Below are 262,062 nucleotides of genomic sequence, written 5' to 3'. Positions count from 1 at the left end.
GTTTTAGAACTTCGATTTGAATGATCTTTATATGGTTGTAAAGAGAAGACGCATAGCTTTAAAACAAGTATATGTTTGTTGAATTTGACTGAGATTTAATAGGGTAAAAGATGAGACAAATATGAGATAACAAATCTGAATCTTTATTGAACAAGTGGAACAATTAGTGGACTAAAACTGAACTTGAAAAAGATCATGGACCAAAATTGAACTGGTTATAAAATAAGTGGACCAAATCTATAATTATCTTTAAGAATATATTAAAAATATAAACATATTAAATATAGCTATAGCTTTTGTGCCATTGGAGCAAAAAGTACAAAAGCTATTACTAAATACTAGAAGTCATACTAAATATAGCATATAGTATAGCATATAGCATATAGTATAGCATATAGCAAAAAGCCATTGTACATGCTCTTATGAGTTATGACATATATCGTAACCATACGTTTAGAAGGGAATTGAAAAATTGGGTTATAATTGGATGGTGGTCCTATAATTAGGGACCAATATTAAAATATGAGTAAGAAGGCTATGTGTGTGAGAGAGAGAGAGAGAGTCATTAATTAGTCATACCCACAAAAGGAGTAAAGGAGTGTGAAAATCACATAGTGACCCACTCCACTCCAAGTGATGCCCTTTTTTTATGTAAACTCCGCGTCCCTCCCTCTTGAAGACGTGGCCGTTTTCTTTTCTCATTCCACCAATAAATCTTGGGGCTCATTTGGCACTGCTTTTAAAATTGTCAAAAGCGCTTTCAAATTAGTAAAAGCACTTTTGATAGCGTTTGGCAAAAATAATTAGAAGTGCTTTTGAGTTATAAAAGCACTTCTAAGGGGTTTTTTGAGAAGCACCTGACAGGTGCTTTCTCAAGAAGCACTTTCAAGTGCTTTTGCATAAATAATTTATAAGTTTTATAAAAATTTATATGTGCTTCTTAACATAAGCGCTTCTGATAAAAGCGCTACTAAATAAAAATGCTTCTAAGAAGCAGTGCCAAACGGGCCCTTGGTCAAATCACTTACCTCACACACTCACGCCACAAAATATGTCGGTGTAACTATTTTGTTACTGTCATAATGTTGAATGACATAACAGACCAGTTAAAATATAACATACACCTAATAAAAAAAATTAGTATTTATTTTAGATTTGTATCATCTTTTAGCTTGATCGTCCTATCACTCAACATTGTTATATGACATAAATAACCCCACAAGTGTTGCAGATCTCTTGCACAATCTCACGCTACATAACACACATTTGAGCCTGAGCCCTCAGACCAAAACAAAAAAACAAAAAAACAAAAAAAGAGCCTGAGCCTCTGTTTTTTCTTTTTCGCTGTACAGATTATATGAGCCCTGTCATGGTCCATGATATGCTCTCTATCAACATCCATGGTCCCCCCTATGTGACAAGCACGTTCCCAATCCATTTCTTATGATGTATTTTGTGCCCATTACTTAATTGATTTCAATTAATTATCAACTTTTTTTTTCTTGATATAGTAATTGTTAAGATCATATCATATTATTGTCTATATTGTTGTCACATCATTTATTTTGTATTTCTTTACATTTAAGAGCGTGCATTTTACCAATATAGCAAAAATCTCAACCGAATTTGTCCATTATATCTCAACCGCTTTCACTGAAGAAAGACTTTCATAATTAAGTTATTAGGGTCAAATTAAATTTCCCACTTGATTAAATATGTTGAGTTAGAGGGTAGCAACAAAATATGTTGAGTTGGAGATGAAATTAGAATGAAGACAATGGCTTGAATGACCCCTGGTGTGTGATTCTGTATTTCAATAATGTTAGGGAGATAAAATTGTGTGTAATAGAGGAAAAACTTAATTGTATTGATGAGTATTGAGTAAACACCTCTATTAAAGAAATAATACACATATGTTACCCAAAATGTGGTTTCACTAATATATCTTATTATTTGTATTTAATAATTAGCGATGGGATATACATGGACTATATATGTTATCCAAGAGGACCAAGACCAAGTAATATCCAGGTCCATCAGGTTTTGGCTGCTGTCCAAAATCAAGGCCACTGGAGGCGCTGTCGAGGGCCACCGGACAAAGAAGGATGATAATGATACATGATGGATGATAATATCTATCTCGATCGAGCGGATATATGTATCTCTTGGATCACCGATCACCTTCACTTCTCCATTAGAATGTAATTAAGCAACTGTTGCTAGCTGTTGGTGATCGATGTATTATATATATATATATATCAAATTAATATTAGGTATAATGGTATTTAATAGACCATTTTTCCTAATTTGGCTTTATTATCTACTTATTTGTGTTTCTTAATTTTTCATGGTTTCTTTAATTGTCTATCTATTTCGTGACAAGATGCATGGTGAGCTAAATACGTGAGAATTCTCTTCCTCATTAGTCATATAGCAAAGGTCAGTTATAGTATTATTATTTCAAACAATTAATAAGTTTCTTTATTAATTTATTCTCTGTACAGTTTAATTGGTAGGAAATAAATATGCACAAAATATTCAGCACGTACAGCTTAATTGGTAGCTCAGATGTAGGACAAATGGACAATAACTATATATATATATATATATCACTTTTACCACCTAGCTGAAGCATTATTTGAATGTTATTTTCTACCAATTAAGCTGTGCTGAATTCTTCGTGCATATTTATATGATCCATTGAAGCACGATCGGTAATTCCAAGACAAAATACATCATATTAAAGACTTGGACAAATCAAAAGGACAAGAGTACTATGTATATATGAATCCGTCGTCACACCATGATGATCGAGTAGGACTTGGTGAAATGAAAATGGTTTAATCCTAGCTTGCAGCCAACATACAACTTGCAAACTTTCAAGTACATTTATGAAAGATCCATATATCATTATAATGACATATCATGAAGCATTCTTAATTCAGTTTAGCCTATACTTTTGCTATATATGTACTGGTTTTTACTCGTTAAAACAACAAATCGAAGCTAATTAATTAGGAAACGTACTTATGTTGCAGCCTACTTGTAGAAAAGCTATGACAAGTTTCTTTATATTGGCCATATATTTTGAGGCTCCACAGCTCATCGATCTGATTGGCATGGCTTGACAACGACAAACCACCCAATTTCTTGCTTCACAATTTGGGGACAAATGTACTACAACACAGTGACCCAACTTATGGGAGGCAATAATTCGTTTGTGACTTAGAACTAGTGGCTTGTATACATATATTGTTGTTGAGAGTATAGAGTTTCACATTAAGAATTTTAAGTATTATACAATAATATAAAATTTTGGTTCACCTATTATTAATTGATTGTAGTTAGATGATCTAATTTTAATTAAAATTGTATCAGAGCATGCAATATATTCAAGTGTGAAATTCAATTGACTCCGCGTTACTTAATATGATTATAAAATAATTAGATATTTTCAAAGAGCTAGCGTAATGACACTTAATTATGAGTACTTTTGCTCAAGCATTGTTACTTTCAGTTAATGTTCAAGCATACATGCATATGTTGTCTCGACTTTTTCATGCATTATGGCCAACTTAGTGTAGATCGATCCTTCCAAAACAAAATACATCAAAATGATGACTTTGAAAAGAAATTAATCTCCCCACAACATGAGTTAGGTAATTAGGTAAATGAAAACGGAACGGTGTTTCATGGCAATTTCCTGGCTACCCAACCAAGATACAACTTGCAAAATTAATTTATAGTACTTACAAAGATCACTACAGCATTCTATTAGGTTGTTTGTTTTGGCTATATTTCTGGGTTATGTACCATGTAGGTAGGCCTTGTCATGCATCACAGCTCATCTGATTGGTTTTGACAATGACAAACCACCCGATTAAGTCGCTTCACAATATGGAGACACAGGTACTACTACTACACCACATATACAGTGATCGACACAGCTAGCTAGCTTAGGCGTAATAAATGGTTAATTTATTTGTGATTTGGACTTATAAAATTTAAGTTATGGTTATGGTTTCTCTTTTTTATCATTCAGAAAAAGATTAGAGGAAAATGAGAATTAAATCTGACTAGATATATACATAGGTACGAAAATATCGGTTTTAGTTGTCCCATATAATTATCTTTATATATTCTCTTTTTGTATATATATACTAGCTAGCTATAGTATTATGGAAGAAATTATTTTTTAGTGATTAATTGATTTGAAAAGGCACCACATTGGATAAGTACGTAAAGCATATGTTTAAAATTTAAAATTTAATTAGTTGCTAGTGGGATTACCCATAATCATAAAAAGCTTAGGATAACTAATTAGTTTGTGATCCACGAGGCCGGACAAATCACATGTTAGCACTCAAAAGTTTAATTAATTAAACCCCATGCACTTTATAATTAACATGGACCAATAATAAGTTAATGGACGGGCTAAAGCTTAGAAAACTTGATATATAATTTGAAATTGATCGAGAAGTTGGTTATTGCGTGTGGTAGTTAGCAGTTGGCACATGGAATGCACAATGATCAAGTGATCAACAACAAAAATATCTTGCAGAGAACTCATTTATAATAAAAATAGTTTAATTAGTGCAGTCATTAATTGAGATTTAAGAGAGTGAGAGCAGTTTTGCTTGATCACCTCCTTTAACTCAGGTGTATGCTCACCTCCTAACTAAAATACTGTCACGTGTTTGAAAAACTAACCATGAGTTAACTATTGTATTTAATTATTTATGATGTTATAATGATGAGAGAGAAAAATAATTTGACAACTCCTTTCTTATTTTATCATTATCTTTTATTACTCAACTTTTTTTTATCACCCGTTAATTTCTCTTTTCTCTTTTATTTAATTATTTCTAATAAATTTTACTTCTTTTGTTTTTTTGCTCTTCTCCAGTACGTCTCTAGTATTCAAAAAATCACATCCATTTTTTTGGGTCTTCTCATGTATACACATTTATCTATTTTTTTAATTAATTAAAAAATAAAAATATTTTAACAACACATTTGCAATTCGAACAAAAAACTCATTTGCAAAGTTTTATCTAAAATGTTGGCCAAACAAAAATCTAAAACAACTCATTTACATATATAGAAAATCCAATAAAAAAGTTACATGAGTTAAAAAAAAAAAAATTTATGTCATTGCAACTATTCTTCTCTCTTCAAATGCTGCAACACCTTAGATTGACCTAAGAATTTGTTTGATCTGAAAAGGTCATGTATGAGACAAGAAAGAAGAATTCTTAGGCAAAAAAAAAAGTGTTTTTGGAATATTTTTTTTAATTAATTAAAAAAGTAGATAAAAGGTGTATAAATGAGAAGACCCAAAAAAATTGGATGTGGTTTTTTGGGTACTGGAGGCATACTAGAAAAGAGCAAATAAAAAAAAAGTAAAAATTATTAAATGCATGTGGTTTTTTAGATACTAGAGGCGTACTGGAGAAGAGCAAAAAAACAAAAGAAGCAAAAATTATTAGAAATAATTAAATAAAAGAGAAAATAAAAATTAATAGGTAATAAAAAAGTGGAAAAAAGTTGAGTAATAAAAGATAAGGATAAAAGTAAAAAAGAGTTGTCAAATTATTTTTCTCTCTCATCATTATAATATCATAAATAATTAAATACAATAGATTAACTCATGGTTAATTTTTTAAATACATGGCAGCATTTTAGATGGGAGGTGAGCATACACCTGAGTTAAAGGAGGTGAGCAAAACTGCTCTCTAAGAGAGTCGTTTCAAAGTTCCGTTTCTTCTCAAAAAAAAAAAAAAGTGTGGTTTCCAATGATGACATTAATTTTAATTCTCATATTTTAGGTGGCTCACCATCTTTAGAAAGCATTATTAATTATTGAATTAAGATCAGTGCAATCAAATTGGATTGATATAGGCAAACCTCTGCAATTGACGTTATGCGATAGAGTATATGACTTCAAATGAGAATTAAAAAGAAACAAGTATTTAAAACAAAAATGAACCATAATTAGCTAGTTAATATAAAGTTAATCACTTTTTGGGGCCCACTACATACTAATTTTATAATTTAAACCATCAATTTTTTAGGCTACATTTAAAAAATTATCATTGCAAAAAATCAACCAAATCGAAAATCATTTAGTCATGAAACTGTAATCAAATAAATAGACGAACCTGTTTTCAATAAAAGCATATAAATAGTTGTTATTATAATCAAATTGCTAAATGACTTCCGATTTTAAAATTTTTTTATAAAAATGATCTTTGAAGTGGGGCCTAAAAAATGAACGGTTTAGATTATTGAATTATATCGTGTGGTGGGTCCAAAATAGTAGTTAGTTTCGTATTAATTTACTAACCGATTATCTTTAGAGCATTTTTTTGGTTAGCTTCGTGTGTATATATATATTTAGTAATGTTCTTTAATTTGCTAAATTGTGAATTTGAATTACACGTGTAATTAAAAGTGCTTAAGTTAATTAATGATCAAAATTCACACAGGACATAATATATTGTCAAATTATCTAATAAGAATATATTTTCAAGTTTTAAATCTCTGATCAATGTGATTAATTTGGACTCTTGCATAAGATATATGTGGATGCTGGTCTTCCTGAACCAAAGAATTAGTGGTTAAGATTTTCAATGATCATGTAGGATCAAGAATTTTGTGGTTGCCGATGTTAGATATTTGCATACAGATCGATCGAAGAGAAAATAATTGAGACCATCTTTTATAAATAAATATGGCATTCAATTATATGATGAGCAGTCCTAATGTGCAGTTAGTGACTGAGACAAAATATGAAATATGTTGTAGTATATATATACATTTAGTTGAGGTATACTTTATTTTAAACATGATGAAATATGACTTATAAGATCCACTCTACATTCAAGAATACTCAACTCAAATAATGTTGGGTTCCATACTCCCACGTGCACACATGGTTGCACATGTGTACACCCACATTAGAATTAATTAAGATAACCTCTAGCCTCCATCAAAAACATTTTTGGACATAAGCACAACATTAACACCAAAAAGATTGAGGATCCAATTTCTATTCTTCGCACCATTTGGGATGAATTTTTATTTTTGCTGAATGTACCTGTTAACCTTTTGTTAATTTTAATCTTTTTCTACTTTAACAAACAAGCTAGATTAAGGAAGACTTAATTCTTCCCTTAGCTGTAGTGCTGAACGAAATGTCAAATTAAGATTGTATATATATAGTGGAATATTACTGAACATTAATTGACTACTCAAAACTCAAAAGAGTTTTAAGTAATAGTGTAATACAGTACCTAACTACTATTTTTGTTTGTTTGAAGAAATGTAGTACCTAACTACAGGTTAATATATATTAATTAGTAAGTTTTGATTGCACCTAAGAGGCTAGGGCCCTAGCTTTCAATTCACACGTACAAGACAACCCCTTCAATTATTTTAATTTCCTTTTTCAAAATAGTTTGGCAGGTAAAGATTATGCAAATCAAAGAGAATACTATTATACGTACCCTAGCTTAATTGCTTGCCCAACCTTCTCTTTCAGACACAGTACCAAAGAAACACACAAACATGCAGTCACTGGATGAGCACAGTGTATGCATATTGGGATGCAAATCATGTGGACCTCTATATCTTTCTCCTACTTTTATTGATAAAATAATTGGTGATTGCAAATGAGATGGATAAAATAATTGCAAAGATTCCTCCAACTGATCTGACTGACCCGAATAAACTACCAACTGCCAAGGCTTACCTACCTTTACCACTCCTTCCGCTTCTATTAATTAATTAAGTAGCTAATTATCTACTTTAATTAACTAATTAATTAAGTAATGCCATAGATCAAGCTAGTAATCTACTTTAACTTTTCTATGTTGGAAAACTTTATGATGCTTTCTTAAAAAATTATATTGGGCCGGTCTCCCTAGCTTAAATATTTTTGTTCTTCGTGCTCTCTCTCTCTCTCTCTTGTATTTGTGCATGTTCTCTACCAGAAAAGAAGGTCACTCTCTCTCTCTCTCTCTCTTAGATTTGTGCATGTTCTCTACCAGAAAAGGAGGTCAAATTCTTCTAGAGAGAAAAGAAAATCCCAATAATTAGGTATATAAAGCGTGCTGATTTTTTTAGAGAGGAAATTAATTAAAATGTTGGACCTTGGTCAAAAGGTGCAAGACAGGCCGGGAAGGGCAGCATTCTATGAATGTGTGCATGTGTGTGTGTGTGACAGAGAAAGAGAGAGGGAATTGAGAGATCATGGGATTGAATATGGTGGCACATGGGATGTACAATATATGCATGGAATATGAGGTAAAGTGGTTGGATATTTGATCTCAAAAGAAAAGAATCTTTGGGCAAATTAAGATAGCCGGCCAGATTGTGGAAATTGATGTGTCCTTAATTAATCAGCAATTAACTAGAAAAGTAGTCGCTCATGGGTTTTGGAAAGGGTCACATTAATTAATCTTTCTACTTAATTAGGAGGAATGATTGCAACACAAGATAACAAGATATTCGGAATGATACACATGGTGGATTCTTTGTCTGTAGGTGTGTTTGGGCAAATCACGTAATTCTAATTTCTATTCAAGCTAGCTAGCTAGATCGAGTTTCATACGTTATCATGTGTTACTACTTTTCCACTACCTCCTCTCTTTCTACCTCTCACATAAATTCATAATGTAGTGTCTTCTCCATTGATCAATCAGTTGGCTAAATTTCCACTTGAACGCTTCGATCTTTTGCTAGCTAGCTTTCTTGGTTGTGTACTGGTCCTGGTGCATGATCGAACCAGACCAATGGTATCTGGGAAACGGGGAAAATCTTAGACCAACATGCAATTTCTAATGTAGGCCCTACTGTCTATTCTTCCTTTAATCTCTCCAACCATGTCTAAATGTTAATTGCTTTCTCTTTGACTAGCTCTTTAATTAATTTAATTTGGACAGTACTAATTATGCATATCCCTTGATCGAATCGTAATAGATCCCATCTTTCCAAGACATAATAATCGGATTGTCGTGCATATAGTATATATGTACTCGATCGGAGTGTGATTAATATTAATGGTTCGACGTATGTCATTATTATCCTGCATGGGGTTTATCAAAATTTTCAAGAGAAAAGTTTGACTAAAAATTATTGCCAATCAAGCTGACTAATGGACAAAGTGTTTGATATATATGGTCTGTATATTCCAAATGGGCCAGAGCGTTGTGGAGCAATTAACCAAGTTGCGCATACGTCAAACAAATTAATCCCACAACAATTAACATCTTATATATATGTGGCACAGCAATTGCAAACATCATATATTATAACTGGCAAAACAGTGACAAACTCACCAAGCTACAGCACTTATTAATCCTAGCTAATAATACGAAACCATAGCATGTCAGTTGTCAGATGTCACTAGCCAGAATGAGTTTAATCCTCTCCACTTGTAGAGCTAGAAGACTTGTTCAATATTAGTCCATGTCATATTTCCATTTATATACACTATAACTCATCGACGAGTCCATGTCAATTTTCCATTTTCCACAACTAATAGCTAGTTTTGGCAATTCGACAAAATTAAATTCATTATCCTTACTCGATCAATTACAGTGATGGAACTTTTACGTGTCTTTCTAGCATCTTACAATTACTTTGCCAAATGATCAAATGATGGTATAGCTATATACATTCCGAAGAAGATTTGATGTGTGCAATATATGGATCATGGAATATTACATTATATATCAAATTGATTCAATGGAATGAGTAGTGGGACAAATTGTGCATGTGCGTGCAATGACTTCCGATACATACTGCATACTGCATACTGCATACTGCATACTGCATACTGCATACTGCATACTGCATACTGCATACTGCATACTGCATACTGCATACTGCATACTGCATACTGCATACTGCATACTGCATACTGCATTGTCTTTTCCATCTTTTTAATTGAGTGTGTATTTTGGAAACGTTGATATTTTAATTTGTGGGTTTAATTTGGTCATATTCAAGAGAATATATATTTTTGGTGTGGACACTGCATATATATCATACATCCACTATTTAATAGTGAAAATTATACCTTACTCCCTAGCACAATTTTATGTTAAAATTCCATTCCACAAGGGCCTGTTTTGCTTCTTTCTAATACATTATATTTTGGAGATCTTAATCATCATTCTAGATTAATTGATCAAGAGGACGAGGAACAGGGCTTGATTAGTGCCTTGGTCTAGCTAGCTAGCTAGCTAGCTAGTAATAGCAAGCAAAGGACACATCATATAGAATGTGAAATTGACAACTCGTACGTGACCAACTGACCAACTGTACTAGACACTCGTACGTGTCCCTCTGATAGCTAGTTTATGCTTTTGTTCTGTAAAGTTTCATGGTTATGTGATTTACTCAGTCTATGAACCAAAAAGTTGAAAATCCAAATTAGGTACTAACAGAGTAGTTGACAAAATACATATGTCCTTTGTCATAAAAATATTTATATTGCGCGTACGCAACATTGTTTATGAATTTTAGGGTCTTTTAATTTGCGTGAAGAAAAGAAGAACAAAGCATTATATGGGGGTTGTCAGGGTTGACAAAGTCTCATGCTCAAATTGATGCATCAATAAAGTTGAAAAGGGCTTTCAATAAATTGTAAATGTCGGTTGAATGCAAAATAAATATCCAGCTAGTGTTGTCAGAACTCACAAATCACTTCAATTCCAAAGTTAATTTCAACCACACTTTCGATGCCTAGCAAACCAAAAATGGTTAAATGATTGCCATAATCCAAATCAGGCAGTGTGAAGTGTGAAGACCAAGCTTAGCTTAGACATGTATCACATTAATCACCAGCTTATGATCTTAAAGCACTTGGCAGCTTTGATGGGCTGGCGATGAGAGCGAGCTTAATTAAGTACAATGGGCCTAATCTGGGCCCTAGTGTAGTTTTGGTTCTCTTGGATTAATTGAAGCAAACAATTGCAAGGAAGACATGAAGCACAAACCACCAAGAAGCAACTTGTGTCCATGGGCCTACCACATTTTGGACCAACACTGATTAAGCCTGGGTACTAGGCTACCTCTCTCTACCACTAAAAGACCCACAGGTATACACCAAAACCCTTGTCCTTGAGGTATTGCCAGGACAGTCCAAATCATATATATTAGTTGGGCATTCAAATCATCTTGGATTCTATGCATGTTACCTGAGGATGAGGTTTGTGGAAAAGCCCAAGGAGCCCTTAATTACTCTACATTTTGTTATAAAAAAAAATGCTTGGGAAATTCTATTAAACTCTTATATCTAATCAACGCATTAACAAAATGACAATGATACCGACTAAATGGAAGCCTTAAAACAATAAAACATTTAAAGAATAAAAAATAGAAGCATGGAGGAGCCGATCACCTCTCTCTCTCTCTCTTTCTCGTAATGCCTACAAGAGGAGGCTAGTGATCTCGCCGATACTAAATCAAATATATGATGTTTTTATATTATGATATTATTGGAGCTTGATTAACTTTTAGACATTCTCATTTTTTTGTATTGCAATAAATTACACTCCTCATCTAATTTAATCTAACTTATGAATTCACCTATACTCCCCAAAGACTTAAACCCTCACATTTGATTTTAATTTATTTTTATTCAAAAAATATTGGAGGGCTCTTTTGGGCTCGCTTGGGAAAATCCTTTCTTGGGGCACCCATAGGCCCATAACCCGAGACTTGAAGGCACAACATCAGCCACACCCAAACCCAATAACCCAAGACCCGCCAAGCCTTGGCGCCTATTCAACACTCGTACAACCGCTTCTGCATTCCGAACGACGCCGTCTGTGGCTCTACCGCGGTTATCGTCGGCATCATCGTGCTGCTTTCGCCATCCGTAAGAGTCTTAATTTTTTATTTTAACCTTTAATATTGTTGGATTAAATTATGCCGTTGATTTGCTTTAGGGTTTCTTCCCCCCTCTGCACCAAAATAGATAAAAATTATGTTGTGGATTAGGGCATGTAAATTAGGATCACTTATGCTAGGGCTTAGAATTAGGTACTTGTTAGAAAGCACAAAGAAGAAGAAGGACAAGGGATCGATTAGGGGTTATGGTTTGGTTGCTTAGAAGCTTGAAAGATCGAATGAGTTTGAACATGCTAAGTTAGAACATGGGGCCTAAAGCACTGTCAAAGTGGACGCATGTTTCCTCTTGATAAGAGAAAATGGGCCCAAAATCATCTAAGTTAGAACATGCTACATTCTTTTGTAACATCAACTTGCTTATCCCAGTTATAGCTAATGTGAGTTCCCTCCTATCCAAAAGTTGGAGACTTTTGTGCATAGACCAATGATCATAGGTTCCCTAATCAGTTCTAATTTTCTGTACCTTGTTGCATTAGTGTTGTACATTTATGTATGTGCAGCAGTCTTATCCCAGTTATCATTAGGCTCTATAAGAATATGTTTTTTGGTTGTACATGCAGACTCTACATGTTCTGTAGTTGTGTTTTAAACCCGCAGTGGACTGGCTTGATTGGGCCATTGACCTGTCTGCATTATGGTCCAGATTGGTTCATGGAACCTTCTATTTGCAGTAAAACTGTCTTTAACTATCTTAGTTGCCAGTTCAACCATAGTATTGTTGAACTGGTTGTGGAGTGCTATTAGATGCCATTGAGACAACCTTACTTGAATAGGATCTGTTCTATAGGATCACACCCCTTTTCAGTACTACTAGAAACATTTGAGTAGTGCTCAAAAATGTGTTTCACAAATATTTTGTTAATTAATTTTTTATCTAATTGCTTTCATTGCTAATTGTTAAAGATAGTTTATTTTCAGGAAAATGTCTAAGTTGACAATTTTGATTAATTATGGTGGGAAGTGGGTTAATTCTTTATATAAGGGTGGTAAGGCGAAGGCATTAGTTGTTTCTGACAATGTTACTTATGAGGAAATTCGGGATAGACTATATGGTCTTATTGGGGTAGACCCAAATGAATTTGGAATTACAATAAAGGCTGTATATTGTGGAAAGTCTCTTACCTATCCCGTGGAGATAGTAGATAATGATGATGTGACTGCTTTTATTTGTGAAAGTCTTGCCCGAGACTGGAAAATTCCATTGTGCATTACTCTTGAGCATAGGGTATTTGCTTGCGAAAGTGGAAGTAATCACTGTACTCAACTTGGCCTGGCAACTCAAGCTACCAAATTTCATTCATTAGATCCCCACACCGAACTTGAAGAACAAAATTCAATTGCATCCAATTCAGGTCCAGTGGAAATGGACTTCAACTCAGGGACTCAAGAAAATTTGGATTGTGGTGTTGGATTGTTCCCTGATGTTCTAGAAAATGATAAGCAGCACAGTAATTTAGAAGTTGATGTGGAACATAACAACTGCGATGTGATGATGTGCCTCAGGAAAACCTGCAATTTGATGATGTGCCTGATGTCAACTTGCAATTTGATAGTGTGCCCCATGACAACTTGCAGTTTGATAATGTGCCTCATGAAAATATGCAATTTGATGATGTTTCTCTTAATCCTTCTAATTCTGATCCACAGAATACTCAATATTCACGTAAACTCACAGAAAAAATGGTTAATACAATATTGAATGTGGATGGAGATATAGCACTAGGTTCATTGTATGAGAGCAAGAAGGATTTACAGAAGAAGTTAGGCCTTACAGCAATGAAAAACAATTTTGAGTTCAGAGTGAAGAAGTCCACGAAAGATCGATTTGAAGTTGGTTGTGTGAATGATAACTGCACGTGGCGACTCCGTGCAACCAAGTCGCAAGACTTCAAGTATTTTAGGATAAGGATATATAATAGTTGCCACTCTTGTTCATTAGATGCTATTCATCATGATCATCGACAAGCAAGCAGCTCCCTTATTGGTCAGTATATAAAATCTAAGTACAAGGGTGTTTCATGCCAATATAAACCAAAAGATATCATTGAGGATATGCGAAAAGATCTTGGGGTGAATATGAGTTATGGAAAAGCTTGGAGGGCTAGGGAATGTGCATTAGAAGATGTTGGGGGATCACCAAAGGAATCTTCCACTACACGTCAGTCATATGGAAGACGCAAGAAGGAAAGAATACAATCTCATGGAGAAGAGCAGTCTACAAGGAAGTGTGGGAGATGTGGTGCAACTGGTCATAACCGTCAAACCTGCAAGAACCGTATTACTCTTCATCTCAATTCCGAAAGTGAGTGTGCTACTAGAACTGAAACATGAAGTTGCCTAGTTACTGTAATAATTTATTATCTTAGAGACAAAGTGTTGTAATCTTTTTCTAATGCTGTACTCATCTTATGCTTTCATTAAATTTATTTTCGAGACACTTTTTATATTAATCTTGGAAACATTTTCGAACTAGCTCGAAATGGCTTTGAGTAATGTACCTGAAACCAATATAGAATGCAAACATGATTTCAAATACTTTACTCAAAACCCTTTTGAGCCAGCTTGAAAAGGTTTCTAGTACCTGAAACCATTCAATATTTTGAAATGGTTTCGAGAAAGACTACTCGAAACAATTTCATCCAAACCAAAATGGTTTCAATCTCATATGTTTCTTCTTTTCTCTGTTCGATACCATAAATGATATTGAATAGAACTCTCAAAACCCAATCAGTCGGGCATGTTACAATTTTGAGTAGTCTTTTGACATCCTAAAAACGTTATTTCAGCTGTATAAACGCCATTTTTTCTGGAAACAACAAAGTGGGCGTATGCTTACCCACAAAAGAAACAGTACACAGATGGTTATGATGCTTACCATGTACCGTGTGAAAAAGATGTTATTTTGGCGTCATGCTCCAGCAGTGGAAGAAGGTTTTGTGGAACGAGGTTCGCTCTATGGCTTTTCTGGCACTGGTGAAACAAAGGTAAGGTAGTCTTTTTGTTTTTTTTTTTTTGTCTCAATAGTATTTTAGTCACTTTAAGTCAACCTGTTAGAAATGAATAAAAATGACAACAAAGAAAGAAATTGTAGGTAGATATAATTAGACAGCCTAATATCTAAATCTCCTTAAATTAGGGGAAAATTTAATATTCCATATTTAAGGAATTTTGTAATTTTTAGACTTAGGATGTTATTATGAGCTTTGTCAATTTCATTCTTATATGGTTTAACTTGAGTGTTTAGCTATTATAAGGCCATTTCCATATTGGTAAGTTTTGAAACAGAAAGTTTTTATCTTCTGCTGCTTTTGTTAACAATTAGAAGGATTAGTGAATGGGAGTTCTCTGAAATATTTGAACTTTTCTTAAATTATCCTTCTTTAAGATCATGATCTTCAAATGTATTTATATGTTTACAAAACCTGCATGCATATGTATATGCAGACAAGCATAAAAAGACACGTGCATGAATGCATGCACAGACTTCCTGACAAGTGACAAGGTGACCCAAATGAGAGTTTTCAGTGTGAACCACACACCGAAATAGCAAACCAAGTAAGGCCACGTTGTACTTGTATTTATATGGTTATACCGTTAATCCCTTACCGTAAATGCAACCTGATTTAGATAACATTGGTCTAATTACATAAACTATTGTAATCTAACACCATTTTGAGAAATTATAATAAATTTATGAGGAAAGGAGATTTAATCAAAAGAAGAAATAAGCCAAGACTCAATTGCTCTCTTGATGATGTTGATGCCAACTCAGCTCTTATGCTGCTGGTATGCCCCGCTGCATCCTCCTGCTTGGTGGAGCAGCTGAACCAAAGTGGGCCTGATCAGTCGGCCAATGTTTGCAGGTCTATTGTTAAACCTGGTCCAATTATGGTGACTGTAGAACCAAGCTTTTTCTTACTAATTGATACACGTGGGTCGGTGTTTGGTTGTTTTAGTACCTTTATGTGATTTATTTGAATCCCTCTTTTGATGTGTTTTACTGTGTAAGCTTCTGAATGACAAAGATATATATGCATGCTTAGTACATATGTATATATCTACTTATACTGAAATAGGCCATTCCTGGTGTTTTTTCTGGCAAAGCAAGGTCATAGGAGAGAGATCTCGATATAGCTCTAATCTTATTATGTGTGCATAATGTTTTTTCTCATACATCGAACCAAGGTACACATATGAAACAGCTCAAGTTTACATTCCTTAATAAAATGTTATATTAATGGAAATTCACTAAAACACACTAAGGGTGATAATGAGCTGTTGTCAGATATAGCATGCAAATGCTTGCGAAATTGATTTCTTAATCAACTTCTGCTCATAAAGGACACTTGACTGTTGTTGATCCTTGCATTGCTGGCGTCACATTATTAAACCTTGTCAGAGGCATATGAATGAGTAACCAATGTGCTCGTGCGTTTCTATTCACTATGCATCCACATTTAAGACTTATGAGTTACCATCTTAAAGCCATAGGGATTGCTGACTATTAAAAAAAGAACCATACCTACATTATACAAGTAAGATTATGATATTGAGTGCATGCTTTCATCTATGTTTTCTTGCTGACTTGCAACTTCCCAAATTACCCTTAACCGATTCAAATGTGTTAGTGACACGTTGTTTCATAACCCTGTAATAGTAGGTGTACTATTTTGTCGTTCTATGACATTTGTTTTGCATGGTGTTGATTTATTTCCTTAGCATTTATGACTATCCTTGATGCAGATTATTTCCGATAGGATTGCTTTAAAGTTCCTACTGCATGCAGCTGTTCTAGCAACTTTTTTCCATTTGTGCTTTCTGTGTGCTAATTTCTTAAATGAGTTTTATTAGAAATTGTCGTTTGTATTAATTACTCTTAACCGCTATGACCTGTAGCTTCCCCTGCAAATGGATATAAATAGGAGTAAGAAGCAAGACACTCTTCCTCATCGCTTATTATTCTTGCTCCTTCTAGTTTTTTCTCTTCTTGCAAAAAGCCCCATTAAGGGTCTCCTTCTTCACTTCAACAATGAATTTCCTTTTAACCCCTAACAAAGAAAAGGTAGAGAAGAATGCGGGTGTCCCGTGCTCCTATTGCAACAAAGTGTTCAGCAATCCCCAGGCTCTAGGGGGCCATCTTAGGGCTCATCAAGATGAGATCAGACTGAGGAGGGGCTCAAATTATCCTCGCCGTTTTCGTAACTCAGTAAGCATTACCAACAATACTCCTCAACCTCTCATTATGTCCCATCCTAGACATTTTTCTGGAGCTTCTGGGAGCAACCCAAGTACTCTCTTCAGTCAGGTAACCTCTCCGTTTAGGTTTTACTCAAATGAAAATAGATGGGCTAATGTAAGCAATTTCTCTGCGAACTGTATGAGGAATGCTACAACTCAGGTTTCATCTGGCAGTGATCATGCTGAAGTCCAAAATTCTGAACCTTTATCCTCTCCAGCATCTGCTCCATCTAGTAGCATAGTACCCACTAGTGCCCCTTTGGATCCTTCACTCTGTTTGGTCTCAAATGGAGTTTGTCAGTTTAATACTGATCAATTTCGATTTTTTAGGGATGGTGTGCCATCCTTTTCTGGAAATGCCTTGTCAAACTTTCAGGAGCACAACTGTGGCAAGTTTCCATACCTTGTGAATACTGTAACTGATCTTGATCCAGGTCTCAGCTCAAATCAGTCACCTAGCCTCAAGGAACCTAATAAACATCCCAGTCGATCTCCTGACCAAGGTGAAGGAGGTAAGAAGCGTTGCTTAGGTGAAGCCAGAGGAAGTGCTGAATTGAAAAGGCCTAAGGTCAACTCTAAGTATACAATGGAAACAGATGAGCCTTCGAAGAAAGAGCTTCTTCTTTTTAAAGATGTGGAGAACTCCTCTGGGTCAGGATTATCTTCTAATGCGGAAGAGGAAGAACAAACAGATCTAGATCTATCTCTACATCTGTAGCTTTTATACAAACTCCAGATCGACAATGGAAACAGATAAGCCTTAGAAGAGAGAGCTTCTTCGGTCTAAAGAACTCCGCACCTTTTTGGATCAGGAATATCTGTTAATGTAAAAGTGGATGGCCAAACAAATCTAGATCTATCTCTAAATTTGTATCTTTGCACCTGCTTCATTTATATAATGTCTTTGCTAGTAGGGAATCTATATCTGCACCTCTAGTTGTGGTCTGTTCTTAAACAATGTTCAATAGTTTATTTCTATGTTCCTTTTTATCCTTGAAGATGCCATTAATTGGTATTAAAATATCAAATAAAGAAAGGAAGCATTACCATTTATTTTTCCTTGCAGATAATTCTCTTGTATTGAAATAAATGTATTGTGTTTTTGCAAGTGGGTGGACATGGTTGTTGTGGCTGTGCCTCTTTGCTTTGTTACTAATTAGTCCAACTTTAGTTTTGGTTTATAAGCTTGGTGATGTTATTGATCCACTTCAAACATGCATGAAGCCTTAAGCATCTTGGGTTATCAGTGTCTAATAAGTATTAGCCTGTCTTGTATGAGGTTTTGGTTCAAATCTTGATGTCCCTCTTTCTGTAATATCTTCTATCCTGCATAGAGTTTGCTGATTTGTCTTACATGAGTAGTAAGCCACAAGGTTATCACAATAAATTGATTTCTGCTATCTTTAATACGGTTAAACAGTGGAGAAAGGTACCATATTGGTAACTTGTATATGGTTTTTTGCTTTCTCAGAAATGCTTGTTATTAATTCTTAACCTTTTGTAGACGCATGTCCGCAGAGAATTTTTTCATATGCCCTTGAATTATTTTACCAAATATGTACTCTTATCTTAATCTCATCATTATTTCTGATAGATACTCTTATTACATCATTTATTTGATTGAGCTAACAATTGAACCTTACTAGTTAACCAGCAGCTTGCCTTAGAGATTCATTTAGCACCCGTAGCATTGGTTTAATTTGTTTTTCTATTTGTGGTGCTTGTATATTTGAAGCCAGTAAAAAGTCCAACAACAGTAGCATTGTTGTGGCTGTATTTTGACCATCAGAATCCTATTTACTTGAGCATTTATTGGTATGTGTAGAGCTGTTTCCCTTTTGAAAGAAAATAATTTTCAAGGAAATATTTTTCTGGATTATGTAAAAATATATGCCACACTGGTTCAGAAATGGTCACTTATTTTTCACTTTGTAAGTTTTTCTTTCTTTTTTTTGCTCCCCACCCCCACTGTGTATGCATCCATGCTAATTAATCAGAGTAAATTTAAGGCAATCTCATTGAAATGATATTGTTGTTCATATGATTTGCCTCTAACCAATATTTACATATCTACTTCAAATTAATTTGTACTTTCGCTTGTATTGATTATGCAATGCATTTTTTTTTGTAAACATCGTGTTATCTGTTAGATGTCTGCCATTAAACCTCTGACACAAATTCCACTATAACAATATCTGGAGATCTTGATTTATTAAATATAAATTTATCCCAAGTTTGAAATTCATTGCAAAGTTAAAAATGTATAAGATCTTTTGATCTATAGAAAGAGCATGATGATGCTAGTAATGTGATGATAAGCACATATGGAGGAGGCTTCATTGCAGATAATACTAATTTGAAATTCATGCAAAAAATCATTCTGTACTTGCTTTTTATTTTTTATTTCTTTGCTGATTGGAAGTTAGTTCTGTATTTTTGCAAGTCATGATCAAGGATATTGATGAGCAGCTGCATTCTTTTGTCATAAGAAACCTCCTGTGGCTTGTCAATGGAAATTTATCCTATGTGGTTCTACATGGCAAGCATTTAATCAAGTTTCTGCTACTGGTTTTATGGAAGTGTTGACGATGATTTTGCAGTTGCTGCTGTCTCTTGTTTAAAGATACATGCCTTTAGAGATGGTAGGAAACAAGATTTAAGAACAACATAAGAAGATTCAGGTAGGAAATTTGCTGGGGTTATTATAGGTTTAATTGTCTAAAACATCTCTTTTATACCAAGGTTTACTCCTCCGAATTCGGTTTACATTTGCTCTCAGCCTTCTGAATGCCTAGTTTAGTACTGCACTGGCAAGTAAAGTGCTCCATGGTTAAGTTGTGCAAAATGGAATGCAAAAGTTAGAACCCTACTCCCCTGAATCTTATTCTAATATTTCTTTCAACTACCAATTTACCATTCCTTAAGTTTCACGGACTTTCACTCCCAACTTGGGAGTGGGGATGGGAGTTGCAGCTTAACCAGTTAAGTACTAACCCTCTGATATTTATTGTGGTACACATTTGTGGCAAGAAAGTTCTCTTAGGTCTGCCACGCATGCAAGGATGTCATCAGCAGGCATTTGCTAACTTGCTAGTCAGAAGCACAGGTTGCTTCAAACTATTGTTCATTCCTGACCAGAACCAGATTATTAACAATGTGAATCCACAGTAACCCATTGGATGGCCCCACTCTAAGATTTTCTTTTGTGGTGTCCAAAAGCCAAATGATATAAAGTATGAATCACAATCCTCATATAAATAATGGTTGTGATTGGTGAACATCAACCAAACCTTTGCATGCAGAATTGTCAAAATTGCCTGTCACCTAACAAAAATAAGCAAACAAACACTAGTTTTATTTTCTTGAAAACGCTTGTAACTCTGTATATTTTGCAAAACAGATATATGTATTGCTCAGAAACAGAAAACGAATATCCAATCCAATAAGTACAAGAAAAGCATTATAGTAGGTTGGAAAATGACACGACTCCAAACCACAAATGCAATGACGTAAATTGGTTGGACTTTATTGGGATTGAGATTGGGAGTCAAAAAGTTCAAAGGCAAAGAGCCATTGCTTGGCGATGAGCCCTCAATCTCATTTTCATTAATTTTTTGATTTAGACCAAACCCAGTAAAATTCATGATATAGCCGATTGGGGAGTACAGTTCTCATGTAGCGGTATATATATTCAGTGGGTGTCTCTTTCATTTCATTATGTTCATTATGTGATTTTGTACGCAATGAGTAAAAATAAATAAATATATAAAATATAATGAATAATCTCTAAAGTCTAATGAATAAATCTCTAAAATATAAAATAGTGACTTTAAAGACGATGATATTCAGTGGGTGTCTCTTTCTTTCGTTATCAATATCATCTCTAAAGTCTAAAGCGTAAAGACCAAACGTATCTCTACATTTATTCCTCATCAACATGTTTCTAACCTTTGTTTATTCCTGAAATGGATGTTACAAAGGGCGACCACCACAATCACCATTCTATATGTTTCTTTCTTAGTTAAAAGAGAATAACCGTATTTTCTCTTTTAGCCAAGTGTTACCTCTGTGTAAACTCAATTTTTTATTTTTTTTATTGGAAAAAAAAATATTTTTAGTCCCCGTCTTTTACTCCAAAAATAGATTTGGTCATTGTGTTTTTAAAACTCCACATTTGATCATTATGTTTTATATTTTTTGCAATATGAAACAATTTTAATAAACTCAAATTTCAATTTTTGTTTAAAAATCAAATTAAAATTACATACACGATTTTTTTGTCATTTTTAGTAAAATTCACGAGTTTATTATTTTTAATTTGAGAAAAAATTTTATTTTGGTTATAAAATGTTCTTAAATTACAAATAATATAAAACACAAAAAACAAATACAGAGTTTTAAAACCAAATAAACCAATTTGTTTTGAGGGTAAAATACTTGGACCAAAATTGTTTTTTCCTTCTTTTTAGAAGAGATCAAGTCATTAACTTATTCTGATCTTATTCTAGTTCTCTATGCAAAAACTCAAATAGCAATAGAAATACTTGAAAAAAAAAGGTGAGGTAATTACAAAAGAAGTAGAATTTAAAGTAAAAAAGACGTGCAAGTGATACCAGGCTACCAGCCATTATGTTGTGGTATGAATGTAAGATTAACCACATCACGTAATGAAATATTTTTAATACTGATTTTTGTTTTGTTTTTATTGAATAATTAAACTCGACACCTCCGGCATTAATATGCGTAATTGGAAGGTTTTGAGTTTTGACTTAGCTTTATCAGAGAGTCAATCTTCCTTTTGAACCTTCGAAGTAACAGTGTACGACCTGCTACAGTTTCATCAAGGCGCGTGAAAACTCACACTCCACCTTCTTGTTTATTGCTGCGCACTCTCCACCTCTGCCGAAGGAGTTCTTCTGTCATTTTCGACACTGTGCTTGACTCGCTCATTTGGCGCGTAGTTTTTCCTTAGTCTAGAATCAAAGAATCGTGTTTGCCACATAATAAAATAATAATGGACATTTTTGGTTTATGAGAAAGAATAGTCTGATGGGTCACCCTCTCCATATGGGATGCAATAACCAGAGCTCTCTAAATCTCATCAAGTCGCCATCTTTGTAGCAATCTTTCAGCCGTTTCTGGTTGTAAGTTGTTTACAAGTTTCATTCTCTCCTTTTTTTTTTTCTTTTTTTTTTTTTCTGTTATGTTGGTTTTGTTTATAACTTGTACAATACAATTTATGTTCTGGGTTTAGTGGTTGATAGACATTGAAGCAGGTAAGGCCACAAAAAGTCCATTTCTATGTGAGTTTTGAACTGGGATTTTGTCGGTGTTTGGTTTTTTGCACGATAAAGACAAAAAGATTAGATTTTGGGCTGCTCCTGAGGTATTGCTTTATGGGATTTTGAATTTTGGGTATTTTCTATTTCTCTCGCCAGTGGGATAAAATTTCATAGCTTTAGCTTCAAAATTTGGTGTCTTGATAGACCACAGTGTTTTTGTTGTACATATAGAGAAAAGTCTTTTTTTTTTTTTTGTGTTCATACGGGAGTTTAAATTTAGATGTTTTAGACGGTGCTTTGTGTGTATTTTGTGATTTGTAATCTTGTAATTATGATGAAGATGTTTTGAAAAGGGAGTTGGTGCTCTACTTTTTGGTAAATTTGGATTTTGGGTTTCCTTTATGAGCACAGAATCTGTGAAAGAATACTTGAGGATTTGGGAGAAATTCGTCTCTCTGGATTGGGATTTGGTTCTGTTAGTTTAGTAAGAGTATTTGGATAGGCAAGAAATTGCATTTCAATAAGGGCCTCCTCAATTTTTTCTGAAGGGCCTTTATATATTTTGCTCAAACGGAGAAAGATGCAACGGGTTCGATTGTCCTCCCAACAGGCACCCGTGCACAAGCTAGGGGATTCTCAAATTACATTATCCCCAAAATTTAGGTTAGCGGTTATCCAATCTTCTTTGTTGAATCCTTCACCAGAATTAGAGTTATCTCTCAGGGGAGAACCCCTCATTCCAGGCCTTCCTGATGACGTTGCACTTAACTGTCTCCTCCGGCTTCCAGTCCAAAGCCACACAGAAAGCAGAGCTGTCTGCAAGCGTTGGCATCTACTGCTTGGTAGTAAAGAGCGGTTTTTCACTCGAAGAAAAGAATTAGGCTTCAAAGACCCTTGGCTTTTTGTCTTTGCCTTCCACAAGTGCACTGGAAAGATTCAGTGGCAGGTTCTTGATCTCACTCATTTCTCTTGGCACACTATCCCTGCCATGCCTTGTAAGGACAAAGTTTGTCCCCATGGGTTCAGATGTGTTTCAATTCCCCATGAGGGCACTCTCTTTGTTTGTGGTGGTATGATCTCTGATGTGGATTGTCCGCTCGACTTGGTCCTGAAATATGAAATGCAGAAGAATCGATGGACTGTGATGAACCAGATGGTAAGTGCTAGGTCTTTTTTTGCAAGTGGAGTGATTGATGGGATGATTTATGTGGCTGGAGGAAACAGCACAGATCTTTTTGAGCTTGACTCGGCTGAGGTTTTGGACCCCATTAAAGGGAGTTGGCGTCCTATTGCAAACATGGGAACAAATATGGCCTCTTATGATTCAGCAGTTCTTAACGGAAAGTTTCTTGTTACAGAAGGCTGGTTGTGGCCTTTCTATTTCTCTCCCCGGGGTCAGGTTTATGACCCAAGAACTGATAATTGGGAGAGTATGGCTGTTGGACTGAGAGAAGGCTGGACAGGTTCTAGTGTGGTGATTTATGGCCATTTGTTTGTGGTCTTAGAGCTTGCAAGGATGAAGCTTAAGGTTTATGATGCAGATACTGATTCCTGGGAAACAATAGAAGGGCCCCCTTTACCAGAGCAGATATGTAAACCCTTTGCTGTGAATGCCTGTGATTCCAAGATATATGTCGTGGGCAGGAACCTCCATGTTGCTGTGGGTCGCATCTCAAGGGTTAGCCTTAAAGGCACTTGTGAGAATAAGTGGCGCTTTGGTGTTCAATGGCATGTGGTTGATGCGCCAGATTGTTTCTCTGACTTGACACCCTCGAGCTCACAGGTTCTGTTTGCTTAGCTTTTCAATCTCTGATATCATGTTTGGTCAGCTTGTATGTCCTTAAATAAGTTGTAGTTATATAAAATACTTAAGCTATAGAGAGCTAATGGCTGTGTGTAAAAGGGTTTTGGTGGTTATTGGAATGTATGTAACTATATGGTTGTTCCCCTTTTGTGTTTATTGTTATACCATTGCTCAAGATACCCCTGATGTTTTCCCTACGTTTCTGGATGAACTTTATCTGTGGCATGATTGTTTCTTTGTTTTCTCTTAAAATCTAGCAATAAGTGGTCTACTATTGAACCACATTTATGAATGATATTGAATAGACTCTGCTGATAAATGCAAAGGGGTGTACCATGCATGATTAACACACATATTATAGGGGTGAAGATTGTTTTTATTTTTATAAATACCATCTGATATATCTCTAGCACAGAGAAACTGGCTATTGAGTACAGAAATGCGTAGTTATCTTTCCTTACTGCATTTGATGTAACAATCCAAATGTCAATCTGCAAGTATTTTCTTACCCTTGTACATATAGTCTTTATTGTTCCTGAATATATAGCTTTAGCCCTGATATTCCCCAATTTCTTATTCCCTGATACAGTAAAAGATTATATGCAAGGGTAAGAAGGCACTTGCAACTTTTTTTTGTGTGGCCACTGAAGGCACATGCAACTTGAAATACACCTGTTGCAGTCTTGCAGATTACTACATAGTCATACTCCACATGCAGTAGATGCTTTTTGGGGAAAAAGAAAAAGGAAAAAGAAAATAATCCAGATGGATTGTTTTGAATGAAGCCGCAGTTGTTTTATTGTTTTGGTAGAAAAGCTTATTTGGATCTCATTCCACTTTTCCTTGGGTTCACACTGTTTTATAGTGGTTATACAATTACATTGGTACAATTATGGGGTCACATGATTTCCTTGAACTAGTCCAAACTAAGCACCAGGTGTACATATATAACTGTACATGGGTGGCTTTCATGCCGGAACATCTGCATCAGACTTTTTTTTAATGCCTAACATTGTGTGGGGACTGGGAATATACCTCGGGATTGATCACAAAGTGGTGGGCTTCATGCAGTTGGGTTTTGATATCAAAGAAAGGGTGAACAAATGAGCTGAAAGGCACAGCTGTCCTGAAACCAAATTTTAAGAGTTCCAGCAGGGATGTTCAAGATGTAATTGAAAAAGTGGCGTACCAAATACCCAAATTTCAAAATATTTGTGATTCAAAACAGTCTAGTTTGGGGGTGAAAATGGCACATAGAGAATGAAGAAACAGCTGCTGCACTGCATAGTCTGCATGTAAAGCAGTTGGCAAACAGTGAGAGATACTGTGACCACTTTCCTTCCATGCAAATAGTCTTAACAGGAAATCAACAACATGTAATTTTATAAGTAATAAATTACTCGGTACCATTTATGCTTTTCCAGGCTTTCACCCTAACTGTTTGATTATTTTGTTGATTTTTCATTTTCCCTTGTTCAGTTGTATCTTATTCTTATTTTTTTTTTTTTGGCAACTGTATCTTATTCTTATTTAAAGTAGAAGAAACTGGATGATATTATGCATTATTATGTGGACTCATTTGAAACAAAGTGTCAAAGTAACAGCCCATTAGTCCTTGCCTATAATTTTTATTTAATCTTTTAATTTCTTTTAATATAATAAATATTAGTCCAGTTTATATAAAAAATTTAAAATTAGAAACAATAAATTTAATGGTTGAATGTAACATGATTATAAGATTAATAATTTATTGAAGTAGATCTAATATTTAAATTAGGCGTCCCTCACTTTTCCCTCATGTAAGCTGGATTGCTCTAAGTATAATATAAAGAGATAATTAGACTTAGGTCTTTTAGAAAAATAGTTTTTAGATGGAAATCGAAAGTGTTTTAAAATTTATAAGAAAATCTTTTTAATTCATAATAATTTATAAAAAAATCATTTTAATTCATAATAAAGTCATTTTCCGATTTGAAGGGTATTTCCCCTCCTAGGGTGTAGAGTGAGCTTTGTAGAGGTTGCATGTTAAGTCCGCTCAAAATCTTAGAGTTAAAACCTAACATAAAGTCGTCAAATAAGAAAAGTAAAATGACTTAATTAAAAACCTTAAATCACTACCAATCTTAGTCTAAGAAAGACTCATAAAATGAATTGGACTTTAAATCTCCTTAATATAAATTAGATGTATCATACATATACACATGGTTATGGAACTTATGGGTTAGGAGTGAGGGAAATGTAAATTATCATAAAATTAAAAACCTTAGTTTTTAAATTACTTATTACATTTTCTAAAAAAACTTATTTAATTTATTTAATGTAATAAATTTCCTAGTGAAGCGGTTGGTTAGTAGTGGTTTGGATTTGATCAGAGGGCCTTAGGAAATGGATACATAGATGGGCTTTGATAAGAGCATTTGGCGGTCCAATGAGGCAGTCCACTTTGCCCTGACCGACGAAATCCGAATGCCCAACTGAACGCGAACCCGAACCCGAACCCGAACCCGAACCCGAACCCGAACCCGTTTTGTTTACAAGGAATTCAATGAGTGATAGCAAAGCAAATAGTGAATAGAATTGAGGAAGCTGTGAAGAGGAAAATGGGAGCAATAACGAGCGCAGTGATAGCAATAGTGGGAGTGGTGGTGGGTTGGATCACCATTGAGATTGCCTGCAAGCCTTGCCTTCAACAAGGCCGAGGAGCCATTGATCGCAATCTTAATCCCGATTACGATCCCGACGACGACGTTTCATCCGATATCCGCGCCCCTCTCAACCCCCCCGGCCCCACCACGCTCCTCCACGACGACGTTTCCGATCCCAAGGCTGCTGTCTCCACCACTACTCCTACCGATGCAACCAAGGCCGTCTGATTATTTTCTTTTTTCTTTCTAGATTCAACTATGGATATTGTATGAGAAATGAAATTGAAATGGAATTGTTGTTTATTGGTGTCGAAATCGGATGAGAATTGTGGTTTTCATTGTAGGCCTACTTCTTCTTTCAATGGAACTTGGATGCGATTTGAAAATTGAAACTCGATTCAATTGTTTTGTTATTACGAATGTTTGTTCAACTGTGCAAGTTGCTAGCATTGCCACAACCCTAAATTTACGCCACAAAATCAAACACTAGACAAAAATGAAAGCATGAACTTCATTCACAGTGTTCATGACATGTTGATGAAGGTTGCAATGTCTGGTTGAATTGAAAGCAAATACGCAATTGGAGACGAAGAGTGAGTGAGGTGTGGAAATTCGATCAATAGTACACGTTCTGTTTTCACATGCAACTTACGTTGTCATGATGGCACCTTCAAATTAGTAAGACAACCCCATAGAATACAGTGAAGAAGCCAAGAGTGAGAGAGATATTTTTTTCTTTTTCTTTGTTTATATATAACCCTATTTCAAAAACAAAACAAAAATATCTGCAATTCATGCATGTGCTCGACTCTTTGGCAGAAATATAAATATGAAAAAGGAAGACTAAATATTCTTTACAATCAGTATTGACTGGAGAGACAAAAATTGAAAAGTACCAAGTCACTGTACATAAATCAGAAGGGACTTGTCTGGACAGGACATCCTGCCTGCCTGCCTGCCTCCTGAGTCCTGCCCTCTTCTCTTCCTCCTCCTGAGCTTCTTCAAGATAGAAGTCTTCCCGTGTCATTTACAAGGAGAAACTTCAATAAGCTGCTGCCTGCTGGGGATCTTATTATGCTAGGTAGTTGTAAATTTGAGGGTTGTTCTTGTCCCGTTCCAAGTACTCCCGGTCAATCAAGCTTTCAATCCTCTTCTTCAAATCAGCCGGCTTTATTGGAAATTTAAGCTGCTCACCATAACAAACACACATGATTCTAACGCAAGATGCCAGCAGCCGCAGCCCCTTAACTGCTCATTTATAAAAGTTGAATAAAAAGAATACGTCTTCTTTACCTGCTGGAACAGTTCCGTTATCAGAAGAGTGTGACTCAGCACCTTCCTAGTTTTCATTATCCGAACAATAGCAGCATCAACCTGCAATACATAACATAATGCAAAATTGTCAATTACAAAGACCACAATCTATTTTGGAATTTGGGATGAGGCTAGCATTTGCATAGCTACAATCTGGGACATAAACAAAGGTTAACCTGATATTGGCGGTCTTGAAATACTCTTTCTGTTGTGCTCGTGTTCTCCTCCACTGTTTCCTTCATCTGGATTGCATTTACCTGCATGCATCAAAATAATTTAAGCTCCATCATGTGAGTGGCAATCTAAAAAAAAGCAACTCCAAGATATGGTCATCCTGTAGGGGACATGAGTGGCTTGTATAAGGTGAGCTGAAGATTGACAGAACAATACTTCGAATGTACAAATTCACTTTTGAAATTTCTCAGGCTTATGTCAAGCTTCAGTGTATGCAAAGCCTGAGGCCTTCTGATAATCACTGTTAATTTGTTACTACTGGACATACAAACCAATGTACCTTTATACGGTAGAGAGGAGCAGCAAATCCATCATTGAACAAAAATGTATCGTCATCCTCCACATCTCTCCCTTTGGGAAACTGTAGCACATATTTAAAAAGGAAAAAAACACAAAAAGTAAGGAGAAGACCCAACATTTCCAATTATGTTACAAATAAAGATTTTACAAACAAATCCAGTAAAAGCATGACCACCCAGGCACCCACCTTTTGCAGGACACGAACTTTTCCACATGCAAGGGACTGGAGAGTTCTTTTCAGTTCCTTCTCCTCAATACCAGTTGAATCCTTAATATCTTGAAAGCTTAGCTTCTCAGCATCATTAAACAGCATCAGAACAACAGTCTGGAAAGACAACCAATTATAATTCATCCACTAGGTAGAATTTAAAGAATACTAGAGAAAAATAAAGAATTAATGCTAGAAAACAGAAGAATAATTGGCCTAGAAGTGACCAACCTGAAACAGAGAAACCGCAAGCTCCTTTTTGCCTTTAGGAAACTCTGCTTTCAATACACAGTGACCTAATGAATTTTGCCACATTAAACGCCTACCACTGTACTTGCTCAAGTAAAACTCCTTGAAAATATCCTATTGCACAAAGAAAAATGATAGAGTCAGACAATTATACAGAGCATATCAATATCAACATCAACAGCAACAAAAGCTCTGTCATGTAGCATGGACTGAACCTGGTATACATTCAACTCATGAGGAAGTCTAACATCCATGGGAGGATATGTTGGCCAGTATCTGTATCAGCCACCAAAACATAAATTAAATTCCTTGGGAACATGGAGTGAATAAATAATGTAAATACAATTGAGGCAAGATTTAGGTAAAGTTCCTAATATAAGGTTCCTTAGATTCTCCCATAATTCCACTAATAAGATATTATGTGCAAAGATCAAAATGCATTTGTAAAAATATATATCTTGTTTAATAGATCTTCTTCAATTGAAAATGACATGTAATTTAACCAAATTCGACCATATGAAGGGTTTCAAAGTAATAGATATATTGTGAGAAAAGTGAGTGTTTAGATTCAATGTCAAAATTATTGAAACACGTTGACTATTTGTAGACTTAACATATTTAGTCAGATCATTAGATTATAGGCTATGATCTTCAATTTTAATGCTTAAAGAGTAATTTTTAAGGGAACTTATTGAAAACATCAGTCACCGAAAAAAAAAATCTCATGCATTTCAAGAAAAAAAATTTAAAATTGTGAAACATACCCCGTCGTAAGGACATGAACACTCATCTCAATCCCTGATGGGAGCTTTGTCCTGGCCTGGGATGATTGTTTGAACGACTCGTTTATCTCTTTTGACAATTCAATATCCTGAAGAAGTGTAGATGAAAAGCATGCAATAGAAATATTATTATTAAATAATTCATACAATAATTGCCACAAAAGCTCATATGGAGAATCACAAATCCATGCTCTGCATAAAGTGATTATGATTACTCCTAACTAACTACAGGAGCTCAAATACAAATGGACTTGTTAATATAGAATATCAGCCTAGTGCTATAATGTCCACTTTTTTTGTTACCCACAAAAAGAGAAGAAAAAGATTACTACTCATAAGGTGAGCAAAGTTGAACCTCATTATATCTGATCTTAGATATACCTCTAGAAGAGGATTGCAGACAACAAAATTTATGAGTGCGCAGTAATAAATGTTTACTGATCTTAGATTCCAAATCTAGCACTACGTTTGGCAGCCACTGATTTCATTTTTACCCCAAAAATTTGCTCTAATAGTCAATCTGATGAATGTCAGTCCAAAGAAAAATAGATCAGAGGCTGGGCAGTTGAACAAGTTCTGCCATCCCCACTTTTTGCATGAAATACTGGGAGGCAATATTAATTAATCACTAATCTTGAACATATATTTCATACAACTTAGCAAAAATGCACACCTTAAACATGCCTTCAAGTTTGTTCGTAAACTGACTGCCACACTCAGTCTTCAGCTGTACAGAGATAAAATTTTGTTACTACAATCAAGCAAGCGAATCCGCCAGGTATATAAGTCATAGGAATGAAGAACTCATCATTAACCTTGGAAATCATGGATTTCTCAGCATCAATAGAAGCACTCTTTCCCAAAAGAAGCCTTTTTGCAAGATCCTTCTTATAAAATGCTTCAAACACATCCTTACCCTGAATTAGCAAGAAAGAATTTTACAGAACAAATAATGAGAAGTTAGGTAAAAAAATTGCAAACACCGGTAACAGAAAACATGTACAAAAGAACTGCTGGTTAATCCAAGAGCCAATTTTTTATTTTAGCCATTAGCACATAACTCTTACCTGTATAAACCTGAATAAAACCAAGACTTTATCGAGTGTGCCCTCCAATTCCTCTTCAGAAGTACCCTTATTCCCAGCACGAAGCTTCTCGTCCAGAAACTTTGCAATCAGCTCAGCAGGTCGGTTCTATCATACGAAGAACACTCTTAGCTCAAATATGCCAGCACAAATTAGCAATGATGAGAAACTGATGAATTCGCTTTATAAAAAAAGGATGAGATACTGATGAAAATTGAAATGCAATATATAGTTAGATTCAACTGATAGATACAAAGATTCTATGCATGGTTATTTATTATGGAAATGTTATAACTTTCAAATTCAACTGATACTTATCCTCACCAACTAATACTTTGCTAACTTGTGCCTTTTTTACCTTGCCACACTTCTAAACCACATCATATATGATGGGTTCATTTCCTCTTTTGATTATTAAAGAAAGAAACATAGAAAACAATGGGGAAACTGAATCAGATGAAATGTTACCTGACGGAGATTGATAAGATGCTCGAATGCATCCTTTATAGTGTTGCAAAATGCTTCATTCTTAAAAAAGCTTTCTTCCCATATAGTGTCAAGAGAAGCCTTAAATTCCAAAAGGGAGGCAACCATTTCTTTATCCTTTTCTTCATCCATGATCATGCCCTGCCCTGTCCTCCGGATGTATGAGCTGAGGGCTTGCCTCAGTGATTCAAGGGCATTGACTCTTGAAAAAAGGGTGTACATCCTTTGAAGGTCCTCAATGCGATTCCCATCCATCAACATTGTGAACCCCTAGAATATATATATAAGAAAAACCATAATTAATTAAATTCAATACATAGTGGGAGAAATACTTAAGGCTAGAATCATAAAATTCGTGAGCAGATAAAAACCTTGTCAAGAATGGCAGATATATGGCGATCTAGAAGCTGCTTTTCTGCAGTTGCAACTAATGGCTTTCTTGTACTTGCATCCAGGTAGAGTAAACATCTTTCATGTTCTTCATGCAACCTTGTCTGCAACATGTTATCCAAAAATCTCCAAAGGTAGGCATAAGTCATCATAGAGTCAAAGAGACAAGCTAGATAGGTGCAAAGTAATTGAAACAAGTCATATTATATTAAAAGAAAAGGAAATATAAATATGAAGAAAAATATTGCATTGAATCAAACAGGCTAGAAAGATTAGAGACACAGAGAGAGAGAGAGAGAGAGTATCAACCTCCACATGCTTCAAGTAATCTGGAACATCTGATTGCTGCATGTATTTCATGCCTTCAGCAGCATAAAATTCGGAAGTACATTCAAGAAATGGCTTCTCAAAGCTTTCTGAGTAGATTCCTAAAGCTGTAAACATCTTCAATAGATGGTTAAGGAGAGTCCTAGCCACTGCTTCACCTAATCTGAAAAACCAAAACCACAACATTGCAGATTACTAGTTGCAAAAGTACACCCAACAATTTAATAAAGAGACTTGTAATATTTTAATAGATCAACATTCAAGTCTCAGATCATGAATCTTGATTAACTGGGTGGAAAATCCTATAGAAGAATATAGTGAGCACATTTTTCACTTGGGTAAGGACGAATGCTTAGAATACTTTTTTAAAAGAGATGAGAGAGAGAAAGAAAGAGAGCAGGGTTATAAGTTACTATTATAAGCACCAGAGATCAGGATGTAGCAAAGCAAGCACTAGTAGGTCTGCAGATATGTCATATGTGACTATTGTTTAGCTTTACCTTTCTTTCTCGATCATTCTTAAAAGGCCAGTGACAGTTTTGTGCTCAACTTCTGGAGACAGTGAAAGATGTTTGCGGAAAAGTTGCAACCCCATGTCCCACAATGAACGCACATTTGGTGTTTGTTTCACATATGTTCTATCAAGATATAAAGCTATACCACGAATCATCAACATCTGGTCACAAAGGTCCTGCCAGCAACTCTCGACAAGTGATAAGAAAACTACTAAATCAGGGCTTTGGCCAACCAAAGATTGCAGTGCTGCAGCTATGTGTCTTTCACACTCCTTTTCAATCCGTTGATAAAGACTTCCTCCCATCTTGTGCAAGCAAAGATCATTAACAGCCTGAGAGAACATAATTTGTTTGCTATGAATTCCTTATGCATTACAAATTTTCAAATTGCAAAAAGCTATTGCAATCCAGAAAGAGAGAAATATGGTTGATTCTACCTGATAAAGTTTCTCCAAGTCACATGAATCTGGTTTCTTTAAGAATATAGCACAAATTGCTGACTTCAGCTTTGCCCATGTTTCCTCCTCAAAATTTGTGGGTATTGTGGGCTTACCTTCACAAAGGCAAAAGAGAAAATGAAGATGAAATATGTCAGTAACCTTTTTCAATATCTACTGTAAGTTATTTCAGATTTCAAACTTTGCCTCTATTAACAGTTTCCCACATCAAAAAAATATTTTGTTGGTTGCCCAAAATTTAATGGGCATATACAACGCAATGAATAAATAACTTATAAGACTTATGGGGTATAATATGAAGTTGTTGCAACTTCATAACCTCTGCAGATAACATGAGAACATGACACGCATTAAGAGCGGATATGTGAACATGAGACAGTATGCATAACTATATTATCACAAATATAACTTCCAATACCAATTAATGCTTAATGATAATAATGCACAAGGATGACAGATATCACAGAACGGACAAACCATAACTTAATAACTTAGTAATTCATATGTTGCCAGACTGTGAATCTGGAACACACAATCTGACATCATGATTCACGGTGTAACAACCTGACAAGACAGACTTTCTGCAAGAGAACTGTTTCATATTGAATATATATATATATATATATTCGTTATGAAACCAGGAAAAGAAGTCATCCTTAATGTAAACACTATAAGTTTTGTCATCCTTATGTCAATAAGTTTCATATTGACATAGCAGTGTTGTGTTGTGCACTGCTATGTCAACTTCTAAATAACACCCAGAAAAAGCATAAAACATTAATTCAAACCTACTAGTGCTACAAAACAGCAGATAATAAGCTCAAGCTACTGTGTCATGTAAAACCCTCATTTTATTCATCTGGCAAATAATTTCTGAGCAGAGAGCACCTGGAAAAGCAATGCTGAAACCTAACTCAGATTACCTTAACCAAAACAGTAACTTTCCCAGTTCAGTCACTGACCAGATTGTGGTCACATAAGCACTTGCCATAAAAATCAGCTACTCAAACACAGTCACCCTAGATGAAGTATTTTTCATCACAAGCATCGATATGCATTCGAGCACCAAACGTTAAAATCATTAGCAGTTAAATTACCTTTTAAAAAGGAAAACTATCTAGATAAAAAAGATAAAAGAAATTTCTTGGTTCCCGCCTTATAAATGAAACAAATTGCAATATTGCATGAAAACCCAAATGAAATTTAGGCATACAAGTTGAAACCAACCTCTCAATTTCACCTAATGGTAGAACCTAACTAAAGAAATCGCCCTAGTCCCCAAAACCCGAAGCAAAATCAAAGATCTTTCCAATCCCACAAAACCTAAAAATAACTATCGAATTACAAAGCAACAAAATTAGGCAAAAAAGGCGAGAGATTTTGGGATCGAGAGAAGCAGTACCTTTAACGAGCTTGATGACGAGCTTCTTGGCGGGCTGAGGGGGCTGGGCCTTTTTGCGGGCCAAATTGGCGGCGACGGCGCGGGAAGAGGGATCATCGGGCTTGAGATCTTCGTCGAGGGCCATGGAAGAGGGGTCGAAAACGACGTCGCTGTTGTTGTCGGAAGAGGGGTTGAAGTCCGGGTGAGTGTGAGGGTGGTGGTGGTGGTGGTGGAGGCCATTTTTGTTGTTGGGATCGAGAGAACAGGCCACGGCCTGAGACTTGGCCTTTTTCATGGGTGGGCCTGCGGAGGCGGTGAAGGAGGAGGAGGAGGTGGTGCTGGTGCTGGTGCTGGTGCTAGTGTTGCTGGCTGAGGAGCGTTTTGTGGGGTGAGACATCAAACTCAACAACAGCGCATTGTAAGTGAAAGAGATAGCAAGCGAGAGAGAGAGACCAAAGCCCAAGGGAAACGAAGATTTGAGAAGAGCCAGCCAGCTGCTGCTGATAGCCTGATATGAGAAATAAAGAGAAAATGAGAAAAAATGGAGAGAGTTATTTATTTATTTTTTGTTTTGGGTGTCCTTCTAAATGACCAAGATTTTGGTGTATGGTTTATATTTTGTCGATGTAATTTTTTGGTTATACACTCATACTTGTGCCTATTCAGTGCCGTTCTTGATTTTTTAGAAGCTCGGGGCGAAAATATGAAATGGGCCTCTTTATACACAATTTTAGTTTTACAAAAAAAATATTATAAATTTTTGTAGAGATGTTTTTCATTTACATATTCTTGAAAAATAATAATTTCATACAAAATAAAATAATATCACAGTTTGTACAAGCTTTAAACAATAAATAGTTAAAGTTGTAAGGCCTTTGATCATACAAGTTTTAAACAAAACTAATTAAAGTTGCAAGGTCCTTGGCCCAAAAAAAAAAAAAAGGTTGCAGGGCCTTTGGAGTCTGGACATACCAGCTTTAAAGAGGGAATGAACACTAAAAAAGAAAAACTCCAAACTAATTAAACTAATTACAGTAAACTCTAATTTTTTTGGAGAGGGAATGAGGACTAAAGAAGAGAAACCCCAAATTGAAATAGAATCAAAGAAGAGCTCTCGGGCTGAAGCTTATAGAATTTAAGATCCGATCCGTTGCAAGGAATAGAGAAAGAGAAAGTGAGAGGAGAGAGAGAGAGAGAGAGAGAGAAAGAGAGAGAGAGAGAGAGAAATCTCGTTCTTTTAACAAAAAGAAACTTTAATGTTTAAATTTTCTAATAAAGAATTGAAAGTTTAAAACATAAATTGATTTACTAGTTAGTTATAAAAAAAATCAGTTTGAGCTTTTTACAAATTTGGGCCTTTTAGAAATAAAGTATTATACACTTTTATAGGAATTGTACAAATCACATATTTTTAATTATAGTTTATATTTTTATTGTATAGTGTATATATATATATAAATTTGCGGCCCCCCTTGAAGATGGACCTTGGGCGGTCGCCCCTCCAGCCAATGCTCAGGGACGGCTCTGTGCCTATTGATATGGTATTATTATTCAATTTATTGTGCAAAATTGTATTTGGAAATAATCCTTTTATACTATGCTGATAAAGTGGTTACAATTACTGAAATGGTTTGAGATTAAATATACATAATGACAATGAATAACTATTGAACCCAACGGTTGGATTTCCTAAAAAATGGTCATGTTTCTAAATAAAACAACACGTTGCCCATCCATTTCCAAACTACAAATAACCCAAAATTCTTTTGGGCGATTCTATGAACACTTGAAAATGGTCTCTAGACCACCACCCTTTTAAATTTTGTTAGGGCATGTTTGACATCTTTAAATGTGAACATTAGTACTCTATAATAAAGATATTTCTTTTAAAACTGTCAAAAGTGTTTTCATATTAGTAAAAATATTTTAATAATATTTGATATAAATAAATAAAAGTGTTTTAGAATTATAAAAATATTTTTAAGTGATTTTTTTAGAAGTGCCTATTAGACCTTTAAGTATTTGTATATAAAACACTTATAATTTTTATAAAAATTTATATGTGCTTTTACTCTATGTGTTTTTGAACAAAAGCATTTATAAAAAAAAAAAACGCTATTAGTATAAGCACTTTATAATAAACAGTGTCAAACAGCATATAAGCCTCACATCTGTTAAAAGGGGGGGCTATTCAGACCACCCAAAAATACTGAGTTGATCACCCCCTTAAATTTTTACCCCATTTTGCCCCTGCATTAAAAAAAAAAACCATTTCTACAATTTTGGCCTGCCACCCCTCCCCGCCGCCGCCGCCGGCGCAACCCCACCCCCTCCCCACCGCCGGCGCGACGCGACCCCACCCCTCCCCTTCTCCGGTCGACCCACTCCTCCCCTTCTACGGCGCGACCCACCCACCCAGGCGAAAACCCGATCTTCCTTTTCCGACAGAGTTGAGACGCCGGACCACTTAGGTTTTGTTCCCCAAGCCACGGCGAGTCCAACCCTGGTTTTCCCTTGTTCATCTGACCACCGTGCGCGGCTAATCGACGTCGTAAAGCTCCACGGCTTTCGTCGCCAATTCCGGCAAGGCAGAGAGAGGGGAGATCGGGGTGGGTGGGTCGACCGGAGAAGGGGTGGGGTGGGGTCGCGTCGCTCCGGCGGTGGGGAGGGGGTGGGGTTGCACCGGCGGCGGGGAGGGGTGGCCGGCCAAAATTGGAGAAATGGTTTTTTTTTTTTTAATGCAGGGGCAAAATGGGTAAAAATTTAAGGAGGTAGTCAACTCAATATTTTTGGGTGGTCTGAATAGCCCTTGTTAAAATTAAGAGGTATTAGTGATTAGTATCCGGTTGTGCACAGGCCTCAAAACAGATGAAGTCCATTGTCCGAAACAACTTAAGGGAGAGTGTGGTCCAGTTTAGTATATACCCTTCTTCAAACAAAAGTAAGCGGCCCAGATACAATGAGCACGAATGACAAAGTACTTGAAAACCAAATCCAGATCAATTGGGTCTTATCTACTCCCATGGGCCCTACCCGATTAAGTTTTCAAAGGACCACTTGTTCCAACTTCCAAGCTTTAAACATGTGATATTTTCTTGTATTTATTAATTGATTATATTCGAAGGCTATAATATGATTTATTAGAAATTAGAGGTATGAAATGCCGTTTAAGTTGAGCTTATTTATGTTTCATACGCGGTATTTGTGTTGATCTATTATATAATTATGTTATATTTGTGCCAATCTAAATAGTTAAAATTTAAGTTAGACCCAATCAACAACTCATTTGTATTTGTGTCGTGCCTTAAACATGTCAATTCATGTGTTTTTCTGTTTTGTTTTGTAAAACTAGAAAAATTATCTAATGTTATCTTTGTCCTTATGTAATTAAATATTAGTATCTTGTTGCTTAAAATTAAATTTTCTTGTTGAAAAGTTATTTAAAAGGAAAAAAAATGTTATACTAGTCGTGCCTATTCAGGTATATTTTGTGCTCATTATCGTGTCATATTTAACTCGTGTAGTTCTTGATAGGACAAAAATTTCGGCTCAACCCGGCCTATTTAGTTGTGTCGTGCTCATGTTGGTCATGCTCGTGCCAACACGACCTATTTGACGCCTCTATTAGAAATTCGAACAAACAACTTATCTTTATTCAAGAAATGGAATGATTAAAACCAAATACTTATCGTGCGTGAGATTTCCGTTAAACATAAGCTAAAAAATTCTCATTAAACAAAGAGTTAATTGTTAATGACCATTTAGTTTATTGAATAATATACAGCCTTCCTTTATCGAAATAAGTCATGAATATAACTTAGTAATAAATAAAACCCACATGATAAGGTATTTTGTTCAATCTTCAGCGCCGACATGATGACCAAAATATGCGACCATGGTAGATGGGTACCAGCCGCCCAAGCTAAAAAGCAAAAGGCAAAAGGTAATAGGCTTGAGAGCCTGTGTTACCTACTTACCTCTTATCAAGGGATCACAATTCTATAAGACGACTATACCCAATAACCATTCCTGCTTTTCCATCTTTTGCTCAATTGGCTTATCTTATCATGATAACGTGCTTTGTTGCAAAAAATTACTGTTCCTAACATGCATGGCTCTCAGGCTACCGCTAGATGACCCTTGCCTGATTCAAAGTCTGTGACTCAACAGAATAAATTCAATTACAACGGAGGAGTACCATCCTAACTCATATTTGGTACGTTTAATAAGATTTTGGATGGTGTTAGAATTTTAAACAAGAGTTCAAAAGATTTCAATTCGATTAACCTGAATTGAGACATGGGTCATGACCAGAACATGACTAGCTCACACAGTTCAGTCTAGTCTTAACCTATTATGTCCGAAATATTAAATAGTTAGTCAATTATCATGTCCCATCCTAGCTGTCCATTATTCCCAACAAACCAAACGAGATTTTAAAATGCATGGTTCATGGGTGACCCTTAAAAATAAGAATGCATGCATGGGTCATGTATAGTTAATTGAACACTATTTTCCAACCTCCCCGCACCCAAGTGTAGAATGATAGGATCATTGAAAAGAAGCATGTCTTTGAGCAAACATAGGCATGTGCAGTTGCGTGTGTTCATATATGTATTGCATTTACACCTCACTAGCTAGCTCCATCGACCTCACTAGCTAGCTCCATCGATCACTTTTCAGCAGAGCAGTACGTACGCCCTCTTTTCTTTCTTCTTCCATGATGCTTCCTCTTTAACAAAAGCTAGCATGCATGTTCTTTATAACAAAAACTTTTTTTTTGGATTGGATTTCGATCCCCTCCCTTACGCATACAAATCCTTTTGGATCCATAAAAATAAATTAAAGGGAACAAGATAGCATTGACATTTGACTGACCACCTAATTAATTAACTAAGGACATGAATATATATGGTGGGTCTAGCTTCCTCGATCTGATCCCATATATGCATTTTTTTCTGGGAATAAGAAAGGGAAAAAGATGTTTTCAATTTATTTTTTGGTTTTTTTTGGGGTACGATCTGCCATATCATATCAACAAATATTGATAAGAATCCAAAATCATATTAACGAGAATTAATTAAATTAATTTCAAATTTTGGAATCGATTTTAGAAAGCTCGATCGTTGGATCATATAGAAGGTAATTAAGAGAGAAAATGATGTATATATGCATGCTTTAAAGTGCTCATGAGTCATGACTAGCTAATTCCAAAAGGTTTGATGACGAAGAGAATTAAAGTGGTAGCTTTTAATGAAAATAAAGGGCCTAGCTTTCACCTTTGAAATGTTGGGCTTTCAATTAATATTTCTTTTTATCTCTTTTAGCAGTACTGAGATCAGATCACATGCTTGGCTGAATGGCTGGGGATTGTCACTAGCTTGACTCAGTACGTACTTTGTCTACAAAATATGCTAAAAGCTAGAAACTTCAGCTAGCGGAACTTGACTTGTCTCTAGTTGCAGATCAGTTATTACACAAAGTAATTCATCAAGTACTACTAGCTACACACTTCACTTATCCATCGCTACCTGCTAACCACACCAACCAAGTCCCACATGGTAATCGTTATATCATATCTCTAGGACAAAAATTTACTAGCTAGCTTCCATGTTATAGGCATAACTGATGCAGTCGACATCGATCACTAACAAAGAGGAGGATTAGTCCCAAACCTTCATTGCTCTTCTTTGTGAATTGATGATGTCACATCAGCTATCTCTATTACATTAAAGTTTTTCTCCTAACTATAGTGACATATATATATATATATGAGCTAGATTGTTATGGTACACAAATTGATTATTGTATGTGATCATATAATTTAATTTAATTGATAATATCATGTCAGCACATCATATTACGATCGTCCATAATAATTTCTCGTTACAGTGGTGATGCATGTCAAACTAGTTATTTATAATAATCAACGCACCAAAATATTAGTCTTGGGTTTAATTAATCTAGCTATATAACCTATTCAATCATACTCCCTTTTTGTTAATTTTGTTCACGATCGAAAACATGCAATTAATTGGAATCAACGAAATTTACCCTAAAATTCACCAAGCTTCCTGCAAATAATGGATAAAAGTTTCAGAAGCACAATAATTAATAAAATAAAAATATTATATATTTTTGTCAAATATTATTATATGGATAAGGCAGATTTTGTTTGATATCTCATGCAATATACCTTACCAACCCAAACAATCACTGCCGACAGCAAGGCTCTGATTCTTTCCAAACAATTTCGTGATTTGATCAAATTAAGCTTTACGATCGAATATTACTTTCCTAACAAGCCCCATAATTAGATTTTAATCACTAATTCTTCAAAAAAGGATCAACGTACTGCATGCATATGAAGTTGCTTTTTGTTTTCTTAGCTAGCTAGCTTTCCATGGCCAAACTTAGTCCATATCTTTTTCTGCACGTTTTGCAATATATAGGAAGCTAAATTTGACGATATATGTAAAGGGTTAGGGTAGTGTATTTGGAGTGGGTCCTCAAAATGACAAGTTTACCTGTTGAATTTTGCAAGGCCACCTGTGAAAGCGAAGCAAAAGAAACATAAGTACGTAGGATATACACTCATTCATTAATTGGTCTTTACTCTTTATCATTCCCACGTATTAGAGTCATTGAGAGTCAAATCGTCAATCGATCCCTTATCCACATAACAAATACGGCTGCCCAACTTTTTTCAAGATTTATAGGCTAGGGGAAGGAGTCTCTTAAATTGGCCTAATAACCCTAGTACGTTTACATTGAATTTTCTCACTAAATATAGACCCACCCAATATTAATGACATGTAAATGCACTTGTTTGTCGCCTTCTCTAAAGTATTCTTATCACCTTTATTCTACTACTTGACCAAATATTATTAATTCCACCATGCATATGTTTTAATTAGGATCAGATTTTGTTTCATTTTCATTACAGTGACTCATATATTTTGAACATTAACTTTGTTTTAAGTTAACTATTTCAGTGCTAACAATAATCATTTAAGGTAGAGTCGTTATATATTGATCTTGAAATGATGTCTTACAAAATACCAAAGGAAACACATTCAAAATAAAATAAAATTTGGCCAATTAAGAAATTTTTTTTTCAGGGTTTTCTATGCAGCTCTCAAATAATTAAAAAGAGGGGAAAGAAGAATATTTCTCTTGCTTTTTTGTGTCCTCCTATATATATGTGCTTAATAATTTGTCTGCAAAGAATTAGACGAAGTGAAAAAAAAAAAGTTAATTATGATTCACGAGGCAATATTATCTAGTGTTTTACAAAGTGTAAAAGCTGAACTTACTAGCTTGGGGTTGTTTTGGTTTAACTAACTTTAACCATGCGCCAATATGCTTTAACTTTTAACTAGTGTAAGTTTGCCAAAGTGTAGTTAAAAAAAGATAATTGTGATTCATGATTCCATAGCTAGTTTTAACCAACTTGGGTTGTTTTGATTCATTTCATAAATGATTTGGTCTTATATGCAATTGTAAAGCTAGTTCATCAAACAATTTGTTTTGTTTAGTAATTTGTTTTTATCTTTTTACATGCACTTGTGAAAAATTGGACCTCGAACTTACTTTTCATTAGTCTTTTTTTCTTTTAGATAAAAATTTTATTTTTCATCTTGATTTTTAAGATAAAAAAAATTATACTATCTAAAAATAACGTACGCTATTTATGACAATCAAATAATTTACATGCAACTTAATGCATATAATGAAGATAAGATTGCAATTCGGGCTTGATGATGGGTTGAATAGCCAACCCATATTCAACCTGAAATACTTGATTTGAGTCTTGAATTTGAACTCAACTTGGTTGGATTAGACTGAGCTTATCCTACAATCTCAAATTATGAGAAATTCCATGAGATTGGTTGAATTCGGGTTACTAACCCAAATAATAACATGTTAAAATAATCAAGATTAAAAATAGGGATTTGTGTGAAAATATAATAATGTTTTTCACCAGCGCCCTAAGTTTTTGGACCCCCAAGTTGGTCTCCCCCATATTTAAATTTAATCTTAACCAAGTTAGTGGGACTTTCCCTTTGCCTTTATTGGAAGAAAGTGGCTGTGTCTGGGGGCATTTTGGTCCATATGAAGTTGGCGAGTTGCGTGGGTTGGAAAGAGACAAGCCGGCCAGTCCAAAAGAAACCATCGAGTCGAAGAAATTAAAATGGGATCACCAACCACAAGTCATTTAAAAACCAGTTAAGAGGTAAGAGCCAAAGACAACATTGCCAAGGCAAGCCAACGCTAAAACCCCTCCAACCCCCAAAAATTTCAACCAAGAAAAGAAAGGAATTCTCAGCTTCTCCCTCTCCTCTACACAACTCTATATCCCTCCTCTCTTTCTCTCACTTTCTTCCCAGTTCTTCAAACTACTCTCTCTCTCTCTCTCTCTCTCTTTATGGCAACATTTTTTAGCAGAGTTGCCATGATCAATGTTTTTCTTCTACTTTCACTATGTTTCCCAGGTACCCTTTTCGTTTTCCCTTCTTATTTGTTTTGTTTTGTTCATTTGTTCATGTTTGGTCACCATGATTTTATTAATGTACTTTCTGCTTAATTTGGTTTTTGTGTGTTTAACTTTTACAGAATTTGGTTCCCTACAAGGAGTTGCATCACTTGGCATCAACTATGGTCAAGTTGCCAACAATTTGCCACCACCCGAGAAAGTCCTCGACCTCTTGAGCTCCCTCAAGGTCACCAAAGCAAGAATTTACGACACCAATCCTCAAGTACTCACAGCATTCGCCAATTCCGGCGTTGAGCTAATGGTGACAATCGAAAACGCAATGCTGGGCCAATTGATGAACCCCCAACAAGCCCTTCAATGGGTTAGCACCCACATCAAGCCTTATGTTCCTGCCACAAGGATCACAAGCATTGCAGTAGGGAATGAGGTCTTCACAGACGATGACACAACGGTACTACTGGAAAATCTTGTCCCAGCCATGGTGAGCATTCAAAGGGCACTAGCTCAGCTAGGCCTTGATGCATACATTAAAGTTTCAACACCTTGTTCTTTAGCAGTGCTTCAAGAATCTTACCCACCTTCTGCTGGTAGCTTCAAAAGTGAGGTATCTGGGGTCATGTCACAATTGTTACAGTTCTTGTCAACCACAAAGGCTCCTTTTTGGATCAATGCCTATCCATACTTTGCATACAAAGGTGACCCAAATAAGGTCTCTTTGGACTATGTGCTTTTCAATCAAAACCCAGGAATGATTGACCCTTATACCAAACTACACTATGACAACATGCTCTATGCTCAAGTAGATGCAGCCATTTTTGCTATGGCTAGGCTGGGATTCAATGGAATAGAAGTGAAGGTCTCTGAGACTGGCTGGCCATCCCAAGGGGACGCCAATGAAATTGGTGCAACTTTACAGAATGCTGCTATTTACAATAGGAATTTGCTGAGAAGACAGCTGGAAAATGAAGGGACACCTTTGAGGCCTAAGATGAGGCTGGAAGTCTATGTGTTTGCTCTGTTTAATGAGGATATGAAGCCTGGACCAACTTCGGAAAGGAACTATGGTCTCTTTCAACCTGATGGGACTATGGCTTACAATGTGGGGTTGTCTGCCTTGTCAACTACTTCATCAACATCAACAACAACCTCAACCTCATCAGCTTCCATTTCTGATCTTACTTCCTCTGCCACCAAGGTAAAGTCATAGGTTCTTTTTCACTTCCTCACAAAATTCTTTTTTCCTTGATCAGGATTCATAAACACAGAAATATGTGTAAAGGGGCCAAAAAGGCAAAAGTGTAAAAGAAATGTGTATATACATATATATTTGTATATATCAATGAAATGAGAGCAATTAATTTCTATATTTGGATGAATATAGTAATAGAACTGATGTGTTTGTTTTCTTTTATTCCTTTTCTGTCTTCCTATTTAAATGGAATTCACTGTGAACAGGCTGCAACTGTGGAATGTCATCAAAGCTTGGTGTTCTGGATGTTTGTTTGTATGCTGACCTTCCAAGGTTATATGAGAAGACCATTTTAAGCAAATGGGAGTTGATGTAAATATTACTTTTTGGTGAGAAAAAACTGGGGTTTTAGTCTAATTGGGTCTTTTCATGTTTCAAGCCACATAAAACAGATACCCTAAAAAAAGGGTACCCCATTATGCACAATGGGTTTGGGAATGGGATAATGAGCTTCTATTTCTCAAAAACAAAAGGACTTCAGTGGGCCATGAACTTCATCAGATGGGTATCATATATGCATCACATCCTCAACATGTCCCACACTGAATTACACCTCAATTTCCACTAGAAATTGATCGTCATGCAGCAGCTTAATTAGTATTTTTATTTAGTTAATTAGAGAATACAAAGCCATTGTTTGACTTTAGTAACTGTGACAAGTCAGTCGTCTTAAGATCATGTTGTAAAAATAATTATTCTTCAATTTACTTTCTTTGTCATGCATGTAAAGATGTTGTTTCAAGAGAAAAACTAGAATATATAGTGAGAATACAAATGGCTCTTTTCATTGGTTGCAAGGGAAAGCTCTTTCCTTTTGAACGTGGAATCCATAACTGTTCCTGCATATATCTAATAATATTTCTCAAATTTGCTTTCTCTCTATGACTCTCTTTCTCCCTCTCTCTCTCTCTCTCTCTCTCTCTCTCTCTCTCTCTCTCTCTCTCTCTCTCTCTCTCTCTCTCTCTCTCTCTACTATCTCAGATCAAATATGACACATAAAGTTCAAGTATAAAAATGAGATAATGAGAGCCTAAAGTGTAAAAAGGGAAAGGCCTGGTTTGGTTCTTTTTATTATCCTGATGAAGCTAGCAGACAATGGGCGGCAAAGCTTTATTCCCTCCCTGGCCAAATAACCGTCAGCATTGGTCATTGCCTTGCCAATGGCCAATCCTTTATGCAAAGGAAGCTCTTTTTTTTTTTCAGCTTTTCCTTGTCTGTATTATAAGAGCTGGGGGCAGACAATGTATGCTCAGCCTTACTTCAACCTGATGAGGATGGTCTACCCATTGACATGTGCTGCACATGCACTCCAACAAATTTTCTCACCCCCACTAAGAAATTAAATTTTCAATTCATGTTCTTATTTCAAAAAAAAAGGGAAAGCAATTTTACCACACTCCATCAAGAAAAATGAGATCTTTGTGTGAAAAAAATTGCTTTCTTTGAACCTTTAACAGGAATTAACAAATGCTCTAATTCTGCATAGAACTGTTGTAGCTCGGCGTTTAGTTGGCTTTTTTTGCTAAGGCATGTTCTAGTGGCATACATCATATTGGGGTTGTTATATATTAAACATTGGCCGGCCAGCTTTGTTCTTGCTGAAACATTAAAACAAATTAGCCATATTTTTGTGACTAGACAAAAGCATATGCAAGTGTCATTCCATATTCCATAGCTAGCTAGTCAGCCATGCATGCCTTGTTTAATTTGGATTCTTCTTGAGGCTTTCATATATATATGTCATATTTGTTTTGTCCATTTTCTTTGACAATATGCTTACTATTTTTGATGTACCATACATATGTTTCTGTCCAATGTCTCAGACATGCTTATCTGTCAACATTTTGGGTCATTTCATGTTATATCTTGTTAATTGTCTTCTTCTTCTTAATACCCTTAACCTTTTAGCTTTGGGAAGGCATATAAATCCAATCACCAGAGTATATAGGGGAGGTTGAAGCTTAATTCTGATTGAATGTAGGGCCAATATTCTCCCACTCACTCCAAATATATTATATATTATAGGCATAATTATATAGGGTAAAATCACAAAGCTCAAGGCTCTTTCCATGCTTCACCATATTTCATGGTCTGGACTTTGGAAAGGGCACATTTTTGGTGTCTTTTTAACCCAACTTTTGGTTTTGAACGTTGAAATGATGAGATTTGCTATCTGCAGAGATTACCAAGCTAAAAGAGCAGGACGCTGCTATGGTCCTATGGACCACCATAATTCCTAAAACTGATTCTGTCGGCACAATGATCTGATCTGACACAGAATATATGGTACTCCTTTTCTATGTTATGCTCCTTGGACAAACATTAGTTTAAACATAAAATGGTTGCCACATTAACATGTTGAATTATTCATCATTGTATTCCAAAATGATTGAAGTATTCAGATATTTGAAATTGAATATTTACTGTACATGTATTTCCCACAAACCTATTCTGTGTAATTACTCAAAGGATAATAAAAAGGGTCTTATATATTCAAGTGATATAATATATAATTATATATTTATGTATTATGTGAAGCTGCCTTTTACCCGTTATGAAATGATAGTGGAGATTAAAAGGGTTTTATAAATGTAACATAGTGCCATAACCCCCCTGCTTTTGTTTCCAAAGGTCAAAAGGCAATTGTCTGATGGTGGTAGTTAAGTTCTTGAGAATTGTGATTTCAATAGGGGCACAATGATAGGTTGATTAACTTCATATACCATGTTTAGGGATCATGATCCATTATTAGGCTTTAATTACTTCTTTAATGGTGCCTTTAAATTTATATGTATAATGATTATAATCTGTGGAAGATGCTTTTGTAAAGTGGCATCACCCTCTTTTTTTCGAGGCCATCAAAGGCACCATCATTCACATGGAAGTTTTCAGCAGTTGCTTAGTCAGAAGGAAATCAACAGTAAAACAATAATATGAAAACAGAATACAAAAACTTATTCAGATGTTTGTTATATATGGCTAGTGATGTGTATATGTTATTGCAGTTTGAGTGGCTCATTTTGCAGTGTGCACATGAAAGTGTTCTGTAGGATGATTAGAGCTATACAAATACTGCTCAAAAGTCACAATTTTGACTCTTTACAGCCTTACAGGGTATATATTACTAATTAGTTGGTTTGTTATAGTACTATTTTGGTTCACTGTGTCATTGTGGAAGAAAAAGCACATAAAGATCAAAGATTGATATTAACACACATCTGAGAGATACATTTCTCAAAATGGTAATGAACATATATATCTAGCAATATAAGTCAATACATATTCTTTAATAATTCCCAAATCCTTTCTCACTAACCTCACAGGATCTGCAATGTATGCCTGCATGTGCAATAGGCTCTTCTGTGTTTATTGATGAATTGTTCATATTTAAGATGATAAATATGTCAGCAATTGAGTAAGTGAGGAGAGCCTTAAAGGGATGAGAGTTTCTTTCTTTGTTAACTGTATGAGTATTTATATTTAAGATGATGACATTGTCAGCAGTTGGAGAAAGTGAGCAGAGAGATTTAAGGGATGATAGCTTTTAATTAAAAAGTCCTATTTGTCATCATTTTTACCTCATTATTTAATATATTGATTAAGGTTGATTAGTAATTTAGTACTTAGCAAGTTGGACACCTTATTGAGGGGAACACACTAACTATAATAATAATACTGTAGAAACTAGTTAGCTAGCTTCCAACCTTGCACCATGTACTAATACTGTTTAGGCCTCCTAGGATCAGTTTGGATAAAATGATCTAAAATAATGGATTTGAATTTCTTTTTGGTAAGAGAAGAATGGACATGAATTCCAACAATAAAGATTAGAATATTTATAAATTTTGGAAAGAGAAATACTAATAGACTAATAGTTAGTTAGTAAATACACATATGACTTGGAAAATGAAAAAACAATTTAATAGTAAACATTTACAAAAATCCTTAAATTTGAGTCTATTTAAGTGAAATAAAAATATTTTATTGTTAGACAATTTGGTGACCAAAAATACTTGTAGTATTATCAGACTGTATATATGAATCAAGGAAAAACTTACCTATAATAGGGATAAGAGCTGACTTGACATCTTATGAGATAAATTTTATCTTGAAATTGGAGAAAGTTTTATGTGATGAAGTATAAGAGTATATGTGTCATCATGTTATTGGGTTGAAAAAATTATTGTACATAACCGTAACACCACGTTGCATAATGACGTGGTTTACCAATCCAGTAAAATTATAACACATGGATGATTTTAAGGATTTTTTCTTAAATTTTAAGGTTTTTCATAGATTTTAGGGTTTTATAAATTAATTATAATACACGTGTTATAATTTTAGTAGATTGGTAATACTATATCATCATGGCACGTAGTGTTACGGTCACACACAATAATTTTTCATTGGGTTAGAATACCAAATCAGTCATATTCGTATTATTTTTCTCATAAATCATTAATTAGATTAGTTAAATATGTGGTCAAATTTAAGAGTCTAATTATTTTTGCCGGAAGCACAAATTTGGAATAAAGATCAAAAAGGAGATATTGGATGTGTACTCTACGCAGGCAATCGCATAAGAACACGTGTCCAAGCTCCCACTTAATCCTCAGCTCTGCCTCCTAACCTATATATACTCCAAAATTCGAAATATCCAGAGTAATTTCAGAGCTCTCACCCTCCGCAATGGCGCTCTCCGCTGCGTTTCGAGATCGACTTGAACACATGGAGCAAACTCGTAACCAACGCCTCTCTCTCCTCCAGGTCCCAAAACAAACCCTAGTCCGTCCGTCTGTTTTGTTGCAGAGACAAAGGGGGAGAGCGAAAGAAAATTGAATTTTCCTACGCTTTCTCAGCGGCCAAACGGAGCGAAATCTCATTAATTCTGGTTTCGTTTGCAGGCGGAGAAAGAAGTGCAAGCGGTCAAGTCTCAGGTATTGGCGTCGAAGCTCGCAAATATGAGGGCCATGGAGCAAAGGTGCTTGGCGCTGGACCAACAGATCGCATCGCAAAGGTTCAAGATCTGGGCTCTCAGGTCCGAGATCGAGAGCCTCGACGCCAAATATCAAAGCGATTCACAGCAATTGAGGTATTAAATTACCTTAATTGATTACGTTTTTGGTTGAATTAGAGTGTAATGTTTAGATTGGAATTGGGATGAAATTTTAGGGATTTGAAGAGTGAGGTGGAGGAGCTTGAGGAGTTGGAGAAGGAGAAGAACAGTGTCTATGAGTTGAAGGACTTTGAAATGAAGGGGTTTAAGCAAAATGTGGAGAGGTTTGTTTTGGAATGTCAAATGCAAGTTGAAAATTTGAAGAATGGCATCAACCAGGTAAAAGGAACCTAACTCATATTTGTTTTTTCTTTTAATCATAACTATAAAATGAGATTTAGTGTTTTTTTTGGTAACATAAAGATCCGAAAAATTGTCTCTCATTGTAAACCGTGTGCAAACCTCACTTATTAAATATACAATCCGGTGAAAATCATGCATATCAGATAAATATGAATGATATTATGTTGGAATACGAATTTAAGAGTTCTGAATTTACATCTCACTTAAGATTTTATTTGAAGTCCAAAAGGAACAATGATATGCAAATACTACAACTATGGTGATCAATGCACTGGTAATGAGAGTTTTTGATTGATGAAGATTTTTACAACTTTCACATGAATTGTTGGATCTCTCTATTTCAGGTTCAGTCGAGCTTTATCAAATTCCAAGGCAGTAGCAAATGCACAAGTAATTCTGAGATAGATGAAGCTGAGATGAGAAAGTCTGAGCTTTTAGCTATGAAAGAGGAGCTGGACACAAAATTGGCTTCCAATTACCAAACAAGAGCCCACTTGCAAAAGCAGCTTCAGAATATTCTAATCACACACAAACAAGAGAGAACTTACCAATCCTGATCAGCATAGAGTGCTTAGAATAAAATATCTAATTCTCATAAAATGTTACCAGACAAGTGTAGTTTTGTGAGTACATGATGTACATCCTACAGAGAAGTTCTGTTAATTTGATAAATGTTCTCAACGGGCTTTTCAAATGGGCTTAGAAAAAACGAACTCATTAAGTGGTACAAACTCCTGGGTCGAGTCAATCTTGTCTTGAAGTAGCCCATTGTGCAGCCCAAATAATAAGCCCTCACAATTTTCCATGTGTAATGTGTATCTTGTCCCATTGGACTCTAGAACCTTCTAATAATACAACGAATTGCCATTTCTGCCCCTCCCAATTCTCTCGTTAAGCTTCTAGCATTCTCTCTGCGCAGACGGACAGTCTCTCTCTCTCTCTCTCTCTCTCTACCCAAATATAAAAACGTATCAAAACGCCAAGAGGTTCTCTGTTTCTTCTTCATCTCTTTAGGATACGCAGACTCAGTCACCAATTAGAGTGCACTCACTCAGAAACCATCAAAACAAGTAGTATAGCAGAAGGAGAAATGGCAGAGGAAGTGGCCCTAGATTTGGAAGAGCTCCGCCACCTCCAGAGCATGGCCAAACGCCCCCGTATCCTCAACCTTATTTCCTCTGAAATTCGCAGCTTGGAAAAGGTATCCTCATAAATTTCTGTTATTTTATTTGTAGTTAGTTTTTGGTTTTCTTTACATGTCTTTAACACAGGTAAAATGGTTATTTTCTCAGTTTATTTGTACCCAATTAATGATATTAAATTGGGTTTGTAACTATGGAAGAAAAATGTTTTTTTTTTTTTTTTTTTTTTTTCTGTCTGATGTGAAGTGGGTTGTGAAAAATACACTGCTTCTGCAATTGTTGTGTGCTTTTTTATTTTTAACTTTTTGTTAGCTGGAGAGTACAAAACTTTTAACTGTTGATCATACTTATCAGGGTTGCATTCAATTATGAAGAACATGATTTTGGGTTCTTTGGCTGTTTGTGTGTATGTTTGTATTTTGTCTGTGAAAGATAAAAGGTTCTTCCTTGAGATTGTTGTCATTTGTTACTTGTATAAACTACGTTTCCCTAGCGAGCCTGTTTGGAACCTCTGCACTAGAAATTTTCCAAATCGAGTTTCAACCCACATGGTGTATTAAGATTTTAAGATTATAATGTCCCATGTGACGGACGAGCCCTTCTCAAATTCAGTTTTAACCCACCATGACAAGCCCGGATATGAACTTTGCTATGTTTTCTTATAGCTGCTAATGTGGTTTGATCAATGTACAGTTGTCAAAAGAGGCTGTTCCTTTACCATCCTTGCAAACTCCAATTTCAACTTCAGTTAAGGTGCCTTCCACCCCAGCTCTGAATTATGTTACGCTTGGATCATTCAGCTGGGACCAAGATAATGAAAAAGTGAAGGTGAGAATGTTTGTACCCTGAAAGTGTTTTTGAGTTGGGCACATTTGTCCATTGACATGTTCTGCGGCAAGGTAACATCAGGGAAAATGAAATTATAATTTTACTTCAGCATCAAACTTTGCTAGTTTGATCGTCTTTCTTTCCTATTTCAGATATATATATTTCTGGAGGGAGTTGATCAGGAGAAAGTGGAGACTGATATCAAGCCTAAGTCATTTGATATCAAATTTCATGATGTCCAAGGAAAGAACTACAGATGTGCTATACCTAAACTGCACAAGGAGATTGTTCCAGAAAAGTGCAAGGTGCTAGTTAAGCCTAAAAGGGTCGTAATCACTTTGATTAAAGCTTCAAAGGAAAACTGGTTGGACCTGTATTATAAGGAGGACAAGGTAAGTTCATACCTTTGGGCTGCCCCACTTCATGTTTAGCCAAAGACAGAAATGGAACTAATTGTTTTATCATTTTGATTCTTGCAGCTGAAGCCGAATCTGGATAAAGAGAAAGACCCAATGGCAGGAATCATGGACTTGATGAAGGTGAGATTCTCAAGCCTGCACGACATAATGCATTCGATACATTTGAATACAAACCTTTACATTGTCATATATGAAAATATGCATGCACTTGTATTGAGTGAACACACACATTTACATATCTTTGGTGGGTTATTTATTGTATGCAACGCAACTTGCAGAACATGTACGATGAAGGGGATGAAGAAATGAAGCGAACAATTGCCAAAGCATGGACTGATGCAAGATCTGGGAAAGCAGCTGATCCATTGAAGGGATTCAACTAATATGGGGAAAATGAATTCTCTAGCTCTGAAAGTCTTCAGTAGATATTTTGTTCCGTCGGCTTAATACTTGTGGCTTACTTCTGTACGAATGAGTCCTGGGAAACTCGTTGGAATCTTTTGTTTAGATGGTCTTTGGGTATTGTTATGAAATTCTATCGCACACAGTTTTTTTAAATTTTCAAATGATAAGTCATTATCTGTCTCCCTGTTTACTCTTTAGTTGGATTTAAATGCTAAGTGCTACACTCATGGTAGAACCTTTTTTTTTTCTTATATGTTTTTGTGTTTTTCTTTCTTATTAATCCAAAATCCTTACGGACCTTACCTTATTGAAAAAGAAAACAAATCCAAAATCCTTCATGTTAAAGCCACACTCTCTTACCAAATTATAATGAGAAGTAGAACCACACTTTCTAGAATCCGTACCAAATAAGATCACCTATCCTCTCTACCATTCAAAGTGTAACTGCGTAAGAGGCAGAACTGTCCTACAGATAAATTTGTTTGCTGCAATGATGCTCATATTATACCATGGCAGGAAACAGGGACTATTTGAAATGTTCGAAATCATAAACTCATTTCACCAGCAGAAGCATTAAACTTTGCTGCATTGAAGTAAGAAAATAAAAAATAAGGTCAATCCTGGGTAACCTGTTCATACGTTAAATCTGAATGTCATATAAATACAAAATAATTGACCTATATTTCCATCTGAAAACAGCCAACCTTTTATTGGGTTTCAAGTGAATCACACTTCAAAAACCCTTAATGTCCAAAAGGCAATGATAACCTAATGACCACAACACTAGAAAATAAATCTAACAAGACAAGTCAGGCTATCTGCCGTCATTGGAGTATTTGACTACCATAATCAGCATTGAACTTCTCATAACGAAGAGCCTGGAGATGTGCAGATGGCCTTGTGTTCTTCAAAGCTATCTCAATATCTTCATGTTTGATTGGTCCAACCTTGGGCAATTCTGCAACCAAAATCACTCTAGAATAAGCTTACCAACAACAAATATGTCCTCTTGTTTTAAACATGATGACAAGTTTTATTAATTTTTATATTTTTGTATTATCAAAGTTAATGATGCGGGCCATATGTATTCTGGAAGTGGAATCCTTAAATGCAGACTGTCCTCAGAGCCCTAGATCTACCTATATGTTTCTCACCTTGTGACAATTTCCCTTTTGTGCGATGTAAAATAAATAGTAGAAATATTATAAAAGTCTTCTTCCATCTTATATTATAAGAGGCATTTAATCTTTTGGAGTCACATACCATCCTCAGGCACTACTTCCTCTTTGTCTTCAAGGAATGACATTATGCGTCTCAAGGGCTGCATGGCAGCCTCCTTGCACACCAACCGAATATCTGAACCTGAGTATCCATCTGTCCTTTCCACCAACAAATCATAAGGAAGCTTCTCCTCACCAGGCTCTAGTGGCAGGAGCTCCTCAAACATGGCTCTTCTTGCTTCTGGTTCAGGCAGAGGCACAAGAATCTAATTTTTCATGGTCAATGGATAACTTGGTTAAAATAATAACTGGAATTCAAAATATACTTGATCATGTGAGAAACTGCCATCATATTGTGATGCCTAGCTAGAAGAGAATGCAAACAAGGGCCAGAGGATGAGATACTGTAATCAAACCTTTCCATGTTCTATACCATTATCAACTTCAATTAATTACAACTAACCCCAAAATGATCCGACATCTAGCATATCCTGGTTTGCAACACAAATCCATTAACACCTAATAATAATTACCAGCACTCAACTAACTCATGCTCTGATAACGATTGCACAACTATGTTTTTATTCAAGCAACAGCTCAGATTGTCATATCAATCCAACGCAAGCACAAATATGTAGCTACGAGGGGTTTTATATAATATGGCAGCAATTATAATTTCCATGGCTTCCATATAGTTGACTAAGAATCCATGCCAAAAAGCATTCGAATAGAATGAACTATAATATATAGATGTAATTCTTTTATTAGAACATATCACTGAGCATCATTTAACATATCAAGAGGATACTCGCTTCTCAAGACGCCGGAGCATGGCTGCATCCAGTTCCCAGGGAAGATTTGTTGCGGCCAAAACAAAAACAAGCTCATTTGTCCTTGTCAAACCATCCATCTGCAATCTAATACAAGCAATCAATTTTTGAAAAAGAACGGTTGACATGGACAAAATTGGAACTCAAAATATGCATGAAATATAGAACACTGCAAAAATTTAATATATTTTACAACAGGGTTGGCTGAAGCATTTTAGAAAGCAGCTGTTGAGAAATACAAAAAAGTGAAAAACTATACACTTTTTACTTATGACACTAGTGATGCTGCAGGACACAACCTGAGAACAAATTATTATGCAACAGGGGTTCAGATGCTCAGAACATGGACACCTAGAGGGCTTGGCAGTGTTAACGTAGCTTTGAAATGTTATAATTTATATAACTCAATATTGAATAATTAATAGTGGTTCTGATGGAAAAGGACCATCCAGATACCTGATATGACATAGTAACAAGATTTAGTGATCAACACTTGTAACAACTGATGACAGTGAAAATACAGAAAGCAATGCACTCATAAAAAAACAAACATCACCTGTACAAGTAGCTCCGTCTTCAAACGCCTACTTGCTTCATGCTCACTTCGTCCTTCACCACGTTGACTAATAATTGCATCAATTTCGTCAATGAATATAGTTGATGGTGCATGGTGCCTAGCAAGCTCGAATAACACTTTCACTAACTTCTCCGAGTCACCTGAAAAGTAATACAAACTTTAAATTTGAAACAGCTAACATAAATATATAAAAATAAGAGAAGAAAAAAAATAAAAATAAAAAGTTTTTCCTCCTAAAAGAACTCAGTTATCCTGGGTTGCTATTATTAAAAAGGAAATAGTACAGTTACATGATTCATCTGAATTTTCAACAAGGTGGAAAATTTGGACCCTACTCAAATTTTCCTCCATTGAGTACCCTTTTTATGACAAACAAACATGACCTTCAGGCTTCAGAAAATTGCTCAACTCTGACTTACCACGCCATTTACTGACAACAGACGATGCTGAAATGTTGAAAAATGTGGTGTTGCACTCTGTTGCAACGGCCTTTGCAAGCATTGTCTGCAAGGTCATATTTCAATTTATTTAGTGTCCAAAATATCACTGTAAAAGATAAGTGAGATTGTGCATTAACAGGATTCTGGGAAATCATCTTCCTTTCTAAACAAATTTGTCACAAGGACCTCATTGCATGGAAGAGCAATTTAGAATGTAATTTTTCTCATAATATAGGGCAAACACAATATGAATAAAGACTTTGTCTGGGGTAAGGAAATTAAAAAACAAATATAACCAAAGCATGGAAATTCGGAAAAGAAAACATAAACCATCAGCAGGAGGGGAAAAAAATTACAAACCTTTCCTGTCCCCGGAGGGCCAAAAAGGAGAATACCTTTCCACGGTGATAAAATACCAGTAAAGTACCTAGGAAAAGAGGAAAAATCAGGTTGACTATGTAATTGAATTATAACATATACCATTAGCAAATCAATGTGCTTATAATAAAATTTTATCACAAATTGCCAGATAAGTAGCTGCAAGAAACAATATCAAAATATGCTTGCCTACAAATCTACAAAAGATCAACAAGAAGAAATGCTTTTGGTGCGCCATGAAATTATTTCCAAAGATCTCAATAGCTGGAATAGAGAAACCAACACTGTCTTGATTATAATTCCACAAGTTGCTTGTACATGCAAAATATGATGCAGCAGAGGTGGCTAGCCTAAATGAATATATAGATGTACAAGGCATTGATGTAGAATTTTAACCTAGTCACATCTCCAACTTTTAATCCATTAGTTAAAAAGAGTCTAATTCATGATCCATTAGTTTTAATTCATGAGGTGCTCATTAACGGGACGTACTTGGGATATTTAATTGGCATGACCACTGCTTCTTTAAGTAAACGTTTGGCATTCTCTAAGCCCTTGATGCTTTCCCACTTAACATCTGGACTACCACGAACTATATCCCTGCATAGAACGTGATGCATGATATTAAAAAATGACAGTTGCAGGGTACAACAGAAATCATAAAACCCTTGGCCATCTAGAAAAATGTATGCAATAACGGTAACATGTATTCCATCATGTGCAGTCACTCATGTTCAATTACCTGCTTAAACTCTCTGCTAAAGAACGCATTTCCGCAGATTCAAAAGCAGGAAGCAGAGACTTCTGCCTGTGAAGGGGAATATAACATGTTAATAAGTTCTTAAAGAAATAGGCATCCGAAAGCATTAAGTATTCTTCAGTTTAGAGGAAAATAAGATAGAACATATCATAAGTTCTTAGTAATCAGTTTAGTGTACAGGTCTCGAAAGAATTTGTCCAATAGTCTCAATTCAATTGTTATCATCGGAAACTTCTCCAGTCCAACATTTGAATTATAGTTCCGCATATATTGGAAAGCCTTTTTAGCTATCAATGCTAAAATCAGATTTCTTACTTTGTCAGACCATGAATATGCATTTTAGTATTTTTACTATGTGCATCTTCCCTCCCTGAATATCTTAAAGGAAAAGATAGATAGTGAAATGAAGAAATTTGTGTTTAAGACAAGAAGTTGAACAATTTCAGCACCAACAACCCATTTTGATCAATATTTAAGTGTGCCAACAATTTCAAGCTTAGGCATCCTTAGCATAAACCCTATAATAGAATATGGGGGGCTCAGCTACATAAGGCTGACCATACCTTTTGTAGTAATGCTTTCACTTACTTCTTTGAGCCAAACCATACATATTAAATAAGAGATGCATTAAGGACGCGGTTAGGCGCCGAGTAATTTCTTCTTTCACTCATGCAAAAACACATATTCTAGTTCACAGAAACTGACAAACTAATAACCCAACCAACTTTTTAGCTTCTCAGTACCATAGTAGAAGTTCACTAGTTCACTACATATTTTCAAACCAACTTGCAAACTCAAGTAGATAGACCACGTCTTAGTTACCCAGTTTTCACATTTCTTAACTAAAATTCATACAACCAAAAGTAATCAAAACTAATATAAAAAAATTAATATGACAAATTGTGAAGTCATACGGTTTCCCATCATGGCGATCGGATAAAACTCCATTTGAATGTGTCGCCGAGCCCCTATCCTAAAAAACAAACAAGAACAAATTACAAATCAATCTGACCCTGCAAAATCCATATCATGATGTCAACACCAACTCACCGAATGACAAGATCAAATGCACTACCTGGCTTTGAAATTGCTCGTAGATGGCCAATTCAGGTGCCTTTTTCACATGAGCATTCCCATTCGCTGTTGCGCCCGAACCACTCCCATTGCTCACAGCTCTATCAGTGGACTGCCCGTTCTGCGACTCCTCCGGCACTTTCTTTCTACCAAACTTGGCATCATAAAACAATTTAAAATCCTAGAAATACACATAGTTTTAGCTGAGATAAATCGACGAATTCTTGATTCAATCCTAGCCGTCAGATCAAGATTCGCAATTACATAATCTCAATAAGCAAAATATTTCGTCGAATCTACATGTACTCTAGCATATAGGTAATTGTAAAAGAACAAAGGATATTGAATAACTCGATATCAGTGAGCTTGAGATTGTGTTTGGTGGCGGAGAAAATAGAAAAAAGCGAAAAAAAACAAAAAATAGAGATTCGACTGTTTCAGTTCAAGTTCAAACTCAGCTAAAGCTCAGAGATGCTCATAGTTTCCGTGAACAATTTTTGGGCATGCAAAGAGAAAATGAGGGAGAATTTGATGAGTACCTGAAAGGCCCAGCGAGTAATGAGTGAAGGTTCGTCCGCCATTGCTGGGACAAATCTGAAGCAGAGGGAAAAGGAAAGAAAGGAGAAGAAAAAGAGAGATTGGTGATTTTCTCTCTCTTTCACTCTCTTCGAGCGCTCTTGTCAGTATTGTCAGTTGTCAATGAGTATACAGGAGAGACTCTTCGATGGGGCATGTCCAATGGGCATCTCTCACATGAGGTGCTCATGTGAGACCCACATAAGCATACAGCGAAGAGTTAGAAGAGGAGCATGGGTCGACTAAATTTTGTATCGGGCATGCCCCAGCCCTCCGATGGGGCATCTCTCACATAAATAAGACCCACATGATAAAATCTTATATGGGTGCGGCATGCCCATTAAGAGTCTCTCGCATGTGTCTGATTACAAAATCCAAAAAAAATCACCATGTGATTCAATATTTTATTTTTAAAATGAAAAAGGCTTTTTTTTTTTTTTTTCTAGTTGATAAAAAGTAAATGATTTTTAATTAAAAAAACGAAAACATGTGCCGCTACTCGCTAGTAACCAAATGCTGCCTTAAAAAAAATAAAAATAAAATGCTGACACTTTACACGCTATACACCAATCACCATGAATGTAAGGAAATAATAAAAGGCTAAATTTCATTTTTAGTCTCTTAAATTTGGATTAAATTTTATTTTGGTTCATAAAGTTTTAATTTGATCTTTAGTATGATTGTCCATTAATTTCTTATATCAATTATTAAATTGCTAACGGTATTTTAAAGTGCATGACCAATATCGCAAAACAATTTGTACTTCAAATCAGAACAATTAAAACTAAAGCTATTTATAAAAAAGTCAATAAAACATTTCAAAATTATAAATCGGTCAATAAACATTTCTTAAATCCCAAAATAATTACTATTGACTAAAATGAATTAAATAAAATTATGCATTATACAAAAGAGGACATAATAAATACTAAAAATTACAGCCACTGCCATTATCATGGAAATTCCAAAAAATTATAAAAAGGTCAAAACTAATCAGATGTTGACACGTGTCCAAATCAAAGGTAACAAACTAACTAAATTATTAAAATAAAAATAATGGGCTGGGCAAAAGGGTAAAACGAACTCAAAGAAAAACTAATAATGGGCAGGAGCCCGCAAAACTATTGATCAAAACGTAATTTATGAAATGATCTGATTGACTAAAATAAGATAAAAAATTTAATATTAACCTTTTTGTAATTTTGAAAATATTTTATTGACTTATTTATAATTATTTATTCAAACTATAAATATTAAAGTAAAAAACTTACCTCAACCAGAGGTCCAGAGGTGACAATAACAAAATTAACAGAAACTCTTTCCAGTGCGGAGATACAATGGGCTCTAACTAAACAAATGGGCTCTAGAGTATGGAGACCATGATGGGCTTGGGCGGAGTAGATGAGTATTCGGTACAATAGGCCCAAAGCTAATAGGTTGTTGCTCCAAATGGGCTTCGTTTTCTCCCATCTATTTGAATCCGATTAATACTAGCGAAGTTTGTGTTTATTTTTTTGGCCCAAATGCTTCCCCAACTTGTTTTTGTCTCTGATCTCAGTGGTGGGTTTTGGAAGATTACTGATTCAGACTGTTGTAATGGAATAATATTGTTATGATTAGATGCCACAAACTCCTTTATTATATCAATTTAGAAAAATTTGTACTAGAAATTTGTATGTCATACAAATAAATTTAACCAAAATCTATGTTAATTACCATTCCACCTCAATCGCCTCCACCAGCCTCATGAGCATCCCTCATGCCTTGATCACTTCCGTTAAGAATTTAATTTACTCTTTAATTATTATTATGTTCTCTCCTTAATTTCTTAATGACATGTATTTATATAAATTCAATGCTTCACGCTGTACGAAATACAATCATAATTAATTTTTCATAAATTTTTTTGCTAATTTACAAATTTGAATCATAGTATTAAAAAGTGAACTTATCCATCCAATAATTAAAATGATGCATTGCCAGTGGGCAGTGGGCGCTAGGTGCTAGTGCTGATGAGGCCAACAGGTTGAGCTTTGGGCTAGCTGGGTAGATAGTATTCCTTTCGTTTACCAAATCTGGCCCAATAACACTTTCTATATATTCTTGATAAATGTCTGGGTCCTCATGTTTGAGGATCAATCTTGTCCTCATGACCAATCAAATAAGTTCATAATGGAGTCTATCATCTCAACTCTATCTTCTCTCATGGTGGAGCTCATGATTATAGATAATTGGATTTGTCAATAAAACCCTAATTAGAGATTCACATAGATTGTAATGGCCGGGTTCATTATACAATTTGATAATGAAACATGAATTTGTGTGTTTATCTCACATATCACTAATGGGTCATTTCAATGAAACATGATATCAATTTATGTGTGATTACTGTACGTAGAAAAATTTAAACTAGCTAGTGTGAAAGTTGATTATTTTCATAAAGACATTAGAGAGAATGTTTGCGTGCGAGTTAGGTTCAATGAACTTGGGGACCAAACCAATAATTAAAGGAAGCAGCAGCCAATTTAAATTCAAAACCGAGTGACACCCAATAACACGTTCAGACAGGTCAGTCTACTTCTCATTTTCACGACTGAATATAACTTCATCAAAGAGATCAAAAGATGGAAGAATCCCAAGTAACCTACTCGAAAAAGAAAAAAAATGTCAAAAAGTAATCAAAGTCTTTGACTTTCAAAAGCATGCAATTGAGCAATTCCACAAAAAGGTGATTTTCTAGAAACAACTTGATGCTTGCATGCTTTTGAAAATTAACACGGTCCAAATAGTTGAAGTTGAACCCCTAAAGCTGCGTAAGCAGTAAGCACCAACTAAATGGCTTAAAGCTAGCTTTTTACACAAGTTGTTGGCAGTTGCTTTCGACCAAATTAATGACAAACAGCCGAAGCCAATACGATGTATCTTTCTTTTGGAAGCTCCTATGCCTAGCTATCTATGTTCATGAGATGGGATAGGTATTCTATTCTCTATCAAATAATTGTGGTCACTGCAGATGTTGGTCACATGAAAATGACCTTTCAATATGAGCCATGCATTGTTGTCTAACATATGTAAACTCTTGTGTGTGAACCCGCTCTCTTGGACAATAATTTTCTAAAGGGGTATTTTTTACCATACACATGGAGCACCTCAAAGTATTCTTCTGTATGGATGGTTCGGATCATTTCATTACATTGTAGGCAACCTCAATACTAATGATATATGTATGTAAATTAATAAACTAGTAAACTTTAAGGTTTGTCAGATTGTGATTGTGGCCTTGTGGGTGTTGACTCTAAATAATTGTTGTATACATATAATATTCCATTAGCCCTCAAATTTTGGCATAGTTTCATACCCAATAATGATGATTTCAAGCTTGGGGGAATTACTTGGTCCTGAGGTTTGAGGACCCGACATCTTATCCTGAGTATTGATGTTCCCCAATAAAATTAAGCCATGCATTGCTCTTAAATTTATAACCAAATGTGCTTTTATTTTTTTAAAACATACAACCAAACACCCTAGCAAGTAGTAGCAACCCCCCACCCAGCCAACCCAGCAGTCTCACCACCACCCATCCTCACCGTGGAGGCTCCAACACCGGCGACCTCCACCCTCGGCCAAACTGCCTAAGACCTTCCCCAATCTTTTCCTCTTCTCTCCCTCTTGCTGGGTTTGGGTGGGGGTGGGGGTGGGGTTTCTGGGTTGGTTACTTGGTTAGGTGGGTGTGGATGGGGATGGAGTTTCTGGGTGTTTAGTTGTATGTTTTAAAAAATTAAAGCACGTTTGGTTATATGTTAAAAGCAATACATACATGACTCTATTTTATTGGTCACATCAATACTCAGAACAAAAACGTCCTCAATCCTCATGACCCAAATAATTTCCTAAAGCTTATAACTAGGCTGGTGTTGGTCTATTAATTGTTGGGAGAATCATAAAAAGTATGACCTTTTGACTTTGTTGGAATCCATAACTCTTTAATTATATGAGAGTAGTTGAAATATATCCCACATGGGGAATGTGCTCTAACTAGCTAGCTTCCACAAGAGTAATTAATGAGTGTTTAATTATGATAGGCATCAGCTAGAACCTATAAATAGCCTTACTATGCCATATTGTGAAAATACCAAAAACAAATTTGAGAGAATTAATCAGAGAGCAAAATTGGTCTAAGTAATCAGTCTCTCTATGTTGAGAGTACTTTAAAAATAGCTCTGTATGATCACTATGATCATTCATCTCCAAACTCCACACAAGTCCCAATGTTATTTAGCTTGAAGTTGCTGGTGAAGGGATTGACTTTTTTTCAATCCTAATTGTGCTTTTTCTCATCAAAAGTTGCCAGTCTATTGTGGCTCATTAATCTTGACTTGTATGCAGGGCTATTTGTATATATATTATTTTCCATATAAAGTTCATTTGTCTACAAACTGCTTTTCCCCTGCATCAATGGGGATCTAAATTGAGGTTTAATTTTCTCAAGCAAAAGTAGGCCTCTAAAGTATCAATAAAACAAATTAATTAGAGACAGAGCTAGAGACAGAGAACTGCAGGTTACACTGAAAAAGTTCATACCTTAATTTGTTGTACCAGTATTACTGTATTACATTATATACCTACTTTTCCAATATATGTGGTTTTTCTTTCTCCTATTAAGGTAAAATTCCTCTACACTCCTAGTCTCCTACATTTATTGTACAAGAAATATTCTTCAATATGTTCTTTCACAATATTAGTTTATAAATAGCATAGATTGTTTGTATGCAAACAGATATATATGTACATCATGTAGATATTGTTCATATTGTTCATCATTGTGAAGCATATCGGACTTAGATCACGAGTCTCTCTTTCTGTTGCAATATTACGAGTAATACTAGATGTATCATATTTGTAGATCACAATATAAAGTGTAAACCATATAGTACATAAATAATTTAACTCAAATATTATTGATGTACTTATAAGGATTTATACTTACCTACTTACGAGCAATCGTTTTTGTTCAAATATATATATGTTGAATGAACAATAAAATAATTTTTGGTTCGTACATTCTAATAACTTAAACTTTTTTAGGACATTGGTAAACCAATAAAGTTTATTTATTATGGAATCAATGCAACAGATCGCAAGTTCTTGCAATTATAGTTACAACATTCAATCTCAAAAGTTAAAATATCCTAGTAACTTAAAACTATGAATAGTAGCAAACTAACAAATGGATTTGAGGATTATGTGTGGGGTTGTCAATAATTCTCCTTTTAGAATAGAACACATATCACAGTAATCAATGCTTCCTTTGGACTATACAGTCTATACATATTACATGCCATCACTATATACATACAAGGCCTATATGACCTGTATGGCTGTATGTAAGTCATGCGCGCCCACATGCATATTAAATTTTTCAAAACTTCCAAGGGGTATATGACCTTAAAGTTCCTCAGAGAGTCAGAGGTTCATAGCCAAATTTTTTTTGTCTTTTTGTGGTTTAATTTTCATCGCATCAGTGGATTATGACTGCATCTCAGGCCACTCCAAATTTGTGTGTATTTAGGCTAGAGATTTGAGTGTACAAAAAATTTATATGTCAAATAGTTGGCCTACATAACATATATATGTATATATATATATATTGGTTTTGGCCAAAAGGAAAATAGTAGGTCAATGGATAAAATTACAATGACTACAGTGTGATACGATTGAAGTCTATAGTCTATAACTCTATACCAAATAAATTAAAGTTTTATCCCTCAGTCAATTGTAAGGGTTGTGATCAGTGGTCAATAGTCACAACCATGGCTAAGATGCCATCATTTCTTAATTTTTTTAAGAAACAAGAGCATTACCCCGGCCATTTGCTAATCACTAATTAATAACACATTGTAGACCTAGTTATAATTAGGACATGTCCAGCAAACAAGTTGTAAGGCCATTGCAATGCAATGCAATGCCTTAAACTAATGAATAAGGTCATTTCAAGCTTTTCTTCAACAAATTTTTTTCTTTTTTGTTGTTGTCAATAAGTAGGCAATGCTGCATATAGTCAGTACTGATAAGACACTATATTATAAATTATAATCGTTGGTCTTTTTCTATGTGACAGAGATTGAATTTCTGAAGAGCAAAGATTCTGAGAGAACACCCCATTCAAATCCTATTATCATTTCTTGAATCTTGAATTTTGTGTAATTCTTTTATAGGCCAACCTTGTGTGTGTGAGAGACACAGAGAGGAGGGGGGGGGGGGGGGACACATGATCAATTATTGATGAAAAGAACAGCAAGGACTAATAATAAGTGATGGAATAAATGGGTTGGAAATTTGGAATGATAGTGTTTTTTTGGTCTGATGGGTAGGAATAATAGAGAGAAAAGGAATTAAATGGGTTTTGGGTGAAAATGAAATGATGATGATGGTGATGATGAAATGTATTTGTCAGAGAGAAAAGGGTGGGATGGTGATAGACTGATAGGGAGATGCCAAGGGTTTGGACTTTGGAGTGGGAATTGGATGGTCAAATGAAAACTCTTTGGCCTTGGGAAGCCTGATGAGAGTGAGACTGAGAGTGACTGGGTGTTTGCTCTGTCTACTGTGTACACCACTTCCAGCCTTGGACTTGGAGAATCTTCTTATTTGTGTGGGGAAGTGGGGACTCCAAAACCTATGAGTATTCAGAGTCTCAGACTACTGAGTTCATGTTGAAAATCATTGGTTTCCTTTTCTGGGCCCCCCTCTTTTGCCTCTAAATAGAACAAAAACAGCACCAGTCCTTTTCACCTTTTTATGTTAGAGAAAAAGTTACTGTGACAGCCCTCTGTTAAACTAAAGCATGACCAACGAATCTCTATTAAGCTCTTAATAGTATATGTCTGCGTGACTGTATTGCAAATAGTGACAGCATGATATTGAAAACGGTCTATTTCAAATCTTCACCACCAAAAAATTATTGAAATTTGCTTGGTATGTTTAGTTTGTTGATAATTGCACGTATTTATAATTTATTTTAAGATTTTGTATCCAGAAAATGAGTGGTTCATGAACTCAAACTGTGGCCATGGCCTCCTCTCTAGTCCTCTTCTTCCATTGCTAGTGGGTACGTAGAGACATAGCCGGCTTTCAAATTCTATTATGGGTAATGCTAAGTGTATCATGTATGGGTATCATTTAATGTACAATCTCTCTAATAGAGGTGTGATTCACCAACACAAGTGAGATCCACCTCTATTAGAGAAATAATATAATAAATGATACCAAGACATTGTACTCTTAGCATTTTATTTCTATTATTATATGGTTTTTTGCACACTAAACCTGAAAGTCATTGGTTTCGGTATTAAAATAGCGCACACACATTGGTTCTCCATTGATATGTACGTTTTAATGAAATACCACGTGAGGTCATATAAGAAAATTGACTACAAGAAATAATGTGGTGACCTCTCAACCACAAGAAGGAACAGAGTTGTGAGTATTTATATACCATAGACAAATGACAAAATCCAACTTACAAACAGGAAAGCGTTACTATTGTGGCCAACATATATGACTCGATCTGCCACTTGCATATATATTTGTAATGTGTGAATAGGTCTTGAAATAAAATATTGCTTATTGCATACATTATTATGTACAAATTAATAAGATGTCTGTAAATGGCAAAAATTAGTTTTCCTTTCTATTCAATAGACTGAGTCAGGTCAATTCTCTTAAATATCTAAGAAAATTGAATAAGTCGGTATTAGAGTTGAAAAGATCAATATTAAAGTTAGAAAGTTAATTTAGATTAGTCAAATAAGTCGATATATTTGAAGAATGTTGAAGTCGAATATATTGAGAATAGAATCGATCTCGTCGATCATATATATTTATACAAGAAGTATTTTGGTATAAATTAAAAAACATCCAAAAAATAATAAAAGTAATAATTTATTGTTAAAAGTTAAAATATTTTAGCCTTCACTAAAAAGAGTAATATTTTGATGAAGATTCCCCTTTATTATATATGAATCTTTGACAGTCCATTGTACCTAGAGTTGGGTTTTTTTACCACTCAACCGAAAAAAACTGTATTCCAAACCAATCAGTTCGATTGTGTTTTTTAAAATTTTGGTTTCGACATTGAAACCGTACCAATCCGACCATATATGGTATTGAAACGGTTGTAGAAACCCCACACCGTCGGTATACCGATCCTTATCGCATCACCATTCGATAAAACCGTTTAGATAAAAACTAATAAGATAAATTTAAGAAAGGTTATGTCATAAACTATCTATTAGTTTAATGATTTCTTTTTTGTTACATTTGAAGGAATCAAATCTTGAATCTATCATAATTCTAATTCACAACCCCAATCAACTTTATCTCTTAGACTAATCCCAAGGGATTATAGAGATTTTTTTTTTGGAGGTTTAGAATGCAGTTCATTTTATAAGTCTTTCTTAGACTAAGACCGGTAGTGATTTAAGATTTTTAATTAAGTCATTTTATTTTTATTCTTGACGGCTTTATGTTAGGTTTAACTCCAGAATTTTAAGCTCGGCCCAAAATCTCGGAGTTTAAACCTAATATGCAGTCTCTACAAAGCCCACTCTACACCCTAGAAGGAGAAATATTCTTCAAATCGGGAAAAAACTTTATTATGAATTAAAAGAATTTTCTTATAAATTAAAAAAACTTTATTATGAATTTAAAAAAATTCTTATAAATTAAAAGATTTTATTATGAATTAAAGAGATTTATTTATAAATTTCAAAACACTTCGATCTGTATCTAAAAATTGTATTTTTAAAAGACATAAAGCCCAATTATCTTTTTTTTAGGTGATATTTTCTTTGTAGTATTAAAAGAAAATCAAGTTGGAATCCCCCACTATTAGATAAGGAAAACAAAAAAAAGGTTTACATGTGATAATGCTATTTTAGGGAAAACTTTAAATCACATCTCACACAATTAAAAGTGTAACAGTGAATTTCACTTTTCTTGAAGATATAGTCTACAATGTGATCATTAAATATTATAGGCTTTTTCAGACAAAAAAAAAAAAACAGAAATATTATAGCCTTAGATATTACTCCTTTTGGTTTATTTAAGGAAACTTGACACAACCTGGTAAAAAAAAAAAAGAAGGAAACTTGACACGATGACAAAGTACTGTTTTCAACATGAAGACGTGAGTCATGTGATGATGAACAAACTTACATTAATGCTGGAAGGTAGTTGTGGTTACATTTAAACTAGAACCCAAAAAAAAAGAAAAAAAAAAAAAAAAAAAAAAGAAGATAAATAACAACCTATTTGCTTGCCATGTATGGGCAACCTGAGAGGCTGGGGTCAACTTTTGTGAAGCCTCTTGAGCTTTTGACAAAACCCTAAAATTTTCTAAAATTGGGCAGCCGCAGGCGCAGATTTCTCAAAGAGACCTAGCCTATAATCAGCAAGCCTTGATTTGTACGCAGACTTTTTGTAATCACACCACGTGAACTCCTTGTACAAGCTTTCTTCTTCTCCTTGTGTGATAAGCGATGGTAGAGGTGCTATCTTTTCACTCAAAGGTGGCCCTCCGAAGTAAATCATGGAGATTCTTGAACTTACAGTATCAGCCAAAACCCTGTGCTTCACACTCTTGAACCTCCTATTTGTCATTACCTGCATTAATTCCACTTCCAAATTAGTAAAGTTGCTTTAACTAAAAATAGTAAACTAGTTTTGTTCTCACAGTCACAGCAAAGCCATAATGTTTTAGATAGCAAATCTATTACCCAAAAAGATATATTATGTTAGACAACTACTAGACTTCAACAACTTAAATTTTAAAATTGAGTTAATAATGTGTAAAGATTAGAGGTTTTGAATCTTGGACTTTTTAAAACTACAGTTCTAGTATTATGTTAGACAACTACTTAGATCATAAAAAATAAAGTTGTCAAAAGATTGGCTAAAAATGTATATCCAGTTAATTAATAAATTTTTTTTTTTAAGGACTTCTTTTTAGAAGGATAAAGTGATTTTTTATTGGGTAAAAGAGGAAAACTTCACAACTCACTTTAAGGTAAATCTCACACACGTACAAGTACCTTATTGGTTATGACGGGAAGAAAGAGAGTGTTTTGAAAGAAAATAAGAGGCAATGCCTAGTTGCCCACTAGAATTTACGATTGGACATTTGGACCTTCATTACCAAAGCAAGTAACTAATAAATAAATGACAAAGTGAATTAACCAAATTTATTTTCTAATTAGAAAAATCTTTTGAATGATAAAATTTCATATATATATATATATATATACAGGCTCCTTCTAATGATATATATCTCAACTTATTTATATTGAGGTGTACCTTATTGGGGCCCACACAAATTGTTTTGTGTCGATCCGAACCGTTCAATTTTTACATCTCCATTGATAGATCATCCATGCAAAAAATTAGCCAAATCGAAAATCATTTGACTATCTAACTTTGATAAAATAAATGGACGAACCAAATATTTTCGATGAAACCGTTCATTTGTTTGATCAAAGTTAGATAGGCAAATGATTTTTGATTTGGCTAATTTTTTGCTAGGAGGATCTATCAATGAACATGATCCTTGCGAACGGTTCGGATCGACACAAAACAATTTGTGTGGGCCCAATAAGGTCATACCTCAACATAAATAAATTGATATATACCTCTCAATAGAAGGATCATGTATATATATATATATATTATATGTATGGATATTCTTGGTGAAGAATAAATATTGGTACCTGTAAGCAATCACCAACAAAGATGAAAAAGGAGTTGTGATCAGGTGGGACTGAAACCCAGGTCCCATCTTTGAGACTGATTTGAAGGCCAGATGTGTTGTTCGATCTCAGGACAGATATGATCTGTGGGTCGGTGTGCTCCCCAAAGCCAACCAAGTTTCGTCCACTCAATGCCTGAAGCTCTGGGCATGGAGGATAGTAGTTGAGCCTGAAACAGGAGTCACTCTTCTCATCTCTCAAAGCCCTGCTCATCACATTCCTTGGCTCAATCCCCAACCCATCAGCCATCAATTCCATTAATTCAAAAGCCATCTTCTTCACTGTTGAAACATAATCTTCCACAGCACCACTGTAAAACATGAAAGTTTATCAGAAAACAGAGTCAACTTTTTTCCTTTTATGTTTCATTGTAAAACAGAGGAAAACAGAGTGCTCTGTTTTTTAAAGCATTGAATTTACCGGAAAATTTCTGGGTTTTCTTTGAAAATGGAGAGGGACTTGTGGGACATGATGTCAGGATTGGTGTTGAGGAGGATGTATTCAATCCAGCCTACGTCGCCGTTTGGACCGATTCGCTTGCTTCCATAGCCAAATGGGTCAGCAGGGCCTGCCTTGTCTTTCTCTGACTGGGGCAGGTTGAAGAACTTGAGAGCTTGAGCTTCAAGTTTGGTCATGAACTCTATTGGGACTCCATGGTTGACCACCTTGAACAGCCCGTACTCTTCGCAGGCCTTGACTATGTGGTTCTTGGCCTCAGGGTCTGAGAGGTCCACCTTTGGAATCCCAGAGAACAAGCTTGTGGCCTTGCATGTTTTGATTAGATCAGAGAAATGGTCTAATGCAGCTGGTTGAGACAGCACCACCATAGCTAGCTCTTAATTGGCTGTTGCTGCACGCAGAGAGATATATGTGTATGTCTAGAGAGACAGAGAGACAGAGAGAGAGAGAGCTGGGAAGAATAAGATTAAGGAGGAGAAGGAGAAGGAGAAGAAGATCGAGTTTTGGTTTGGTGAGAATGTAGAGAGGTGGGAAGATGGGTTTTAAATGAGGCAAAGGGTGAGGCTTTGCTTATGCATGAGTGAGGTACAGAGGCGTTACTAACTATATAGAGGAGCTATCTGGCTTTGTGTGACTTCTTGGTGTTTATGCTATCGAGGGAGAGAAATTGCCTTGCTTTTTCCCTATTTCTGATTTTTACAAAAACAGAATTCAACACACACACTTCTCTGAAATATATAATATGTACTATATAGTTTTTATAATAATAATATTATAATATGTTTACTTGCATGAATCATGAATGTGGTTCCTACACGGAGTATTTCAATTTTTTAATCAAGAATGAAGATGAACATATAATATCATTATTTGCATAATATCTTTTAGGAGAAACTGTAACATGGTGAATATAAGTCGACCTGCCGTTACAAGACCTTTATTTACTCCCTTACCATAAAAAGAAAGAAAAAACCTTTACTTATTACACTATTGAGGATAAGAATATAAGATAAGGTAAAAACTAGGAGTTGTCACATAAAGGAAGGTGATTTGGGACAGCAACATGGTGAATTCTGATTTATTTCATTTTGGGGAGCAATAAAATTGGTCAATTCAAGAAGATTCTAATGAAACTTAATTGATTTTCCTATTTTGGTTATAAAAAATGAAAGCTCTATTCATGTATGCCATTAGAGCCTTAAATTAAGGAAGATGATTTGGAGCCAAGTCATACTGGGTTTTGGGCTGGTGACACCTCCTCCCTTGGAATCAATTAAACTTAAGAATCAAAGTAGAGGATGACATCATTTCCAATAGATGTGTATGTTGTATATATTGTTAAATAAGGTTAAAAAAGGGAGACCATGATTCCATTTAAATGGAATTACATTTTATGCCATACCAATGTGTGTGTTCCAAAAGAAAAAACACAATGTACGTGTATTTTTTCTCTTTTTCCAATTTAAGGAAGGAATATGGTAAGAACTGAACTCTTGATATGAGCTTTGTAGAGATAAGTGCTCTACTTCTAAATTATAAAATTTAAATACAAGGAATATTTACCAATTATTTATTGATTTAGTGAAATTTTTTTATACTTTATGGGATGATGTTCTAAATTTGAATTCTCAAATTAATAAAAAAACACCTATAGCTACGGGTAAAGAGAACCTTAACTAAGATTTTTGTTGCATTGCAGCTAATGGTGATGTGTACTTCCATATGTAAAAGTGCATTACAATTATTTAGTATTTTGGATGGGGAAGGCCAAGAGATAAAAAGAAATTTACTTGAATATGATTGCTTATATGTGACATCTTAAAGCGCAAAGGAGAGCCCAAAATCCGTGCCTCCAACAAAGATTTCCAATAGTATTACAACTAATCAAATATTGATTAACAATATATAAGTTAATATTTAACAGCCTACCTAGCTCTCTCTTTCTTATTATTTTTTACCAATATTGTAGTATGGTGGGGATATGGTTTTTTTTTTTTTTTTTTTTTTTTTTCCGCGAGGAACTCATTATTATTGAAGGATGTTTGTTTTTTTTTGAGAGATTAAAGGATGTTGACTAGTACCCTAATTAAGCTATGTCTGTGACACACATAATAGAAAGTTTAACCTATAAAATTAAGAATAAAGTTGACTTTAACAGATTGTTCTTAGGAAATGATAATGGTATTATAAGTTGGTTTAAAAATGCATAATGAGATTGGGAGGGAAAGAATGAATAATTGAAAATTCATTAGCTGTTTCAATTTCCATTTTTTGCCCCATTTTAAAGAATATGCATGCATTATGCCATGACAAGGTCTCAAACACGTACTGGGCATGAAAATGGGTCCGGTTTAGATTTGAGATGTTTCATCAAGATTTTGCCAGATTTTATAAGGTCAAATCAGAAATTATTTTTCTTGTATTTTAAAGGCTAATTGAACTGATAAATAATTGTGTTTATTTATTTATTTTATTAAGAGAACGAGGAGAGTAAGGAAGTGAGGCTAAGTGATATTTTTAATTATCCTCACAAATAATACTTTTTTTATAGGTGTCTGAGAAAATTAGTGGGCTATTCTTATAATTAATTTTTTAATCTGAAAAAGGAGGATTCGAATAAAGAAAATACCGCCATATTGATAATTAGTTGGTTAATACTTAATACAATATTCTGTTTGGGAACAAGTTAAACATAGACTGATCATAGACATGAGTGATGAGTCAGATGAATGAGTTAAATAAGAATGACAAATCACACAGGTAAAGACAGTTTTCTTGGATTCGTGAGTTACAGCATATAGCTAGAGAGAGACTGACGTTTCTAAGAAATAAACTTGGAAGAAATGGTCGAAAAAGTGTCACGTAGTTAGTATCATCAGCAAAAACAAGGAGTGGTCAAAATGATTGCTACATTCCGATGAAATTCTCAAGACAAAGATTTTCACTTATCCACTGATCCACTCGCGCATGCATACATTACATAGTTGAACAAGAAAATAAATCTTATTAATTAGCTGGCTACCTCCAATAATTAGCTAAGCTAGCTGTCGACTTCAACATCAAAAATTTATAATTGAGAAAAGTAAGAGCACTATATTTTGCACTGCTTAAAGAAGACCAAATCTTATAATAATTTGTAAATTTGAGTCTTTTTACCATTTCTGTGGGAAAAATCCCAAATGATCACTATTTTGTTTGGTTAATTGGGGACAGTCTAGCTAGCTCAGCCATTAATTTGGGATCGAGCTACATGAAAAATGAAAATTGAAAAATATTGCTAGAGGTATTGCTAACTATGGTCAAAATACATACTGCCAAAGAAATGCTCTGGTCAAAGATCGAATTAACAAGAGACCGCTTTGAATGGAACATGATTTAGTGCTGTGTATAAATCATGCATATTGAAGACAATGAATTAACTACATATGTTTGGCCATTTGGGTCAGTTTATTTTGTTTTGTAACCGTAAAGTGCTGATTAGAGCATTACTTCTTAATACTTGCTTGTCTAGGAAAAGGATTATAGCGTGTGGAACAACACCTTTTAACAAGTCATAGACGTCAAATTCAAAGTAAATCATATCATATATGATTACTTGAAGCCAAAGCTCAAAAGCCTAATGTTATTGGGAGAATGCATATTTAAATTTCAAGGACGGCTTTATAAATAACGAAATGTATACATTTAATTAAAGTGATAAATTCATTTGGCCAAAAAAATAAAATTAAAGTGATAAATTCTTAAATGTAACAAAGGTATACATCGTTATTTTACCTTAAATAAGGATATATAACTGAACATTACTATATAATCAATATTATACGAGAGAAGCCTTATATACACCTATTATAATACTTAAGAATTTTTCTTCAGTAGGTTAAGATATTAGATTCAAGTTTTTGTAGTTGCAATTTGTGAGGCTTTTCACTTGGTACTTCCGAAATTAGGCATTGGGATTGTGATAGGTGCTAGATTTGTCATTTGTGATGTTAGGACCATGCGACCCCTTAGTTTTGCCAAAGGAAATGTGAAAATCAAAGATTGAATTTGAACATAAATTTGACAGTCTTGTCCAGTACTTGTCCTTGTGTTGTGCTATCACACGTAATTATTCTTCAACGGATTAGAATCCTTTACACATTTACCTACCCATTTTTCTACAATGTTTTTAATTTTGGCCATCAACCCTCTCATCTCTTCCCCTTTCTTTCTCTCTCTACTCTCTCTTTGATGGCCAAGATTAAAGCATGGTAAGAAAATGAGTAGACAAATAAGTAGGGGATTCTATTCCTTCTTCAACAAGATGTTTAGCAAGTTACGAAGCTAATTAATTTGCTTCTTTTTTGCACCAAGAGTTTTTTGGGCTATTTACAAAAAAATCAATAAAATATTTCAAAATTACAAATAGGCTAATGAACATTTCTTAAATTCCAAAAAAAGTCACCAGTGACTAAAATGAATTAAATAAAATTATGCATTATACAAAAGATGACATAATAAATATTAAAAATTACAGCTATTACCATTAAAATAAAAACAATGGACTGGAGCAAAAGAGTAAAACGGACTCAAAGAAAAACTAGTAATGGGCTGAGACCCGTAGAACTATTGGGTAAAATGTAATTTATGAAATTATATGATTGACTAAAATAAGATAGGAAACTTGGTATTGACCTTTTTGTAATTTTAAAATATTTTATTAACTTATTTGTAATTATCTAGAGTTTTAACGGTATGTGTACATATATAAAGGTAGCTAGGGATACAAGTTTTATCTTTTTAATCTAGAAGACTAGAAAGGGGGTGCAAATATATATCCGATCGAACTCTGCTTTTAACTGGTGTGTATATAATATAGATATGGTGCTCGATCATATATGTTGACTGTAGATGGATCGAGTAGTAGCTAGCTAGCTGTACAGTATACACTATCCCATCACTCTGTAATATTCTCTTCTATCTGTAACAATAATGCATGCCATATATATGTGCAAGAAATGATGTGTCATGAAGAAGGTGGAGACACAGAGATAGAGATTTAAGCTATAGCTGCCTGCATTATATGCGTGGTTTATACAGAGACTTTTTGAAAGACGTACTGCTCTGTAGTCTGTACTACTGACTCTGAAATAGACCTCTCTCGCTCTCGCTCTCACTCTCTGTGGTCACAAGAGACTTTTTATCTCTGCATGAATATGAGAGTGGGTAGTAGTGGAACTGTCAAGGACCCTCATTGACTCATCGGGGCTTAGACGTTAACTCTATGGAGAATATACACAAAAAATAATGCAGATGCAGTTATCCTGATCAATAACTGTACCACTCTACAGCCAGCTAGGAGAGGAAAAGTAGTACTACTTGGACTAATCATGTATTGCTATTTAGCTAGTGCGTTTAAAGCTTCGCGTCGTCGGTCGATGCTGTTTTTTTTTTTTTTTTCAAATTATTGATCACTTAGTTCTTTGATTGACATTGATTTTTCTTCAATTTCAAATTTTCAAAGTTAAAATCTAATATATAAGTCGACAAATTAATTAAGTATTGAACACTCGACATCTCTTTCTGATCGAGCTGTATTCGATCAGTAATAGATACACTATTCGAACGTGTGCCTGAAGCCGTGTATATATAAGACATACCATCAGGAATTGTATATATGGTACGAATATGATGAGTATGACAAATTGACAATTAATTGACATTGATCATGACAATTGCCAATATATTAATATATTTTAATATGGTACGAATATGAGCTGCTTAATTTGTCTCTTGCTTTCAGTTGAATAAAATGTGATTCTTCCTCTTTTTATTTCTTTTAGACATGCAACTATGCAAGTGAATTGATCATATATTAATGTGCATGATATGTATGACATTGACAATTGCCGCTCTTGGGCTGTTGTTGCAGCTGCACGAACGGCCCCTACTATAGATTCCCATATTCCCTCTTGTATTGGAAAAACCCATATATATGATGATCATCGTCTCCCTTTTTTCTGATCGAGTCCCTTTCCTTAGTCCTCTACCTAGCTGGCTAGGACATATCATCAGTACACGTGCCGTAATGTCAAACGCCGAATGATGAAAATCGTTCCGGGGCTGCTGACACGTGCAGGACCAAGGGGACGACATTATTGTAAGGTCCTTTTTCTGTACTATCACTTTCAGTGGTCTCCACTCTCCATGCCCCGGTTGGTCATCACTCAAAATCAAAATCATCCCCAATCGTGTTGATTAACCACGTACATACACTCACCATGCCATTCCTAATCCCATCGATCTCTCTTTACACAAAATTATTGTACTGTCTGTTTGAGCTTTAAATTGACCATGAATGGCAGAATGGGATGAGAATATTAATTAATTAGCTATATATGTATACATTCCTGTGGTGGCTATCTTTGTCTTTGCTAGGTCCCATTTAGAACTCAACCACTAAGATGATATGACAGTTCGACAGGTATAAAATGGGCTTAGTTATTTGAATTTGGATCTTTTACGAATCACTTGTCTATTGATTCTATACTAATCACATTAACTTTTAACAACAATGTTTGGTAAAGGCCAATTTCTCCTTATTAATCAATTGCAAGTTTGCAACTCGACACTCGACAGTATGAAAAAAAAAAAAAAAAAGATATGTATATGGTTCTGATTCTGTTTGTATAAAATTGAAATCCTTCAGCTGTCATATATAGTATATACTCTCCATTTATTCCGACTACTAGCTGCATGTGGTGTATTGTGCAGGGGAGTAAATTGATAAAATAAAATAAAAAAATATATATACATAACTTTGTGCCACTGCCAGTACTGCAGCACCAGTGCAGGTTTCTTTGGTGATTTGGATAACATGGTATGTAGACGGAAATGGAGATTTTGGCAAAGGGAATCTTAAATGAGCCATTTATGGGTTTATCCGGGCCAGAAAAAAAAAAAAAAAAACCATTTTTGGGTTTATGAGATATGTGTAATACAAGATGTGGGATAATATTTCTTTTTTGTTCATACAAAATATCTTTTGGGATGGACAGCATGTAGCATTCTTGGATTTTACATGGGATTTTTTATAATATTAATGGTTGTTGAAATATACAACACAAATTTTCTTCTCTGTTTTGGTTTTCCACGTAAGCTTGGATGGTGACTCAGCTGAATCTGGGCGTGCCAAGTGTAAAGAAAAGCAGTGGCAGTTGGTGGAGTCAGGTACAGGTGGGCTGGAGTTGGACACGTAGCCCCCACAAAAAAATCTCCAATTTTTGTACACAAATTAGGGCTTATATATGGCCTCAGACTTTGGTGGGAACGGTCTCAGCACTTTGGTTTGGTTTGGTTATATATGAATTATCGCGCTGACATTTAGGAAGAGCGGTTGGACAGAAAGGGCTAAGCCCATCACGTGGTATTGGGCCAGGTGGTGGGCTTGTATTGGGGAGTTGATCAATGCACCTCATGGCCACTGAGGCTCAACCTCATGCACTGAATTAATCTTGACATCTTGTTTGTTCAAACTCAGAGTGACCTGCAGTACGTGCAGGGCCTGATCGATCAGCTCCATCCATCAACACTTAATTGAGCGGTACCAACGCACTTCAAACTTGTCCTCTATCAAAGTAGCAACATGCTTGATTTCTGACACTGGTTCGTGGTTACTACTTGCTAGCCTTATTGCCCCATCATCGATCTTCTGCTCTTTGTCTTCGAATCTCTTACACATGCATGAGATATATGATCCACATAAGTAATTAATTGTCATATAAATCTAGGGCCGGCTGGGACGTATCAGTAAAAAATTATTCTATGTTACCAATACACAGCCGAGTGGTGTAATTAATTAAACGTGTCATAATATGCGAGAATATTATTAATATTATACCCTACTAATATAAATATATCATCAAATAATACCTTTACACATTGAATTGATTCTCAGACAAAGAATCCAGATTCTTGATTTGTTTATACAACATTTATTTTTATTTGAGTCTCATTCGCTCTTTCAGTTTATTGGTTTAACTAAACTTTCCGATATATGGGATATTATTTGTTACTTCTTGAACATCATGTTATAGTTGTCAACTAATATGTGGTCTAGCAATATATATATATATATATATATATACAAGAATGCTCTAAAACTAACTAATTAGTAAGTTAATATAAAACTAATCACCATGTTGGGCTCACTGCACAATGTAATCTCAAAATTCGAACCGTTTATTTTTTAGGCCCTACTTCAAAGATCATTTATGTAAAAAATCTCTAAAATCGGAAGCCATTTAGCCATTTGATTATAATAACAACTATTTCTATGCTTTTATTGAAAATACTGATCGTCTATTTATTTGATCTTAATTAGATGACTACATGATTTTCGATTTATTTAATTTTTTGCAATGATGATCTTTGAAATATGACCTAAATAATTGATGGTTCGGATTATGAGATTAGTGATGTGCTGAGCCTAAAAACATGATTAGATTCGTATTAACTTGTTAACTGGTTAGCTTTAGAGCACTCATATATATATATATATATATATATCTTTTTTTACGATGTTTAAAGAGGTCTCACCTCCCTCGAATAATAAAAACACGATATCAAAGTCAGTTTTAATAAGTCTTTTTACCTCGTAATTAGTCTCTTACATCTCACCCTAAACTCAACTTCAATGGGTTATTCAAGCATTTGAGACCCGCTAATCATTCCAGTACATTCATCAATTTTCAATCCTGTATTAACACTAGAAGGATGTACTGCAATGAAACCAAAAATTTATTCTTGAGAGGCAATTTCTAATAACAATAATATTAGCTTAAACATAACTAAGGTTTATATGTATACATAAACAAGTAAATTTAAGAATACTTTGATTAAAGGGCAAACAACTATTTTGGTCTCTGTAATTTGGTAGTTGTTTCATTTTCGTTTTGTTGTTTCAATTTTTTCAATTAAATCCTCGTAATTTTAAAATTGTTTCAATTAAGTTCAAAATTAGATTTTCATCATGTTTTTTTTTTTTTTTTTTTTTGGCCAAGAAGATTTTCATCATGTTTAAAGATGATAGAACCGTTAAAGCTGGAGTATAATGGTCAAAAAACAAAAAGATTATTACCGGCTTTTGATTGAAATAATTATACATCTGCCTTAATGGTTCTACCTTCTAAAAATTTAACAAAAATCTAATTTTAGATTTAATTAAAATAATTTTGAAACTACAAAGATTTGAATGAAAAAATTGAAACAACAGGAATGAAATCGAAACAACCACCAAATTACATGGACGAAAATAGTCATTTACTCTTGATTAAAGTCCGCTACAATATCACACAATACAATAGTCTAGTCCACCGCGGCACCATTTGCATATCGTGATTGTCAACGGTATCGGTGATGAACGTGCTTAGACTTGGAGGAAGAAGACGTAACATCAGAGTATGAAGGAAACGACCCTGGCAGATCATTGTCAAGACAGCCGAGGAATTTTCCCCAGCAATCCTTAGCTTCTTTATTTTCATCCAACATAGTGTGTATAATAGCCTGCAAATTAGAATGTAAAAACCAATGAGAATATTCTTTCCTTCTTTACTTGTTTTCCTTTTACGAGTATAGTGGGTATAATATCTTGCAAAACCCCCCTTTTCTTTGTTAATTAATTCCAAGTTGATTTAATTATTTAGTAATCTAGCTATTATGATAGACCAAAAATGCAAGCCTCACATGACCAGAAATTTGAAGGGTAATATAGGACTTAAACGTGCATTTTAGACAGAAAGTAACATTTATTTTTCTCTTCCCTCTCACTCTTCTCTATTGTTATATTCTTTTGTTATTCGAAAAATACTTATTAACGCCCAAAATAATAATAAATGCAAAAGGACAAAAATGAGATCACACATGACTCATAGTGCTTTTTTCACGACCAAACCGACACATTTGTCAATTTGGTTAGATAAGCTCAAAACCGCTAACAAAATAATACTTGTACAATTTTGAGAATATTGTTTAGGGTTTAAGATTTTGAGAATATTCTTTTATTCCTACCCTTTTTTTACATGAGATACTTTTGAAAGATTTGAGTATTGAGAGTAATGTGGTCTTTTTTGAAAACAGAATGGAATCACGAATTACCTTGTAAAGATGAACCCGATCATCTGATGGGATAGCGAACTGCGGTGTGAGACATTCACATTTTGAAGCTTCTATGTATTTTCCCTGTATAACTAGACTATTATATTAGCTCATATTATAACATGAAGAGTCAATATTGTGGAAGAAACATGAATGCTTGGTGCAGCCAATTCGTCCTAATAATCTTCTTGTAAAGAGTCTGACATGTTTTGTTATTAGATTATCAATTTGAAACACACGTTCAAATAATAATTCATCCGATGAATGATTCATATTTAGCTAATTCACGCTGACTTGGGATAGTCAGTATTTCGTCTTTTGTGATTGAAAAACTATAACAAGTGAAGCATCAAATTTCCATGAGTTAGCTAGGGAAGTTGTAGAACAAACCTGGAAAATGAGAATGGCTACCAAAACCATCTGCACATTGTATGCAGACTCCCCTTTTTTTCCCTTCATCGTATTGTATATATCTCGCAGTTGTTCCACTGCTTTATCACCCTTTCCAGATTTGATTAGCACTGCTGCATCAGTCTGCAACCATAATAGTACTAAAATTAGTGGAGTAGGTACACACTCTGCCACAAAATTACAAAGCACATCATGACTACATATCAAGAATTAAAGATTTATTGGTGAAAAGACATCTTAACTTGGAATGAGGGCAAAAAACTTGTTTGGTCAACTGAATTAGTTGTCTCTCTTAGAACTGTATTGGTTTTCCCAGCCAAGAAAAAAAACTGCAGTTTGAGCTATCTAAGATGGTTTTTCTTACTGCAATTATAAGAATCTAAGATCAAAAGTTGAAGTACCTTTGAGTGATCCTAATCAAGTGCATGTGGGTTGTGCATACTTCACTGTCTCTATTTAAATCAATGTACGTTACCAGTGTTTTGTTGGTGACCAAGTTTTAAATTTAGCACCTCCACATAGATTTCTAATGATTTAAAAAATTTAAGGGCCTTAAAGCTTCAATGTATGTTTAACCACCCATTGTACTATTCTTTCTTGCAGACTAATTAAAATGAAGATTAATTATGTTGTGACATGACACTAAATTAGTACAAACCTTTAGTTCTGTCGTTGTAGTTACATTTGTATATAAGCTAATAGCAGAGAGTAAGTTTAGTTACTGTGTGTAGAGGTCAAAGACTAGAACCTTAAGCTTTTCACATTCCTCCATGGAAGGGTCCGGGGAGCACTTGAGGTCCGGTGTGAAATACTTTCGTTCAGCTGATGCCACATGCTCATTCACCATCAACAGTGAATGTAGTACATCCTTCGCGCTCTTCGGGTGCAAACTGCCAGAAATTTGATCCTGTTCAGTCTCTGTGGACAAAATTGCAATGGCTCTGGGGCAGAACTTATAGCTGCAATTGATGATTCCAAGCACACAGGACAAAACCACAGATGCACCCCCCATGCCTCTCACAATTTTGTTACCATCTTTGTTACTTGTTGAAGTTGTAGACCACCTGTTAAGATCACAAATCACAGGACTGAAGGCATGCCCTGGAGGGGCGCGGCGTGTTGAAACATTAGAAGAAAGTGAAAAAGAAGAAGGGTTGAAACTGGAATGAGGCCTAATTGGTACCCTGGCCCTGACACTCAGGGTGGAAGGGATGCATAGAGTTGTAGTGGGGAGAGCACCATACTGGAGTAAAAGTGTAGAATCCATGAAGCAGATTTGTGCTTTTGAGGATTAACAATTAATAATTGATAGACGAGTAAAGTATAGTACTAGTATTTATTGGTCATAATCTGAACTGTGGCAAGGACTGAAAATGAGGAGCATTTCAGGAGTAGTACTGAAGTAAGGTATCAGTTTGGTCATTATGGCAAGGCATCAGTACTTTCATGTCTTTTGTAATACAGAACTTTCATTTCTGGCAAAATTTGACCAATTGTACTTCATACACATACAGAAAAGTAAAATGTGTAACACATGCCTGAGGTGTAAGGAAGAATTTTCTAGAAAGAAACAGCAGTGCTTACCGTAATCTAGAAGCTGCAATACATAGTCTCTCTAATCTTTTCGATACGTAGGCCAGGCCCGAGAAAATTATACAGCCGTTGTATACAACACCTCACATGCTAGTCATCTGATCACTGTTGTGAGACGAAGCTTGTTGTAGTATACAACAGTTGTATGCAAGAAGCTTGCATCCTTTTTTTTTTCTTTTTCTTTTTTAAATGAATAACTAGTAATTGGAAAAATGCTTTGCTTAGAACATAGGAAGTCCCAAGAAAACATTGGAAGAAGTTCTTGCTTCATATCTAGGAGAAGAATGAACCCCTCTGACAGCTTGAAAAACCCCCTGAAAACGCATCAGTTTCTTTGCCCTCCGTGCAAGACTGAAATCAGAATCATTTGATATCTTTTCACAAGTATCAATCGCAGCCTAGCTTCCATGTTCACCTTTTTCTAAATAACTTGCCATCACATGGTACCAATATCGTTTCTTCTCCTACAGTTCATAAGTTTTAATCCTTGACATAAACATAAAGTCATAAACCAATAAAATCTTCAGCAGAACAACCAATGGCGAACTTGTTTAGAAATTTCAGTGTGAGAACTAAATATGGAGCAATGGGAGCAGTGGCGACAGCGGTCTTTGCCAGCATTTATGTTGCAGGGGTTTACATATATCGCGAGGTTTTGAGAAAGGAGGAGCGTCAGGGCCCTCACCTTACCAGGTCCATGTCCATTGCAGTTCTCCATGGAGGGCAGCTGGCCTTGCAGAGATTGCTCGAGTGTCACGAAGCTCGAGCAGACAAATCATCAGTGGAAGTAGCAGAATGTGAGTTGAAGACTCACCTTCTAGATAAACACCCTGATTACAAGAAACTACAGGTTAGGCACCTTAATACATTCCAGGCATGGTTAATGTTCTATTGCCAAATAGTCTGACATATTACGTTCTCAGATTGTAAATCAAGACTGTTAATTGACTGAAATCAAATCTGAATTTGTGACCCTGTTTTACAATCTGACAACATGTATAACATGATATATATCCGCCATTTATAAGATGTTTGAGATTACTTTCCATTTTTCTGTTTTTTGTGTGAAAGTCGGATATTGCAAAGCTTGAAATGAGTGGACAAGAAGCCAAGGCAGTGGAAATATTAGAGAAAGCAATAGCAAAGGCGCACAAAGATGGCAAAAGCCATGAAGCATATGAAACTGACATGTTACTAGTGGAAATGCTTATATACAAGGTACTTACAATTTACTTCCAACATTCCAATCGGGAAAATGTACTGTTCTTCTTATCAAATTTTTAAGGCAGTCATTTTTTATAGAATTAGAGCATCTAACCCAAAATTAATTGGCAATGGGTGAAGAGATTCAAGACTTATAAACACATATGCTAAGCCTTAGTTTTTCGATGTGGGACATTGCTCCACATTACTCTCAACACGCCCCCGCATGTGTGGCGGGATTTTGAGACTTACACGTGAACAAATTGTATTGGGTGATGTGGGAGCACATGTGGCCGTTGGGCCTTACACGCAAATAACCAAGTTCTGATACCATAATAGAATGATGTGATGCCCTGCAGGGTGATTTTGAGGAGGCGCTCCGCCGCGAATGCTTGAGACATGTAGAGATTTCAGATGCAAGGCGTCCGCTCTACAAGGTATGAAAAAGTACTTTTTCCTTGTACTTTTCTTGGCAGCCAATCAACCCTATATGGAATAACATTGTGAGACCAAAATTAAACATGGAACCAGAAACCAATAATTAGAATTGGTACAGAATTAAACATGAACCACTATCTACATACATATATGTATATGTATATATATCTAATGTCGCTGAAACTATTGGCAGGCTATCATTCACATAATGTTAGAGGACTCCAGTAAAGATATTATGGAATGTTGGAATGAATATAATGTCTTAAAAGAAGAATTCCACTCTGCACCTTGTTCAAAGGAAATCGTTGAAAATTGCCAATTCCATAAGCTCCGTACAGATTTCAAGGAGTTTGAGAACGTCGTCAAGATACTCAGAAAAGATATAGAGGCACAAGTAAAGAAGATCACCAAGAAATAAGAGATGGGATCATGAGAGTTAGAATGAGATGGGGTCGAAATTGAAATTGAATGAAATCAAAATAAGAATACAACGTGGATTGAGAGAGATGGATAAATGTGAAGAACTGGAAATTGATAAGTAAATAGTAATGTAATTAGTATTATTCATCATTTTTTTGGTCAACCCTTCTTGTTGCGTTTGACTTCAAATTTGTGTAACCAATACCACCACTTGTTGTGCAGTGTATAAAGTATAAACCAAATCAAAATTAGTGCCCAAATCACACCAGCCATGTCATATAATTGATAATTTGATATGGATGAAGGATGAAGTCAAATCAAGCCTACCTTGCTGATTATGAAAGAAACTCGATTCGTATTATTCTTAAAGCATAGGGCACTTTATGTATCTTTCGTGATATGATGGTTATTCTTCATCATGGCCCTCCAAGTCCCAAGGCTCAAAAGTCCAAATGGCGAATTATGGAACATCATTAAAAATGTTGTAAACTAAATTGCGATTTGGGAATGCATTTTTCGAAGTTAAGTCACTTAATTTATTAATTTCCCTCTGAGCTAGCAAAATAGCCTTTTGAAGTTAGGCCGCTTTTTTGCAAGTAGCCTAGTATGTCTGTATGAGCAATATTTGAAGATGTGAATGAAGATGCGACAAGTATGTGTATGTGTACTTGATTGTTAGACCTAGGTATCCTAACTTAGTTATGTCCCATCTGTATGTAGCTATGTTATTAAGAGGGAAAAAGATTTTACTCAACACACATATCACGTCATTATACTAATATAGTAAGTTTAATCACTCAACAACACAAAAACAGTGTAGAAATACAATTTTTTTTTTCCCTAGTTCTTATATATATATATATATTCTTTTTACATTGAAAGAAACTGAATCCTAAACTTATCCTAATTATAACCTACTACTCCAATCTTTTTCCTCACGTTTGATATGTCGCGGGAAAGGGGCTTCTTATAGTATTGGTGACGCATAATCTCCTCAACTAACGAACGAAGTGTTAAACCCAATCCAGGGGCAATTTGGGCAAACTAAATACAAAGGCACAAAGCAGTTAAAATGTGGGGGGTTCTTCCTATGTTTTTTATTGAATAGAATAAAGAAAAGAGGAATGTAAATCAAGGGAAAGCAAACTGATTGAAATATTATGGGGAAAGCAACGTCCACTCCTCTGCTCTTTCAATCAAAGTTGCTCTGTTTCTCTCTGCTCTACCTCTTCACCTCTCTGTTTCTAGCTCTCTACACCTCTCTCTCCCAAACCAAATGCCTCTTCAGATCCTCTCCTTTCGACCCAATTCAGACCCCTCTCTTCTCCTACCCTCGCTCCTATGGAGAGCACAAGTACGCAATCCCAACCCACCGCACCACTTGCTCTTCCCCTGTCTATTTCTCAGGTACCCTTCATTTTTTCAAGTTCAATCTTCTTCAATTTTTGAATTTGGTAATTCTTTTTTGTGGTTTTTGGTAAATGGGTTTTGGTTTTTGGTTTTTGTGCTCAGATTACTGGATGGTCTTGAAGGAGATCCAAAACTTGTGTAAGAGTTCTTCGTGGTCCTCACCCGTTTTGAGGTATATGCAGGGCAAAGCTGAGAGTTTTGGAGGGAATTTCAGTACCCAGAATAGGATTTCGTATTTTGTTTACAATGAAAGCATTGAAGTCCCTTGTGGATTCTTGAAGAATTTTCCAATTAGTGATTCTGGTTAGTTTGGTACCCAAGCAAGTTTCTATGAAAGTCTTAATTTTTATTTTCCTTCCTTGTAAATTTAGCTCCATTTATGACTAAGCATGTTATTTGTGTGTAATTCAGATCGAGCAGCCATGGAAAACTGTAATGGAGTTGTAGTTGTCTCAGCAATCTTCAATGACCATGATAAAGTTCGACAACCTAGAGGCCTCGGATCGAAAACCCTAGACGATGTATGTTTCTTTATGTTTATAGATGGTGCAACCCACAATGGATTTGACCACCATAATTTAATTTCAAGGGAATCCCAAAACTATAAGATAGGTGCATGGAGGATTGTCAAGGTTTCGAGCAATGGGTTGTACGACAATCCAGCAATGAATGGTGTGATACCAAAATATTTAGTCCATAGACTTTTTCCAAACGCAAAATTCAGCATTTGGATAGACGCAAAATTGCAGCTAATGGTTGATCCATTGCTGTTGATTCATTCATTTGTTGTGTCTGAGAACGCAGACATGGCAATATCAAAGCATCCATACTACATTCATACTATGGAAGAAGCAATGGCAACTGCGAGGTGGAAGAAATGGTGGGATGTTGATGGCTTGAAGAGGCAAATGGAGACTTACTGTGAGAATGGGTTGCTTCCTTGGACTCCCAACAAACTCCCTTATCCCTCAGGTACTTACTTACACATAATTGTTTTCTTTCAATGTTTTTGGGGTTGTGTTAGCTTAAAGGCTTGCAGAGGTGATCATTTAATGATGCAACTTTATTTCAACTGTAGAACTACTTTAGGAACTACAACCTGTGATATCTGTACTGAACAAGCTGGTAGGTGCCAACCCCATTGGTGCTCTCTTTAGGAGCCAACTTAGGTTGTATGTGTTGGGAGATTAGTCTTTGAAATACATTTAACTATCAAGGGTACTGGTTTTGATGTTTGAGAGTAATCTCTTATCTGAGGAAGGTGAGAGGTTCAAGGTTAGAAAATTGACCGGTGTCTAGCTACTTGTGCCAGGGTTTTATGATTAGAAAATTGGACTACTTGGTCCCCAAAAACAAAAAATAATAATAAAATTGGTGCGCTTGGGTTATGCATTTTATTAGTTACACTTGCAACTTTCTCAATTATAGATTACGATTTGGGGTTTTCTAGAAAAGATGCGATGCTAACTGCTAGGATGTTCTTATGCCAAATAGCCAAATTTTTATATTTCTTATGATAAAAAACTACTATTGAAATTGTCTTCTCGTTTACTCCTTGTTAAATCCATTTCATCTTGTAAATTGTCTTCCAAATAGCCATATGTTCCACTGTTCCAGGAGGTAGATGCATTTAGACTTGGTGAAAGCTAATGCGGTCCAGAAATAGAGAAAACGTGTGATCCAATGTGGTCCAAGCATTAAATTACTGTACGTGGTCCTATTAAGCAACTTGAAGTTCATGGCATGGTGTCACAGTTTATAAGACATTGAAATGAGTGCGACAAGTGCAGATGTATATTACATGACATGAATCCTTTGCCTACCCCATATTTAGTTTTTAAATATTGCTTAATAATTTAATTTATTGGGGGTGTGAGTCTTACTCTTACATACAGAAGATGAAGACCTCATAAATTTTTGCTTATTTTTCTTCCCTACTTAAATTTTGCATGCTCTGCATGCAATTTGAACTAATGAGTCTGTCTTGGTATTTGGCAGATGTACCAGACAGTGCTTTAATTCTGAGGAAACATGGATTGAGGAGCAATCTGTTCTCCTGCCTTTTGTTTAATGAGTTGGAGGCATTTAACCCAAGAGACCAATTGGCTTTTGCATATGTGAGAGACCTCATGATCCCAAGGCTGAAGCTGAACATGTTTGAGGTGGAAGTGTTTGAGCAAATTGTTGTGGAATACAGGCACAACCTTAAGCCTATAGTTGGGACCAGTGGGAGTGGAGGAGAGGGGTCCAAAAGACCCAAAACAAAACAGACCAAAAGGGCAGGCTCTGATTTGTTGTATGTGAATGGCAGCTGTTGCAGCAAGTGTCAGAAGTATCTTCTGGAAATGTGGGGTGAATCTTCACAGGTTGATTAAATTTGTCTCTAGCTATAGGCTATGTGAATAATGTGATGCTCCACATAGAGAAACAAGGAAGAGAATAGAAAATAAAACAAAAGCTAATGAAACTGCTTTGGAGGTTTTAACAGATAAAAGCCGACAAACAATCAAACAATAACACAGGTTGGCAGGGCCTTTTCTTTTTGAGAAAGCAAGGGGACCCCTTAAGAAAAAACAGTGGGGCTGATCAGCTGCGGTTCGTTTTCTGCTACATGTCCATGGATAATGGATTGGACCTAATTACAGGCACCAGCGGCCAGCCAACAAGGATGTGAAAATGATGTTACTGTGCATATCAACACCTGCTTCCATGTTGACAATTATACTCTTAAGTCTGGTATTAGATTGGAGATAAAGGAAGTTAGTATTTTGCAACATTAATTTTAGTCGATCACTTCTTCCACTTCATTATGTAATTGCAGAAAATTATAATTTAATGATCACATTTTGTACAAAGATGATGTTAACAAGCCTTATTTTATATAAGTGGATTCATTTATGTGGTGAGAGATGTAATCAACAATATGAACCACCATTTCAGTAGTTATGCCCAAATACCACAAATTTAATAGCCTATTAGAACATGATTATAAAGGAAAATGCTTTATAACTTTATTTTCCCAAAACTCCTTCACAAGGTGATATTCCACTATTATGAAAGAAAAAATATAATTATCATTAAAGAATTAAGAGGCTTTTAATAAGCTTTTGGGCGTTGGCCAAGACATGGGGTATGCCCAAGCCTTCGAGTGGCTTTCTCAATACATCTAGACTAGCTAGGCAGACTACTAATAAATATTAATTTATTATTTACACTCTTTGTATTGCTTTCTTTTTTTCCTAGCTGGAATTGGGATAACATTTATGTTACTTTACATTATTTTGAAGATGAAATTGGAATTTTTTGAACAACAAGGTGCAATGCGAAAAACACCCTATACTTTAGTCACACCAACCTGAAATTCTTTGTGCACTTGCTGCATGAGCAAGCATCATTGATCTTGCTGTTAGCATCACCAATGCAAATGTTCACGCTACGATTTGTGATCATAAGGAAATTAATTCGCAACATAGCAATAACCAGAAACGTTTATGAATCGATCTCATCCCCATTTCATTTGGATCCTAACTTTTCCAACAGAAACCATTCTCTCTTTGATCTCACCAAACAAACACGCCAAATGGAAGCCCAGCAAATCATCCTGAACCACAGACTTAGGAGCACCAGATGAGAAGGCTCAATGGGGTCAAGAGCAAGAAGCTTTTGATTCCGGTGCCATTTCGGACATCTCTCGGTGGTTACCGGCCTCAGCGTTCGAGCTTGATGATGGCAAAAAACGAAAGCTACTTTTCTTTATTGGTTTCATACATGTACAAGAACAGCGTTCCAACTATGTAAACGTTGAGCTTTCAATAGAGGGCTCTAGACGTCTAGAGCAGCCCTACTAAATTAAATACTTATGGGTCACAAAACATGCATGTAGCCTTCCCATAGCCCCCTATAGGCTTCAAAATTGAACAAGAACAATAAGCTTCTCATTGATTTCACCCTCCTAGTTCATGCTACATGACAACATTAATCAAAGTGTTACATACAAGTAAGGAGCTAGTTTTGGTTTCCCAACCAGAAAATCTAGCTACAATATTATGCATATATATATATATGCATTTTTTCTATTGAGGTATACTTCAACTTATTTATATTGAGGTATGATCTTGTTAGGGCCCACACGAGTCGTTTTGTATCGTTCATTTTTTACATCTTTATTGATAGATCATCCTTGCAAAAAATTAGCCAAATCAAAAATCATTTGCTTATTTAACTTTGATAAAACAAATGGACGGTTTCATCAAAAATATTTAATTCGTCCATTTATTTGATCAAAGTTAAATAGGTAAATTATTTCTGATTTGGCTAATTTTTTGCAGGGATGATCTATCAATGGAGATGTAAAAAATGAACGATTCGGATCGACACAAAACGACTCATGTGGGCCCCAATAGAGTATACCTTAACATAAATAAGTTGAGATATTCCTCAATAGAAAGAACCTCTATATATATATATGTATGAAGTCCACACCCATTCAATTTCCTCTAATCAGCTCTTGCTTTTTGCCAACACCTCCATTCTCCAAGATGGCTTCCAAATTGACCGAGAGCCATAGAAATAACGCAGAGATTTACAATTGTGAAGCTCTGTGCAAGCACAAGTTCCGTGAACTACTGAATTGTCGGAGGACCTGTGTCTTCCCAAAGGCATCCTACGACCAGACATTGAGGGGATGGAGCACCGCAGACCCTCTGGCTTTGTGTGGCTGAAGCAGAAGGAGCAAAAATTTAAGAGCATCGACAAGACCGTCGTTTGCAATGCTAAGCTAAAAATGCTGGTGGAGAAAGGTAGGATTAGGAAGCTCACTGGTTGTGCTAGCAAGGTAATGATCTTCCGATCTCTGTTTCTGAAATCTACTTCAAAGATCTCTCTTCAGACAAGCTTTTCTTTAAAACTCCCACTAGCCTGACTGGAACATTCCCAGCTTCAGCATTTGAGGACCAAGATGATAAGGATGATGGTGATTGGAAAAACAAGCACTGAAGTCTTTTTACTATTCAGAGCTTCGGAAAACAGGTCTAAGCATTTAGCATACTTATCATAAGGCTCGGTGTACGTGATGTATGAGTTACTGATGGAGAACCTCTATAATATTAAGATCGTTCTCCATTAAGGTTATCTTAGATAAACCAATTCTCTATAGTTTGTGAAGCATGAACGAATAGAACCCTAGTTGTACAGAAAAACAGCACCAGTTTACCAAGCATGTTAGATCTAAAGTAGACTTCAAACCTCAGGTGTTCATTGAGCAATGCTCCACAAAACCATTTGTGTTCCATATTTTGACCATTCTTCTTCCTTAAGAACACCGAAATCACAACACCAGCAACAGCAGATATTCAGAAGCTTACTCTGACTATCTTAGTTTTTCTGGTGATGACAACAGTTCATAAATACTCCTTTCTTGATGCATTTGATTATATTATAAATACTCCAATAATGAGTCCATAGAGTAGTCTGAAGAAACTTTACTTGTGTCCTCTACCAGTGCCACTTCATACCGAATAAACGGATTTAATTAATGAAATGATTTCTTGCTAACCAAACCACTTAAATGGCAGACCATTTGAGGAAACTTTTATGATTTTATCACATCCAGTCCCAAATCAAAGTCACTTCTGACTTCTCATTTATGCTCAAATTTAGTCATTTCTGTCTTGCTATTCTCTCTGTTACACACCAAAATTCAATCACACTAATCATATGAGCCTGAATATTCCTTCTTGATAACACAGTCCAGAGATAACTAAACCAACTGGACTCAAAAAAAGTATGATAATGGTTAGTTGACAAGCCTTTCATGAAAGTGGCAATGGCCACTAGCATCCCAAGCAGGAGTCCTACCCTGACAACTACCAGTGAAGTATCATTTTCTATTCCGTGACAGAATTCATCACGTACCAGGCACTTCCAGGCAATCACTTTTTGTGTACTTTTTCACCCTTATGCTGATCGTTTCGAACCCCGAGGGTTTTAAAATCCCACAGAATTTCAGATATCTCATCTTGAGGCAAACTTAAACCATCTCGTTTAATTGATCTATGAATGTCACAGAATAATTTTGGATCTTCAAGTTTGATATAGTCACGTAAGAGCCGCTCATGATCTGGGATCCAATTTCTAGGAAATGGAGTGTAATCACAAGATGGAATCGAGGACATGTGTGAGAACCGGACACCTTCGATTGCATCAACAAGTCCCATCCTCAATAGATCAGAATACTCAGGTGCAGAGTTCTTACTGCTCTCCGTAAGTGGACGACTGAGATTGCGGGAAGCTATTCTATACACCTTGGCTCGTGATTTTAGTCTATACCTTGCAGCATACAGTTTAGCCAAAGAGCTACGAATCACATAAGCACAAAAACCAACAACTTTCTTGCGATTATCAGCATATCTGTACCAATCAGCCATGGTCTCCAACAACTTATTCATCTGGGAGTTGGTATGAGCTTGACTGGAGTAAAGCATCGGATTGCAAGGCAGTGGCTCCGGATCTTTATCACCCTTAACAAATTCAAGCCGCCTAAACTGGCGAATACATTGCTGTAAGCTAGCAGTAACCGAAAGCAGAGTCCCTACACCTTTTTCACTCACAATATTACCTCCAGTGGCTGTGTACCGCAGCGTGGGGTGTATAACCCTGCGGCAAATTATATGGTCCAAGAACTGAATTCCCCTAGTTATGTGTTCAATCTCCACCTTGGAGTTATCCAACCTTAACCCGAATCTTCTCTCACAAAACTCTATTATCTGCTTACGAATATCCACTGCATCCTCTCTAGGCCCTCGAATACCAATCAAGAAATGACCCCCATATCGAATATAATCCATTTTTCGTGTCTTCTCGTTCCCACTAGAAGGAACAAACTCCGGCCAAGCTGGGTTATGACAACCATCGTTTATCGAATCTTTCCAAATAGAATCAAGCTTGGATGGCCTAAAAAACTCAACTATCTTATCCTCCATAATTTTATCCAATTCATTAAGACACACATTAGCAAGTAAAGGACTCAAAATTCCACAGTTCCCATAAGAAGGTACCTTAGCAGCCTCTTCAGGTGCAAAATTGAAGAACGTTCTCAACCAATACGGGTCGGGTTTCGGCTCCTTATCGTTCAAAATCTTCTTCTTCTTAGACGCCTTCTTTTTCTTCCTCTTCTTTGCCCAATCTTCATCACCATTGCTCCGTTTTCGATTAGGAGCTCTGACTGCTGATTTGACCAAACCCAAGATCTTCTTGTCCCTCACGGCCTGCTCTAAGCAACCCATTACCACATCCCTATCCACATTGTCGAAAATTTCACTGACATCGCCTTTCAGGAACCACAAGTACCCGGCGAAGTTGCTCCGGATAGTCCGAATGACCGTGTGGGCATTCCGGCCGGGTCGAAAAGCGTGGGACTTGGGCGAGAACCGGGCCTCGAAAACAGGCTCCAATATCAGCAACAAGACCTCCTGAACGACCCGGTCCTGAAAGCAGGGCTCGTCGGATTCGAGCATAGCCTGGAGCTTACGCTTGGAGACGAGCTCGGTACTGGGTTTGTCGTTGGGGCTCCGAATGAGCTGCTGGGTATTCTTGTTCCAAGCAAATTGGCCGCGAACGACGGCGTTTCGGAGGGAGAGGAGGTCGTGGAGGACGTGGGAGTGGATGGCGTTGCGGGGAGGGAACGTGCCGGTCACGTGAGCGCAGGAGCGCTGGTAGGCCAAGACCCAGAGGTCGAATTTGGAGAGGAAGCCTGTGAGGTGTGGGAAGGTGATGGTGGGTGGGGAAGAGAAGGTCTTGACCCACAGAGAGGTGCAGATTTGAATTGGGTCTTCTTTGAAGAGCGAGTATGGGTCTTGATGGTCTTGCTTTAATGGAGGTGACTTTGGTGAAGGTGGTGTGTAGAGGGAGCAGGAGAGAGTACGAGTGAGAGTTTTGAGGAAGGGGGAGTGGTGGTGGCATTGGAGGTGTTTGATGGTTCTTCTCACTGACATTTTTGTTGGGTTGACGATGAATTCAGGGACAGAGAGTCTCAGAGTCAGACCCTCACCCGTCTCTGGTTTTATTGGAGAAGGCTTTCAGTTCCACTATTTGATTTTAGCTTGGCCTTGAGCTCAAATTATTGGGCTAGGTCATGTGAGCCTTTCAAACTCTTCTAAGGGCCCAAATGCTCTGAAGTTTGGGCCTGACGGGATGCAGAGTATGTTTTGCTGGGTAACAAGTAAGAGTCCATGATCCACTTCCTCTTCGATTACGAGATCTTAAGGTAGAATCTAGAAACGTCCAATCACTTACAATTCACAAGTTATATATATATATATATATATATATATCATATAAACATCGAGGCTTTTGCACTCAAGAAAAATCCAACCGAAGATACAGAGTATGTTGGTGGGAAATTTTCCTTACATTTTTCCAAATCTTTTAGACTTTAGTCTTACCACATAATTAAATTACTACTTTCAAATCAAGCACAAAAAAGTAGAGGGAGACAAGGCCAATACTGAATGGTTCACCCAAAATATATTGACCACAATGAGAGGGAAAAATAGAATATACAACTGGTGTTGTACTGGAAGTCTGGAATACAGAAATATATGGTATAAAGTAATAAACCATAGTAATAGATTAGGGTACATGCATGGAATTGAAGTGAATAATATTAGAATATAAAGGGTAGTATACCTATAAAAGGGAATGGGAATATGGATTCTATGTATAGATTTGCACGCACATCGCAAAAAGAGCTGTACCATTCCATGCATGGAGTGCACGCTACGAAAACTTGAGCAACCCGTGAAATAAATAGTGCCCCTCTCCCCCCTCATACGATCGATGCAAATTCACATGCCCTCTTCCCATTTTTCGGATTGACTTTTCTTTATAAGGAGCTAAAAATCAAACATACCCAAATCGATCTGTACATATATGTCCTAGGAACAAACATCTGATTCTCATCACCTGTATCATATATGTCTCGATCAACATGCACAACATCATATTAATGCATTTTCAACTACAATCTATATTTCTTAATTAAGCTTTATATATCAAGAAACTAAAGAGGGCAAAACAGAAAAGTTAAAGAAAATTTTAATCGAGGTAATATGCATTGAAGCAACATAACGTAGAGAGAAAAGATTTATATGCGGAAATTATCAAAGTTGGATTGATGTTTCGATCTGATGATTTCACTATACTGTACTATATCTATCACGTGTCACTTGTCATTACATGGCTAACAAATAGAGTTTACAATTATTATGGCACCTTAATTTTGAATACGATTTACCACAAGGAGGGACGAATTGAAAGATCTGAAACAAAATTGACCAAGAAAGTCATAAAGAAAGTAGAAACTAATATTACAGCTGGTGATCCATCGAGAACAAAACTGAAAAGCCACATGTTGCATGTATCGTGATCGAAGATCATGACTAGCATTGAAGATCGAAGTAGTAGTCTGGCTTTAGGGTTTTGCAAGGTCGCAGAAGAAGACAACAGAGTTGGGGTTTTCATTGTGGCAAGGCGACGAACCAGAAGGAGGGACGAAACCCTTGGGCAGCATGACGGAGAAAGGCCTGCTTTTGAAGTAGTTGTTGTTGGCCTGCTTTCTCTTCACCATTCTCCTCCTCTTCAGCTTCTTGTTCGCTTCTTGTTTCTCCAAGAAGAAGGGGTTGGTGTTCTTGATGTACAACACTTGGTATTGGGGTTGGATTTCATGGGATGGTGATGGTGATGGTGATGATGGTGATGATGATGAGATGAGGGCAGAAGAAGAGGGGGTGTGGAGGAGGAAGAGGAAGGTGCAAATGATGTACTTGAAGGTTTGAGTAGTACCCATGAGAGAAATTAAGTTTTGAGAAGATGGGTTGTGGTTGTTTTGTATTTTGATGAGAAAAGAAATCAAATTGGAATTGAAGCTAGCTGAGAGAGAGGGATCGATTGAGAGCTGTAGTATATATGTGTTAATATATCCCAAGAAAGACAAGACTAGCAGTATAACACCTGTGTTTTGAGGCAAACCATCATCAAAAAAATTAAAGGTGATCGATCGATGCATTGCGCGCTCTATATAGTATATACTGCTCTAGGCCCTAAAATCTGGATTCCGTACCTTTTTATTAAGGACTGTCATGGACCTCAACCTTTTATTTAGGGTTATATTTTTATTTATTTTTTTCTGACAAGGTGAGTGGGAGGACATTTTCAATTCCCTCCCTAACTTTGAGATATGAATATATGATTAAATTACCATAAACCCAATTAATTACTTTTTTGGCTGAAAAAAAAAATCCATAATGCACTAGAAAAATTCATCTCTCATTCTCCCGTTCCTTCCTTGAATTCAAAAGAAAAATGATTAATAACTGATCCTAAAGCTCTTGTACAACCTAGACTCCTAGCTATCAATGTCATATGATGTAATTAAAGAGGATGATAAAGTAAATTCACGGTTACTTCTTTCTTTCCACTTGAGGGGCGGGTTGGTTCTTGAAAGGTAGGAAGGTCTTTTTATCCATTACATAATTATATATTTTTTGGGTTAATAATAGATAAGTTTTTATTGTTTAAAAACAATGATAGATAAGTTTGAATGAGAGAACTCATGTGCCAAAACGAAATCCAATTAATTGAAGTGTATGTCCATCTGTTTACTTCTAAAGAGGGTTCGAATGCTCTATATAAGTGTTCCTATGCAATAATAAAGTATGGTTGATCAATAATCAACATATTGACCAAAAAAAATTATAATAATCGACACAATAATTAGATTAGAATTAGAATAAATCAAAATTTTAAGGATAAGCTAAGGTTTCGTCATTTTCTAATATAATAAAATTAAGTTGTATAACTAATTAGCTAATATTAAATATGAAACGTGCTTGTATTAACAAGTCTCATTTTATTTAGAGAGGCATTACTCACTAAATAATTTTTTTTTAGGAAATAATTGGATAGTGTTTCTAAGAATTTAATTATATTTGGTTTTTTGTTGAATCAAATTGTCAAATAGGTGGTGGTGGACTAGCTCCGACCCAACTACTCTTACAAGCGTGAAGCGTCTGCAACGTGTTCCCATCGCGACGTGTTTTAAGTAGAATCGTCAAAGTCTCTCTCCTCTTGTGTCTCTCTCAAAAAACACATAACAACGAAAAGGAGCCAAGGAAGGTCCTCAAGGAATGAACAAGACGGCGGTCATTCCACGTCCATGTCCATTGCTTAAAAATCAAGCCACAACTATTTAACACACATAGCGACCACCGCTCGCACATCCTCGCGTGCGTGCTTGCTGCTCTTCACCATTCCCGCGATTCCAATTCCGCTCTCTCCGATTCCGATTCCGATTCCGATCCAATTCGGAAACTCTACAAGTAGAGGCGGCGGAGCTGAGCTGAGCTGCGACGATTGGATTGGATTGGATTGGATCGAATCGAGCATGTCGTCCAAGTCTCTACCCTACTCCAACAAGGACCTCCACTACGACAACGCCAAGTTCCGCCCCCGCTCCTTCTTCAAGGTCTTCTTCCATTACTTAGATCTCTGCCATTTCCGCGCTTTTAGCTCCACTCAGTTCGATTCATTATTCATATTGCGCTTAATTCTGCTAAATTTGATTCACTTTCTTGTTTGCTCATATACCTGAATTTCAATTTTCTCGCATTTTGGAATCATTCTCATATAAATACATGGATTTGAGAGTCCGTTTTTAATTAGATCATTAGGGATGTTGATGCACTTATGGTGGTATTGATTGCACATGGATATAGCTTTCTCTAGTATTTTGAGTAGGCACCTTATCTTATTTAAAAGACTTGAGTTTTTATATCTTGTTTCCCAGGTGATAACTCGGACCTTACTCACTAGTAACATAAAGCATCAGTGTATGAGTTGTAGTACAGGAAAGTTTCTACTGTTACTAATGATATTCGGTGTAGCATATCTTATGCTGACACATGCAAGTCCCACCAATTCGGTTTCTGATGGACTAGTGAGAGGTAGTAAGAATGGCACATATGAGCGCATTGTGACTGGTGGTGGCATTAGATTTGGAAACATTTTCAGACGAGCACCAAGGCTTCCTCCTCGATTACCGCCCAATGAAAATGTTAGTACTGGTAATCTTGGTGGTGATCCAAAATGGATAGCTAGGCAACAAGATGTCAAGAAGGCTTTTATTCATGCATGGTCTGGATATAAAAAGTACGCAATGGGTTATGATGAGCTGCTGCCCGTGAGCAGGCAGGGAGTTGATGGGTTAGGTGGTCTGGGTGCAACTGTTGTGGATGCCCTTGACACTGCCATGATAATGGGTGTTGAAGAAGTTGTTTCTGAAGCAGGCTTATGGATCGAAACACACCTTTCAGATAGGATTAGTAAGAAAGGCCAAGTTAATTTATTTGAAACCACAATACGGGTTGTGGGTGGTCTTTTAAGTGCATATCATCTGAGTTCTGTGAAAGAAGGGACAAACTCTCCATATAAAGGGCCTAAACCAGTTGTTTATCTGGAAACTGCTAGGAACTTGACCGATCGTCTGCTATCTGGTTTCACTTCCAGTCCAACTGCTATTCCCTTTGGTGATGTTGTTCTTCGTGATCCTTCAGCGCATCCAGCTCCTGACGGTCTTAGTAGTACTTCAGAAGTTTCCACTTTACAGCTTGAGTTCAATTATCTCAGTTCAGTTTCTGGTGATCCAAAGTACAGTCTGGCAGCTATGAAGGTCTTGGAACACATGAGGACTCTGCCAAAAGTGGAAGGACTGGTTCCTATCTTTATAAGGTATGCGCCTTACCTCTAATAGTTTATATTAATACTCACACCATTGTTCTTTTGAACTTCTTAATTCTTGCTTACAAATCTAGTGTCATGTTGACATTTTTCTTGTAGTGAGGAATGTCGTTATCTGTCATAAAGGCTACAGAAAATAATTCATATTTTACTTGGAATGATGATTATTTGATTATACATTATTTGCCAGTATCATATGTGGGTTGGAAGAAACAAAAATGCAGTTGGATCTTATAAAAATAAAAAAAACGCATTGTCGGGAATATGAAAAGGACCCCTGTGGCACATGTATCCTCTCAATTTTTTTCTGGATTTATTATTTATTTATTTGTTGATGTTGTCTGTATACTGTATGCAGCCCTACCACTGGTGAATTTGTTGGAGAAAATATAAGACTGGGATCACGTGGTGATAGCTACTATGAGTACCTACTCAAAGTTTGGCTTCAGCAAGGAACAAATCGGGAAAGTAATTTGACATATCTCCATGATATGTATGAGGAAGCAATGAAGGGTGTTAGGCACCTTCTTGTTCGGAAAACAATCCCAAATGGATTGGTTTTTGTAGGGGAATTGCCTTATGGATCTGAGGGTTCTTTTAGTCCAAAAATGGATCACCTGGTATGTGATACTCTTCCAACTCTTTGGCATTTAGATAACTTATAAGTTACTAATCTACACTATGGCTTCCTATAAGTTTCTTAAAGTTGGAGAAGGAAAGGTTGACTAGTTGGACATCATGTTGCTCCATATAGGTTGGTGTAGTGGAAGTGGCATCAAATATGCTTAATCAGAGTTTTGAAGTCTAGCTTTATGAACTGGCTTGTATTTTGTGTTTAAGGATTCATGTTGGGACATTAGGAAGAAGAAGCGATGAGTGGATTTATTACCCATTATTGTCAGGAAACATTCCGCTAATAAAAATGTTATTTATACATATCCAAGGATGCATCTTTTTAAATTATTTTTTAACACATTCTCATAAAAAAAGAATAATCTTTTTCAACACATTGTTGTGGTTTTGTCTCGTCGGAAATTTCTGGAGGAAGCTACAGTTCTGGCCAAGAGCAGTAGGGAGACTGGGCAGTGGGGTAGTTTGTTGTTTTCCTAGTGGGGTACGATTTTGGAAGACAAATAGGACTTGCACAAGACTTTCCTAGTGTGGGAAGGAGTTCTAAAGGGTTTTCCTTGTGTACAAGGGAATAGAATTTGCTAATAGGTAGATTACCTAATTCTATTAGGATTAGGAATCCATATTGTAAGTGGTAAGTCTATGCTCTATAAATAGGCTGCTGCAAGTCTCATAAAAAAAAAAATATAGCTAGAGACTTCTAGGGAAGAAACTCAAAGGGAGACTCGGGTTAGAGACTCAAGGGTGAGTGACTTCAAGGGAAGGGTTTTTCAAGAGGGAAAAACACAAGAGAGCTATTTGTGCAAGAGAGAAGAGAGCGGCTGCGAGTTGGGTAGTCTAGGGTTTCAATAAGTTCTTGTACTCTTATTCTATACATAGTGCAGCTGTGATTCTCTAAGGATCACACGGGGACGTAGGCAAAGTTAGCTGAACCTCGATAACAAATCTTGGTGTTCTTTGTGTTTACTTTTGCTGCCATATTGTGTGTTGTTTGCTATATCTGTTTTAACTCTAGAATACATCAAGGACAAGATCACAGGGGTGTTAATTCACTACACACATGTCAAGGTTTCCTTCATGGTGAATTCTGTCCTCATCATGCTTAATGAAATTTCAAACTAATTTAATTTAAACATCCAAGAATCCTCTTTGTATCATATGATAACAAGTTCCACAAACACAATTTCTGCCATTGGTGGAATTGCAGACATTTTGTAAATGGTTCATAATTTGACATTTTGTACTCCCTTCTGCAGGTATGTTTCTTGCCTGGTACTCTTGCACTTGGTGCCACAAAAGGCCTTACCAAGGAAAAAGCAATGAGAAATAATTTGCTTAAATTTGAAGACCTGGAGAATTTGCAACTTGCAGAAGATCTGGCTAAAACATGCTTTGAGATGTATTCAGTGACCTCTACTGGTCTTGCTCCAGAAATTGCTTACTTTCATACAGAGGTTAGTTTTGGATTTGTGTGAGCTATTGTTTGGAAAAAGATCCAGCAAATATGTATGTGCACCAAAAGTAGATTATTAGTTTTTATTTTCAGCTTTTTGAATTTTCAATTCTCAATGTTTAAGGGGACTTGACAACATCCCTCACTGAAGCAGGAATTTTCTGAAGGAGGTCTTGATGGTGGTAACAAGAGTTCAAAATATGTTAATGACATAATCATCAAACGTGCTGATCGTCATAATCTCTTGCGTCCCGAAACTGTTGAATCATTGTTTGTCTTGTACCGTATCACAGAAGATCTGAAGTATGCTTTTGCTTTCTTTCTTATGTGCCCATCAATGTATTCCCCGTACATTACACACTGAGGATAATTTATATCCTCTCTTGAAGCTCTTTCACTTATATACTTGCACATTGCAGATACCGTGAATGGGGTTGGCAAATTTTTGAAGCATTCGAGAAATACACAAGGATTGATACTGGTGGATACAGTTCTTTGGATGATGTAACTTCAGTTCCTCCTCACAAAAGAGACAAGATGGAGACATTCTTTTTGGGCGAGACACTGAAATATTTGTACTTGCTGTTTGGAGATAGTTCTGTTATTCCATTGGATAAATTTGTTTTTAACACAGAAGCTCATCCTATTCCAATTGAAGGCACTGCCAAGATGGTATAACACTTTGTTGCATCCAAAGCTTCTATTCAAAGGATGGAATGCATGTATGGACAAACTATATGGTGCCAGGCGTAAACCTGAATGCTCTTTTTTTGGACTTGCTGGTGTTTCATACACAGTATAGAGTATATCTGATTCCAGAAAACAGTAAATACCCTGGTTGGAGTTTTAGAGGTGGATCAATTTGTTTCTTTTCTTGTGCAATTCAGCGGTGATTTAATATGCTTTCTTCTACATCACTATCAAAAGCCTAGAGGAAGGGGAATTTTCCTAGACGTCCATATACTTGTGGTGCACCAGATAATGACAAGATTATAATATGTATTCTTGCTGATATACAATTTTGATAAATTACCTGATGGGGTTTTACCCACCAAAAGAATTAAGTGCTACATTTTGTAATTTACTTTTTCACTTTTCCTGTAGTAACTGGCTCTGGAGGACAAATGTTCAACTGGTGTAGTCACACCAAAATTTCTGTTAAAATCTTATTATTCATTGCCTAAGAGTTACAAGCTATCTTAACATCTACATAGTTGTATTTTAACATTAAGTAACATCAGAATTGACATTGTCACTGTCATTATTATGAAGAAACAGATGATCACCATCTCGAACAACGCTTATGTCATCTATTTCTGCATTCTCTGCATTAATGACTTTTGTAGGTTTGCAGCCTCTGAACTTCTCACCTGCAATGTCACAAAGGGTGAGGACAAAATTAAACTTTATAGAACTGTATGCTGATCCTATTCAAGGTTTTCTTTTTCCATTCAATTTTGGCTTTTCTTTGTTGAATCTCTTCCAATTTGTAGTAAGCTTCTAATTCATAATTGCAATTCTCAGGTTTATCTGAAAGGGATTTTTTGTTTTTTTTTTGTTTTTAAAGGTGAAAAAGAAAGCTTACTGGCAACTCTGAGCAGCTCTTCTATGGAATCAGGTAGAATTATTAACTTTGCAAGCTGCTTCTCTAAAACATTTCCAGTTTGAAAATGCATGTGGATAGTTACTCTCTTGTGGATTGATCTCATCCCTTCTCTATCACTTGGAGGGCTTGAAGTGCTCAAGTAGGACTTCATGGGTACCTTTCTCGAGTGGTACTGTAAAGGTTGGGAGCCCTTCTGTCTTTTGCAATTTCCTTTACAATTCCTGGTGCTTTCAGATGTTTCTGGCTCAATAAACTCTATTCTATGTTCACCTAGTTTCCTTCTATTTTCATAACTTAGTAAGAGGTCATATATGCTCTTGTTTCCTTGCTGTTGTGCCAGAGCCTTTGGTGTCCATCCTCTAGCGTCCGGTTTGTTTACATTTGCTCCTCCTTCAAGCAAAATTTTGACCATTTCCAGATGGCCCTGGCGAACAGCAGCATGAAGAGCCATTTGGCCATCGTCAGCCATCACGCCAGCATCCATTGCACATGCGGTTGAAATATCAGCTCTGCCTATTTCGCCCTTCTGTATAGCCTCTAAACCTGTACAGAAATTGTTCCTTGCGTCCTGCATTGATGGATCTTCATGTGAACTATCTTTGCATCCTGCTTGAGAACAACGTCCTCCTATTGGTCCTGACCCTGGATCTGTATGTGGACACTCAAAGCCTAAGCCTTCTTCCCCTTTCAGTTTCTGTAAAGTGCGGTACAGATTATCAGTCTTTGAAAGAGAAGGGTGATGTGCATGATTGCATGTAGATTTTGAATAGTTTCAGTACCAGAAAAATGTTGTTCATGATAATTTGCTCATCTTCCTTATTTGCTTGTAAAGTGGTCATCAGTGAATTTCTACGGAGTTGTAAGATTTGACAAAGTTCAGTGGTTCGAACTGTGAAAGGCTGTGGCCTGTAACATAACACTCCAATTTCACCCAAAGTGTCTCCTGAAATTGCCTTTCCTATAACCTGTTTGGAGCATATGAAGTCAGATATAATATTTTTTCGTATCTATACTTCAATCTAACAAACTATTGAAATGTTAATAATATATGACTTACTTGTTCATGCCCATCAATATTGGATATCAAATCCTGCAACCATAAATTCTTCCGATATAAGTTTATGGCAGAATGTATTTTTTTTTATGTTTTATTTTTGGAATATTAATGTAAGAGATGAGAATTAAGCTGGCTCACCGCTGCTCCAGAGACCAGTATATAAAGATCCGTTGGAGCCTCATTTTGCAGAATTACATATTCCTTGGGTGGAAAATACTCAGCATCAATTTCTGACACCTTAAATAAGAGAACAGATGGTTTTGGCATCTTGTGAGAAATTTAAGTGATAATGTATACATGCAATAATATGTAGAGAAGTCTGACAATAAGCCATGATGAAGGTGCTTGTACCAATTGAAAAAGGAAGTCATGAGAAACTCCTTGGAAGAGATAGACGTTTTGAACAATGGGGAAGAAGAGATGTTGTGCAATGCTTGAACGAATGGCTTTTGGAAGACCATTCAAGGTCTCTTGCTGCTTCAGTCCTTCTGTCTTGAACTTGAGGCAGATATGTGACAGCATTTGATCCTGTATCTTTGGGGGCAAGTCATTTCTTGCTGCAAATTCTGAAGCAGCTCTCACTGTGTCCCTCTATCAACACCAAAAGCAAGCTTCTATGTATTAGAACTATTGGGGGGGAAAGAAAGAATTAAATGTAAGGTATCTGTATTCTGGATTGGTTGTGGTATGTCCCATGGGTGTTGGGGATCATATAACACTGTCAAAATGTGGGGTAGACCAGAGAGAAACATACAAAGGAAACTTTCCCAAGTCTTTTGCTGCAGGTAATATATATTGATGGCCTTGACCAAAAAACAGAAAATAGATATTGATGGCGACTGGGGTTTTATTTTGGTCCATTTAGAAACTCTCTTTAGCTGGTTCATTGGTTTGAGCAGTACTAAAAGAGCTGTAGGAGTAGGAGTAGGAGGGATTAGTACTTACAAAATTTCTCGTTCGGCTGGTCCAATGAACCACAAGGTTTGTCATGTTTCCAATGAGGTAAGATGTCAATCCCAAGTTGAAGAGCATGTAAAAAATATCAAACAGCATCTCCCTAGTATTCTCAGCATGCAAGTCCCCATAGCCAGTGGTTGTTAGTGTTGTGATGGACCAGTATATTGCAGTCACATATCTGTTCCAAAGACTGTCGTCTTTGAAATTTGGGTTCACTGCACCAATCCAGGTTTGTTTTGGATCAGGATATCTGTCTGCAATCAGATAGTTAAAGCATCCAGCACAGTGTACTGCAAAAAGGGTTACCTGAAATCCACAGGCCACAAAATGGTGAACAGAGAAAATTACAAGGTATATGATAATATGTCTGAAAGGAAGAAGATACGGGTAATGGGGTTTTAGGGGCTTACAGAAATGAGCTTTGTGCACCGAGTCCAGAAGTAATTGAATCGAATGTCCTTCTCAAGCCTGAAGAAAAGCAAACTGGGTAAGCACCATAACAATTGGAAAAGTTGAAGAAAACCAAAGACATAGGATGAGGATTGAATATGAATATGGTGATTATATATGGACCTTGCAAACAGGGAACTGACTCGTCTGAGGCGCCAGAGCCTGAGCATGTTGAGTAGTTTAAACCCGAGTTCGCTGCCATGGTTTGAGAAAAGGAGGCTGATTGGCTGAAATGGTGCAGTGGAACACACATCCAATATAAACCAGGTTGATATGTACCTGTACATGTTGCAATTTTTGTATGAAAGAAAAATGGGGTATTAATTTCTTCTAAGAAAATTAAAATATATCTGTTGGCTGTTGTTGTTGTCGATCAGGGTGCAAGGCTTACGTACCTCACTGCAATTTTCTTTGGATTGTCAACAAGAAGGTAAGACTTGCTGTCGAGGTATGCAACAAAGAAAGTGAGGAAGATGTCGATGGCAAAGAATCCATTGACAATGTTGTCGATGATGAAAAGGGCGTCTTGCTTGTAAGGCAGGAATGCAAACTCGAAGGGGCAAATCCAGGCAGAGTAAATGACTAGAAGAATGAGTAACATCTCCCAAGCCCTGAAAATGAGTATTCATAGGGCATGAGAAGCAGCTACTACTATATAGTCATTTTATGAACAAATAACATTGGAGCTTATTATAGCTAGTAGTGAAGTAGTACTATGGCAATGATATATCATCACCTATAGCGAGGATTGTATGGGGATATAATGTATTTCCGGAGCTTAGTTGACTGGTTGATTCTTGCTCCAAGAGATGGCAGGAGATCACTAGAGAAGAAGCTGCTTTGTGCAACACTATCTATTTGGTATTCATCAATACAGAACCTCCTGAAGAAGTTTTTTGTGCCAGAAAGTGACATCTTCTTCTTCTGTGTTTGATGAATTGAATTCTTCAAGACTATTACTACAGTAAATGGTTGTTAGTCTTCTAAGAAGGGGGTATTAATGGTAAGGCCACTATGGCTTTGGTGAAATGGTTTTGTGACATGTATTTATATATATGTGTGTGTGTGTGTGTGTTCAAAGGAATATGCTTTGTGAAGGCTTGATTATGCAGGTGGTGAGTGAGTGGTTACGGATGGGAAAGGAAGTAGTAAAAAGGGGAAAGGAGACTTTCCATCCTGCTTGAGCAAGAAAGGCAAGAGAGGAAGAAAGTAAAATGGGCACGAAAAGAACAAGATGAGAGATGAGAGATAGCAACAGGGGAAGTGGCAGACATGCAGCTTAATTTCTGTAATGCAGAAACTGCAGATAAGTTGTTGAGTACTGAGAGAACAAAGATGGTAATGGTGGTGGTGGTGGTGGTACTTGTTGAGAAAAGTTGGGGGTGATGGGAGCTCCATCATTGATATTATACATGTGGAGTTGTACTTGTGCATCATATCATATATAGCCAACAGGGTTTGCTCATCAGCAGGGAGTCAAGGACAGGCTCATATTTCATTTCATTTGGGTTTTTAAGCATATTGGTGTGTTTTCATTTCCAAATGTGAGAAAAAGGGACCAGAGTCTGGATGATCCGGGACAGAATTAAGTTCAATTCATGGATTGCCACGTGGACCAATAGGAGCTTGTTTAAGAGGTGGTGACACTTTGGCAAAACCCCTCAACAAATCTAATTCATTATTATTTTTTGAGTTCAATTCATGAATTAAGCCGACTTGATGCTGAGGTTGTTTGTATGTGGAACTCAATCAGAGCCATAAAAGTGTGAAATGGATTGGCGCCATATATCCAATTCTATCTCTCTTTTCCAATTTGTTTTTGACCCGTTTGTAGTTGTTGGCCCAACGTTTAGCTAGCAAGCACTACAGGGTTTTCACCGACTACTACTCTGTTTGTGGCCTGCATATATGCTGCTGATTATACATTGAAAAGTGTCTTATTGGATGGTCAGGATCAAATTCAATTTATAACATGTTTTGAGTTAGAATATGATGATTTTAATTATTTCCCATCTGTAAATTAATGAACCTACTACAATCATAATCATATATATGATGCAGAGATCTGCTGGCTCCATGAAATCCTATAGTGCAGAAAATTGGAGCCCCAGATGTCCAATGTCGCATATGGGATGTTGGTTTTGTCTTTATTCAAATGGTTGTCAACAACAAGTTGAAGAATGAAGCGACATCATATTATGCCATGTCTTCAAACCATAATTATTATCCCCCCTGTAATTTAATTAGCTCCAAAATATATAAGTGGTGTACTGGTCTGGTACCACTACTTATCATCGAATTAATTAATTAACGAGTAATCCTTATCATCAAATTAATGATGGTTTGATTAATGACATTTTAATAAAATTGATTATTAATCAAATATCATGAGATGCAATCAACAACGTCAGAAGCCAACCGGCCTCGTGTGAAAACCAACCTTGCAGAAGGTGAAAGGACAATATATGCCTGTCTGCGTAGTCTAATGGCTGGCACGTGACCCACGTGCGTGTTTGGGTTTGATTTAGGCAGAAACCCCACCACTCATTCATTGTTAGCGACTGTAATATGTTTAGCAATGTACATACATATAATTGAATATAAAGACTCTCTCTCTCTCTCTCTCTCTCTCTCTCTCTCTCTCCCTCCCTCCATTGGACCTCCTTGCTTCTTGGGAGCCTGAATGACAAGGACTTGCAGCTAGACCTAGCTTTGTATCTTACTTTCCCTCTCTCTCCTCATTCCTCATACAAAGTGGCAGCCCACACACATGCAAAAAGTAATTTGGGTCATGAATATTGTGAAGAAGAAAATAAAAGCACTTATTAAAGTGAGGCAGATTTTTGCTTGCCCCTACACTGCTAATCTGAATTATTAATTACGTCAAACTTTTATATAAATATGTTATTTTAAATTGACAGTCTAATAACATAATATAACAACATAATATGCTAAATATTTAAAAAAAAAAAAATTCTAATTTGGAAGAGGGAAGGTTTACATATATGGGGTCTTCATGAACATGCATGTATCTGAACCTGCAGGCAAATGATGTTGGTGGTAATGCATGTGAAATTAAGAGGGAAATTATTGAACGGCCAACAAAAGCATACCATATTCAAACTTAATTGCTAGAAATTTCTAACTTCATACATGTGAGCATATCACATAACAAATCTGAACTTTTTGCTGCCACACATGGTTCATGGACCATATATGGTGCATGTATATATATATATACATCATATCTTAGCGCTGAAATATGGAAGAAAGAAATTAATAATTAGATAGAAAGCTAAAGGAGATGTAGAAAGAAGGTGGGGGAAGTTCTCGTGATGGTTGGGAGGCCACGGGCAATCTAGCCAATTTTGTGGGCAATTTAATTAAGGTGGTCCTCAATACATGATATATACTATATATATATATATTAAATATATCATGTAAAATGATAATGATAGCTCTTCATAAGATTGCTATATTGATCATGATCAATACTTCTCCATCATGTGGTCCTAATTAACTCGGTATTTAAACCTCCTTTGGAAATTAGTGTTCTTGAACTTATTTCCAGCATTATACCCGATTTAGCAGGTGCCTAATATCCTAATTATGACACACATATATATATATAGCAGTTAATTTCAAAACATAGGCACACAAATTTTGTTTGCAAAACGTCCGTTCTTTAATCTTTTATGATTTTTTATTTTATTTATTCAATTTTTTTACAAAGCTCACCATTTAAGGGTATAAGGTTATATTTTAAGTTTGAACTTTCGAACTTTTGTTAGATTTGAATCCTCTACTAATTTCTTTTTGGTGTTATTATTGCATGTGTTTATATTTAAAATTACATCATTTAAAATTTGCTATATATAATTATCTATCTAATATAAATTTTAAAGTGAAAATGTTTAATCCTTAAACTCAATTTTGTACATAAGTACAAAATCAACACCAAGTGGCTGGCTGTGTTTCTTGGGTGTTTGAAGTGGTTGTATTTAGATCATACATAAATTTTATATCTAGCAGTAGCCATATCATCATCTGCATTAAAAGAGAATCCAAGTCTTTAATTTTTGAAATCATCGCCGGGTATGATTGTCTCTTGAAAATGGTCCATGTTGACTAGAATACCGCGATACCTATACGTGTTCGGAACATATGAAACAAACCTTTGAAAACTAGATATAATTAATTTCTGGTCTGGTTTGCATATATTAATTGCATGGATCTCATCATTCTGTGTGCGTGATACACAAAAGGAAATTAAGTGGTAGGTTTTGCTTCACATAACAAATCGAAGAGGGTCGTCCTTCATATGATATGGTCATATTATATATTGCCAAATGCCAAGGTCACTCACATAGCTGATCGACCACATACCTGTCCAAATTAATTAATGTGGTTAGATATCACTCCCTATCCAAATATCAAAGGCTCAGGATGCATCCTAACTTTTGTTACCTACTGCTATACCAACCAACTAATACCATCCACAAAGAAGTTGAAGAAATAAAGTTAATTGCAATATTTAATATCCTAACTGAATCTTATAAATATATAAAATCACGTACAGGTCAAACCATTGTTGCCCCTCCTTTTGATGGACCTAAACTTAAGATGGTCTTTCAACCTTATAATTATATCCTGAATATATTATATAATTTACCCATATCTTAAACTATGACTAGCTTCCTTTCTTAATTTTCAAACACATGTTTCCTTACACGGTAAAAAGCGTTGTTGATCACGTTGACTATATTAAGTTGACCGCACCCTTAATGGGTTTGATCATATATATTAACTTTATCACGTAGTCAACTCAAAAATCTATAGAGATAGGGAGTCCAGATTCTCTATTGGGGGTTTCTTTATTTGATGTCATGATATATCCAAAACTATCCAAAACTAGGTGGTTTTCATTTTCATGTATACCCTAAGAGGGATGAGATGAAAAAATGAGGGTTTATCCTCAAAACTCGGCAGAGGAAGTAGCGTCGAGCACTGCTTGCATGCAGCACTCGCTTATGTTAAAAAAATATTGTCAAGTGCTAGAGGTGTGCATGTTCACTGGTGCGCATCTGATCGAATTTACATACATATATATATACATACTGTTTACTCCCAAATTTGACACCTTTCATTAAATGGAATTAATTGTGGAAAATAGTAGGAAATTATAATAATTATCATTAATTATTCTAAGAATTTTTTAGGGTAACACATACATATAAGAAAAGTAAGAACATCTTCTTTGATCCTAACCGTCTTAATTTTAGAACATTATTCAAAGATCGCCTTTATAAAAAATCAGCCAAATCAAAGACTGTTTAGCCAATTTATTATAACCAACATTATTTCAATTATTTCTGATGAATTATATTTGTTTGCACAGTTTAGATGATTAAACAATTGCTAATTTGACTTATTTTTTTATAGGAATAACTCTTAAAGAGCTTGAATAGAGACCTAAAAATGAACAATTTTAATCATCGTAGAGAGAGAGAGAGAGAGAGAGAGAGAGAGAGAGAGAGAGAGAGAGAGAGAGAGAGCTCTTACTTTTCTTAAAGTAAGCACATTCTTACGTACTTAAAGGTTCCTCTACATATACATAAACATATCTATTTTTATGTAAATAGATTTGTGCATTTAGAGGTATGTATGGAAGAGTTGAGAGTTAATTTCTAACTACTCGCATCTTGCAGTGAAAATGAAATGCCGAATATGTTCCCCACCACAAAGTGATAGGGCAGGCCAGGCCAGCGCGACCCATCAAGGCATCATGGCAATAGAGGACACCGGGGACCATAGAAAGCTCAGCTCGATCAGTTCACATACATTAATTAATTAATTAATTGCCGTGATCGAGAGGCAGGGGATGGATGATGCTCATGCTTAATTTGATTCTAGCTTGCTCTCACTTCTTCTAAAAATTTGGTGCAAGTAAATGAGTAATCATCATCATCGATCAAGGGCCTCAAGGTAGCTAGCCATGTTGCATATATGTATCTACCTTTTATTAATAACCGTGGCTTCTTGTCAGTCATCACATGTGAGGACTGAACCAGGAAGCATATTTCATGGTCCACCCTTTGTTATTGGTTGGGAGTTTGTACTTATCTACTTATCCCTTTACTAGGAGTAGGAGATCATCAATTCAAATATATGCACTAATTGTAGTGTTGAGCATTACTCTCACGTCATAAATACATACTCATCCAATTTCTCTACTTAATAACTTAATCTTTTAAGATGAATATTCAATGTAGATCCATATATAAATTAGCGAAATATATATATAATAAGTTTCATGTGAGAATGTCCTTATTTTTATTTTGAAGAAAAAAAATATCATTTCTCGGATCATCCAACAATGCAGTTAAATAGTCGAACTTGTTCGTTTTTAGGTCCCTAAATTTCTTTTCACATCCCTCATCAAGATATATCAATATTTTTGCAAGAATAAGTCAGGTCCGATAATGCCAAATGTGCATGATTAGGAAACTCATTAGATACTTTAATAGGAGAAAATGGCGTGTTCGAGGTTGATATATGTACAAAAAGGAATTAAAGGGGGGAATGTTTTTGGCAGCTTGATGAGTTCGAATTGATGAAAAGGAAAGTTTTTTTTTGACTTTGAAACCATATGCATGCTTTTGCTAGCTAATGAATTGAATTTGACATATTATGTTGAAGATGCGCGAGCAGTTGTTTTGTGGTTGAGTAAACTATATAGCTAGTTTAGTTTGCCAACATGTACCCACAAGACAAAACAATCAATTAACTATTGGTATATGATGGTATCTTATGATATTTTCACCTAATCGATCATTTGGGTAAGGATCACTCGGGAAAAGTTGAGTGGTCTCTTTCAGTACTACTGCAGCAAAAGCCAGATTTAGCATTGCATGTGGTCCATTTAACTCAATTAATATTCTCTTTGAAGATTAGCATTAAGCAATATGCATGCATGGGACCATATTCATGACAGATAATCATATATTCTTTCCTAAAATCATTGTCAATAGAGCTTAACAACATGATATTCTGGTGCATGCAGTAAATCATTGTCAAATGTGCTTTCTTATTATGAATTGATTTTGAATTGAATATTTTAATGTTTAGCACATGTTGTCAGGCTGTCTAGCAAAAGATTTCTTCTGCGGGATCCCCATTGCAGGACATTTAATAGCATTTAAATGCTCGAGCATAAGCGTTGGAATGTTGTGACATATCCATATGCACAATGCATGATATAGCAGAAGAAATCGACTCGACGAAGAAACTATTACTAATTTTGTATTAAAAGCTAGCAGATTGACTTAAAACTGTTTTCCGTACGTTGACATGATATTCTAATCTTCATAATTAAAGGGTAGCTTAATGATGCTAATTATAAATGTGGTTAATTTGGCTTGCGTGCGTGCGTGCGTGTGCATGTGTCTGCTGAGGGCTGATAGATGAGACTAAGTGAGAGAGAGCACGTACTAATTGCATGTGTAATCCTATCAAAGATGATCGAAAGCAGAGGCTAATCAACTTTACCAGCTTCTAATTGCTGAGGGTATGAATTTATTCAGAGGATAAATAATATTATTATTGCTGCATATATGTTTCCACAACGAGTTACTAGCTAACAATTAGTACTATGCCTCTCCCTCCACTCTCCACATAGAAGAACTGACGAATTGTGATTGCACACGTGTGTGCATTATGTATCGATCGTATTAACAGAACAAAAAGTCATGATGTTTGGTAATTATAAACTTCTCTTATAATTAAATATATACTATATCACTACTAGGAAATACCCCATTAGAGATCAGTGGAACACTGATGTCTATTAGGTTTGCGACCGATAAGGGCAGACGTGATATCTAATGTACCCTATTTTCAATATCGGTTTTTACCCGATGTTTATAAAAACTTAGACATCCTATTTGTTGAATTTCCGATATTGTTAATAATTAATATATATCGAATTTTCAAGTTTCCGCTATCTACATGAATGGATTCCGATATGTAATGTACTTTCAATATCATTAGTTTTTTAATAACTGACATTAAAGTGTATATTACATATCGGTTTGGTTATATTTTTCGATATTGTAAACTCAGCAAAAGCTATGTTTGGTAAGTTGTTACATCACTTTTTTTATTAAAGCGATATTTAATATTGTTAACACATCAGAGTTTTAAATAAAACCGATATATCTGTATAGATTAGATATCTGTTTGTCCGTTGTTTCAGATATTATAAGTCTTTTAAACATCATGTTTGAGCTACCATGTGATATAAAAATTATATTAGATATCGCTATTATTTTTTTTTTCGATGTATATGCCTGTATAAATATCAGATTTAAGACATTAGATATCAGTGTTGAACGGATATTGTAAATGTTTTTTAATTAAAAAAAACAAAATTAAAATGGATTGTTAGATATCAGTTTTTCCTGTCAAATATTTGATATAAAAATTCGAACATGCACCATCCAATTTGTGCAATTTAAATGCTTCAATCAATTTCATCCAACATTCTCATACAATATTTCCAACATCCAATTTCAACCATATTCAAGTTAACAAAAATAAATTACAAATCCCTCAACAAGTAGGGATAACCCTAGCTAGCTAATCCATTTTTAACCCCCCTAAGAAACTTCAAAAATCTGCACAAAATATAAGGCATGGCTAGTTCTAAATGATGCACACTAGGTACTTTGATCTATTCTCTGAATTTCCAATTCCCACAGAGACACGTGCTGGGTCCACAAGACCAACCATTTCAGCCATGTTGGATTCGATAAGCCTATCGTACAGGTACCTAACAATTTTCAAGCATCCATTTGTATCACAACAGTTTATGAGGAAAAAAAACAATGTAGATGAATCAAAGAGTACACTGACCTCATGTACACAACTATGCAGGTTGCTGAAAGTTCCTCCATCCTCAATACTGCAGCTATATCCTCGTACAAGATATAAAGTTTTCGAACAGCTCGATCATATCCACAAAATGCTCAAAACATGTACCAGATTTATACCAACATGCATGTCAGTCTAAATATTATTGAGGGTAACAAACTCTACCCATTCAACTCGAATTTCATCAAATTTTTCTTATGTGTAACCGCTCCGCTTGTACTTCGAGTTACTCCACTGAAAACATTATAAAAAAGTGCATTAATATTTACATATTGGCAGCCAACACATGCAAAAGCTCAAACCAATACTCAAATCAGATTTGTTACCCAAATTATCACTCATGCATGTAAATTTCACCAAATCAAAACCAACAAAACCTGTCGAATGCTACAAACTAGACCCAAAGTACCAAATCATTCAAACATAGCTTCAATTCATAAGATTTTTATTTAAAACACTCTTGAACATGTCTAGTACTTGTTCCATAAGTATCAGGTCAAAAGCACTACTCAAAATCACAATGGTGCAACCAAACTCGTAATAATGCACTGCGTAGTAAAACTGTCATTTTCTAGCAAAACAGAATCAATTTTAGAAAATCATAGAAAATACATCTCAAATCGGATTTCAGTGATTCAAAGCTTGAAATTATTGTTGAGATGTCTAGTTTAAATGGTCCAAAAACCAAATTCAAAAGCCTTGTCAAACACTTCAGAATTTCAGAAATATGACACAAGGTCAAAACTGTGCAATGTAGGCAGATTGTGTAGTTTCCATGAAAATCAAAGCCTTTCTGTCAAAAAGCTTGGCCTTTTCACACAACAACACACAATTACAACCAACTAAGAGCATAATACAAGCTAGGGTTAGGGCCTTACCTCCAAGCTCTCGGTTTACAAATATTGAAATGGCAGCAACACTTGGTCTAAATATAATCATATGCTACTACGTACAACATTAGGATGCAAAAATCTTTTTGCATACCACTTGCATTAGAAAAAATGGAGCATGAGCCAAGGATTATCTACCTAAACCTGCAAAAAATAATACCAACATATTAACAAATTAGACTCTGGAGTATTATTCCATCTTAACAAGAAAACTAGAAAGATTAATGATTAAAAAGACATAACAAAAACTAGATCCTAGATAATACCATGTTTAACATAGAGTAACCTTCACATTGAGAATATAGGACTCAAAAGGCTGAGAGATGAAAGATGAGAGAGAGAGATAGACCATGTGCTTTGCAACCTACATATATTGATAGAAACAAACAGATTTGTAAGAAATTATCCACATAATGATGGTTGGATGAACCTCTTTCCCACAAATTGATAGAAACAAACAGATTTGTAAGAACGCCCATAATGATGCCCAAAACCAGACTCTTTCCCACAAATTAGCACATAAGCAAGCAATAAATAAAAAAGCTTTTCGAAGGAGTAAAGTTCAAATTAGCACATTGACTTGGCTTACATCATTTTCTTTGAATTAAAAAAAAAAAAAAAACAGAACTAAAATTAGAAGTTAAAAACATTTTAATATTAAATTAGATATAAATGAAAACAATATATACAAACATATATATTATACAAATGACACCATTATGTACAAACAATATAAATTGGACATGCCACTCTTGCACTTCCATATCCAACACCTCTTTGGACAGTAAACAAAAGCTCACCTTCATTTATATAAATGCCATGAAAGTTCAAGTGTCTTACTTAGTTACAATTTTATCACTGCTTTACTTTCTAAGGAAGTCATATATTTACAAACTTATTTTTCAATTCCAGTCATGCAGGGTAATCTTCCTATCATGTGTTAGTGACAAGATTACTAGCACAATCTACTAAATCTGCTGCTAATTGAGAGCACTGGAAATCAAACAGACTAGAAAGATGCAAGACATAGAGGGATAGAGAGAGAGAGAGAGAGAGAGAGAGAGAGAGAGAGAGAGAGAGAGAGAGAGCATGCACCTCCACATGTTTCAAGTAATCTGGAACATATGATTGCTGCAATCTACATATTTTAGAATAACCACTCCTAATTAAGCTGCATCTTGTGGAAATAACATGAACTCTTCCATCTTTGTCTCTGCTAAGCCATCCACAAATGAATATCATATATAAGGTGGTTTATATTCATTGTATTATATACAAATATATCCCTACAAACTAATGTTAAGATAAGAAACTTTAATAGTACACCCATATATATTCTAAGTCTTGCTGCAATGAGTTTCTTACTTTCTTGTATATAGGACAAATTAGGTGGAAACTGCAGCAAAGTCTATATTGAAACCTTAATCCAATTACTGTTTGAGAAATGCTAGCTTTTAAAAAAAAAAAAAAAAAACATTTTATGTAGGAAATCTCATTTGTCCTAGCTTCAACTTCTAACTCACTAGCTTCTCTCCTTCTAGCAAACTCTGCTTCAGTTGCTTTTATTTCAATTATGTGTTTCTCAACCTTGAAGCCTTAAAACAAGGAAATTAATTAACAAGTCAGTAAGAGGATGAGGAAGCTTCAAGAAAATTAGAGCAACATCAAAGAGGTGCCAAAATAATTAACATAAACAGATCTAGTTGGTAATTTACAAGAACTAAACAGGGAACACTATTAACAGTATAAAATAATATCAACAATGAATGGTAGGAAAGCTCTTGGAAACTGTAGGCAAGTATTATCTATGTATATATATTTATTATATATACATATCAATAATTAATCAATATATATTAATATCAATAATTAATCAATTGACAAGACTCATGTGAATTGGATAGTTTAGGCAAACAAAAACTTCAAAATTCCAAGTAGGACTTCAAGAGTAGGTAAGGAGTTTTGAGAGAGCAGAGTTCTGTTTGTTGGATCCATGTGCAAGTGCAAGATAGATAGATAAATAGATAGATATAGATAGAGAGAGAGAGACAGAGACAGAGACCACCGGGTTAACTTATGGATGGTCAGCCAAATATGAATCAATTTCACATGAACTCCACCTGCTGATGAATGATTAATCTCCAAACTGCCTTCCAGAGTGCCAAAGATTATGACCAACCAAATGCTATGCTCACCGCGGAGGTGGGGGAGGCACATGGGATTTTGCAAATCCTACCCAAGCGACAATTCCAACAGCAAGGATTATCCAACCAAATATGTCATACTTGAGATCACTGCTCTTCTTTTTCTTTGTAGCCTGTAGAGAATGGGAAACAGTAATAATTCATCAACAGATGAAGAAACTAACCATAATATAAGAACACAGAGACAGACTGCTGTACATAATTAAACTTCAAGCATGTTACATGTAAAAAATCAGAAATTCTACAAGCACTAAAATAAATCCCAAATTTGGATACCAAGTGGTGTTTCATATTTGGTACCACTCATGTGAACTCTTTTTTTTTTTTTTTTGGCCACAAGAACTCATTTATCTTTAAAAAATAAGATATTGGCATGCTATCTGTCACATTGCTTGGTATTCAAAAAGCATTTGAGTTGAACCATATGTAACTGCAAATGCAATGCACTAAAGTTAATCTTTCATCAACTACATATCAGCCACACAGCCTACATCCATGATTCCATGAATTCATAAACACACAAAATAAAAATAATTAAATTGGCAAAGACTAATATCATTTAGAAAAGAAAACCAGAAACAAAAAGAACAAAATGTCAAGAAAAAGAGAACCATGAGATTTCCAATTCACCTTTGCACCTGATGAAGTGGAAGGTCCAGCAGCAGCTCCCATCGCCTGTTGACCAAAACCATGCTTATGGATTTCCATGTGCAATTCAGGGGCCTAGAAACACAGTATTAATAACTTCAATAATGTATATTAGCTTATCAAACTCACAAAACTATAGCCAGAACACAGTTTACAGAAACACTCAACCAAGTATAACCGAATTCTCATGAAAACTAGAGTCAGTTGAAAAGTCTATAAGTATGGTGCTACTTGTACTCCATAGTTTCAAGCCTGCCATCTCTCAAGAATGCATCCTGTAAACTAGCAGAATGGTAGATATCATGGCAGACTAATATTTGTATTGAACAAGTTAAAATCAATATCCAACAGCTTGTAACCTTCTCTCTGACTCTCTCTCTTCTAGCTAGGTACTATATAGGTTCTATTGCTTGCAGATTAAAATCACTCAAAGTTGTAATTGTCAGCCCCAACGCTACCACAATTAAAGATGCCAACACCCAATCTCTCTTCTTACCTCCGACCAGTTGCTTTCTGTTAAAAATCCCAAAACAAGATCTTCAACCTCCTCAAATACCACAGGGAAAAACCCTAATTTTAAGAAAAACCTAAACAAGCAGAAAACCCCAATTTGGAAACCCTAATTTCAGTAAAGAGAGAAGAGGACAGAGAGAAAGAAAGAACCCAGCATGAGATAGAGAGAAGATCGAGGACAGAGAGAAAGAGAGAACCCAGGGGATCGAGATGACTAATCTTACCTTTTGACTGCAACCCAAGACGATGAGCGAGGCAGAGAAAGCTCTTGAGGGCCGACGTCATCGCCAAGGTCAACGACGCGACGATGACAAGGACTGTGAGAACGGCGACGCAACGGCTCTCTTTCTCTTTCGCTGGCTCGGACTTGAAGATGAAGCATCGGCGGTCTTGGCAGATGAAGCGAAGGCGAGCGACGCAGGGGGAGCAGACCGCACACCGCACAGCTATCGTCCATGGCTATTCTTCTCTCTCTCCATCTGTCTATGTCGATCTCTGTCTCTGGGATTGGATTCGGAGGTTGAAGAGAACGAGGGTGGTGAGTGTGGTCTCGATCAGTGAGGGTGTGAGAGAGAGAGAGAGCTTGGGGTGAGTAAAGTTTGAGAGTGTTTGTGTTTGAGAGAGGAGGGTATCGGGTTCAAGTATTGGGAAATTAGTCCAAAAATTTAAGTAATAGTCTTCAAATTTTTATTTTATTTTTTTTAGCTGAAATAAAGATATCAGTAAGGATTTAGATATCGGTTTTTACAAAATAATAACTTATACCGAAAAATTAGATATCAGATTTAAAAATGTGGCGATATATAAATGTATTTAGAAATCAGTTTTAAAAAACTAAAAATCTAACTGATATAAAAAACTTCTACTATATCAATTTTGTTAAAACTGATATCTATGTAGTGATATCTAATGGGGTATTTCCTAGTAGTGTATATTTTAACAAGAGTTTATATATAGTCTGAAAACATAACATATCAGACTGTTTGAAAAAAGAAAAGAAAAAAATGTGAAATTAATTATATTATACGTCTAATTAATGTCTATATATCCTAGTATATAAATGTTCATGATGAGCAACCTCTAGCTGAGACAAGAGACAGGTGACTTGCATAGATATCCGATAAGCAAAATTCCAGAGGTACGCAGCTGCACCATATATATACTAAATTATATGCATCTAGCTAGCACCTTTGTTAGTGCCCCATGCACATATATATATGCATCTACCACTCTGTCATATCATGCATCACTCTACCTATTTTCAATTTCACCATCAGTCATGCATTTTGATGTATGAAAATTACAGCCTATTCCTTTCGAAGGACTATATATATATGTACGGTCGAAGCATATATATATATATGTTATTTATATATATATATTATATACCAATATTAATTAATTTGATTACTGGAAGGTGGCTTATGCCTATATATGATGCTAGGTAGTGTAGTGACTAGTGGGTTCCATCGTGTTTTACAATATGCGTACGTGAAGAAACGCAGTCTTGTCAAGTTGCGCGCCAAGCAATAAGCATGCGTTCATCCGTACGTGATGGTGATCGAGCTTGCAGTTTGCAATTCAATGGTGGAAGAGGCACATATATCCCATCTCCATCTTCACGCTGATTTTTATGTCAGAAACTTTGCTAAAGTTTCCAAAACACTGCAAGATCACAATGATGATCAGCATGTCATGAAAATAGTATTATTCACGTGAAAATTGTACGTTGTCAAATATTTCATTTATTTCTTCTCGATCTCTGCATATATATTCTTCCACACAAGCCTCAAGCACTTCACCTTTTGTTGCTAATTAATTGAAAAATGAAGTGTTTGCATGTGTATAGGCTTCATCAAGAATTAAGTTCCCAGTTAACATAAAGCATCACTGACATACATATATGATATATGCCTCCCAACAAAAGCCATATTGTGCTGTCATTACCCCATTAATCGAAGCACAGAGAGAATATAAAAAATCTCAATCGAAATCATGTGCTGTTTGCTTAGTTAAAACGAGTAACATACACAACCAGTTTATGAGAGCCTCCTTTATTGGCTTTTTTCGTTGAGAAGGGACCTACCAGGCTACCAAGAATTGCAAATCCAACTGTTTACATTCACACACTCAATAGTGTTTTGAATTTACTCATACACCTTTAGATTTATAATACACAACTCATATTAAAATGTTACATTCTATAACAAAACAACTTATTCCATAAAAACAATGAATGCACTCCCTCTCAGCCTATCTTGTATGACAAGACTCCAATCGTAGAAAGAATATTTAGAAGCCTATAACTCCAGGATGAGACAATTAATACATTAATTTGAGTACTATTTATAGTTTTTGTCCTCTTCAATCACACACGAATTTATATATATATATATATATATGGGGACAGAAATGACTGGCCCTGATATTTCATTTGTGAAAAGTTTTTTTTTTGGGGGGGTGAAATCCATCAGATGCTCTGCTAGTGCTGAAAGAGTAATGCTTGACATATACATCTTCTCGACATTGCGTTAATTAGCAACACATCAAAAAACAGAATAATGCTTTACACATACCACATTTCTGACCAAGTTGAGTAATGCTGTTTGTATTGCAAATTGAGTAATCAATGGCCTGTGGAACAGAGCAAAAATCAATCTGCTCAAATTTCTGTTTTTATATATTGATAAGACCTCCCTTTTATAAGGTTACAATCAATGTTGAGGGAAAAGCTAAAACCCTACTGCAACTAGAATGACAAGCAGCATTTCCAATGGCCACTGTAACTTCAAACTAGAACAAAAAAGAAAAGACATCCAAACATAGAAAACATTACTGCTGACAAGTGAACACAACTACAAAAACAAATTATGCCTTTGCTTTTCCAGCCTGGAGAGATTGTATCCTCTGTTGTACTTTTAAAATCTGCAAAACAACATATCCAATAGAAGCAATTAATATTGAATGTCTGCATCGGTTATGAATGGTATAATCTTCTAGTTATATAACCCTTTGCAGTGTACACCCAAATTTAGGAGCATGAGTAAAGTATTCATGCAGCTCCTACAAATTTAGGATCAGGCTATTATAATTTCTTCAAATACCACAGATATATTACCATAATTTAATCAAAGTTAGAGACCATATGAACAACTCTGGTGTTATAAGAGAGTATTTACGATGAACACAAAAAGGAAGTATACAAACCGTGTCTTTCTTGCTATTTTGCTTCTCTTCCATATCTTGAAGAGTAGAATCAAGCCGCTTCCTGTTGTGCAAAATAAATATACAGTTTCGGCGCCAAGCATATGCATCAAAGATAAAATAGGATTATGATGACAAAGACAATGATAAAAAGAGTAAAGAAGAGAAGCTTTATGGTCTACAAATAGAATGAAACCATGCAATGTGTTTCATATAAGCGCCCAAAAGTATAGGTAAAAGCTGTGAAAACATCTACGAAACCTATGTTAATATCCTAGCAAGTTTTTCTAAAAGCACGCATCTATTATTACATAGTCAATCCAAAACCAGGAAATGTAGTCGATAACTGGTATAAGATCCATCTAATAACTTCCCCATTAAAAGGTTTCTCATGATAACCCTACGAACAGAATAAATTTTTTTTACATGAACCATAATCATGAATACTGAACACAGAATGCATAGCTTCAGAGAAAGACACTCCAAACCCTGTTTTAACTTTCGAAAAAGAAAAAACTTAGGCTAGGTTAATTAGGTTCCATTTAAAATTTAACTTTTCAGCATTAACATCAATTATCAAGACCTATCATCTAATGTGTATCAGTTAGAATTCAAAATACACAAAAAAAAATTCATTTGGTTTGACCAATAAACATTTGACCTCAACTCTCACTTTCCTCATAACATTCTGAAACTGTTCACAAAATCTAGGTTAAATCACTTTTTGTGCATTTGATCTACAGTACAAGTTTTATTGCCAAGTAAATTCCAATATTGAATCTCATTATTGAAATTATTATGCTTTTAAGAAAATCTAAGAAATTAACATAAGAAATTGTACCTAAGTCTTGCCCCTTTCAAAAATACTATCAAAAGACCATAAATTAAATTTGCAGTACCATGGAATTTGGATGATGGGAAAATATGTAGCATATGCACTTTCTAAATACTTCCAGTAGTCCATAACTTTAAAATTCGAAATGATTTGTTCAAGATTGCAATAATAGATTACAAACCATAACATAAAAATAAACGAAAGAGAAACATACAGTTCAGCAGAGATGTATTCGATTCTCTTGCGCACATTCGCCCTTGCCTCTGCCAAATCCTGCTTCACAAGAACCGGACCGATCAATTTGAAAACATTGGCGTCTTCACTGAGCAGATCCAATTCCTACAAACATAAACATAACCACAATCACATTACTAATTTATCTAAAAGTAAATCACTAACCAATCACCATGAGATTATGAAGACTAGAATAAGCTCATTTGCCTGCAATTAAATAAAAGTTTATATAGTTATATACATATCAGATTTAGGGTCATCGATATTTTGTAAGGAGAAGCAAGAAAAGCAGTTCAATCATTCTGAAAACACTCTTTTAATGCAATTTAACGTTTTGGCTTATTTAACAATCATAATAAGAGCTAACTTCGTTTTCCCAGTAACCAAACAGGAAATAGAGAAAACACAGTAAGGAGAGGAAGACCTTGAGGACGAGCTCGTTCTCGCCGAGCTGAATGGTGTACTTCTTTCTCACCTGATGATTCTTTGAAATATCTGAAAGAGCAATTACCATGTTAGGGTTTTTCACGTTCAAGTATAGATTTATACATATATTTCAAATCTATAGCTTGCCTTTTTGGATTTTGCTGAGATCGTTAGCTTTGGTCTCCAATTCGCGCTGAAGCTCTCGAAGAGCTGACGACGACGCCATTGCTTTTGCTGCTATAGTGCTATTGCTTCTACTTCTTCTGCTTATAGGTCTCCAATTCAGTTCATGTCTTTGCAGTATGCTTTTGATCTGCAATCTGTTGGGCCTTAATTCAATCTTTTGGGTCCAGAGCTTGGGCATGTCTCATTTGAAATTGCTGAGTTCATATGAGGCCCACTTAAGCTTTTATTAGAGCCCAATCATGTAAAACTTTGAGGGATTTTCTATGTGCACCCATCACTTGTCTCTTAACACCCCCAATATTTTATTTTTAATGACAATTTTTATTATGAAATGACTAAAATGTCCTAACTATTTTATAAAATGACTAACACCCCCTAACAAAATAATTAAAACACAAAATAAACTAATAAATTAGTAAAAAAGATGTTGCATACCCTAACTCCCCATCGCTAAGTGGTCGTCGCAGAACTCCCCCCTCCCGGCCATGGTTGTTCCTATTATGCCAATCCCTCTCTTTTTCTCTGTATCTCACTCTAACCTTCCTTACCGATCACAATTGAGGTTAGCGAGGTCATCAACCTCCAGAGTGAAGGTCGCTAATTTTCTAAGATTATGAACATACATGTGTCACGTTATGAACATGAAATTTATATAAATAACAAATGATGTTTAAATTTGTCTTTCATCTTAAATTTATATTAAAAAAATAAAATTTAACAACATATTACAACATGAACCATGCAAATATAAAGCCCTATTGGCATCGTTCCTCAACTTGCACCATATGATCAGTGGCATTGTAATATGATTTCTTGCAAAAAAAAAAAAAAAGGGAAGTATTGTAAAATGCATTTTATGTAAGAATCCAAAAATAGTGTTTGCAAGAGTGAAAATAGTGTTACCATAAAATCACTGTTGATTTCACTTGAAAATAAGAAAATGAAAATGAGAATGAGAATGAAAATGAGAAGTGGGGATGCTACATTTCCCTCTTGATTTGAGAAGTTTCCCTCTTTTCATTTTATTGTTTTTTCCTCGGCGCAAAGCAAAGAAATAAGAAATAAATAAACTCACGAAGTCACGAGTGCTTTGAATCCTGTCAAAAAGTACCATGAAACGGCGGTAGGTCGGGCCCGCCGCGAGACCACGATTCCGAAAACACGGCATCCGAATAAATAAAAACTTAATTAAAATATTTAGGTGGGAACAGCACGACGACTTTTCTTTGTTCTTTCACTGTAATTCGAGAAAAATTAAAGAAGCCTTGCCAGCCCTTTTTGTCAAATTAATCATATTAAAGTAAAAACACTTTGATTAAATAAAGTAAATCCTACGAGCTAAAGAATAAAGACGACTGAACTCGAATCTTTTATATAAAACCACACTCTCAGTCTCACTCTCCCACACTCACTCCCCCTTCCTCTTTTCCTCTGTCGCTACAAACCCAGTACAAAAGAGACCGACTGTGTGAGAGAGAGAGCGTATTTGACTATGAAGATGGGTCGGAGCTCCACACCAGCCAAATGGGTCTTACCGTTTCTGCTTCTTCTTGGTCGTTTGGCTACTACAATCCTAGCAGAAGATGGTACGTCTTCTGGGTTCTCTGTTTGTTTCTCAGTTTTCTATCTCAATGCTTGAAAACATTCACGGCTCTCTTTCAGCTTTCATTTCAAAATTACTTCTTTTTTGTTGGTTCTGGCTTGTTTTCTTTTCTTTCCAACTCCTGAGATCTGGTAAACACTGTAGTCCCAAGTTGGCCTGAAAGATTAGTACTAAGCTTGGATTTTATTTGCAATTTTGTGTTTATTTTCTTCCAAGTACTACAGTACTACTTATCTGAACACGGAATCTTTGTGTTGCATTTGGTTTATGTAGTGATTGTTTATACTCTGAAAAACAGTGTTGGTTATGGTCATTTAGCTCCACCGCCATTGATAGGTTCTTTGAGACCCTGTTTCACTTTGGTCACCAACACATCTACTAAAATAATCACTTTGATTTTCACAAACAAAAACCCAATAATCAATCATCATTCATCAATGTAATTCCCCCCCATTTTCTCAAGCTCAAGTTTCTTGGAGCTTTGTTCTGTCATTCAAACCCCTATTCAAATGGAGGTGACTGGTGAGGGATTACCGTATTAGTGTTTTGCTAATTCTGAGCATCACAAGAACATTAGTTTATTTGCAAGGCTTTCCCAAATTTTAGGCTTTATTCTTCGGTCTTTTAAATTTTTTGGGCATACCCCCCAACTTCAGGCCTAAACATTATGGGTGCGTAAAAAGTGAGCTTGGGCATAAACCCATACGCAATAATGGCCCTGTAGCTAGTTACCCTTTGGTCAATGCTATAGTGAGGTAAAATGACAAAAGTGGACAGAGTTGGCGCTAAATTTCTGGACTTTTTTCCCCTAATTATACAAAAGGACAATGTCCTTTCCGTAAAGGAAACTGCCCCTAAATAATTTTATAGTTGTCCTTTAGATTACTTACCCGGATCGCCACCCACATGGTGTTTGGTGTCCGTAAATCAGTGACCGTAGAACTGCTTTTTTAGACTTAACGTGGGTCCACGCGTTTATCATATCAGTGTTTATTTTTAAAATTTTTGATAGTTATCTTATATATTTTCTGATTGTTTTCTTAAAAAAGAATTATATGATTTTGGGCTTCCTGACATTTGAGGGACATGGATGGATAAGGTTATCCAGAGGTAAATGTTCTTCTGAAATCTGCTGAGTGGTGAAGTGGGAAACTGAAGCACCACAAAATTGAAGGCAAAGAGCAAATGACCAAAGAAAGAAAATATAATATGCTGATAAAGATATTTCCAAAACATTTTTTATATTTTTGGAATTGAAAACAGCACCTTGAGAATGACAATTTTTCTCTACTTGTAATATTATTGAATTTCTGAGGTGGAAAAATAACACGGCCGACAGAGCTTTGTCCTGAGGTGGGCAGGTTGTCCTACTGTCATGTCATGCCAGAAGAAATATGTCTGTGTTTTTGTTGTGTTTGTTTCACATTTCTTGACCATTGGGCTGTATGTAGTTATGTACACCATTGGGGAGGAAGAGCCAAGGCAAAAGAATTTTTAGCCTTTGTTGTTTTTGGTATGCATACATTTGTATATAGTCTTTAGAACAAAATTGCTTTTACTATCTTAACTATGTTTTGGAGTAATTTAGTGAGACTGTCACATTATCACGTGCGTCCGATCATGTTATAATACTTAGAATCAATAATAACACTATTTAACGGTGTGACAATCACCCTAAAATAATTGACAATCCTTCATTGATTTGATTTTTGTAGTGAAAGATTGATTCGTTTTCTCATACTGGTTTGTATTTTCCATACAAAAAATTTATAACTTTTGTTAAATTCGTTCTATTTTATTTTATATTTTTACCCTTTGATTTGCATCAGGACCACTGCCGAACGGTAATTTTGAAGCAACCCCATCAGGTGGATTTTCTGACGAGGCCATAGTAGATGGGCCTACTGGGATCCCGAGCTGGAAATCAAAGGGCACCGTAGAGCTGGTGGAGTCCGGGCAAAAACAGGGTGGGATGATCCTCATCGTACCCGAAGGTAGACACGCGGTGAGGCTCGGAAACGACGCCGAAATAAGCCAGGACGTGAAGGTGGAGAAGGGCTCCATCTACTCCGTCACTTTCAGCGCGGCTCGCACGTGCGCGCAGCTGGAGTCGTTGAACGTGTCAGTGCCACCTGCATCGCAGACGATAGACCTACAGACACTGTATAACGTGCAGGGGTGGGACCCTTACGCGTGGGCTTTCGAGGCCGAAGAGGATGATGCGAGGTTGGTTTTTGCGAATCCCGGAATGGAGGATGACCCCACTTGTGGGCCCATCATTGATGATATTGCCATCAAGAAGCTCTTTACGCCTGATAGGCCCAAAGGTAAACAAATCTCTCTTCCTTTCGTTTTCCTATGCTTCCTAGACGCCTAGTATTAGGAGTGAGGTGGGTAAAATGTTTAAAAAAAGCTATTAAAAACAGCCTGTTTGCTAAGGGTAAAGTTGTAATTTTTTAGGAGTGGGTAAAATGATCTCATGCTTTTTTGACCTTTTGATCCCTTGGTCTCATTACATTCAAAGTTCGTCATCCGAAAGTCTAAAGCTAGAGAAAAATATATAGTCATAGACTCAGAGTAGGGTGTGAATCATTGAAGGGCATTTTTCGTTTAAACGTGTGGTTCAGATTGAAGATATTTCTGTTATTTTCGGATTGAAAGTTCTAGCAAACCTAAAGTACGTACAAATGTACTATGTGATTGTACGTTACTAAATGGTTACTATTTACTATTTAAATTTGTGCAGACAATGCGGTGGTTAATGGTGATTTTGAGGAAGGTCCATGGATGTTTGCAAACATCTCACTAGGAGTGCTGCTTCCCACCAACCTGGACGAAGAGACGTCCTCCTTACCCGGTTGGATTGTCGAGTCGAACCGGGCGGTTAGGTACATTGACTCCTACCATTTCAGTGTGCCACAGGGCAAACGAGCTATTGAATTGCTTTCTGGGAAGGAAGGGATCATTTCCCAAATGGTTGAAACTGCCCCAAACAAGCCATATATCCTGAGCTTTTCTTTGGGACATGCCAATGACAAATGCAAGCAACCTCTTGGTATTATGGCCTTTGCAGGTGACCAAGCCCAAAATGTCCATTACACCCCTAATTCTAACACCACATTCCAAAGTGCCAGTGTGAATTTCACGGCCAAGGCTGAGAGGACAAGGATTGCATTCTATAGTGTGTATTACAATACAAGGACTGATGACATGAGCTCACTGTGTGGGCCTGTGGTAGATGATGTGAGGGTTTGGTTTTCTGGGTCCAGGAGAAATGGGCTTGGAGGGTTGGCCCTAAGACTTGGGCTTGCTTTCTGGGCGTTTGTTTGGGTTTTGGTTTAGCTATAGGGTGGGTTTGGTTAGAGAGTATGTTATATGTAACGTATGGTTTGGTTGGTCTGACATGGGAGTGTTGGCAAATGATAGTCCCAAGTCCGACGTTGTATGTGGTCTTTGCTTTATAATTTTGCTATGATAATGAGAATCAATGTCTTTTTCTTTATTGAATATTCTTAATGGCAAAGACACGGGCCTTTCAAGTAAGAGATTCAAAATCCAATTCAATTCAACCAAACCTGACCTATCTAATTTGATTGGAGTTGTCGGATTTCTTCGTGAAAAATCCAATCAAACTACAATTGATTGGTAGAGTGATTATGCTCACATCCCATAATAAGAGTATCATTTTTATCGTATCCATCGTAAATAAAGCACAATCCAAGTTGAAGATCAGTATGATGCTTTGCTAATGGCCATTTTCTTACCCACAAAGTTTATGAACCTTTACTTTACCACTTTTCATAATCGCACTTCACGGGGATTCATTTCAATATGAGGGGTGATAACGTGATTAGGCATCTAAAATTAACCTTCATTCTTTAAAATGAGGTTCACCCTCTAAATAATGTGAAATACAAGTTTTCATATTCCTTAAAAAGCTTATAAGTTGGGTTTCGTAGTACATGCGTCAAATTCAATTTTTATTTAATCATTACGTAGCTTTTATAGTAAAATTGGATTACCACAAAAAAATTGAAATCTTATCTATTTCTATACTAATAATTAGGAAAAGATAATAAGCTTTGATCTTTATGATATAAATTTGTTCATGTTTTGATGTGTTTCACTGTCTAGTAAAGGAAAATTTTGTGAAATTGCCGATTTCAATGAGACAGTTATCATTTTAACTCATATTCTCAAAAGTTAACAATTGAATTTTGGTAAATTTTGAACTACTTCTCATAAAAAAAATATACTCAACCAACTCAATTCTAATTTCAACATATTCTCTACTCTAAGTTTTCATATATACTGAAGGAGCTCGACCATTTGTTAAATCAACTTTGACTAACTCAATTCTATATTGATATTTGGATTAAATACAAAAATGGTTCACGATGTTTACACTGATTCTTAATTTGGTTCACTAACTATAAAAAGTATCAATTTGGTCTACAAATTTTTTAAATTATACCAAATCAGTACAAACGTTAATTTCCATCAAAAAATTAACGAAATTAGTTATATGAAAATGTGATAAATAGATTGAAATATACCTGAAAATGTAATCACTTGTTGTACATATGACTAGTTTTCGTTAAATTTTTCTATAAAAGTTAACGTTTGTATTAATTTGGTACAACTTGAAAAGTTCATGGATCAAATTAATACTTTTTATAGTTAATAGAATAAATTAAGATTCACTAAAAAATTCATAAACTATGTACCCTAAATTTAACATTGCCGACTTTTTAAATAATTCAGCCATTTCCAAAAAAGTAACTAAGTAGGAGGACCATCAGATTTATAGGGTTTCAATACGAATTGTTTAACTCAGTCCCTAGCCATGAGGTGAAATGACGAAAATATCATCGGCAGACGTCAATGTATAGCACACCTCCAATTCTATAAAAGGGTCGAAGGGAGAAGCAACCAGAAATTAGGAGAAGAAAGAGCGGGGGTCTTCTTTCGCATTTTCAAACCTCTGGAAGGTCTCGCCCTCCTCTCTCCTCTCCCCTCCTCTTTGTTCTTTCCCAAAATGGAAGGCGAAGAGGGGCCCGCCGCCGCCGCCGCCGCCACCACCACCACCACCACCACCGACAGCACCGACGTCACCGCCATCACCACCGACTCCCCCCCACCGTCTCCGCCGCACGACCATGAAATCTCACCTGTCGGATCGCCCGATCACAACTCGTCCTCCGAGATTCAACCACTGCCGTCCGATGATGAACCCGATCAATCATCTTCTGTGACAGGCGGTCTCTCCGAGGATCTCAAACAAAAAATTATTAAGCAGGCAATATCTCTCCCTCTGAGCATGCGGTTCTTGAATCTTGATAATGAACACCTTGATTTTTGTGTCTGTTTGTTTTTGGATTAATAAAGGAATATGAATTGGAAATGATGTTTGGATCTTTGAATAATCTTGTCATATTCGTTTTATTCATTATGAACCCTAGAATCGCATTCTCTCTCCCCGAATGTTTGAGTCGCTTTAGCATTTTTGAAAATAATGCGCAGAATTCGTGCTTGTTTGGTCTAAATAATGTAAAAAGTTTTGGTTGATTTCATGTGTGCATATGCATGGAATAAGTGAATTGAGAGCTTATTTGAAATCACTGTTCGAAGCCATATTATAAAGAAACGTAATGTACTATTTTTCTGTGCTCACATTGCTAACCATTAACTTGCACTTCAGAAAAACTAAGAAGAGAGGTTAGAGATTCGGTAGGGGAGAGAAAACTAGGAGTAGTTTCAGTTTCTTTGCTTTTAAATTAAGTCTGAAGTTTGACTCTTGCTGCACTTTTAATCAAATAGAAAGTAAAGCTATAAGGTTTGCAATATTTTTTTCCTCACATTGTACGTCAGGCTATATTAATTTTAAGATCACATGTAAGAACACTTTTTTCTTTTTCTTTTTTGTGGTTTTGCAGGTAGAATATTACTTCAGTGATGAAAATTTGCCCTCTGACAAATATATGTTGAGTTTGATTAAGAAGAACAAAGAAGGTTTTGGTGAGTAGTTATGGTTTTTGTTCGATTCAATTTAGTTTTAGTGGTATGATCTTATTGTACAAAACTAAAACTTGCATATCTTTTTTATTCAATTTACTTTTTTTTATACGAATATCTTACCAATGTTGTCCTCCAAATGGCCCCGTACTTATTTTGCTGTGATTGACCAGGGAACATCCTTTGCTTGAGGGTGATTCAGTGGATGCTGGAAAACTTTTAAACGAAATCTAAATTATACTATAGCTGCCCATGAACTTGGTCCACTTGTAGGTTTAAAATTGTTTCTCCAGGTGATACAAATAGGACTTGTGATGGAAAGTTGTTACTCTTTGTCGTTGAAGTGGTTTTTAGAAGCTGCCCTGTCTCTTCCTTTCTAATGTTTATATCTTGCCTGCTTCACATCTTAAGAAGCAGACCGAAATGGCTTTTGAGCTGATCATTGATCCCTTATAGTGTTATGGGAAGTATTTTATAAATTTATTTCAGTGGAGCAAGATTTTTGATAGAACTGAGTTCTAGGGGCCTTTTAGAATAAATTAGACTATTGTGTGGATGAATGGGGGTGAGACCTACCTAGTCATGAATGCCTAGGACCGAATAAGAGATAATTTGCCTAGAGTTGTCTACCCTAGGTCCCTAACAACTATAGTCCCTAAATGCTTCTAACTTCAGACGAATAGATGTACTCTGTAATAGTAATTTCTTACCAGTTTGTATGGCGTAAATTATACCTGACTAATAAAATCAAGAATACAAGCTGAATTTAATTACCAAAAAGGTTGTATGGATTAATCCAGTGGGATGCTTTCCATATATAGTCTATCTGCACACTTTTAACTTAACAAGTTACAAATTGACTTGCAACTTTTCTTTTTGGCTTACCTCCATGTCTTGTTCATGTATCTGGATGTGGATTTTACCTAATATTATCTGCAGTTGTTTTGTTTTGTTTGATGTTTACAATGTCAAGCATATTGATAATATCCAGCAATAGTAGAGTAGAGAAGAAGAAGGTGATGAGTAAAGCAGGTACTTCTGACAGGTTGCCTTGCCTGGATGTTTTCCTGGTGCAGCTAGATTTAGCTGTGCCGAGCATCTGGGATTGGTTTGAATGACTATGCAATTGACTGCTGACTGATTCCTTCTCTACTCATCTGGAAGATTTTAGATCCTTTTTTTAGGCCTTGTTTCCAATTCATTGTAATCTTGATAATTTATCACTTCTGAGATGGGGAATCATTGCTTCTCTAGGGGCAGGAATTAGAGAACTGTCCCATCCTCTTTTAGAATTCTCTTCTCTTTCTCCCACCATGTTCGTGTGTGACATCTCTTGATTACCACTATCTGCAAACCCATGTGTTGCACGGGTATTTTTTATAAAATAATTATTAAAGTTAAATTAATAATTTTTAGATGATATTCTTGATATACTTATAGCAAATACTTATAAAATTACAAAATAATATAAAGTAGTAACTATGCTTTTATAAAAGAGAGAATTTTCAGGGAAATTGTCTACTTAGAACTGGTGATAACCAAATTTGTATGTTTGTACTTTGTATTTGAATGTGTTTAAGATTCAAATACTGTTGAATCTGACTCAATTAAGACTCAATTCGCATGCCAATTTCATTTGATAGTTCATACTTAAAATTAATTTTTAGCTCCAATTGCAATTAAATTTATTTTGGAATTAAGTAGAACTGATCTGGTTAGATTCTTAATTCTGTTGCAATATAGATCTTGGAATGGGGGTTCGGATTTGGATTTTACAGTTTATAATTAGATTCATATTTGGATTCTACCTGAAGCACATTGAATCCAACCAGTTAGCAGAGCTTTGTGTTTTCTTATGGGATGCATACCTATTCAAGATTATTTTCTATTGCTTAATAGCAATTTAGTATCAAATTTAGTGTTTTTCTCAACTCATAATGCCTGTTTATGTGGTGGTCGAAATCTTAATTTTCTCCTTTTCTTTTATCTAGTAATATTTGCGTTGTTATCTAACAGTTTGCACTAATTTTTGGCATATCTTCTTGCAGTTCCCATTTCAGTTATTGGTTCTTTTAGAAAAATGAAAAAGCTCATGCGAAACTATTCGTTAATAGCGACTGCATTGAGGGAGTCTTCCCTCCTTGTAATATTCTTCTTTTGTTCTTTTGTTCTTTTGTAGAAATGTATGTTCCAGTGAATCCTGAACATGCTAAAAGATGAGCGTAATTTTCCTTCTTGTAGGTTGTGAGTAAAAGTGGGAAGAAGGTGAAACGACTTCATCCTCTTCCATTAACTGAAACCAGGGATCCAAAGGTATTATTTGGAACTTGATTTTATTTTATTTTGGTATATTGTTTTTAGAAAACTTTGGCACCTAATTTGTACATTATAGTGCACTGTTTTGGTAGAGAATCTACCCGAGGATCATTCAGTGGAGAACCTTCGGAGAATATTTGGTGAAGCTGGAAAGTATGGTTTTTTTTTTTACCACCTTTTTTCCCATTGCTGCCACATTACTTTTCTCTCCAATTTATGATTGTAGCATACTTTTGAAATTTCCAGTATAAAGGATATATGCATGGTTGATCCACATGCCATAGAAGCGTCAACAAAAGGCGGAAAGGCTGAGAAGCCGATCAGTAATAAGGTATGGAAAATATAGGGGGCTTGGACCATGTTTGTATATGTTTCTTATTGCTGAAAATTAAACATGGTTTCTAATTTTATGTGCACTTTGGACCATGAAGTTTATCGTGAATAAAGGTTTCTTGAGCATGTGATAAGGTTGTTTTATGATGTGCTTAGGCACCTTAGGTTCATTGCTATTCAAATCTTAAGTCTAGACTTGATTGCTATGGAGAAGTATAAAAAAGAAGGCCTATTTTATTGTGCTTCTCCTCCAGGCAGCTACTGCCATGACTCTCTCCAACAGTTATAACTTCTGTAAAAAGATTCTATCCCTGTGCTCTCTTGGAGATTAAAGGAAGAAATGGAGTTGCATAAATCAAGTTTAAAGGGAATCAAAATGATTCATGCACTATAAATCCCTTCTTATCTTTTGGTATTATGTTGTGGTCTTTCGATTTTGAGTGATTTTTACATACAGGTGTTAGGTATGCAATCTGTTTTAATTGTTTAGTATACTTAGGATATGATAAAGATGATTGCACGTGAACACTGTCTTTATATGATGATTGAGATCTACTTTCTGAAGACAATTTTAAGATTTTTTGGAAGCCTCATGTGAAAATGTGTCTGGTTCTTTGCTGCAGTTGCATGCACTTGTGGAGTATGATACTGTGGAGGCTACTGAGAAAGCTGTGAGTGTCTTGTTCTTTCTGTCTTTGCTGTCATTATCATCATCATTTTGCATTTGGCTCCATAGCTTTGATAGTCAATCCTTAGGTTACTGTTATTTCCTGATAATTTGGTTTAGGTTGCTACTTTAAATAATGAGGAGGACTGGAGAAATGGCATGCGAGTGAAGCTTCTTAAGCAAATGGTAATTGGTCCTCACTGTTTTTCTCCATTCTTGGCAATAGGAGTAATTAATGTTGGTTTTATTTACTTTAGGGAAAGTATGGGCAGAGAAAACAAGCCTGGAGGGGTTTTGATTCTGAGAAAAGTAATAATAACCGAATATCTGATGGAGATGAGGAGAATCATAATGTAACTGAGCATCATAATGGTACTCGGACAACTGATGAAGAGGTAAGTGGCATTGGTTTCTCTCATGATTGGAGTTTATTTATTTATTTATTTTTTACCGGAGTCCTGATTGATCCAAGTTCCATGCAAATCTGTCTTTAACACTTCCCTGTTGATTGAATTATACCGAACTAAGATATTTAACACTTCTAATTAGATTTTAAATTGCGATATAAATTTTTTGATGGGTTCACTTAACCCAACTCTCCAATTGAAGCCTCGATAAGAAAATGAAAATTCTTACTGTATTAAAGTATTTGAGTGTATCGCGAGTTTAATTCTACTGAGGCTATTCTATATGCTTTTGGGTAAATCATCTGTAAAAAAAACTAAACCTACCACAAAGAATTTGAAGAAAAAATGGAAAATTGGATGGTTGATACTTTCTGTTTGCGTCTGTTATTCTAGGATGGAGAACATGTGCCCAAGGAGAAAACTGGGCAGAGAGGTCGAAATCGGGGGCAATCGGGAAGGCAGAAGTACCGAGTCACCAATGGGTTTGGTATGTTGATGAACTACTTTTTGAATTGATTTCTTCCCTATTTAAACTATTTTTCCCTATTCTAACTTAAATCTCTGATATTATTCCCCCCAGGCCATGGAACTACTTCATCTAGTCATGCCATTGAACCTTCAAAGCCACCTCCTGGCCCAAGGATGCCTGATGGAACCAGGGGTTTCACAATGGGGCGAGGTCGGACTCCGTTCTCCAATCAGAGTTAGCAAGTGATCTGATTTCTCCAGATCTGGAGGGATTTTGTGGTTCATGCAGTTTTCCATGTATTGCACTGAGATCTGGTAATCCGGAGTTTTTGTATATTCATGCTGGTGGAATATGTGAATGAATGAATGCAGTGTTGAGGGTGGGCAATGCAGATGCATGTAGAATTTCCTGTTACTTGTCAGATCAAGATGCAAGGTCTGGGATTGTTCTACAATACATTCTTTGTATTGATGCAGGGCCTTTATTTCCACTCATATTCCACATACATAGAAAGAAGTTATGGATTTACCCCCTTTTTTTTGTTGTCAATTTACTGCTTTTTTGCGGTTTCCCGCACAAATCTTTTGTATGACAGACCATGTTCGTTGAACTTGCATCAACTTGGGCCATTCCAACATTTTTGTTGGTCAGTATGCTGTCTGATTATGAATTTAGATTATGTATTTAAACATTCATCAAATTAATAGTTCAAAAACATTAATGGAATTAAGTTCATATGATAATGTGAAAACATAATATGCAAAGCAGTTTACAGTTAGAATGTTTGGGATGGACAATTGACAAGTGCCAAACAATTAGTCGTAAGTTTCAGATCGAAAAAGAAAGTAGTTGTAAGTTGCAACTTGCAAGCAGTGGAAAGGAACATATACCAAGTCAAGAATTTTCTTCCCAGTCCTCTGAGGTGCCACGTGTGACCCTGACCCAAAGCAAAGCGCCAAAGCCCGCGTATCTGGTATGCCTACCCACAGTCCCCACGCGCCAGTCGGCGCGTCAGAAAAAAACAGAAAAACGTTGCGAGAATTTCAAAGCTTGTATTTTGCTTTCCCTCCGGCCTGAGCTGTAGTTTTGGTATAAAATGCCTCATGAGTTAACTCGAATATCCCCTTCTTCCTCTCCAGTTTTTAATGGGCTCACCAAACTCTTTGAGATCTGACAATACCTCTCTCTTCATTCTCTCTTCTTCTTCTTCACCATGACATCGTATTCTCTGAATCTCCGCCATTTCTCTCTTCTCCAACCCCCTCGCTCGCGCAACCGCTCCTCATTCTGTACGGTCTCTCGCCGCCGATCCGCTTCCGCCTTATCGCTGCAAAGTTCCGAAGTCCGCCTCGATCGTAAGGTTTGTTTTGTTTTGTTTTTGGACTGAATCACCGATTCCTTTCTTCCTTCTTTGCTTTGCTTAAATTCTTAATTTCCGTTTGGTTGCTGAGAAAGTCAACTATATATGAAATTTTTATGCACTGCTGCTCATGGTCTTATCGTGCGCCTTTATTGAACTTGTTATTGTAGTTGATTGGACAAATTGTTGGAAGACGTGGGTGCCACTTTCGTTGTAGTTATGTTGATATCGGGGACTTCGGTGAGGTAAAGCTTTTAATTTATAGATTATACTGAGGACTGACAACGATGCCTTTGTATTTTTGCTTCTTCTTTTTTTCTTTCCAATTGGCGTTAGTATTTTTCCAGATTTTGGTTGTGCTTTGATAACATATATATAAGATTCAGTTTGATTGTAATCAAGTTTCTTAATTCCGGAAGCTTATTGACTGAATTCAGCTTCAGACTACTGTCACGAGATATTTTTCATTTTAGGAATCACGCCATTATAATTAAAAGATTTATATTGATCTATAGGATTCAGTTGATGTGTCGCCATTTGATGATCGGGGCAACCATGAAGAGAGTACAGGGCTGATGATTTATTCCAGCGATGGTGAAGATAGTGATGCAGAGTTTGTAGTAACTCCTGTGACTGATGTTGACTTGCCTGCCATCACTGTATCGACTGATGACACTCTAACTGTGACTGCTCATCGGCTTGCAATGCTTGGGAAACAGCGTAAGAAACACAGGCAAGTATACCAACCTTAGAAACTGCCCATTTTTTAATATGACTTGATAATTATTCATTGTCTCCAGCTTCAAAAATTACGAAATTATGAAAAAATAAATAAATAAACATATAGAACAATATGGTATTTCAAAGTTTAGGTGTCTGCGAATTTAAAAGTTTCATTGGACCTTAGCTAATAAAATTTGAATCCTAGTAGACTGAGATGCAAAATTTCCTTTCTTTTTTGGTACAATGAGAAGTCGTCAATCTTTTAGTGAATGGGAATCCACTTCAGGTGGTTAAGGTGTCTGCAGGTTCCTTAGTTTGATGATCTTTTGTACTCTACATTTGCAGGATCAGACATGGAGTAATACTCAACATAGGACTGATAATGTTCTTAGTGGTAGTACTTCTATATGTGGATTGGTGTGCATGGCGGATTGTTAGACTACCCTTGGCAGCATTTCACTTGACCTGCCCCTTTGTCATATCAGCCATTTTAGCCTCCTGTGCGGGATATGTTTGTGTTCCATTACTCTATAGCTTGAAGATTCATCAAATTATTCGGAAAGAAGGGCCTGTGAGGCACTCCTTAAAAAAAAGAACTCCCACAATGGGTGGACTGTTTTTTGTACCAATTGGTGTAATTGTTGCAAAATTCATTGCTGGTTTTTCTTCTGTTGAAGTTTCTGGAGCAGCTACAGCAACTCTTGCATTTGCTGCTATTGGGTTACTTGATGATATCTTAAGCCTCATCAAGAATCATAATACTGGTCTATCTGCATGGACAAAAATTATTTTGGAGGTGAATTTTTCACTGAGCTTTTCTATCTCAAATTTAATGGTCTGATTGCTATATTATCTAAGAGTTGATTCTGACAACCTTGTGAGTAAAATTTAAGTTTTGCTATTTTACAGGTAGCTGTTGGGATCTGGTTTTCATATTGGTTGCATACAACAAATATATCATCCCCCTACGGCATGTATATCTTCTTGTAACTATTTTTCTGATGGTAACTCACATTTCTATTCTTATGATGGCGCGTTTTCAAGAAAAAAATAACTTGTGTTTAATGCTAAATATCAGTCTGAAAAAACATGGCGTAGTTTGTCATTTATAATTGTTCTTATGCTAAATTTAACACATGGATTAGCCTAAAAATCTCACCTAGAGTTCTATTAAATATGTAGTACATATGTGGTAAGCTATGGTGAGTTTTGAACATATATTAAATTAACTAGAGTGGGAACAATCTGCAAGAGGCTGTGCAAAACAGAATTTTCTGCCAAATTTGAGATTATATTGTTTATAAATGTATGAAATCTAATGTTTACAGATTAAGCAAACATGTTTAGGTATAATATGCAGATACTGAACTACCAGCAAGATTCAATAACTTTTATGTTAACCTAAAGTCTGTGTGGTATCTTAAAATACTTATTACTAGAAAATTTAAGAGATGCAAAACAAATTCACATGGTTTGAAAATTAAAAGCTTAAGGGAAAAAGTGCAATGAATTTTGGGAATCTCATACTACTGGGAATATTTGTAATAATTCATATTTGTTTTTATGGCACATGATAGCTGGTAATTTCCTATGATCGATCATACATGCCACTGAATGAGAAAGGACTAAACATTTTAAAAACGGGGCTCATGGTCAAGTTTTTGTTTGTTGTTTTTCTTGTACTGTTAAATCTACCTGTTTTCCATTGTCCAAATGCTTTTAACTTCTTGTCCTGAATAAAGTTTTTCCAGAACATTTCGGAGTACATAATCATTTTCAGATTGCTGGAATACGTTTGAAATCTAATGTCTGATGTTCTTAACTATGACAACTACGAGTGAGATTGATGTCATACACAATCTTATTTTAACTAGTTGAGAGTATGATCTTCATTTTTTGGACGATCAGTGTCAACACTGCTGTATTTATGTAATAAATGTTTTACACATGGTACTTTTATTCAAGTTGATGTTCGGTTTCTCAATGCAGGAAAATGTTGGTTCCTCTACCTGCTCCACTGGGCATTGTGTGCCTGGGAAATTGTTATCTAATGTTGGCCTCATTCAGTTTTGTTTCTATGGGGAATGGAGTTAACTTGACAGATGGTCTTGATGGGCTGGCTGGAGGGTCTGCTGCAGTGGCTTTTATAGGAATGTCAATTGCGGTGCTTCCAATATGTTCTGGTCAGTGTAGTTGTCATCATGATACGATTTAAAGGGGGTGATTTGCTTTGAGATCAACATTTGACAAAATTTCAATTTTGTTTGTGATGTCAGTTCATATGTTGCATGTGATAGAATAATGGTGTTTTATCAATTGTCAGAGATGAATCATAAGGCATGCAGAACAGGATTAGAATGTGGCCAACTTTGATATAAATCTCTTATTGATTCTTGTTTTCTAGACAGGGTATCTAAGTCCGCATGCAAAGTTGCCAATGTGTTGTATAGTTTGGCTGAAGTTTTTTACTTATAAATTTGCCATTGTTTAGTGAAGCTGATTCCTGAATCACTCATAAACTACTACCATGAGTGAGAACACTAAGGCTTGCATTATCAACCATGCTACCCTAATAAGTGTAGAATAGAAAATTAGCTTTCGCAATTTGGTTGGTTTGATTGTTAACTCAGGGTTGTTGAAATGATTAAGAAACAACCTTTCTTTTCTTGATAATTCTTGAGTTCTAAATATTGTATGATATATGAACAGACCTTGCTATATTTGGAGCATCAATGGCAGGAGCCTGTGTTGGTTTTCTTTTGCACAACCGATTCAAGGCATCTATATTCATGGGTGATACTGGATCCTTGGCACTAGGTGGAGGGTTGGCTGCAATGGCTTGTTGCACAGGAATGTTCCTTCCATTATTTATTTCATCCGGCATCTTTGTCATTGAAGCGTCAACAGTTATTATGCAGGTTTGTTATGCATAGAATCCATAACATTCAACTTTAACATATAATGTGCTCCTCAGTGTGCGCGGGGGTTTGGTTGTGATTTATGATGTTTTGGTGAATTCATGGGTTCCACTTTGGTATTTGGTTTAAAGAGTTTGGGTTTCTCTGGACTGATATATCCTAGTGTACTTTTAGGTATTGTACTTCAAGACAACCAAGCGTTTGCAAGGAGCTGGCCGCCGTCTCTTCCGAATGGCCCCCTTTCATCATCACCTTGAACTGTGTGGACTGAAAGAACCAGTCATTGTTGCTGGTGCATATGTTATATCCTCCATATTGGCGTTATTTGCTGCCTATCTGGGTCTGATATCTGCATAGCATTTTTGGAAGACTCTTCGTTATTACCATTCTTTGTAGTTAGGCTCACCTAAGTTGTCTTATATATTTTCACTAAAAAGAATTATTTTTGTTATATTCTTTTTTTGTAGGGTTGTTATTATAATATCGGAAAAATAGAATATATGTACACGTCAAACCCTGTACGTCGATTTTGCTTAGCTAACTACCGGTTGTAATACGATATGTTAGCCCAAGGCGGCAGTTATACCTGTAGAGTACAATTTCATTTGATATTTTAGAAAATAAATTTTTTTTTATAAGTACTTGGAACTTGAAAGATGATAAGTACAATTTCAAGTGAAAGATGATTGTAATGATTCTCATTTCTCACAAAGTCACAAGTAAAAATATATAATTAACCAAGTTGGAGAGACACAATACAACCCATCTATAATGCAAAAAAATATATAAATAACCCATTTAATTTATGGCCTTATAGGTGCATTGGACTTTCTATTTATATTAGGCTCTTCTAGAGGAGTGCAAGAGCTTTCCTTAATATGTCACACGACTTGACCTGACACTTAGCTTGTGCTTGGCATGGCTGATTTGATGAATAACTAACAGGACTTATTTTTTTAAATATTGGGAGGAGGTTGATTTAAACTTGAAGCCTCTCCAACCTTTCTAGAAAGAAATACTATTAGACCACATATTAATACCTAACACGAATAGTAATATAGTATAGGTTACATCATATAATGTCATGCTTGTCAAGTTATTATATTTTGAGTTAGTTTTCACTACATTTATATGTAAAAAAAAAAAAAAAAAAGTAAAAATTACTATGCAACTTTTCTCTACAAACATGAATTACTAAAGTAGATTAAGATATAGTGGCCAAAAAAAGTAGATTAAGGTATGTGTTAATAAGATATTGACATATTGTATATCTTTTTTGTGTGTTAATTTTGAAAGTCAATCCTGCCCAAAAACAGCACTCTTATCATTATGAAGATGGTTTCTGCAACAGTAATGCTGCACTTACCATATTTTTATACCACAATTTTATATCATCTTACATGGCATTCATACATTGAACACTAAAAATTAAAAATTAAAAAATAAAACCTAAAAATGAAAAATGAAATACCCTTCCAGTAAAATAATGACACATCAGGTGAGATACAAATGTGGAAAAAAAAAATGTGGGACAACTAGCATTATTATTTCTGTAAATATCATTTAAGATTCATGCCAACGACAAAAACAATATCATTAGCGAAAAGTAAAATAAATTATGGGGGGAAAAAGTAGAAATTCCAAAACTACAGGTAGATTATTACAATATAGTATAAATCAAAGGCCATTTGTGTAAAATCCAAGTCTTTACTTCATCACACAAAACCCTAATTTTTTCGCTGATATAAAATCAAGCAGACACGCACGCATCATTCTTCTCCGTAGGGTTTTTACAACAAAAGCGCGAAGTGCCTCCTCGAAATCCTAGACCCCAATCCACCCGTTTCGCAATCATGGTAAGCAAATCTTGAATCCAATCTGTGTTCTTTCAAGTAGTTTGTCTTAGATTGATCGGTCTCTGTGTACCCAATTCAGTTTGCGAGCTTTAATGGTGTTTATAGATCCCCAGTGTTTCAGCTTATTGTTGCTTGGTTTCGGATTCTTAAATTTTTTGTTCCTTGTGCGCATGTTTTGATTTTGACTTGTCTTTCAAATGTACTGTCACTGTGTGCAATTTCTTAAGGTTGAAAATTGTTTTCTTTTTTAATTAAAATTTGATTAATGGGTTCTAAATTCAGTAAATCGCAGTCTAAGGGCAATGTAACCAAGTATCGGATTAATACAGAGCTGTGTTACAGATACTGTGTTTTTCTATCATTTGTATATCTTAGAATGTGATATCTGTTAATTTTATGGTTTTGGAGTTGAGAAATATTGTTAAAGGCAGTGGAGTGGTTTAATTTTTTGTTTTCGAATCCTGTATAGGCCCAGAAAGCAAATCCATTGAGTGGAATTGTTTTGTCTTTGTATAAGATTTGTTTATTGACCTAATGAGTGTGCACTGTGTTGTATATGCTCAATTATTTTTGTTTGTAGTTTATGTCTATTGTAATCATCTTTGGATTGTCAGAGCTAGTTCTTGATTTTGATATGTATTTATATTATTGAGTGTTACAGTCAAGGAGGAAGACTAGGGAGCCAAAAGAAGAAAATGTTACCCTTGGTCCTGCTGTTAGAGAGGGAGAACATGTCTTTGGAGTAGCCCATATTTATGCTTCGTTTAATGACACATTCATCGTAAGTAAATTTGTCTTTTGTTAGGAACAGTATGTATAATTTAGTTGGTCTTTCTGTCTGTTAGAATGTATGAATTTTCATTTTAATATTTCTTTCTTGTTTGAGTTTCAGCATGTGACAGATCTGTCAGGAAGAGAAACCTTAGTCCGCATCACCGGTAAGTAATTTTGGTCTTCTGTTAATGATATCCACTAATACCAACTTTTCTTTCTTAAACACCATGAGCTCATGTTGTTTGGGAGCATTGTGCATTTTATTGGTATTTATATTAGTTTTATTGCAAAGAATGTGTAATACACATAAGTTAGCAGTATACTTGTAGTAGGACCATGGAAAATTCTGAGCCCATCAGTTCTGGATTCGAACAAAGTAGAGGGCTATTTATCACTCCCTTGGTTTCTGCTTGCAACACCTGTGAACTTGATTACGTAGTGTGTGGGAACATTTGATTTGAGTCATAGCATCCTAGGTTATTGGTTAATTCATTATGTTTAGATGTTTTTGCAAAAGAATAGCTGTTCGTTGCGTTTCATTAAATAAAATCTGCTTTCTTTAAATACAGGTGGAATGAAGGTGAAAGCTGACAGAGATGAGTCTTCCCCATATGCAGCCATGCTTGCAGCCCAGGATGTTTCACAGAGATGCAAGGTCTTCATCCACTTTTAATATATTCTTAAGCCTTTTTTTTTTAAATGTTCAAACATATTGTGTTGAGTTATTCATTTGGTCTATTATCTTGGAACTTGGATGTTGATCTTATCATTACAAGCTCCATGCATTGTTCTTTTTTTGCTTTATACTATTTTTTCATAAGTTTTAATTTTAATGAAGCAGGAATTAGGCATTACTGCTCTTCATATTAAGCTCCGTGCTACTGGTGGTAACAAGACCAAGACACCTGGTCCAGGGGCCCAGTCTGCTCTCCGTGCTCTGGCTCGTTCTGGAATGAGAATTGGTCGTATAGGTAAACCCATATTTTCTTGAAGTAACTTTTCATATTATTAAAATGGGTACCAACTTAAAACCAATTTCAGTGCCTTTACTGTTTACATAATTTTAAGTATGCTCTCTAGAATATGCATATATCGATGAAAATTAATATTATTGATATCTGGTAATTTGTCGTGGGCACGTTCCTGGTCAACTGATCTAGCTTGCTTGAGCTTTGTTTGGTGTATATGTTAAAAACTTACTGAATTTGGCTTTTGAATGTATATTGTTACTTGTAAATTGTGGTAATTTGTGTTGATATTAAGTTTGTAAAATGTCTGCCTGGGCTGAATTTTGACATAGTGGTTTTAAGAGGATTCTATAAAGTTTGGGACATATTATATATGTAAGGCAGGTGATAAATAAGGGGTAATGGAAGAAAAAAAAAACTTGCTGCTTATTCCTAATGAAATTGTTCAAAGTGAAATGGATTGAATAAGTCTTCTAAAATTTAAAAGAAAAATAGGAATTGCATGGAAGTTAATCTTTAGTGTCTTTATCATGCTGCAACCGCTCAACCTCTTCCTCTCTCCCTTTTTTGGTAATTGTATATATTCATTTTTGTAAGCCTTAATTCAAATATTGGTTGGAACCTTTTAAGTGTATTTGTTGATGTTGAGACTGTCCAAATATTTGTTTGAAATATCTTATATGAGAGGTTATGGTGATAATACATCTCCCGATTTCCTCTTTATCTTGAGATCTACTTTGATGTTGCAACTATGTGACTTGACTTTTATTTTATTAATTTTTGTGTTGCAGAGGATGTAACCCCCATTCCTACTGATAGCACCCGTAGAAAGGGTGGTAGAAGAGGAAGAAGGCTGTAAGCTTGCTCTTCTTTTCTGGCCAGAGAAGTTTATGTCATGGTTGTTGCAGTACCTCTGAGTTGGATTATGGGACCCCTTAAACTGGCCCTCTTACTTTCCATTTTTGAAACTGATATGTAGCTTCTATGTTTTTGCAAAAAGATTTATTTCCAATTTATTTAGAAAGAGTTGTTGAACTCTTATTGAAGTTTTGTCCCATTATCCATATGGTTTTAAATTTTTAATGCTATGTGCGTGGGTTATCTTGCACGTTGCATCTCTTTCTAGCCTTGTAGGTCCCTTTTCTGACTTTATGTTGCTGGTTATATCGTTTCATTATTATTGCCCATTGCAACATCTACACATTATGGATTTCGTTCTTTAGTTAATAACCATTTCTTGAATTTGGTCTTTTACGTATAATTTTTAATCGACATTTTTTAATATTTTGGGAAGAAAAAAAGGGGCCGGTATCTTAGAATTGTTTATGCTTCTCACAAACAAAGGCTTACCGCATTGAAAAAGTTTGGGAGAATTGGTTGGTTCTGACCCAACCTTTTAACTACAAAGCCTTTCTTTTGTGATTTTAGTTTAAGATGAAATGAAAATGAGAGGTGAGAAAAATAATTGGCAAATGGTGCCTATTCTTTTTTGTAGGGAAAGGTTTTTTTTTTTTTTTTTCTTTCTTTCTTTCTGCCAAGAATTATTCAATTCCAAACCCACTTGTTGTAGTCATACATTGAGTTGCACCCAAGCATTATATAATGTGCATGATTAATTTTGTAGAAAAAAGAAATTATGATAATTGAATATGACACGGATACACAAACACAGTTTGATGTACGATTTGTAAACCACTTTCTTTCATGGTATAAAATAACGACAACCCCATGCACTGACTGACAGGAGAACAAGACAATGCAAAACTATGGGAAGTTAAAAAGGCAACTATCTTTTTCCATCGTCGATAAAACTGGCTTCTCCAAAGTCCGAAGCATATGAAAACCCATCGATAAAACACCAAAGTGTGCTTTCCCATACAAAGTAGACACAAACAATCCCCGAAACAAAGTTTGGAACGTGCAGGAGCCCCAAAATATATAGAGGTTGTTTTAGGTGAGAATCCTCCAACATTATTGCTTTAGTGTAGAATTTTGTACTACAGATTAGTTACTACTCAATTCATTTTGCGTTTTACATCCTAAAGTAATTAACTCTCTTGCGTTTTAATGCGATAATCGATTTGTCTCCTTTGCCTATTAATCCACACTACATTCTCATGTCAACATGTTGGCACTCAAAACTCTTTGTTTATAATGAGTTTTAATTCATCTTGTTTTCTTTTCGAATCACATTATGTATTTTACTGACTGTGATACTTAATGATATTCAATTTAGTTTTTGTGCAAGATTAATCTTTGAACGAGCATTTAAAATATAAATGATTTGGATCATGTTACGTCCTATTGTTTTACGAACCAGTTAATTTTAGAGTATTTATATAGATATGTGTGTGTGTGTGCATATTTATAAATAAGAATTTAGTGTCGAGTGACCAGTTATTTATACTTACACCTTTTGAAGTATATCATCTTTTCATATATATCCATTGAAGTTTTAAAAATTACACATATACCTCTTGAGGTTTTAAAATTATTGTATATAAATCCCTACAAAAAAAAAAAAAAAAAGCAAAAAAGAAGATATTTGTATTGTTGTTGAACCTTACACCTTGAATAATCTTATTAAACTATTTCACCCCCTTAGTATGTATTTATGCATACCTTCTCATCATTTTTGTTTTACTGTAAAAATTATGTATAACAGTTTTGAAACTTCAAAATGATTTTTGAAACTCCAAAGTGCACGTGAAAAAATGCAAAATCTCAAAGATGCAAGTGTAAATAACTTATCCAGTAAACATAGTTAATCCACCGGCAGTCCAGCGCCAAGTCACCTCCTCAGCTACCCAGCTAGAGTGGATCCATCTCAGCCCATTCCGCCGTCCTATTTATTATCTTCTCTCTCTCTCTCTCTCTCTCTCTCTCTCTCTCTCTCTCTCTCTCTCTCTCTCTCTCTCTCTATATATATATATATATATATATATACACACACACTCACCTTCTTCCATTCCATAAAATCTTTCTATATACACACACATGCATACGAGTGACACAACTCAAAGTCTCTAACAACAACTAACAAAAATGAAGTCCCTCTTCCTCACCTCCCTCCTCCTCCCTCTCACCCCGTACCTCATCTCCTTCCTTATACTCCTCCTACTCTTAGAACAGATCTCTTACCTCAACAAGAAACGCAGCGTTCCGGGCCCACCCCTCGTCCTCCCATTTCTCGGCAACGCAATCTCACTCATCCGCAACCCAACCCACTTTTGGGACCACCAATCCGCTCTCGCCAACTCATCCGCCCTCGGCTTCTCCGCCAACTACCTCATCGGCAACTTCATCCTCTTCCTCCGTGACACCCACCTCTCCCACAAGGTCTTCGCCAATGTCCGCCCCGACGCTTTCACTCTTGTGGGCCACCCCTTCGGCAAAAAGCTCTTTGGCGACCATAACCTCATCTACATGACCGGCCAGCCCCACAAAGATCTCCGCCGTCGGATCGCCCCCAACTTCACCCCTAAGGCCCTCGCCACCTACACCGCCCTCCAGCAGATTATAATCCTCCGTCACCTCCACAACTGGGCCCTTCTCTCGGCCCAGGCCCAACCCAATCCCATCACGCTGCGCTTTTTAGTCCGAGACATGAACCTTGACACTTCTCAGACTGTCTTCGTTGGGCCCTACTTGGGCTCCCAGGCCCGCCAGATATTCAAATTTGATTACAATTTTTTCAATGTCGGACTTCTCAAGCTCCCCATTGACCTCCCCGGGACCGCCTTCCGAAACGCGAGACTCGCCGTGGAGCGACTCGTTCAAACACTCGGCACCTGTGCCAAACAAAGTAAAGCAAAAATGGAGAATGGAGACGAAGAGCCTACGTGTCTCATTGATTTCTGGATGCACCACACGGTTCAAGAGCTCCGAACAGCGGCTCAAGCCGGTTTACCGGAGCCAGCTCACATCAGCGACGTCGAGATCGGTGTACACCTCTTTGACTTCCTCTTCGCGGCTCAGGACGCCTCCACTTCGTCACTGCTATGGGCAGTGACGCTGCTCGACTCACACCCGGAGGTTCTGGCCAAAGTCCGCCACGAGGTCGCCGGGATATGGTCGCCGGATTCGGACTCGCTGATCACGGCGGAGCAGCTGGCGCAAATGAAGTACACGCACGCGGTAGCGCGTGAGGTCGTCAGGTACCGAGCTCCGGCGACGCTGGTCCCTCACATTGCTGCCGTTGACTTCCCTTTGACCGAGACCTACACGATCCCCAAGGGCACGATTGTGTTCCCTTCGGCGTACGAGTCGTGCTTCCAGGGGTTTACCGAGCCGGAGCGGTTCGATCCGGACCGTTTCTCGGAGGAGAGGCAGGAGGACCGGATTTACAAGAAGAATTACCTGGCGTTTGGGGCCGGGGCCCACCAGTGTGTGGGCCAGAGGTACGCTTTGAACCACCTCGTCCTCTTCATCGCCATGTTCTCCACTTTGCTCGAGTTCAAGAGGCACAGAACGGACGGCTGTGATGACATCGCTTTCGTCCCGACCATCTGCCCCAAAGACGATTGCAAGGTTTTTCTATCCCCGCGGTGCACACGATTCCCCGTCCTGTCTTTGCCATGAATGAAATGACAAAAATACCCCTAGCTGTTGCTTTTTCTTTGTTTTGTTTTAAGGTTTACAACCTTTTGGAAGGGTAGAAGTCAAACCACGAGAACGACGTGTTTGTTTTTTCTTTTATCATTTTTAGGTATTGGAAGTGTGTACTGCTGGGTGATTTCGATTTTGGTGGATAATTGGGATGTGAGTCGGACTGCGGAGAATGAAATAAAAAAAGAATATGGGTGTAATTTGTTTAATTATTTATTAAGAAGATAATCGAGTAATGTTATTTTATTGTCTTTGGTCATGAATCGTGAATTGTGATAGGCTGGACCATGCAATGTTATTTTATTGTTACGGCATGATTTATGCTACGGCATGTGAGCCCAACACAAAGAGAAATTTGTAAATATGGTCAATGTGGAATTCATGATATATGCTACGGCATGTGAGCCCAATACATATACGTACATCACGTACACAGTTTCTGCAATTACAAAGAATTAAGATATTTTGCCATTAATTATGTGGGACACATTGAATATGAATGTGATCATGATTTTGACTGCCATATAAATATAAGCTTAAAGTATATATATTATATAGGATGAATGCTGATTGTGACTATCTGTCCATGTCTATTTGTGTATGATTGATCGACCACTTAGAAGAGGAAGATCGAGTTCCCCGTCTAAGTCATTAATTGTTCACTTGCATGCCCAACAATTTGGGCTTCTTGGTCTCTTTCAACCTTGCTTGTAATTCTCTTCCTTATAATGATTTTGATCAATAAACTTGATCTATTCAGTGTCTATCTATGCTAACCTGATTTTAAGGTTGTTATCTACAGCTAGACTATGCTACCTAGCTAATTAAGACATCAATTCATCAACTTAATTCATGCTTGAATTAATAATTAAAAATCTTTGCTTGTGGGTTTGATCGTTGCCTATTTTATTCTTTACTTGCTCAATCGGCATTGTCCGCGTGTTGCATGATCAAACATATATATATATATATATAGTGTAAGAGGCAAAATATATCGTCCTTCTTATACATTTGTTTGCTGAAATAAAACTCATATTATTATATAACATGGCAAGAAACAGGCATTACTACATTGAGGCAACAAGACCATACTTTACTTCAACAGACGAGAAAAGATGATATTTAGTATTTCTCAATAAATAAAGTTGATCCGTGAAGAGTAGGGAATTTCTAGGTACGTTGCTATTAAATGCGAGAGAGAGAGAGAGAGAGAGAGAGAGAGAGAGAGAGAGAGAGAGAGAGAAGACAGTTGTATGTATGTCTATACGTATATACGTACGAGTCAATTAATTAACAATTTTTTTTTGCCTGAATTAATTAACATATTAAAATTCCCCAATCGCGAATGGTATTGGCATCGACAAGTGAGCAATTTTCTGTTTTTCGCACATTCCGCAGTACGTACATAGAGACGTAGAGGGCTGGGCAGTGCATGCATGTGTGCCATGTGTTGTAGATTCGAACACCCTACTCTAGCTCCCAGGTCTGTGCCTTAGACCTGTCACGGTTTCAATGCCAATCAATAAAGAATTTACACAAATCCCAAATTTTATGTCTTAAAGAAATATATTATGTTGGTAAATGCTATTAAAATTTAAATATAAACAAACGAAATTTTAATATATCCAATATTGCTTATTGAGTGCATTAAAGACCATTTTGGACTGACCTAAATCATATTGGCGAGTGCTAGTGGCACGAACACACAACATCCTCTTACAATATATAGCAATTTTTTAAAAATCGTATATTATTCTAATTTAGTGGGAGATGCACTGTTCGCACTTGGCACCAATGAAGTATCTGATTCTGTTGGAGTTGGACAATCAATGTTATATATATATATATATATATATATATATATATCAAATCAGATTGATTACCAGCAAAACGACGAGAATTCATTGGTTAATTGGGATCCAGTCTTTTAGGTGTCCATTGCCCATTAGGTACTAAGAGACTTTGTTTGGACACAGGTCTACACAGCATTAAGTAGTAAAAATATCATAATGAATCACCTATTTCTGGTGAAGGAAGAAGACGTAAAGATGGCCAAATGTTAAAAAAAGTATCCATAAGAGTTCACGACAATTGTCACCTCCAAACACATGGATTATTTCAGGACGGAATTTCTTCACTCATAATTTATTTTGGCCATCTCTACCTTTTTCTTCCTCCACCAGAAAATATGCATTCCAATGAGATTTTTACTCTTTTGTGCTGTCCAGACATATCCTGCCTTCCAAACATAGCCATAAAGTCTTCTCCGGGACTAATTTCAAGGCCCCAATTCAAACACAAATGTAAAGAGTTTATGTATTGATCTATACTCAAATTCTTTTCTTTAATTTTCTACTAGGGCACAAAATTTTTTCTTTAATTATCTGATATACTTTTTTACTTATATCTATGCATTACAAACTCAAATATTATAAATTTATGAACAGAATACTCTATAAAATTTTAAAAGTGATGTAAAATGGTGAAGACAAAAGAAAACGGTGATTGGCCAATTAGGGGAATGATGTTTGAGACTAAAATTCAACAAAGTATTATCACTCACTATGTGACGACTTTCAAAATGAGCTATCCTATAAATATATGAAAATGATATAACATAGAACGTGAAATATATTTGTGTAAGTCCCACATCGATTATTGGATTGCGGATATATCGTATATTTGCATCCACAGTTTTGGCAATAATATTGATTTGATTGACATGACGTTTCATGCTCCTCAAAAATTTCTTCCAATGAGTTAGTCATTTTCCACTTAATGAATTATAACTTAATTAAAACTACTCTACAGCTAACTGACTAACTAATTAGTAGGTTAACATAAATTTAACTACTATTTTGAGCTCAACACATGATATAATTTTATAATTCGGCTTATTATTTATGTTATATTTCAAAGATGATCTTTATAAAAAATCTTCCAAATTGAAAGTTTTTTAGCTATTTGGTTATAATAATAACCATTTACACGCTTTTATTGAAATATAGTATTTATTTGATCGTACTTAAATGACTAAATAGTTTTCGATTTAGTTTATTTTTACAATAATGATATTTGAAGTGAGGCATAAAAAATGAATGATTTGGATTATGAGATTACTCATGTGGTGGATCCAAAAGGGTAATTAGTTTCATATTAAATTGTTAACTAAGTTAAATTTAGAGAGCTTGTCATAACTTATTATATATAATAGTTGGTAATAGAGTTTCCTTAAGGGAAAAATGTTCAAACAGGACACCTAGTTTGGGGTCAATCTTAGTTTAGGATACCAGTTTGGGTTTGTGCTAGTTTAGGACACATATTTAGGATTTGTATTAATGTGGGACAATCCGTCAACTCCGTTAAACTCCGTTAAAATCTCCGTTAAAATGAGGGATAATTTGGACATTTTATATTTTAAAAACAAAAAAAAAACAAAAAGGTTACCACTAAAAAACTAAAACCATTAATACTAAAAATAAATTAAAATATTTAAAACTAATTTTATGATTTGTGAAAATTCTCATCTCTCACCTCTCTCGATCTCTCGATCTCTCAATCTCATCTCCACCCAACCCAGAACTCACCGTCTCTCTCTCGATCTCTCTCCCAGCTCCATCCCCATCCCTGTACACACATCCCCTCCTCTCTTCTTTTTCTTCTGATTCTTCCCTCACCCTCACCTTTTCCCTTCTTTTTCTTCTTCTTCTTCTTCTTCTTCCCCCCACCCCGAGCCCATTTCTCTTTCCTTCTCTTCTCCCTCCCTTTCTCTCCAGCTGGCGCCCCTTTCCTATCTCTTCTCCATCGCCGACCCTCCCCCTGCTTCCCACTGAAACCCACCCCTCACTTTCTTTCTCTGCCTCACTCTCTCTCCCCTCCCCTCTCCATTCAACCTCTGCCACCAGCACCATTGAAACCCATAACCCAAAACCCCTGAAACCCAGAACCCACAAACCCACCCGAAACCCAAAACCCAAAACCCACTCTCCTCTCTTCCCCATTTCCTCCCCACCCCGATCCCCTTTCCACTCACCCTCTGCCACCAGCACCACTGAAACTCATAACCCAAAACCCCCGAAACCCAGAACCAACATACCCACCCGAAACCCATAACCCAAAACTCACTCTCCTCTCTTCCCCCTTCCTCCCCACCCAATCCCCTCCCAGCAACAGGCCCATCCCAGTCCTATGCTCTAGGGACTTCGAGTTGCTTCTTCTTCTTCTGATTTTTTCTGCAAAATTATATATTCATCCTTAATTAAAATGTTAGCTGGGAAAGAAACACAAAAGACACATACAGATCACTAATAAATGTGTATGCATAAATTTTTTGAGTAAAATTATGGAGTTGTTGTGATTATTTCCTTGGCAGTGTCGATAGCTCCAGCCCACCACCTGCTCATGGTTTTGATGTTGGATTTAGCTTCAAATCATCTACGCTCAAACACTCAGAACCCACAAATCCCACCCAAAACCCACTCTCCTCTCTTCCCCCCTTCCTCCCCACCCCGATCCCCTTCCAGCAGCAAGCCCAGCCAGATTTGGCTTTGGGTAATTTTTTTTTTCATTTTCTGTTTTTTTGTTGTTATGTAATTTTATGTTTTTGTGGGTTTTTAGTTTTAATCTTTTTGAAATGTTGACTTTTTTTAGTTTTAAACTTTTTAATGATTTTTTTTCCTAAAAAAAAAAAAAGTCTTGATCTTTTTAGTGGTAAAATTTTTTTTTTATTTATTTTTTTGTTTTAAAATATAAAATTTCCAAATTATCCCTCATTTTAACGGAGTTTAACGGAGTTGACGGATTGTCCCACATTAATACAAATCCTAAATATGTGTCCTAAACTAGCACAAACCCAAACTGGTATCCTAAACTAAGATTGACCCCAAACTAGGTGTCCTGTTTGAAATTTTTTCCCTTTCCTTAACTATAGTTGAGATGAGCTGGCCCGAGGGAAGCAGGCCTAGATAGGATGAGGAGGCCCAAAACAAATAGAGCCCAAATGACAAAGGGAAACGGATCACAGTCCAGCAAAACGATACTAGTAACTGCCACAATGCCAGGTTGGTAGGCTGCCAGCTGAGCTATCCAAGTAACTGAAAGCCACCGCCTATCGAATCGAACCCTCCACCGTCCCCAAACTCAATTCGGATCGAAAAAATGAGCGACGATTCCAAGAGCAGAGAACTCGCCGGCGGCGACCAGCAGAGCCAACAGTACTACGGCACCTTCCAAGGCGTCGCCAACTACTACCCTCCTCCGCCTCCGTCGGCTCCGCAGCAGCCACCGACCGAGCCGGTCGTCGGTTTTCCTCAGCCGGTTCCCCCTGTAGGTTCCACCGGCCGTCCCCCATTGCCTCCACGTCACCAACACCATCACCATCAGCACCATGGATACCAATCCGTAACAGGTACGATTTCGAGGTCTCCATGAACAGTTGCTGATCGATAACGCATTTATTTTTCTTCATTTCTTGCTCATGGTTTTGTTTTTGATGTGGTTCATGTAGTTCAAGGCTATGCTGTTGTGGAGGGGAGACCTGTGAGGGAACCCCGCCTTCCTTGCTGTGGCATTGGCATGGGTTGGTTCTTGTAAGTTGTTAATTCACATTCAATCTTTATCCCATCATTTCTTTTCTTTGTTTGGTTAATTGGTTGTGTGTTTTAGGGAATTAAAGAAAACTCAAGTAACTTTGATCCTGTTGCATATACGCGTGTTGGGTATTAGTTATATTGGTGATGTAGAGAAAATCCCATAGAACATATTAAATATATGCAAGACTTATCAAGAATTGAAATGGAGAGCTATGGGCATCAAAACCAAGCTAAAATAGACTGATCTTCTGGTCTGAACAGTAGTATGTGTGGGGTACAAATTATAGTAACCACCTTATAAACATGACAGAGTCTAAGTATAAGTCAAATACTGTTGTGAAATCAAATCGTAGAATTTTCATTTTGATAAGAGATGATATTCTTTCCCTTCCCAAACAAGTCATGAGATTTTTCGACTAGGTATATTGTCTGTCCATTATATGATTGCATTCTTGCTTTTTTGCTTTTTAGTAGATCTGCTTATGGTTCAGTGGTTCATCAGTAGTAGTCATTTGTGAGTCACCACCAAACTGTGCCGCTCTGGCTAAGGAAATTTGATGCTTGCCATTGGTGCCTAAACAGTTCACATAGTTGGAAACTTGGACACAAGATGTGCTTACAGGAAACATTTCATAGTGGGATGATAATTTCTTGAAACAAGTAATGGATTTCAAAATTTAAGGAGTTTTGCTAGTTTAGAAATTAGATCATAGGATTTTGGCAAGGAAAAACCTTTGAGATGCACAGTTATGTACTTTTATATTTTCAATCTTTGACTTTAAACATAATTTGATGAGCATTCTTCTGGATGGCTGTGACTGACAGATTACACTTTGACTTTCTCTGAAGGTTTTTAGCCGGGTTCTTTATTGGGGGATTCCCATGGTATGTTGGAGCTTTTATTTTACTTTGTGTGCGGGTGGACTACAGAGAAAAACCTGGATATGTAGCATGCACAATAGCTGTAAGTGTTCATTCCATTTCATATGCTAAAGAATGTTTTCTTATAATAATATCTGGTTGTGTAATTAACTGTTGTGGTTATTTTGTAATGATGGATTTCCACAAGTAATTTTGTTGGTTGTTATAATTTTGAAACAAGAACAGTTCTATGTTCACGAAATGGCAATTGCTTCACATTCTTAAATTTGCAACCAATGGTACAGACTGGCAGTATACATATCTAGCCGTGGTTAATATTCTAGTCACATAAATGGAAACTCATCCCATAAGCTTCACGACTTATCTGAATTTAGCATATTATTGGAGAGTTGGAATTTTGGATAAGACCATGGTTTTGATTATGAATTTTATCTGTCGCTAATTTGACTTTATGAGTTTTTATTCCTCAATTAAAGAAGTTTAAAAACATGAAAATCATGAAACACTCTGATTTCTACAGCTTTGGTGATACAAGAGGTTCACCTTTGAATCTGAAAAGGTCCTATCCTTTTTGGATTTCCTCAAAGGATGTAGGTCTTATCATGCTGGTTGTTACTTTCATTGCTTGTTCATTGTTCCCATAGCAAGGCCTGCAATCTTGGCTACCCATGGTGGAAAGTTTTCGTCCCTAGTTAAGTGTGTCTTAGCACACAATTCATCTGAACCCTGATAGTCCTGCTTGATTTGTGTGCTTGCACTCTATTTGCAATCCAGTCTGCCTGTTTTAAGCTCCATACAATTCCAGGGATTTGTTGTTTCTTTCAAGCACCATATTTCAATGATAAGACATGGTCTATTTGTTTTGAACGTGTTTTGCTATGTGCACACCTTGCTAATTTCGAGTGTTATTAGCCATTAGGGTAATGCTGTTTACATGTTTGAGAATACCTGTTATACTTGTGTTTATTTTGAGAATTGTAATTGCGGTTTTTCCCACGTGTTTTAGCACATCTTTTATGCATCCTTATATTGCCTACTTAATAGTTCTCATTCTCTCTTTTTCTTTTGTGGAAATTGTGTATTTCTCTTTCTTGGTTGCTAAGAAGTGAGGTTTTATCTCACATGGAATTCTATGTGTTTGCATTTCAGTCTATACTTGCCCTGATTGCTGTTACGCTTGGTGTAACGAAGGGTACTCACTCCTGGTGACTTCAAACATGATTTTGTGGTTTGTACCCTGCATTCAAAGAAGCAGTTGGATGGCTATGGTCAATTATCCATGTTGGTTTGTCTTGTTTCTACATGTACTTGACAGAGTACTGGTTGTTTGTATCTAGTCATTTGGTTTCTCTGTTTTCTCGAATTTGTAAGCAATGCATTCATAGTATATACAAACTAGGGAAAATATTAATACAAAGGGAGGGAAGCAATGTATAATACGTAATAATCAGCTGTAATCTGATTCATTCAATTATCTTGTGATAAATCCAGATTGCCATGGTCTTTTACTGAAAATAATATTTGGACTTTGGACCGCATCTACAATATGTTGCCATAGTCGGTCCCTGTTAAAACAGGGTGTAGTCTGATCATACACTCTTACATATGAATGGCCTTTGCCTGGCTTTGCTCAAGTTCATTTTTCAAGGACTCCTCATTTTTTGGTGTTTTGATAAGTTGATGGTGTTGCAATTTAAAGAATATTATGTCCAAATAAAATATGAAGTTATTGGTAGAATTTATTCTTGTAAAAGGGTGTTGAAGAGTTTGTATCCACCGTGCTCTGCAACCCCCTGCTCTGGCAGTCCATTCCCGACCCTATCGATGATTTTACCTTGGTCTACAACCACCTACCATGGCAGTCCCTCATTCCCACTTTGATTATTTTACCGTGCTCTGCAACGGTTTGCAAAGAATTCATGGCCGAAGAGTTCATATATCCGCAATTAATCTCATATTTCGGTTTTTATTGAAAAAATAGATATTCGAATTTGAAATCTCTTCCAATAAAATAGATATACATTACAACAAAAACATAGAGTAATTAGTTAGACTTAAGATAAGTCCAATGTTCAATTTCCGTCAATGTAACACACAAAAATGTTAATGATAGAAAAGAAAGTGTTTTTTATTTTACTTTATTTGCTGGAAGAATTTATAAAATTTTTGTGTTGCCAAACGGGCCGTACTTTCTTACAAGCCCAAAATCTAGAGAGCCGAGTGTTAGTGTAAGGGCTGCGGCTCATACCCTTCCAAAAAGCCCAAATCACTTGTTTCATGAACTAGGGTTTCAAATTTTCAATATCATATATAAGCAAACAAAAACCCTAGGCTGCGCTTCAATCAGAGTGTGTGAGAGAGAGACAGAGAGTTTGGGGCGGAGAGAGAGGTCTCAGAGATCCTAGCCGTCTTCTCTAATTCTCAGACATGGGTGTTTTCAGGGTAAGCCTGCATAACTTATTCATTCTCAGATCTCTCTCTTATTTTAACAATGGAGGTTTACGGTTAGGATTAGGGTTTTGAGCTGCAATTAACGGTGTCGTTTTTGTGTTACAGTTCCACCAGTACCAGGTTGTGGGGAGGGGTCTGCCTTCGGAAACAGATGAGCATCCCAAGATTTACCGCATGAAGCTCTGGGCCACCAACGAGGTTCGCGCCAAGTCCAAGTTCTGGTAAAATCCTCAGCCTTAGCTTTAGTGATCCCAAAGTTATAATGGTTGAATTCATGATTGTTCTTAATTTTTGCTGATTTGATTGGGTTAGGTATTTCCTGAGGAAGCTGAAGAAGGTCAAGAAGAGCAATGGCCAAGTGCTTGCCATCAATGAGGTTTTATTCTCATTTCTATTTATTATTTCTTCTTAATTTTTTTTTCTCAGTTGCAATCAGTTAGGCTTTTTATTAGTCTCTTCTCTGGTAAATGCTGTTCTGCTATGCTGGAATGTGGTTTAATTATATATTTTTTTGTTCTTCCACATATTGTTGTAAAAAGAAATTTAAAAGATCTTTGTGTTTTCCCTTTCATTTGTTGGTCGAGGTATCCGGACAGTATTGTTTAAGGAACTTTAGGGGGTTCATTTTGGGTTTTTTTTTTTGTTTTTTCTTATTGCTGTCCACTCATTTTGGGATTTATCCTGAAGTACATACTGTCTCTTGTTATTCCTGTTAGCATGGCTTCCCATTTTTATGCACATTTGTACTTGTGCATGTTTGTATGTATTGTGCATAGGATTACAGAGAAATGTATGCATAGGAATGCATTTGCATTTCGGGAGTATGCATAGGAATTCGGACATGTTGGTGCTTTATCTCTTTAATTAATTTTTCATTTCATTTTCGGTCTTGAATGGTTTAGAACTTTAATGTGATAGGGGCAACCGTTTTTTCTTTGCAGAGCACTTCTATCTGCACATTGCCTTTTTATTCAAGTCTTTTATTATCTATCATCTGTTTTGTGTTCTAATTGTTGACTTGAGAGTTGAGATTTTTTATGCTACAATTTATGTTATGCATTTTTTTGATAATTGGTTTTTTTCTATTTTATTGGAATTGCTTGCAGATTTTTGAAAAGAACCCAACTACCATCAAGAACTATGGTATTTGGTTGCGGTATCAAAGCAGGACAGGTTATCACAACATGTACAAGGAATACCGTGACACCACTCTAAATGGGGCTGTGGAGGCTATGTACACTGAGATGGCTTCACGTCACAGGGTCAGGTTCCCTTGTATTCAAATCATCAAGACTGCCACCATCCCAGCTAAGCTTTGCAAGAGGGAAAGCACCAAGCAATTCCACAATTCCAAGATCAAGTTCCCATTGGTGTTCAGGAAGGTTAGGCCACCTTCTAGGAAGTTGAAGACCACATACAAGGCAACAAGGCCCAACTTGTTTATGTAACTTGGTCATTTGATGAACAAGGTCAAAAGAGGGGTTAAGAATTTGATCTATTTCTGAGTATTTCTGGTAGAAACTGAACCCTCAGTCAATGTTTTTTGGATATTTATTTTATTTTGATCATCGTAGAGCGACAAAAAGTTGGAGTACCTTTGGGGTAATATCCCTTTTTTGTTTTACTATGAAATTTGGTTGCTCTTTTTTCACTCATAATTTTGATTTGTTCTCTCAATTATATGTTTGATTTATTTTTAGTTTATCGCTGATTGTTTGGTGCTGAGGCTTTGTTTCTGATTGTATACCAATGCTGAAGCTAGCTGGCATGTTGTTGACATATTGAAAATTTTTAAAGGTTTGATTTAGGTGTTGTGTTAGATACTGGATGGCTTAATGAAGTTAACTTTTTGCCGTCAAAGGTGAGTAGTCTGCTCTGTGGGTAAGGGAATTAAATAAGGGTTTTGATTTTTATTTAGTTTGATATTGTAGTCATTTCATTTTTTGTTTTTGTTAGCACTTAGCAGAAGGGTTTGGGATAAAGTGTGCAACTCCCTTCTGACTCTAGGAAGAATTTTTGCATGGATTTTGCTGATGTTTGGAACTAGATAATTTGCTATCTATATTAGGTCCTATTTGGGGCTTAAATGGGTGTTAGTCATATACAATGTAGGAATATTCTTTGTTGTTGAAATCGTCCGTCTTTAAACTCTAAAAAGTTGGAAAGGAAGCTCTAGGAAGCATGTTCTTCCAAGTCTAAATTACCTATGAAAATTTCCCTTTGTGTAATTACTTGGTTTGCTTATATATTGGTCTAAATGTTCATTCATCATATCCAACACATACATTTTAACATGACTTAAAATCAAATAAAGAGGATGTCGAATCGAATCAAGAAGATATAGACTGCCTGCCAAACCTTATTTTTTGAGGCCAATGCCTGCCAAACCTTCGATCATCCCCTTTTGTCTCTTTTTAAGGATTAAAAGGGATTAAAAAAAAAAAAAAAAAAGCAATGGTAATAATTATTTAACACTGTGGACCTGTGATGTGATGTTTACCCACTTGATTGTCACTCTCTGTGGACTTATTAACTAAAAGATGCACACTCCTTTACTTTTCGTGGACTTTCTCAAATTCTCAATCAAGGAATCTCATTGTTTCTATCTGTAATTATAGTGTACTGTAACAGTTCCCTTGAAGAATCAGTTCTTTTAAAACCTTGATCCTGGGTCTTATGAGATTTACAGAGAATGTAAGAACATGAGAACAGACAGTATTGCATGGCGAGTGATCTTTGTCATCATCACCTTTTAGTTTGATAGCTTTCATCTAATTTAAGAGGAGACAGTATTGCGTTGGTGGTATTGAGTATGTTGGATTTCACCAGCCCCAAAAGTTGCACTGTGCCTGGCATATATATCCACACACAACCACATGTCAATATACTGCTCATCATATTGGCCTTTACTCATGAAAATCCCGTGACATGTGTTATTGAAAGAATGGTAGCAACAAGTACTACAACACCTAGCTAGCTTAGGAACTGATATAGGCTTTACTGCCCATTGGTCATATATGGTCTTAGCTAGAGGCCTCTCCAGTTAAGCTATTTCTATTTTCAATTTGAAGGAGAATCATGACATGCAACTATGCAAGGTGTCGGTGAGTCTTTTTTCCCCACTATGCAAGCTCTCCACCCATTACAACTTTGGCCCTTTTCTAGTGTTCTGTAATTCGTCTTTGTAACTTTACCCTTTATATATATAAAACCAGAAAGCCTGGAAATTTCAACTGTCAACCTCACTTTCACTTTGATGAATGAGAATAATTTGAAACTAGCTACCTAATATTCATACCCTCCTTGACCACCTTTTTCCTCCCTTTCTTTTATCTCTGTATATCTTCTCTCTCACACCAACTACCATGAATTGAAGTACCCATGCCACATGTCTATTACAGCACATATATGGTAATACGGTATTCTGTTTTGTAATATTCACTAATCATACCACATTCTCGTCTATAAAGCAAATTCAGTCTTGAAAAGTTGATGTACATGTGACTTTTTCTTCTCCAAATCATCTCGAAAACCATCCAAATTACAGCTACATATATATGCTTAAAGTGCCTTCACAAATTAAGATCATGATGAAAAACTGAAAGTGTAGAGATAGAGAGAGTGATCTTTTGGCCTTGTTTCACTCGGATATTGATCAACTAATCAAGAATGCAAACTTATCACAAGCTAGTCTCTTTAGCTATTTCTGCATATTATGTTCTTCTTCTACCATTAGTTTGTTGCTCATCCCAGGAAGAGGCCAACCACCCCAGCAGTCACAAGCGCATCAAAGATAACTTTCACAAGGCATGTTTTTGTTTTGTTTTGTTTTCCTTCAGGCTCTTTTAATCTGATGAATCATTTGTTTTTGTTCTGCTAGTAATTAGCTAGCTAATTCTCCTTCTTGGATTGTTATTTTGCAGTTGAGTCCTCAGATGACATCTAATGTTACAGTTCATGGGATCCTCTCATGGTTGTCAATGGGGTTCTTAATGCCTCTTGGAATACTTACCATCAGAATGTCTGTTAGAGAGGAACGTGGGACAATAAGGGCCAAAGTTCTCTTCTATTTTCATGTTATTCTGCAGGCAAGTTCTTCTTTCCTATTTTTCTCAGTGTTCTGGAAATTATCTAAGAATACTAATGGAAATTATCCATTAATTACCATTTCATTCATGCTAATTCTGAGTGACAAGGTGTGCAATAATCTTTCTAGTTTGATCTTTGTCTTCAATCCTCATCATCATAACACCCACTTTAACTTTAATGATGTTATACACTTGTACACAATTCTTTTCCTTAAAAAATTCTCTGTTCCTCCATTTAATCATTTAAAAATTGAAAAATAATTTAAGTATTTAACCACATTTATCAATAATTATCATGCATGATTACTTGAACATCAAGAGAAGTATGTTTTTTCTTGGTACTTCATCCATGAATTGGTCTCCTATAACTTAGCAAAATCATACACTAATCAATTCTTTACTTACTTCTCTTTGATTAAGTTAGAAAATTAAACCCTCTAATATCATTTCTATTTTATATAGATGTATAGAGCAGATCATCATCACTATGATCTGCTACACCATACACCCGCATAATTTCTGTGCCCTCACAATAATTTAGGCTTGCATGTTAACCCATCATTTATTATATATTATAGCTTCTGAATTTTCATCTATGGCAGGTCATGTCAGTGCTTCTTGCCACAGCTGGAGCAGTCATGTCTGTTAAAAACTTTGAGAACTCATTCAATAACAATCACCAAAGACTAGGTCTAGCACTATATGGTGCTATTTGGGTACAAGCCTTGATAGGAATTTTCAGGCCTCACAGGTAATAATTAATATATAATTCATTTCATGTTAAAGTCACATTTGAGTCAGCTATACATCAGGAGAGTTCAGTAAAAGAGAGGCTTTCTTTGTTTCTTATAGGGGGAAGAAAGAGAGAAGTCTGTGGTACTTGGCACATTGGATGCTTGGGACAGTAATATCATTGGTGGGGATCATCAACATATACACTGGCTTGAATGCCTACCATAAGAGAACACAGAGAAGCTCAGGGCTTTGGACTGTTCTTTTCACAGCAGAGGTGTCTTTCATTGCTGTCTATTATCTATTCCAAGACAAAAGAGAGTATATGCAAAAGCAAGGAGTAATTTTAGGCAATCTTGAACCAACCACCCAAGATGAAGAAGTTACTCAAAGGCACAATCAAAAGGAGTTGTTGCCTCAGCTGCGATGTGGCAAACACAATGCACTCAAGAACTTGTTTGACTAACATGGGATTCTCTTATTTTGTTACCTTTTAGTCTGTTTGTCCATCTCTCTCTTTCCTTTTGTTTGTGAGTGCTCTCATTTGTTTTGTTTTTTTATGCATGCTCCCGTGTAAGTGTGTAACTCTTGGTGAGTTTTACAAAATGTGATGGAGTGCATGCATAAAAAAGTAGAGTATGGACAGGGCACTGTTTAATCTTTATTAATTTCTTCTTTTTCAAGTAGTTTTTGAGTGGACGGTGGACATTTGGAGTTTTAGATTAGATGGGACAATGGGCATTAGGAAATGATGTATATGTGGAAATGGAGAAGATGGGTAATTCTTCAGTGCTTTGTATGATAATATCATATAGTTTGTAAACATATATTTATTTATTTAACACTCATATATATGAAGGTAATTACAGTATGAAGACTATTTCTTTGTTATCTTTGAGAAAAATTATGAAGAATGTTTCACATATCTTACGTCACCAACTCCAAGAATAAAACTCATCTGCTTTATCAAGTGTTTCTCACTGCCCTAATATTAACTAAGGGCGTTTTGGTAAACTAAATTACCAGGGCATCTGATAATGTATCTGCCCAACCAAACCAACCAGTTGCCTCTTTCTTCCTCCTCTCTTGACCCATAACGAGCTTTTGAAGACTGTAGTCAATGGCTGACCACCATCATCACAACCATGATCATCACGACCATGATCATAGCCATGGGAATTCAGAAACAAAGTCATGGACAGGCCCAGATGGGAAGGTGTACCATAGCCATGATGGGCTGGCACCACACTCACACGAACCCATTTACTCCCCTGGCTACTTCAGCAGAAGAGCTCCACCACTACTCTCCAGGAATTTCAGTGAAAGAGCTTTTACTATTGGTATTGGTGGACCAGTTGGTACTGGGTAAGTGGGTATCTCCCATTTTTGCCTTTAATTTATTTACATTTTTTTTAATTATTGAAAATATATTATCACAATCATCAATTGTATTATTAGCTTAAAAAGGCTAAGAAATGAATGATCTTTACACTTCATAATTATTCAGCTTATGGGTCTCTATCTGTTTTGGGTATTTACTATTTCACTCTGTAGAATTTAGTAGGTAGCTCAGGTTTGCGCTTTGTTGATGAGTACTGAGCAGTGAGCAGTGTGTCTGTCTGTCATAATCTCCTCTTTTTGACTCATCTGTTTTCTATATTTAATATCTTTGTTCGAGTCATTTTCAATGACTTCAGATTTTTCCTGGTTCAAAATTCTTGCCTGGGTTACTTTCTCAGTTTTTCTTGATCGTGAAAATCGGATTGCTAGCACAAATTAAACCATTTAGTGAGAGTTGATGAAATGCTGCTTCATGTCATACAGGAAAACTGCTTTGATGTTGGCTCTGTGCAAACTTTTGCGTGATAAGTACAGTCTTGCTGCAGTAAGTAACTTTTCTTTTTTGAAGTATTTCAAAGATTTAATTGTTTATGTCTTTATGATGTTCTAAATACTTGAAATTATTTTGTGAACTTCTACTTTTGGTCTTGGATTTTCTTTATAAAATCATATTAAAATCATGCATAGTATTTGTTAATGTCTGCAAAGACTAAGCCTGCGATTCAAGTTGATTGAGGCAAGGCTACAGATAATCCTATATACCTAAATTTTAGCTTGTGGGATGTAATAACTTGCATAATGAAAGATGGAATAAATGTAATAATTGTAGGTGACAAATGATATATTCACAAAAGAGGATGGTGAGTTCTTGGTGAAGCATGGAGCACTTCCTGAAGAAAGAATACGTGCCGTGGAAACTGGGGGCTGCCCACATGCTGCAATTCGTGAAGACATCAGCATTAATCTAGGCCCTCTTGAGGAGCTTTCTAACTTGTACAAGACAGACATACTGCTTTGTGAATCAGGCGGAGGTATTTTCCAGAAGCAATTATATGAGTGGCCATAGCTTATGTTCAGCTGATCTGGCTTGATCATTTATGGTTGATTATTGCAAATGACTAATGGTGATAATGGTCGTATTGGTACATCACTAATAAACTTGAAATTAAAGGGCTTATAGAGTTATCTGGAATTAGGTATGAAGGAAATTGTAGGTTGTTTAATGGAAAGCTTTCAAAAAATTAAAGTCAGGACAGAAATGGTTATTTTGCATAAATTGGGACATTTTGGATGTGAACGATCAATCAGTGTGGTTGAATCGAGCCTTTTTGTTTAAACACTATCCAATTGAATTTGTGTGGGTGCAGATAATTTAGCTGCGAACTTCAGCAGGGAACTGGCTGACTATATCATTTACATAATAGATGTATCTGGTGGTGATAAAATTCCACGAAAAGGTGGCCCTGGCATCACTCAAGCTGACCTCCTAGTATGTGTTTTCTGATATTCACTGGTGCTGCTGTTTCTGTGAATACCATATCTGTCTATCAGTCATGTTGATCAATTTCAGATATGAAATGATAAGGGATTCATATGTGAATGACTTGATAAAATTTGATTGTAGGTGATTAACAAGACTGACCTTGCAGCAGCAGTTGGAGCTGATCTGGCAGTGATGGAGCGTGATGCACTTCGAATGCGAGATGGAGGGCCGTTTGTCTTTGCTCAGGTTGGTTGATTGCACCACTAAATTGGTTTTTAAATTGTAAACATTATGAGAACTTAAGATTTTTACTTTTGTATTTGGAGTTGCACAATTACCCTAATGTATTTTGTTAAGATGAAATCTGTTCAACATGAAATGTGATACAAGCTGTATTTTCCTATTTTCTGTAGTAATATCATCTGTGATTATACATCCGTGTCACGACCAAGACACTATAACCTTGTCCCCACTCCCCAATCCATCATGTTGGGAATGTTTCTTTTCGAATTGTATCAGGGAGGCAGTTCTTGAATGATTTCTCTTTGTACGTCTGATCTGATGTCTGGCACAATGCAACAAGAATATCATATCATATCACCTCAACCTCATATTTCTTGTTCCTTACTCCAAAATGTTGAATTTTCATGTTCATGATGTGTATGCAGGTGAAGCATGGGCATGGGGTTGAGGAAATTGTGAACTACGTATTACAGGCTTGGGAAGTAGCAACAGGGAAGAAGCGCCACTGACTTTTGTGCTGAATTTGGTTTCAGTATCATTTTCCAATTGTCTCTGTGCCTTTACATCTAAGAATAAATGTGACTTCAATTCCGTTGTTTCTTTACGAATGTTAAATGTTTGACACCACATTCCACTGTTTGGTTTCTGGATGTATGAAACTTAATTAAGAAATGAAAAGATGATGGTTGCACAGAAGATTCGAAAAACATGCAGAAATATGTTTCAGTCCAGTTATAAATGGAACAAGAATGCTCCCTTGCTTACCATGTGATGCCTCAGTAACTCAGTTGTATGTCTTCAACTTCAAGCCTTCACATTTTACCTTTTTAAGATGTTATTGGGCTATGTCTTCATTCTGCAGTGGGATGCCTTAAAGCCCCATTTGGTCTCCATGAAAAAACCACCCACGCAAGATAATTATATAAATTTCTTTTTATATGTATAATTATATAAGAATGGTTCTACACTTCTACTGCCGCTACTAGAACTGTGCTCTTTGGACAGGGGTCACAGGGCTATAAGAGAATATTAGACATGAGTTTTTATTTTCAAAAACAAGAAATCCCAATTTTGTTTTTGGAAAGTTTTCAGTTTCTATGTATCAGAAGTTCAGACTTCAGAACTTAAAAATCCTAAATAAAAATGGACCAAATTTTTTTTTTTTAAAAGGAAGAAAAATGATAACTAATAAATTAATAATAATAATGAGCCCAATCAAAATAATAATAATATTAATAATGAACGTGCATTCCTTTTTTATTTTATTTTTTTGTAATAAAAATAAAAATAAAATAATAATGACGTGAATAGACCGGGCCATTACGTGGCGGTGGAGTCCATTACCAATTTACCACCGTCCGAGCAACCAGAGTGTTAAGAGACTTCGACCAAAAAAAGAGTGTTAAGAGACGAATTCCGAGTTCCCAATCAATCAAAAAGAAACAGAAGAAAACTGAACGAACCCCAAGAATCAATCTCGAAATTTTGGAAATGGGAGAGGAGGAGGAGGAGCCGAAGAAGAAGAGGGTGGTGGTGGAATCGCTGGGATGGCTGACGGAGTCTTCCATCATGCCCAAGAAGCACCGCCCCATCGCCGGCGTCGGAGCCTCCTCGATAATGGAGCTGAAGGCCCAGCTCTATCAGTCCCAGGAAGACTCCAAGAAGTCCAAGGAACTCGACGGCCCTGACGTCGAATTCCATCGCGCCAAGAAGAAGATCACCACCCACGACGCCTTCTCCTCCAAGAACTCCGGCGTCGACGCCCGTGCCCTCAAGTACGTTCTTTTCTTTCTCTTTTCTCGATTTGTTTTCTGGGTTTTCATTTTCATTTCCTTAATTATGCTCGGTTTTCTCTTCTATTGGTATAATTCTAGGTTTAGGGTTTTGGTCAACTTGGGTTCTCATTTTTATCTGATTGTAATGAGTTTTTGGGGTGTTGAGCTTTCTATTTTGGGAACAGTTGCCAGCAGTTTTTGTGCTTGTTAATTTATTTGAAGAAATTGAAGGTTGTATATCACATATTCCATTTTGAGTAATGTCCATCAGTGCGTTCTACTTTGTTTAAACTAAAAACTTTCACTTGCCCATCTCATCATCACTCTAGGAAACAAGATTGACTGCTGTTTAATTATCTATCTCTAGTTGTTAATTTGTCTTCCTGCGAATATCAATTATTGTGTTTTTGGTTAAAATCCAGGGACAAGCTTGAGCTGAAAGCAGTTAATGATGGATCAGCCAGCTATGAGGCATTGGAGAAGAAGGCTGCTTTGTATGAAAAGCTAGCAAGGGGAGAGCTATCTGATGAGGAAGAAAAGGAAAAGTACTGTGTTGATTTTTTTGGCAAGAGACTTGAGCAGGACGAGCCGCAGCAGACTCAGCATCATGATTCGTCTGATGTAGTATCACCACAGAATCAAGATGGTGAGAGTGATGCTTCTATGCTGTTTAACACAAAATCATTTGGTCTCGGGCGGGCAGCTGCAACAATGGACAACGATGAATACAAGCGTTTTGTGAGGTAAGGATTCAAAATTTTAACAGTACTACATTATTTATGCTGTTTGACTATTTAATTAACATAAAATAGTCAAATAATAAAAATATTTCATTTGTTGAATGCATCTGTCTATAATAATCTTGATCTTTAACATTTAGCCATAATTAATATGGTTTTTGCTGCTCTTGTTACTCATCTAAGCCTCTAAGGTGCATTAGTTGAGCTGATACTCATATTTGGACTGGGTTGGGAGTAGAATCTCACTGCTATTGATGAGTTGCTTAAGCTGAATGCTTTGAACCTTTCTTGACTTACGTATCTGTTTTCTAATTGCCATTTCTTAACTGATTTCATAAATCCTGTAGAATTACTTAAGTGCCAATAGATAGAAAGATGCTCTTGCAGCAAATCAGCTGAATAAGTGAATAAACATGGATTTGAGACTTATCCTGCCAAAGATAAAAGAATGTTTTGCAAATGTAGTTTAAGAACTAGAATTTAGAGACAAAAATTATGAATCTATTTCATCAATAATTGAAACTGTGGTTTGGCTTAGGTTCATTTTATGTTGGTTATTTTTTTCTTATCACTATTTTCCTGTTTATAATAGAGTTTCTCCATTTATATACAGTGACTCTTATTTCTCGATTCTAGTCCTTTATACACCTTGGAAAGGTCATCTCACAATTTTTGGTCATTGGTTCCCTTTCTTCAGGGAAGTTCATCAAGACGCAAATCAAGCAAGGGAGAAGGCATCTGAGCTTAAATTGCGCAGGCAAGAGCAAGCAGCTGCTCGTCGTGAGAAATTGAAACAGGCATATATACGGAAACAGCTGGAGAAACTAAAAGCGGCATCAAATAAGGAACAGACATAAGAAGTAGGAGGCGATGATTCCAATGTTCTAGTAGTCATTTTGAGTACACCGGCATAAACCATGTGACAGTTTCCCCATTCTGAGTTCCTGTTGTTCACCTCAGGGTTACGATACAAAAGAAATAAATTCAATCAATTTATTCCATCAGAGAGCTCCCTTTGCAGTTCTTTTTTCTTGTACTTATGTACAGTTATTAATATAAATCATATGATTTGACAATTAGTTGATTATGAGTAAAAGTAACATAATTTTTTGTCTTTAGAATGATCATGTAATTATCACTCTCTGAACTTTGGCGATGAAATTTTTTTTTTGTAAAATGTGAATTGTCATTTCCCAACAAATAATGGAAATGTAGGGAAAGAGAGTAAACTTTCCAAGCCACCTCACATCATCAAGTTTATATCCAGCCTATTCATAGTATAACATATGGATTCATTATACCATATGACTATGTACACGGATGTACACAATAATTTTTCCGTGGTCAAACTTGGATCGTCAATTCCAACCTTCAAGAGGGTGTTCGAGAATGTCTAAATATTCATGAATAATTTCATTGTTTTTTGCAACAGGCTACAACCAACCCAGGCCCACTATGTAGCCACTAAGAAGACAAATTAACAAGGCCCAACCAAATTCAAAAAAAAAAAACTTATTCTTCATCCTCAACAAAAACATGTCAGAAGTGGGATTTGAACCCACGCCCTCTTTCGAAGACCAGAACTTGAGTCTGGCGCCTTAGACCACTCGGCCATCCTGACAGATGGTAAGGAGTGCAAAATTATTTTATTTAACTACTTGTGTATGATGCCATTTTAAAAATAAAAATTTCAGGAAAGATAGTACGACTCCACTGGGGATCGAACCCAGAATCTCTGGTTCCGTAGACCAGCGCCTTATCCATTGGGCCATGGAGTCATTTGTTGATTGCCAAGGCATGTGGCTTCTATAATTCATTCAAGGCACAAGTTGCAAAGAGAGATCAACATGTGCACTTTTCACATGTTTAATGTTTTGACAAAAAAAAAAAAATGTTTTGACAAAAAAAGATGTTCTTCCCAACTCGGGGAAAAAAGACAGGTGATCAAAATTCAGAACTCAGAAGTCTCGGATATATTTGCAAAATTTTACGAAACTAGCAACATGGCATTCCCCACTTTTTTTTTTTTTTTTTTTTTTTTTTTTCTATAATTGCATTACATGCTTATTGTTTTACTTTAATTCTTATTCCAGAAAATTCATAACAATTTTTTATTATGTGTAAAGAAAAGTTTGATCAATTTATAACACTTTCTCTCAATATATGTGGTGTAAAATGTGAATGAGAATGAACCCTTGTATCAATAAAGGTCCTCTATTGTAGATCAAACCATTTTGAATTGTTTAATTTGACAAGCATTTGCTGGTGTATGATCTGCAGATAAATTCACCATTCTCTAACAAGCATATGTCTTAACTCAACCTCATATATGCTTGTGACATGAGAAACGAAGATGTCTGGTTTCATTTCTAAACGTGTACAATTAATGCACCACAAAATACAAATTAAAGCGGCCATATACAAACATGTACACTAAATATTGATATGATATAAATTAAAAATCACCTTATTTTACATATACATTTAATTTATCTTCTTCAAATATTGCTTAATTAGAACCGCCTTAATTCTATCTTTGATTACTAGATGAGGCTGAGAAATAACAAGATTAAGAAAAACAAAACAATAAAGTTCAAAATTAATTCGACTCAAACAAAGAAGCAGTGCATGAAAAAAAAAAGCGCAGTAGAAGTGTTGCTCTAGCCTCTACGTGTCTCTCATGCACTTTCACACAATGACACATCGATCCACATACCACCACCTCAAAACCTATTCCTCCTGACCACCCTTCACTGCCATCTCCTCCTTCTTCTCCTCCTCAGCCTCTCCCACACTAAACGACAAAGAGTCCCTCCTTATCAAGAACCTCCCAGTGGGCGGGACCCACAGGTTCAACAACCCCTGGGGCCTACCGGACTCCCTCCAAACCTGCACCGTCATGCACTGGATCGGATTATCCAACGGCTCACGCGCGTCCCCACCTTTCAGCACGTCCCGCAGCAGCACCCGAGCGCTCCCCACCGGCTTCTCCCTCACGTGCCCGTGCGCGTAGATGTCCACGTTCACTGCCGCCAGCACGTCCCTCTCCGGAAGCTCCTCGCGGAACTTCACCTTCACCACCTCGTTCCACGTGGGGTTCGTCCCCCCCTTCTCGTCCACGCGCGTTCTCGCCGCGTGCAAGTCCTTCTCCACGTACACCACCGCGTACGCCCTCATTTGCGTCACGTGCTTCACGTTCTTCAGGTCCTGCGCTGAGATTATCAGCACTTCTATCTCCCTGAGTTGGGTGGTCGCCGCCGCTTTGGTTCGCCGTAATTTCGGCACTTGGCTCATTTTGAGAGAGAGAGAGAGAGAGAGAGAGCTACAAAGACTACCAGAGTAGAGAGTAGAGAGTTCAGGCAGACTGAAATAGTAGATGGTATATGGGCTTTTGTTTGGAAAGGCCCAATTTGCAATATGTCACAAGAATGTGGGTTTCAGTCCACAAAATAAAGACTGTGGGCTTTTTATTTAAGTGACAAGAAAAGTGGGATTTGTGGCCCAACTCTATAATCACTCTAGACTTTAATTTGAAAGGCCCAAAATAGTGGGCTTTCGGCCCAAAAGACCCCAATAATGTATGTACACCACAAAGCTCAATATAGCACATGCATGCCAAGTAAAAATAATCAAATTAATATTCGAAACTTGTCTGGAAAGAGCTTTCCGCTAATCTTGCATTTTGAAGACAGGCTGGTACAGAGTTTAGTGGAGGGAGGGATAAAATTATGTGAAAGGCCACACTACCCCCAAATGATTTTGTTTGTGGTTAAAGCAACATAATGTAGCAGCTGGCAGATTCTCATTAGCTTAACTCCATAAATGCCACTTTATGCATTCTCATTGTCCTCAAGCAAAACCAAAACCCAGTACTTATAAACTTCTACTTGTTACAGGTCACTAGTATTCTACTTGTATTAATTAAGAACTAGTGATCAGAAATGGAGGGTTGCAGAATGGCCATGGCTTTCACCATCTACATGATGGTTCTTGTGAGTTTTGCTTCTTTCAGTGCCACAGTTGCTGTTGAAGATGTTGGTGGAATTGCACCATCACCTATGGAGAGCACCGGGGCAGCTCTGGGTGTTCCAGCTGCAGTAGGGGCCATGGTTTCATTGCTGGCTTGGTTCTTTTAATAAACTTGTTAATTTGAAGTCATTGTTTGCTTGTTTCTTTTTCTGAAGTGGTGTTGAATTTTATTTTTTTTTGTTATGAACTTATGATTAATTAATGATTTCATTAAAGACGTCTCTATTTCAGTATGTCACTACTTTTGCCAAGTATTTTATGATTCAAGTCAATTCGTTCATTTATGTTAAGATAGAAAAACAATGGAACAAGAATCAGTTTTCCATGTTTAAAATGCATAGAATCCCAAATGAAAGCATCAGAGTCTCAGACCATCATATGTACCAATGTAATGAACAGAAATTATAACGCATGAAAAAGGAATATAGGGAAGCATATATCCGCCATCAGAAGGCTACTAAAAATTGAGATGCTACTCTGCCAACATAAGATTGTGGAATCAAACTCGGAGGTCACCGTTGCTTAATGGAACCAAAAAGATCCTCATATGAACGCTTGGGGGCATCGGCACGTGAAACAATCTCTACAACCTTGTAAGATGCTTCAGGCTGGACTAATGCCTCAATAGCTACATCTGCAACCAGATCTCTGGAGATGGTGCCGTCATAAAGAGTGTCCTACCAAGAGAGTGAGACAGAGAGAAAACTCAGTTTTTAGTACTTAATAAGACTCCAAGAAAATTCAGAAAGTCTGGCAGAAATTGTGTTACCTCTGGCTCCATCACAAGATTTCCTGTTGGAGGCTCATTTCTCAACCCACCAGGCCTTATTATTGTATAGTTTATACCAGACTTCCTGATAAATTTCTCTGCCTGAAGCTTTGCTATTAAGGTGAGTCCAAAAACATTAAGAAAGATGTAAGCTGGATTGAGAATCTGCCCCATTGCTGCTCCATTGACTAAAATGGAACTGACAAGAATAAACCTGTTCACACCAAGTTTACGGCATGCTTCAACAAGGTTGACCGTGCCAAAATTATCAACCTGTAACGAAATAACCTTTTTCAGACAGTGACCACAGTAACCATCAATAGCACCGAGTGCACCAGTCCACCAGAGAAAAAAATGCAGATATGCAATTCTAAGACTACCAGATATCTTAAGTTGTATAGGAGTAGGACCACTAAATTTTAGTGGCATTAGAATTGCATTTTATTTTGAAGCAAACACAAAGAACACATTCATTTCCTTCGTTGTATGAATAATGATAAGTTCTTTTCATTATGATGTAGAACAAATGGCAGAACGGTTCATGCAACAACTCGACTGCCAGAAGGCCAAGAAAAGGAACAAGCTTCAGCCCGGTCTAGTGTTAGAAATGGGCCCGGCCCAGAAGGATCTGTTCGTCACCTCTGTTTGCCAAGGGTCAGTCACAAAACACTAGACTTTATATGCCTTTGCCTGTTCCTAACAATATTTGGCAGGACCTCTCTATGGACTTTGTGCTGGGTCTTCCTCGAACCCAAAGGGGAGTGGATTATGTTTTTGTTGTTGTTGATAGGTTGTCAAAGATGGCACACTTTATTCCATGCCGGAAGACATCTGATGCATCCAACATAGCCAAATTGTTCTTTCGGGAGGTTGTCAGATTGCATGGAGTGCCCTAGTCTATTACCTCTGATCGTGACACCAAGTTCCTCAGCCATTTATGGATCACTTTGTGGAGGATGTTTGGGACAGCCTTGAATCGTAGTAGCACAGCCCATCCCCAAACTGATGGACAAACAGAGGTGACGAACAGATCCTTGGGCAATATGATTCGCAGCATTTGTGGAGACAAACCAAAACAGTGGGACTTCGCTTTGCCCCAGGCAGAATTTGCATACAACAATGCTACCCATAGTGCAACTGGACAGTCGCCGTTCTCTCTGGTTTACATTGCGACTCCTAAGCATGTGGTTGATCTAGTGAAACTTCCCAAGGGACATGGGGTAAGTGTGGCAGCTGAAAATATGGTTGAAGAGGTTCAAACTATGCAGGCTGAGGTCCGAAAAAAGTTAGAGGCCACAAATGCCAAGTACAAGGCTGCTGCAGACAAACATAGGCGAGTGAAGGTGTTCAAAGAAGGTGATTCAGTGATGATTTTCTTGAGGAAAGATAGATTCCCAGTGGGTACCGACAACAAACTGAAATCACGCAAGTATGGTCCTTACAAAATTCTCCATCGGATTAATGACAATGCTTATGTGGTGGACTTACCGGAGTCAATGGGAATTTCTAGCACTTTTAATGTGGCAGACTTGCATGCCTTCCATGCCGATACGGAGCCTTTGTATCTTGAAGATAACTCGGGGTCGAGTTCTTCTGAAGTGGAGGAGACTGATGTAGAACAAATGGCAGAACGGTTCATGCAACAACTCGACCGCCAGAAGGCCAAGAAAAGGAACAAGCTTCAGTCCGACCCAGTGTCAGAAATGGGCCCATGATATACCAATTCGAAGGGAACGACGAGACAAATTCAAATAGGCGATGACCGAGGGCCTATTTTGGCCAAATTCCTTCGTTTAGGGCTTCAAATAAGCAATTTAGTGTTTTTAAATAAGTTTCCTAAATTGCACTTTATTTTCATTTTTGTTTCCATTTTGAATTTCGAACGTCTAGGGTTCTAAACGTATTTAAACAACCTTTTTGGTTGTTTGTAACATTCATTGTTATTATTTTCAATCAGAAAACCTTGAGATTTCTCTCATTTCTCTGGTGGATTCCAGATTCTTTCTTAGGGTTAATGCTGGTTTTCCCTAATCTCTTTTAATTGCGTGTTACGCTGCATCACATTACTAGCCAGAGGCTAAAACTCCAGATTTCACTAACATTAATTTTGAAATTAGTCAAATGCTAGTAAAACCTATGCAAACACATGTATCCTAGAAGGGTCACGAATTGAAAATGGCTATAAGATTGTATACAAAATAATTTACTGCAGTCATCAACTCAGCCTCAAGTAGAAGGTTGTGCAAACATAAGGTGTCCCATTACCGATAAACAATGTAATGCCAACCAACAAATGTTTGAAGTGATAAAAAATGTACTGCAGTTGCTATAATGTTATTGATCTCATTTTAAGTACCCTTCACCATTGTTTTTCTCTCACCTAAGTCAAAAGTTACGTTTATTTCAAAACCCTGAAATTCATGCTGTAACTACATAAATCATATAGACAAAAAGATTGTGGCATCACAAATGATGATACAAATGATGATTCGCGAGAGTTGGTTAAGATTGAACTTTTATCCCTACTGCATAATTATAGATACATTCATACAGCAGTCAAAAATCAATGTTGCACAATATAAAGATAAAATTGGCTCCACAAAGTAAAACGGAAATAGATGTTAATTGCACAGATACAGAATCAAACTGACCTTCCATGGAGCAAACACATCCCATCCATAGCTAAATCCTGTCGCACAAATCACGGCTTCTGAATCATCACTTATTGCTTCTGCTAGCTTGGCAGAACCCTCTGTCACGTCTGCTTTCACCTACAAACAAATACAAGGCATCATGTCATCCAAAACCCAATAAATTAAACATTCCCCAAAACAGCAAAGACCCAATTGAGTTCTCAGCATGAATTAATGGCTGCACTTGAAACTTTGAAGAAACTCACAATTTGAAGAGCTGGGTTCTCGTGGGGAAGGCTAGTTCTGGCTTTTTCTAAGTCTCGAACTCCAGCTTTAACTGCAAAACCCCTAGCCAGTAGCTGTTCAACAATTCTTTTACCAGTACTTCCTGTGGCACCAGCCACAAAAATTTTCTTTTTCCCATTTACATTGGCTTCAATTGTCTCAGTGACTTCCTCTGTAATTTCATTCCCTTCCATCTAAAAACAGAAATGAACATAATAATACTAACATTCATGGCATTCTCCAACTCTCAGTTTTAGTAGAAATGACATGAAACGAAATAGAAACAACACAATACAGTATAGAGAGAGAGAGAGAGAGAGAGAGAGAGAGAGAGAGAGAGAAAGAGAGAGAGATACCTTTGTGGAATTAAGGATAGGAAAGGACCTGGGGTTGGAGGGAGAGTAGGAAATTACAGAGAAGGGTTTGGTTCCGGAGAGAGGAGGATAGTGATGGTGGTGGTGGGTGTAGGAGGAGTGTATGGTGCAGCGACGGAGAGGAGGGTTCCTGAGAATGAGAGGCAGACGAGCTGCCATTTGCTTTAATATCTTTCACTCTCTCTTATTCCATTCCTTCTTATTTCTTTCCCGTCCTCCCAAGTCCAACTAACCAACATCAACTGTCTGCGAGTATGTGACTGCCACGCAGTTGTTTGGGTAATTTTATTCAATAACCTATTTTAATATGCAATAAACTTTTTTGACCCTCATTTTTTAAAACTTACATTTTTTACTTTTTTACATTTTTTCAAACCAAAATATCCCTTTATATATAGTGTGTAGATTGCACATTCCACCAAATAGTCCACAGTTGTTGCACCTTCTTCCTGTAGCAGCCAAACCCTCCTTCACCTTCTTTTTGCAACAGTCATGGAGAGTGAGAACCCAAACCCTCCCCTCCCCACTTGCCGACCCCACCTCCCTCACCGGCCAGCGACAAACCCCCATTTGTGAACCCATACCCAAAAAATTTGAAAACCCCAAAAACCACCAGATCTCTCTCTCTCGTTCAACAAACATCAGGCCATTCGTGGGTGAGCTCTTAAATTGGTGTATGAATCTTCTGCTATTGTCTAAGCTCAACAACTTTCTCTCTCTCAAGCTCAACAAGCAATTCTTTTGCTAGTCCAGTTGTGGAATGTGCGGTAGTCGAAAGAGGTTCAATTGTGGAATGCGTGATCACCAGAAGAGGAGAAGAAGATGGTCGAATGCGCAATCTACATAAGGTTGGGCTTTTTATTGCAAGGGTAAATTTGACATTTCACAAGTAAAAAAATTAGAAAAGTAAGTTTAAAAGAAAATGGTAAAAAAAAAATTATTGTATATTAAAATGAGTTATTTAATAAAATTATCCCGTTATTTTGCTTTATATTAGAAGTACAAAACGACATCGTTACACTGACATTACGCTTTGCTGAATTTAGTACATGAAGTATTTATTGTTCTTTAAAGCCATTGGCGTAGCAATTGAGCATTTTAGGCCTGCCAAATGCACAATGTAGATATGATTGAAAAAACATGCAGAATGTAGATAGAATTAGTTCTTCAAAGTTCAAAGCAGTTGAATTGTAGTGTTTATTTAAAAAAAAAAATAACAGACAGTTGCATTGTAAATTTGGTGGTTATTAAACCATTGAATTTTAGGCACTCAAAGCCACAAGTTCAATCTCTTTCCCTTTTGGCATTCTTTGTATCAAAGAAAATCAACGCATCTAATACGAGCTTAGACTACTTGGTACTTTAAATCCTCAATTCCATTTTAGGTAAACAAAAAAAAAAAGGAAAAAAGAAAGTTGCACTTGCATGATCAACCCATAATTTGGTACTGGTAGTAGCCCAACAGAAAAAGGTTAGAAGTCTTCTAATATATGGATGCAGTCACGCCTACATTGCATAAAACTTGTATGAACCTTACATGGAGATGTTATAACTTCAAAAGCGGAAATAGATGGATATGCAAATATTACAATAATGAAATTCTGCTTCCAATTTCAAGTTTAAGAATCGCGGCCAACACCAAAACTAAATTAGTATTCCCTTCCAAAGGTGTGCCCGCTCTGTTGCCACCAATCTCCCTCAAATTTCTTTAAACTGAATATATAAAAGAGAAAATCAGGCAACTTGGAAATGAAACAGTTTCGTATATAAATCAGAAAGTTATCATAATTACACACATACCTTGCATCACCCATTGCAGATGCTCCTCTAACTACTCATCATACCATATGCACTGTTCCATCGGCAGCTATAAACACTCGGTTATCTTCTTGAAGTTTCTGAATATTATGAAGTTGCTGTTATTATTTTATCCTTCTTATGGTATGCGAGCCAGGATTCACATTAAGAAAACTGGATAAAACTGATAGGCACAGCAGATACTAGCTCAAAAAATTACAAAAATAAAAAATAAAAAGCCAATCATTTTACTAAAAACCTGAGGAATGACTATCTTATATTCAATTTATACTACTTCCAGTGAATACAATGAAAACTTTACCTCTAACAGCAACATTATCTCTGCCCTCGAGTAATGGAAACCTACTCTGGCATTGATTTCCTTCTCTATGTCCTCAATGGATATCATTTGCAAATGGTTATTTCGCATATGTTGATTAAAGGAAGAATTAAATGCTTGTATTCTGCAGGCAGGGAAGGAATAATGGAATTAGAATTGGCATTAGAAACAACTGGTGCGGATATGAAAATAAAAATTTAGAAAACAGAAGAGCAACTTTGCGCTACTAGACAGACCTATCTGAAGAAATATCAGTAGCAGATTGGGCTGGAGGGTCATCTACTTCCATGGCATCAGTTGTTGAACTAACAAGGAAAAACCCAAGAGAAACAAGATCAACTGAATGTTGTGAATTTTACAGCACTACCAATGCTATGAGAAGGGGAAGGTAAAGAAAGGATTTACAGATTTTCTGGTGTCTAGTCATACAACAGAGATTACATCAATTAATATAAATAGGAAATTTCTAAAGTAAACAGTGCTTAAAGCTTACCCTTCTCTATTAGCAGTACCACTGCCAGACCCATCATTTTCACCTACAGGACTGTCAGCTCTGCCGTTCCTCTCTCTCTCTCTTTCTCTTCCTTGTTCCCGCTCTTCCATTTCAGCCAACTCTTGGTGATATATTGCAAAATTTAAAACTTTAAGAGCAGCATCAACATCAGACTTTGAAACCTGTGAAGAAAGATTTACCATTTAACTTGAGTTTGATGAAAATAAGAACTGACAGAATACATAAGCTGATGAAGAAACCATAATCTTGATTTCTGAGATAAATGAAAGTGCATACTAAATACAGTCCCATTTTTCTTATTAAATCATTAAAGTTGACAAGTTACCTTTCTGCTCAACTTCAATTTTGCATGAGCAGTTGAGAGACGAATGATGGTTTCTAAGGTTCTGGCAGTAATTGGAAGTGTTCCTCCAGTCTGGAAAGAAAGCAAACATCATATCAGATGATAACAAGAAACAGCCATTGCATTAATTATGTCCAATATGCACACAAGCAGATGACAGATGTTGACCTTTGCATTTGAACTAGCATTTCTGAGTTCTGCATATGCTGTAGCAATCTGTTCAGATGCCTGTGGACAAAAATTGTTAAGAGCAACTTGTCAGATGGCCTCATAACTCAAAGTTTGGTCAGGAAGAAAAGTTTATATCTAACTGAAAAGGTTCTCCACACAAAGAGGTTATTGGCTATGTCAACTGCAGATATAGGATCTGACAGATAAGCAACCCAAATTATGAGACAGAGAAAGATAGATGTATTATTGAGTAAATAAATGAACAAATAAAGCATCAGGACCTCATCAGTCAGGTCAGGCTGAATCCTATGCTTTGCATAATGAATGTACTTCTTGAGAAACTTGATTGTGAGGGTATCACGCTTCTGACCCCTTTCTGTTTTTTTGCCATGTAGCATTCGGTTATACTTGACAAAGACAGATGAGTCATTATCAGTTTCAACTTCTCCTCCATATCTTGAGCTCCCATCAAGCATTGCCTCACCTACATTTATGGGTTGAATTTACTAAATACTTCTTGAAGATCATAGAACTTAAGCAAGAGATTACTGCTTTCCTACCTCCAGTTGCAGAACGATACCGATGCATACGCAACACATGCTCTGAGACTTTACGGTCAATATCAGGATCCATTTGATCCAATACAATAAACAGTAAATCAAAACGAGAGAGCAAAGAGTCTGGAAGTCCAATATTCTTGGTTGGTGTCAATGAACGATCATACTGTGCATTCATTCAATAACCACCACAAAGAAAAAAACTAAATAAATAAATAAAACTCAACAGTCAGAACATCAAATTGCAAATATGTAACTGATGGTGGTTGATGACCATTAGCTGTGTCACTTACAGAGCCATATATGGGATTTGCAGCAGCCACCACACTGCACCGTGCATTGAGGGATGCATGGATACCAGCTTTGGCAATAGTTACAGTCTGCTGCTCCATAACTTCATGTATGGCAACACGATCTTGATCGTTCATTTTGTCAAATTCATCAATACAGACAACGCCACGATCAGCAAGAACCATTGCACCAGCTTCTAGCCTTCTCTCTCCTGGTAGCAGATAGATTAGTATCTTCCTGATAATATCATCATTTAATGGTCAACTGCAACCGCAAGAGCTCAATACAGTATATTACCTGTTTCTTGATCTGAAGTAACAGCAGCTGTCAAGCCAACACCAGAAGAACCTCGGCCAGTAGTTGATATTGCCAAGGGAGCGATATTCATAATTGCTCTTAAAAGTTGAGACTTGGCAACAGAAGGATCACCAACCATCATCATGTTAATGTCACTAAAAGAAACAAGATATTGCCTTATCAAGATTCAATGTTATGCTAGAAAACTTAGGCATGGCCTTAGAGCAAAAGGCAAAAGAAAAAAGAAGTGATCAGATAGCTAAGCACAATTACGATAATGCTTTTTTGAGTTTAATATAGATCAGAAACATATACATCCAGCACATAAATTTGAAGCATACTTACCCTCGTAAGTGGGTACCATTCTTTAAGTTCTTTTCCACTCCACCAAGCATCAATAATATCACTGCTTTCTTTATCCATGAATGTCCATAAATAGAAGGTGCAAGTGAATTGCCAAGCAGGTCAAACGAATCATCTCTGTCTGCTATCTTTTTTATGTTCTTTAAGTCTTCAGGACTGTAAATCGGTGCATTAGCTTCTTTGTTGAGCAGAGAAACATTGTTTGCTATGAGAATAGTCCTACACAACAGGGCCATTAAGTTAAGCTTTAAAACTAGAAAATATTATTTTATAAGAGAAGCTAGATAATAGTTTAAGCAGTCTACATGGTGGAAGCTACCTGAACACTCCATTCACACTGCCCTTGCTTTTACCAGGAAGAGCTTTGTAAATCCCTACAATAGCCACGCGGTCTCCTGGTTTGCACGAATCAACCAGGTCATCCTCAAGTATGACATCCACTGTTCGTGGAAGCTGACCAGGAGCAGAGTTCTCAGGCACTTCTTGCATTGATATAGTTTGATGATCTTTGTATTTGCACAATCCGTACTCAGTCACCAATAAGTTTCCATTTTCGTCCTGTGGAAAAAGATTGTTTCACAGAAGGCCTCCTCTGATGATAGAATAAGATAATTAAAGCAAAAGATTTGACATTACCCTTGTGGGATAAACTGATCCTGTGGGCAAACCCATATTGGATGTAATGTCTCGATACTCACGAGTGGTAAAGTTTCCAGTTGTAGGGCAGAAGTGAACACTTTTAACAACTTTTGGCCTCACAAGAGAACCTGCAAATGGGTTAGTTACCAGGTTAGAATCACGCATTGCTAAGATTGCCAACAAAAAGTTTCACACATGGCGAATAATGAAAATATAATTTCACTAATAAAAAAATGGAAATGTACATAGCCTTAGTTCATTCAATTTTTCCTATGATAATATATCAAAAAAGCAAGAAATAGCAACAATTTGTTTGGCAGCTGCTATATTGAAAATTATGTAAAGGAAATATCTTGAGGTTCATAAGTTTCTGATCCAACTCAACACCATTTGACCTTGGTTTTACGCTCAATTCAAATTTAAATAAAATAATGGCTCACGTGTGAGACTTGGAAATGAAAGTAAAAGTAGAAGATAGGGAAGAAAATGAGTACATTTCGTGACAATGCCTTGGACGCAAACCATGGATCCAATGTACTCGGAAAGCAGGTCTCTGGGCGTGACCCGCCGTGAGACAAAAGGGCCTTCAAACCCCACAAGAAGTTGCTCTCCTTGCTTCAAGTACTTTGAGTCGACCCTGTTAGCTATTTCAGTGGCCGCATCGTTAAACGATTGCATATAATCACTTGGGTTTCTCAGAATCCTTCAAAAAGGGGAAAAAAAAAAAAAACAAACAAAGAAACAAAGGAAAATAAAATTAGGATTTTTCTGATAACTTTTGGGGCTGTTTGAATTTGAGGAAAGCTAGGGTTAATGCTGTATTTGGATGTTGAGAAAAGCCAAATAACCTGGACCCAATGTCGCCGTGGGAGTGGAGATCGGAGATGTTGACGATGAGGCGGCGCCGCTTGTGGTTGATGATGGCCTTGATTTCGTCCATGTATAACTGCGCATTTTTTACCAAATTAGTCACACACAGAGAGAAAGAGAGAGAGAGAGAGAGTGAAGTACATACGCCATCTTCCAAGAATTCCATGAGCTCTCGCTTGTGAGCAGCCCTAACTTCGTCGCCGATCTCCATTTTCGTAACTCCTGAGTTATGCAGAGAATAGAAGAGCAGAGCAGCGACGAGGGTGACTGAGATTTGAGACTTGAGAGCTACTGCTATCGCATACCCTTTTTCCAGTCTAGGGCATTGATTTTGGCGGGAAATGAGTAAGATTTCCCTTTCGTTTAGCGCCAATTTTAGATGTCGTGCCAATTGCCACGCTGTTACTTAAAACGATCTGTTCTCTTTTTTAAATATTTTTTGGTTTATTCACACCATTGCCCCTGTAAGATACACTTTTTTTCACTTTACCCCCTGAAACTTAAATCTTCTCAGTTTGCCACCTGAACTTTACACAGTTGTTACAAAAGACCTTATGTCGTCAACTCTGTTAATTTTTTCGTTAAAATAGCTGACGTAGCACCTATATGGCATGAGTGAGACCATTTTTTAGTTATGTAAGATCCATGTGAACAAAAAAAAATAAAAAATAATTTTTAAACTAAAAAATAATAAGATCCATGTCAATTTTTTATAATTTTTTTTGTTCACATGGATCTTATATAACTAAAAAAGGGTCTCACTCATGCCATATAGGTGCCACGTCAGCTATTTTAACGGAAAAATTGACAGAGTTGACGGCATAATGTCTTTTGCAACAACTGTGTGAAGTTCATGTGGCAAACTGAGAGGATTTAAGTTTCATGGGGCAAAATAAAAAAAAGTGTATCTCACAAGGGACAATGGTGTAAATAAGCCATATTTTTTTGTGTAGCCTTTCTGTTATTTTTCTTTCAATCGAAGTGGTAGTGTGGAGGACTTTTTAGGTGTAACAAATGTATACCTTTCAATTTTATTTGGAGAATTGGAGTAAAGCCTGTATAGGAATTTGAATTTGTTTTGTAATCCCTCCAACAATGCGAAGAAAAATATTATTAAAGCAATAGCTATTGAGTGTGTAACGAAAAATAAGTGCAACAAATGTATCCGCAAACTTCTTTTAAACAAGGCATTCCTAAGAGAACTGAATTACATGCTCTAAGGATCAATTACCATAGTAATAATAGGGAGTACAGTACCCACTTCATGATTTTGATTTGACTACAATTAGCAGCAAGACATTGTTATTAAAGAAAACTGATTTTAGTGGCTTTGGATTTTTTTATATTATTTTTTTCATTTTTTCAGATGAACGTTCAACAAGATGATGGAATTGGCCTTGAGTAGGTAGCTTCACCACCTAATCCTGAACGCTATATCAGATTATTGGTCTACTGAACTCTCTTGTAGATGAACAAGAAATCTAATTTATTCCATGATTTCCAGTATCATCATGGTTTGGTGACCAAACAATTACATTACCATTCCAGACTCGGTATTCAAAGGCCATTCAATACAATTTTGAAACAAGAGGCCATTCATCACATTAACAACCACATAATTTTATTTTATTTTGCCACGAAACAACCACATAATTTAAAAGTGAAAAAAACATTTACTAAACACAAGTAACACAACCCCACCCCCCCCTCCCTCTCCCTACAGAACCTGCTATCTAAAAATGACTTGCGTCCTTAAAATAGAGTAACTCTGAATTATTACAAAACTACAAATGGCTCTGAAAAGTAAAATATGAAGCAGCCTCACAATCAAATTAAGATCTCCTCTAAGCAAGACTGATGCACTACAAAACTTGAAAACAAGCTGGATGATCAAGGCTTGAATGCAGAAAACACCACAACGGAGTTATGTCCACCAAACCCGAATGAATTTGATATGGCTGAAAAATGTCAAAACTTTAATGAGTACATTTGATTTGAATGATGTTTAGCAAGTGAAAATATAATGCAAAGGGAGTTTGAAGGTTTGGGCTGCATACCAACGTTCACTTCATGCTGCTGCTTTACGTTAGCAACAGTGTCGAACTCAACTGAAGGTTCTGGGTTCTGTATTAAGGAAAGAACATGACACACATCAGAAAGCATTATTATATGGTTATGGAAACTAAAACTAAGTAGCACTATGTTTATGTTGTGGTAATTGTTTCCAAACCCCTAGACCAAAAAAAAAAAAAAAACCATTAAATAGAGAAATTAAAAATATCACATACAAATTGGTTTATGGAAGGATGCAGCCATCCTGTTGATATGGCTTTTACTGTAGCAATAGCTTCCAAGCCCCCAGAAGCACCAAGACAGTGCCCTATCATAGACTGAAACAAAGAAAAGAAATCATCAGGAAAGCCACATAATCTGAATGATAAACATATATGTGAGGTTGTATGTGTGTGAGAGCGTGTGCGGGGAGAGAGAGAGAGAGTGAGATTGCCTTAGTTGCATTGATTTTTATCCCTTCAGTGTTCTTGAACACCTTCTTTATAGCATTTATCTCAGCCAGATCACCAGCAAGAGTGGAAGTTGCATGCGCATTGATGTAGTTAACCTGATACCAGTGATGCAGTAGTTCAATAAATGATGCTGAAAACTAAACACCATAAAAAATAAGATCGGTTCAAGGAAGACAGAGAGCACCTCCTCAGGTGACACACCAGCATCTTCAAGACTTCTCTCTATGCATGTTGATACACCAAGCCCATCAGCTCTTGGATCAGTCATATGATAAGCATCACAGTTAATAGCACCTCCCAAGTACTCAGCAATAATTGGTACACCACGTTTCATTGCATGTTCCAAGCTCTCCATTACCTGCCAACAAAAATCAAACTCTTTACATGTCAAGATTGAAATCATTAAAGGAAATGTTTTCCACTTCAATGTCATCATGATTGTTTGGAGAAACATAATCTATAGGTGACGGTCCAATCTAGACTAAATCCTATGATCAATTTGCTTTAAAGTTAAAACAACCAATGCAGCTTACCAATACTCCAGCGCCTTCACCCATAACAAAGCCATCTCTGTCTTTGTCCCATGGCCTTGAAGCAGTTTTTGGATCATCATTTCTCTGAGATAACGCCCTGCACGCAACAAAACCCCCCAGCCCAATAGGAATCAAGGCAGCTTCAGTTCCGCCAGCAATCATCAAATCAGCCTCACCTCGCTGAATGTGATTCGCAGCAGCATAGAAACAATAGTTCGAAGTAGCACAAGCAGTTGAAATTGAATAATTCGGTCCCATAAAACCCAGATCAATTCCAAGCAACGCAGACCCCATGTTTGTAATAGCATAAGGAATGAAAAATGGGGTGATTTTCCTGTAACCCCTCTCTATCAGTGCATGAACACCATCAGAAAAGACAGTCAGACCACCCATCCCGGATCCAACAAGCACACCAGCCCGTTGTTTATCAAGCTGTAAGTGAAGCAAAATCAACCATTTCAGAGAGTCAAGTACATGATTCAGATTCCAGACAACAATAAAAAAGCAAACAACAGTTTTGCTCTGCATGAAACTTAAAACAACCAATCCAATTGACAAAGTTTGGTACATGTCAACAATTCCTCCATGCATGTCCCACAATTAGCAAAGCACTAACACCCAGATCCAAAATTGAACTCAATCAATCTCAGAAAGAACCAAATCAACGAACTAGCGCATTATACGAAAAACCCATTAAGCTAATCAGCGTACAGAAACAATTACACACATACAGATCAAAGAAAGCACTAACCTTATCACGATTATCGGGGCCAAGACCAGCGTCCTCCAGAGCTTTCTTCCCAGCAACAATGGAGTATCGAAGGCAATCGTCGAGGCGTCGATCGTTCTTGCCGTCAATGTACCCCTCTGAACTGAACCCACGGATCTGTCCCCCGAACCGGGTCGGGAACTTGGACGCATCGAAGCGGTCGATGGGTCCGACGCCACTCTCGCCGGAGAGGAGCTTGTCGTAGTAGGCATTGACATCGTTGCCGAAGACGGAGACGAGGCCCATGCCGGTGATGACTACGCGCTTCTTGGGGTCCTTCTCGCGCTTGGGAGCGGACGCGGCCGGGGCCGCAGAGGAGGCGGAGATGAAGGAGACTCGTTTGGATGTGGGTCTGGGAGTGACATTGGGGAAGTGGGTCCGTTTGCGAATCGGGTCTAGTGGAGCGGGTCGGAGAGTTGAGGATTGAATGGCCTGCATGGTGGTGGTGGTGGTGGATGTGAGTGAGTCGGGGAGTGAGGGAGTGAGTGAGTGAGAGAGAGGTGGCGACGCCAACGATGTGTTAGTGAAGAGCAAGAGTGAGGGAGTTACGGGTGAGTTTTTGGTGTTGAATCGGTTTGGGTTTGGTTTGGTTTGGTTTTTTGTGGGAGAGGAGAATTTATGGAGTTTGGGGGTGAGACCTCGGTGTCTTCAGCTGCTATATCTATGCCACGTCACCCAGCACTCTGAGTGGGAAATGGGGAGCTGCAAGGTCTTGTATCTTGATTCTCTTTCACTCGCAACATTGATTCACCAATCAAAATATAAAATTCAATTTTGTTTTGTCTTTTCCCTTTTAAATAAAAATAGACTTTTATTGAAGAAAAAAAATAAACTAGAGATGTATTCTTTATTCAATCTCGATTTTAAAAAATTTAAAAAAATTTAGGCCGGCAGGCCCCCCTCTTACAAAAAATAAAAAAACTTTTGTGAAATTCAAATGTTAAGGATTATTCAATTAATATTATGAAAATGAAAATAGTATTCAAAATATTAATGACTTTTATAGAATACTCTTCTTTGCATGCTAAACTTTTGTAGACTTTTAAATGTAAGATGTAAATATCAAGCCTCTTTAATTCTCTCCCACTCCCCCAACAAATTTTGTAGACTTTTGTTCTTCCTTTTCTTCCAGGCAGCCTATGCAAAGCCCCTAATATATGTACCTTTGTTGAATCTCATTCTTCATTTTGTTAATGATTGAGCCTATAGTTTGTTCTCTTGTTTGTGATAATAGTAGTGTCCCCTAATATATTATAGGTGCTTGCTTAATTGCAATCGTTTTATTTTTGTTATCTAAATCGAAGAAGTCTGGTTTGACATTGCTAACCATTTTCTTGACTTTGGATTGAACAATTCTCAACTTATGTGATGGAGTTATGTATATTTACACTACTTAAGGTTTATCGTTTATTTAAATACACTATTTAAAATTTTAAAAATTACACATACACTTCTAAGATTTCAAAAGTATTGCATATAATCCCATGAGGTTTATTAGTTTGTGATGTAGTGACTTTACATCAATCCATAGAAAAATTATTGTGTGTAACAAAAATACTACTTGGCATACTAATGTGGTGTTACCAATCCACTTAAATTACGATATCATGACATATGTACAATCATTAATATCTAAAACTCTAAATTCTAAATAATTTTTTTTTTATTTACTGGCAAACTCTAAAAACTGTACACTTATTTAATTTATAGAAAATTAAGATTAAATACCAAATCCTAATAATTTTTTAGTATAGCATGAAAACCATATAATATTTCAATTGAACTACCAAATTTAAATGTAGTTTTTTAGATTATGTCACAAATATGTTGACCCATTTGATTTGAGCCTTTTCCATTTTACATTTTTATCTTTTGGCCCACATATGATGAGTGTTAGTTAAAATTTATAAGCTTTTGACAAACTTGCCCTTGAGACTTTTATATTATCTTGAAAATTTACTAATGTAGTCTCAACTTCACATTTAGTTGTGACTGTACGACACTCATAACTTCAAATTTAATTGTAACTGAACGATAGTCACATCTAAGTTGTGAAACAGTCACAGTTAAGTTGTAACTTAATTGAATTTTGTTTAAAGAAATTATACTACAATATAGTATAAATAGAGGTCAAAACAATATTTTTACTCAAAATAATATATAGTATAGTGGTGTGAATTGTCTCTTTCAATTTACCAAGACAGTCACAATTAATGTAATATTTGTGATGTAATATTTTTTTTATTGTAGTAACATGTGATGTAATATTTGTAAATTCTAATATATTTTAATTTATTAATTTATTTGACTTTTCAACTAATACCTAATCTAAAATGCTATTTAATTTTAGTACCTAAACTAAAGAGTTATTGAAATTTAGTAGTTAGAATCAATAGACCTTTTATTTTCAATAGATTAAGAATATCACATCCGCAAGTCACGTGTGATATTACAGTGGTATACAATAATTTTGACATATTCTTTATTCACTCTCTTTCTTTGGTTAATTAATTTATTATTCATTTACCCAAAATAAATGTCCCGTTAATCAGTAATTTGTTTTGGCCATCCATTAATTAGTAATTTAGTATACAAAAAATGTAAACTTTATGATTCACTTGCCACAACGGCGTCGTATCCGACTGTGGTCCACGGTTTATACTTTAATGAACCTCAAAACGCAGAGACCGTGGCACCTTGGCCACCACTTGCCCAGTTCCAACCCCCTTACCCAGACCCGGTTCACGGTCGACTCCCAAGGTCCGAAGCGAAGAACAGCAGCCCACACAGAAAAACATGGCAAAGAAAACTAAAAAGTCTCAGAAGTCTCGCTCATCTTCCTCCGCCAAGACCCCAGAAAAAGCTTCTACTGGGTAATTTTCTTCCACTCCATCTGTATTTTCTTTTCCTCTATACATGTTCATCACAGTTTTATGCTGTTTGACCCTTGACCCTTTGTTGGTTGTTGAGAAAACTCGGGAAACGAGAAAGGATGGAAGACTAAAGCAACAGATGGAAATTTTTGTTATTTAGTTTAATGGGTTGTGTTGTTTTGCGTTCCATAATGTGGAGAAGTCATTTCTGCTCAGCCAAGTAGTTGTGCGAGGCTCAGTTGGGAGGTTGGGTTTGCTTTGTTAGTTGAAAAATGGGAAACCGGACATGGATAGTCTTATTTCTTGTAGTTTCTTAAGGTTTTTCTATAGTTTTGTACCTTTTTAGACTGCTTTATATGCACTCACACTCTGGCTGGTTGCTGAGAAGTGGGAAATTGGGTGAAAGAAAAGAGAAGAAGAAACAAAGAAGTGACTAGGAGGAAGAAATTTGTTAGATTTATGATTTATGTTGCTCTGGGTTCCTATAGTATGTTTGGTGCTCCTTTGAGGCTCAAGTTCATGGAGGGTTTTTGAGTCTACTGTGCTTTTGACAGTTTGAATTATTGAAGGTTGACTGTTTTGTTTGTTCCTCCCACCCCCCCACTTCTCCTTTGAGATGTTGGCAGTAATTTAAAAGAAATTCTTGAAAATTTTTAGGAAGATGGTGTTGAAGGTAAAACCAAGTGAGGGGACAAAGAGGTCAGCAAGATTAAGCAGACTTGCCGCGGAGGGAAAGAGACCCATTTCAGTAGAAATTTCCAAAACCAAGCCGAAGAAAAAAAGTGCAAAAATTGATCACAAGATGCCCAAGAAACCACCAACTGCTTTCTTCTATTTCTTGTATGTTCCTTCATTTTCTCCCTTCTATATTATCTTCTAGACTTCTATAGTTATTTGACATATTGCACTTTGTATAATGCATTATCCATAGTACTTGATTATATTACCAACATGCTCGATGATGTTTATCGCGAGCTAGTGTCAGTCCTATAAGAACTCATCATGCTTTTAGTTGGGTATATATGAAATTATCAGTGTGACTTTGGTTCTGGTCTTTAGACTTTGGATTAACAGTGCTTCTCAGTTTGGATATTTTCTTAGTAGCTTCTAGCTACTGTTGTTTCATCAGCACAAGGTCAGGTTGGCCAAAGCCAGTTTTTACTTGAATTATTATCGCACTTACTTTTCATAATGTGGACTTTATTTATTAGACTTTGCCTAAGCTCTTTATTGTTCTTTTGTTATATATATTATTCACATTTTTCAGTCATTGATCATAATTTATAATGCCTCAATGAAAGCACTAGTTATCAAGCTCACTCTGAGCAGCTTTCTCATATATGAAGAACCATAAGTATCTGGAGATTTTAGTGTCTTAACTGGATTTTTATTTGATTAAGGGAGGATTTTCGCAAGGAATTTCAAGAGCAGAATCCAGATGTCAAGTCAATGCGTGAGGTAAGTTTACGATGTAGTTCATGCTATAATTCGTTTAATCTTTTTTGCTTGTTTCTCATCTGTTGTTCATTCCATCAGTTCTCTTGTATATGAACTATACACTACTTAATTTTCAGGTTGGAAAGGCGTGTGGAGAAAAGTGGAAAACAATGACATATGAGGTTCGTGATTTGTGTGCTTTTGTTTGACTTCTTTTTTTCCTCTCTCTAAAGTTCTGTAAGACGTGATTTCATTATTGAGCGTGAATCAAGATGAATAATAGGTGGTTTTGTCTTGTTTATTAGCATGGTACAACTTCTTATCGTGCTTGGATGATAAAGGGTATTTTACCAATAACAATTAGTTTATTTATCTGCAAGAAACCCTTGGTGTCATAATGCAAATAGGCAAAAGTTTTGATGATTTATCAAATAATTGTCAATCCACACATTTTGGCATTGCATTTTGAACTTCCTTTGTACTCCTTGGTCGATGAAATATGACTCTCTTGAAAACTTGGGGGTCTATTTAACATAATGTTATGAGCTGTAGTTTGGTTAGTATGACCTGTTGACTAGTGTAGACTTGTTTGATGTATATGTAATTTTCTTTAAAACTTGAGATGTTTATTATAGGGGATCACATATTACTTAAATACTCTTTTTCTTTTTTTGCTTACAATGAGACTTGAACATAGGTTCTATCCCCTCCTCATCCCACCTTAATGCCATTTGTGCGCACAAAATTTGTATGGAACAAACTCAATTCAATGTTTGGTAACTATATATAGTTGTGTATAACTTTTGCCATTTGTAATATCTCAAAAGTATATTAAGAGATGAACCCTGATTAGTTTTATGGATGTAGAGCTTGATTTAGGACTTGATTAAAGTGCTTCTATACTTTAGCTTATACTAAGAAGTTCAACTATAGCTCACACCTATCTACACTGAACTGATCCACCTTAGGTTCATACGATTTTCAGCCAAGTGGTACTGGCTGAAGCGTGTAACTGCTCTTTCCTATCTTGTTTTGGACTATCAATTGTTACTCATTCATCTTGCTGCGTGAAGCATCAAATAACTTTTTGATTATTTGACTGGTTACTAGTTTCCTAATAAATGGTAATGCAGGCCAAAATTAGCTCAGAGCATTGCTTTATTTATTCATTTTTTTCCTTGATATATTAGGAAAAAGTTCAATATTATGATATAGCCACGGAGAAACGAGCTGAGTTTGACAGTGCCATGGCAGAATATATTGAGAGAAAGGTAGACTTACATAATCTTTGTGGTTAATAAGCTGAACCTTATCTTACAAGCAATGCCCATTGGTGGTAAATTTCAATTTACTAAGTAGATTTTAAACATTTGCAGGAGAGTGGTGAGGATGAAGAAACGGAGGAAGACGAAGATTTCTGTATCTAAGTTATCATGTTTCTATAGGGTGGAAGTAAACAAGTAGTATACTAATTTAGGGGTCTGTAGTCGTGTGTCCTATTGAAACTGTCAATGGCTGTATCATTTTGACAGTATCATTTTTGTGTATATCTGTTCACAATTGGATTTTAGTAGTGAAAATGCAGATTTTAACAGTCGGTATGTACTTTATTTAATTGGAAGATGACAAGTCTAATCCTTATGTGGAACTTCCGTTTGAGTTTATACTGACCCCAGGCTTTTGCATTGGATAACACCAGTAACAAATTCTGTTCTTGAATTAGCAACATTATTTGGTCCCCCTCTTCTGCAATGTACTTTGTTTTCTCTTCGGCAACGAGTCTTTGCTTCAGTTGCATTAAAAGATACTTAAATTGTACAGACTTATTGTGGCATTATAGTCTCCTTCAAGATCTTTATTAATTCTTCTAGAAAAAAACACAAAAACAAAATCAAAAACATCCCAGAGAGCCTTTCCTGATACAGTGATGCCTAACAAAAATATTTTGCTGATACAATAAAGGCTTATAACTTTGGCTTGTATAGGAGGCTACGCTCTTAGAGTCCTATACTTGGCATTTTTGCTTGATAGTTATTAGACATAGCGAAAACAGTTGGAAAACACATGTAAGGCTAAGGATATGAGGAAAAAGCAACTGCAGCTCTTTTTTTTTTTTTTTGGCCACAACTGCAACTCTTATTTATGAGGAAATGTTGCCCAACAATGTATGTATGTTACACTAAACACCTCATAATTTTATGTCACCTTAATCCTATAAATATGTTTATGGATTACAGCATCAAAGTTTTTTCTTCAATTGTTGTGCGCATACCAGCTGATGCTCCTAATGAATCGGCTATACTCCTCACTTCTGCAATCATTGCAACCACATTATTAAGCTTGTTAACTGCCGAGCCCACGCCCTGTATTCAAGAGTGATGCAAACATCAGTATGTTAACCACAAAAAATTGCAGAACAATGTGCACCAGCTGCCATTGATGAACTTTGCATAGACATGATGAGCCTCCTTGCAGAAATAGAAACAGGTTTATGGTTTACGTACCACACCCGCAGCTCCTGCTGCTATGGCCATTGGTGCTGTGACTGCACTTAGTCCAGATGAACACATGACAGGAATCTTAACAGCCCGTGAAATCGAATATGCTGCTGCTAATGTTGGTGTTGCCTAAAACACGAAATATAATTGTCAAATTTGTCTGTTGGAATAAAGACTTTATGCAGAATGCAATCCAGGTTGCTATTACTTATGAAGTTATGATCAATTTGAAATTTCCAAATCATTTTGAACATGCTTGGCTGCTTTTGTGGCAAGTACTAGTGAAAGCCTTTTGCATAGATATGTGGTTGTCTGGTTGATGTTGCCAGAATTCAATTGCAGGTTCTCTTGTTTTATTTTGTCTACTTAATGTACAGATTTTTATGGGTTACTCTCATATCACCTTCTCGACCAAACCAAGAACACCTGATTTTGAGGGATTGGAGCATTTTCCTCCTTCAGTTTGAATGATGTCTACACCTTCCTGCTCCAGCATCTCTGCAAGCCTGACCTGTCATTCAACTAGCTTGTTTAAACCAAATAAATGGTGCCAACATGCATGGATATATAAGCTTTTAGCAGTGCTCCTTGTGACCTGATCTGGGAGGCTTAGTGTATGTGGTACAGTGACTGATAAGGTCACAGATGGAAGAGTCCTCTTGGTCTCCTTTGTTAGATTTAATATCTGCAAAACTTAATAGAATGAGAAAAGAGAATTCTTGACAAACTTCTTTAACAGTTACATCAGCTGATAAGTATTCAATTGTCTAACTGTAACTGTACCTGCTCTGGAGTGAAAATCACACCCATCTCATAAAATGAGTCATAATTTCCAATCTCAACCTGCAAGAGCCATCAGCTCTATTAGGACAAACTGAAAAGGCACATTGTGATATTCTTGTCTAATTATGTATCATGCCCTTGAAAAGGAACCAGGTCACACAATCAAATTCTTGGCCTGAAATGCATGGCATGAAAGGAATTAGTATGTGGCCGAACCATCAGTGCTCCGGCTTCAACAGCAGCTGGGAATGCTGCTGGATCTACTGAAGAAACACAAACCTGCAGAATGGAGACATCTAATCAATTAAAAATATGTTCTTAAAAATTAAGGGTACTGAATTTTATGTGGCTGCGGATGAAAGAATTTTATGCAGCAGAGCTACAGTCATCCACCTAATCATTTAAACATCCGATTGATGCATCCAAACATGGGATTTACAGTTGGAAAAATGATGATCATGAGACCCTTATAAAGAGTATGAACATACCGGAAGAGAAGTTAAACTAATAGCAAGCTTCACCAACTCCGGGTCACAAGCTATATCCACATGAGTTGCTCCTCCCTATAGGTGCAATGACACAACATAATGACAAAAAATTGTAACATTAGGTGGGAAATTCAATGAAATTTGACACCAGAAAGCATAAAAAAAGAGACAAATTGTAACATGGAAAGCAATGGGCTAGCAGGCCAAACAAATTTTTATCACTTGGTACATCTATAAACTGAGTATGAAACAAACCTGCTCTGCAGCAGTAATGACTGATGCAACATTTTCCTTGTTAAAATTCTGCAAACCTGAAATAATCTGTAGAACACACAATTACATTAAAATTCTTGAATATCAAGGCAAAGGTATTCAATTTGAAGCCAAAGCAGTAAATCTAATCCTCCGTTTGGTTGAGTAAGGCTTTAGAACAGAGATGGGATATTGAGCAAAAACATTATTCCTTCCCCACATTTTCTCAGCAACCAAACAAAACAAAACATGCTAATTAAGGTTACATAATGGGAAGTGGGATTTGCTTTACCTTGAGTGCTCTACGTTCATGAAAATCCTTCAAGACTGATTCCTTGGTAGTTGATAGAAGTGCTTTAGTGGTTAAAGAGGCTCTTCTTTTCAGAGGCAAGCATGGCCTTGAAGACAGACACTGACCCAGAAGAGGGTTGTGGATAGGTCTCAAAATGGAGTGAGAGGATGGTGAAGTTGGAAGGCAAAGTGAGGCCTGAATCTCCATCTCTCCAGCTGGGGTTTAGAGGTTGCAAGTAATTGGAGGGAAAAGAGATAAGAGAGCCTGGCAGCTATATAGTACTGCATACTGTTTCAGACCAAGATAATTTTTGCTGCCACCTCATCATAACATACTATGATATAATTTGTTTTACAATAATGCTAGTTATCCCACATTTTTTCTTCTACATTTGTATCCTACTTGATGTGTCATTATTTTACTGGAAGAGTATTTTCTTTTTCTTTTTTAGATTTTATTTTTTAATTTTTAGTGTCCAATGTATGAATGTCATGTAAGATGTATGAAATTGTGGTATAAAAATGTGGTAAGTGTTACATTTTATTTTATGACCAAATGTCTATTTAACAATTGAATATAATTAAGTTTTGTTTGAGGAACTACACACTCTTAAAATTATTTGTACACATTTATTAACCACGTCTATAATAGAAAGACACATGTAATTCTAAATGTCATACAAACAAATTATTTTGATAATTAATATAATATGTACATAATGTGATTAACCATGCAATGTAAAAATGTGATTTTTTCTAGCATTATTCTTATTTATTTATTTTGAATCAAGGTCAGAAATTCGAAAAAAATATTTTTGTTAGGTAACAAAAAAAAAAAAAACTTTTTCTCTTGGCCAGAATTTTGAAATGTCAATAAAAGTTGTTAAATTATGTGTATAAGCCCAAGAATTATACTTGTAGAGTTGTAGGTGACTCCTTCAAATAAAAACACATCGCATTCATCTCTCTCTCCCTATATTTTTGTTGTTAGGAGGCCGAAGGGGAGCAAATTAGATCCATGTCTGGTGGGCAAGGTTCACACTACAAAACACTATGACAGGAATGCATTCAAGGCGACGATGGTGATGAATTGGAGGCCTAAAAGGGACATCAAGATTTGGGATATAGATGACAATTTGTTCCTGTTTGTGTTTGGAGACATGGAAGATAAAATGAGAGTGTGGTTGGACGATGGCCCTTGGACTTTTGACCAAGCCTTGGTAGTTTTGGACGAGCCGGATGGGGCTATAAACCCATCTGCCATGAAGCTAGACCTTGTGGCTTTCTGGGTCCAAGTCCATGACTTGCCATTGCTGTGCATGAATGATCGCCAACTGTTTGAGAGAATGCCATGGTGTTGGGAAGTATATGAGACTGAGAGTCATGTTGGATGGGTGAATTTCAAGTATGAAGGGCTTCCAGACTTTTGTTTCAGGTGTGGGATTATAGGGCACATGGAGAATGAGTGTGGGGATCAAGGAGTTGGTGAGGAAAGGGCATACCGCATATGGGTTGTGGTTGAAGGCAGGAGAAACTGAGCCTGGGGCTGCAGAAGAAGCAGATCAACCAAATGGTGGAGACTTTGAGTTTCAATCATAAAGGAAGCTCTGGCTAGCTGGATATTGGAATATGAAGGCCACACACACTTGTTATGGAAGGCCATTAAGGTAGTCCAAAATGACTTGGTTATAACATATAAAGAGACTTGGGGTTGTGACTCTTTAATTTGTTTGTTAATGTTTGGCTCTAGCTTGATCTCTGTCCTCAAATCCCACCTGTTCTAATAGTCCTGTTTAAAGGGCATTGGATCAGCAGAGTCCACTGCTCTTGTTTTGCTTAATTCCAAACTAGCATGGCCGGGAATGCCACACTTGTTGATTGGCCAAAAACAAAAAAGAACATTCAGTTTTCACATAGGGGGATCTTTCTAGGCAGCCATATTTGCAAAATTATACCTTATGAATGGAGGCAAAGCCATTACACAAGAGCCCTCTTTACCTATTTGCACAAATCAAACAGAGCACCCACAGGCAATTTGCAAAATTGAATATTAGCATTAGCTTTGTGCCTTTGTACAGAGAAAGAAGTCACAGAATTTATGAAAAAACAAAGAAGTCAACTAGGCATTAGCTTTGTGCCTTTGTACATAAACATATTAGCAACATGACAGAACCAATGTGCTGAGTTAGCCTAATCTCTCCTACCCAAAACCCAAGATGTTTCTTTCATTCATATATAGGAAGATTCATAGGAAGACTCTTGAAATCCATTCATGTCTGAAGCACCCATAAGCCAACAACTTGCACTGACAATTGTACCCTTGATTCCTTGAAGCAACATCATAAAGAAAACCAAATAAACAGAAAGAGTCAGGGAGAGACACCACAGCCTCAAAGGTTGAAGAGGAAGAAGAAACTCAAAGTTGGCAGCCGCAGAAAAGGTAGAAGAAACCGAGGCTGAGCACCAACACTATAGCCTCAAACACAGACACAATCTTGAAAACGATGTCGTCGTAGAAAGACACCTGCAGATTCAAAGGCCTAAACTTGAATGCAGACCCCAAGAACTTCCACCTCCAACTCCATGACTCTTTCTTCGTCCTCTTAAAGAAAGACCACCTCTTCTTGCCCAACATTTCTATTTCTCAATCCCGCCGGCTAGAGAGCCCTTAATTCCTTCTCTGCCTTCTTCTGCTTTGTGGGTTCGGTTTGGTTTGCGCGGAATGAGATAAGTCTGAAAGAGAAGGTGGTGGTTTTATTGGGGTGGGGAAGATTCGGTTTTCTTAGTAGGCAAGGACTCTAGGATATAAGGGGATTTTGGCGGCGGGGTGAGGGTATTTTGGTAATTTTCCAGAAGAGATGTGGACCTAGTGGGAGACCAACTGCTCCGCGTTTTGATGGAGTCAAGGGTAGTAGAAACGTGGGGGAGTGGGATTATGAGTTGTTTGGGTGTGTCCAGAAGGAAAACAACCTACCTATAGGCTAATTCCAGTCTCCCTCATTCCATCGAATCATGGCATGCCATATGTAAACGCTAGCTGTGTTTTGGCTGTTTTTTTTTTTTTTTTTTTTTTTTTTGTGTTTGGTCTTTGTTCAAATTCCAAAAAGACAACTACGAACGAAAAATCCATACCTGTTTTTGGCCGTCTTAGCCCTTTTTTAGTTAGAGAAAATATTAAGGCATTATATATTACATTACTCTTTTATTGAATGTGATCAGAAAATATGACTCATACATCAAAATAAGATGGCATTTTAAGAAAATAAAGACTTAATTAGACTGAATATTTCGAGAAACCCAAAACCAATCCAGATTCCTTTTTGCTATACGTAGAACCAAAACTTCCAATTAATGGGTACAATATGCCAATATAAAAATCATCATTGAATAACAATCTGTGTGACAGAGAAATTAAAGACAGACAAATTTGGGGACATAAGCTCTGTTAAAAACTTGAGTGATGTGTCATATTAGAGCTGCATGTGAATATTATTAATCTGACTACTACATGCAGTTATGTATAATTGATGACCTATCTCCCGTTCCAAACAAAATTGACCAAAAGGAAAACGACTTTAATATTCATTATCTGTATCATTGGTTATATGTGGCAGTTGGTCTCAGGCCAATTGTATGTCCAAATCCAGTCGAAGAAATTATTCTGTCAATTACTTAATAATTTTAACAAAGCTTTGGTGGACATTAAAAAAAAAAAAAAAAAGCTAGAAAAGAAAAAGCAGATAGAATATGCTACGTACTCAATTGACAATTGCATGCATGGAACTCCATTCAGTTCACGAAACTATGACAAGTGTGATTGGGACGGTGGAGTAGATATATATGTTTTTACCGAAAGTGAAAAAGCAAGGAATTTCACAACCATATATGGTATTTATAATTCCCTTCTTCAATGAGTATTAACTGGATGATGCAAACGTACAGAAAATTATAATGTTATTATTTCCAACATGATATTTTTAATTCTTTAGAGATTTTTACATTGAGGTCGACTGGGAATAATGGTTATGTTCTTGTTGTTTCCTAGCTTTATACTTAACGTACCAATTCTTTTTAGACTCCTTTAGATAGTGTCTGATCAGGAACATCGATCTCTGCTAAGTGCTAGCAGATGGCCAGTGAATCGGTGATGCAAGTTTTTTTTTTTTTTTGAGAAATGATGGTGATACATAATTAATTAAATTTAGGTTTATAAATTAATTGCTGGCTTTCACTGTTTCAACCAGAAAAATAAAAAAAATAACAGAATGAGTATTATAATTGTGGAAATAAAAAATAGCCTGCCTATAATAGTCGAGGACACAACGGTAACTAGCCATTAATTATTTAGTTTATTTAGATGATCTAGAACAAAGGAAGAGTGTGGTCCAATTCTAGGAATGTTATGTTGATGAAGGAAGGAAATAGTGTGTCGATTTATTTCCATATTTGTCCAGGTCGATAATGCATGCATACAACTGTACATACGAGTTGCTCACTCGTTTTGCCAAACGGTATTCGACAGACTGACAGAGGGTGCGATCGAGTAATATTCCATATTGTCGTCCCATGCCTACAAAATTAAGCAAATTCTTTTATACTCAATTCTTTCTAGCTCTTTGACCAAAGAAAAATAATTTTTTTCTAGCTCTACAGATATGCCTTTGGCATGGTCTTCCAATTCCTAGGAGACCATATATAGCATCATATATCATCAAATTTTCCATATAAAATTGTTAATTAAGATTTAATTTATAGAAGGTTTCATTAATATATTAATTTTTTTACGGAATAGTGGACATAATTAGACGTGGACTCTACAAATCAATTCAAGTGGCAATGCATGAGGTTCAATTTTATTTTATTTTGGTAACCAAGAGTGTTCTGGGCCAATTTTCGTGCACCAGACTAATTCCTTGAGCCGGTCAAAAACAGACAATCAACGCTGGCCCTAGGGGATTCACAAGAAATTTTACCTCCCTTACTACCTGGCTCCAAAGGTCGAATTGGAGACCCAAATTCGGGTGCCTAGATTTACAGCTATACATCCGAACCAACTTCTCCAACACCTTGAAGTTGTGATTCAATTTTTTCATTTAGGGGCAATGTGAAATCGACTAGCCCAATTGTTTGAGGGCCTAGATGTACAATTTCCCTAAATAAAATAGATAAGATGAGGCCTTTATGTAAAAGGGCCCAAATTAACGCTTGTTTGTCATGTATTTGGGCTTAGATTTAAGACAAGTCTTTTTTGTGCATATAAAATTTATGGCTAACATTAAGTTATAACTTTTCTTAGAAGTCTCACAAGACATTCTATATTTTACGGGGAAAAAGACATTTGAATGTGAGTTATTGGATCTATTTAACGAGTAACACTAACTTCTATATAAAAAAATGAGAAGAATTAATGTTATGACCTGAATGGCTGAATGCTATACGGGTCAAACGGCTTACCCTTACTTGCAAAAGAGAGCATATGTTAGGTCTAACTCTTTCTCTTTTGGATGAATCATGCTTCTTATATACAAAATTGCACAAAAGAAGCTCATCTAAAGCAAAATCGAAGAATTGTTGAAATACACGTGTTCATACCCTATTTATCAAAATTTCAAATCATTTTGTTTAGGGAATAGCAGGGTTGCCCATATTTGCTCAACTTATGTTTCTAGGTTATTTCAAGTTGTCCAAATTAATTCATGTTAGTGGGTTGTGTTCGTATTAGTAATATTTAACACGACACGAAATGATAAGACACGAACACGAAACGACATGACACGAACACAACCCACTAACATGAATTGCCACCTTTGGTCTTGTATTTGGGCTTAGCTTTGGACTGGCCCTTTCTAAACATATAAAACTTATGGCTATCATTAAATTATAACCTTTCTTAGAACTCTTATACGAGATCTTGCATTTTAAAGGAGAAAAAACATTTGGATGTAAGTCGTTAGATTTATTTAATGAGTAACGCTCACTAGCTTCTATAAAGAAGTAAATGAGAAGAATTAATATTATGACTCAAATGCTATACGGGTCAAACCACCTAACCCTTCGGCCACCTGTCAGGTCTAACAACTCTCTCGCTTTTGAGCAACATAATTTTTGCTCAAGACCTAAAGTTATATGTATGGGTTGTTTGGATTGTCCAAATTATGTTATTTTGAGTAGGTCGGACAACAAAATTGATACTAAAATTCTCAATTTTGAAAGTTCTTCTTTTTAGTTCCTCCCATAGACATAGCTTACATATCAGGCTCAGCATTCTTAGAAAACAATCGAATCGAGGGTCTGGCCGGAGGAGAATCGTGGTCTCGTAGCACCACGACAACACCGATTCTTGTTATTTTTCCGATCCCCCCATGCCGTGACTTAAACAAATCTAAGTGGTTGAGTGATGAATACCCAAAAACGTACATTACTAAAAGAGCTAAATGCGATTAATCACCACATACATCCACATTTGCGCACAAATTAATTTGTGGCTTGTGCGCCCTGCATGTGAAGATGTGATTGTGGAGATAACATTAGAAACATACACAGCATAAATTTCTAGCAAAAGCAAACATGTTTATCTAATTTCAACCCATTACTTATATTAGGAAATTCTATTTCAGAAACTTAACCAAACAAACAAACAGGGAAACATTCATGATACCACTAGAAAATGAATTAAAATTAAGGACTCTCAGCCACTTTTAGCAACAGCCTTAGCCTTTCGCACCGGCTGGTTTGACAGGAGCAGCAAAGAAGACGATGCCTCCATGTCACTGGCTCTCGCCTTGACATTCTCATGCAATTCTTCCAGCGACCCTTTGAGTTTCTGAAGCTCTGGCAGGTTAATCTCACCAATTGCTGCTTTGTTTTTGAGGCCCATAGGCCCCTTACCCCTTTTCAGTGCCCTATCAAGGCTCTCCCCCCTTTTCTTCTCAGCCTCCAACTGCTTGAGCACGTCACCAAGCTCTTGGTTTAGCCTCTCCCCACCTTCATCTTTTGATGAACAAGACCCAACAAAGCAATCACTCGGATTTGGGTCCTCCTCCTCATCCTCCTCATTTAGAAACCTGTCTGCAATGGACTCCACATTTGGTTGTCCAAATGAAAAGGGCTTGCCCCCAGGAGAGAAAACAACAACAGCAACCTCAGCACCACACAGAGTGGCTAGTTCATTTGCCTTCTTGAACAGGCCAGTCCTGCGCTTGGAGAAGGTGACCTGCCTAGAGCTGCTGTCCTGCACCATTTGCATCTCAATTTTTCTCCTTCCCATCTCTATTTTTTGTTTGTAAAATTTATGGGATAGTTGGGAGGAAATGTGAGATTTGTGCACCCATATAAAAGGTTCAGTGTTTCTAATATTGGGTTTTTGCTACCCCTTAATTCTATGTGTAATTTGCTGATAAGGAAAGCAATTAATGATCTTTCCTTCTCTGTTTGAATATATGCTACCAAATAATGAATTCAATTTTCAGACTTTTGGGCTGGCAAGCCTGGCATCATTCAAATCCAATTTAGGATATCAGATTCTGGTTAAAGGATGAATTTAATTTTGTGCAAAAGCCATTTGGATTTGCCTATTGAATGAGAACAAAAAGTTGTGTGGTTGGTCCACAGCAACATTAGGTAATTAAGCTTCTCTTTGTGGTTAGTGCAATTGTTACTTATTGGATTCTAAGGACCTTAATTGTCTGAGAAGGATGGCCGCCTGATTGAAATATTTTGTCGAATGGATGATTGCGTATTAGAGGAATTAAGGGTAGGGATTGATTCTGAGAAAGTAAGTAGTACATGTAACATAATTGGTTTTTTAAAATGATGGTTATAAAGAATAAAAGGGGATGTGATTTGTATCAATTAATGACCAACTAATAAATTTGTGAGGCCACAGATTCTGTGATGATGCATATGGCCCCCCAAATGGCAAGGGATAGGTTGACATCTCTACCAATTAACGAACAATGGTTACCAACTTACCAATTATGTATAAATGACTTACTTTTAATTGCCAAGGAAAGTTTTATCCTTAATGTTATTGCCTTAAAATGTCATATAGTGTTTGTCAAACATTTAAGTTAAGAATTGTGTGGATCTAAGTGCAAGTGTTACACATCCGCCGGATAAGTGATTGTTTAACATTGGATATATTAAGAGGAAAACTTTTGTAAGTCGTACTAAGATTGTTCTTTTTAAAATATTCCAAACTTAGTTAAAGTGGTTAAAATTGTACACAATATCAGTGCAACATGAGAGACTGATGAGCATGGGCCCCAATAAGTGGTGTTTCATTGTTTCATATGAAATGTGATCATCGTTTAGGATGGAATAAACACATTTACTATGAAACAATAAGGCTTTTAGTCATAAGTCGTGAAAAGTGTTGTGATTGTGTAATACCTAAAAATGGCCCGTAACTAAAAACTTGTAGTGACAACTTGTACTAAATGTGTTATACAGAGTACAACAACTTCTGTCACTGAAAGTTTTAGCTACAACCCTTCTAGTAATGAAAATGTAATTGTCACTAGATCTATATATATATTGATTGCAACCAAATATAACATTAGTAACAATTATTCCTATGACTAATTTTTATTTTTATTTTGGAGTGTGGTCAACTATAGGGTTGAATGTATATTTATGATTGACCACTTGAAAATATAACATGTCTTATTTGTGACCCAAGAAGGTTTATTTATATATATATATCACATAATACCTAAACGTACTATTCAATAATCACTAGCTTATACAATACATTTCTATAATTCATGAAAAGGGGCTTCCAGTTGATATGTGAGAAATCATGCAAATTAATGGGATCAAGGTAATGCATCATACAACTTGAATTGATATATATAGTCAAGTAGAAAATAAAATTTTTGTGATTATAATGCCACGGTGTAACTAATTCATTCAAGTTTTAATACGTGCAAAATTTTAAACGTATTTTTTAAGATTTTAGATTTAATAATTGTACACGTGTTGTAATTTGGATAAATTAGTTAAACTATCACGTTACACTTACATTGAAAAGGGAGGTAAAATTTCTTATAAATTCCTTAAGCTCGGCGTGAATTGCCTACATTTGACCGGCCCCAAGAGATTAGTTTGGTGCGAAATATTAAAAAACTAGTCCAAGACACTTTCGGTTATAAATATATATATATATATATATATCTCAAGAAAAAAATATTGAAAAATCTATATTAATGGTGTATAGCAATTAGCAACAATTAAATTATAAAACTAGCCCGCGACATCGATCCATCCTAGAATTGAAAAGCCCTATCTAGCATGAAATTTTGTAAACATGAGTACATGACGACTGCCATAATCATAATAACCAGGAGGGAAAAGAGGGCCAATCGATCACTCGTGGATTATTAGCAGACCCATGAAAGGTTTAAGCTTGAGAAGAAGAAGAGGTGGAGGCCATGGATCCATGCATCTGTCGAAGCTCCTCCACACGAGATTGCATAGTGCATGTGGTCCACGTTGTTGTTTTCGGGTGGGGCCCGGTTCAGAAAACAGTTGACGACATAGGAAAAAGGTTCACCCGAAGGTGAGAAGATCACAACGGCCACCTCGTTAGCTTTCTTGAATATATATACACCGGACCGACGCTTAGAGAAAGTAGCAAGAAGATCGTCTTCGTTTGCAATCTTCTTCATCTCCAGCTTTTCTTGCCCAAGTGTTTTTTCTTTTTCTGTAAAATGAAAAAGGAAATTAATGGGCTTGCTTTGCTTTTCCTCCTAGTTTTGATGGATTTATATATTGGAAGAAAAACATGTAATTAAATAGGTAATTAATTAAATGCATTGACCATATATGTAATTTATTTTTTTAATGGGAAAAAAATTGTGGGACAACTAGCATTATTGTTTGTCCATATGCATGTATTTTCAAACTCTATGATGCAATATGTTGTCATATATAATCATCTTTTCTGTCACATGCATATCTCTTTTGACAATTTATATATTCATTGTGAGGAATATTTAGAAACTGATCGAGTATTCTTTTCTAAAATTAAAATGCTAATTAGTTAATTAAAAAAACTTAATTTGCACATATCAAAATAGGACAAGAAACATCTCAGTAGATATATAATTAATGGTGTCCCAAATTTCTTTACATATAAGGAAGATATATATAATAAAATATATGGCTAATGAAATTAATGTATCCCAACATCCTTAACCATGTTTTGCACCCTAAGTTTTGGGTATCAATTAAAACTATAGGAGAATGCTGCACAGCACTTGCCTTGTGCTGTGTTTGCCACGTAGCATATATGTTCTTGCATATGAGAACAACCGAGGGATATGGCATATAGCCCAAGGCCGGTCATGGACTATATGACTGCTTTAAAGCTTCCATTGTGGCAAAAAAAAAAGACTTCCATTAAAATCTTTAACCAAAAAAAAAAGGCCAAAAATGACTTGCAAGCTAATTTGGGCCTAAGATGATAGAACATTAGGCTCATTAGCAATGAGCATGATCCATTATAGTTAGATGCACCAATTGGGTTAGAATTAAACCCAGTAGATAAATACCTTATGAGTAATTATAAAGGCAAATTATTATCCAAATTTTTTGATATTAGTGAATACGATAAATAATTAAAATTTCTAACTTATCATGAATGAATTTTAAAATAGATCCAAATACAAACAAAATGAATGGGATGCATCTAAGACTTTATTTTTTTATTCGTAAATATGCCTAATATTAAAGGAGACCATGCAAGAGAGTAATACAATTCGATTTATTTATTTAGACACTACCATAAAATGATCATTTTCGTTCACTGACCTTATGAATTGACAATCACCCTTTGCAGGAGGTAATGATCTGGTCAAATTCGTAATCTTTATCTCTCATCTTCATTTCAATCTTTTGGCGGTCCTTCGTTATTTTGACATTCATGGTTTATTTACTCTAAACCCATCAGAGACCATTGCAAATGACACTAAACACAAAGTAGAGAAGTGGGCAATAATTTGATACAAAGGAATTTGAGAAATGGTGTATGGTCCTTGTGTTGGTGAAGCGACCTATAAATATGAGGAAAAAGTTTGGTAATTAAATGCCGTAACATCACTTATATTTTATTTCCAAATTGAGCACCTTAGAAATATTTTTTTTTAATATTAACACCTTAGAAATTACTATGGACAACCAACTTGTGTGAGCAATCTCAACCATACATACATATCAGATTCATTATAGGACCCACATCAATACATGCTTGAAATTGTCCACGTACCATACAGTGCGTGGCCATTACTTGTAGAATTTCTACCAATTAGCTTATAGTCGGTACTTCTCTCTACAATGTTGGAGAATTTCCAATTTCAATGCTTCCATCTTCCAAATAAAAAAAATAATTATATTTTAATTACTCTAATTTTTAACCCTTTACTCCACAGATTCCAATCCTTTTTTTTTTTTTTAATTATCCTATACCTATTAATCTATTATGTTGAATTTCATTTTTGGTCTCTATAGTTTGTGTTAAGCTTTATTTTTATACTAGTAGTTTCAATTATTATGATTTTAGTCATGTAATTTACAAATCGTTGCAATTCAAGAGTATGAAAGCATTTTCATATATTAATTTGTTACATTCATCATTGGATTGCTAACGGTATGTAAAATATATGACTAAAACTACAATGATTTATAATGAATTTGAAGATTTAATAAAGGAAAAATGTTATCAAAAGGACTATAACTATACCCATATTTTCAGTTGAGGATCCCGTTTTCACTTTGCTTCAATTAAAGACTATTATTTTTCAAGTGCTTCAATCAAGGATATTCTGTCAATTATGTCAAAACTTTCATTAAAATTGATCACGTGAGGGTCACGTGACCAATTTATAAGGGCAAAAAAGTCTTTTCTCATTAAAAAAAACTAAATAAATTTAAACAAATTTAAAAACAAAACAAAAAATTCCTTCCATCTCCCACCTTCGCCACCCCCTGCACCATGTCGACCCAACACTCCCAAGCTCCCAACTTTTCCACTTCGCCTCATCCCCTTAACAAAACACAGGTAAGTAAAGTCTCTCCAACTCTCTCTCTCTCTCACACACACATACACATACACACATATATAGACACACTAACTCTCTCTCTCTCTCTCTCTCTCTCTCTGTTTTCATTGCAGGACCTTCAAGATCACCTTCTGTATGTTGCTAAAGCAATCCAATGACCAAACTTTCACACCCCAAAACGCCGTCGTCGACAACCTCCGCGTGGTCTTCGCTGCAGGCGGCACCGGGGGCCACATATACCCAACCGTCGCCATAGTCGATGAGCTCAAAATCACCAACCCCACCACCCAAATCCTCTTTCTAGGCACACCCAATAGTATGGAAAGCACCGCAATCCCCTCTGCCGGCTACGACTTTGACACCGTACCTGCCGCCAAATTACACTGCCCAATCCTCTCCCTAAAAAACCTCCTCATTCTCTACTATTTGATCAGGTCCACCATTCACAGTTACAAAAAATTGCGTGATTTCAACCCCCAATTTGTTTTTCGGTACTAGTGGGTATGTGTTAGTCCTTATATGCTTGGCGGCCAAGGTAAAAGGGGTCAAGCTTGTAATCCAAGAACAGAACGTTGTACCGGGATTAGCCAATTGGGTTCTCTCATTTTTTGCTGATATTGTGTTTGTGGCTTTCAATTCCTCCATTGACTGTTTCCCCTCACATTGTAAGTGTGTGGTTTGTGGGAATCCGGTGAGGTCGTCTCTGAAGAAGCAGGTGTCTAAGGTCGTGGCAAGGGCGCATTTCTTTCTAAATTCTAGCAAGATGAGGGAGTTGAAGAAGGCTCAGGTTCTTTTGGTTCTTGGAGGGTCTTTAGGTGCGAATGCTATTAACATTGCTATGCTGAATTTCTATTATCAGATGCTGTTGGGATAAGGAAAACTTGTTTATTATATGGTTGAGACTGATGTTAAAGGTTGACTGGGTTTTGCGACGGGGCCGGGGCTGGGTTGGGGTAGTGGAGCTGGATGGGGCCATGGCAGGGCTGGGACGAGTGGTGGAGGGGGGGAAGGATGTTGATGGTATATGGGGAGGATGGGGCGAGGATGAGTAACTGTGACGGGGAGGGGGAGCTGGCTAGGGGGCAGAGATAAAGAGAAAGATAAGAGAGGCAGAGATATGAGAGAAAAGAGAGGGGAGAGGGGAGAGGAGGGGAGGGGCGGGGTGGGGCTGGGCTGGGTGGGGGGAATGTTGGGTCGACATGGTGCAGGGGGTGGCGAAGGTGGGAGATGGAGGAAATTTTTTGTTTTGATTTTAAATGTGTTTAAATATATTTAGTTTTTTTTTTGTGAGAAAATATTTTTTTGCCCTTATAAATTGGTCACGTGACCCTCACATGATCAATTTTAACGAAAGTTTTGACAGAATTGACGGAATATCCTTAATTGAAGCACTTGAAAAATAATAGTCCTTGATTGAAGAAAAGTGAAAACGAAATCCTCAATTGAAAATAGAAGTATAGTTATAATCCTGTTGCTAACATTTTCCCTTTAATAAAAGAAAATGCCAACTTTTTCTTAAATTGTAACAATTTATAAACTATATGACCAAAATTAAAACAATTAAAACTATATGATAAAAAATAACTTGATCCAAACTATAAGAACCAAAAGTGAAATTTGGTCTATCTAATACTATTACTTAACCATACAATTTCAAAAATACAAGTCCAAACAATCCCCATTTTACCTCTAACATTTAGGATACAGACTTTATATACTGTCACATCAATATGTAATATAAATTTTATCAAACTTTATAATACCCATATAAAATTATTATAAATAATAAATCAAATAACAGGTAAGTAATAGTCCACGAAATATTACTTAAAAAAAAGAAGGGTAAGGGCTAGAATAATTTTATATTTTTATTGGCTTAGATCTTAAGGGCTGAGAGCTTATTGGCTTAATATACCAAGTCAAACCCGTTGGGTCAAAAAGGGGTGATATTGATATTGATATTCATGGGAGAATCGAAGCCACCCGCGTGCTAGAATCAGACAAAAGACAGTATCTGTCAAAATTATCAATCTACCCTCACGGTTTGGAGGTACTTACCACAAATACCACCATGGTTTTCCTCTGTGAACTCAATTCCAAGATTGTGTTGTTTGTGGGGCAGAACCGCAAAAAATCAGCCCAACACACACAGACACACAGATCCGTCATGAAAGATACCATCAAGGAGAAGGTGTTATTCTGCGTCCGTACGCTTCTTCACAGCTTCAGACCAAATAGCTTTTGCTAACGAACTCTTTGTCTCATTTTTAATTTAGTTTAATTTTTAGAGAGAGAAAGTTAGGGACAGACAGAGAAAAGTGGGTTATCGTAGAGAGAGAGAGAGAGAGAGAGAGAGAGAGAGAGAGAGAGAGAGAGAGAGTTGGAGCCTTCGAGGATGTTTGAATTGAGACAAGGCTCTTGCTTTCCAAGGGTTTTGGTGGGTGTGAATGTGGGTCTTGCTCTTGTTGATGGCATTATAGCTGTTCTTGCATTCTCTCAGGTTTGTTTCTGCTTCTTTGTTATCTGGTTCTTGTGTTCATTGCATTGTCAAATTGGGCTTTGTGGAGACTTTGTTTTTCATTTTGCTTTATTATGGAAAAGATGGTCAATGTAGGTTGGGATTGTGTTTTAGTGTGAAACTTGAGAAATTGGATTGGTTACACTGGGTGGGATTGAATGTTTTGAGAATTTGAAATGGGCATTTTGTATTTATCTGGAATGTTTCCGAGTTTTCGATAACTTTGCTTCTCATTTGATTATCTTGGTGGACTGGTAATTGGGTTCTCTTTTGCTTAGTTAATGCTGAGCTTATGGAAAGGGTACTGTCTTGTGTTAGATAGTTAGTTGAAGTGTCATCTAAAAGTGATGGGATTGATATTGAAGTGAGAAAAATGAAACAAGTGTCAGCCCACAAAAAGAAAAAGAGAAAAAAGAAACAAGTGGGCTATTCCAGTTTAATGAACAGTTGTTTTATGTTGATAGAATTGGAAAACTAAATATTCTTGAGCTGAATGTAATTCAAATTTGTCATATGTTTGTGAATGTCTTGATTTTAGACCAACCAGAAACTATATTGGTTAGGTACTTAAAATGTCTGGTTGAGAGCAGGTGGTGGTCCCATTGGTTGCTTAGGTTCTTGTCCAGGGTCCCAAAGTGCTGTTATGTAACCCTCACAAGACATCTGTCCTGGATTAGAATAGAGGGAATTGGAGGCAAGGAATTATTTTGGAATTCAACAAATAGCTTTTATATTTAACTGATACACAAAGAAAATCTGATCGGATAATTAGATTGTTTGAGATAATAATCTGAATACCTGGAACTTAGTGTAGTGAATACAAATTACACGCAGCTCATTGTTGAGAAAATGCTGTTTGCAGTGGTCAGTAGGCAATTGTAACTGTTTTTAGCTTAAAGGTGTGCCTAGGATGCTTGTTGGAAACATCAAATCACCTAGCCTAATCATCCTCACTTACAAGAATATCTAGGGCATGAGACTTTCAGACGTGACTTTAAGATTACTGCCAAATCCTCTCATTCTCAAAGTCTGCTAATTTTAGTTCCAATTAGGGAAGTAACTTATTATCCTCGAAGATACATTCTTATGTGTATCCACACTTTGATGTGACATCAACCTAGGAAAACTAGGGAAGTCCATGATTGATGTCTATATAGTTAATTTCTTGAAATGACTCTGAGTTCTCTTTATCTACGATTTCAGTTAATTAGGATTCACTCGAGGAATTCACAACTTGGCTGGACTCGCCAAAAAGTAAGTAATAATTATGCTTTGTTATTCCTTATTCAAATTCATTTTACTTTTTCTTGTGTGCGTACGGGCTTGCATGTTTGTGTGCGCTTGTGTGTGTGTGCGCATGATGTAGGTAAATTTTAACATAGATGGCTAGATTAACCTACTCATGCTGGACTGTGTTTACTGGTAACTGATGGACTGGGTGCTCTTGCATAATTGCATTGAGCTGTTCCTGTTAAGTAGCTTGACATTGAGGCTTCCAAGGAATTTGTCCTAATGTGAAGAATGTTGGGTGACTCTGTTATAGAAAACTGGGCTGTACCAGAATATATTACAACCAAAGAATTAGCAATTTCTGAGGTTGGGTCTCATAGAAAAATTGCGTCTATAGCAATTGGCCCTAAGGACTTGGTAAGAAAATTAAATCAGCAACCACAAGAGCAAATAACTTATGCTTAAATATCTTTCATAGAAGATATGGGTGGATGGGGAGGAAAATGAAGAATGGGTACATGTGCATGATGGATGCTAACACACCCTGCTGTACTTTTGGTGAACTCATTCTAATGCTGATGCATTCTTATGATTGTGAATTATCTCTTCTATACAAATAAGCACCCCCACTCCCCCCATGTATGTGTATATATGTAAATATTTGTAATTTAATAATCCATTCTGTATGTATGTATGCACACTTGTACACATGCGATTATGTGACACATATTAATGTCAAACTGCAGGTTTTTCATCTGTTGATTGGCTCTTCTAATATGGGTAAGAATTTATAATTCACAATATACTATTGCCTTCTATTCTTTATATAATAGAACTTCTGATGCGCTCTCTCAATTTCACGAACACTTGCCTTTATTTATGATGCTTAAGAGTTAAGATGAGCTTTGTTATTTTATAATTGGCCCCTTTTTCCTGGCTTTTGAAATCACTTGATATTCTCTCTCTCTCTCTCTCTCTCTCTCTATATATATATATATATATATATATAACTTTTGCATTATTCAAGTAATCAAGATGCATAATTAATCATTCAAACTGAATTATTGTATTTTACCATTGACTTATGATTTTGGCAAGCATATTTGTTTTTTTACATCTTTGATTCAATCTGAATTAATATATTTGATATTGTCCATGACAGGTTGCTTAATTTATTTTGTATTAACTCTTTTTGCTGCTTGCAAGGGGTGGCAATGTTGGTCTAACTCTTGTGGTTTTAGCCTCATGGGTATGCTTCCTGTTTCAAATACAAGCAATATATCTATCTTCTGTTCTTGGTCAAAGTATCTGACGGTAAAAAAATTTTCTTTGCAGCATTACCCAAAATTCTCTTTTTTGCCGCATTTCTTCTACTTTTATCATTCTGGTAAGTTTTCTACTTCTTTTTCTTCTTTGTCAGTTTAAATAATCCAAAACTTATGTCACATGCTTTTATTAAAATATGAGAAAGTATAGTGATCTTAGCTTTTCATTCTTTGAAGTCTTCCTCAATTTTATAATTTTATCAAATAGCACTGTTTCTTCTGAGCTATATTTGAAATTTTTCTTGGGGGCATTTTATTTTATATTTAGGGTTGACCTGTGCCATCAGGCAGATGATGAGGATGAGGAGGATGAAGGCAGGGAAGCTTTGTTGGAAAAGACATTTAGCAAAACAAATTCATTGGACACAAATAGTCATAGAAAGTGTTTTCCTCTGCGATTTGTTCATATTGGAAGTCGCCAGAGAATTGTAATTTTGGTATTGCAACAGTTCAAAGTTTCTTGTTCACTGTCTACTCATATATAATATAATATATCTTATCCATAATTGTCATTTTATTTTCCCCTTGTATACATCCATTGTGCAAATTAATATTAGATTGATTAACTCACTAGTTATCTACCAGGTTACTGTGCTAATTTTTGTTATAATGATGGCCTGTGCTGTGATAATCTGGATTGGGATGGGGAAAAATCTGATTGATTCTGCAGTGGTGGCTCGGGTATGGAAAGCATACTAATTCTTGATTCTTATTTATTTATTTATTTCATTCATGCAGTCACAGAATGCCCTTCTGCCTTTGGTTAACATAAAAGTTTATGTCGACATGGTTTACTGCTATGACATGAGTTGAAGCATCTAAATGCTTGTTAGTTTGAACTGACGATTTTCTTGTCTCCATTATTCAATACTGTTTATGGTCCATACATATGAATGTTGTTTTTTGGGGCCAAGATTTCAAAATGACCTATTTGGGCACGTAGCTGCTGTAAATGTAAATAGCATAATGGTAGTGCCAGTTTTGCTAATTGCTCTATAGGTTGAAAATTGTAAGCAGGAGGCAAAACCTCCCCCCATGTCACCCCTTAGATCTCCTTTTTCCTTAAATGGGACCAAATTCAGTATTGATAATATAATGGAGCATATCTTTGGAGACTAGTTATTAACTTATTAGTATTGGCTTGAGGGAGTAGGTTGCCTGGTGGTTTGACTTTCCTCTACAGTCATTTGTCAACTGGAAATGGATACTTGTTGAGTAAATTGCATGTTTTCAAATTTCAGAAGAGTGAATAGCACCATTCTTTGTTAGTCTACATAAGGGCATCTGTAGGTTAGGGTCAAAACAGAAGATTATATCTTTACTATATTTAGGTGCTAAAAGAAACAAGGTTTTGCTGCCTCAGTTTTGTGTGCAAACCAGCAAATGATGCTTTCGCTTATAACTTGATTGCAAAGTGTTATTAGTGTAGTAAATTAATTTAAGGTGTGTAGATACTTCCTTTTTTGATGGTTTAAAGAAGGTTTTCACTGTTCTAACCAATTATGTAGCTTTCTTCATTCATAGTTCTAATTGACAGGCACTTAAGTCATGGTGCATTGACTTTTATCTTAATGCAGGTTTATGTGGATCTTTTTGCAATAGCAATACTATTATTAGGAGGAGCATTAGCATGTTACGGTGAGTAACTATCATATTAGGTACTTGTATTTTCTTGCAAATTTTCAGTAATTGTGCATATTTTATGCTCCTTTTGTTTGTACTTTTATATACCCTAATCAGGATAAAGTTTTTTTTTTTCTTTTCTCCTTTTAGCAGCCCTTGTAGTGGGGTAGTACTCTTCCCTGTTTAAGGAACACGTCTAGGGTTTGACTCCTAATGGAGTAGGTAGTTGAACTCCAATTTAAGGGTGCTTGTGTGTGATGTTCCTATCATTCGGAATGAATTCTAAAGGGAGGAGGTCACTATTCTTTTGGAAGGAGTTCTGTGGAGGCACCCCCATAAACTGGAATTTTTGGTTGGTCAGCCTCCCAGTGGAATATACTCTTTTTTTCTTAATCTGAGAGTATTGCTATATTTTCAAACAAGATGGGGGATCTGTGAGTCATCTTTTGATTCATTATCTAACTAGCGAGGAACTGTGGGAGCTTAATTTTATGGTTTTGGCTGCACTTGATGATCCCAAGACATGTCCTTGAAGTTATATTTTGCATTCTCTTTGATTTTTAGGACTCCTCTTGTGCTTGAGAATGAGAAAAGTTAGATCTGAGAGAGCTTCTTCTGAGATGTGGAAGGTATTCAATCCATCTTTTTGTTTGTTTTCTTAATTGCCATGTCTGATGTTGTCTATAATTCAACTCATCTATCTATTGAAGTATACGATCGCTCGGAAGTCGTACTGTCTGACAAGCATATATCACTGGTTTTATAATCCATCTTGCATTTAACTTTTTGATAATAATGTATGGAAACATTTTATTGTTGACAGGTTGCAGGTTTAGCTGTTGTTTCCGTTCTATGTTTCGCCTCAAGTGCTTTCGTGGCTCTATTAACTGATATTCCTGTACATATTTTATTTGTTAGCCAAACAATTTTTTCTTTAAATCACATATCCAAGTTTAATGGATCTCTCAAACTTCAAATTTTTATGCAGATGCTATACCATTGGCATCGACAGCGTTTGAATGGTGTTTATACTTCTCTTTTACTGATTTTGTATTATTTTGTAGGTAGGCAATTCTAATTTTCCTTTCCTGTTCTTTTATCTAATGGGGTTCAGAAACATACAGCATTTGTTTTACCCTCCTTTCCAATTGCCACTAAAAAAATTCTTTGAACTTATGAAGTTTATGTTGTTTTGTCAGGTTCATCAATACCTTCAGCTTTTGTATTATGGGTCATGAGGGAATTACCACCCTCAATAACAGCTAACATACTAGAAGAACCAACTACATTAACTTTTGTTAGTGAGAGTTCCACAGTCCCACAACTTCCTCAAAGCTGGACTACTGCAATGAGCTTGCGGAACCAGGTTTCATTTATTATTCATTTATGTATTTTTGAAGAAATAGATGCTTCTCTCTCTCTCTCTCTCTCTCTCTCTCTCTCTCTCTCTTGTGTATGCTCACTGACTTTAGCTTTCAGGTGCAGATATCAAGAGCAAGTCCCATATAACTCTTCTCCTGTATGCATGGTGTGTTATCTTGCTTGTGTTCCTGCATACAAAGCATGTCCTTGCTCTCCCAATTTATGAAGTGAGCTAGAATCAGTGAACAATAAAGTCAGATAACAACTTCTGACAATGAGATGATGAGATCAATAGGGTGTTCAGATTCATCCTTGACAGGCAATGTGTACAGCCATAAGTCGCCATTGCCATGGTTTTGACATTTTAGGGATGTACATAACAATACGCTAAATGAGGGATATTTTTTTTTATGTGCTGCTTTGTTCTGCATTTATGGCATCAGATGATTCCTTTTTCAAGATATTTCATTACAGCCCTCATTATTAAAGCTGAGAAAAGGGTTTCTGCCTTTTGCAATTGTGTTTGTAGAGGGAGTACAATTTGCACCTCCTATAAAGCATCCTGCACTCCTCCAGAGAGGTGTGAATAATACTTATTTGCACTCCTTTGGATTGCAAGAAGCTTTTTGAAAAATGCAAGTACCACTTACCTTAATAAAATCAATCATGCCAAGAAACCATGCGTTATCCCAAATTAACTAATTCTCCCTTGAGGGGGTGAAGTTCCTTTCGAACGTCAATCATTCCAACCATAAATGGAGATTACATGTGGTAGATCACATAAGAAAAGGCTCCTCTGGAGGAGTGCAACAACTTAAAATTCAAATTGATTCAAGACAAGAAATTCAAATTCAACCTATAGGCCATAGTCATGGCGTGATGGAATCTGCATCAAATTTAATCCATAAAGGCGAAAGCCCCCAATTAACCCAAATCCTGAAGATTACAACTCCACCTATAAAAATGCCTTGTTATGCAAGATACTCAGCAAGCTTCTGCGGGAAAGCTAATAGCTTGACTTTGACAGCCACCCAGACTTCTCAGGATTATTTAAAATATCAGGTCTGTTTCTCTGACAAATATGATTCTTTTCCCACAATTCGAAAATGTTGGTTCATTAACCTCAAGGCCACTTCCATGGAATGCCAGTCTTGTAAATAATAAATTAGTTAAACAGTGAGTCAAATTTACCATCCTATATTAACTCTCTCTCTCTCTCTTGCAAAACTTCATATCAACTAATTATGCCATAAGTAATTGACCGCAGATTCAACAGGAAAAGAAGTCTATATGAACACAAAAAATAAAAGTGGTAAGATCTCATGAATATATGGAGAATAATCACTTAATGACTTCAAACATTTTGGGAATACAAATTTCACTAGTCATGCACATGAAAGTGTCACAAAACCACTTTTCTTTAGAACAAAAATCAAGCTAAAATCAAGCTTCTATATTCCCTATGAGCAGAAGCTTCAAAATAAGATTTTCTCATTACTAAAGCATAACATTCCAAAACTAAGAATGCATTCCAAATGGCGCATTAACAGTGCTCATGCTCGATGGTGTACCTCATGAGACAGGATCCTTCCCTTTGCTTTGCATCAATGATCCAAAATCTTTAGGTGGCCATATCTAATGAAAACATGATAAAAATGAGAAATCTTAGGATTAAAGAAATTCCGTTAAAGAAGATAATTATATAGGGCAAAGAAATATGAACTGAAAATCCTGAGTCTCAACTTCATAATGAGACTTGAAGAAAAAAAAAAATATAATACTACGAGTGCAAAAACCCTAAAACAGTAAGAAACTTAATCAAGTTCCACAGATGTGAAAATTAACAACTCTTAGTATAAAATTCGGATTTCAATTTCAGAAAGTTGATCATGATTCTAGGGTTATGTATTTCTTGTCTTGACTTAATTTGAATTTCAAGTTGTTGCTGCAAGTATTTCTTCTGTTTGCATTTTCTTGAATTTCCACTAATGACATAATATAATCTGTTAACTGCTAAGCAATCTCCGTCATATATCATATTTGACCATGATTCTAGGGAAAAAAAGCAAGAAAACAAAGATAATAAAGGACAGTTCTTTGCTCACATCCATCAGACTTTAGTTCTAGTAGTACCACATCTTTTCAACCTTCCCTGTGAAAAACACAACAACAATTGCTTCTATGTATCTTAATGCTTGCTAATTTTCACCACTACTTCATTTCTGTTTGAACTTCTATTGAAGCTACATTTCATACATCATCTCCGAAACTCACTAGTCCTACCACTCATAAAATTCAAAGGCATATCTTCTTCACTTTCCGCTCGAAAACTAACCACCTACTCTAGTTATTTTAACAAGAACTATACCAACATAGATGCATTCCTTTATTCTTAGCAAGTCAATCCAAAACCGATCAAAACAATGTATACATAAATGATTCAAACAGAGGTAAAAGAAGAAAAGAGTCTCACCCTCCAAAAGACTCTGCCTTGAAGAAGACCATAAGGAACAGGCCCAAATTTTCTTGAATCATGTGAGTTATAGATATTGTCTCCCTCTACCCAAACGTGTCCCTTAGGAACCTATTAGCAACAACAACAATATAGTCTCCAAAACCCCAAGAAAAACCAGAAATATTCAAAACCAATTACCCAAAACAAAACCCAAGACTGAAAATTTGAAGTCTCACACTAACATACCACAATAGTCTCACACCTATCACTGTTCTTAGGGTCGACGACGTATGTAACAGACTGACCCTCCATGGCTATCAAGCGCTTGGTCACAATCCTCCGAGGAACCTCAGGGGACCGTACGAGGACAATGTCTCCGACACCCAGTTTGTCGAACCGAGTCGAGATGCATTCAGCCAAGCACAAATTGCCGGCCAGACCGATGGTTGGGAGCATGCTGGGACCGTAGCACTGCACACATGGAATCACAACTCTCATTTCGTCCTTTTTGGTCATTTTGGCCTCAGAGAGAAGAGGAGTGTGTGAGAGTGAGGGAGCAGTTACAGCTTACCAGAGCGACGGTGAAGAGGTGTGCCTTGGCGACTTGGATGCAGCAGACGAACTTTGCCAGTCTCGGAACGACGTCGCGTACTTCTCTCCCTGCGTTTTCAAACGCCTCCGAAGCCAGAAACTGCCTCAGGTATCTCAGCGCCATCTCTCCCGAGAGAGCGAGGGAGACTCTGCCTCGTGTACTCCTATTTCACTGCCTTTACGGGCTTTTCGTTATGGGCTTCAGATTTAACAAAGTCCATATGATATGTTTCCAGCCCATATTTTAATTTATGGTTTTTTTTTTTTTTTTTTATGGTTTTTATGTGAGGATGACTGGTGATTTGGATTTGAAATTTCTTCAACATTATGAAAAGAGAAATAGTACTAACTAATATCTAATCGGTATATTTGAATTTATGTCGAAAGCTATAGTTTTGTTTGGACCAAGGATTTATTTGGGTTTATAGCAAATAAGACTATATGTGCATCATTTCTCTTACATAGTTATCTATCACGTGCATCACTTATACCATGAAATTATTATTATAGCAAGGCATATAAACTCTCACCTTAGCCCTACTAAAGACAAGGGTAATGAGACAATCTCAAAGAATTAATAATATTATTAGTTTCAATATAATGCTATTAAAATAAAGTTAATATGAACAAATAATATCAGTTTGGGGTGATTGGGTTTTTGGTTCTTGTTTGCTTTGATGTACTTAATTCCCTTTGGTTGGTCTAACATGCATTTCCCATGTTTAGTTGATTAGTTCTCTTTAATTAGTTGTAGTTTCTTTTGGTAATTAAGCATTTATTTGGAGCCTTACATAAGGTTGACATGGCAAATGAACAGGGATCTCAAATTTATATTATAAATTTGAATTTCAAATTATGATGTATCAGTATTTTATTGATTTATATATTGTTCACCTTAAAGATTATTTATTTCACAACAAATAAACCACTAACATGTATAATGATACATCATTTGAAATTCAAATTTAGGATATAAATTTGAGATCCTTAGCATTATTGTAATTCTAAAATTGAAATAAATCTATATATACAGGTGAGTTATAAGAAATTCATTTGAGTTGAATTGAATTATTCATTTGGAAGTGAGGTGGTTATTGAGTACTCAAAGCCCCAAAAGGCATTGCAGATACAAATGCCAAACCATTAAGTAATTGGGTTTTAGAGGCTGTTTGTGAAAGCTGGACAAAGCGAGAAGGTTATTTTGTGTTTAGTGCTCCTAAGAGCTTGGGAACTGTTGATTATGCCGGTTCCAAGCTTTTACCATCAGGCATGCTTTTTACCACTAATAATTGGTCATTGTAATAAAATCTTTTAGTGGTAATCGATCAGGTTATTGTGAAAGAATAAAGTCTTCTTTCACCTTCACCTTCAACTTGTATACAATAGGCGAGATTGATTAATAAACTTCTACTTTCTTCTTAAGATCGCATGAAAATTTTGTAGTGTAAGACCAAATTTTTCTTTGGAATTTGTTGGAAGCTTGTGTTCTTGGGTATTGTTCTAATCATGAGTACCTTAATTTTAACAACTACAAACTATTTCAAAATGAAATTAATATTATATATGGGTCGATTACAAAAAAGTCAATAAAAAGTTTCAATATTATAAATAGGTCAATGAAACTTTTCAAAATACTATTATAGTCAACATTGACTAAAATGTTATAAACCAAATTACAAACTGTACAAAAAAGGACATAATTAACATTACAAGAAATTACATGGACTTCCACCGGGTTTCAAGTAAATCAGGTAATGGGCTGGATCATTGACTAAAATGTAATTTTTCAAAATATATTATTGACTAATATGAGATAAGAAATTTTATATAAGGAACTATATATGTTGTCCTTTGTAAAAACTTTTTGGTCATATACATCTATATAAATAGAAATTACTAAAAAATTAAGAGGACTGTTAATTCTACTATCGATACCCTTTAAACATTTTTCACCTTGTGGCCAAAAAAAAAAAAAAACATTTTTCACCTTACACGGGTTTATGTTTTCAATTAATTAGTGCTTTCAATAAATATTTCTAGTTGGAAAAATCTTTGAATCCCAATGGAAAGAGGTAGTTAACTTGAAAAGTGGATTAATATATATATATATATATATATATATTTGACATGCATGTACTTTTATTAGCTGGAAATTTGTTTGGTACGTATACATGTATACATTGCGCGCACATGCGTTTTTCTAACTACATCTGTAAATTCTATGTATTATTTGCATTTCTCATATATAGTAGGTTAAAATGAAGTTGGTATATATCTCCTTTAAACAGTTCCGTAGTGGAAAATAAACGCAGCACTAAATTTTCATGTTTGGAAAATGTTAGGACACAAATTTCATTTCTTTAATTAAGCATGAATTTCATTTTGAAAGCACATACATTTAATTAACATGATAACAAACCATAAATCCACCATAAGAAAGTTTTATTTATGATTTGAAAATATTAATTTTTGGAAATATGTCGCATCAAGTCTAAAATAAGATATTAGAGAAAATAAAAGTTACAACTGTGAGTAATTATTTAAAAAAAAAAAAGTGGATAAATTAATAATTAGCTCTCCCTTTCTTATTCAAAGTTTTGGATGAGAGGTTAATGACTGAAGTTATCCATATCATAGATATCAACATGTCCTGAGCAATTATTAAGTTAAAAAAAATATAAAAATTAAGTATCCATTTGAAATAATCGAATTATCTAAAAGAGTTTTAAGATCCTCCTGAGATCTCTCAAACAGAAACTTTGACCGTATTTAAGATAAGAGATTGATATTATGGTTACAACATATCAGTGAACTGAGGCTCCCTAGTCCCTACTACTATATATACTCGTAGTGTGCTTCCCACAATCTTCACACCTTGAGAGAGTAATTAATCAACCATGTCTAACTTTGCTACTCTTCTCATTCTCTTTTTCGCTATTGCTTCCTTTCTAATCTCTTCTTCCAATGCTAGAAGAGCCCTTCTAGACTCCTCCAATGACATTAATACAAACTTGACCCATGTATGTGATCCTTCAAGGTACTCGGAGCTTGGGTTGGACATGTCGGACTTCGGCTTCTGTAACTCTTTGCTGTCATATGATGTGAGGGCCAAGGACTTGGTGGACAGGATGACACTGGCAGAGAAAGTGGCACAACTCGGAAATAGTGCATCTGGGGTTCCCAGGCTTGGGTTGCCCAAGTACGAGTGGTGGTCTGAGGCACTCCATGGTGTGTCTAATGTCGGTCCCGGCACTTATTTCGACGATCTTATTCCAGGTTCAACAAGTTTTCCCACTGTTATTCTTACCACTGCGGCCTTTAACCAGTCTTTGTGGAAACAGATTGGCCAGGTATACATGCATTCGCCAATATTTTCTTCTATGTTTTTGGTTGGAGAAGATGAATAACATGCATTAATTAAATAATTATCGGCAAGGTTGGCAATTACTTTGTACTAAGACCTGCGCCCAAACAAACAAAATTACACAGCGCACGTACACATCCAATTTCAAAACCATGCAGACCACCAGGGGCCACTTGAATAACCGATAATGCCAATTTGTCAGTCATGCTCCCAATTAGGAGATTCTTTCTTGTCAGGATGATTAGTCCTATTTCTTATATCATAAATGTGATTAATTAATTGTTTTTTCGGTCTGATAATAAATGTGTTTAATTAATTAGAAATGTCAAAACCTTTTTGGTCAATGTCAAGTTATATAAGTGAATCTCATCTTAATTTATGCAAAATGTCAGATGTGATTGTGTGAATACTAATTCGATTATATTAAACTAATGGATTAATTGTTTGCATTTCAGGCTGTGTCAACAGAAGCAAGAGCTATGTACAATTTAGGAAGGGCTGGATTGACATATTGGAGTCCCAACGTTAATGTAGTGAGGGATCCCAGGTGGGGAAGAGCCACAGAGACACCCGGTGAAGACCCTTTTGTTGTTGGCTCTTATGCTGCTAACTACGTGCGAGGCTTGCAGGATGTTGAGGGCACAGAGAATGTCACAGATTTGAACTCTAGGCCTCTCAAAGTTTCCTCATGCTGCAAGCATTATGCCGCCTATGATGTTGACGCCTGGCTTGGCGTTGATCGCTACCATTTTGATGCGAGGGTGAGTTTTTTTTTTTTTTTTCAAATAATGTTAGAAGGACCACATTTAATTTCTAACCACATATTATTTGGTCACAAAATGTGGTGCGGAATATAATGATGATTCTCTAATGTTTCTGATTATGTTAATTATTTGTTTGTTTTTTTTTTTTTTTTTATCAAAAGGTGACAGAGCAAGATATGGCAGAAACGTTCCTTAAACCATTTGAGATGTGTATTAAAGATGGTGATGTTAGCAGTGTAATGTGCTCCTATAACCGTGTTAATGGCATACCCACTTGTGCTGATCCAAAGCTCTTGAAAGATACCATTAGAGGAGATTGGCATCTTAATGGGTATGGAGAACTTAATCAGATATGAACCTAAATTTTCCTAGTCTTAAACCCAAATCAATTTTCTTTGTACTTTTCTATTAAGATACCAATTAATTTGTTTTTTTTTTTTTTTTTTTTTCATTTTGCAGTTATATAGTCTCGGATTGTGACTCTCTTGAAGTTATGGTAAATGGCCACAAATGGCTTGGTGACAGCAAGGAGGATGCTTCAGCACAAGCATTAAAAGCAGGCTAGTACTAGCTCCTTGTCATGAATTATTATATTGAACCCTTTTTGTCCAGCTAGCCAATTCTTTAATTTCCAGATTTTTAATTAATACATATACAATTTCGATTCATTAATTTTCCTATTATTTAATATAGGATTGGATTTGGACTGTGGAATCTACTACCCCAATTACACAGAAAATGCGGTGAAACAAGGAAAGGTGAAGGTGAAAGAAATAGACAGGTCACTCAAGAACCTTTATGTGGTGCTTATGAGGCTAGGTTTCTTTGATGGAAACCCTCTTTACAAATCACTTGGCAAGAAGGATGTCTGCTCCCAACAACATATTGAATTAGCAAGAGAAGCAGCCAGAGAAGGAATTGTCTTATTAAAGAATGTGAATGAAACCTTGCCTTTGAATTCTGATAAGGTGAAAAAACTAGCCGTTGTTGGGCCTCACGCCAATGCTACAACGGTTATGGTTGGAAACTATGCAGGTAAGGAATTATTGGATCACTTGTATGGGCCGTATTGAGTCTCATCTCTATTACATCTCCAAAATAACATATTAATTTTTTTTCAATTTGTGTGTGTAGGTATTCCTTGCCAGTACATCTCACCTCTTGATGCCTTTTCAACATTTGGAAAAGTGAAGTATGAAATGGGATGTGATGGAGTCGCATGTGCAAATGACAGCTTGATATTCCCTGCCATGAAAGCTGCAAAGGAAGCTGATGTAACAATAATTTTGGCTGGACTGGACTTATCGGTTGAGGCAGAGAGCTTGGACAGGGTTGATCTCCTTCTTCCCGGTTACCAAACTCAACTTATCAACCAAGTTGCTCAAGCCTCAAAGGGTCCAGCGATTCTTGTGATCATGTCTGCGGGTGGTATCGATATCAGTTTTGCCAAAGACAATGATAACATCAAAGCCATATTGTGGGCTGGCTACCCTGGTGAAGAAGGTGGTCGTGCCATTTCAGATGTTGTATTCGGGCATTACAATCCTGGTAAGCACCAATCTATGTTATGAAGGATTTTCCAAATTTGCAAGACCAAATTATAATTTCTCTATTTTTCGAAACGTTTCACTATGTTACAGGAGGAAGGCTACCCCTAACATGGCATGAAGCTGGTTATGTGGATATGTTACCCATGATATCCATGCCATTGAGGCCAATTGATAGCCTAGGCTATCCTGGTCGCACATACAAGTTCTACAATGGCTCCACAGTTTACCCATTTGGTTATGGCCTTAGTTACACTCAGTTCAACTACACTCTAACATCTGCACATAAAACATTGGACATTTTGTTGAGCAAGTCTCAGCACTGCCGTGATATAAAGTATAAAGATGAAGCATACAAGCCACACTGCCCTGCAATCCTTGCAGATGACTTAGATTATGAGCATGAATTTGCATTTAAAGTTGAAGTAAAGAATGTGGGCACCAGGGATGGTAGTGAGGTGCTTGTTGTTTACTCAAAGCCTCCAGAAGGCATTGCAGATACACATATCAAACAAGTGATTGGCTTTCAGAGGGTGTTTGTGAAAGCTGGACAGAGTAAGAAGGTTGACTTTGTGTTTAGTGCTCACAAGAGCTTGGGACTTGTTGATTACACTGGTTACAAGCTTTTACCATCAGGCAGGCACACAATTGTGGTTGGAGATAGGCTCTCATTCCCTGTTCAGGTCAACCTTAAGCACTAGTAGTTGCTTATATTAGGCTCTTAATTGTGAATGAATAATTAGTAGGCTAGCTGCATGTTGATGGTACTTCATATTCCTCTTTCATCTTCAACTTGTACACAGTAGGCCCAACTGATTAATAAACTTCTCTTCTCCTTTTTAATTGGTTCATGATGTGTACGTAGTCTTATAAATTTCTAGAAAAATGAAACTATTTAGTCATGATATATCACAAATTAATACGAGTGCCACTAGTATTAATTTGCTTGGGCATACCCCATATTCCTCTGAGGCAGCATCAGGCATGTCAATCTTGTTTCCCAAGATGACAAATGGGACAGTTGCCAGTGACTCATCCGAGAGAAGAGCATCCAGCTCCTTTTTTGTGTCTTGAAATCTCTCCTTGTCATTAGCATCAATCATGTACACTATAGCATCCACCTACACGTACACGTCGGACAACCAAAGAAGGATGTAACATCAATATCGATCTATATATATAAATGAAGTAATGTAGCTATGCTCAATTGCTCTTCAATTTACATATGACAAATAAAATATCTGGCCGGGTTAGGTGCAAAGTGTATGTAATAATAATTAGCCCTATAAAAATTGGCCTAAATTAAGTGAGTCACGTACCCTTTAGATCCATAATCAATTTGGGAGTAGCATGCATATGCATATGCTAAACAAAGGTTATATTCTGAATAGTTTTTCATTATAAATCGAATATATCTATAGTGAATTTATAAATATGCAACCAAACTACTATTTTAAAGATTGAATTAATCAAATTAATATAGCAAGCAAAGCAAACACGCACGTACTAAACTAGCATATAAAGTTTAGCATATGGGGAAGGCCGGTGTGGGTGAGTTTGACATGCTGGTGAGGCACTTGTGGGAAACTATGGGGCTTTGTGGGTGTGATATGAGCAGAGGATATTTTAAATTGAACCTGTAGTTCACTTGTAATTGGGAGTTTGACTGATGCTATAGTGTAATTTTGGGCCCCCAGCACTCAGGCCCAGTTATTCATGACTACCTTTGGTCCATAAGCCCACAGCTAGTTGTATTCCTTTAGCCATGACTTCACTCCCCTCCGGCTCAGTGACGGATCTGCCCTTACATTCACATTTTATATTCTTTATTCCAGACTTCCAGTAACCATTGTATTACTCTTGTTCATGTTTACGGAATTTAATTACTCTTATTTTTGGGTGGGTTGTCTTGGAAATTAGCAGAGAACATGAATTATTTAGCCATTCCCTTAACTTTTTGTTCTTTACTTTTCACCCGAAATTCATAAAGAACTATTTTTAATAATAATAATAATATGAACTCCCTTTGTAACACCGAAAAATAAAAAAGAACTCCTTTTACTCCAATACTGAAAAGTAAAAACCCAATTTTCTCAAACAAAAAAAAAATGCCAAAAAGGTAGGCTACTAAAAACCAACAAATTAATAAACAGACAAATGTGGAGTGTGGTGAAAGATCAATTGAGTTTTAAGACAAATGTGGTGGATTGGGTAAGCAAAAATGTGAATGGGCAAGGACAGATCCGTCCTTAGCTAGAAAGAAGGTTTTCTTCCAGCAAAAAAAAAAAAAAAAAGTGTTGCTATTTGCATACTTTTTTTTTTTTACTCACAATTTTTTCTATTTTTCTGCCAACACACCCTCTATCCTTTATAAACTTTAAAATTTCCTTTTGCACACCTCTTTTATTACCAAAATATTCATCTTCTCAAACACAAGTTACACACCCACCCCACCTCTCTCTCTTTCCTTCTCTCTCCTCCCTCTCCTTCTCTGGCTTTTCAACCTAGCAGCCATACCCTTGGTTGTAATCTTGAGAATTATGCATATATGAAATTAAGTTCTCTCTCACTCACCCAACCCTTGGCCGGACGGAAAAGGAGGCCGTCGATGTCGACATAAGCTTCTGATCTGGAGACCGGTGGTGGGTCGGGTTTGGCAGGGGCCGTGGGTCGTCGGGGGAGGGGGAAGGGGAAGAAGGAAGGGGTGGCTGGGGGAGGAAGGAGGAGCAGTGGGTGGCTGGATTGGTGGGTCTAGGATGGCGCATGGGAAGGGGAAGGGGAAGGGGAAGGAGGAGGGGTGGGTCCAGGATTGTTCTACTAAAATGGACTTCCATCGGGTTTCAAGTAAATCCAGTAGTGGGCTGAATCATTGACTAAAATGTAATTTTTAAAATATATTATTGACTAATATAAGATAAGAAATTTTATATAAGTAACTATATATGTTGTCCTTTGTAAAAACTTTTTGGTCATATACAACTATATAAATAGAAATTACTAAAAAATTAAGAGGATTGTTCTACTATTGATACCCTTTAAACATTTTTCACCTTACACGGGTTTATGTTTTCAATTAATTAGTGCTTTCAATAAATATTTCTAGTTGGAAAAATCTTTGAATCTCAATGGAAAGAGGTAGTTAACTTGAAAAGTGGATTAATATATATTTGACATGCATGTACTTTTATTAGCTGGAAATTTGTTTGGTATACATGTATACATTGCACATGCGTTTTTCTAACTATATCTCTAAATTGTATGTATTATTTGCATTTCTCATATATAGTAGGTTAAAATGAAGTTGGTATATATCTCCTTTAAACAGTTCCGCAGTGGAAAATAAACGCAGCACTAAATTTTCATGTTTGGAAAATGTTAGGACACAAATTTCATTTCTTTAATTAAGCATGAATTTCATTTTGAAAGCACATACATTTAATTAACATGATAACAAACCATAAATCCACCATAAGAAAGTTTTATTTATGATTTGAAAATATTAATTTTTGGAATATGTCGCATCAAATCTAAAATAAGATATTAGAGGAAATTAAAGTTATAACTGTACGTGAGTAATTATTCAAAAAAAAAAAAGTGGATAAATTAATAATTAGCTCTCCATTTCTCACTCTCTCCTCTGTGGTTGGCTGGGGGAGGAAGGAGAAGCAGTGGGTGGCTGGGTTGGTGGGTCCAAGATGGCGCATGGGAAAGGGAAGGGGAAGGAGAAGGGGTGGGTCGAGCTTGCTGGGTTGGTGGGTCTAGGAGGGCGCATGGAAAGGGGAAGGAGGAAGGGTGGGTCGGGTTGGGGGTATTTGCAGAGAAAGGCAAAAAGAGAGAGAGGAGAGAGGGAAGGGTGTGTGTATCTTTTTTATTTTGGTTTTTTTTAAGAAGAGGTGTGTAAAAAAAAGAAAAATGGTGTGTAAATAACAACTCAAAAGAAATAATGCAGAAATTCATACAGTCCAATCAAACAGAAACACGTGTCATATTCTTAATGGATAATATACACCGCCGTAGTACGACTCCAAGGTAAAACCCTTTTCTCATACTCACCACCTTCTTCACTCCCCATTTCACCAAGCTTGCTCGTCACGCTCTTCACACACACAAAAGGCGCCCAACATTGCTACCCTTGCAAAGGGCACTACTCACTAGGGCCCTGAAGAAGCCCCTTTCCGACGGTGGTGGTGGCAAGTTCAAAGCTACCGAGTCACAAGTGGTACTATATATTTCTATACTCTAAATTGTTCTTTAATATATGTTTGGTAGCTAAGAAAATACAATAGCAACACTTTCCTCTACTCTCTCTTAATTAAATCTTGGTTTTATTTCTTTGTTCATAATATGAAGACTGATGGTGCTTTATGTATTCATATAATAGGGAACATTTATTGGCCAAAAAACAAAATATAATAGGGAAGATTTATATGCCTTTTAAAAAAAATGATATTAATTATGCATTTATGGTCAGGCTGTACGTATAAAGGAAAAAAAATTAAAGAAAGCCCTAAAATGGAAAAAAGCCCCAATATGTAAACTGAACTCAAAAAGGAAAAAAATGCAAGAAATCCCTAAAATGCTACCAAAGCAAGAAAATTTTTTGGAAAAGTACTCAATCAAATGCTTTGATCATTGACAAACAAGTGATGGTGAACACTTACCCTCGCACACCTAAATTTAATCTAAGTATTAATATTGGGAAATTGCAAAACAAGTACATTGAATTTTTCCATTATTAATTTTCACGAGACTAGCTGCTAACTTCACAGCAATCTTTAATTTGTCTTGGGTTTCACATGTTTTAGATCGAGGCTGTGGCATGTAGTACTAGCTGTTAGTACTGCAATGAAAGTTGCAAGATGGTGAAAATATGTATGGGCTCATCTTCATATATCATGAACAATGCATGTTGAGTGCATGTGCTTGCAATATTAATACTTGGAAATTAGTGTAGTATCATGCATGAGCATGATCCATATACACACTACTAGCTTTTTTCTGTCCTGGTTTTGTGAGGGATAACTTCTCCAAATAACTCATTTTAATGTTTTGCCCACTTTTCTTACTTCTCCATATATACATTTTTGACTCTTAATTTGGGAGTTTTTAAAGCCAAGTTACCGTTCCTCAATTGTAGTCGGCTATTCATGGTAGTTGAGTATTAATCGAGATGATCTTCATCATATCTTGACTGCCCGGCCCCGGCTCATCCACATGTGAAACTTGATTTAAATAAATTATATTTCAGTTATTGTAAAATTTTTAGCAAACAGGTAAAAAAGAAGTAGGGAAAAGCATGAAAATGTGTCATTTGATGGCAGGATAGCTAGCTAACTGGTTTGGCCCTTTTGGGCTTAAGAACTAAGAAGGGTTGCTAGCTGCAAGTAAGCTAGGTTGGTGGCTCTGTTTTAATGAATTTACTCCTCAAATAGGCAATGATGAGCTAGCTACCTTACCTAGCTACCAACTGATGGTGATGGATTGGCTTAAGTGCATGGTCATGGATCCGATAGCAAACAAAGGTCTTACATATGCAACATGTTCAATTAATGATGGGACTTCATTGTTTTACATCAGTGGTATTTGATAAATCTGCTTAGTAACTTCATTATAATAAATCAGTTTATGTGCATTTTGAATTGATATATGATATAACAGAAACTGACATGTTCATTCTTGGTATGTATGCCGCCATCTACTCACAGGTCAAGCCCAAAGCAAACTCTCAAAAGGTATGCAGATTTGTATTCCCTAAACTCTTCTTTAATGTTTGGTAGTTCATGAAATGAAAGTAATGATACTGTCTTATTTCAATCATTATTGATGATGCTTATTATAGTCATTATTATTGATGCTAGCTTATGTGATGCTTATTACAATCATTATTTATGATGTTTATGTGATTCTTACCGATGTTGATTTTTCTTCTTATTGCCTTTTATCTTATCGCCATTTTCTTGATGATGCTTATTTGATGTGAATATATGATGCTAGAAGCTGGTTTTTGTATTGTTTTTCATAAATTTTCTTAGTAACTTGATTATAATAGTGTCAGTTTATGTGCATTTTGAATTGCTCTGTGCATCCATATATAATTGACTGTATACTATCTACTGAGTACTGTCACAGGTGACGATTCTTGCTTCTTTTGCAACTGTAGCTACCCTGGTGGCCTTTTGCCTTGGTTTGGGAGGAGGTTCTTGGCAAATTTATAGGAGTAGAGAAGAGAATGTTTGGCCCATTTTTGATGAGGGACAGTATTCTGGCGTTCAAGATTTTTTTTGAGGAAATTGACACCATAGAACATTGCAGCTCATTATATTGGAGCAGCTTACATCATTACACCACGCCTGCAGTTCCGTTTTGAACTCGGGAAGAGAGGGTATGAATTGGGTCTTCCAAGTCTTTACATGAAGGACTTCAAAGGTTTGTGGCACTACATTGGCCCCCTATCCAAGAACACCCTTAACTTGTTCATCCAAAGACTGCAGGTGTTTGTATTTAGACAACATAATGGACAATTTGAGATTTGGCTGTATATATAAGATCGATGAGTAAGTGCAGGGTGTTCTTGGATAGGGAGCCAATGTAGTGCCACAGGCCTTTGAAGTACTTTATGTAAACACTTGGAAGACCCAATTCATACCCTCTCTTCCCGAGTTCAAAACGGAACCGTAGGCGTGGAGTAGTGATGTAGGCTGCTCTAATATAATGAGCTGCAATGTACTGTGGTGCCAATTTCCTCAAAAAAAATCTTGGACACCAGAATACTGTCCTTCATAAAAAATGGGCCGAACATTCTCTTCTCCCATAAATTTGCGAAGACCCTCCCCCCTAAACCAAGGTGAAAAGCCACCAGGGTATGCAAGATATTCGGTTGGTGTGCAAGGAGGCTGTCATGCAGCCCTTGATGTTAAGATATGAAATCATGGTAAATATTTCTTTCCTAGTTTGTGTATTTGTTAGCTACAAGTCAGGGCTCTAGTTTTGGTTAATTACTAAATCGATCGTTGTGTTTCCCAATATAAGAAATGGGACGGTTGCCAGTGCCTCATCCTTCTGAAGAGGATCCAGCTCCTTTTTTGTCTCCGGAAATCTCTCTTTGTCATGAGCATCATCCATGTAGGAGAGACACTTTTTCGTAATTTATTTTGAAATCCCTAAAATAATCAAAGTATATTGTCTCCTATTATTATTATTTCTAGAATAGTGCTTCTAGAGTTGGCTGCTTTTCCCAGAAAGGGTAATTCCCTGAAGTGTAATTAATCTCCTATTCTCTTAGACTAGATGCTTCTCATCTCTTCTCCAAGTTACGCACCATTTGCTCCTCTTGGATCCAAGACCACCTAACAGAGGAAAATTCAGCTTTCAAGTCATCCCAAATGTCATGAATGATTAGAGAAATTGGCCAACGAATATAACTGGAAGATTTGTTAAGAGCATCAATCACTGTCTTAGAGTCAGATTCCACCTCCACATCCAATATATATTTCAAGTTTCATAGCACATAACAAGCCTTCTTCACTGCCAAGGCCTCAACAACATCAATTGAATCAGCCAAGCAACTAACAGCAAACATTACCACCAATCACCCTGCAATTACGATCCCTTACAACTACTCCAATCCCAGCCTCACCAGAATTTGACGTTTCCTTAACTTCCCAGCTGAAAACCTACATCAAGTAGAGTACGTATTAGTATTACATCCATCAACACTGTTAGTTTCACCCACCTGTCACATTGGGGACACAAAATTATTACAACTCAAGAAAGCCTAAAACATATATAACATCAGTGGTAAAACATATATAACAAACTGCTTTTCCTTTGTCCAATGTAACCAAAAACAAAAATCACAACCAGTCTTGAAAAACCAAACTGGCTAAATACTTGCAGTACTTTTATTGTGTAAGCTAGACAAGTTGTACTTTTACAATATTTGCGGTACCATTTCACAATTACGAGTGCCACTGGTATAAGTGGTTCTGCATAAATTCCACCTCATGAAAGTTCTATAGTGCTTATACTCTAAAGTTAAAACCACTATACATTTTGTAATTTATGCCTCCATCAAATTTTCAGTGCACCACCAGCATCTTGTACAACTTGGGGTAACTTTTCAAATAGGCAAGTTACGCAAATGAAAGTTTTCATTCTTTTTCCGATTTACTCTGACAGTTATCTTACTGCTATAATTTTGTCATGGCTAACAAACTTTTGAATTCAAACTATGAATTCATTTGTTTAAATATGATGCTCCTTTTGTTTTCAATTTTTTTTCAGATAAATTAATTCTTTCAAATTTTCGAAAGGAAATAAAGTGAATAGATGGATGGGCAAAAGTCATCAGGAAATGACTAGAGAACCCATAGGGGGAGTATAGACACTCATCCAACTTGACCAAATTGATTTCAGAGTGGGGCCTAAAGGCAGAGAACATTAGCAGGAAATGGGTAGTGGAAAAAAGTCTTCAGTGGTGCGCCACTAACACCACTGCCTATTGGGGCTTCAGTACAGGGATGGGACTTGGGAGGACGCAAAAGCCCCATCCATCCATGTCCCTACAATTCCAGCACCTTAAAAGATAATGAAAAGCATACATAAAAACACCAAGATAGTGACACAGATTTCAGCCAGACATGGTCACATAAAGAAAGAAGCACCCATATGAGCCTAAAAGAGAAAGGGGCAAACTGAATCAAGCACCAAATACAAATAAATGATATTACACAAGGTTGCCACAAACATAGCTGCTTATTGGTTAAGGCAGTGAGAAAAAAAATATACACCATGCATGTTGACAATGATGTTCATGTCTCGGAATTCGAACAGATGAATGAGGTACATATTAGAGAAATAAAACAGTAACAGAACTTGGTGACTCCCGCCACAGGATATTCCAGAGCAGTATAAGCAAATTAAGATGGAACATCAAATATAACTTAAATGAAATTTGAGCAAACCAAGGCTAGAGAAAGGGTGCATAATTATATAGCAGTCGATAGAGGCAACTTGACATACAGAATTAAAAGAAAAACAAGGAAATGAGTAAGCATAATACAAATCAACCCTAACACCCCTACTCATCACTTCCGAAGAAGAGGACATTAGAAGACAATTTCAGGATCCCAACCGGAAGCTCCAGAATCAGAATCAGAGCATAACCCACTGCCATTAGGACTAATGGCCCAATATGAGTACTAATATCAGGGATCATCATCTTCATTAAGAAGAGGGGGAGGATAGAAAACAGAGTTCCATTATTATCACCATAGCTTAAGTTCAAGCTTAGTCATTCAAATCCCCAACTCCAAGCTTCTGCAGCTCAACCTTGAGAGACTTCAAGTACTGAACAGCTTCATCTAGAACACCGACAGTGTTCATTTGATTCCCACCAGGTACAATCCCTCTCAGCACCCTCACCATCTTCTTCATATTCTGCCGTTTCCTTTCACTTTCGCAGCTGCTGCTGCTACCAATGTCGGACGATTTTTCAAGTGAAGAACATAACTTATCCTTCCTGGATTTCAAACCATAATTGGAGCAAGAATCAGATGAGCTCCCATAATTTCCATGAGTTCGTGCTGTACTGATCTCTTCCTCATCATATTCTTCTTCATCTTCCTCTTCCAAGCTTAGCAATGCATCAATATCATCTGAATCCTCCTTCATTGAGGATGATGATTCTCTATCATCATTATTTCCCTCATTCAATCTCAAATTGTCTTGGATGTAAGCTGCACAGATGTTAAAGGCAGGACCAGTAATTTTGTGGGCAATTGCAGGATTGAACATAATCTGACTTCGGTGATCAGTCTGGTCGAAGATGATGAAATTCTTCGGGCAAATGTCAGAGGTTTGAAATTCAACACCATGGAAAGGTTTAAAGTGCCTTGCATCATGAGGTAAACCTGCACCACATGCAGATGCAACTGGAATATGCATGTAATTATCACCCACTTGATTTGCAAAGGCGGGTGCTGCCTTGTTGGGGTCAAATTGTTGGTCACTCTGCATCAGAAATCCTAAGCACTTAAAGCTAAATAGATGGATGGAGTTTCTAGAGTGTAAGTTCTTTGCCTTTTGACTGGATGAAGGTTCCTAAAGTAGTATCAGGGCTACTTTGCAAATCAAGTTATTGCCATTCTACTACAGGAAAGCCACCTATTCCCTAACAACCAGCAACCAAAATCAATACAACTGCCTTCTTTCTTATGTATGAATACAGCCAGAGGACAGTCTATCCCAAATCCCAGAGTCCAGACGGTTTGTGATATTAGACTACGTAACAGGTTTAAGCAACTGACGGAAATATTCAGCCTGAAATAGAAAAATAGAAGGACATCAATGAGAAAAAGTGGTACATGCTAAAGCACGTTGTCAACAAAATGCAATAAGATAAGCATAAAAGAGAATTAAATAATAAATAAAAAAACATACACACTTTGCAATTAAATTAAAGAAACAAAAAAGCATAATTTCATAGTTTTCAAAGTAACTTGTCCCCAAATCATAAGAATCTGATCACTGTTGGAAAGAATAAAAGTTCAACAAACTAGCATCATGCCGACCATACATGCTAATAACTATGGCTTCTATATGAAATAGTTCTCTCACAATCCTCAATGACAATCATCTTTCCTTCTTACTCAACAAGTGAAGTTAACTGAGCATGTAATGGAATTCAATCGAAGCTAAAAGAATATGAGCATTAGCACAGCAGAACGGAGACATGAATATTAGTTGTACCTGACAAACTTGCATCAGTTGGTAGTAGGCAATGATCCTGACACTCATTATAATCTTCCCAACTTCTTTAATAGCTCGGTATCTCTTTATGGTTAGCCCAATGTACATTCTCACTTCTCCAGCCACCCTTAAAAATCACCAAATAAAAGGATTTCTACAAACACCAAAGAGTTTCACCTGCAGCAGTAAACCGTCAAAACGGCATTGTTAGAATTGAGGTTGACAGAACAACAACTAACACAACCATTCATTAATGCTCCATTTGATATGTATATAGACAAAAATTGAAAGATTACTTATACAAAAGGAACATTTCAGTTCATCTGAGTTCCTGTTTTGTTTCTATGCATAACCAAACAATGTTTCCTTTATCTTTTGAAAAATTTGGCAACGAGCACATAAAAGAAGCAGAGATAACTTGAATAAAGCAAATGAAGTACAATAAACTGCAATTCGGAGAGTATAGTCTCACCAAATTGAATCAAATTACAGTATGACGCGAAAGAACACCACCAAGCCAACACATTTCCTGTTGTAATTCACAAAAGAAGACGTCCACGGCATCTTGATTTACTTCTTCAATTCCAAATTAATAGGGCATGAACTCCAACTTTCACTGGAAAAGAAAAACGGGAAAAAATTTCCAAGGTTAATCTAACATTAAATAACATTTATGTCTTTGAAATAAGTCAGTTAACAGAATAGCACACACAAAGAAACCCAATTTGGCTAATGATAAAAAGTGTGAAGAAAATAGATAAAATTTCATTATGTGAGTCTAGCAAAGCAAAGTCCATTTACTTAACTGATCCTAATGATCCTAATCCAATCACAACACAAATATCAAGTTAAAATCATCACTTAATTTCCGCAGTTTTCTCAGCAACCAAACAGAAACTAGTCCAGAAGAAAAAAACTCAGAAAACAGTTAATGAACAAAATTAATAATAATTAAGAACAAAAATTCCTATTCAAAACCCTAGTTCATGAGATCAAACCAAGCTGGAAAATTTTAAAAAGAAATGACATGAACGGAATCAACCTCAAAAAACAAACAAATCTAACCTCAAATCCCTCCAAAATAAACCCACAAAAAATTACAGAAGAAAAGATAACAAATTTGTGGAGCAAAACCTAGGTTTTCTGAGAAGGTTGCAGAACAAAACCAGGTTAACGATTATGGAGGATCAGACTTCAGATTTCGGATTTCAGTGGGTTTCTCTAAGAAAAAAAAAATTCCCTAGATTTGCGCTGCTGAACAAGATCTACTACTAGTAGTGGAAGAGAGAGAGAGAGAGAGAGAGATGGAAGGGCGTGTTTGGGTGGTGGTGGGTATTTAATTTAATTTGGGGTTTTATTGGGATGTGTGCTGGGACTGAGACAGAGAGGAGTCAAACACGGAGAGTGGGAGCCGTCGGATTGGGGGCCTTGGAAATGCTTTCCGTGTATTGCGGGTGCAATGATGACCGTCGGATGAAGCACGCGTGCAGGGGAATGTGGGCCTTCACGAGGTTTGACGAATGCGTATCGTGGAAATGACTCCTCTCCTCTTCTCCTCGCTTTTCCTCTCCTCGTGTGAAAGCCCCTTGCCTTTATTTATTACTCTAATAATCTCTTCAATTATGCTTCCTAATTATTTGCTTTTAGTGAGCTCTTTTATTCTGATGCCGCACCCATCCATATTACCATGGACTCCTTTTTTTTCTTTGGGATTTTTCACCAAATGAGTCATTTTTCACGTTTTGTCTACTTTGTTGATCTCTCCGTCCAAAACTTTATAATCTTGATTCTTTTGAGCTACCAAGAGACTGAATTACACCTCGTTTATGGTTTAAGTTAAAGTCAAGATGTATGGTTTATTTGACAGTGATTTTAGAAGATTTAAAAGCACTTTTAAATAGTTAAAAATACTTTTATTTATATTTGATAAAAAAAATTAAGAAATACTTTTGGGTTCTAACAAGTATTTGGAAATACTTCCGAGTAAAGCACTTGGTGGGTGCTTCTAAGGGTTGGCAATGGGCCAGACTAGGCCAATCCGGTCCAAATTTTTTGGGTTTAGGCTGGGCTCTGGCTTTAATTATAGGAGTTCAATAGGACTTTTGGGCTGGGCCGGGCTAGGCTTGGGCTTTAATACACAAGCCCAAGGCTCGCCCATTCGGCTTTGGCTTGTGGGCTTGGAGAGCCAGGCCGGGTTAGGCCTGAACGGGTGGCTCAGAATGAGTCCAAAGCCTGTTTAGACACATATATATATCTTCAAAAAAAAATATATGGGATTTTGGCATGTTATGATTTGAACATGAGTACTTATGTAACAAGCTTCAACTCTCAACCAATTGAGCTGACTAGTTTATTTGTTAAGTTTGTGAATCATAACATATTTAATAGATCTTTCGTTTGTTTACTTCAATAAATTATTAATATGTTTATTAAGTTATTATATAATACTATTATGTTAGTAATAGTGTAATACCATAAATAATAAACTTTTAAAATTATATACACCATTACAACTATAATAAAATATAAATGTACATATGTTTTATTATATATTTTATTACATATTTTTATAAACAAACGATGCAATTATGTTTTCAATGATCCGAACCATTCAAATTTTAGTTCCTCACTCAAAGATAATTCGTGCAAAAAATGAGCTCAATCGGAGATATAAAAGTGACATAATGGTGGTCGAATTAATGAGCAATCGTGGTTTTTCTAATGATAATTAATCGAATGGGAGATGAATTTCAATTTGGCCGATTTTTTGTAAGGATGATCTTTGACTATGAACATAAAAAATGAACGGGTCAGATTGTTGAAATCACGTTGTGGTCTTCATAATTATGGAAACAATAAGGTTTCAACGAGAAAGTTATTAGAATTATACTCTTCAAGTGTATTTATATGTAGAAGCTCACATATCGATCGTGTTTTCAACGATCCGAACTATTCAAACTTTAGTTCCCCACTCAAAGAGAATCTTTGCAAAAAATTAGCTCAATCGAAGATGTAAGAATGACGTAATAGTGGTCGAATTAATGAATGATCGTGGTTTTTTTAATGATAATCGAACATTCGAATGGGTATATGAATTTCTATTTGGCCGATTTTTTGTAAGGATGATTTTTGACTATCAATATAAAAAATGAACGGTTCATATCGTTGAATTAATAAACAATCGTGGTTTAATAACTTTAATTATAGTTATATTATAAAAGTTTATTATAATAACTTTAATAACTATAGTTGTAAATTTGTAATGCTGTATATAAGTTTAAAAATTTATTATTTATGGTATTACACAGTTTACACTATTACTATTTACTAACATTCTATGATTATAGTATTATATAATAACTTAATAAGTATATTAATAATTTATTAGAGTATATAAATGAAAAATCTATTAAATATGTTCTGATTCACCAATTAGACAAATAAACTAGTCAGTTCAGTTGGTTAAAAGTTGAAGTTTGTTTCATGAGGTTTCATGTTTGATTCACAACATAATCAAAATCCTATATTTTTTTTATTGAAGATATATTGTGTGTTAATGGGCTTTGGGCCGGGCCTAAGCGAGCCGGACTTCGGGCGATCCGTGGGCTTCAAGGGGATGACCTAAGCCCAGTCCAATGACTATTCGGGCTGGGCCGGCCCAAATTTTGGGTCAGATTGAACTTCGGGCCCAATGGGCCAGTCGAGCTTCGGGTCTTAGGCTTTTTGGTGACCCCTAGGTGCTTCCAAGTATATTAACAATAATCACTTGAATTTGTTTTTAAAAAAATTTATGAATTTTTAAGAAAAGCACTTCTAGTGAAAGTTTTACTGAATAAAAGTGTTTTCTACATAATCACTCCCAAATAAGCCTGTAGTCGAATTGGTGGTCCAAATGTGATGGTCAATAAGTGATTAAGACCATCTTGACCATCATGATCAGTCGATTATTATTTTAAACACTAACAAATAATAATAATTTGTTCTATAATAGTTCAAAAAGTTATTGTATTCTTACTAAATGTGTTATTAAATTAGATCATTTGAGGATGAATCGAACTTGAGTGACTTTCAACTGGATTACCTCAATAACTATTTATTTACTTTTCTTACAATCACAACTTGCACGAATCTAATACATAAAAATGACCCCGGGCGAAAATAGTGCATGAAGGACGAGTAGATGGTGATGGATGTGTCAATTGAAGATTATTGGTTGCCAAGTGCCAACAAATTCTAGAGAAATTATTCTGTATAACCGTTATATTGACATGTGGTATAACCAGTCTATTTATTATAATATGAGTGGATGTTATTAATATTATACTCTACTAATATAAACACATCGTCCAGTAATACCTTACACGTTGAATTTATTATACCACGTAGTGTTATATTGGTTATACCCTATAATTTTTTCAAATTCTAACCACATATTCACTTCATGAATTGACAAAAATGGCAAGCTTACTCTGTATCACAGTATCACCACTATGCCTTTGCAATATCCGTAACGACAACGTCCGCACGATATGTAATTGTACGCAAAGGACAAACTGCAAATGGGGGTATACAACTCAAATTTGTACTGTGTTTTTGTTCGATTTTGGTTTGTTCCAATTAAGTTAAAGCTCAAATACAGAAAAACAATATTAAATTCATGAAAATACAAATGAAAATTGAATTTATGCTGATTTGTAAAACTTGTGACCATCTTTAGTTTACATTATTATCCTATTTGCTCGAGCTTGACTCGTAAAACTTGAGTTTTAACTTCTCAATTATTTATTTATGCATTTAGATTCTCTACTACTTGGCCATCAAAAGAAAAATACTCTAATGTCTTTGTTGATTGGATCTATAACCTCTCATTGTTTTGGTTATCCTTGGTTTATTATGGCCCTATCTGAATTGAAAAAGGAGAACATGCCCCAAGAGCTACTGATCAGTAACAATGAGATAGAGCAGTGCTCACCAGCGAAAAGGAGTTACTCCTTGGAGATGGAGCAGCTGATTTATTTTTGTAAATAAATAGTTAGCTTTTTTCTTGGAAACTTTTTTCGGTCTTTGATTGGAGCCACCAATGAAAAACAGAATTTTGTTTGCAACCTCGATCTGTTGGAGGTGCTCTAAGTAATTAATTTGATTCATTAACTTACTGATGTTTTCTTAATTGTAGGGGGAGTCACAAAGGTTTCAACATCTTCGGCAGTTAAATATTTAAATTTTAGAACAATATATATCTTTTAATCGCAATTACATTCAAGTTAACGTTGTACGTGCATGATGATTACACTGACTGAGTAGAATGTGGCACCAAGTTATGTGTGAGGACAGATGTCATAATATAAAGCAGGGGATAGGGAGGGGACACACAATTTGGGAACAGAGGATCCGGACTCTCTACAGACAACATGCTACAACATAACATTGATTACACGTGTAGTTATGTGGATTGTAACATCATTGCAGGTCTGGATGATTGTATTTGTGTATGAGATCGAGTCTGATGAGCAAAAGGAAAATGGAAATTGTATTTGAAGAAGTGATCTATTTTCTTTTGCAATCTAAATAAAGTTTGGGACCAATTAATTTAAAAACAAATATCTACCTTCTTTCCAACAAGTTCATTATTATTATACAAAGTTAATTACACTTTACACCCTCATATTATAGATGAGCTTAATTCTACTTCCCTGTAAACAGTATTATAAAGTCTTGGACAGCTTCAGCTTTCTGCCTTGAAAATTTATTCTCACTACTTGAGAACTCTTGGAGAAACTAACATACCATTAAAAATGGAAAACGAAAAAACAGATTAATTATTTACTTACAAAATTTTAACCTTTAATTTTTAAGCAGTCTCCCTACATGTATATTAACCACATCTCTCACATGGTCTCACCTAATTAATGGATCACATCTTTACAAGAAATAAAGTCAGTAAATCTAGAACAGTGACACAAAATATTAATTAGATTACAAGAGAGGAAAACTTATCAAAAACCAAAATGAAAAGTAGGAGTTTATTGATCATTTGGGCCTACACTATACAACCTGAAGGTGAAAGAGGAAGATGAGCTACCACCAACAAACAGCTAGCCTACTAATTATTCATTCACAATCACCTAATTGCCACTAAAAAGCTTGATTACAATAACCAATTACTTGTGCTTGAGGTTGACTTGAACGGGGAATGAGAGCCCATGATCTCCAACCACAATCGTGTGTATGCCTGATGGTAAAAGCTTGGAGCCAGCGTAATCAACAATTCCCAAGCTCTTGGGAGCACTAAACAGAAAAGAAACATACTCGCTCTGTCCGGCTTTCATAAACACCTTCTGAAAACCGATCACTTGTTTGGCATGTGTATCTTCAATGCCCTCTGGTACAGAAAGATAACACAAATGTAGAGGAGCTGGTGCTAGACTCTTCTGATTCTGAAAGTATCGAAGGTTGAACAATGACAACTTGCTATTCAAACTTAGGTTTCTCTTATTCCCATTATTAATTATCTATGATTCTATTTGTGCCACATGAGGATTCACGAGGAGAACTACATGAGATGCTGGTTCCTGCTGCACTAAAAGGGCCATGGACTAACTTGGAGGATCTTGTTTCCCTCAGCTCTTACTATATAAAATTTATTCCTGATCCTGACGACAGGACCTATAGAAGCTTTGGTCTATTTGTCAAGGCACCTCTCCCAGTAGAGGCTGAAACAATGGAACTTGATCTTCATCTCGCTCATGGTAGATCTGTGATGACAAAGTTGGTCCCATCAGGATTTGCAGAGTTTGGCAAAGATGAAGTAGATAGTTGCTTTCAAAATAATATTAATTTTTCTTTCGTCTATCTCAAATTCTCAATGTTCACCATTTCTGTTTGCAGATCATGCTGGCACAAAAATTTCAAGAAATGTTCCTCAACCGAACAGAATTTGTTTCTGAATTTGTTCCATTGGGAAGGATTGACTCTAGCAGATCGAGCTCATCAACTTTCTACCGTTTGCTTCCAGTAACTTTGGGTGAATATGATAAGCTCCAGGAGATGCAATTGACGGGACATTTCTTTCTTCGGATATTCAACTTGCATCAGGTTGCAGAAGCATAAGTGATGTTGAGAATGGTTTAGTTTATGGCCCATATAAGAATACATTTTACTTCATCACCAATGTTGTTCGTGGAAGAAATGCCTACAGCCCACATAAAGGCACTTTAAGCTATGTGGATCATTTAATTAAAAAGTAGGTAACTGACTTCCTGTCTCCTTAATAACTTTTAGTCATTAATATCATTATATCTTCCTTCTGAGCACATGTTATATTATATTACATTGTTCTAAATTTTTCTGCTTACTGGCAATAATTTTTTATATGTGAAAGGATTTTACACATATAGGTGGATATAGACGTTTGGCATCTGTCTTAATGCACTTTATTTTCATAGATTTTACTTATAATTTATTTATTATGGGGCTTTTGCTTAAATTTTGGGAGCAGGTTTGGCATTCATCTTAAATACCCTGAGCAACAGCTTCTCTGGGGAAAACCACTTTTCTCTTTGCACAACTTGCTACACAACCAAAGGCCAGAAGATTTGGGTAACTTCTTTCTGTTGGATTTTGTTTTCCTGTCACAGTTCTCTTTTTTTGTTTGGGGGGGGGGGGGGGGGGGGTTATTCTGTACTTTGGTTCCTGACATATGTATTTTGGACCGGATTAAAATTTCATATTGTACATTGATTCAGTTTGTCAGACTACACATACATACTTACATCAGGACATGCATGCATATTATCATGCTTACAAATGCTATGATTAATGATTCAGTAAAGTTGTTTTTGGTAATCTTTTTTCCCCTGTTCTCTGCTTTTGTTTTCCAACAAAATAAGCAAGAAACAGTAACAAAATTTTCAAAAATAAATCATAATAATGGAAACAAGATATTTAAGGAAGTATGTTACTTAGGTTTCTTGTGAAGAAATATGCTCTTTGTGTGAACTGGATACATTCTTATGTGCATCATAGAATGAAAAAACTGAAGTGCTAACAAGAAATCTGTGCATGATGCATAATCTTCAACAGGCTGAAGTACGTTCATTCCTGCTTAGATTGCTACTTTTATTACTTTTCTTTTCCTTGTTAATGAGAATATCAATTATAAAGAAGAGCTTTTTGTTTGACTTTGGACTCTTCTGAATGTTTCTTGCATCTGTGTGTGTGTGTGTGCATGCGTGTGCGTGCACTTGCCACTTAAGTCATTAATATATGAGCTTTTTATGCTATCACAACAGGACCACATCAACTAGATGAGTATTTTACTGACTTGCCTCCTGAGCTTTGCGAGTTGAAGGTAATAGGCTTTTCAAAAGATATTGGGAGTTCAATATCTCTGTTACCATCAATCATGCACCGTCTGGAAAACTTGCTTGTCGCCATCGAACTGAAGCGTGTATTATCTGGTTCATTTCCAGAGGGAGCTGAGGTTACTGCCCAGAGAGTATGACCTTTCTCCATGATATTGTTTTGAGTATTGGCTTTGATAAAAAAGTTATTAATCTAAATTGGTCATTACACCTACCCAAATCTTCAAATGACTTGGTCTATACATGAATCTAAATCCTGTGGCTTTGAATGTTCATGCAAGGTTTTAGAAGCACTCACAACCGAGAAGTGCCAGGAACGGTTTTCCCTTGAAAGGCTTGAAATACTTGGTGATGCTTTCCTCAAATTTGCAGTTGGACGACACTTTTCCTTTTGCAGGATTCCCTTCATGAAGGTGAACTAACAAGGAAACGTTCTAATGTGGTAAACAATTCCAATTTATACAAGCTAGCGACTAGAAGCAACTTACAGGTATGATTTTATTTCATTTTATTCGTTTTGGAAATGATTCTTATTTTATAAATTTTCATTTATCTATCATTGTTTTAGTATGTTAGTTTTGGTTTTTTGGGTTGTTTTACTTCAACCTATACTTGATATAGTGTATTTACTTTGGATTTTCTTAATTATCTATTAGCTTAATCAATTCTAGTGTGGCCAACAAAAAAAAAAAATCAATTCTAGATCTTTGAATGTTTCTCGATTGGGGTCTGAAACTAATTACTACAAATAAAATCTATCTAGTGATGCTAATTCTCATGTCTTATCAAGGGCCTCTTTCCCACATGGATAATAGGTGACAAACATGCTACCTCCAAAAAACTGAAAAAACAAACATGTGATTCATTTTTAGGACTCTTCTACGTAACAGTCATGTACACAAATAAGGGGGTTTGACATGGAAGTGTTTCATTACTGCATAAATGTTGTCTTCTCTATCTTGTCCAGGCACCTCCCATATGTTCTACACTGTCACATAAAGAAGTATTCAGTATAATAAACACCTTTTTTCATTTACTGATTTTTAATTTTTTATAAAACAAATAAATTTCAAGAATTATGTATTTTTTAAATATTGAAGTGTATAATTTGGCTCTCTTTTTTCAGGTATACATACGGGACCAGTCATGTGAACCCTCTCAGTTCTTTGCTTTAGGCCGTCCTTGCTCAAATATTTGTGACCATGAGACAAAAGGAGCTATTCGCTCTCAAGATTTATGCAGTGTAGTAAATCATGCAAATTCTAGTGAAGTCAGATGTAGTAATATAAGGGTCACCATTGGTTATATAAGAAAACAATTTCTGATGTTGTTGAAGCCCTTGTTGGAGCATTCATAGTTGACAGTGGCTTTAAAGCTGCAACTGCATTCCTTAGATGGATTGGCATACAAGTGGACATTGAACCATCACAAGTTTCTAGAGTATGCTTAGAAAGCACTAGATACTTCCCACTTGCTGCTCACATAGACATTGCTGCCCTTGAAAGTTCTGTAGGGCATTCGTTTCTCCACAGAGGTCTGCTGTTACAGGCATTTGTACATCCGTCTTACAACAAGCATGGAGGAGGCTGCTATCAGGTATGCCCTCTATATTCATTTTTTACTTCCAAGTGTTGAACAAAAATCTTTTCTTTTCTGCTTAATAACCTTGGCATACTAGCCTGCCCTTGGTACATTTTGTATTATGCTGCTTCAATTTGCTTTGCCTTGATGGTTTTGATCAGAGATTGGAGTTTCTTGGAGATGCTGTCTTGGACTACCTGATTACCTCATACCTGTATTCTGTATATCCAAAGTTAAAGCCGGGCCAATTGACAGATTTAAGATCAGCGTCTGTGAATAATAAAGCCTTTGCTTATGTTGCAGTAGATCGAGGCTTCCACAAATTTCTACTCAGTGATTCTGATAGCCTTGAAGAGGCTATAAAAATTTATGTGGACTTCATTGAAACACCTGCATCAGAAAGGGGTCTGCTTGATGGGCCCAAATGTCCAAAGGTGTGCATTTAGACTTCTGTGTTACTTTTTCTTTGTTCGCTTACTGATAAGACCTGGTTAGTAAATCTTTTTTTCTTTATCACGTAGGCAACTTCATCTGCTCTTGGAAAAGTTTTAGTTGTCATTGGTTAAATAATATGGTCGATCCCTAATATATTAATCTTTCTGCTGTGGTCAGTTTAAAAGAAAATACAAGTTTTATTGCCTGAGATGCTTAGGATTACATATTTACACAAACAGAAACTTAGCAAATAAGGTGTTTAAATTTTGGTCATAGGTTAAAAATACTAAGTTTTTTGTTGCAATGTTATCCTCTTTTATATGGTATGGTTAACAGAAAGGAAACTTTGCAAATAAAGGTGTTTAAATTCTTTTGTTCTGAGTGGTGGGAAGAAGCAAACCTCTGGGTTTTTTGGAGCATGCCTTTGTGTAGAAGTATAAATTAGTGATTTTTTGTTTTTTTAGGAAACAGAATAGGTATATAAATTTGTTATTATGAATTAGTAATGCTTCTTCATCTGAGTCTTATATGATTATAATTATTGCTTCAGGCTCTGGGTGACGTCGTAGAGTCCTGTCTGGGTTCAATTCTTCTTGATACAGGGTTCAATTTGAACCGTGTTTGGAAGATCATGCTATCCTTTCTGAAACCATTCATGAGCTTTTCCAGCTTGCAGCTTAGTCCTATTAGGGAACTACGAGAACTTTGCCAAGCTCATACATGGGATCTTAATTTTTTACCATCAAAGAAGGGTAGAGCATATTCTATTGAGGCAACAGTAAATGGGAATAATGTTTTTGCAACTGCTTCCTTGACCAGCCTGAACAAAAGGGATGCTATTAGAGCTTCTGCACAACTAGGTTTCGCAAAGTTGAAGGTAAAATTACATGCTTTATGTTCTATATGCAACCGTTCAACCTCTTTGAAACTAGCTCCTACAAGTGTTTACTTTGGTTCTAGTAGGTCTAACCATGTTGGGCCAAAAGTTGATGTCTAGTGTCAATGAAAGTTGAATCTATTGATTTCAAAGTAGGAGAAATTGTGTTCATGCCTAAAGGCCTACATGAATACTTCTAACGTTTCCATGTGGTGATAAGGGTGTTGAATTGGTATTCAGTAACAGTATTCTCTAACAATTTTGAATCTTAGAATAAAAATGATGTAATAGAGATGAGTTGGAATTTTTTTTTAAGAAAAACATTATTTACATGATATTATGAATCAATTTGATTTTAGGGCCTTGATGCTGACCTTTGTAGTTGTTATATCAAGTTATCAACTAAACTTTAGCTGTAATCTGCGCATATCCAATGTGCCCATTCTCCGATTTCTAATTCTCTCTCTAATAATGGTAGGAAGGGGGGGTGGGGGGTGGGTATTTATTTCACTTTCAGTCTTTGTAATTAATTAACTTCTGTTTTTGGGGATCATTTATTGGAATTGCAGGCTCAAGGCAATATACCCAAGTCCAAATCTTTGGAGGAAGTCTTAAAATCAAGCAGCAAAATGGAAGCCAAACTTATTGGATATGATGAAACACCAATAGATGTTGTACCTCCTGATGTTACTGGATTTGATAAATTAAGCGTACAAGAACCTTCTGGCAGCAATTTTAACTCCAAATTGCATTCTATGAATGAACTGAGCAATGGTCACTTCTTCTGCATAAAATCTGTACGAAAGCCCTCATCTCCATTTCGAGCAGTCAAAAAATCATAGCTGTGATGCTACCTCACAAACCGGAGGTACTGTTAACGTTTCTTGTACTTGCAAGGAATGAAGTATGGACATTTTTTCACATTTGCTTACTCTCCGAAAATCTGCCAGGTGAGTCACGCAAAGAAACAGCAAGATCTCGTTTGTATGAAATCTGTGCTGCTAACTATTGGGATCCCCCTTCATTCGAATGCTGCAAGGAGGAAGGACCAAGCCACTTAAAATCGTAAGTACATCATATATAGTAATAATACTAAGGTGTTTGTTAGAAGAATATTTTCTTAAGAGGAATCAAACGCATACTTAAAGACTGAATACTTAGGGTTCAGACTGGTTTGTCCAACCTGTTTTTTGTATGGTTACAGCCAGCAGAGAAAGATAATCAAGTAAAATAAATTCCATTTGCTGTAGAAATATAGTATCCTTACTGATAGATCATCTACACTCAATGATTGACTTCTTCGAGACACAAAAGGGCTGTAATGGTGAAAAGGATTGTGATGCTGACTCCTAACTTAATAAATAAAAAAGTTCTCATCAGCATATACAAGAAATCTTATTTGATGTGGTAAATTGGAATTGATGCCTGAAACTGGAAATTTCTACCCATTATTGGATATTGTTAAAATAAGTTCTTTCGGAGGTATGAAAGTAAGTACCTTGTTTAAATCACTCTACATTGAGTTAGTCCTCTGCTCCCCAGCTTGCCGATCTTGTTAGCTTTAAACAATTTTTGTACCAGTGTTGCTTGCCAGTTAATGCTGTTTCATCACTGTAGACCAGATCTAAAGTTTTGCCACCACTTTTTGTTTGGCATGATGTATCCACGTGCATTACTAGAGTGCAAGCAGTAAAGAGCAGAGACCATTTTTACAGCCATTATAAGTTGTTGAACTTGTTCTCAAAAGTGTAAACTTTGCGATAAGACTCCTGTACTGATTTCTTTTATTATGCTCAATTCAAATCCTTTGCAGATTCACTTTCAAGGTTGTATTAGAGATAGAAGACGCTCCAGATATGAAATTGGAGTGTTTCGGAGCACCTAATACAAAAAAGAGAGCAGCAGCAGAGCAAGCAGCAGAAGGGGCGCTTTGGTACTTGAAAAACAAAGGGTATATAGACTAGAGCGGTTAAAATGGAACAATCTTTTTGCCCTGTAGATTAGAGGAACCTTACCCAGAGAACAATGTTTGTAACTATTGATGATCGTGAATTGTAGGTTGACATGAAGATGCTGTCTGATTGTAAAAAATGTGTGTGTGTACAAAAGCACTACCCCGTAACATTCTTCTCCCCATTAAACTCATGTCAAAGCCTATCTCTATAAATCCCAACACCCGTTCATTCACTGTCATTGACTCTATTGTGTCTTGCAAGTTTTCATTATGTAATCTACTGATAAAAATGGCTGAAAAACTGGGCTGGTAGAATGTATTATTTAGGAGTTAGGGATTTTTTTTTATTTTTTATTTTAAAGCTTGCGTTTATGCAATTTGCTTTCTTTGATGATTTATTTTCATGAAAAAAAATTGAAGTCACAATTTTTGTAAAAAATAAAAAGGATGTAACAAAAGTAAAATGGTTGGAAAGTATATTAATACATCATCAGTTTCGTTTTGGCCGCCCTAGATTACAACATTGTTAACATATAAAACATCACAAGAATGTATGACGAAAATTAAACCAGGTGGGTGATGTGTTCTTACACACGTTTACTTATATGGAATGGAAGTGAAATGAATGTGAGTCATTCTCATCTCATTCCACTTTAATCATGTGTTTACTTGTATTGGGAAATCAAAAAAATAAATGGGGCCCACTCTAAAATGAGAAATCATTCTCTCAATCTCATTCCTTAAGAGAGACATGATATTGACTCTCATTCCATCGTGAGTCATTAATTAATACCAAAAGTACCTTCAATTTTTTTAATAATTATAAAATACCTATTAAGAAAATAAATTTTTTTTAACAGCACTCGAACTTTTTAGTTATTCCGATTTATGATAATTAATAAACATAAGAATGAAAATCAACTTCATTTTCATTCTAAATGGTTATTAAACAATTTAATGAGAATTACTCTCCTCCTCTCCAAATCATTATCTCACCTATTTTTCTCACTCCGATTCATTTTTTCTCTCATTTCATATTAATAAACATGACCTTAAATTGTTGGGTTTAGCTGGCCGCCCCACCTATGGGTGGGTAGCAAATCCCTTGTGTCAAAAAAGAAGAAAACAACTTGAGGTGAATGCTTGAATGAAAGTTTATTTTAAGAAAAAGAAAAAAAAAGGTTTTAAGTTATGATAGAAAGCTTAAAAAAATTTAATGGAAAGATAAGACTTTTTATATATACATGGAAATCTAAATATGTTTATAAATAGTGACATCAATGTTTCACCAAGTTGAAGTTACAAAATGTGAATTCATGGTATTTTTTATATACTGGTTGTTATGTTAAGATATTGATCATATCTTAATAAACCAAACAGCATTCAGAAAATATTACAATACTTGTGAGAGATTTGCACGTCATAGTAATCAAAAGATCAGTAGTATTCAACCGCTCATTGTTCAAAAAAATTTTGGATGGGTGTTCACAGGTGGCGTAATGGGTTTTGGGGGTGTCATCTTGATTGCTGCTGGGTTTGGGTTTGTCATCTGCTTTGGTGTGTTCTACATGAGAGTCTTCTCTTCTTTGCTGTCTTCGACAGGGGGCTTCTCCTCTTTCTTGTTGTCCTCTGCAGGGGGCTTGTCCTCTTCTTTGCTGGAAATTTGGAAAATGTTATTTGTTAGTGTAAATAAATGGTCAAATTTGAGTCCATATAATTTAAAAGTGTAGAGATATTGTTTAATGTGTAGGAAAAAAACATATGAATGCAAAAATTTCATTTGAATGAGATTGATAAGATGTATGAAGAGGCTGCTAAAATTTATTGTAGCAAATTAAGCCATTTAATCAAAAGGAACACTTCTAACCAATTGAAAGCAACTTAAACAATAAGAATGAACTTAATTTACTAATTGTAATGTTTCTTGTACATTTCTAAATAAAATTCAATAAGATCCTCAAATGCAACTTAGATTTGTTCTACTAAATTGAAATCAGGATGCCAATTTCAGATTCAATGTGCAGTAACTTGATGATTCTAATAGATTCAAAAATTCAAACCATAACAGTATAAAAAGAATCTACTGAATTGTATTGTCCAGATTAAGAAATAAAGAGAACCTATATTACAATTGACAAAAGCTACGCTTACAAATAATGGACAAATTGAACACTCATCTGAAAAACAAAGTGAATAAAATGTCTAAACAGTTATTAAAGATTAAACAAATCTATCTTTGCCTTGATTTTTAGCATTAGATATTTAACTTTTAATCATTCATCAAAGAAACACAAAAAAGGCAGAGAGAGAGATCAGGTCACAATTTTTACTCTTGTTTTACCATAAATTTCAAACCAAATAAACTAACATAAACCTGTTCTCAAAGATATTGAAGCTGTGAAAAACCATATCCAGCAAAACAAAAGGTCTAACAGACACTGTTTCATAAGGTCACTTGAATTCATACATAAAGGCCAACTTAACCAAACACAATTCTGACCCAAATCCAACCTAAACCCAGCTCTGCCATACTAACTCAGACAAACAAAAATTCAGCTCAAACTCAATAACGAAAGCTCAAACTCAGTAATCAATGGAAAATAACGCAAGTAAAATAGGAAAGTAGGAACAAAATGAATAGTACATCTTTACAGACTTGCAGAGGAAAAGAGAAAGCTTATCTTCAATTTCCTCTTTTATGACAAAGCTTATCTCACAAATATTCAAATATGGGAATTAACTTATTGTAAGTGCCAAGGTAGAGGTACTCGTTCCCGAAAACACTCCCTATTCTTGCTTCTCATCTACCATTATGATGGTGTCTGCAAAATATGTGCCAAACTATTAGATATTGTTTTTTCCTTAGTAAGATTTAAAGGATTTGGTTTGATCATCAAAATGTTAAGAATGTCACCTTGCAACTCCTCTGTACTTGGATACACCTCTTGAAACGCCACTGCTTTTTCTGGAACAAAGAAACATATAGTTTTAATTATCAAGGAAACTGTGGCCAAAGAAATTTCTCAGTGTGGAAGTCTTTTCACCAAAAAGATGTATGCAGTCCTACCTTCTTAATAAGGCGAGATACTCTTCTTTTGTCACAGTTTGCATGATCTCAATTTATTTCTCATAGTGAGATATCTGTAAACAGCAGCATCAATGTCGGATCAGACTTTTTCATGCTAAACTTCTAAGGGCATGAAAAAAAAAAAACTTTGTTTTGAGTTTTAAACACTTCATATTATGTAGGTGATGATATTCATACCGGGAACCGGTCCCAGTACTTAAGTGTAGCTAAATTATATGCCCTTGCAACAGATTCTCCTTCATCATAAGCTCCTGAGAAACAAAGAATAAACTTAATATGTTTCACTTTCTCTACAATTCCATAACAGAATGAGCAATATAATGGAAAAGAAATAGAAAAACTGAACACTAACTCAATCTAGTATAATAAAATGTACTTACCAAGGTAAAATGCTCAGTCCGGAAAATCCATTTCAAAGCGCAACACAGAGAACTAAAAAAGGTATATAGCTTTTATAAGAAGAAAGATGGGTGTTGAAAAAGACAAAGAACTATATATATATCAAAATCAAAATGTAAGAGCAAATTCAGAAGAACTGAAAATCGAATGAAGAACAGGCTAGTGGAAGCAAACAAACCTGTCAATGAATCAAAATTTCACACAATCATTCAGTTTCAAACACCAAAAAAAAAAATCCGAAAACAATTGTAGAGAAAATACGAAATAAGGATTATCTGTAGAGCACAAACAAACCATCCTCTAAGGCTTGACAGTAATTTTGTAAGTATTGTATGTAAGAAATGGTTTCTACGACAAAAAAAAAAAGGGGTTTTCTTTGAAATTAATTAGAGAGCCTGACATATTTGGCCATTGTGAATTTCAATTAAAAGCCTTTACTTAAAAAAAATGCAGGTTGAATTCGATTGAACAAAAATAATAATGAAGAGAGGAAATTCCTAACCTTAGAAAAGATAGTCAATGCACAGCCAAAACAAAAGAACTAATTATGAAAGTAAATCGAATTGAACTCAATGGTTTCCATACTCTATAATAATATAATTTAATCAAAACCTCGATAATCCATTCAAATTTCTAAGCAAAATGCATAATACTTCTCACTGTCAGCAGTCAGCACAAACAAACAAATTAGAGTTCAGAAACGTATGAGAACACAAAAAACTAAGCCTAAACCTCCATTACTACATCAAGCTCTGAACTTGCAACAAAGATGCTTCTTAAGCTTCCTATACTTATGCTTGTTCAGCTTCTTCTTCCTCTTCTTCTTAACGTCAGCCGAAAAACTGAAATACAAAAGAAAAGAAGATCACTTCTAGGAATGCGTCGGACTCTTGGTTACTTACTAGGAAAAAAAAACATAAAGTAGTTAACAGAGCATGAACGCTTTGTATGAAATCATTGTTATGAGAAACACTTGCCTTCATCAACCGCATCTTCAGACTTCACCATAGTCATTGTCCTTGCCAGGTTGAGTTGATACACGTCTTCCCCTAAAAGTACAACTTTACCATTAAGATTGAAAGGAACAAGCAAAGAGCAAGATTTAATATTTGCATTAAAAGTGTTCCAAGAGACTAGAAAAGATTTTCTTACATTGCAATTGCAGAAATTTTTGGAGAGCTATCAAATTCCACACTGTACTTTTTCATAGAAAGCAAATTTGCACTTAGTCCTGAAATGCCTTCCCCTGTTGTTGACAATTTGAAAATCAGTTCGCAAACCCCTGCTTGTTGTTTTATCCATTCAATACAGCCACCAAGCAATATGCAGATATGTCCCTTGTCATCTATAGGGGTAATTAAGATTGGCTCACAAAATTCATCCCCCACATTTTTAAGCTCAAAGAGCACCTGCTTGTGCTTGGGTATCCCCTTCTGATCGACGTCCTCGACGTCCTTGTAAGCAACAAGGGCTAGGGAGTCATGGGTAGAGATTCCAAATAGATATTCTTCGAATGGTATAAATCCAGCAAAACCAAGAATGCTAGGTGCAGCCTCCCATGTTTCTTCAATAGTGTCAAACATGTAGGCGATTAGCTGAACACAACTGAAAACAACAAGCTTGTTGCCCCAAAAATAATGATACATACCAAAATCATGACAAAAACCCATAGGATTATAAAGGAAGGGCGGATTCGGTAGAACCTTCCATGCTTTGGTGACAGGATTATAGACTTCAAAAAGCGCAGGCCTATGTTCTTCCACGTGGCCACGATAAAATGTGGATAGAACATACACTTTGTCCTCAAGGGTGACAACAATGGGATCAGTTTTCGGCCCATACATACTTGGAAAGTCACTTGGATATATGATGATAGATTGTCCATTTTCATCTGGTTGATCCCTAGGATCACAGAAATATATTTTCAAGTTAGGAGCACCCCCGAGCATATACAACTTGTTATCACAAATCATAAACCGTAGTCCATTAGGTAGTCCTTCTGGATAATAGTAGTTGTCCAGCCTCGAAAGACCTGAAGACCCTTTTTTTAGTACATCAAGGGCCTCAAGACAATACAGACTCTTATCAGTCTGTAAATAAATTAAACAAGAACAATCCTCTTCCATTCTCTGTGGATCAAAGATAAAAGTAAAGAGTGAAAACAATATAAAAACAGAGACGTATAATTTGGGAAAAAACTTACAGTACTTCACAAAGATGTTTCTTTTCTTACACACACAAACAGAAAATTTCCAGAATGAGCAATAATCATATTAAACAAAACCCAATTTTCTCAAGAAAAGGAAAAGAAAAAAAAAACTGCAAATAATCATGAATAAGCAAAGTATATAATTACCGATCACAGTCGAACAACTACACGCAAACGAAAAGGAAAAAAAAATTAATTAATTTTGCAAGAGCAAGTACTCAAAGGAAAGAAAAAGGAGAAATTGCGATTGCTAAGAATTTGAAATCAACGCATATTGGGCTACTAAGCACGCAATTCCAAGAATACAGTCATATTTTCATGCTTGGTCCAAAAATTTCAACAGCCACGAAAAAAGGGAAATTTTCCTGTAATCTTAAGCAAGCTTACCTGTAGATCGGCAACAAAGCAAGCGATGAAAGATTGAGAGAGGTAGTGGCAGCAGAAGAAAGGTGCCGCGTTAGGGGTTTTTTTGGTTTGAGGATACTCTATTACTCTGTGTATGTATCTGTCTTACTAGGGATCGTGCCCGCGCGATGCTGCGGGTCTGAAAAAGTTGAAAAATGTGTTTGAGCGTTATAATATTTAAGTTTAAAGTTTTGGAAATGTTGTTAAGGTTTGTTAAATTTAGAGTAAATTACAATTTAGTATCTCAATTTTATATGTTGTTTTAATTTAGTACCTCAACTTTGAAACCTTGCAAAAAAGTACCTCAACTTTCATTTTGTATCAATTTAGTACCCCAACTTTGAAAATTTGCAAAAAAGTACCTCAACTTTCATTTTGTGTCAAAATAGTACCTCCGTTAGTTTTTCTGTCAAAATAGCAGGGGTATTTTCGTCTTTTCCTTAAATTTAAAAAATAATAATTTTTTTTTAAATAAAAAAAATTTTAAAAAAATAAAATTTTAAAAGAAATTATTTTAAAATAATTAAAATTAAAAAAAATTAATTTCCCCCCCCCGCCCCCACCCAACCAACCTCTCCCTTCCCCTCCCCAGCCAGCCCCCACCCTCCCTTCCCCTCCCCTCCCTAGCCCGCCCCCCCTCCCTGCCCTCCCCTCCTCCCCAGCCCATCCCCAGCCCACCCCCACCCACTCCCCCCCTCCCTGCCCTCCCCAGCCCACCCCCACCCACTCCCCCCCTCCGCCATTGCCACCACAGATCTTGCCACCGCCTCCACCAGCCTCACCCCCAACCAAAACGCTCAACAACCCATTACTCTGCCTCGCCCCAACCTCAACCCCCTCCAACTCTACCAATCCCAACGACGCCGTTGCCCTAAACCCAGACCCAAAACCCACTTCTCTCTCCTCCTCCTCCTCTTCTCTCTCCTCGAACCCATTCAAGGTCTTGGAAAAGGGCTTTCTTTTGGGCACCGCGAGATCCCTAAGTTCCGACTCGGAGACCGCCCGCGTCAACTTCCTCGTCGGGTCTTCGATCGGCGACAACAAAAGAGGAGACCACGAGGCCGAGAGGGAAACAGAGCGGGTTTTGGCGTTCTGGGGCACCATTTCGATTTTGAAATTGCATATGAGGGGAGGAGGGGAGGGCAGGGAGGGGGGGAGTGGGTGGGGGTGGGCTGGGGATGGGTTGGGGAGGGCAGGGAAGGGGGGCGGGCTGGGGAGGGGAGGGGAAGGGAGGGTGGGGGCTGGCTGGGGAGGGGAAGGGAGAGGCTGGTTGGGGAGGGGAGGGGTGGGAGTGGGGGTGGGGGTGGGGGGGAGGGAACAAAATGAATTTTTTTTTTAATTTTAATTATTTTAAAATAATTTTTTTTTAAAATTTATTTTTTTAAATTTTTTTTATTTAAAAAAATTATTATTTTTAAAATTTAAAGAAAAGATGAAAATACCCCTGCTATTTTGACAGAAAAACTAACGGAGGTACTATTTTGACACAAAATGAAAGTTGAGGTACTTTTTTGCAAGGTTTCAAAGTTGGGGTACTAAATTGAAACAACATATAAAGTTGAGGTACTAAATTGTAATTTGCTCTTAAATTTATATTGTATGTAATTAAGTTATAGGTATGTGTGCGTAATTTAAATACAGCATCAAAAATGAATTATAAAAATAAGCATAAATTAACTATTTGAAGCAATAAATAAACAAATTATTTCTAATGAGAAAATGTGTAAAGACTATATCAAGCGAATTTTTCTAGAAGTCCATAGAAGTATGAAATTGTGAAGATATGATAAATGTGCAGAACTGGAGTTTTAAGTTGAAATAACTTAACAAAATTTAACAAACATATTTGTAAACAGTAGCATCAATGTTGTTGATGCATTTAAACTTACAAAATGATGGTTGATAGTATGTTTTTTTATGCTGGTTGTGATATTAAGATATTGTTGTTATCTTAATAAAGCAAACAGCATGCAAAAAATATTACAACACTTGATTATAGAATTGTATGTGATACATAACAAAAAGAGCAAGATGCACTGTTGAAGAGTTGTTTTATGGATCTGCAGAGGTTGATGTATGGGTTTGAGGAGATTTTTGTTCAGCATTGGGTGGTTGGTCATCCTCTTTGTTGTCTCCTGCAGGTGGATGCTCCTGTGTTTTGCTGGAAAATTAGAATATGTTATTTGTTAGATGTACATGAATTGTGAAATTATGACTGTGTGGAGTTAACAACAGTTGGTAGTTGAAAGTAATATGAATTCAATTTTTGAGTAAGTTATCATATTTTTGAACAGGAATTGAATGGGTTGAATGGATTGTGTATGTGAAAATAATGTGGAGCATATGGTTTTTTCTGAAAACAATGTTGGCCTAAAAATAATTTGTCTAGGAGAGTATATAGTTTGTTTTTGCATAATAGATTAAGAATTGATTTTTGGAAACTAATGATAAAGTAAATAAGAGTAAAAGATAAATGAATGAATGTAAGTAGTATTATTAAAGCACTTAGTTAAGAAAGAAAATTGTGCAATGTTTGATCTAAAGTAGATAGTTGAGAGAAGGTATGTTGTGTGTTTTATGTTATCCAATATATTTTGGCATAGATTTAGTTATTTGATAATTACATTATTTTATATAGCAGCTAAATTATTTTAAAGAAACATGGAAAAGAGATTGCTTAAATGGAAAGAAATTATAGAATTGTCTGCTATATTGGTATATTGCTTGCAAGTTGATTTGAACAATTTTGTTGGTAGATATATTGAGCAGAGTATAAATGTTTGGAATTGTGAAAGCAGCGAGAATGGTTTACAAAAGATACATACACATACATAGTGTTAAAACTTGTAGTTTCTTTTATTTCTATTTATTTTATCTATGTTTGTTTAAGATGGTTCAGTTGAGGAATATTGTGAATGAAACAAAATTTATGTTTGTTTTGAATGAGGTTGGATCTAATGTAATGAGTAAAAATTAGAAATGAGATAATTTAATTGTAGTTGAATAAATTATCAATTATAAATAGGAGGGACATATATTCAAGAGTGTGTAGTATTGTGTAGCGAAAAACAAACCTGATTTTAGCTTTCTTTGCTGCTGGTTTAGTCTTCAATTCCTTGAGTGGAATATTGTCGAAAGCTGAATCAGATTGTTCTGGAGGATTTGGAGCATCAGTTTTCTCAGCTTTTTCTCCACTTTGATTAACACTTAATGAGATGCAAAGCATAAGAGAAAAATGAAAAGATGTTAATAAGTATTAGAGTTTGTGTGTAAGTTATAGGTAAAGAGTAAGAATATTAAAAAATGTAAATTATTGGAAGAGCAATAACCTTTGGTGTTTTTTCCTTCGTTGTTTGATAGCGCTAAAAAGAGCTCTTCTGACTGTGAGGTTGCCTTTTGATATTGTTTTTTTCCTCAAATTAGTGGATGAGCTAGGAATGGGTGTAACTGGAGCTAAGGCCATACCCAAATGGGTAAACTGTGGAGCCATTGAAGAACTTGTATGTACGACCTGGATAGCCTAGGCTATCAATTGGCCTCAATGGCATGGATGTCATAGGTAGCATATCCACATAACCAGCTTCATGCCATGTCAAGGGTAGTGTTCCACCTGTAAGATAGCGAGTACATATATATAATGTTATAATTTAAACAATCTGAAATTTGGAAAATTCATTTTGCATGTAAAATAGATCATTCTTACCAGGATTGTAATGTCCGAATACAACATCTGAAATGGCACGGCCACCTTCCTCACCAGGGTACCCAGCCCACAAGATGGCTTTGATGTTATCATTTTGTTTGGCAAAACCAATATCAACACAACCGGCAGACATGACTACAAGAATGGCTGGACCCTTTGAGGCTTGAGCAACTTGGTTGATAAGTTGAGTTTGGTTACCAGGAAGAAGGAGGTCCACTCTGTCCAATTCCTCTGCCTCAACTGATAAGTCCAATCCAACCAAAATTATTGTTGCATCTGCTTGCTTTGCAGCTTCCATGGCAGCTAGGGAATATCAAGCTATCATTTGTACATGCAACTCCATCACATCACATCCCATCTCATATTTCACTTGTCCAAAAGATGAGAATGCATCAATAGGTGTGCTATACTTGCAAGGAACGCCTACAAATCAATTGAAAGTGTAAAGTTTTAAGTTAGAATATATATATTTGCATGTTTTGGTTGAGATTAATACTACCTGTATCAATTTTACATTGCATGTTTTGGTTGAGATTAATACTACCTGTATCAATTTTACATTGCATGTTTAGTAGACATAAGACTCGCTTATACAAGTAGGTCTCACACTTAGTAGAAACCTTGGTACCTGCATAATTTCCAATCATAACCGTAGTAGCATTGGCATGAGGCCCGACAACGGCTAGTGTTTTGACCTTATCAGAGCTCAAAGGCAAAGTGTGATCGACATTCTTTAGTAGAACAATTCCTTCTCTGGCTGCTTCTCTTGCTAATTCAATATGTTCTTCGGAGCACACATCCTTCTTGCCAAGTGATTCGTAGAAAGGAATACCATCAAAGTAGCCTAGCCTCATAAGCACAACATAAAGGTACTTGAGTGACCTGTCTATGTCTACCACCTTCACTTTGCCTTGTTTCACCGCATTCTCAGTGTAACCGGGGTAGGAGTTCCCACAGTCCATATCCAATCCTATATTAATTAACATGAAAATTAACCAATCAAGTCATACATGTATTCATTAAAACGCAAGAAATTAATAAAATAATTAGCTAAACAAAAAGGGTTGAAACTTCAATATAATAAGTGATGGCGATTGAGGAGTACTAGCCTGCTTTTAAGGCTCGTGCAGAAGCATCCTCTACGGTGTCACCAAGCCATTTGTGGGCATCCACCATTACTTCAAGAGAATCACAATCCGAGACTATATATCTGCAAAACAAACAAACAATCAAATTAAGATGGTTGGTCAATTTGGTATATAAATGTACAGTAGAAAGTAAGAAACATTATTTAAGAGTCTAGGGAAAACTTAATTTAATATATATATATATATGTTATTTAAGTTCTCACCCATGAAGTTCCCACTCTCCTCTAATAGTATCTTTCAAGAGCTTTGCATCAGCACAAGTGGGTATGCCATTAACACGGTTGTAAGAGCACATTACGCTGCTAACATCACCTTCTTTAACACACATCTCAAAAGGTCTAACAAATGTTTCCACCATATCTTGCTCTCTCACCTTTTTATTAAAAAACAAAAAAAGAACAAGTCATTAAACAATTAGAAACATTGAACATAAAGTTCATTGAAGAATCATAAGTATATAAATGGAAATATTTCATAATGAAAAAGAATCACATTTTTTTTTTACCACATTATTTTGTACTATGTTAATCAAATAAATGTGATCTATGTACCATTATTTTCTTTTTTTTTTGGAAAAAGTCACCTTGGCATCAAAATGAAAACGATCAACACCAAGCCAATTGTCAATATCGTAGGCGGCATAATGCTTGCAGCATGAGGAAACTTTGAGAGGCCTAAAGTTCAAGTCTGTGACATTCTCTGTACCCTCGACATCCTGCAAGCCTCGAACGTAGTTAACAGCGTAAGTGCCAACTACATAAAGGTCTTCACCGGCTGTCTCTGTGATTCTTCCCCACCTTGGATCCCTTACTACATTAACATTGGGACTCCAAAATGTCAGTCCCGCTCTTCCTAGATTGTACATGGCTCTTGCCTCAGTTGAAACAGCCTGAAATATAAACAATTAATTCATTTAGTATAATCCAAGGTTCATTAAACCACAATGTACGTGTATACATAATATATACCTGGCCAATCTGTTTCCACAAAGACTCGTTAAATGACGCAGATGTAAGAATAACAGTGGGAAAGCTTGTTGCACCGGGAACAAGATCGTCAAAAAAAGTGCCAGGACCGAAATTGGACACACCATGGAGTGCCTCAGACCACCACTCGTACACGGGCAAGCCAAGCCTAGGCACCCCATGTGCAGTATCTCCAAGCTGCTTCACTTTCTCTGTCAATGTCATCCCGTCCACCAAATCCTTGGCCCTCACGTTGTATGGCAATGAAGAGTTACAGAAGGCAAAGTTCGACATGTCCAGGCCAAGCTCAGAGTACCTCCAAGGATCACATACATGGGTGAAGTTGGTACTGCCACCATCAGAGGAGTCTAGAAGGCTTCTTCTGGCATTGCAAGAAGAAATGACAATAAAGAAACAAAGAATGACAAAAGAAGAAACATTGATAGACATGGTTGGTGGTGACGATATGAACAAGATTGTAAGAACTTTAACTTCAAACCTACCTGTATATATACTAGTATAAGGGAGCTGAATTGCCTATGATCTCTCTCAGTTACCTAGGATCTCTCTCAAATACCTATGATTTGTTAACCATATATATAATATCCATTTTAGATAAGGGATCAATCTCTTATCTCTCCAATATGGTTAAAATATATTGGGTTTTTTATTTTTTATTTATTTACGTGAGAGAGAGAGTGAGAGTCAAACTCTTATTGTAAGTGCAAGAGTCAAACACAGTTATAAGTCCCCACTTCCATAGTATAAGAATACAATAGCATAGACTATACTTTAATGTAGTAGTGCTCAGTGGGAGTTTCTGTTTGAATAAAATGAAACGAACGGTTGAAGATGAAGGGCATACACATCTAGCTACTTAATAGGAAAAAAAATCTATTTTACCATTAATTAATTTTCAGGTTATGGACTGGTAACTGCAAATTTGAGAGTGGTATGTGTCCGTCTACATTCATTCCAAATGCATATATATTAACAGTATTTTAAACTCTTGGACAAGCTTCAGGCTTCATCTATATATGTGCCTTGAAAATTTCTTCTCAGTACATAATTTACAAACGTATGTGCTGCTAATGTCTTTGATCATCATCTGTTATTAGTTGCTACACTTAGGTTTTCCCACAACAAACAAGATAGTAACTGGCTATCAAAGAAAATGGGACTTCAGATTAAAAAGAACTCTTGTGTTTCCATACAAGACAGCAAGAGAAGCTCATGAAACTTTTCCACACTGATATATTTCAGGTTACATATTCTGCTGAATAACACCAACATATCCAATACCATACTTTTTTTTCATTTATTCATGAGAGGGAGAGAGTAAGAGTCGAACTCTTGTTGTAAGCTACTATTGAAATTATAGGTCCCCAATTCCATACCACAATTTTAAAAAACAAAAATCCAGAAAGCACATTCTTAAGGTGCAAAAAGCTTAATTTCATTGTACACATGAGCACTGCACACCTGCTATGCATACTTGCAGCTACAATAACCTGCAAGGCAGAATAATGCTTTATGATAAGGGTATAATCCACAAAGAAAAAATATATATACATATATATTATGCACATCAAAATCAATATTAACTGTATTAATTTTCACAATGAAGTCAGCTATCAATTACTTGGGTCAGTCTCAGTGATGAGAGCAGAGCTCCTGAAGTCACAATTCCAGGTGTTTAACCTCATTGTTTTATAGTAAAGATTCATGACCACGGAGGCATGGTTGATGGGAGTGTTTGGGTCATAGCATGAACCACCTTCTTGTATCAGCTTGCAGTACTTCAGTTGGTTGCAGGCAAACTCTATGTTTGCAGCCAGTTCTGTATCACTTGCTGAAGGCTTGGCAACACACCAAGTCTTCTTCTCCTGTAACATAACATGTCAGATATTTAACGAGTTATACACGATCATCAATTCAATCAGGATGTCATGCATGTAAAGTGGTTACCTGTCCATTAACAAGCTTCAGAGTCCCTCCTGTGCAGGTTAATTGAAATAAGATCACAAAATTAGAGGAATTAACCAATTGCATAGTCCTGAGTCCTAGCTGAAATTAAATCTATACATTTACACACAAAAAAGAAAAAGAAAAAGGAATATGATAATTGATGTCTGTCTGGCTTCAAGAAGAAAGTGGCTGAAGAAAATTCATGTCTGATTGATACCAAAATACTAACAAATTAAGATGATAATTAAGCATGTTAAACAATGCATAGAGAGACTGATGAAGTTGATCACCTGCAATGTGGATGGACAAGACCACAAGGAAGAGAATGGAAATTCTTGATTCAGCCATGGCTTAATGAATTTGTGAAGTAACAAAAATGAGTACTGCTGTGAAATAAAAAGTGCAAGGGTTCGAAATTTATAGTGCTTGCTAATTAATTGGTATTAATTAATTGAAGTTGAATGGGGTGTAACTTGTGTTGTGGGGTGGTCATATAAATTTTAAGCATGAGCAGGTTGGGCAGTGGCTAGTCACATTACATAATACATTTTATCAATTACAGCGTGGAAGCATGGAAAATATTGCTGGCAGAAGTGTTTTTCCCTTGAGTGAGTTAATTATAGGTCATGCTTAACGGAAGGCTGCATTTAGTGCTTAGTGGGAGTGTCTGTTTGAATAAGAAGATGAAACGAATGGTTCAAGACAAAGGGCATGCATATTCATGTAGCTACTTAATACGATTTACCTTCCATATATTGCTGATTGTTGATTAATATGCAGTTGACATCAAACCCATATTGTCCCTTCGATAATAGTCACACTCTGTTGTGACTTGTGGACTGCAGACTCAATATAGAGTGCTTTTCCACAATCCACACAATGAAATTTCCTAGACGTCAAAGGGCAGATCAGATTAGCAAGTAGAAGTTTTATAATAAGACTAATTTCAAAATTTCATAAACCGACCCAATTGAGTGAGGCGGTTACAATTTTGACTCTTTTTTTGAAAATTTAATAATTTTTAACTTTTTTGAGTTGTAAAAGAATTGAATTACCCACAAAGTCAAGAATGTTAGAAATTTTTTGAAATTTTTTGAAATTTTCTCATATTTTACATGTCATGTCATGTTGGATGTGTTAAAATTTTCTCGCAACAAAAATGTCAAAAAAGATTGATTATACTTTCTCTTTTCTTTTTCTTTTATGAGAAAAGCAGTAAACTTTCATTGAAAAATTAAACTTGGGATACATCAGATAATAGGATTGATTGCAGTCAGCTAGGTGCCTCGTGATCTTCAACCCAAGATATGAACTCATTACATGAAAGGGAAAACTTGACTACTGCATAAGCAGCCATGTTACGTTTGCGAGGTTGATTACACTTTATGCATATCCATTTACTTTATAAAATCTTATACAAGATAAAAGAGTGAGTTGTATATGTCACGAAAAAACAATAAAAAGATTGGCTTGGACTGATTATAAAGCACTATATGGGCCTTTTTGCAAAAATCCAAATCCCTCTGAAAACATGGTTGATTTTGATTCTTGGTTTAAAACCGCGTGCATTCCAATACCATGGTATTTGCAGCATATATACCCACATCGACTCTTGCAGCTCATGTCGTTTTGGCCGGGTGTGAACTAAGTCCAGAGTCCACAATGGTGGGTACTAATAGGAGGAAAAAAAAATATATATATATAATAAATTCATTTTCTTAAAACAATAAAAAGTACTACGTTTGTTGAATTGTTTTTTGCCCCCATTCAATATTTTCCTCCTATTTTTCTCTTTGATTTTGTTGCAATAAACAACAATACATTTTGCAACATGCTTACCCTACTTAACAACACCCCTAACGACGAAGAAAGTAATGGTAATGGCTTGACTATAGCCTGCAGAGAATCTCAATGAATCTTCATGTCATTTTCTGCTAATCTCATATATCCCATCAACTATACTTGTGCTAATCTTTTGCACCAGAGACAACTTAGAAGCCAACTCAATACTTTGGCCTTTATATGCAACTTGTGCATATAATGCGCACACACAAGT

The 262,062-nt window shown here is 36.1% G+C and overlaps 41 protein-coding genes, 1 long non-coding RNA gene, 2 other non-coding genes and 2 pseudogenes across 57 annotated transcripts; 24 read left to right on the top strand and 22 right to left on the bottom strand.

The window, feature by feature from the left end:
- Window positions 1–11,759: 11,759 nt before the first annotated feature.
- LOC147297143 (uncharacterized) lies at window positions 11,760–15,353 on the top strand (annotated as a pseudogene). Its single transcript, XR_015120067.1, has 3 exons — window positions 11,760–11,890; window positions 12,841–14,224; window positions 14,709–15,353. The product of XR_015120067.1 is annotated as an uncharacterized LOC147297143 (transcript).
- A 6,843-nt stretch (window positions 15,354–22,196) lies between these two features.
- LOC147297142 (Galactose oxidase/kelch repeat superfamily protein) lies at window positions 22,197–25,754 on the top strand. 2 transcript variants are annotated; one of them, XM_086250134.1, is made up of 2 exons: window positions 22,197–24,225; window positions 24,836–25,754. In XM_086250134.1, exons 1-2 carry the CDS (start codon window positions 23,023–23,025, stop codon window positions 24,836–24,838), a joined length of 1,206 nt encoding a protein of 401 aa, XP_086106260.1. In that variant the 5' UTR covers window positions 22,197–23,022; the 3' UTR covers window positions 24,839–25,754. The 2 variants fall into 2 exon arrangements, with proteins under 2 accessions (XP_086106260.1, XP_086106254.1); XM_086250128.1 differs by lacking the exon at window positions 24,836–25,754 and having other exon boundaries at window positions 22,198–24,425.
- A 1,044-nt stretch (window positions 25,755–26,798) lies between these two features.
- LOC147297141 (uncharacterized) lies at window positions 26,799–27,288 on the top strand. The gene has a single exon (XM_086229700.1). It carries the CDS (start codon window positions 26,847–26,849, stop codon window positions 27,117–27,119), a length of 273 nt encoding a protein of 90 aa, XP_086085826.1. The 5' UTR covers window positions 26,799–26,846; the 3' UTR covers window positions 27,120–27,288.
- A 320-nt stretch (window positions 27,289–27,608) lies between these two features.
- CUL4 (cullin4) lies at window positions 27,609–35,115 on the bottom strand. The gene is made up of 17 exons (XM_086255718.1): window positions 34,642–35,115; window positions 33,219–33,334; window positions 32,767–33,113; window positions 32,249–32,429; window positions 31,921–32,043; window positions 31,532–31,819; window positions 31,046–31,171; window positions 30,794–30,895; window positions 30,652–30,705; window positions 29,961–30,067; window positions 29,412–29,472; window positions 29,179–29,310; window positions 28,927–29,064; window positions 28,720–28,800; window positions 28,382–28,462; window positions 28,185–28,265; window positions 27,609–28,077 (listed from the first exon to the last, which is right to left on the bottom strand). The coding sequence occupies exons 1-17, from the start codon at window positions 35,015–35,017 to the stop codon at window positions 27,964–27,966; spliced, it is 2,508 nt and encodes an 835-aa protein (XP_086111844.1). The 5' UTR covers window positions 35,018–35,115; the 3' UTR covers window positions 27,609–27,963.
- A 7,933-nt stretch (window positions 35,116–43,048) lies between these two features.
- On the top strand, window positions 43,049–44,911 carry LOC147297139 (Glycosyl hydrolase superfamily protein). Its single transcript, XM_086229487.1, has 3 exons — window positions 43,049–43,115; window positions 43,237–44,312; window positions 44,573–44,911. The coding sequence occupies exons 1-3, from the start codon at window positions 43,049–43,051 to the stop codon at window positions 44,660–44,662; spliced, it is 1,233 nt and encodes a 410-aa protein (XP_086085613.1). The 3' UTR covers window positions 44,663–44,911.
- Window positions 44,912–49,055: 4,144 nt separating this feature from the next.
- Window positions 49,056–50,621, top strand: LOC147297138 (cytomegalovirus UL139 protein). The gene is made up of 4 exons (XM_086254878.1): window positions 49,056–49,133; window positions 49,271–49,458; window positions 49,539–49,701; window positions 50,070–50,621. The coding sequence occupies exons 1-4, from the start codon at window positions 49,056–49,058 to the stop codon at window positions 50,280–50,282; spliced, it is 642 nt and encodes a 213-aa protein (XP_086111004.1). The 3' UTR covers window positions 50,283–50,621.
- Window positions 50,622–50,672: 51 nt separating this feature from the next.
- LOC147297137 (SGS domain-containing protein) lies at window positions 50,673–52,813 on the top strand. Its single transcript, XM_086254867.1, has 5 exons — window positions 50,673–50,926; window positions 51,561–51,695; window positions 51,848–52,087; window positions 52,175–52,234; window positions 52,393–52,813. The coding sequence occupies exons 1-5, from the start codon at window positions 50,816–50,818 to the stop codon at window positions 52,495–52,497; spliced, it is 651 nt and encodes a 216-aa protein (XP_086110993.1). The 5' UTR covers window positions 50,673–50,815; the 3' UTR covers window positions 52,498–52,813.
- Window positions 52,814–53,088: 275 nt separating this feature from the next.
- CCP1 (P-loop containing nucleoside triphosphate hydrolases superfamily protein) lies at window positions 53,089–58,503 on the bottom strand. Of its 2 annotated transcripts, none has more exons than XM_086254966.1 (11): window positions 58,338–58,503; window positions 57,800–57,979; window positions 57,639–57,697; window positions 56,707–56,772; window positions 56,457–56,564; window positions 55,947–56,013; window positions 55,566–55,650; window positions 55,126–55,286; window positions 54,548–54,649; window positions 53,783–54,005; window positions 53,089–53,477 (listed from the first exon to the last, which is right to left on the bottom strand). In XM_086254966.1, exons 1-11 carry the CDS (start codon window positions 58,377–58,379, stop codon window positions 53,344–53,346), a joined length of 1,227 nt encoding a protein of 408 aa, XP_086111092.1. In that variant the 5' UTR covers window positions 58,380–58,503; the 3' UTR covers window positions 53,089–53,343. The 2 variants fall into 2 exon arrangements, with proteins under 2 accessions (XP_086111092.1, XP_086111098.1); XM_086254972.1 differs by having other exon boundaries at window positions 57,800–57,952.
- A 9,194-nt stretch (window positions 58,504–67,697) lies between these two features.
- Window positions 67,698–70,003, bottom strand: LOC147297135 (gibberellin 2-beta-dioxygenase-like). Its single transcript, XM_086245131.1, has 3 exons — window positions 69,597–70,003; window positions 69,138–69,486; window positions 67,698–68,037 (listed from the first exon to the last, which is right to left on the bottom strand). Exons 1-3 carry the CDS (start codon window positions 70,001–70,003, stop codon window positions 67,771–67,773), a joined length of 1,023 nt encoding a protein of 340 aa, XP_086101257.1. The 3' UTR covers window positions 67,698–67,770.
- An 8,888-nt stretch (window positions 70,004–78,891) lies between these two features.
- Window positions 78,892–81,900, bottom strand: LOC147297134 (uncharacterized). Of its 2 annotated transcripts, XM_086228934.1 has the most exons (5): window positions 81,765–81,900; window positions 80,929–81,244; window positions 80,160–80,303; window positions 79,770–79,853; window positions 78,892–79,178 (listed from the first exon to the last, which is right to left on the bottom strand). In XM_086228934.1, the coding sequence occupies exons 2-5, from the start codon at window positions 81,190–81,192 to the stop codon at window positions 79,017–79,019; spliced, it is 654 nt and encodes a 217-aa protein (XP_086085060.1). In that variant the 5' UTR covers window positions 81,193–81,244; window positions 81,765–81,900; the 3' UTR covers window positions 78,892–79,016. The 2 variants fall into 2 exon arrangements, with proteins under 2 accessions (XP_086085060.1, XP_086085059.1); XM_086228933.1 differs by lacking the exon at window positions 81,765–81,900 and having other exon boundaries at window positions 80,929–81,612.
- A 397-nt stretch (window positions 81,901–82,297) lies between these two features.
- Window positions 82,298–83,864, top strand: LOC147297133 (uncharacterized). Its single transcript, XM_086228935.1, has 4 exons — window positions 82,298–82,623; window positions 82,845–82,991; window positions 83,336–83,413; window positions 83,608–83,864. Exons 1-4 carry the CDS (start codon window positions 82,312–82,314, stop codon window positions 83,830–83,832), a joined length of 762 nt encoding a protein of 253 aa, XP_086085061.1. The 5' UTR covers window positions 82,298–82,311; the 3' UTR covers window positions 83,833–83,864.
- Window positions 83,865–84,959: 1,095 nt separating this feature from the next.
- Window positions 84,960–88,148, top strand: LOC147297132 (transmembrane protein (DUF616)). The gene is made up of 4 exons (XM_086229151.1): window positions 84,960–85,241; window positions 85,347–85,547; window positions 85,656–86,216; window positions 87,243–88,148. Exons 1-4 carry the CDS (start codon window positions 84,995–84,997, stop codon window positions 87,617–87,619), a joined length of 1,386 nt encoding a protein of 461 aa, XP_086085277.1. The 5' UTR covers window positions 84,960–84,994; the 3' UTR covers window positions 87,620–88,148.
- A 1,796-nt stretch (window positions 88,149–89,944) lies between these two features.
- Window positions 89,945–93,267, bottom strand: NMAT1 (Intron maturase, type II family protein). Its single transcript, XM_086228475.1, is given in 2 exon segments — window positions 89,945–91,209; window positions 91,211–93,267. Coding segments are annotated over 2 exon segments (2,085 nt in total). The 5' UTR covers window positions 93,236–93,267; the 3' UTR covers window positions 89,945–91,149.
- Window positions 93,268–94,713: 1,446 nt separating this feature from the next.
- Window positions 94,714–95,088, bottom strand: LOC147297130 (uncharacterized). Its single transcript, XM_086230021.1, has one exon. The coding sequence runs from the start codon at window positions 95,086–95,088 to the stop codon at window positions 94,714–94,716; it is 375 nt and encodes a 124-aa protein (XP_086086147.1).
- Window positions 95,089–96,335: 1,247 nt separating this feature from the next.
- Window positions 96,336–101,303, top strand: MNS3 (alpha-mannosidase 3). Its single transcript, XM_086233578.1, has 6 exons — window positions 96,336–96,765; window positions 97,087–98,027; window positions 98,395–98,656; window positions 99,923–100,120; window positions 100,274–100,422; window positions 100,539–101,303. The coding sequence occupies exons 1-6, from the start codon at window positions 96,685–96,687 to the stop codon at window positions 100,795–100,797; spliced, it is 1,890 nt and encodes a 629-aa protein (XP_086089704.1). The 5' UTR covers window positions 96,336–96,684; the 3' UTR covers window positions 100,798–101,303.
- Window positions 101,304–101,333: 30 nt separating this feature from the next.
- On the bottom strand, window positions 101,334–105,965 carry LOC147297128 (potassium channel KAT1-like). The gene is made up of 11 exons (XM_086233565.1): window positions 104,926–105,965; window positions 104,585–104,800; window positions 104,313–104,468; window positions 104,150–104,207; window positions 103,728–104,045; window positions 103,134–103,373; window positions 102,921–103,019; window positions 102,783–102,815; window positions 102,505–102,690; window positions 101,705–102,419; window positions 101,334–101,489 (listed from the first exon to the last, which is right to left on the bottom strand). Exons 1-11 carry the CDS (start codon window positions 105,102–105,104, stop codon window positions 101,347–101,349), a joined length of 2,343 nt encoding a protein of 780 aa, XP_086089691.1. The 5' UTR covers window positions 105,105–105,965; the 3' UTR covers window positions 101,334–101,346.
- Window positions 105,966–113,205: 7,240 nt separating this feature from the next.
- LOC147297127 (uncharacterized) lies at window positions 113,206–115,271 on the bottom strand. Of its 2 annotated transcripts, none has more exons than XR_015119993.1 (3): window positions 115,106–115,271; window positions 113,999–114,154; window positions 113,206–113,354 (listed from the first exon to the last, which is right to left on the bottom strand). It is a non-coding gene; the product is annotated as an uncharacterized LOC147297127 (long non-coding RNA). The 2 variants fall into 2 exon arrangements; XR_015119994.1 differs by lacking the exon at window positions 115,106–115,271 and adding an exon at window positions 114,277–114,343.
- Window positions 115,272–120,012: 4,741 nt separating this feature from the next.
- On the bottom strand, window positions 120,013–122,374 carry PFD6 (prefoldin 6). Its single transcript, XM_086228707.1, has 5 exons — window positions 122,222–122,374; window positions 122,073–122,143; window positions 121,629–121,753; window positions 120,583–120,643; window positions 120,013–120,300 (listed from the first exon to the last, which is right to left on the bottom strand). Exons 1-5 carry the CDS (start codon window positions 122,298–122,300, stop codon window positions 120,244–120,246), a joined length of 393 nt encoding a protein of 130 aa, XP_086084833.1. The 5' UTR covers window positions 122,301–122,374; the 3' UTR covers window positions 120,013–120,243.
- A 1,277-nt stretch (window positions 122,375–123,651) lies between these two features.
- LOC147297125 (protein BIIDXI-like) lies at window positions 123,652–127,365 on the top strand. Its single transcript, XM_086245930.1, has 3 exons — window positions 123,652–123,846; window positions 125,693–126,190; window positions 126,610–127,365. Exons 1-3 carry the CDS (start codon window positions 123,753–123,755, stop codon window positions 127,203–127,205), a joined length of 1,188 nt encoding a protein of 395 aa, XP_086102056.1. The 5' UTR covers window positions 123,652–123,752; the 3' UTR covers window positions 127,206–127,365.
- Window positions 127,366–128,773: 1,408 nt separating this feature from the next.
- LARP6A (RNA-binding protein) lies at window positions 128,774–134,545 on the top strand. Its single transcript, XM_086250972.1, has 11 exons — window positions 128,774–129,162; window positions 129,800–129,881; window positions 131,927–132,021; window positions 132,120–132,191; window positions 132,271–132,347; window positions 132,441–132,525; window positions 133,151–133,198; window positions 133,315–133,380; window positions 133,452–133,589; window positions 133,995–134,088; window positions 134,182–134,545. The coding sequence occupies exons 1-11, from the start codon at window positions 128,902–128,904 to the stop codon at window positions 134,307–134,309; spliced, it is 1,146 nt and encodes a 381-aa protein (XP_086107098.1). The 5' UTR covers window positions 128,774–128,901; the 3' UTR covers window positions 134,310–134,545.
- A 314-nt stretch (window positions 134,546–134,859) lies between these two features.
- TRANS11 (translocase 11) lies at window positions 134,860–139,643 on the top strand. The gene is made up of 8 exons (XM_086250958.1): window positions 134,860–135,430; window positions 135,601–135,675; window positions 135,946–136,163; window positions 136,499–136,949; window positions 137,063–137,127; window positions 138,143–138,336; window positions 138,863–139,071; window positions 139,246–139,643. Exons 1-8 carry the CDS (start codon window positions 135,284–135,286, stop codon window positions 139,426–139,428), a joined length of 1,542 nt encoding a protein of 513 aa, XP_086107084.1. The 5' UTR covers window positions 134,860–135,283; the 3' UTR covers window positions 139,429–139,643.
- A 1,187-nt stretch (window positions 139,644–140,830) lies between these two features.
- LOC147297122 (small ribosomal subunit protein uS11x) lies at window positions 140,831–143,715 on the top strand. Its single transcript, XM_086240766.1, has 6 exons — window positions 140,831–140,927; window positions 141,589–141,708; window positions 141,820–141,865; window positions 142,271–142,356; window positions 142,543–142,672; window positions 143,461–143,715. The coding sequence occupies exons 1-6, from the start codon at window positions 140,925–140,927 to the stop codon at window positions 143,526–143,528; spliced, it is 453 nt and encodes a 150-aa protein (XP_086096892.1). The 5' UTR covers window positions 140,831–140,924; the 3' UTR covers window positions 143,529–143,715.
- Window positions 143,716–145,714: 1,999 nt separating this feature from the next.
- Window positions 145,715–147,250, top strand: LOC147297121 (cytochrome P450 710A11-like). Its single transcript, XM_086229773.1, has one exon. It carries the CDS (start codon window positions 145,715–145,717, stop codon window positions 147,248–147,250), a length of 1,536 nt encoding a protein of 511 aa, XP_086085899.1.
- Window positions 147,251–152,352: 5,102 nt separating this feature from the next.
- LOC147297120 (large ribosomal subunit protein eL20z-like) lies at window positions 152,353–155,316 on the top strand. The gene is made up of 4 exons (XM_086245518.1): window positions 152,353–152,684; window positions 152,784–152,865; window positions 153,718–153,832; window positions 154,900–155,316. The coding sequence occupies exons 1-4, from the start codon at window positions 152,435–152,437 to the stop codon at window positions 154,957–154,959; spliced, it is 507 nt and encodes a 168-aa protein (XP_086101644.1). The 5' UTR covers window positions 152,353–152,434; the 3' UTR covers window positions 154,960–155,316.
- A 753-nt stretch (window positions 155,317–156,069) lies between these two features.
- Window positions 156,070–157,859, top strand: LOC147297119 (Ribosomal protein L18ae/LX family protein). The gene is made up of 4 exons (XM_086245508.1): window positions 156,070–156,192; window positions 156,307–156,422; window positions 156,514–156,577; window positions 157,308–157,859. Exons 1-4 carry the CDS (start codon window positions 156,178–156,180, stop codon window positions 157,647–157,649), a joined length of 537 nt encoding a protein of 178 aa, XP_086101634.1. The 5' UTR covers window positions 156,070–156,177; the 3' UTR covers window positions 157,650–157,859.
- Window positions 157,860–159,352: 1,493 nt separating this feature from the next.
- On the top strand, window positions 159,353–161,835 carry LOC147297118 (Cytochrome b561/ferric reductase transmembrane protein family). The gene is made up of 4 exons (XM_086257680.1): window positions 159,353–160,008; window positions 160,125–160,289; window positions 160,892–161,040; window positions 161,142–161,835. Exons 1-4 carry the CDS (start codon window positions 159,871–159,873, stop codon window positions 161,485–161,487), a joined length of 798 nt encoding a protein of 265 aa, XP_086113806.1. The 5' UTR covers window positions 159,353–159,870; the 3' UTR covers window positions 161,488–161,835.
- Window positions 161,836–162,063: 228 nt separating this feature from the next.
- On the top strand, window positions 162,064–164,797 carry UREG (urease accessory protein G). The gene is made up of 6 exons (XM_086257668.1): window positions 162,064–162,386; window positions 162,846–162,906; window positions 163,192–163,393; window positions 163,730–163,851; window positions 163,987–164,091; window positions 164,514–164,797. Exons 1-6 carry the CDS (start codon window positions 162,142–162,144, stop codon window positions 164,595–164,597), a joined length of 819 nt encoding a protein of 272 aa, XP_086113794.1. The 5' UTR covers window positions 162,064–162,141; the 3' UTR covers window positions 164,598–164,797.
- A 673-nt stretch (window positions 164,798–165,470) lies between these two features.
- LOC147297116 (uncharacterized protein At4g18257-like) lies at window positions 165,471–167,690 on the top strand. Its single transcript, XM_086229258.1, has 3 exons — window positions 165,471–165,863; window positions 166,286–166,606; window positions 167,301–167,690. The coding sequence occupies exons 1-3, from the start codon at window positions 165,580–165,582 to the stop codon at window positions 167,458–167,460; spliced, it is 765 nt and encodes a 254-aa protein (XP_086085384.1). The 5' UTR covers window positions 165,471–165,579; the 3' UTR covers window positions 167,461–167,690.
- Window positions 167,691–168,140: 450 nt separating this feature from the next.
- On the bottom strand, window positions 168,141–168,224 carry TRNAL-CAA (transfer RNA leucine (anticodon CAA)). The gene has a single exon. It is a non-coding gene; the product is annotated as a tRNA-Leu (tRNA).
- Window positions 168,225–168,308: 84 nt separating this feature from the next.
- On the bottom strand, window positions 168,309–168,381 carry TRNAR-ACG (transfer RNA arginine (anticodon ACG)). Its single transcript has one exon. It is a non-coding gene; the product is annotated as a tRNA-Arg (tRNA).
- A 952-nt stretch (window positions 168,382–169,333) lies between these two features.
- On the bottom strand, window positions 169,334–169,780 carry LOC147297113 (protein SRC2-like). Its single transcript, XM_086230017.1, has one exon. The coding sequence runs from the start codon at window positions 169,778–169,780 to the stop codon at window positions 169,334–169,336; it is 447 nt and encodes a 148-aa protein (XP_086086143.1).
- Window positions 169,781–170,935: 1,155 nt separating this feature from the next.
- LOC147297112 (NAD(P)-binding Rossmann-fold superfamily protein) lies at window positions 170,936–174,913 on the bottom strand. The gene is made up of 5 exons (XM_086247160.1): window positions 174,676–174,913; window positions 174,301–174,513; window positions 174,053–174,172; window positions 171,402–171,674; window positions 170,936–171,309 (listed from the first exon to the last, which is right to left on the bottom strand). The coding sequence occupies exons 1-5, from the start codon at window positions 174,850–174,852 to the stop codon at window positions 171,145–171,147; spliced, it is 948 nt and encodes a 315-aa protein (XP_086103286.1). The 5' UTR covers window positions 174,853–174,913; the 3' UTR covers window positions 170,936–171,144.
- A 1,250-nt stretch (window positions 174,914–176,163) lies between these two features.
- MCM3 (Minichromosome maintenance (MCM2/3/5) family protein) lies at window positions 176,164–181,128 on the bottom strand. 2 transcript variants are annotated; one of them, XM_086256635.1, is made up of 17 exons: window positions 181,021–181,128; window positions 180,854–180,951; window positions 180,500–180,708; window positions 180,003–180,133; window positions 179,686–179,924; window positions 179,349–179,585; window positions 179,004–179,158; window positions 178,709–178,917; window positions 178,419–178,581; window positions 178,140–178,342; window positions 177,856–177,915; window positions 177,670–177,759; window positions 177,324–177,505; window positions 177,067–177,135; window positions 176,813–176,954; window positions 176,494–176,591; window positions 176,164–176,406 (listed from the first exon to the last, which is right to left on the bottom strand). In XM_086256635.1, the coding sequence occupies exons 1-16, from the start codon at window positions 181,084–181,086 to the stop codon at window positions 176,532–176,534; spliced, it is 2,313 nt and encodes a 770-aa protein (XP_086112761.1). In that variant the 5' UTR covers window positions 181,087–181,128; the 3' UTR covers window positions 176,164–176,406; window positions 176,494–176,531. The 2 variants fall into 2 exon arrangements, with proteins under 2 accessions (XP_086112761.1, XP_086112756.1); XM_086256630.1 differs by having other exon boundaries at window positions 180,854–181,086.
- Window positions 181,129–182,589: 1,461 nt separating this feature from the next.
- Window positions 182,590–185,326, bottom strand: KASI (3-ketoacyl-acyl carrier protein synthase I). Its single transcript, XM_086234898.1, has 7 exons — window positions 184,685–185,326; window positions 183,934–184,365; window positions 183,585–183,758; window positions 183,382–183,495; window positions 183,164–183,265; window positions 182,933–182,999; window positions 182,590–182,833 (listed from the first exon to the last, which is right to left on the bottom strand). Exons 1-7 carry the CDS (start codon window positions 185,138–185,140, stop codon window positions 182,766–182,768), a joined length of 1,413 nt encoding a protein of 470 aa, XP_086091024.1. The 5' UTR covers window positions 185,141–185,326; the 3' UTR covers window positions 182,590–182,765.
- A 2,089-nt stretch (window positions 185,327–187,415) lies between these two features.
- On the top strand, window positions 187,416–190,676 carry LOC147297109 (HMG-box (high mobility group) DNA-binding family protein). Its single transcript, XM_086252747.1, has 6 exons — window positions 187,416–187,575; window positions 188,233–188,415; window positions 188,976–189,033; window positions 189,150–189,194; window positions 190,203–190,283; window positions 190,389–190,676. The coding sequence occupies exons 1-6, from the start codon at window positions 187,499–187,501 to the stop codon at window positions 190,437–190,439; spliced, it is 495 nt and encodes a 164-aa protein (XP_086108873.1). The 5' UTR covers window positions 187,416–187,498; the 3' UTR covers window positions 190,440–190,676.
- Window positions 190,677–191,093: 417 nt separating this feature from the next.
- On the bottom strand, window positions 191,094–193,570 carry LOC147297108 (uncharacterized protein ycf23-like). The gene is made up of 9 exons (XM_086252746.1): window positions 193,326–193,570; window positions 193,037–193,102; window positions 192,782–192,856; window positions 192,510–192,572; window positions 192,294–192,353; window positions 192,106–192,195; window positions 191,914–192,021; window positions 191,517–191,639; window positions 191,094–191,375 (listed from the first exon to the last, which is right to left on the bottom strand). Exons 1-9 carry the CDS (start codon window positions 193,530–193,532, stop codon window positions 191,244–191,246), a joined length of 924 nt encoding a protein of 307 aa, XP_086108872.1. The 5' UTR covers window positions 193,533–193,570; the 3' UTR covers window positions 191,094–191,243.
- Window positions 193,571–194,403: 833 nt separating this feature from the next.
- LOC147297107 (uncharacterized) lies at window positions 194,404–194,862 on the top strand. Its single transcript, XM_086230013.1, has one exon. It carries the CDS (start codon window positions 194,404–194,406, stop codon window positions 194,860–194,862), a length of 459 nt encoding a protein of 152 aa, XP_086086139.1.
- Window positions 194,863–199,972: 5,110 nt separating this feature from the next.
- On the bottom strand, window positions 199,973–200,769 carry AGL29 (AGAMOUS-like 29). Its single transcript, XM_086228697.1, has one exon. The coding sequence runs from the start codon at window positions 200,589–200,591 to the stop codon at window positions 200,013–200,015; it is 579 nt and encodes a 192-aa protein (XP_086084823.1). The 5' UTR covers window positions 200,592–200,769; the 3' UTR covers window positions 199,973–200,012.
- A 6,726-nt stretch (window positions 200,770–207,495) lies between these two features.
- LOC147297105 (tobamovirus multiplication protein 1-like) lies at window positions 207,496–213,932 on the top strand. 3 transcript variants are annotated; one of them, XM_086249571.1, is made up of 13 exons: window positions 207,496–207,883; window positions 209,105–209,155; window positions 209,878–209,911; window positions 210,294–210,380; window positions 210,467–210,518; window positions 210,725–210,893; window positions 211,042–211,137; window positions 212,034–212,094; window positions 212,644–212,708; window positions 212,903–212,977; window positions 213,068–213,143; window positions 213,279–213,445; window positions 213,565–213,932. In XM_086249571.1, exons 1-13 carry the CDS (start codon window positions 207,779–207,781, stop codon window positions 213,586–213,588), a joined length of 1,062 nt encoding a protein of 353 aa, XP_086105697.1. In that variant the 5' UTR covers window positions 207,496–207,778; the 3' UTR covers window positions 213,589–213,932. The 3 variants fall into 3 exon arrangements, with proteins under 3 accessions (XP_086105697.1, XP_086105688.1, XP_086105706.1); XM_086249562.1 differs by having other exon boundaries at window positions 213,559–213,930; XM_086249580.1 differs by lacking the exon at window positions 212,903–212,977 and having other exon boundaries at window positions 213,559–213,930.
- Window positions 213,933–214,147: 215 nt separating this feature from the next.
- LOC147297104 (mitochondrial ATP-independent inner membrane protease subunit 1a-like) lies at window positions 214,148–216,634 on the bottom strand. Of its 2 annotated transcripts, XM_086249598.1 has the most exons (5): window positions 216,468–216,634; window positions 216,143–216,367; window positions 215,915–216,025; window positions 215,013–215,076; window positions 214,148–214,591 (listed from the first exon to the last, which is right to left on the bottom strand). In XM_086249598.1, the coding sequence occupies exons 1-4, from the start codon at window positions 216,609–216,611 to the stop codon at window positions 215,014–215,016; spliced, it is 543 nt and encodes a 180-aa protein (XP_086105724.1). In that variant the 5' UTR covers window positions 216,612–216,634; the 3' UTR covers window positions 214,148–214,591; window position 215,013. The 2 variants fall into 2 exon arrangements, with proteins under 2 accessions (XP_086105724.1, XP_086105719.1); XM_086249593.1 differs by lacking the exon at window positions 214,148–214,591 and having other exon boundaries at window positions 214,733–215,076.
- Window positions 216,635–219,384: 2,750 nt separating this feature from the next.
- Window positions 219,385–222,936, top strand: LOC147297103 (putative beta-D-xylosidase 5). Its single transcript, XM_086229005.1, has 7 exons — window positions 219,385–219,837; window positions 220,307–220,612; window positions 220,777–220,946; window positions 221,075–221,175; window positions 221,309–221,650; window positions 221,750–222,163; window positions 222,256–222,936. Exons 1-7 carry the CDS (start codon window positions 219,385–219,387, stop codon window positions 222,861–222,863), a joined length of 2,394 nt encoding a protein of 797 aa, XP_086085131.1. The 3' UTR covers window positions 222,864–222,936.
- Window positions 222,937–231,131: 8,195 nt separating this feature from the next.
- LOC147297102 (basic helix-loop-helix (bHLH) DNA-binding superfamily protein) lies at window positions 231,132–234,229 on the bottom strand. Its single transcript, XM_086228798.1, has 4 exons — window positions 234,046–234,229; window positions 233,384–233,527; window positions 232,912–233,088; window positions 231,132–232,173 (listed from the first exon to the last, which is right to left on the bottom strand). The coding sequence occupies exons 3-4, from the start codon at window positions 233,017–233,019 to the stop codon at window positions 231,451–231,453; spliced, it is 831 nt and encodes a 276-aa protein (XP_086084924.1). The 5' UTR covers window positions 233,020–233,088; window positions 233,384–233,527; window positions 234,046–234,229; the 3' UTR covers window positions 231,132–231,450.
- A 4,961-nt stretch (window positions 234,230–239,190) lies between these two features.
- On the top strand, window positions 239,191–246,409 carry LOC147297101 (dicer-like protein 4; annotated as a pseudogene). The gene is made up of 10 exons (XR_015124067.1): window positions 239,191–240,154; window positions 240,410–240,510; window positions 241,203–241,408; window positions 241,556–241,764; window positions 242,401–242,870; window positions 243,017–243,289; window positions 243,841–244,167; window positions 244,737–245,035; window positions 245,118–245,232; window positions 245,981–246,409. The product of XR_015124067.1 is annotated as a dicer-like protein 4 (transcript).
- A 2,779-nt stretch (window positions 246,410–249,188) lies between these two features.
- LOC147297100 (uncharacterized) lies at window positions 249,189–252,342 on the bottom strand. Of its 4 annotated transcripts, XM_086228057.1 has the most exons (8): window positions 252,205–252,342; window positions 251,257–251,737; window positions 250,761–251,172; window positions 250,586–250,657; window positions 250,341–250,450; window positions 249,590–249,641; window positions 249,387–249,460; window positions 249,189–249,262 (listed from the first exon to the last, which is right to left on the bottom strand). In XM_086228057.1, exons 2-4 carry the CDS (start codon window positions 251,732–251,734, stop codon window positions 250,603–250,605), a joined length of 945 nt encoding a protein of 314 aa, XP_086084183.1. In that variant the 5' UTR covers window positions 251,735–251,737; window positions 252,205–252,342; the 3' UTR covers window positions 249,189–249,262; window positions 249,387–249,460; window positions 249,590–249,641; window positions 250,341–250,450; window positions 250,586–250,602. The 4 variants fall into 4 exon arrangements, with proteins under 4 accessions (XP_086084183.1, XP_086112347.1, XP_086113066.1 ...); XM_086256221.1 differs by having other exon boundaries at window positions 250,761–251,737; XM_086256940.1 differs by having other exon boundaries at window positions 250,350–250,450; window positions 250,761–251,737.
- Window positions 252,343–256,238: 3,896 nt separating this feature from the next.
- Window positions 256,239–258,488, bottom strand: LOC147297099 (putative beta-D-xylosidase 5). The gene is made up of 6 exons (XM_086229992.1): window positions 258,042–258,488; window positions 257,657–257,962; window positions 257,277–257,446; window positions 257,035–257,135; window positions 256,554–256,895; window positions 256,239–256,348 (listed from the first exon to the last, which is right to left on the bottom strand). The coding sequence occupies exons 1-6, from the start codon at window positions 258,486–258,488 to the stop codon at window positions 256,239–256,241; spliced, it is 1,476 nt and encodes a 491-aa protein (XP_086086118.1).
- Window positions 258,298–260,354, bottom strand: LOC147297098 (glucan endo-1,3-beta-D-glucosidase-like). Its single transcript, XM_086228693.1, has 5 exons — window positions 260,297–260,354; window positions 260,007–260,035; window positions 259,681–259,924; window positions 259,521–259,549; window positions 258,298–258,420 (listed from the first exon to the last, which is right to left on the bottom strand). Exons 1-4 carry the CDS (start codon window positions 260,352–260,354, stop codon window positions 259,524–259,526), a joined length of 357 nt encoding a protein of 118 aa, XP_086084819.1. The 3' UTR covers window positions 258,298–258,420; window positions 259,521–259,523.
- Between the last annotated feature and the right edge of the window lie 1,708 nt (window positions 260,355–262,062).

This window comes from Dryas octopetala, chromosome 1, assembly GCF_963921425.1.
Source record: "Dryas octopetala chromosome 1, drDryOcto1.1, whole genome shotgun sequence".
In the NCBI taxonomy this organism is placed as follows: domain Eukaryota; kingdom Viridiplantae; phylum Streptophyta; class Magnoliopsida; order Rosales; family Rosaceae; genus Dryas; species Dryas octopetala.
The sequence above is the reverse complement of the archived record's forward strand: the minus strand, read 5'-3'. Positions and strand labels throughout refer to the sequence as shown.

Excerpts from the sequence above, each read along its gene's own strand:
- LOC147297120 (XM_086245518.1), top strand. The coding sequence starts at position 152,435 with ATGAGCGACGATTCCAAGAGCAGAGAACTCGCCGGCGGCGACCAGCAG. Across the intron at positions 152,685-152,783 it reads TGGATACCAATCCGTAACAG|TTCAAGGCTATGCTGTTGTG; the intron begins GTACGATTTCGA and ends TGGTTCATGTAG. Across the intron at positions 152,866-153,717 it reads ATTGGCATGGGTTGGTTCTT|GTTTTTAGCCGGGTTCTTTA; the intron begins GTAAGTTGTTAA and ends CTTTCTCTGAAG.
- LOC147297112 (XM_086247160.1), bottom strand. The coding sequence starts at position 174,852 with ATGGCAGCTCGTCTGCCTCTCATTCTCAGGAACCCTCCTCTCCGTCGC. Across the intron at positions 174,173-174,300 it reads AGAACCCAGCTCTTCAAATT|GTGAAAGCAGACGTGACAGA; the intron begins GTGAGTTTCTTC and ends ATTTGTTTGTAG. Across the intron at positions 171,675-174,052 it reads ATGTGTTTGCTCCATGGAAG|GTTGATAATTTTGGCACGGT; the intron begins GTCAGTTTGATT and ends ATTTCGTTACAG.
- KASI (XM_086234898.1), bottom strand. The coding sequence starts at position 185,140 with ATGCAGGCCATTCAATCCTCAACTCTCCGACCCGCTCCACTAGACCCG. Across the intron at positions 183,759-183,933 it reads GTGAAGGCGCTGGAGTATTG|GTAATGGAGAGCTTGGAACA; the intron begins GTAAGCTGCATT and ends TTTTGTTGGCAG. Across the intron at positions 183,000-183,163 it reads ATCCTTCCATAAACCAATTT|AACCCAGAACCTTCAGTTGA; the intron begins GTATGTGATATT and ends TCCTTAATACAG.
- LOC147297125 (XM_086245930.1), top strand. The coding sequence starts at position 123,753 with ATGAAGATGGGTCGGAGCTCCACACCAGCCAAATGGGTCTTACCGTTT. Across the intron at positions 123,847-125,692 it reads TACAATCCTAGCAGAAGATG|GACCACTGCCGAACGGTAAT; the intron begins GTACGTCTTCTG and ends GATTTGCATCAG. Across the intron at positions 126,191-126,609 it reads TACGCCTGATAGGCCCAAAG|ACAATGCGGTGGTTAATGGT; the intron begins GTAAACAAATCT and ends AAATTTGTGCAG.
- MCM3 (XM_086256630.1), bottom strand. The coding sequence starts at position 181,086 with ATGGAGATCGGCGACGAAGTTAGGGCTGCTCACAAGCGAGAGCTCATG. Across the intron at positions 180,709-180,853 it reads CACGGCGACATTGGGTCCAG|GATTCTGAGAAACCCAAGTG; the intron begins GTTATTTGGCTT and ends CCCTTTTTGAAG. Across the intron at positions 180,134-180,499 it reads CCAAGGCATTGTCACGAAAT|GTTCTCTTGTGAGGCCAAAA; the intron begins GTACTCATTTTC and ends ACCCATTTGCAG.
- LOC147297116 (XM_086229258.1), top strand. The coding sequence starts at position 165,580 with ATGGGAGAGGAGGAGGAGGAGCCGAAGAAGAAGAGGGTGGTGGTGGAA. Across the intron at positions 165,864-166,285 it reads GTCGACGCCCGTGCCCTCAA|GGACAAGCTTGAGCTGAAAG; the intron begins GTACGTTCTTTT and ends GTTAAAATCCAG. Across the intron at positions 166,607-167,300 it reads GAATACAAGCGTTTTGTGAG|GGAAGTTCATCAAGACGCAA; the intron begins GTAAGGATTCAA and ends CCCTTTCTTCAG.
- LOC147297130 (XM_086230021.1), bottom strand. The coding sequence starts at position 95,088 with ATGGGTACTACTCAAACCTTCAAGTACATCATTTGCACCTTCCTCTTC.
- LOC147297107 (XM_086230013.1), top strand. The coding sequence starts at position 194,404 with ATGGTGATGAATTGGAGGCCTAAAAGGGACATCAAGATTTGGGATATA.
- LOC147297121 (XM_086229773.1), top strand. The coding sequence starts at position 145,715 with ATGAAGTCCCTCTTCCTCACCTCCCTCCTCCTCCCTCTCACCCCGTAC.
- LOC147297141 (XM_086229700.1), top strand. The coding sequence starts at position 26,847 with ATGGGAGCAATAACGAGCGCAGTGATAGCAATAGTGGGAGTGGTGGTG.
- MNS3 (XM_086233578.1), top strand. The coding sequence starts at position 96,685 with ATGTCGTCCAAGTCTCTACCCTACTCCAACAAGGACCTCCACTACGAC. Across the intron at positions 96,766-97,086 it reads GCCCCCGCTCCTTCTTCAAG|GTGATAACTCGGACCTTACT; the intron begins GTCTTCTTCCAT and ends CTTGTTTCCCAG. Across the intron at positions 100,423-100,538 it reads CGTATCACAGAAGATCTGAA|ATACCGTGAATGGGGTTGGC; the intron begins GTATGCTTTTGC and ends TGCACATTGCAG.
- TRANS11 (XM_086250958.1), top strand. The coding sequence starts at position 135,284 with ATGACATCGTATTCTCTGAATCTCCGCCATTTCTCTCTTCTCCAACCC. Across the intron at positions 137,128-138,142 it reads ATATCATCCCCCTACGGCAT|GAAAATGTTGGTTCCTCTAC; the intron begins GTATATCTTCTT and ends TTCTCAATGCAG. Across the intron at positions 139,072-139,245 it reads CGTCAACAGTTATTATGCAG|GTATTGTACTTCAAGACAAC; the intron begins GTTTGTTATGCA and ends GTGTACTTTTAG.
- LOC147297105 (XM_086249562.1), top strand. The coding sequence starts at position 207,779 with ATGTTTGAATTGAGACAAGGCTCTTGCTTTCCAAGGGTTTTGGTGGGT. Across the intron at positions 210,381-210,466 it reads TTGTGGTTTTAGCCTCATGG|CATTACCCAAAATTCTCTTT; the intron begins GTATGCTTCCTG and ends TTTTCTTTGCAG. Across the intron at positions 210,894-211,041 it reads GCCAGAGAATTGTAATTTTG|GTTACTGTGCTAATTTTTGT; the intron begins GTATTGCAACAG and ends GTTATCTACCAG.
- LOC147297109 (XM_086252747.1), top strand. The coding sequence starts at position 187,499 with ATGGCAAAGAAAACTAAAAAGTCTCAGAAGTCTCGCTCATCTTCCTCC. Across the intron at positions 189,195-190,202 it reads GGAAAACAATGACATATGAG|GAAAAAGTTCAATATTATGA; the intron begins GTTCGTGATTTG and ends TTGATATATTAG. Across the intron at positions 190,284-190,388 it reads CAGAATATATTGAGAGAAAG|GAGAGTGGTGAGGATGAAGA; the intron begins GTAGACTTACAT and ends AAACATTTGCAG.
- LOC147297103 (XM_086229005.1), top strand. The coding sequence starts at position 219,385 with ATGTCTAACTTTGCTACTCTTCTCATTCTCTTTTTCGCTATTGCTTCC. Across the intron at positions 220,613-220,776 it reads GCTACCATTTTGATGCGAGG|GTGACAGAGCAAGATATGGC; the intron begins GTGAGTTTTTTT and ends TTTTATCAAAAG. Across the intron at positions 222,164-222,255 it reads ATTCGGGCATTACAATCCTG|GAGGAAGGCTACCCCTAACA; the intron begins GTAAGCACCAAT and ends ACTATGTTACAG.
- LOC147297138 (XM_086254878.1), top strand. The coding sequence starts at position 49,056 with ATGGCGCTCTCCGCTGCGTTTCGAGATCGACTTGAACACATGGAGCAA. Across the intron at positions 49,134-49,270 it reads AACGCCTCTCTCTCCTCCAG|GCGGAGAAAGAAGTGCAAGC; the intron begins GTCCCAAAACAA and ends TTTCGTTTGCAG. Across the intron at positions 49,702-50,069 it reads TGAAGAATGGCATCAACCAG|GTTCAGTCGAGCTTTATCAA; the intron begins GTAAAAGGAACC and ends TCTCTATTTCAG.
- LOC147297128 (XM_086233565.1), bottom strand. The coding sequence starts at position 105,104 with ATGTCACTTTCTGGCACAAAAAACTTCTTCAGGAGGTTCTGTATTGAT. Across the intron at positions 104,208-104,312 it reads GTCAGTTCCCTGTTTGCAAG|GCTTGAGAAGGACATTCGAT; the intron begins GTCCATATATAA and ends GCTTTTCTTCAG. Across the intron at positions 102,691-102,782 it reads ATATTGATGGGCATGAACAA|GTTATAGGAAAGGCAATTTC; the intron begins GTAAGTCATATA and ends TGCTCCAAACAG.
- LOC147297118 (XM_086257680.1), top strand. The coding sequence starts at position 159,871 with ATGCAAACTTATCACAAGCTAGTCTCTTTAGCTATTTCTGCATATTAT. Across the intron at positions 160,009-160,124 it reads TCAAAGATAACTTTCACAAG|TTGAGTCCTCAGATGACATC; the intron begins GCATGTTTTTGT and ends GTTATTTTGCAG. Across the intron at positions 161,041-161,141 it reads GGAATTTTCAGGCCTCACAG|GGGGAAGAAAGAGAGAAGTC; the intron begins GTAATAATTAAT and ends TGTTTCTTATAG.
- LOC147297139 (XM_086229487.1), top strand. The coding sequence starts at position 43,049 with ATGGCAACATTTTTTAGCAGAGTTGCCATGATCAATGTTTTTCTTCTA. Across the intron at positions 43,116-43,236 it reads ACTTTCACTATGTTTCCCAG|AATTTGGTTCCCTACAAGGA; the intron begins GTACCCTTTTCG and ends TAACTTTTACAG. Across the intron at positions 44,313-44,572 it reads TTACTTCCTCTGCCACCAAG|GCTGCAACTGTGGAATGTCA; the intron begins GTAAAGTCATAG and ends CACTGTGAACAG.
- LOC147297137 (XM_086254867.1), top strand. The coding sequence starts at position 50,816 with ATGGCAGAGGAAGTGGCCCTAGATTTGGAAGAGCTCCGCCACCTCCAG. Across the intron at positions 51,696-51,847 it reads AAGATAATGAAAAAGTGAAG|ATATATATATTTCTGGAGGG; the intron begins GTGAGAATGTTT and ends TTCCTATTTCAG. Across the intron at positions 52,235-52,392 it reads GAATCATGGACTTGATGAAG|AACATGTACGATGAAGGGGA; the intron begins GTGAGATTCTCA and ends CGCAACTTGCAG.
- LOC147297133 (XM_086228935.1), top strand. The coding sequence starts at position 82,312 with ATGGCGAACTTGTTTAGAAATTTCAGTGTGAGAACTAAATATGGAGCA. Across the intron at positions 82,624-82,844 it reads CTGATTACAAGAAACTACAG|TCGGATATTGCAAAGCTTGA; the intron begins GTTAGGCACCTT and ends TTTGTGTGAAAG. Across the intron at positions 82,992-83,335 it reads TGGAAATGCTTATATACAAG|GGTGATTTTGAGGAGGCGCT; the intron begins GTACTTACAATT and ends GATGCCCTGCAG.
- LOC147297142 (XM_086250128.1), top strand. The coding sequence starts at position 23,023 with ATGCAACGGGTTCGATTGTCCTCCCAACAGGCACCCGTGCACAAGCTA.
- LOC147297132 (XM_086229151.1), top strand. The coding sequence starts at position 84,995 with ATGGGGAAAGCAACGTCCACTCCTCTGCTCTTTCAATCAAAGTTGCTC. Across the intron at positions 85,548-85,655 it reads TTTTCCAATTAGTGATTCTG|ATCGAGCAGCCATGGAAAAC; the intron begins GTTAGTTTGGTA and ends TGTGTAATTCAG. Across the intron at positions 86,217-87,242 it reads CAAACTCCCTTATCCCTCAG|ATGTACCAGACAGTGCTTTA; the intron begins GTACTTACTTAC and ends GGTATTTGGCAG.
- PFD6 (XM_086228707.1), bottom strand. The coding sequence starts at position 122,300 with ATGGCGTCGTCGTCAGCTCTTCGAGAGCTTCAGCGCGAATTGGAGACC. Across the intron at positions 122,144-122,221 it reads TCTCAGCAAAATCCAAAAAG|ATATTTCAAAGAATCATCAG; the intron begins GCAAGCTATAGA and ends TTGCTCTTTCAG. Across the intron at positions 121,754-122,072 it reads AGAACGAGCTCGTCCTCAAG|GAATTGGATCTGCTCAGTGA; the intron begins GTCTTCCTCTCC and ends TTATGTTTGTAG.
- LOC147297113 (XM_086230017.1), bottom strand. The coding sequence starts at position 169,780 with ATGAGGGCGTACGCGGTGGTGTACGTGGAGAAGGACTTGCACGCGGCG.
- LOC147297102 (XM_086228798.1), bottom strand. The coding sequence starts at position 233,019 with ATGTACATTGGGCTAACCATAAAGAGATACCGAGCTATTAAAGAAGTT. Across the intron at positions 232,174-232,911 it reads AACTGATGCAAGTTTGTCAG|AGTGACCAACAATTTGACCC; the intron begins GTACAACTAATA and ends TTTCTGATGCAG.
- CCP1 (XM_086254966.1), bottom strand. The coding sequence starts at position 58,379 with ATGGCGGACGAACCTTCACTCATTACTCGCTGGGCCTTTCAG. Across the intron at positions 57,698-57,799 it reads ACGAGCAATTTCAAAGCCAG|GATAGGGGCTCGGCGACACA; the intron begins GTAGTGCATTTG and ends TTTGTTTTTTAG. Across the intron at positions 55,287-55,565 it reads TGTTGTCAGTAAATGGCGTG|GTGACTCGGAGAAGTTAGTG; the intron begins GTAAGTCAGAGT and ends ATTACTTTTCAG.
- LOC147297099 (XM_086229992.1), bottom strand. The coding sequence starts at position 258,488 with ATGTCTATCAATGTTTCTTCTTTTGTCATTCTTTGTTTCTTTATTGTC. Across the intron at positions 257,963-258,041 it reads TGTGGAAACAGATTGGCCAG|GCTGTTTCAACTGAGGCAAG; the intron begins GTATATATTATG and ends TTTATATTTCAG. Across the intron at positions 257,136-257,276 it reads GGAGAGTGGGAACTTCATGG|ATATATAGTCTCGGATTGTG; the intron begins GTGAGAACTTAA and ends TTTGTTTTGCAG.
- CUL4 (XM_086255718.1), bottom strand. The coding sequence starts at position 35,017 with ATGTCTCACCCCACAAAACGCTCCTCAGCCAGCAACACTAGCACCAGC. Across the intron at positions 32,430-32,766 it reads AGAATGATCGAGAAAGAAAG|ATTAGGTGAAGCAGTGGCTA; the intron begins GTAAAGCTAAAC and ends TTGGTTTTTCAG. Across the intron at positions 30,896-31,045 it reads TTTTATTCAGGTTTATACAG|GGTAAGGATGTGTTTGAAGC; the intron begins GTAAGAGTTATG and ends TTGCTAATTCAG.
- LOC147297119 (XM_086245508.1), top strand. Across the intron at positions 156,423-156,513 it reads CGCGCCAAGTCCAAGTTCTG|GTATTTCCTGAGGAAGCTGA; the intron begins GTAAAATCCTCA and ends TGATTGGGTTAG. Across the intron at positions 156,578-157,307 it reads AAGTGCTTGCCATCAATGAG|ATTTTTGAAAAGAACCCAAC; the intron begins GTTTTATTCTCA and ends AATTGCTTGCAG.
- LOC147297104 (XM_086249598.1), bottom strand. The coding sequence starts at position 216,611 with ATGGCGCTGAGATACCTGAGGCAGTTTCTGGCTTCGGAGGCGTTTGAA. Across the intron at positions 216,368-216,467 it reads ACCTCTTCACCGTCGCTCTG|TGCTACGGTCCCAGCATGCT; the intron begins GTAAGCTGTAAC and ends CCATGTGTGCAG. Across the intron at positions 216,026-216,142 it reads ATAGGTGTGAGACTATTGTG|GTTCCTAAGGGACACGTTTG; the intron begins GTATGTTAGTGT and ends TGTTGCTAATAG.
- LOC147297108 (XM_086252746.1), bottom strand. The coding sequence starts at position 193,532 with ATGGAGATTCAGGCCTCACTTTGCCTTCCAACTTCACCATCCTCTCAC. Across the intron at positions 192,857-193,036 it reads TCATTACTGCTGCAGAGCAG|GGAGGAGCAACTCATGTGGA; the intron begins GTTTGTTTCATA and ends TTGCACCTATAG. Across the intron at positions 192,196-192,293 it reads TGATTTTCACTCCAGAGCAG|ATATTAAATCTAACAAAGGA; the intron begins GTACAGTTACAG and ends TAAGTTTTGCAG.
- UREG (XM_086257668.1), top strand. The coding sequence starts at position 162,142 with ATGGCTGACCACCATCATCACAACCATGATCATCACGACCATGATCAT. Across the intron at positions 162,907-163,191 it reads ATAAGTACAGTCTTGCTGCA|GTGACAAATGATATATTCAC; the intron begins GTAAGTAACTTT and ends TAATAATTGTAG. Across the intron at positions 164,092-164,513 it reads GGCCGTTTGTCTTTGCTCAG|GTGAAGCATGGGCATGGGGT; the intron begins GTTGGTTGATTG and ends ATGTGTATGCAG.
- LOC147297134 (XM_086228933.1), bottom strand. The coding sequence starts at position 81,447 with ATGGATTCTACACTTTTACTCCAGTATGGTGCTCTCCCCACTACAACT. Across the intron at positions 79,854-80,159 it reads TAGCCATTCTCATTTTCCAG|GGAAAATACATAGAAGCTTC; the intron begins GTTTGTTCTACA and ends CTAGTTATACAG. Across the intron at positions 79,179-79,769 it reads ATCGGGTTCATCTTTACAAG|GCTATTATACACACTATGTT; the intron begins GTAATTCGTGAT and ends TCTAATTTGCAG.
- LOC147297122 (XM_086240766.1), top strand. Across the intron at positions 141,709-141,819 it reads CGTTTAATGACACATTCATC|CATGTGACAGATCTGTCAGG; the intron begins GTAAGTAAATTT and ends TTTGAGTTTCAG. Across the intron at positions 142,357-142,542 it reads ATGTTTCACAGAGATGCAAG|GAATTAGGCATTACTGCTCT; the intron begins GTCTTCATCCAC and ends TTAATGAAGCAG.
- LOC147297135 (XM_086245131.1), bottom strand. The coding sequence starts at position 70,003 with ATGGTGGTGCTGTCTCAACCAGCTGCATTAGACCATTTCTCTGATCTA. Across the intron at positions 69,487-69,596 it reads GAAAACCCAGAAATTTTCCG|TGGTGCTGTGGAAGATTATG; the intron begins GTAAATTCAATG and ends CATGTTTTACAG. Across the intron at positions 68,038-69,137 it reads TTGTTGGTGATTGCTTACAG|GTAATGACAAATAGGAGGTT; the intron begins GTACCAATATTT and ends GAATTAATGCAG.
- LOC147297100 (XM_086256221.1), bottom strand. The coding sequence starts at position 251,734 with ATGGAAGAGGATTGTTCTTGTTTAATTTATTTACAGACTGATAAGAGT. Across the intron at positions 250,658-250,760 it reads AAAATTTCTGCAATTGCAAT|GGGAAGACGTGTATCAACTC; the intron begins GTAAGAAAATCT and ends TTGTACTTTTAG.
- AGL29 (XM_086228697.1), bottom strand. The coding sequence starts at position 200,591 with ATGGGAAGGAGAAAAATTGAGATGCAAATGGTGCAGGACAGCAGCTCT.
- LOC147297098 (XM_086228693.1), bottom strand. The coding sequence starts at position 260,354 with ATGGCTGAATCAAGAATTTCCATTCTCTTCCTTGTGGTCTTGTCCATC. Across the intron at positions 260,036-260,296 it reads CTTGTCCATCCACATTGCAG|GAGGGACTCTGAAGCTTGTT; the intron begins GTGATCAACTTC and ends TAACCTGCACAG. Across the intron at positions 259,550-259,680 it reads CATCACTGAGACTGACCCAA|GTTATTGTAGCTGCAAGTAT; the intron begins GTAATTGATAGC and ends TCTGCCTTGCAG.
- LARP6A (XM_086250972.1), top strand. The coding sequence starts at position 128,902 with ATGGAAGGCGAAGAGGGGCCCGCCGCCGCCGCCGCCGCCACCACCACC. Across the intron at positions 129,882-131,926 it reads GAAGAACAAAGAAGGTTTTG|TTCCCATTTCAGTTATTGGT; the intron begins GTGAGTAGTTAT and ends ATCTTCTTGCAG. Across the intron at positions 134,089-134,181 it reads CCGAGTCACCAATGGGTTTG|GCCATGGAACTACTTCATCT; the intron begins GTATGTTGATGA and ends TATTCCCCCCAG.